At 37.7% G+C, this 243,793-nt stretch overlaps 28 protein-coding genes, 1 long non-coding RNA gene, 1 other non-coding gene and 2 pseudogenes across 41 annotated transcripts; 10 read left to right on the top strand and 22 right to left on the bottom strand.

Annotated features, from left to right (window-relative positions):
- Window positions 1–1,804: 1,804 nt before the first annotated feature.
- On the top strand, window positions 1,805–4,620 carry LOC126594104 (uncharacterized). Of its 2 annotated transcripts, none has more exons than XM_050260317.1 (5): window positions 1,805–1,960; window positions 2,743–3,073; window positions 3,291–3,395; window positions 3,498–3,545; window positions 4,108–4,620. In XM_050260317.1, exons 2-5 carry the CDS (start codon window positions 2,813–2,815, stop codon window positions 4,351–4,353), a joined length of 660 nt encoding a protein of 219 aa, XP_050116274.1. In that variant the 5' UTR covers window positions 1,805–1,960; window positions 2,743–2,812; the 3' UTR covers window positions 4,354–4,620. The 2 variants fall into 2 exon arrangements, with proteins under 2 accessions (XP_050116274.1, XP_050116273.1); XM_050260316.1 differs by having other exon boundaries at window positions 1,822–1,988.
- Window positions 4,621–5,804: 1,184 nt separating this feature from the next.
- On the bottom strand, window positions 5,805–15,202 carry LOC126594103 (zinc finger CCCH domain-containing protein 3). Of its 3 annotated transcripts, none has more exons than XM_050260314.1 (5): window positions 15,002–15,202; window positions 14,817–14,869; window positions 14,347–14,479; window positions 14,078–14,201; window positions 5,805–6,081 (listed from the first exon to the last, which is right to left on the bottom strand). In XM_050260314.1, the coding sequence occupies exons 1-4, from the start codon at window positions 15,129–15,131 to the stop codon at window positions 14,092–14,094; spliced, it is 426 nt and encodes a 141-aa protein (XP_050116271.1). In that variant the 5' UTR covers window positions 15,132–15,202; the 3' UTR covers window positions 5,805–6,081; window positions 14,078–14,091. The 3 variants fall into 3 exon arrangements, with proteins under 3 accessions (XP_050116271.1, XP_050116272.1, XP_050116270.1); XM_050260315.1 differs by having other exon boundaries at window positions 5,839–6,037; XM_050260313.1 differs by lacking the exon at window positions 5,805–6,081 and having other exon boundaries at window positions 13,852–14,201.
- Window positions 15,203–16,271: 1,069 nt separating this feature from the next.
- LOC126594102 (shaggy-related protein kinase alpha) lies at window positions 16,272–20,377 on the bottom strand. 3 transcript variants are annotated; one of them, XM_050260311.1, is made up of 14 exons: window positions 20,176–20,377; window positions 19,955–20,075; window positions 19,339–19,500; window positions 19,115–19,213; window positions 18,935–18,994; window positions 18,557–18,829; window positions 18,178–18,252; window positions 17,994–18,050; window positions 17,748–17,888; window positions 17,619–17,669; window positions 17,328–17,423; window positions 17,166–17,249; window positions 16,875–16,977; window positions 16,272–16,766 (listed from the first exon to the last, which is right to left on the bottom strand). In XM_050260311.1, the coding sequence occupies exons 3-14, from the start codon at window positions 19,450–19,452 to the stop codon at window positions 16,681–16,683; spliced, it is 1,239 nt and encodes a 412-aa protein (XP_050116268.1). In that variant the 5' UTR covers window positions 19,453–19,500; window positions 19,955–20,075; window positions 20,176–20,377; the 3' UTR covers window positions 16,272–16,680. The 3 variants fall into 3 exon arrangements, with proteins under 3 accessions (XP_050116268.1, XP_050116267.1, XP_050116269.1); XM_050260310.1 differs by lacking the exon at window positions 19,955–20,075; XM_050260312.1 differs by lacking the exon at window positions 19,955–20,075 and having other exon boundaries at window positions 19,339–19,497.
- A 2,237-nt stretch (window positions 20,378–22,614) lies between these two features.
- Window positions 22,615–26,609, bottom strand: LOC126594101 (putative RNA polymerase II subunit B1 CTD phosphatase RPAP2 homolog). The gene is made up of 6 exons (XM_050260309.1): window positions 25,832–26,609; window positions 24,924–25,658; window positions 24,619–24,809; window positions 24,275–24,538; window positions 23,256–23,414; window positions 22,615–22,993 (listed from the first exon to the last, which is right to left on the bottom strand). The coding sequence occupies exons 1-6, from the start codon at window positions 26,496–26,498 to the stop codon at window positions 22,889–22,891; spliced, it is 2,121 nt and encodes a 706-aa protein (XP_050116266.1). The 5' UTR covers window positions 26,499–26,609; the 3' UTR covers window positions 22,615–22,888.
- A 2,596-nt stretch (window positions 26,610–29,205) lies between these two features.
- Window positions 29,206–33,829, bottom strand: LOC126594100 (F-box/LRR-repeat protein At4g14103-like; annotated as a pseudogene).
- Window positions 33,830–36,655: 2,826 nt separating this feature from the next.
- LOC126594099 (F-box/LRR-repeat protein At3g58900-like) lies at window positions 36,656–38,926 on the bottom strand. Its single transcript, XM_050260308.1, has 4 exons — window positions 38,821–38,926; window positions 37,528–38,570; window positions 37,236–37,418; window positions 36,656–37,073 (listed from the first exon to the last, which is right to left on the bottom strand). The coding sequence occupies exons 2-4, from the start codon at window positions 38,506–38,508 to the stop codon at window positions 36,810–36,812; spliced, it is 1,428 nt and encodes a 475-aa protein (XP_050116265.1). The 5' UTR covers window positions 38,509–38,570; window positions 38,821–38,926; the 3' UTR covers window positions 36,656–36,809.
- Window positions 38,927–40,418: 1,492 nt separating this feature from the next.
- On the bottom strand, window positions 40,419–42,129 carry LOC126594098 (probable sphingolipid transporter spinster homolog 2). The gene has a single exon (XM_050260307.1). It carries the CDS (start codon window positions 42,082–42,084, stop codon window positions 40,501–40,503), a length of 1,584 nt encoding a protein of 527 aa, XP_050116264.1. The 5' UTR covers window positions 42,085–42,129; the 3' UTR covers window positions 40,419–40,500.
- A 1,143-nt stretch (window positions 42,130–43,272) lies between these two features.
- Window positions 43,273–51,300, bottom strand: LOC126594096 (protein transport protein Sec24-like At3g07100). Of its 2 annotated transcripts, none has more exons than XM_050260304.1 (14): window positions 51,189–51,300; window positions 49,029–50,204; window positions 48,799–48,937; window positions 47,983–48,173; window positions 47,350–47,457; window positions 47,040–47,243; window positions 46,618–46,849; window positions 46,057–46,206; window positions 45,796–45,952; window positions 45,395–45,522; window positions 44,992–45,314; window positions 44,718–44,906; window positions 43,886–44,126; window positions 43,273–43,762 (listed from the first exon to the last, which is right to left on the bottom strand). In XM_050260304.1, the coding sequence occupies exons 2-13, from the start codon at window positions 50,145–50,147 to the stop codon at window positions 43,893–43,895; spliced, it is 3,174 nt and encodes a 1,057-aa protein (XP_050116261.1). In that variant the 5' UTR covers window positions 50,148–50,204; window positions 51,189–51,300; the 3' UTR covers window positions 43,273–43,762; window positions 43,886–43,892. The 2 variants fall into 2 exon arrangements, with proteins under 2 accessions (XP_050116261.1, XP_050116262.1); XM_050260305.1 differs by having other exon boundaries at window positions 51,106–51,219.
- A 1,014-nt stretch (window positions 51,301–52,314) lies between these two features.
- Window positions 52,315–57,179, top strand: LOC126594094 (FACT complex subunit SPT16-like). Its single transcript, XM_050260302.1, is given in 4 exon segments — window positions 52,315–52,530; window positions 52,794–52,883; window positions 53,370–55,123; window positions 55,126–57,179. Coding segments are annotated over 2 exon segments (3,213 nt in total). The 5' UTR covers window positions 52,315–52,530; window positions 52,794–52,883; window positions 53,370–53,445; the 3' UTR covers window positions 56,661–57,179.
- A 1,566-nt stretch (window positions 57,180–58,745) lies between these two features.
- On the bottom strand, window positions 58,746–62,850 carry LOC126594095 (FACT complex subunit SPT16-like). Its single transcript, XM_050260303.1, has 2 exons — window positions 62,564–62,850; window positions 58,746–62,182 (listed from the first exon to the last, which is right to left on the bottom strand). Exon 2 carries the CDS (start codon window positions 62,168–62,170, stop codon window positions 58,964–58,966), a length of 3,207 nt encoding a protein of 1,068 aa, XP_050116260.1. The 5' UTR covers window positions 62,171–62,182; window positions 62,564–62,850; the 3' UTR covers window positions 58,746–58,963.
- A 7,918-nt stretch (window positions 62,851–70,768) lies between these two features.
- LOC126594097 (peroxidase 5-like) lies at window positions 70,769–72,009 on the top strand. Its single transcript, XM_050260306.1, has 2 exons — window positions 70,769–70,987; window positions 71,162–72,009. The coding sequence occupies exons 1-2, from the start codon at window positions 70,769–70,771 to the stop codon at window positions 71,924–71,926; spliced, it is 984 nt and encodes a 327-aa protein (XP_050116263.1). The 3' UTR covers window positions 71,927–72,009.
- A 21,457-nt stretch (window positions 72,010–93,466) lies between these two features.
- On the top strand, window positions 93,467–93,539 carry TRNAF-GAA (transfer RNA phenylalanine (anticodon GAA)). Its single transcript has one exon. It is a non-coding gene; the product is annotated as a tRNA-Phe (tRNA).
- A 2,906-nt stretch (window positions 93,540–96,445) lies between these two features.
- Window positions 96,446–98,723, top strand: LOC126594093 (S-adenosylmethionine synthase 2-like). Its single transcript, XM_050260301.1, has 2 exons — window positions 96,446–96,611; window positions 97,211–98,723. The coding sequence occupies exon 2, from the start codon at window positions 97,220–97,222 to the stop codon at window positions 98,393–98,395; it is 1,176 nt and encodes a 391-aa protein (XP_050116258.1). The 5' UTR covers window positions 96,446–96,611; window positions 97,211–97,219; the 3' UTR covers window positions 98,396–98,723.
- Window positions 98,724–100,183: 1,460 nt separating this feature from the next.
- LOC126594092 (probable receptor-like protein kinase At5g18500) lies at window positions 100,184–104,164 on the bottom strand. 2 transcript variants are annotated; one of them, XM_050260300.1, is made up of 8 exons: window positions 103,627–104,164; window positions 102,646–103,391; window positions 102,441–102,545; window positions 102,187–102,309; window positions 101,938–102,108; window positions 101,658–101,787; window positions 100,954–101,166; window positions 100,184–100,649 (listed from the first exon to the last, which is right to left on the bottom strand). In XM_050260300.1, exons 2-8 carry the CDS (start codon window positions 103,311–103,313, stop codon window positions 100,524–100,526), a joined length of 1,536 nt encoding a protein of 511 aa, XP_050116257.1. In that variant the 5' UTR covers window positions 103,314–103,391; window positions 103,627–104,164; the 3' UTR covers window positions 100,184–100,523. The 2 variants fall into 2 exon arrangements, with proteins under 2 accessions (XP_050116257.1, XP_050116256.1); XM_050260299.1 differs by having other exon boundaries at window positions 102,646–103,333; window positions 103,627–104,163.
- Window positions 104,165–120,210: 16,046 nt separating this feature from the next.
- LOC126592317 (serine/threonine-protein kinase haspin homolog) lies at window positions 120,211–133,723 on the top strand (annotated as a pseudogene).
- On the top strand, window positions 133,464–134,314 carry LOC126594091 (serine/threonine-protein kinase haspin homolog). Its single transcript, XM_050260298.1, has 3 exons — window positions 133,464–133,518; window positions 133,751–133,817; window positions 133,993–134,314. Exons 1-3 carry the CDS (start codon window positions 133,484–133,486, stop codon window positions 134,119–134,121), a joined length of 231 nt encoding a protein of 76 aa, XP_050116255.1. The 5' UTR covers window positions 133,464–133,483; the 3' UTR covers window positions 134,122–134,314.
- Window positions 134,315–139,621: 5,307 nt separating this feature from the next.
- LOC126594089 (uncharacterized protein PB18E9.04c-like) lies at window positions 139,622–142,967 on the top strand. Its single transcript, XM_050260296.1, has 4 exons — window positions 139,622–139,961; window positions 140,226–141,677; window positions 142,132–142,309; window positions 142,386–142,967. The coding sequence occupies exons 1-4, from the start codon at window positions 139,895–139,897 to the stop codon at window positions 142,573–142,575; spliced, it is 1,887 nt and encodes a 628-aa protein (XP_050116253.1). The 5' UTR covers window positions 139,622–139,894; the 3' UTR covers window positions 142,576–142,967.
- Window positions 142,968–143,418: 451 nt separating this feature from the next.
- LOC126594090 (nuclear envelope-associated protein 2-like) lies at window positions 143,419–147,148 on the bottom strand. The gene is made up of 6 exons (XM_050260297.1): window positions 146,965–147,148; window positions 145,851–146,189; window positions 145,438–145,541; window positions 144,111–144,572; window positions 143,917–144,018; window positions 143,419–143,793 (listed from the first exon to the last, which is right to left on the bottom strand). Exons 2-6 carry the CDS (start codon window positions 146,068–146,070, stop codon window positions 143,629–143,631), a joined length of 1,053 nt encoding a protein of 350 aa, XP_050116254.1. The 5' UTR covers window positions 146,071–146,189; window positions 146,965–147,148; the 3' UTR covers window positions 143,419–143,628.
- Window positions 147,149–149,629: 2,481 nt separating this feature from the next.
- LOC126592316 (pentatricopeptide repeat-containing protein At3g53700, chloroplastic-like) lies at window positions 149,630–152,163 on the top strand. The gene is made up of 2 exons (XM_050258017.1): window positions 149,630–149,919; window positions 150,021–152,163. Exons 1-2 carry the CDS (start codon window positions 149,630–149,632, stop codon window positions 151,291–151,293), a joined length of 1,563 nt encoding a protein of 520 aa, XP_050113974.1. The 3' UTR covers window positions 151,294–152,163.
- On the bottom strand, window positions 152,114–156,263 carry LOC126594088 (uncharacterized). Its single transcript, XM_050260295.1, has 4 exons — window positions 155,974–156,263; window positions 154,961–155,304; window positions 152,900–154,868; window positions 152,114–152,488 (listed from the first exon to the last, which is right to left on the bottom strand). The coding sequence occupies exons 2-3, from the start codon at window positions 155,299–155,301 to the stop codon at window positions 152,915–152,917; spliced, it is 2,295 nt and encodes a 764-aa protein (XP_050116252.1). The 5' UTR covers window positions 155,302–155,304; window positions 155,974–156,263; the 3' UTR covers window positions 152,114–152,488; window positions 152,900–152,914.
- Window positions 156,264–160,543: 4,280 nt separating this feature from the next.
- Window positions 160,544–163,416, bottom strand: LOC126594087 (probable L-cysteine desulfhydrase, chloroplastic). The gene is made up of 2 exons (XM_050260294.1): window positions 161,595–163,416; window positions 160,544–160,847 (listed from the first exon to the last, which is right to left on the bottom strand). Exons 1-2 carry the CDS (start codon window positions 163,011–163,013, stop codon window positions 160,806–160,808), a joined length of 1,461 nt encoding a protein of 486 aa, XP_050116251.1. The 5' UTR covers window positions 163,014–163,416; the 3' UTR covers window positions 160,544–160,805.
- A 1,830-nt stretch (window positions 163,417–165,246) lies between these two features.
- LOC126594086 (probable L-cysteine desulfhydrase, chloroplastic) lies at window positions 165,247–167,758 on the bottom strand. Of its 2 annotated transcripts, none has more exons than XM_050260292.1 (2): window positions 165,967–167,756; window positions 165,247–165,518 (listed from the first exon to the last, which is right to left on the bottom strand). In XM_050260292.1, the coding sequence occupies exon 1, from the start codon at window positions 167,531–167,533 to the stop codon at window positions 165,971–165,973; it is 1,563 nt and encodes a 520-aa protein (XP_050116249.1). In that variant the 5' UTR covers window positions 167,534–167,756; the 3' UTR covers window positions 165,247–165,518; window positions 165,967–165,970. The 2 variants fall into 2 exon arrangements, with proteins under 2 accessions (XP_050116249.1, XP_050116250.1); XM_050260293.1 differs by lacking the exon at window positions 165,247–165,518 and adding an exon at window positions 165,540–165,870 and having other exon boundaries at window positions 165,967–167,758.
- Window positions 167,759–170,869: 3,111 nt separating this feature from the next.
- LOC126594084 (probable proteasome inhibitor) lies at window positions 170,870–173,529 on the bottom strand. Its single transcript, XM_050260291.1, has 8 exons — window positions 173,142–173,529; window positions 172,870–173,038; window positions 172,681–172,782; window positions 172,459–172,530; window positions 171,955–172,042; window positions 171,659–171,797; window positions 171,212–171,379; window positions 170,870–171,095 (listed from the first exon to the last, which is right to left on the bottom strand). Exons 1-8 carry the CDS (start codon window positions 173,320–173,322, stop codon window positions 171,067–171,069), a joined length of 948 nt encoding a protein of 315 aa, XP_050116248.1. The 5' UTR covers window positions 173,323–173,529; the 3' UTR covers window positions 170,870–171,066.
- A 1,029-nt stretch (window positions 173,530–174,558) lies between these two features.
- LOC126594083 (uncharacterized) lies at window positions 174,559–175,973 on the bottom strand. 2 transcript variants are annotated; one of them, XM_050260290.1, is made up of 3 exons: window positions 175,687–175,973; window positions 175,111–175,329; window positions 174,559–174,898 (listed from the first exon to the last, which is right to left on the bottom strand). In XM_050260290.1, exons 2-3 carry the CDS (start codon window positions 175,256–175,258, stop codon window positions 174,756–174,758), a joined length of 291 nt encoding a protein of 96 aa, XP_050116247.1. In that variant the 5' UTR covers window positions 175,259–175,329; window positions 175,687–175,973; the 3' UTR covers window positions 174,559–174,755. The 2 variants fall into 2 exon arrangements, with proteins under 2 accessions (XP_050116247.1, XP_050116246.1); XM_050260289.1 differs by having other exon boundaries at window positions 175,111–175,346; window positions 175,687–175,972.
- Window positions 175,974–180,463: 4,490 nt separating this feature from the next.
- Window positions 180,464–184,015, bottom strand: LOC126594082 (uncharacterized). 2 transcript variants are annotated; one of them, XM_050260287.1, is made up of 8 exons: window positions 183,909–184,015; window positions 182,975–183,052; window positions 182,517–182,712; window positions 182,147–182,301; window positions 181,774–181,917; window positions 181,567–181,670; window positions 181,290–181,455; window positions 180,464–180,770 (listed from the first exon to the last, which is right to left on the bottom strand). In XM_050260287.1, the coding sequence occupies exons 2-8, from the start codon at window positions 183,041–183,043 to the stop codon at window positions 180,693–180,695; spliced, it is 912 nt and encodes a 303-aa protein (XP_050116244.1). In that variant the 5' UTR covers window positions 183,044–183,052; window positions 183,909–184,015; the 3' UTR covers window positions 180,464–180,692. The 2 variants fall into 2 exon arrangements, with proteins under 2 accessions (XP_050116244.1, XP_050116245.1); XM_050260288.1 differs by having other exon boundaries at window positions 182,975–183,046; window positions 183,904–183,988.
- A 20,872-nt stretch (window positions 184,016–204,887) lies between these two features.
- Window positions 204,888–205,377, bottom strand: LOC126592315 (uncharacterized). The gene is made up of 3 exons (XM_050258016.1): window positions 205,144–205,377; window positions 204,982–205,057; window positions 204,888–204,898 (listed from the first exon to the last, which is right to left on the bottom strand). The coding sequence occupies exons 1-3, from the start codon at window positions 205,375–205,377 to the stop codon at window positions 204,888–204,890; spliced, it is 321 nt and encodes a 106-aa protein (XP_050113973.1).
- Window positions 205,378–212,848: 7,471 nt separating this feature from the next.
- LOC126592314 (agamous-like MADS-box protein AGL80) lies at window positions 212,849–213,526 on the bottom strand. Its single transcript, XM_050258015.1, has one exon. It carries the CDS (start codon window positions 213,524–213,526, stop codon window positions 212,849–212,851), a length of 678 nt encoding a protein of 225 aa, XP_050113972.1.
- A 4,578-nt stretch (window positions 213,527–218,104) lies between these two features.
- Window positions 218,105–218,743, bottom strand: LOC126592313 (agamous-like MADS-box protein AGL80). Its single transcript, XM_050258014.1, has one exon. It carries the CDS (start codon window positions 218,741–218,743, stop codon window positions 218,105–218,107), a length of 639 nt encoding a protein of 212 aa, XP_050113971.1.
- Window positions 218,744–220,801: 2,058 nt separating this feature from the next.
- LOC126594078 (anaphase-promoting complex subunit 11-like) lies at window positions 220,802–222,030 on the top strand. The gene is made up of 3 exons (XM_050260283.1): window positions 220,802–220,857; window positions 220,916–221,034; window positions 221,667–222,030. Exons 1-3 carry the CDS (start codon window positions 220,805–220,807, stop codon window positions 221,780–221,782), a joined length of 288 nt encoding a protein of 95 aa, XP_050116240.1. The 5' UTR covers window positions 220,802–220,804; the 3' UTR covers window positions 221,783–222,030.
- Window positions 222,031–224,158: 2,128 nt separating this feature from the next.
- LOC126594081 (uncharacterized) lies at window positions 224,159–226,143 on the bottom strand. Its single transcript, XR_007613134.1, has 3 exons — window positions 225,996–226,143; window positions 225,790–225,885; window positions 224,159–224,432 (listed from the first exon to the last, which is right to left on the bottom strand). It is a non-coding gene; the product is annotated as an uncharacterized LOC126594081 (long non-coding RNA).
- Window positions 226,144–229,162: 3,019 nt separating this feature from the next.
- On the bottom strand, window positions 229,163–230,571 carry LOC126594080 (hydrophobic protein RCI2B-like). The gene is made up of 3 exons (XM_050260286.1): window positions 230,372–230,571; window positions 229,968–230,065; window positions 229,163–229,372 (listed from the first exon to the last, which is right to left on the bottom strand). The coding sequence occupies exons 1-2, from the start codon at window positions 230,450–230,452 to the stop codon at window positions 229,982–229,984; spliced, it is 165 nt and encodes a 54-aa protein (XP_050116243.1). The 5' UTR covers window positions 230,453–230,571; the 3' UTR covers window positions 229,163–229,372; window positions 229,968–229,981.
- LOC126594079 (hydrophobic protein RCI2B-like) lies at window positions 229,163–238,977 on the bottom strand. Of its 2 annotated transcripts, none has more exons than XM_050260285.1 (3): window positions 238,795–238,977; window positions 238,390–238,487; window positions 229,163–229,372 (listed from the first exon to the last, which is right to left on the bottom strand). In XM_050260285.1, the coding sequence occupies exons 1-2, from the start codon at window positions 238,873–238,875 to the stop codon at window positions 238,404–238,406; spliced, it is 165 nt and encodes a 54-aa protein (XP_050116242.1). In that variant the 5' UTR covers window positions 238,876–238,977; the 3' UTR covers window positions 229,163–229,372; window positions 238,390–238,403. The 2 variants fall into 2 exon arrangements, with proteins under 2 accessions (XP_050116242.1, XP_050116241.1); XM_050260284.1 differs by lacking the exon at window positions 229,163–229,372 and adding an exon at window positions 237,413–237,630 and having other exon boundaries at window positions 238,795–238,974.
- Window positions 238,978–243,793: the final 4,816 nt, after the last annotated feature.

Here is a 243,793-nt window from a genome sequence, read left to right as displayed (position 1 = left end):
TCGGTTTGTCCTATCCAGAAAAATGGAGGGCAAATGAGGTATGAAATTCTGTCATGTTGTTTGTAGGTCTCTTCAATAATTGCCATGGCCCATTAGCACCCAATTTTCTCTTGGATACTCCTTATTTCGAAAAATAATTTTCGCACTCTTCTCTTCTTCGTGTATTTTTTATTTATTTACTTTATTTAGGATTGAAATTAAAAGGAAGACTAAAAAAAAGAATTATGAATAAAAGTGTGTAGAAAGATAGAAAAAAATTTGTGGAAAACATTTCTTTAACTTTCTAAATTTTTACTACAAGTCATGTGGCTAAGGAGGATAACTTATTGGGTGGTATTTTAAGTTAATTATGCACCTTCATGTGAAAATGTTAAATATATGACAGTGCATAATTAGCTTGAAATACCAATATCAAAAAATTTCCAAAGTAGGTGATTCTCGCATGAAGTAAAAGATAAGTTAGAAATTGATAATCGAATTACTACCAATTATTCATCTTGATTGCTCAATGGTAAAACATTGGACAAACACGTCATACATTTATTTTAGTATACAAATTATCACCTGAAACAAGCTCATAGAATGCACTCTCACAACCATATTTTCACGTATTGATGACATGACGAGTTAGTATTTTTTTACTTGAAATTGGTGTGATCCGTTATTGTGAATCAGATGCATAATGAGTTTCTATCATTTTCATGAGCTACAAAGAAACATAATACATAATGGATGAGAATCATGAGATACATTTTCCCCAAAACAAAAGTTCATAATGCAATAATTGTGATACTAATTGGTGTTAGGAAAGAAGAAATCTTTGAGTTTAGCAAGTAATTTTTCTATGAAAATTATCACCATCGCAACAATAAACGACAAATCTTTGGATAAAGAAAGAGAAGTAGAACAAAAAAAGAAAAGAAAAAGAAAGTTTCTTACCTAAATGTAACAGTTGCTAAAATCAATCTAGAATTTATGCAAATAATGATAAACCCCAATGGCCTTCACAACCAAATATTCCATAATCTCGCATGAAGTAAAATATAAGTAAGAAATTGATAATCGAATTACCACCAATTATTCATCTTGATTGCTCAATAGTGAAACATTGGACAAACACATCATACATTTATTTTAGTATACAAATTATCGCATGAAACAAGCTCATAGAATGCACTCTTACAACCATATTTTCACGTATTGATAACCCGATAAGTTAATATTTTTTTACCCGAAATTAGTGTGATCCGTTGAATTAGATGCATAATGAGTTTCAATTATTTTCATGAGCTACAAAGAAACATAGTACATAATGGATGAGAATCATGAGATACATTTTCCCCAAAACAAAAGTTCATAATGCAATAATTGTGATACTAATTGGTGTCAGGAAAGATGAAATCATTGAGTTTAGCAATTAATTTTTCTATGAAAATCATCACCATCGCAACAATAAACGACAAATCTTTGGAAAAAGAAAGAGAAGTAGAACAAAAAAAAAAAAGAAAAGAAAAAGAAAGTTTCTTACCTAAATGTAACAGTTGCCAAAACCAATCAAGAATTTATGCAAATAATCATAACCCCAATGTCCTTCACTACCAAATATTTTAATCTCAGTTAACCATAATAATTTATCTATAGTTTATATAAAGTGGTGCTATTCACAGATTTATTTTTATTTCTCATACGTTTATTTTAATTTTTAACTATTGAATCTAATAAAATGAAAAAAAATCAAAGAATAAAAATTAACAAAAATTTGCATAGCATTAAAAATGAGTGTCTAGATAGCACTTCATATATTTAAACTCTGTTTCTTGTTTTTATATAAATGATCATCCTCACATAATCTCACCACCCTCTCTCTGTCTCTGTCTCTCCTCCCCCCTATCTCCCTTAATCAATCTATTTTGAATCTTAGAGGGGTTGGAAATAAATCATCTGCGAGGAGATAAGACAGGTGGGTGAGAGGCTTGTGAAGATTACAGGCAAGAAAAAAAAGATCTCAAGTTTTATTTATTTATGTTGTATAATTTTCAGAATATATAATCCTGCATGCTTTTTATTTCAAGCTAGTTTTCTGGGTTCTTGGGTATATATCATCTTCCGTTTGATTCCAATTTGGGTTTTCTGTGTACAGTTTTGGGTTCTGATTGCTTTCATAATTTCACATCATCTTGTTTTTAAGTTTGTTGATTGCCTTTGACATTTGATCTTCATCTGCTGTTTAGATACCGGGTCCTCTTGTTTTTCTTGGATTCAAAAATTTTATTGCTTGTCAGCTGGTTTAGTTTGTGGCCATGTTGATTTCCCAATTTTGCATTTCCTGCGCTTTTTCGAATGGAAACTTGTTTTGTTTTTAAAAGTTTGGATGCAATCTCATCAACTATTGCTGCTGTAATTGATAGACTATTGATAATTGATTGAAATTTAACTGCTTTTGCAGTATCCAGCCATATAATTGTTCAATTATTACATGACGTTGTTAAATAGTATGATACGAAGCAAAATTTCGAGGAAGAGGGTTGATATAATGCATCTGTTAACAATCAGCTTTCAGATTTTAGAGTGACCAATGAGTTTTATAGATAAAACCATTACGGGGTGTGAATTGTTTCAATGATACAACATGAAATCCATGTGTTTGTTTAGGAAAGCATGTTGATTGCAGCCCTGGACTTTTAAATGTTCTTGTTTTGTACCTCTGCATTTTGTTTGCTCATTTTCGGTTTTTTCATGCAGGTACCTAGATATCATATACCTCTGATTTGATGCTATAACACATACATCGATTACATATTAAAACTGACAAATGGGGTCTGAAGGGCCTTCGCCAGTAACTATTCATGTGACCGGTTTTAAGAAATTCCATGGAGTTTCGGAGAATCCGACTGAGACAATTGTCAGTAATCTCACGGAGTATGTGAAGAAGAAGGGTTCACCAAAAGGTCTGGTTCTTGGAAGTTGCAGCATTCTTGAGACTGCAGGACAAGGAGCACTTGTTGACCTGTGCAAGACATTGCGATCTGCTATTGGCGAGCAGGATACTTCAAATTCCAGCAGAACTATTTGGGTCAGTTACTCTCATGTCTGGTCCATCGTTTCTTAATTTTGTGTTCGAGAGAAAATGCATGTGTGCAATATATTAATCATTTTCATAGAACTGTAAAATATAACAAAGTTTCCCATAACATAAGTCCGAGAGAATTTCATCGGTTTGATTTTAGTACTTGCATATATGTATTCATCTGGCCCTATACCCTTTCTTAACTTGAACAATTTTTGTGTAGATACACTTTGGTGTTAATAGTGGTGCAACACAGTTTGTTCTCGAGCGACAAGCTTTCAATGAAGCTACTTTCCGTTGCCCTGATGAAATGGGATGGAAGCCTCAGGTTAGATAGATTTCAAATGTTTGTTCTCTAGTTAATTGGGATTTTATTTGAGAGGTCTTCTACATTGTTCAGATTTTTTAACTTTAATCATCTGTTTTGCAGAAAGTTCCGATTATTCCTTCAGATGGTGGAATTGCACATGTGCGAGAGGTAGTATGAGTGGCCATGACTCTTTGATTAGATGTTTCTTTAAAATTTTTAGTAGTTTTTCCTGGACTTTCATATATCGTTTTAATTTACGATGATTACTTCAAGAATACCTGCTTGGAGAACTGAAGCTGTCTTTAAAAATCGGTCGAATTTATACCTTAAAGCATTTTCTTCCTCGTTGGAAGGCCAATAGATTGCAGTACATACAATCATGAGCAATCTTTTTGTGCCGGGATTCTTGTTCCATATAAAACTTGTTTTATGCAAAGGAAATCATAGAATGTATGTTTGTCTCTTTTCTTTTTCCGGATTAGTGTGATGGCATGGAGCCACCCTTTCGGAATAGAGGGATTCCTGTGCATGGTGAATAGCGGAAACCGCGAAGTGATGACTACCGGAATGGTAGTAGAACTTCAATAGTATTATAGTATAATGATTGGTTAATGCAATGGTTAATTTGCAGGTCTTATTTGGTATTCGTGTATGACTGATAAACGCATGACTTGAATGACTCATTATTTTCATCAGTCCTGAAGGTTATTTCTGTTCTTATTCTGTGCAGACTTCTCTTCCCCTCGAGGGCGTAACAAAGGCCTTGGCAAAGAAGGGTTATGAGGTGGTGATCTCAGATGATGCAGGCCGGTTTGTGTGCAATTACGTCTACTACCATTCCCTTCGGTTTGCAGAGCAAAACGGGACCAAATCACTTTTTGTTCATGTGCCTCGCTTCTCGACCATAGACGAGGAGACCCAAATGAAGTTTGCTGCTTCCTTGCTAGAGGTACTTGCTTCATCATACACTCTATGATCCTCCATCCACACCTGAATGCCGAAGAGCTGTAAGCGAGCTTGAAGTTGGCACGTTAATTATCGTGGATCAACTCTTCATAAATGGAATGCTCGAATAATCAGAAAGTGTAATCAGAGGGAAACTGTATTGAAAGAACACTCTTAATTATGATGTATTTTCATAAGTCTTTTCCAGAAAGTTTCCGGTAACTTGCCGGAAATGTTCGAATCCAGTTTGTGAATGACATCCCAGTCTGCTCATGGAGCTTACTACTACTTTTATGAACTCCCATCTCTTACAGTGTGATATAATTGATGAAAGGTAAAATAAGTGAAGGAACCGAAATCAAATGATGAAGGGCCGGTTTAATGATCATATCAGTTTTCAGTTTTCTTTTTACTGAAACGTAATGGTTATCACACGGCTCTAAATTATTGACGGGAATGGAAACAAATTGAAGCACCAAGGAAAAGACTTTTCCATGTAGCAATAATTTAACACCCTCATTGGGAGCTAATTTTTAGAACAAGGGGTGTGCTATCCACACAATTTTTTTTTTACTTCATACACACCCTTTTAATTTGGGATTGTTGGATCGACTGAATTAAAGATCAAATAATAGAAATTAGCAAGGAATGTGTGAGAAGTAAAAAGGTCAGCACACTCCTAGAACAATTATCATTTACAAGATTTGAATTAGGACCTTATATAGACAGTAGAGACTGAGTGTCTGTAGGCCAAAGATCGTATGATGGTCATGTGCTAAATACAACTAGCATCCCGATCTACCACTCAATATAAGGTGGGAATTGATTTCAGCAAATGGGAGAAAAGCGGTGTGCAGATGGAAAATAGTGGTGTGTGCAAATCACTTTTAGTCATTTCTAATTACTTTATGCACTTAGGATGCAAAATTTTATAGCATCCCTCACAAAGAAGTTTGGAGCTCAGCTAGTTAAAAACATTACCTGTGTCTGAGGTCTTATGTTTAATGGTGTTTTATCGTGACTTACTGTTTCAAAGGGAAATTTGTAGGCAACATCTTGGAGATGCTGTTGGAATTAGGCTAAACAATGGACTTTTCGTTAGTTTTCCTTTAATTTAAACAAAAGCAGAAAACTGGTGGAACTATAAGGTTCTGCACTGTTCGATAAGCACTCCAGCAAATCAGGTTCGACACGAATTCTCCTTGGGCAGGATATCTGATATCTGAACTGCGGAGGTTTGGTTAGAGCAGTTCTTGGTGAGACAATAGTACTCATCTAACAAAACCCGGTTTCGAACGGTGTCCATGTGAATGCTGTGGAATGTTATTCTTAACACTAACCCTGACCAGTCTTGCCAAACTTTGATCCGAACCCCGTTGTCAGAGTGCTTGATGAGTCCCTAATTGTCATGCTCCGATCCTAGATACATCCAAAATCGACACGTAATTCGAAGATGTAGGGGTACAAAGAATACATAAAAGATACAGAAATGAATACTAAAATAAATACCTCAAAATAAAGCATGCTAGTGGAGTCTCTCCCACATATATATATACAAGTGTAACAACAAAGTACACAACCCTCACTAGGGTACCATGCTCGTAGGCTCTCAAAATAAACATTCCGAAATAATAAGGGTATAAGGGTAACATAGTCACTTCAAGCTCCCTATCCTTTGTACTGCTACCCCACCAGCTCTTTGTATGTACTCAGTCCTGTCACTTGCACGATCGCACGTCAAAGCAAAAACTCATATAAACTGCAAAGTTCGTGTGAGTAACCATAATCAATGTGATAATAATAAACACAAGTGCATATGCAAAGCTCGTGTGAGTAACCATAATCCATGTGATAATGATAAAAACAAGTGCATCGACCTCAGTTTAGAAGCATCAGTTCATAATTCAACCTTCTAAGTTCCGAGTGTAACCACTACCTTAACTTTCTTCAAAAGCAAAGGATTACTAACAAAAAGAAAGAGTTCTCCATACGAAACGGGTCAAAGTTTAAACTGGGTATTAGTATGATCTTTTATGTTATATTGGATCTCATATGTTCTCTAACTCCGCCTATGTCTTACATGGCCGGTCCCAAGCCCGGATAAAGGAGGAGGGGGAGGGCGTCAGGTAGTCGACAGCCGGCACTCCATGATCACGTCGAATCCTTATGAAAATGAATCCAGAACAAAATCACGCTAAAGCTAGGGCGTCACCCGTAAGTGGCGCGCTGTGTGGCCCGAGCACAGTGATAAGTGAGCAAGGGTCGTTGTATCTCCATCGGCACCCGGATGCAGTGTTAAATGAGCAAGGGGGCCATAGAAACTTCTTTTCGAACGACTCCACTCAAAGTTGTTTGGGAGCATATGCTCCTATCAACTTTACCCGGGACACACAAAAGAAGTACTTTGATCCTATTAGACGGGGGAGGGTGAAGAAGCTAGGACAGAAGGGTAGAGTTCAAGAGAGCAAAATGCGTTTAGGAACGTGGAATATAGGAACCTTAACGGGAAAATCTATGGAAGTAGTGGAAGTTATGGTGAGGAGAAGGATAAATATTATGTGCCTACAAGAAACTAAGTGGGTTGGTAGTAAGGCAAAGGATCTAGAAAACTCAGGGTTTAAACTTTGGTATTCGGGCACAAATAGAACGAGAAACGGTGTTGGCATCATCGTGGACAAGACCTTGGTACAAGATGTTGTAGATGTCAAGAGGGTAGGAGATAGAATCATGGCAATCAAGATTGTAATAGGACAAGAACTTATCAATGTGATTAGTGCGTACGCACCTCAAGTAGGGTTGGATACGAGTTCGAAGGAGAAATTTTGGGAAGATCTTGGAGACTTGGTGCAAGGAATTGCTCAGACAGAGAAGTTATTTATAGGAGGAGATTTAAATGGACACGTGGGCAGGGAGACAGGCAACTATGGAGGTTTTCATGGTGGCCATGGTTTTGGGGAGAGAAACGAGGATGGGGAAGCTATCTTGGATTTTGCAATGGCATATGATCTCTTCTTAGCCAACACCTTCTTTAAGAAGAGAGAAGAACATGTGATCACCTACAAGAGTGGGTCGTCAAAAACACAAATAGATTTTCTTCTAATGAGGAAAGGGGATCGTATAACTTGTAAGGATTGCAAAGTTATACCAGGAGAGAGCGTGGCTAATCAACATCGCTTGTTGGTGATGGATGTACATATCAAAAGAGTAAGACAAAAGAACAAGACTTGGAAGTGCCCAAGGACTAGATGGTGGAATCTAAAAGAAGAAAAACAAGTCATTTTCAAAGAGAAGGTAATCACCCAATGTGTGTGGGATAGAGAGGGGGAAGCTAGCCAAATGTGGGATTCCATGGCTAGTTGTATCCGAAAAGTAGCAAAAGAGGTATTAGGAGAGTCCAAGGGCTTTGCCCCACACCAAAAGGAATCTTGGTGGTGGAATGAGGAGGTACAAACAAAGGTGAAGGCTAAGAAGGAATGTTGTAAAGCTTTATACAAGGAGAGGACCGATGAAAATGGTGAAAGGTATAGAAAAGCGAAGCAAGAGGCGAAGAAAGCTGTCAGAGAAGCTAAGTTAGCGGCTTACGACGATATGTATAAACGACTAGATACCAAAGAAGGAGAGTTGGATATCTATAAATTATCTAGAGCAAGGGAAAAGAAGACAAGGGACCTAAACCAAGTGAGGTGCATCAAGGATGAGGATGGAATGGATGAAGTGGAAGAGTGCATCCGGCGTGTTATGTGACCGCCGTATGCCACTGAAGCTCAAGGGAAAATTTTATAGGACGGCAATAAGGCCGGCGATGCTGTATGGCACAGAATGTTGGGCGGTGAAACATCAACACGTACACAAAATGGGTGTAGCGGAGATGAGGATGCTTCGTTGGATGTGTGGGCACACAAGAAAGGATAAGATTAGGAATGAGGATATCCGGGGTAAAGTAGGAGTAGCCGAAATTGAAGGAAAGATGAGAGAAAATCGGTTACGGTGGTTTGGACATGTGCAAAGAAGGCCTACTGACGCTCCGATTAGAAGATGCGACGATGGGACAGAGGTTCAGGGCCGAAGGGGTAGAGGAAGACCTAGGAAAACTTTGGAAGAGACTCTAAGAAAAGACTTAGAGTACTTGGATCTAACGAAGGACATGACACATGATCGAGCACAATGGCGTTCTAAGATTCATATAGCCGATCCCACTCAGTGACTTGGATTTTCCAAGTCTCCAACCGAGAAGTTTTCCTCACTCGGAAAATTAAGGGAACACTACCCCAACCTACATGCTCCACTCAGAAAGCTTCAACATACAAGCTTCAACAAAAGAAAATTCAAAGAACTTAGCGAAGAAGGCTTTGGTGTATTTAACACAATACGTTGAAATGAAGGAAAGCTTATTTATTGATATCCCCGATAAGCTACAAATATGTACATATACAAGAGTCAAAATAAACACACAAGAGGGAGCCTTCACAAAGGTTGCTTAGGAGAAGTCTTAGCAGTCGGTAGAGCTCCAGAAAGAGAATGCACCGGAGGGGGATCATTTGGAGCCTCAGTACTGGACAGAACCCTAGAAGGAGGAGGCATCAGAGGTTGATCATTTGGAGCTTCATTACGCGGTACAGCCCCAGAAGACGAAGGCAATAAATGCCTTTGGAACAAACCTACAAATCTCTGATGATCAAGTAAAACCTGACCATCAGTTTCCTTCATCTGGTCAAGCTTCCTCTTCATGTTTGTAGCATAGTCATGTGCGAGTCGGTGCAACTGTTTATTCTCATGCTTGAGCCCTCTAATCTCCTGTTTGAGACTCATCACTTCAGCCGCCAATGATTCAACTTGGCGGGTTCGAGCAAATAGGCGTTGGGCCATATTAGACACAGAACCTGCACACTGAACACTGAGAGCCAGCGAATCCTTAACAGCTAACTCATCAGACCGTTTGGAAAGTAGTCTGTTATCTTTGGGAGTGAGAAGGTTCCTGGCCACCACCGCAGCGGTCATATCATTCTTCATCACGGAATCCCCAACGGTAAGAGGACCAGTAGGGGAGACGAAGGATGGGCGCCATATGTTGTCTGGAGAAGGCGGGGCTGCCTCTTCAACAAGGTTCAAGTCAAAACGACGGTCGGAGGGGCCAGACATTTTCAAAGGTGTTGAAGAGAGAAGAGGTCGGACAAATCAAGATCTTAGAAGTGCAAGAATGAAGCTTCTACTGGTGGAGATTCAAGTGTGCTTTGGAACTTAATGCCAGCCCTTATAAAAATCTGCACTCGACGGAGCTTCAGAAATCGAAGAGGCGCCTGCTCAGAAATCGAAGAGGCGTTTGCTTTCTCAAAAGCTGGGCTGCTTAGAGATCACGAGGGTTGATCTCAGAAATCTAAGAGGCGTTTGCTTTCTCAAAAGTTGGGCTGCTCAAAGACCACGAAGGCTGGTCTCAGAAATTGAAGAGGCGCTCGCTTTCTCAAAAGCTGGGCTCCCCAGAGACCACGAGGGCCGATCTCAGAAATCGAAGAGGCACCTACTTTTCCAGCCTTGTCAGCACCTGTCACACGCACACTCAGCTTTGCGGAAATTATGGGCATTCTGTCGAAGACTTCTGGGGAAGTAGAAAACACATGAATCTTACTGTTCAATCACCCACTTCCCACACGCAACAATAGCTCATGGGTACCACAGAAAACTTTGCCAAAGTTCTCTGCCAAAGTTGAGCACGTGAAGCTTGCAGCTCCCACTACATCGCTCTGACCAAGAAGGGTAAAAGAATAGCAAAGAAACAGCACTAACAAAGTTTAGACCCATAAATTTTGAAGGTCTAGCTACCATATTATTACCCACAAGGGTAAAGGAACAGTACCACTGCTGGATAATTGGACAGTCCCTGTGTGTCAACCTCTGTGCTTCGTGGCAAGGTAGACTAGCAAACATGCCCAACCTTTACTCACATTCGAGAAAACACTCCCAATAAGATTGCTTGCTCCAAAATCGAAGAGGCACCGTCCTCCGAATCTCGAGAGCCAGACTCCCAACATGACTACTTTCTTAAAAATTGAAGAGAGGGTAAAGGAACAGTACCATTGCTGGATAATTGGAAAGTCCTTGTGTGTCAACCTCTGTGCTTCGTGGCAAGGTAGACTAGCAAACATGCCCAACCTTTACTCACATTCGAGAAAACACTCCCAACAAGATTGCTTGCTCCAAAATCGAAGAGGCACCGCCCTCCGAATCTCGAGAGCCAGACTCCCAACATGATTACTTTCTCAAAAATCGAAGAGACACTGCTCCCCGAATCTTAGAGAGCCAGACCCCCAGCGTGACTGCTTTCTCAAAAATCGATGAGGCATCGTTCTTCGAATCAATCGAAGAGGCGCTCGCTTTCTCAAAAGCTGGGCTGCTCAGAGACCACGAGGGCCGATCTCAGAAATCGAAGAGGCACCTACTTTTCTAGCCTTGTCAGCACCTGTCACACGCACACTCAGCTTTGCAGAAATTATGGGCATTATGTCGAAGACTTCTGGTGAAGTAGAAAGCACATGAATCTTACTGTTCAATCACCCACTTCCCACACGCAACAATAGCTCATGGGTACCACAGATAACTTTGCCAAAGTTCTCTGCCAAAGTTGAGCACGTGAAGCTTGCAGCTCCCACTACATCGCTCTGACCAAGAAAGGTAAAAGAATAGCAAAGAAACAACACTAACAAAGTTTAGACACATAAATTTTGAAGGTCTAGCTACCATATTATTACCCACAAGGGTAAAGGAACAGTACCACTGCTGGATAATTGGAAACTCCCTGTGTGTCAACCTCTGTGCTTCGTGGCAAGGTAGACTAGCAAACATGCCCAACCTTTACTCACATTCGAGAAAACACTCCCAACAAGATTGCTTGCTCCAAAATCGAAGAGGCACCGTCCTCCGAATCTCGAGAGCCAGACTCCCAACATGACTACTTTCTCAAAATCGAAGAGAGGGTAAAGGAACAGTACCATTGCTGGATAATTGGAAAGTCCCTGTGTATCAACCTTTGTGTTTCGTGGCAAGGTAGACTAGCAAACATGTCCAACCTTTACTCACATTCGAGACAACACTCCCAACAAGATTGCTTGCTCCAAAATCGAAGAGGCACCGCCCTCCGAATCTCGAGAGCCAGACTCCCAACATGATTACTTCCTCAAAAATCGAAGAGACACTGCTCTCCGAATCTCGAGAGCCAGACCCCCAGCATGATTGCTTTCTCAAAAATCGAAGAGGCATCGTTCTCCGAATCTCGAGAGCCAGATACCACAGACCACTTTTTCAAAGTGCTCTGACAGAGTTAAAACATGTGAAACTGACAGCTCCCACTACCGTGCTATGACCAAGCAGGGTAAAGGAATAGCATTACTACTTGTTAGGGAGACTCCTATATATGTCAACCTCCATCCCCAACGGACAGGCAGACCTGCAAAAATGCTCAACCCTTCATCATATCTGAGAGGGCACTCCCAACGAAGCCTTTCGAAATATTCAGCTTTCTTTCCCCCCGATAATACCTCTGCAAACAAGCTATACTAGAGCAAGAATATCTCATATCATCAGGGTTAAAAGCAAGAGTATCCCATATCATGCTTTTTCCCTGTCTTTTCCTTTGGCCTTGTTTTTACCTGCAAGACAAGGAGAAAGAGAGCAATCAGTCAGCACTTGGAATCAAGCTTCCAGCCAAGAACTGACTGCCTGGAACCCCTTACCTGATTACTTACCTGGCATTGCTCTCGAGTACTCATCTTCAACATCTTATGTTTCCAGGGAAGATTCCGCATCTGCTTGAGGAACAGATAGGGCAAGTGCGAAGGATACAAGGAAGCATGTGGAGACAAGCGTAACAGCACACGTGCCGATACATCCATTACTCTGTCAAAAGCAAAAGTATCCCATATCAGCAGGGTGGAACGTACTCTAGATTTGATGGACTTGTTTTGACCTTCAAATTCTTCAGTCGGCCTTATACTCTGGAGGAAACCAGAAAACCCTCCAGCTCAGTTCAAGAATAAGCCTGTGGAAAGTTACTTCTTCAAAAGCAAAAGTATCTCATATCATCTCTTCTCATTTTTCTTCTCTTTATCCTTCATGCTGCTGCAAGATGGGGAGAAGGTGAACAATCAGTCGGAGCTCTGATTGCTTACCTTGTCTGTCACCTCTTTCAACAGACCCCCTAGCTCGGCGACTTGGGGGACTCCTACTACATGGTTTGTATCGCGCTTGACCAAGCCTGAAACTACAAGTAAGCTTCAAGTGAAATTGATACATTACCTTGTGCATCTCCACCAGTTAAAGATACCACCCCTGGATGGAGGAAGAGTACTTCCAGAGAAGATGCCACATTTACCTATGAGACAGATAAGGCAAGTCAAGACGACTCCACACTCCGATACTTAGAAGTTTCGTGATTACGAGATCATTCTCCCACAATATTTCTTAATGTCATTTGTACTAAATCATTCACTTGTACTCACTAAAGGAGAGCTTGAACCTATGTACTTGTGTAAACCCTTCACAATTAATGAGAACTCTTCTATTCCGTGGACGTAGCCAATATGGGTGAACCACGTACATCTTGTGTTTGCTTTCCTATCTCTATCCATTTATATACTTATCCACACTAATGACCGGAGCAATCTAGCGAAGATCACAGAAAGCGACCGTTTTCGCTACCTAGGATCTATCTTGTAAGAGAACGGAGAATTAGATGGAGATCTCAACCATAGAATACGAGCTGGATGGATGAAGTGTTAGAATGCATCCGGCGTGTTGTGTGACCGTCGTAGGCCACTGAAGCTCAAGGGAAAATTTTATAGGACGGCAATAAGGCCAGCGATGTTGTATGGCACAGAATGTTGGGCGGTGAAGCATCAACACGTACACAAAATGGGTGTAGCGGAGATGAGGATGCTTCGTGGGATGTGTGGGCACACGAGAAAGGATAAGATTGGGAATGAGGATATCCGAGGTAAAGTAGGAGTAGCCGAAATTGTAGGAAAGATGAGAGAAAATCGGCTCCGGTGATTTGGACATGTGCAAAGAAGGCCGAATGACGCTCCGGTTCGAAGATGTGACTACGGGACAGAGGTTCAGGGCCGAAGGGGTAGAGGAAGACCTAGGAAAACTTTGGAAGAGACTCTAAGAAAAGACTTAGAGTACTTGGATCTAACGGAGGACATGACACAAAACCGAGCGCAATGGCGTTCTAGGATTCATATAGCCGACCCCACTTAGTGGGAAAAGGCTTTGTTGTTGTTGTTGTTGTTGGATCTCATATGTTCTCTAATCCACATTTGCGAAAATCAAGAATAAAAGAAGAAATGAGTACGAGATCAACTACTCTCCTTAATCAATCTAATCTCTCGTTTTCATGTTTGTATTCCAGGAGGCAACATGAGAGCCACATTTTTTTGGGGTCGGTGTTAGTAAACACGAGAAGTCGGGATTAACAGGTCAGACACGATTCAGAAGTTGAGAAAAAGTGCATGTCTGTCCTATCATAAACAGACACGAATCAAACGAAACAAGCATTTCTTGAAAAATGAACTTTATAGTACAGTAGAGGATAGAACACATTCTCTTTAGTCATGATATGAGCAACATTTTTCAGTCAGTACTATAAAACACAAGGTGCAAGCCTACAAGCCTTGATGACAATCGATATCTCATCATGAAACTTAACTACTAGTATGTCAAATGGTTCAAACGAAGTTTATTAGGAACCAGGAAGTTATCCCTACATAAAAAGATAAACTTATCCCCAGTCTACGAAAGGAAGCCGCGGATGTCCACCCTCTGGAGGAGGCATTAGGGATGGAGGTAGATTGCTCCATGACGTTCCCGTATGATCTCTGACAACCACATCTGTGAAGCAGAAGGAGGAAAAGTAAGCACTAGGACTAAAGCATTAACTTTGGGAGCAGGAACTATCTCGCATCTGAAGTCGAGTTTATGAAATACAAAAACGAAGACGCCAGAGGTCAACTAGCAACATACAATTTGAAGTTACCTGGCAAAGAGCTGCCTCCAACCGACTGATTCTCTTGAAAAGTCGAAGACTGATTATTATCAATCAAAACTGTATCCTGCTGATTGTTCTTGGGGTGAAGGTATTTACAAGAATCACCATATGGGCAAGATCCCTACAATCCATACCAAGGAAAACATATAAATCCACGAACCGAATAATTTTTCTGCAACGCGACATTCTAAACTAGTCTAATCTGCGGGTGAGTGATTTGAACTTATGTTCAACGGGGCGGGCACACTACCCTGTCAACTGGCCTAACCAACATATGTTATTCTAAACAAATATAAACACAAACCCTGCCTCCAACCCATTACTCCATACCAAGCAAAATTACTTGAGCTAATCAAGGAAAAGTAAAAATCTGCCTCCAACCCATTATTCAATAAGCAATGACATCAATTGGGTCATCAATGAAAACGCGATTAAATTGACAAAGAGAAATCAACTACCGTATTGACAAAGCGGTTGCAGACCCCTTGTGTCGGGTAAGGATGGTTGGGATCTGCAATCAATGGAAACCAGAGTCGTGATTACACACAGAAATGGATAGTGGGGGTGTTTGGTAGCTGAGAAAACAAGGGAAAATGAAAGAAAATCTGAAAAATCAGAAGAGAATGGTTGAATTTTTATGTACCTTTGAAGGAGGCGTACCATTGAGCTCTGGCTCGAAGGTGTTGGCCGCTTTGAAGATGGCGTCTTCTCGAAGGTGGTGTGTCCTGGAATTCCTTCTCGCAGTAATCGCAAAAATACTTCCCCATCGGCATTCCAAGTTCCAAGTTTCCAACTCTCCCGTATTTTTTCCTATCCAATTCCAAATTCTTGGCACTACGTTACGTTAGGGTGGTATTCATCATCACTTGAGAGTGAAATATTTTAGGTTCGAATCTTGTGAAATTCGATACTAAATTAAGTTGCTCATTATGTAGCTTAACCGAACTCCTTCTGTACAAATATCAATGTACTCAATAAAAAATATCAAGGTTTCTAAATTCCAAGTATTTATAGGTTTGTGGGACTTTTGGTGGCAAATAAATAAAAATGGAAGCAAGTGACCTTTTATCGCAATGGTAAAAATATATTGAGTTTTTACATGAAGGTGTGGGTTCAAATTCCGTCGGTTACTAATCTAACATCTAATATAACAGAATCCATTGTTTGACAAAAAAAAATTATTGAAGTTCCTTTGGCTAGTTTTAACCCACAAATAGAAAATAAAACACTGAAACAATATGCAAAATAAAAGCTTTGCTCGTATTTCTGAGTCTTAGTTGGTGACCCAAAAAACATTAAAAAAAGAAGAAAAAATAAGGGAAGAATTCAGTTAACTAATTTAGGTGGTTGTGATTTAGGTGGTTTTACGTGGTTGTGATTTAGGTCAGTAGATCAAAAATTCAGAGCAATTTGTCCGTCCTCTTATGCAGACATTCGTTACACCCACCCTCTTGCGCCAAAGTTTATTATATTTGGTTCAAACTAAATTATCAAATTGTCAAAAAGAAAACTTGGTAGTGATTTACACGCAACGAGTGTTGTAAATGAGATAATTTTGTCTTTTATTTCAATGGTAAAATTTGTAGATCAAGTACGGCATCTTAACGTAACACCTACGAAAAATAATTTCCACATGACCTTGTTTTGTTTATGCATAACCTCTCATTTACATTATTTGATTCTCATTTGATTTATTCAGTCCGCCAAAACCCGGAACAATCACGAGCGGCCGGACGTAGAAAGTGTTTGCAAAATTCACTTGCCAACACATCCATCAGTTTGATGAAATCAGGAAAACCGGTACAACTTGGAAGGTGTAGTTTCGAGACATGCGAATGGAAAATGCTTAGTTTTCAGAATCTGATGCAACTTCAGAACAAGACGGATTCATCACACATGAAAAACCCAGACAATTCGAAATCCAAACATTTCCACTTCTAATCTACGGCAAATTTGCTACTTCCTTCAATCAACTCATCTCACAAACAGACCTCGATTACATCGGAAATACGAAATCACCGAACATCGGTACATTGGTCTGTCTACTACAAATACAGATACAGATACAGATAAACATTTAGATAAAAGCTGGTGCTCGTCTTCTATGCGATGCTACAATCTTCGGGGGTTACAGGGAAGTGGTACTCATAAATACCCTTTGCGGTTCGGACAGGTCAAGATTCGATAGAACACATCTAATTTTACAAAATAAGGTCATACAATGAGGTACATTAAATGAAAGGGACACAAATAGCAGCCCAGGCAGACGATAACACATAGCTTAATATGGGACCACGCTTGCGGTTACTCACATTTCACAAACTAATCGGATGCCAAGAACGGGACTTGCTTTCTCGCGTGCTCCGGAACCAATTTCATCAAAGTTTCCGCAGGCACCCCCTTTAATTCTAATTGATGGCACAAGCAACATCAAAGAGTAAGAACTTTGATAAAAGGCTTGGAGAACGAAAAAAATTTGGAAGGAAAAAACAAAATTTCTGGGAACGATATCATACCATGTGATTTAAAGTTGAATAAAGGCGGAAGGAAGCGTCCATTTGGCAGGCGGGTGTTCGGGTCACGAAGATCATCAAAGAAGGAGTGGACCAAGGCATCCAGCTGTATATGGAAACACGATTGAATTTTTTTTTACGCCAAAACCACGATTGAAAAATTAACAAGAATAAAGATTGATGGGATTTAAAAAGGGAATTTGACCGAGTTTTCTTTAGTAGCACATATATTTATCGAGTTATTTTGGAAAAAGTTTAACTATTTGGACATGAAAATAAACACTTGGTACTCACAGCTGTGCACCGCAAGTTAGGAGAGTATTGCAGCAGTCTTGAAACCAGATCAACAGCTTCTGGAGGCATACGCTTATGGAATATCTAAGGAAATAACAGATATAAATATGCTATCTGGTGAATGAAATACAAAAACATACATAATATCTTACATCATAATACCTTGTGCCACGGGTGAGCTTTAATTTGAGGGAATTTGAACTCTGTATAGTTAGGATTCATGCATTTGATTTCCTCCCTTGTCGGAGTGCCCAAAACCTACCAAGAGAAAAAGCAAGAAATAAATCACTACCACAATAAAAGAGTTAAGTTCAAGATTCTATGTAAGCACCAAGTAAAAACAGTAATGCATGTCCAATGCTCTAATATAAGCAATCATTTTATACCCATTCATTGAAATCTAAGATTAAATAAGATTTAACTACCGCCAAAGAGATAATAAGGATGAATTACCTTGATAATCTCAACAAGCTGGTCAACTCCACTCTCACCAGGAAAGAGAGGCTGATGCAATAGAAACTCCGTTGTATTAGAATTGCACTATACATATGTTTCATAAAATACAACAGTAAAAGTATGTACCTGTCCGAGCAATAGCTCAGCAAGAACACACCCAACAGACCAAACATCAATAGCTGAAGTATACTCAGTTGCTCCAAATATAAGTTCCGGTGCTCTATAATATCTAGAGCAGATATAAGATATATTTGGCTCTCCTTTTACCTGCTCGACAATAACACAGCATAAGGACATATGTCAATCCAACAGAAGCAAACGCCACGATGAGTATAATTGGAAGAGAAGGGACAGCAAAACTAAAAACCATACCAAAACTTTAGCACTTCCAAAGTCACACAGCTTTACTTGGTGGGTATGTGGGTTCACCTGCACAAAATAAGAACCAAAGTTTATACCCCCTCTATTTATTTACTCCATAAACACTGCCAACCATAACAATAAGGTTAACCAGATATTAATAGGCATATAGGTATACGAGAATCAAAGAACATACCAGAAGATTTTGAGGCTTGATGTCCCGATGACACACTCCAATGCAGCGGTGAATGTAGGATAGCGCCCTAAAGATCTACCAAATATGGATGAAATGAGGCAAATCTCAGCAAAATACAAATAAACCCGCCAGGGTAGGGAACAAACAAAATGCCTTAATGCGGAACTCTGAGATTCAATTAGCCTAAGCCTTGGGCTCATGGAGTAAGATCTTAGTTTAACAGCTCAATTCTTTAATATGGCATAACATACTGCTCAATTTACGTAAAATAATCTACTTCCTAAGAAAGAAATAAAAAATGTTCCCTTTCCAATATTAAACCAATGCAAATGCAACTTACAGAAAAGTTAAAAAAGGCACACATTCATTGACATCACACCTGGTATGTGTAGAGTTTAACATATATCAGAGGCATCCGTTGGTTCAACTTGTTGTAGTGTTTAATCACACGATGAACCGTTTCAGGGACATACTCAAGCACCAAGTTAAGATAAAGTTCATCCTTTTCAGTCGTTGAAAAGAAGCAATGCTTCAAAGAAACAACATTTGGGTGGTCAAGAAGACGCATGGTCTGTAGCTCACGATTCTTGTACCTCTTGTCTTGCAGAACCTTCTTTATAGCCACAGTTTCACCAGTCTCTAAGCACTTTGCCTGCACAAATAAGAACTCAGAATTCAAAAACTTGAAACTTGCTACCTGTTTGAAGGGCCATAAATTTTCAATAGTGAATTGTAAAGCAAAAGACTAGAGTCTTACTTGGAACACCACTCCAAATGATCCGTGCCCGACAACACGCTCAGCCATGTAACTAATTGTCTATTATGACAAAATATACAACACTCTGTTAGAGGAAATTTGCACTCAAATAATAAACGAAACAAAATATCAGTCGTCCACATCAACGGGAGACTAATGTGCAAATGAGAAATATTATACCTGCTTTGGCTGGCCATTTCTACCACCAATAGTTGTCACAATTATATGACCTGTCTCTGTTCCGTTACCATCAACGACTGCGACTGTGGATTCCATTTCCTACACCAGTGAAGCAGACCATGAGTATTCAATACCAAATATACAATAATCCTAAAAATAAAAACAAAAAAGTGCGAGGAGAAAACACTCTGATAAGAAAACACTTAAACCAAAGGCTTACTTACTTTGTCATCCCGAATTTTCATGTCATTCATCTCCTCCGGCAACTTATCCACACCAACCGCGTGACCACTGGGTTCTCTCACACCTGACGTAGGCGCCACCCCTACTGAAGCCATTCCCTATTCTCTTATTGTTTAGCCTTGATAAAACCAACCATCAACCTACTGCAATCAATCAATCAATCAAGCAACGATAATTAAACTTTTGACTATGAAAATGCAACATGGACAATCTGAATAGCATTTGCTTCACCCATCCATCATCCACAATCCACAAGAACTATTTAAAGTTTTATGATTCATAAGGCACAGGGAATTTGTAGCCAAACAACCGAGCTTAAGCTGACAGTCAAAGTCAATACTTACCAGCATATACATATATACATACACACACATATATATATATATATGAAAAAAAAAATTAAAAACTTGTAAACCAAAGCCCAGAAATTTTATGAGTTACACAACAAAAAAGAACAATAAATGAACCCCACAAATTAGATGAAGCAAGTAAAGGCACCTCTTTGACCTTCTATATATACCCAAAACCAAATCAACATTTACACAGAGATCCAACAATTAAAACCCAAAATTCACACAAGAAAAATCAAACAACTACCTGAATATTCAATCATAACAATTATTCCTCCCCACCAATCCTCCATCACCACCGAAAAACACCAAAATTTTGAATTTTTTTTGTTATAATGGGCCAATCCCAGATGCCAACACTAGCCGATCTAAACATCCAAAACGACAAAAACAAAACCCACCACAATATATCACAGAAAAAAAATGGTAACTTTAAATGAGAAGAGAGTCAGAGGAAGAAAATTGTACCGACGAAGCAGAAATTGGCGAAGATCAAGGGACGATCATCTGGAAAACGGAGGGCCTGAGGTTGAATCAGAGGCGTAGATCCACGATCAGAGACAAAGAAGATCTAGGTTTGTTTCTTCTTTTGGATTTGAGTGTTTGTTTGTTTTGTTTATTTTTGCTTTTTTTTGTGTGGTGGTGGTGGTGGCTGTGATGCGCTGGGAACACAGTACGGTCAAAGTATAACCCTTTTATATTATTGGCTCCTACTTTTTTTATTTTATTTAAATTTATTAATAATTCTACAAATTTATAAAAAGTTTATTTTAAAAGCATCTCTGAAAGAAATACTAAAATGTACATATTAGCTATAACAGTAAAAAAAGACCACACTAATATTCTACAATCGAAGTGTCAAATTATATGTAGCGATAATATGGATTGACAACAAAAAAGATTGCAGTCAAATTTGACAGCAGCTTCAAATGTTTTTTTAATTAATTATTAAATGTATTTTATTAATTTTTAATTAATTTGATCAATTATTATAATTAATGTTGTGTTGACCGACGCAACTATCATACTTTTTTTCTTCTTTTCAATCAAGGAAAGTGAACATATAACATATTAAACTTTAAATTTTAATTAGTTTAACAATTTATTTTATAAAATAATAATTTAATTTGATATATCAATTGGATAAAAAAATTTAAAAGATGTCAAAATGCTACATAAGCTGTCAAAATTTGACATCTCTTTTTGTAGATGATCTAAAATTCCAAACGAAAAAACAAGTTTATTTAAAAAATAAATAAATAATGAAAACTCTCATGACAAATGAGAAGCCAGTGGCCTTTTCTTTTGACCATTCAAACTTGCTTTTTAATTGGGTTGTTTTTTTATCTCTATATGTGGAGTTTCAGAAAGGAAGGGAAGGGAACTACCAAATTGTGAAAGATATTGATATCTGGCAACTTTTTCACCCACACTTTCACATGTTAGTTTCCCTAAAAATAATTTTAGAATAGTGTTTTCCACTCGTTTATTTTTACTCTCACACATTTTCTGTTAATTTCTGTCATTTAATATACTTCAGATCATTCGATATGATCGTTAAAAATTGAGAGAATGTGTGAATAATAAAAATAAGTGTGTAAGTAGCACCGCCTCTTTTTATCTACTTTGACAATGGAAAATTTGGATCTGATCACACCATAGTTTGCTATAATAATTATCATAATAGTCATGTAAGTAAGTTGAATATGATATCTCACATTGAAGTACGTTGAGTCATAAAATTACGCTCGAACGTTTTACCCTTAAGTGATGCGCACATTGGTCTCAAACATGCAATTTGAACTTTTTTGGCAGTCCAAAAATCTCATTTTGCATTCTTCACAAGTATATTTTTCTTTTTAAATATCGAAAGTTTAGAGTGCAAAATCATTTTACAGTGCTAATAACAATTTTAAAAAATGTCAAGATATAATTGGAATTTAGCCCTTTGTATCTTTATTATGGACCTTGGCTGAAATACAACATCCAATTGCTTAACCAAATGATTAGATTAACCACGAGCTGGTGGTCTAATGGTAAACGATGGATTACGAAGCTTCCTTAAAATTAAAGACTGGAGGTTTCGGGTTCGAAACCCGTTGATAGTCTGGAAGTCAGACTTGTGGCTAAGGAGAGGCTGAAATGTCTCTGTAAGTCTTCCTAGCCCCCGAAAGAGGTAGATAACTGTGACTCGCTACCATTTGTCCCCCTTTTTGAAAATTGAAAAAAATAAAAATAAAAATCAGATGATTAGATTAAAATGTTTGATAAAACAAATGTTTAGGAGGGTATTTCTGTCTTTTTGAGGTGGGCGCCCAGACTAATAGTCCAACATGCGAATACACTTTGCCGGTAAAAGAGAAGGCCCAACAAAGCCCATCATCCTCCACTGAATTGACTCTTAACAACTTCTTACCTTACCACTTTCAGACCAGCCACGTGTCCAAAACAAAGACACGCTTTGATGCCTATTAGTCAAAATTAATTAAGATAATATCAACTCCTTATCCTAATCCCTTCAATAATACACTTCAATAAGACTTTCTAGAGAGCTGACATAGACAAAGTCAAGTTGACTAAAACCATATTATGTCTCCAGCCAGGTTCAAATTTTCGAGTTCAAATCTTCTGTAGTTATTTTGTGTGTGGCCTGAAATCTATCATTGATTGACATAAGTTAAATTTATGGAAAAAAATCAAAGTTAACACGTGTTTACCAATGATAGAGGCCACACACAAAATGAGCGCATAAGATTTGAATACTTGACTAGAACAATGTGCTCGTCCCATTTGCACTCACGTTCAAATCTCCATCTATGTAATTTCGATAAGATTAGAATATGACTCAAAACCAAGGAAAACAGAAAACTCTAGAGACCATCTCTCCATCCTATTCTGGTACGTAGCTTTGCAGCAAGCATTTGTATAGATTACCAAAGGAAGTGAAAAATGGTAAGTCTTAACATTTTCAGTCCGATCAATGTTCCGAAAACATGTACAATGAAGCTTCGGACTTTCAACATCGTTCTTGCAGCGCTGAAAGAGTCAGCGGTGGATGGTTTTCTCCAGTCAGTTTCGAAAACAAGGGTTCTCCCAACTGCTACTTCTGCAGGCAACAGCTTTCAAGTCTACGATCAATACAACTACGAGTGGAGAATTTGAAGTCAAATCTTCCTTTCCATTAAGCACCACTCTGAGCTGAGAATTCGGGTGCTCGGCCTAGGGGTAATATATGATCCTTCATAAGCTCGTAGTGTTCTGCAGTTATCTGGGAACCATCCAGCACCTATTTGGCCAAAACCAAAACCAAAATCACATGTACAGATTAACGTTTTTGTTTTAAAAAGCTCGTGAATATGCAGCATATACAACTCGAGAACCAATATTAATATGTTAATTACCACACAGTCTAAGCATACCTAGATTTAGTTGATAAGAAAAGTGAAACACATTTTTGTCTAAATCTTTCTCTTTACTTCCATTTTTGTTCTCTTGTAGGTAAAATAAATAAGTTAATAAGCTATACAGACACACTTATCGGGCCTTGCCTTGTGAAACAGTGTCCTCCTATCCGGCATGTGAGGACCGAGTGCAGGAATCCTGCAAACAGAGAGACCCTCAAGGAGAAGAAGAACAACCACTTTCCATTGTTTCATTCTGAAAGCTGGTAGTGCATCAACAAAAGTCATCGTCTCCAACATGCAGCTCTGTACAGAAACACCTCAGTGACATGTTGCTAAACAATAGATAATGATTTACGTTTATATAAAATTAAAATAAGTATGATAATCATGTCACATTCACAAACTTAACAATGTTAACGTAATATTTAGCTGCACTGCAGGGTTTCTTCTACTGATTAAATTGCGCAGATAAAGATCATGCCAAACATAACAAAACACATACAAACTGTCACGGCTCACAGTACTCAAGTAGCATAGGAATTCGAAACCTAATACAGGTAAATAAAGATCAATGTAAAATCAACACATGGAAAGTAGCTCCTATGAACTAAAAAGGTGAAAAAGATATCTTTTCCTAGTCCTGGTTTATCACATATCATGGTTGAGTTGTAAACTCCACTGAAATCACTTGGATAATGGAAATGCTTGCTGGAAGACCAAAACCCATGGATGTAATGGAGTTACGTATCCTAAAAAATGAATCCTCTACGTGGTTAATGATACATAAACACAAAAGCAAGTGCTTCATCTAAAAGTAGAACAGCGAGGAGAGTTGCATGTATTCCCAAAAAACTAGTGTTCAATATGAAATGTATATAAAGCAGTAAGCGTAAGTTTAAATGTCTGACAATGGCACCATGTGGAAACTGCAAAGTCCTAAAGCAGCCAAAAGGCTTGAAGTCTTGTTTTTGTTATGGGCTATAACATAATACTTAACCATCACATACAAAGTTTTCAAATCTGGTTATGAGGATGTAACTAGAATTATAAACAAAAAGTTAAGGATGAAAAATTATTTGACTATAGGGTACACTAATGCAGGTTCATTCATCAGATTTTCATCAGAATTCAAACAAAACATGCAAAAGATTCAAAATAAATACCATTTCTTGCTCCAAACTAGATATTGGTGTTGCAAGCCTAAGTTGGGAAACAACTCCTGGTAGAGTCCGAGCAAGAGATTCAGCCAGAGTTTTCTTGATTTCAGAAGAGTGGCCACCAACCAAGACAATCTTACGGGAATACTCTTTCCCATTAATAGAGAGAAATTCTTCATGAAAGCTTTCATCCCTCCCATATATATATGCTAGTGTAGATGATGTTATCCATGTAAAGAGTGAATTCCACATTGTTAAAAAAGGTGATAACTGAAACACATGAAAGGTATCATTAGCACAAAACTTCCAAAGAGAAATAATATGCAATGACCTTAAATTTACAATCTTACAGTTAAGTTGAAACCCTCTGGCGGATCATCAAACCAAGTATCCTCAGAGTCAAACAAATCAAAATTTGGAATTCCAGGGTTTCTTTGCTGCAGAGGAGCTTGTTCTGGTTCAAGCATGTCAACATCCTCAGTAGGCTCATCTTCATCCACACCATCTGGACGTGGCAATAAAATAATTCCAGCACTCGAAACTGATATTTGAAAAGGACACATGGAAAGAAACGCCATCAAATATCAAACAACCAAGTTCCACCAACATGTAATATGCTACCTACTACATACATTTAAACCAAACAATGACATACCAGCACCATTAACATCAGAATCTCCAGATGCAACAGCTTCTGCTGCCTGCCTCAATGCCATGGCACAGAATTCGGCGGATTCCAAACGTTCATTATCTAGCAATTCCAAATTCCCTAATACACCAGAACCCTCTTTTGCACCTTGCACTTCTCTAACCTCGCAAACATTTTTACTCTTAGTGCTATCAATCTTCTCATCAGACCAGGTAACAGAGCAACCGACTTCATTTTCTGCTGAAGGTTTAAGCAAAGGTTTGTGGATACCGCCCAATGTATCATAACCATTCATTCTATGTTCCACCTTCTCGTCAGCCCAAGTGACAGAGCGACTAAGTTTTTTTGCCCCTGAAGGTTTAAGAGAGGATCTTAGCTTTGGCTCATTTGATTTCTCCTTATCACCAGGGAATTCCTCTCTTGCTTCTTTAGTACTTCTAATCAAAAAAGTTTGAGAAGTCTCTGAAGTTGAAGGCGCCTCTCGAATGCCAACAATATCTTCCTCGGAAATCTTACTTTTTCCCCCTCTTGATTGTTTGGATTTCTTTTCAGAATCATTCTTAATACGAGCGACTTTTTCTTCTGATTCGTTAAACTTAGTTTCACAACCATTCTCCCCAGAACTTGGTGGGATTTTGGACACACTGTATTCATCACTAGCGATTATACAACTCATGAAATCCATCTCATTAAAGCTCATATCTTTCCCGCCACTCGTTTTCGCTTCTTTACCTTTGGACCCTACAATATACAATCCTCACTTTAGAGAACACTAACAGAACACAATAACAACCAACAAAAACAAAACAAAATAATCCTAGAAAACTGAGCAGGCATCAGATAGACTCCTCGACTTAAATATAATACAGTTGCAGCAATAACAGATTCACAAACAAAAACAATAAAGCAGATACCTTTTTTGTTCTTTTTCGAACCCAATGGCTTGGATATCCGCTGATTGTGTGGAACATAGCCCTCAATAGCATTAGAGGGACCAACCACGCCCACATCCCCTAACTGCACTTCACTCTTTTCTTCAATCTTCAACTTCGAAATCCCCAAATCCCCAATCTCCGCTTCGCTCTTTTCTTCGATCTTCAACTTCGAAATTCCCAAATCCCGAGTCTCCCCCAATCCCACTTCCTCTTTGTCCAAACCCACATCCCCAAAAGCCCTCAAGACCTTCTCAACCTTGCCATAATCCAGGACATCGCACCTCTCCTCGCTCAAACTCTGAGCAAAAGCCTTGCTTCCGATGAGACAGCTCGAGGAGCAGTACATGTAGGTCTCATGAAGGTCGTAGACCTTGTGCTCCTTGAGTGAAATGCGATAGTGGCCCTTGCGGGGGCGGGAGGATTCCGGAGGCAAGGCACTGGGGCAAAGAGGGTAGCCACAGTGGTCGCCTATGGTGCGCTCCGTGACGACGTCGCTGTAATCGGAGCGGGAGATGATTGAGCCGGCCAAGTAGAGTTGGTCAAGGGTTTTGACGCCTTCGAGGAGAGCGAGTTGGAGCTTGTACACTGTGTCTTTCACTGACATGGGCTGCTGCTGCGGCGGCGGCGGTTGGCTCTTCCCCATCATTTCGCTTAGAAAAGGGGTTTTCCGATCGCAATTAGGAAGTTGGAATTTGAAGCAATCTAACACCGATTCTGTCTTGTTCGGTTGATTCTGTTGAGTCCGCGGGTTTTATATTGTGGGTCAAATCCACAGAGGCAACCCGGGCACTTATTGTGGGTCAAATCCCGAGATAAATATATAAAAAACCAACTTAGGTCCAGTTTATTTGGCTACAGCAACTTCTATGACGTGGATATACGTCATACTCATATCTCGGGTCAATAATCCAAAAATATGCAAAGATAAATTCGTATATGTTTTTGTATTATTGATATAGAACGTCGTTATGACAGTACAACTGTATTATATAAGTCATTCTCCAATTTGGTGTAACTTATTATACCAGTTATTCTCTAACTTGGCATGTATTTTTTTAAAGGGAACTTCTATTTATTTTAACGAAAAATTATATTTTTACACTAAAAAGTTAATCCTGGTACTATTCATTTTACCCTTTATTTTATCTTTATAGTTAAAACTTAAAGATTTCAAGCTCTTTTAATTATTATTTTTTAATTGATTGTTTGACTAAGCCGCACACACATAATTACACTTGTATGTATGCATTCGAACGGGCTCTCCATAAGCATAGAAATCTGATATGGATTTATTCGCTATAACAACTAGACTATAGTACCAATACATAATTTTTAGGATAAATTATAAAAAACTATCTCAACTATTGCGTCATTAACAGTTTCATACATCGTCTTTAAAAAGTTTCAATGTCATACATTATCTTCGAATTTGTGTTCCTCTATTAAATGCTGACGTGACATGAGGCAGGGTCCATTTTTTATTAAAAAATTAATTAAATATTAACTAAATATTAAAAAATTAAAATTAAAAAACAAAAAAAAACCCAACCCCTGCAACCTAGAAGAAGAAGAAGAAGAGGAAGGAGGAGGAAGAAGAAAAACCAAAACCAAAGCCCAATCTGCAACCTACAACCCATCCTCCACCTCCTCCGCGCACCTATCTTTCCCATCTTCCTCCCCCCTCCACCCGAGCCCAATCCGCAACCCAAAAAAAAAAAAAAAAAAAACCCATCTTCTTATTCTTCTTCTTTTTCTTCTTCCAAGTTGCAAGTTGGGTGGAGGTGAAGGGGGTTGGGGGGGGGGGCGAACTGGGTTTTTTCTTTCTTTTCTTTTCTTCTTTTGCTTCCTCCTTCTTTTTGGGTTGCAAGGGGTTGGGTTTGTGGGGGAGGGTGGGGGACGAACTGGGTTTGGTTTGGTTTGGTTTTTTTTTTTTTTTCTCCTTCTTCTTTTTGGGTTGCAAGGGGTTGGGTTTGTGGGGGAGGGAGGGACTAACTGGATTTGATTTGGGTTTTTTTTCTTCTTCTTCCTTTTCTTCCTCCTTCTTCTTTATGGGATGCAGGGGTTGGGTTTGGGTTTTTTTTTTTCTTCTTCTTCTTCTTTATGGGTTGCAGGGGGTTGGGTTTGGGGGGGGGTTTGGGGGGGGGGGGGTTGGGATGAACTGGGTTTGGTTTGGGTTTTTATTTTTTTTTCTTTTGCTTTTTCTTCTTCTTCTTCTTCTTCTTCTGCTTCTTCTGGGTTGTGGGTCGGTTTTTTTTTTCTAATTTTAATTTTTTAATATTTAGTTAATATTTAATTAAATATTAAATATTTTTGTAAGGTTTTAATGACAGAAGGTATGACATTGCAACAAATTTGAAGATAAAGTATAACATTGAAACTTTTTAAAGACGAGGTATGAAACTGTTAATGAGTTGAGGTAGTTTTTGTAATATTACCCTAATTTTTAAGATGGAATAAAAATTAGCTAAAAAAATAAGCAAAGAGATCTGGGTAATATATTATTCTCAGACAAGAGTACATGCAAAACTATAAAATTGTAGTATAGCAATTTTTTTTTTAAGAAAACATCGACGATTCAAGCAAAATTGTATGTAATCAAATATAACCTAGTTACAAGCAATCAAGGTAATCACATTCTAATAGAATAATTATACATTGTTCCATTGTTCCATGGTTTACGAAAACAACCACGAGACTGAAGATAAAATTCTCCATCAGTTAAATCCAAAAAGCCATTGAGGCCTAGGTAGTATAAATTCTTCTCTCAATTAACTTGAAGTGCTTCTCCTTCTCGTGTGCATCCTTGTAAACTCGTCCCTGGTTTGTCATCCACGCCTCGAAGATCTCCGACGTGCTTCTCCGCTCACCGAGAGATGATTCGGATGACGACCACAATACCAAAAGTAGCACAATAAGGCCAAGAAGATCGATTGATCTCATACACATATATTTATAGAGTTAATTTGAGTATAATTTGAAGTTTAGGATTCCTTGACGCACAAGGATGCAAAGCCCAAAAAGGCGAGTAATGAAACCCTAATCTTCTAACTAGTGTAGGAAATAGAAAATAGAGAATCCAGATAGAATCTGGAATGGTTTTATTTCCTTCGTCCTTCAATTTTCTTATACAGTAAATTCAATGGAAAACATTAATTTGGCTCTCAATTGAAGAATGAAAATATACTAATACCCGAAATGTGACATAACGCACACTTTGATTTAAAGTGTTGACATAAACAGATTCTTATGCAAAATATAGTAAATTCCCTTCTTTTTCCTGTCTACTTTCTTATCAGTACTTGTTTCTGCAGAAGACAATGTGAGCATTGGAAGTCTTCTCGCTTTTTTTCAACTTGTCGAGAGACGCCTTTGCAAAGCGGGGTGGATGAACGATGACCATTTTCTTCAAGTTGCGAGCATGCTCAAGGATAAACCTTGTAAACTCCACTGGGTTAGACCCGTAGGAAAATTGGGAAAGCTCTACAGTTACCTCTTTAAGCTGAGAAACAAAAGGAAGGTTTTGTGACTTCCAGTACTTCGTATTAAAACCTGAACACTGAAAAGGAGACAAGGCAGCAAGTAGATCAATTGCAAAGTTCCTAAAATATATCAAGAAATTCATAATAATTGCCAAATACAATCTAGTACTTACATCATTTTTACGGTATGAAAAGCATGACGGAGTAGACGCCAGGTACAAAATACTCAAATTAGGCATTACCCTAAGAAGAGAAACCAATGGCAACACTAGTTTATCACTAAAGCTCCCAATGTTGATACGGAAATCAGAAACATCATCTAATGGTGGTACTGACACATGACCTTCCTTGAACAAATCCTGCGGTTAATTGAAAAATAAAAATTAAACAAAAAAAAGAAGTAATATGTTGTATTATTACCAAAATCAAGTAAAAAACCATCACTCTCAATTCTGTTTCAGATAACAATTAGCCTGAAGCGTAATGATTTTACCATGATGGTATTTTGATCTAGCGTTAGAGCTTTAACCCGTTGTATGCTGCAAAGTAAGTCAAATGCCTTCCCTTCCGCTTCATATGCTTGAGGGGCAAAAGAAATCTCAGCCTTTTCTAATATCCCCAGCTGGTCGTTGACGACCGTGTTCCCAGGCCATTCCAAATACTTAAGATTTGAAGCAAAGATACTTAATGACCAGCACCACTTTGAACTCCACTCTATGTGTATATCTTCAAGTTTCTCACCACTGATTTTGAGTTGATGAAGTCTATCCTCACTTGTCACAATACTAAAAGATTTCAAAGATGTGCTTTCAATGGTGATATCTCTTTCCCCACAAACACGATCGAGATTTAATTCTTTAATGCACTTGCAGCATGATGAGATCCAATTGAAGAAATCCTGACCTAAAGTTACATATTTCAAATTCAAGCATTCGAGATTAGACAAACAAGCTAAGGAGGGCGCTTTGATAGTTCCATGAAGTATGCGCACCAACAAAGTCCTCAAAGATCCACAAAGAAGGATGCAAGATGGAAGTTCAAATGGCTTCTTCACGTCATGTAGAATCATATGAAGATCAAGCAGTTCGACCTTGCACCTTACAACATTCTTGATCCATGGGATGATTCGACATTCCTTGTCAGCACAAATACTAGGGGTTTCACAGCGGTGATTAAAAACCCGCATACCAATACGTAAGTGATGTATGTTGCTATCCCCACGTAGGGTGAAGAACCTATCAACAGAATCTGAAAACCTTGACCACTCATCACACGTGGATACATCAAATTGCCACAAGCTAAAATTCAATCCCGGGGTTGACAGATAGAGTTCCCTGCAGCGTTTGGATAAACTGCCAAAGCGAGTGAGGTCTCTAAATGTGACTAAGGAAAGGATGTTGTGAGCAACTCCTTCTGGAAGATTACTAAGCCTGTCAGCCGTACACTCCGTATAAACTCCTAGACCCTCACAACTTGCGGCAGCCGCCCGCTTACTCATTCTGTGCCCTAGTTGGAAGATAAGCCATCAAAACATAATTGAAGAGTTACGAGACAGAATTGAAACTGGAACTCAAAACCTGTTATGGCAAGCTCAGCTCCAATCGGAAATCGTTCAAGTCATAACCAATCATCATATGTTTTCATTAGTTATAATAACCACAAGTCTTAGAATATGTGTATATATGTATGCGTATATGTATCTATATATATATATATATATATATTATTGAAACGAGAGAAAGGAGGAACCCTAATTTTGCAAGTTTGGGAAAGTCGTATCAGATTTCAAAGTATGTGAATAAACTCTTGAGAGAGATTTACTTACCTCTGGAAGCTGGAAAAACTGGTAGAATCAGGCGAATGCAAAGCTTACTTCAGCATCTCCAAAGGAAATTGTCAAATCCCTAGGTTCCTCGAGCCCTTTACCTCTTTTTTCCATCTTTCGGGCTTCTAATTTTATAATTAAATCAGAATCATTAATTTATGGATAATGCTAGTTAAATTAAATTTACAAAATAAATGATGTGTCACTAATAAAATTAAGCGTAATAATTTAATCATTAACTTCTATATCATTTAATCTCTCTATCATTACTCTTAGGTAAGGAAATAGATCATCTCTGGATCTCTTCCATCAAATCCTCCTTATCAAACAATCTGAGCCCTTGAAATTTGATCTAACGACTAAAGTTAGTATAACTTTTAAAGCAGCTCCATATTTGTAGTCGTTAAATCAAATTTTAAGGATCCGAATTAATTGACGAGGAGGATTTGGTGGACCCTTCCCTTAGGAAATTAATTTCTAATTGATGTAATTTGATCACATCAAAGTCCTTTTGTTTTAATTTGATTTGCTTGATGAAGCTCTCAGATGCTGACATATGACACTTTTATTAGGTTTCGTTTGGCAGCATGTAAAAATGATCGGACATGATAAATAATAGGGAACTTTAATGAAAAGCATTAGGTACTGTTTACTTTAACGAAAAATCATATTTTTACACTAAAAAGTCAATCTTGGTACTATTCACTTTACCCTTTATTTTGTCATTATCATTAAAACTCAAAGTTTTCAAGCCCTTTTCATTAGTTTTTCTTAAATAATATGGACCCGAATGTTTGGCGATGTTCCGTACTAAATAGCACCTAGATTAATTATAAGAAAAACTAATGAAAAGAGTTTGAAAACTTTGAGTTTTAATGATAAGGACAAAATAAAGGGTAAAGTGAATAGTACAATGATTGACTTTTTAGTGTAAAAATGTGGTTTTTCGTTAAAGTGAACAGTACCAGGTGCTTTTCGTTAAAGTTCCCTTAATTATACCAGCCCCACATGATTAATTATACCTTTGAAATTGTGGCTCAAGAATCTGTCCACAGAACTGAAAAACCTTGACCACTCGTTGCGCGTTGATGTATGTTCTGGCAATATAAAGTTCAGCCTCGGAGTTGACAGATAGAGTGCTCTGCAGGTTTTAGATAAACTGCCGAAACGAGCGAGGTCATTAAATGTAAGCAAGGAAAGAATTTTATGAGCAACTCCCTCCGGAAGATTACTAATCCTGTCAACTGCATGTTGAGAGTTGTCCCACATTGGTGAGGGACAAGGTTTGCTATGTGCTAATATGGTCTTAAGCTACTCCCCATATAGCCAATTGATTTTATGGTGGAACCTCAATTTCATCACCGCACACTCTGTACAAACTTTTTGACGTTTAGAACTTCCAGTGCCCCTCAACTTACGCCGCTTCCTCATTGTGTGTCCTGGTTTGCAGGATAAGCAATTGAAAGAGAAATAGAGGGTTATAGCACAGAAATAGAAACTAGATGAGTTCAAAAAACATGTTAGGGGTCAGATCAGCTCACATCGTAAATTATTCAAAGCATCCAAACTAAAGACAAGTAGAACGGAGCTAGCATTGTTGTTGCCCGACGGATGTTGTCGGGCAAATTTTAGGCGACGAAAAGGTGTTTGGCCCGATTTGCTGTAGAAAGGGTGGTTTTTTTTTTTTTTTGTAGTGTGCTGTAACAGTACTAATAACATACATTAAAAACAATGCATGTACTAGCAATAACACTAGCTACTAGCTAGTAAAAAAAAAAGGCAATTCAAACCCAAGACAAGCGTAGCACAAAAACACTTGACAACAATGATAATATGTTGCGTACAAATCACATGCATCCTCTCATTTGGAGATAATAAAGGATAAATAAGCCGCTCCAAAATAGGAAGGATAATATAACATTATTGTAAATGATTTACATCTGATTATCCGGATAAATTCAACAACATAAATAGAAAAAGAAACTTCACCATAGAAGCTATTCTGAAAATAGAGCAAACTTTTATTTAAATAATTGATATCATCTCATAACAAAAAATATAACTAATTAATTGATAATGAATAAAACAAATGCAGTTAAAAGTTCAAGTGAAAAACAAAAATATAAAATTTCAAACCTAAATCCGCACCAATTGAAGTTCCACCAAAAATCAATGATTGAAGATCCAACAGAATTGAAGATTCAATTGAAATCAACGAAACAATACCTAAATGAATGTGGATGAATAAGTGTCAATGTCAAAATCAACGAGCCAAAAATTGCATCTAATTGTTCATCAATTGATATAATTCACAAATCATTAGCTTATAATTCAATTAATAATAACAAAAAACAAATAGATCTGTCATGTCCCGATCCACATAGTAAGATTTGTTTGCTTTGAGCCAAGCTAGCATGGATCTATTTTTAGGCCTTCAAACTCAAAATCCGTCTTACTATGGAGATGCATTTTTGTACATACAAGACATTTCACCTTTTCTTACCATGAATGTGCGAGATCTAGAGCATCTCGTAGTCTACTAGTGTCTTCGCACTTGCCCATATAGAGTCACTACAAGATTTGCTTCGGATCTGATTAGAAAATGAAGGAGAGGAGAAATAGAAGAAAGGGCATGAAAACTAAGAGAAAATGAAGAGAACACAAGCACTCAGAAAGGAAAGAGAGAGCGGAAGTGGGAGAGATGAACGCGTCAAAACAATATAGGTGAGAGAGAGGACACGTCAAAACACTACAAGCTAGAGAGAGGACACATCAAAACACTACAGGCGAGAGAGGTGACATGTGAAAACACAATAGGCGAGAAAGATGACATGTGAAAATACAATAAGCGAGGGAGGAGACACATGAAAATGTTGCAGTTTCAAGATATCTATCTTTCATTTATACATTTAAAGTGGTGATTTTAACATCTCCGTTTTCTCTTTCTACATTCCATTTTTTCAATTCCTATATATAACCTAAAACTACAAAAAAAAAACATATATAGAGGAGTGCATGTAGAGAAAAGTGGAGTGCAAAAATAAGTATCCTAATTAAGGACAAGGATTGTCTGCCCTCCACTTTCGGTGTCCTTCCCGTGCCCTCCTGTTTGTGTGGTCACTGTTAAGTCATGTCAATATTTTATATTACTATTCATTTTTGTCTTATTATATCTATAAAAAAATAATATAAAATGTTGACGTGACTTAACCGTGACCACACAAAACAGGAGGGTACGAAAAGGGCACCGAAAGTGGAGGGCAAACAATCCTTGTCCCCTAATTAAACCTCAAATGGAAAATAGTTTCAGCACAATCTTATTTTATTTTAGACTTTAGTCCAACCATTTCTACAGGATTAGATTATAATCAGCCCAAACAAAAGAGAAAGAAGCCACATTCTCTCTCTCTCTCTCTCTCTCTCTCTCTCTCTCCTCTCTCTCTCTCTCTCTCTCAACCTACGAATCAACAAGGAGAAATTTGTTTTCTTCGTATCATCTGCCTTTCTTTCTTACATCTTTCATATATATCTTCTTCCATGGCTGACTAGTGAAGGCTAAATATCTTCTTCCATGGCTAACTAGTGAATGCTATCTAACTAGAAGGTGGCGGATTTTAAGAAGACAGTGGAAATCTTTGTTGGTATTCAAAACATCTTCATCATTCTTAAAACTTGAATAAAAATGAGAAAGATAGAAATCTTTATAAGAGGCAGTAGCAGCAGGGCAGGGGAAAAAGGAAGGCAGAGAGCAAAACAGGGAAACAGAGGGCAGAGAGCTTTTCTCAAAAGAGATATTTTTTCTTATTATGTTTCAGCATAAGGGACAGCTAATAAGGCAAATTAGACAGCCATTTTACAACAAATCTAAGCCATACATGTGGTAATAGATTAGAGATCCAAAAACATTTCATATTATCAAAAGTGATTAACTTTAAAGCAAAGTATTAACTTTAACAATCTTAAGCAGGAGGTAGATGAGCTAGGGGTGTTGTGGGGAGTCTATGGCTGTAAGTGGCAGTCCATGGTGGTTTTAGATTGCTCTGTAAGCACTCTATATAGCTGAGCAATCTAAAGTTATGAAGCAGGTGGTGGAAATTAAGTCTAATTTTAGATTCCAATCATGACATTTCCCTGCAAATAGATGAAGTTTGAGTAGGAATTTTCATAGCGAAGTTCATTCAGTTTACTGTAGAAATAGAGAGAAAAACAGCGAGAGCTCTGAAGAGAAAGAAAGAAGGTTGAGTTCGAGAGGAAGGCTTAAGGGTAAGAATTTCAATTTTGGGTGTCTTGAATCATTCTTTTCAATTCGATTTATCATGTTTGCTTCTCTATTTTGATCTGCAAACAAACCTTTTAGAGCCTATTTGGTACTCTACTTGAATCCAACTTTTTAAACTCAAAAACAATTTTCAAGTTTTAGACCTTAAAAACTTGTTTGGTAGTACTATTTTCAAAAATTGAACTCAAGACTAACTTAAAAATATAATCTATTATCTAAAAACACAAAAAGTGAGTTTTTGAAGCTTTTAAACTTAAACTTACTCCTTTCTTTTCTCTCCCTTCTCCCCCCTCTCACTCAAAATCTACCCCTCTTCTTCTTTCTCTCCCTCTTCTTTTTTTTTTGGTACCATTTTAGTCTCTTCTCTAATCTGCTCTCTTCATTTTCTCGATTCTTTCTCTCACTCATCTTCTTCTCTATCTCCACCGATCATCTCACTTCTTTCTCTTTCCTCCAATCATCTTTTACTCTTTTTCCTTCTATCTCCTCTTTTTCTCTCGACCCCCTCTTTTTGAATATTTTTGTTTGGTTTAAATTATAAGATTTAAAAATTTTAAATCGCATACCAAACAAGTTTTTGAGTCTTAAAGAAAATTGTTTTAAAAAAAAATTTTAAGAAATATTTTGAAAAATTATAAAAAATTTCAAATATGATACCAAACAAGCCCTTAAGTATCTATTTGATTTTCTTATGATCCTATTTGATGCTCCGGAAAATCAAAAGAATTTAAGTTGCCAAGTGTTCATAATTTTCTTGGTGCAGATTTCAGAACTTCAGTTTCGTAGTTCCTTCTTTCATCCATGTTTTCTTTCATTACAAAGTTTGTTTTCCAATTTTTTTTTTCGTAGGATTGAAGAGGGATTCATAAGTTTTTAATCAAGTATGTATGCGAGATTTTCATTTAGATTTGACGGGTCAAAATCAAGTTCCAAAAAGGCACCTTTAACCCGTGTAAAACCCTGGTGCAGTTTTTGTACACGTACTTGCTACAGTAGAAAATAAGTCAAACAACTACGATATGCACGAATGAGGTTCCTCTCCGGATCCTGTTTGTAAGGATTTCAGAAATCCTCACATCGTGACCATTCATCGTATACAATAAAAAATTATTTTAAATATTTTTATTTGAAATTAAACTTTGTACATGAAAAAAATCTAACTACACAATATATGATAAATGAACACGATGAGAGGATGCTCATTCTAATATACACACCTATAAACTGAAATTTTAGTAAATTAGTAAAAGTACCATTACAGCTGTAAACTTTATACAAAAACACTTGAAACAGAAACTAGAAAAACCATATTATTAGTCTGTGAGCTCATTATTAGTGTGCGAAATTCCTTTTCTGAACTACTCCATTGATAAGTCAGAATTCTCGGACTTCAAAGAAAACGTTGGCATTCGAACTCTTGGCGCTGTTTGACAACTTATCGAGAGACGACTTTGCACACTGGGGTGAATGAACAATGACCATTTTCTTCAGCTTCTCAGCATCCTTAAGGATAAACCTTAAAAAGTTGATCAGGTTAGACCCGCGGGAGTCCTTGCAGATCTCTACAGTCACCTCTTTAAGCTGAGAAATGAAAAGAAGGTTTCGGGATTCCCAGTACGCCATACCGAATTTTGAACACTGAAAAGCAATAAGCATAGATCAATTGCGAATTTCCAAAAAATGTGAAGAAAGCAATAACCATGATCAAGATCCAAGACTTAAAGATAACAATCAGATTCCAACACTGATGAACTGGAAAATGTACTTCGAGAGAGCCGGGAAATGCAAACTTTTACTTACAGCGGCCTTCAACAGGTAATATTCTACTTGGTCGGTCTTGATGTACAGAGTACTCAAATTACGCATACCCCTGAAAAGCAAGACCATTCTCGGTACTAACTCATTACTAAAGTTGCCAAGATCAAGTTGCAAATGTGAAACATCGTCGAAGGGCGCTGGCAAGAGACCTCCTTCGAACAGATTCTGCAATATTTTTGAGGAAAAAATAAAAATTATGTGCAGTGTGTTACCAAAATAAAGTAGAATGGACATTATTTGGCCAAAGGTAAACCATATTATGTTCTCATTTTACCTCGATCATCTCTGCGTGTAGTATAAGAGCCCTAACCCTGCGTAAATTACAAAGAAACTCATATACTGTGTCAATGTCGTCTTCTTCAAAAAACAGATTAATCCTCGCCTTTTCCAAACACAATAATCTCCCCAGCTGGGGCTTGAGTTCATACATATGCCCAATCCACTCCAAATATTTAAGATTGGGGGCAATTACATTTAATGATCTGCATCGTCTAGTACTCCACCATATACGTATATCTTCAAGGTTCTTCCCAGAGATTGTAAGATTATGAAGTTCGTGAACGTCTTCAATAGTAAATGATTTCAAAGACGAGCTTTCAATGGTGATATCTCTATGTTTCCCGCCGTGATGTGATAGGCGTAGCTCCTTAATGCATTTGCAGGACGATGAGATCCATTTGAAAAACCCCTCATCTATATTCGCATGATATAAATCCATATTCAGGTATTCCAAACTAGAGAAAGATGGTATGGGCACTTTGATGATTGCTGAGTACCACATGCTCACCGAAAGAGACCTCAAAGAGCTAGACACAAAGACGGAAGATGGAAGTACAAAGGGTGTCACATCATCGATATCGATCTCAAGATGAAGAACTTCAACTTTACACCTTAATGCGCTCTCGATCCACGAGATCATTCTAGCTTTCTCATTATGATCACAAAAGCAAGGTGTTTCACTATGGCGAGAGAGACTCGACCAACAGATATGAAATTTTTCTATCTTATTATCCTCACGAAGATCGAAGAACCTATGCAAATAATCCAGCAACCTCAATCGTTTATCGCAAGATCCGGTATTGGTATGCGAAAACTTATCAAAATCTAATGACGGAGTTGACAGACAAAGTTCTCTGCATCTTTTGGACACACAGCTGAAACGAGCAAGGTCGGTGATAGTAATAAAGGAAAGAATGTGATGAGCAACTCCCTCCGTAACACTAGTGAATCTGTCCACCTTCCTTTTACGAGCCATTAAGCTATCTTCGCTTTTCAGAACTCCAACAAAACTGATAAATACTAGACAGAAGCTAGGAACTGCAACTTAAACCATGCTAATATTGGTCATCTCCCATATCTGAAATTGTTCCAAAAAAGGAACAATCATAACTTTAATACGTATTTCTTCTAAAAAAAACTAAAAAAAAAAACCGAAAATAAAAAGAATTCAACCATGGATGATGATAAAGATTAAAGACATAACATACCATCATCAACCCTACTACTTAACTGGGATTTTTCGTATTCGAAAATTAAAAATTAAATTATTATTGGAGAGAAGTATTACCTCCGAAAGGAATTGGTGGAACAGGCGGATGCAAAACTGATTTCAGCTTCCTTCCTCGACCGCCCTTTAGCAGTTTCAGTTTCTGGAAATCGATAACAGAGGTTTTCTTTCTTTCGCGCTCGAATTGTTTAAGCATGAAGAGCGGTAGCGGTGGTGTGCGCTATAGTTAATCAACAGCTCATTTGCTTTTCCACTTGTTTGGTTCCAGATATGACGCGTGGCTCTTATGCAAAAGAAAAACGCATTTCAAGCTTCATTAATTAGAAGCACAACACATTACAATCAAGTACAAAATACATACAGTAGTAATACAGTTTTTCAGTATACTAAAAACACGAAGTGTATAATAAGTGTCACAATATAAGTGGTTGAATTTTTTTTTTTCAAGTATGCAACTACTAGTAGACCTAAAAAAAAACAATAAATGTACTAGTATGTTTAGTACGGTAAAGATCCTCACCGGATCATTTTCCTAGAATCCTGGGGATCCCGTGATTGTGACCATTCATCGTATATTGTGCGGTCAGAAATCATTTCAAAATTTAAAATTAAATATAAATATTATTTAACGAAAACTGACCGTACGATGTACGATAAACGTCACGATCAAAGGACCCTAGGAAAAGGATCCGTAGCACAAGTGCTCTCATTTGAAAATAAGAAGCTTTTAAGAAAGAGTAATCAGTTTTTTTTGGTCAAATAAGAAAGAGTAAACTTGATACAAGCAATTTTGTAAGTAATTATTGGGTATAGTTTAATTTTACTTGATTATTGGGTTAGGTCTGTTGACTCATTGTTTACATCATCTTATTTTTATTTTTGGGAATATCTTACAAATCCTTTTTAATTTCGAACGCCAACAATAAAGTGCAGAATAACATTTTTGTAGTGTTAACAATAACTTATAATATATATATATATATATATATATATATATATATATATATGTTAATATTTGTGTTTTTTATTTGTTTTTATATATAAACGTTTTTGGTACCATACAATTCTTATTAAATTGCTTAATCTAAAAGCAAATCTTTAGTTTTTAGGATAATACAATACTTGCATCACCTACGAGGAAATGCACATTTCACCCCTTGTGAATAAGGTAAGGTACGTTCATCGTTCGAATTTCATAAGAACAATGTTCATTTTCTTAACCTTTGGTTAAAGATTATTTCTACAATAACCACTGAATCGGAGATCTTTAATTTCAAACAGCTTAAGAAGATTCATGGTGTATTTAGTCCAAGTGAGATGTAGACCAGTTCGGTGAATAGGAGGCAGATTGTCTGCCCTCCTGTTTGGGTGCCATTCTCATCCCCTTCTATTTTGTGCGGTCACAGTTAAGTCACGTCAATATTTTATATTAATTTTTTTTATAGAGATAATAAGACAAAAAGTAATAGGAATATAAAATGTTGATATGGCTTAATTGTGACTGCACAAATAGGAGGGGATGAGGAGGGCACTCAAATCTGCCTTCCGGTAAATAATGAACCTCAATGCCCAGAAAATAGTGTAGGCTAGGGAACCAAGATCTTTAATTCCAAATTCGCTACCAAGTGTCAATAAAGGATGCCATAAGGAGAGGAGAGTGAGTACAATATCATCAACATTTAACTAAGAAAAGGACTAAGAAAACAGTACAGGTTGCAACGAAATATAAAAGAAAAAAAATCAAGTCTTATGGTTCGATTCAATTGTTTCTATCTTCTTCCCTTCATCCAATGGTGTTGTGTTTGACGTTTCGGTTTTGGTGGTGATCTGATGCTCACTTTCTTCGTTAAATCTATCCACGCTGTGCAGAAAGATTCCTATAAACCATATTAGAGCTGCTGTAAAGAAAATAGATGTTAGAATAAGAGCAGTCGCCCTCCAGTCGTTAATGGCATCCTGGAGAACTCCGACAAGAGGCGCGGAAGGTACATCCCCGAAAAGGTGAATTGCAACCGTAGAAATCGCCATAGATAGTGGCCTCATGCTAGGTTTAACACAATGGAGACAGACGTAGTTTACAGGACCCTGAGTTGCAAAGACGAGTAGTTGGCCGATTGCGAAGAGAGCTAGGAAAGCATACAAATTCTTCATCCAGAAGGCACCTAAGCAAAAGGCACCCCCAATTAATGTTACCATTGAAAGAAGCTTGAAAGCATTAGAGATGGTGCCAGTCATATAATCCAGAAGAAAGCCTCCTCCTAGTGTGCCCAATATCCCGCACGCAATTGTGACGCCTCCAAATATCATATCTGCATCACTCATATGATATATGTTATAACCAGCCTTAGGCCCCCAATATGAGTATGCACCTATGACAAAGTTGTATGCTATGTAACCTAGAACATTCACAACATAAACCTTATCCCCCAAAAGCGCCTTCATATCTTTCATAAACCTTGAAATTGGATTCACTTTTGAATTGGAAGACTTTTGTATGGTAGAATCTCCGACGTCTTCCTTCATCAAAATATCTGAACCTTGAACTTCTTCAACAGCAGTTTCCATGGCTATCGGTGCTTTTTTTGATTCAGGATGAGAAAAACCTTTCATCTGCAAAGGCTTCATAACAAAACCTAGAATAGCAAATGGAAGCATAAGGATTGCCTCCCCAGCAAATGCATAGCGCCACTTGGTGTGACTTCCGACCACCCCACCATAAACATAACCAAGTGCATATCCACTTGATATGCACATGTAGAATATAGAAAGCCATGCAGTTTTCTGAGTAGCTGGGGCATTGTCGTCGATGAAAGGAGCTGCAAGACTAATAAACGAAGCCTCGCCAACACCGACTAGCATGCGGAAAACAGCAATTGACCAGAAGCCGAATGAACAACCACAACCAAGTGTAGCAAAGGTCCAAACTGATAATCCTACTCCAATGAGCCTAAATGGATTTACACTCTTTGCTAATGATGCAAATATAGGAGAAGCAATAAGAAGTCCAGCCATAAAAGCTGATGACAGAACCCCATCTTGAAAGTTGTTCAAGTTAAATTCCCCTTGTATCCCGGTACCAGGCGTGCACACACCACTTTCTGTACAAGATTTGCGGCTCCCATTGACACCATTGCTTGCTATTGTTCCTCGGTCCACATAGTTTAACAAGTTAATCAAGCAAAATATAACGAGTAGCCTCTTGGGCGTGAACCATGAAGGAGCTGCCGGAGCCTCCGGAGCTGCGGTTGAAGCAATAATCATGGATGTCTCCGCCGGGGACGGGGGCTTGGCTTCTTCAGAAGCCTTTGCTTCCTTTTGAGCCATAGAAGTAGAGTCAGAATATACTTTTACTATTGAACTGAACGTAGTAAGCCCTTTATATATACATCACTAGCTTTGGACTACAAGGATTAGGATTCCTAAATTAGGTTAAATTACAATTCTTGTGGAATAAGGAATTCTAACTAGGGTTTACTTCTCTCAAACGATGTCTCCTTGTTAACTGGAAGATATTAAGATCAACCACTTCAACCATTTCTTAGTGGCCAACCAAGAATATGCCTTTGCTTACTGAAAGAATGCTACTGGATTCACGTAAGAATTCTCATCGAACCGGGTTAACCAAGAATTAATATGCCTTTGATTCCAACAAATTATTCCAAACCTAATTCGTGAAAATTATTATTATTATTTTCATTTCAAACTTTAAACTAAAATAGAAAGTTGTACTTGAAAATCAGAGTGACGAAGAATAACAAACCAATAAACCGAAGAACAAATCTACCACAAATTAATAATAAAAAATGCTACTCTTACAATTTAGTTGTACCATAATTTGTATCATCTTTCTAATAGAAATGAGACCCATATGCGTTGACAGCCCAATCTTTATTAGAGAAATGGTACAAATGATAGTACAAATAGGTAATAAGTGCAGCATTACTCATTAATAGTATATTAACTGAAAGAAGATTGTCATGACGATTACATAACTCAAGAGACTACATTGTTAATGACGACGGCAACTTGTATAGCAAAAGTGATAGAGAAGACTCCTAATAACAATTCATGATGACTACATAACCCAAGACATTACATTGTGAACTACTTATTTTTCAAACTAAACTACAAGATATATTTATAACGACATAAACTTAAGAAAACCCAATGCGTAAATACCAAAAATACCCTAATTCAAAACAAATCAATTCTCTAATTAATTTCTTGAATAAACTAATAAATTTCAACAATTCCTGCTCGTCCACTTCGATTTATATTTTATTTTGCACTATTTCACTGTTCGCCTTCCTCACTAGTAAGAAAAAGAGTGGAGATGAGATATGTTGAGAACAAGAATACAAGGGTAGTCAGTGAAAAAAATTGAGGTTTCATTGTAAAATCATTGATATTATGAGGTAGTCCAACCTCTTATAAGTTTATGCAAGATGTCTTCTTCCATCAACGTGAGATTTATTCTCACCTCACGTGTGACAAATTTTCAAGCCTAACACGTGAACAATACAAATAAAGTAAGTATTAATGCAACTATTTCTCAACAAAATTTAACATCTGACCAAGGAAAATTGAAAATACAACAAAATCCAACAAATCTTGGTGGTTACTCATCACACCACTTATATCCTCTCACTAAACAATCAGATCGAAGGGGGGAAAATATGGAATTATAACAAAGCAGGGAAATTGCTAACAAAGATATCACATACAAAAAATTTACGCGTGTTTCTTCCTAACACGACGACGACGACTCGAGATTATATGGCTACAGTACATCTCCTTTGATTATTCCGTCGTATGATGATGAAGTACCGAATCGTCCAAAAATCTGTGCATGGTAACCACCCATTCTTCAACTCGGACATCCACGACGAGCAGAGGCCGCTCCCATGGCTGAATTCAAAATAATGCTCCATCACTATTTTTTCCAGGTAGATAACGCTCATCCACTCTACAGATGAGGCATCTAATCAGCTTAATAAACATCCTGCCAGATTGAAAGTCAAAGAGCTGTGAGCGGTGATAATCTTAGAGCACAAGCATTTCGAATCTGATTATCTCAGTGTGAAGCAACATCTAATAAATGCCATAATTTCATGGCAGTCATTACCTCTACATTACGGATTTTGCTGGACTTGCCGGTGTACTTGTATTATCCAATCAACATAACCATTGCTTCCACCCATCTGCTCCTCAACAAGATTGGCTAGTATAAGATGGCCTTCTCGGGGCTGCTCACCTTGTCTTACAAGATGACACAACTGGTAATATGAAGGATCACTTTCTCTAAGTTTCTTTAGTATCCTCATTAGCTTCTTTGACATTTCATTATCGTGCTCACGAAGGGTAACCTGATCAGCCAAAACAATAAGAATACAGTAATCGAGAGTACTAAACAATGCCAGTTCAACAAGTTACAAGATAAAAATAAATCAGAAAAAGAGGGGAAGCAAAGAAGTCTTGGGCCAACGTTAGCAACTTCAAGAAAGGTTTGGACTACAAAGATCTCTCCAACAATATCTAAACCAAAGGCTGATCACAGAATAAGAATCCAATACAGTTCTTACGTAAAACCATAGAGCTAGTACTGGGTCATCCGAATGATAAAAGAAAAGAATGTGATATACTAAAGTCATATAAACTAGGGAAGGAAAAGAGGGGCATTCTCAAGGCTGTTTGGGAAACATTTTAGTCAGCTGTGCATAAGCCAGCCATACTGACAATTATATGTTTCTTATAACACTTTTCTGTAATAGGGAGCTTGGGTGTATTTGAATTCCAGCATAATGCAGCAGGGACGGAGATTAAGAAATTAAACTACAGATATCTTATATAAAACATGCATTGAAGTCACAAAACAAAGAATACGCAGAAAGTAATGATGAATGTTTAGACATGATACTTCTTTTGTTCTACTTTGTCTTTATGGGGCTTTATCATACCTTTGATAACTCTGCTGCAAAGTCAGGCCCAAGTAGATTCTTAGCTATATCAGGTGGAAGAACTCTACCAAACCATAGAACATAGCGAAACCCATCATCGAATATATAAAGGCCTCTGAAATCTAAGCTCTCAGCAAGTAATGGTAACCTCTTCTCTATGATTTTGACGTCATCAGCTTCAGAAGACGCCTACAAATACAAGTGGAAACAAATTTCACGATTGTGAAATGACATCACTCAAGTTTTAACTTTTAAGTGAATGGAATTATATTACCTTCAAAAGATACTCATCGAGCCGTATTAAACTAGGATATAGGAGCTTCAACAATTTTTTAACTGGTAAGGTCATCATTGTGTGCCCTGCCGCACAACGTTCATCAAGTGACACATCTGCATACCCCCCACGAAGAGGTGCTGATTTACAAAGTGCCAATCCATACAAAGGCAAGAACTTCAGAGACTCTGAGTATATCATCTTCCCTCCTAAGCGGTGTTGTACGGCATAGAGATTTCGAAATTCTTTGAGGGCTTTGACAATTCTTAGCTGCAAAGAGTTCCGAGCATCTTCCAACTTATGGGACAAAGTTTTCTCAATTGCTGCAATTTGATTCAGAAAAATAAGAACCACTGATGTTCAAAACAAACCACAGTACTAACATAGAGTTTCAGTTACCCACCTAGCCTGGAAAGCAAGGTGACAATGGCACCAGTATCAGCCTGCCGATACATCTCAGACAGATCTGTAACCACCGGTACTGCTGCTGTATGTACTCTAATACGCCTCTCTCCGCAGGATGCAGTGTATCTTTAAAACGTTAAGGACACTTCACCCATCAATAACCTTACAAATATCATTATGAAATTTCCCCCAACACAACTTAAACTAGAGAGTATGTGTGAATAATCAAAGTATAAAGAATGAAACAACTTTATTATGCAACTGAAAAGAAAACTTAGGAAAAAGAACATCAGAAGGAAATGATTTGTGAATAATCAAAAGAAAAACAAGCACCGCAATACCATACGGGATGTCTATCTGTAGATAAAACTTAAAATCGAACATTAAGCGGAAGGATACAGCAAGGCAACTTGGAAATATACTGTCTGAATAGTTAGTAGCGTCTCTTCAAGAGATAACTGCATCGCAAATGCTTTATCACAATCTACAGCAGGAAGTGCTAATAAGTCTGTGGACCTTAGCATAAAGTTCCCATGATAAGACGTAAAGCGCACTCCTACAAGTACAAACAACAAAACATTAGCATATTTCCGACACAGGCAAAATAACATATTTATGTGAGCACAAAGGGGTCGTTCTGGAGAATCATCAATGGCAGACCTTTCCCACATCTTATGCGCATCACTGCTTCCCAGGCAGTTTCCCTAGTAAGATCTCTTGCTAATTCATGTTTCAACTTATATCCATGAATGGTAGATTGAAAATTCGGGTAATAATACACCTGACCCCCGGTATATTTTGCCAGAGTACCTACATTTGGAAGACCATAGCAGTTATACACTATACAACTTTTAGCTGTGTAATAAATATAGCTCACACCCTGATATGGGTCTATTAATAGCTACTGGAAACAAGAACTACAAACAAGATAGTAAAAGTTTCAAATATGTAAATTCAGATTCTTTCTTCAATAGTGTTCACTACAGGGAAGAAACACTACAATATTCTAGGAGAACAGTTAATGCAATAAATTGGAGAAAACCATGGTTATAGCATATTTCCCCACAAGGGCAACAACTACAAAATTGGTGGATAAGATAAGAGTTCTCAACATATTAATGTAGAGAAGTATCATCAGAAGTTCCTACTACCTGTCAACATCATCTTGATCTTTGGTTCTATGAAATTGGAACAGAATATGATTAAACTATAAACATGTACCTAATGAAGCTATATCCGTGTACTTGTCACTGAAGGCATATACATCCACACCTATCTGGAACTTGGTAAATTCTGCAGCCATCTGCTTGTAGAAAGGATCCTCTGGTAGTCTTAGTGGATGCTCTTTATCAGAGCCATAGACACGAAGATCATCTCCACGCAACTTCAAGCGACCAACACCAAGAGATGGCAGTGTATTTTGAAAAATTAACAATTTTCCCCCAAGGTTGCTCTGCAAAAGCACACTCGTGGACATAAGTTAATGCAAAGTAAATGAACAACCAGACTCTTGGAACTGCATAATGAAGTACTTAATAGCCAATTACTCAAGGAATACAAAACTTAACACACTGCTTTTATAATTGGTGATAAATTTTATCCAAATGTAAAATTCAAATTGCTATGTGAAGAAGCTCACACACCATAAGCATAAGCGAGGCTTTAAGAGCTGGACCAAAAGCAGACTCCACATTCACGTTGTCTTGAAACATAGAAGGCAAGCTATCTAGGAAGCTCTCCACTACACTTCTTGATTCAGATAGATTAACAAGAAGGTCATCTGGCAATGGAATAAATACATCATCTAGATCTGAGACCACCATCATTTGAGGCTGAGTCAAAGAAGACTGCACATAAACTCACAGGATCTCAGCACAAATGTTGGTAGTCGGGAAAAAAAAAGAAAATTACAAATTATGTTAACACTTAACAGTGATAACAGAAAACACATACTTTCATGTTATAAAAATGTATTGTGCTGTCAAAAGTTGCAAACCCAATTTGTGTTCTGGGGAAGCCAGGTAGCTCATCCAAGCATGACCGGATAGTTTGGGCCACAACCTGCAAAGAGGTCATCAATAAATTTCAATAATTCCAATAGAGAGGCAAACGGACCTTTGGTAGTAGGTAATCAAAGATATAATAAAAACAACTCAAATGAAAAGACATCACAACCATCCATGAGACTAACACTATTAAAAGTCCTTACATGAACTATTTCATAAACAAGAGAAGTTCACCTCAGAAGAACCCATTCTATCAGTGCCATGTATAAGAAAATTCCCAAAGTTAGGCATCTGAGTCAGCCTCCTTTATCTTTTTCACAAAATAAAACCAGACACAGCATACCAGATATGATATTGTTTATTAATAAATCGTCTTGTCATCCTAATCTGAATCCAAGAGCCTCTGACACCATACTCTCAAGGGCAACCAAGAACAATATACACTAGCACTACTGGGTGATCAATAAACCATGCAAATACTCCCAAGGGTTTGTAGTTGTATATTAGCAATAAATCATAAACCAACAGGTTTCAGAATACAAGGTTGAGTTTCTGTAAAAGCATTAGAAAAAGTATTTACCTCAATCATACCACTTCTGACAGCAGATATCGAAACGTCAATGAGGAAAAAATACAGTGGCGGCATAGGAGGCCGGACCATATATTCAGTTGGAGCAACAAATTCCACACTACCCTGTGTAAGCTCAGGTCGTTGATCCAAATCAATTCTTCTGCCAATGGCATCCAAATGAGCAAAGTAATCCCCAGGGACTGAACAAGAAAGTAAATACATTATCACTTTGTGCTTGACCAGAAATATTAAATAAGGTATATTTTCCTAGAACCAAACAACACCCCACTGCTGTGGTTAATTTTAGTAACCGAAAACAAGTGGTATCTAGCAAGAAAACTTGATTGCATTCAGGTAAATCCAGGATTAACAATAAAGCAAAGCTGCTGTATATTGATCATTATATTAGAAACTTCAGTGCACTAAGGGAAATTACTGAGAGTTAGAAAATAAAAAAAAAGTACTCTAGCATGACAGGTTGCAATTGTAGAAAATATCTGCGTTATGAAATAAAAAATGAAATAATAACTACATTTTTTTTTTTGGAGAACATAATAAATACATTTTGGACTATAAGGCAAACAGCAATATTCCATACGTATATTGCAGAATATATTACAGAAATCCTATTTGGGGAAGTATAACTAACAAACATGAATAAACTATAAGGCAAACTCAGCTGCTTAATGCTGCCCAACATGAAGAAGCATGAAGTTGAACATAGGGAAATTTTGTGTCAACATTCTGCATCCTTCCATACATTGGCTTATAATAATAAGTTAAATTTATTCTCTTATGGGAAAAGAGAAGAGCTAGTCCATTTACCATCATTAAGTAAAGCACAAATGTTGCAACGCCACTTTCTTCCAGCATCTGTAAATGTCACATAGGGGTTCACATACGTCCGACATCTTCTACAGCGAATAATCCCGGCTGAACCAAAATTAACAATTGGAACTTCCTCCTAGATAGAGAACACAGAACAAGATAATTACAGCGAATCCAACTTCAATCAATTTTGATCATTTTGAATGCTTGAGTATAGATGCACTAACCCCATCAGGTGGTTCAGCAAGTGGACAAACAACTGCTCCCAAAGGTAAATGCCACCTTGAAGACAAAGACTGAGAACTTGGTATTGCACCAGTTGTAAACCGTAGAAATCTAGGATTGCAATTCATGGGGTACATCTGAGCAAGTGATTTTGGCTCCACATCACCAGCCAAAGGCCTTGGCAAAGCTTTAGGGTCGAGTCCAGGTTCAATTGATCCAGGAACAGATCCAATAGATAGTGCACTGAAGTCGTCTGTCAAGGCTTGGACAGCACCAACGGGAGGTCCAGAACCATGATGTTGCATGTGGTCCCTTGACATACCCAATGGAGCTGCACCTTGCGTAGGTGGAGCATAACCTCCTTGGTGAGCTGCAAAAGGAGAGGACACTGCTGGTGGAGCAGCTGCATAGCTTCCTTGATGAGTAAGAAATGGAGACTGAGCTGGTGGGGCTTGTGAATCTGCACTAGACTGCTTACGGGGAAATCCAGGAAGAGATGTCTGAGCATTTGGTAGGGAAGCTGGGAATGATGAATCTGATGGAGACTGAAAAGCATTCACACTTGGTGGTGCAGAATTAATGCTTTGAGGTGGAGGTCCCATTGGCACAGAAGGTATCTGCTGTTGTGGTCGTTGAAATGGTGCTTGACCAGGAGGAAGTTGATATGGCATTTGGCCTACAGGTGGACCACGTGCAGTGGGTGCTTGCGCTGCTGGTGGATATTGTGGTGTTGGGAAACGGGAGTAAGGTCCAACACTTGGCGGGACACTTGAAGTTGGTGGAGGAGGCACAGATGGATCATGAAACCTACCTGGCAGGGTAGGCCTAAAAGGAGAGGCTTGTGTTCCAACTGCAGATCCAGATGATGAGAACGGCACATTAGTCTGTGGAGGAACCGATGGAGTAGGTCTGAAGTTAGAGGCATTTGGTCCAACCACAGGCCCAGACGATGAAAAAGGTGTCTGTTGCGTGACAGGTGGAGGAGGTCTAAAACCATATGCCTCCTGTCCACCCATGGGACCTGAAGAGGAAAAAGGCACCATGTTTTGAGGAGGAGCCGCAAAAGGTGCAGTGGCAGGTCTTGCAGTAAAATTCGGACGACTAGGGTTTTCAGTCCCCATAACTTTGGTTACAATCACCTGCTAATTCAGTAGAAACAATGCTCTCATGACCTAGACCTACAGCCAAGAGAAGAGGTTTGAGTTATCAGCCAAGAGAAGGACCAATATGTCACTACATCACAGCTTAGACACTCACGGTATTACAGTATGGAATCATACAAACACAAAGACACATTTAAATTACTTTTTTTTTTCTGCATCAAATATAACAAAGAAACCGATGGAATAAGCAAATAATGTACTCGAAAATAGATCAAACCCTCTATGTCAACACTAAGCTCATCTAGTCTCACAAAATTAATAAAGCAGCCCGAGCAAGAATGTCACATTAAATCCTTAATCTTGCATTTTTAATATTTGACTACACCCAAGTACCACTAGCAATTCATTTAAAATTCCAGTAGCAATCCTAAGCTAGACCAGTTATCAAGGTCAAAACTCAAAAACCACCCAATCCTAACTCTTAACTCCTAAGGTTTCCCTCTCACATGATCGAAACGTATACGGTGCACTATGGATCACGATATACCATTACTAATTAATCTATAACCAATTATGGACCAAACATGGCTCAACAAGATGTGATTAATTAAGCATAATTTAGCACTAAAAATATTAACTTTATGATTGCTGATACTAAAAACCATAATCCCACAACCCAAAAACTAATTAAAACAAAGAGAGTGCATAATTTAGCTTGCATACAGAAACAGAGTAGCAGATCTTAATCGGAAAAAATCGAAAGAAAAGCACTACCCAAATCACAAATTTGTAACATCTACATGGATCAAGAAAACCCAGATGAAAATTAAAGCCAAATTCGTGAGCCCGATGGAAATCGAATGCAAAACCCAATGAAAAACCAGAGAGAAAAAACAGACCCGACTGAGATTGGGAGTTGAATTTTGGAAATTTTTTTGGACCAAAAGCAGGGAAAAGTGAATTATATTGGACGAACCGAGATGAAGGACTAGTTGTTGGGTTGATTTAATCGCAGAGCGGCAAATCGAGATTCAGCGAGAGAGCGAGAGAGAAGCTTACCTTTGCTTCCGCCGGAGGGGAGAGAGTTTAGAGAGAGATTGAAATTTGAGGAGGATGAGAGAGAGACAATTACTGGGCTAATCATTTTCATCGACTTCTACGATGTCGTTTTGTTCTTGTATGATTAGGTCCAATAAACGTTCGGATTTAGAACCCAAAACTCGTTGGGTCGGGTCAGTCTATCATTTTATTTTCATTTTTCAATATTTTCAATTCTAAAGTCTAAATTTTGACCCAAAAAAAAAAAATCTCAAGTATAAATAAAATGAAGTGTTTGATATCTGAAATTCTGAATATTGAATTTGTTATATATAAAGCTAGTTTTTTTTAACTAACCTCGTTAGGACTTTTATTTATTTTTATTTCTTTAAATCTTTATTTAAGATCATTTTGTTTAAAACAAAAGTTCTAACGAAGTTAGTAAAAAAAATTCATTGATCTACATTATAATTTATAAAAAGTCTAATCACTAATACTTACAAATTTAGAGTTCTATGAGTATCTTCAAAGGGAATGTCAAAACCGCCACACATATAACAGTAAAAACTAACAGCAAACTCTCTCCAACGGAAGCTGTCAAATTCATTTAATAATTCTAATAGATTTGATCCAATGCATAGTAAATGTTTTTAGTTGTTCCAAGTATTTGATTTGTTGTCCTAATAAATGGACCACACAAAGAGATAATTCTTTTTTATAGAATTACACCATATTTAACATATCGGGTGGATTAAAAAAGTGTACAAAATGTCAAACTGCGACATAAGCAATCAAATATCATTTTGATATTTAAAATTTGACATTTACTTTAGAAATGCTATAATTAAGCTAGGAAAGATATCCTCTCTGGATCTCTTCCACCAAAATCTCTAGATCAAGTGATCTGGACCCTTGAAATTTGATCAAACGGCTAAAAACCGAGGTTCCTTTTAAAAGTTATAATAATTTTAGCCGTTGAATCAAATTTTAAGGGTTCGGATCACTTAATCCGGGAGGCTTGGTGGAACTAAAGTTCGGAAATCATTACTCCAATTACCTCAATAAAAAAATATTAACTTGCTTAGGTGGAAATTATTTTGTCCAGCTCAACTTCAGCAAGACCAAAAATATGAACAGAAAGTGAAAATCAGGTCAAGCAGCTTCATTCATAAATCCCTCTCTCTCTCTGTTTCCATCTCTCAATTATTATTAGTTCTTCTGTTGATCCTTTCTAAACCTCTCATTTCGATCCAAATCCATCCTCCATTTCCCCCCAAAACCAGCTTCACTTTTCTGTTTTGGCACCAGTTTCAGAGACCCAATTGGCAAACGAGTCCTCCATTGAATCATCCACCCGAAGCTGGTAAAGTTCAAGTTTTCAATCAATTCATGCAACTGGGTTTTGCTTTTTTCCTTCAAATTTTTAGGATTTGATATCCAAGCAGCTGTCTTTAGATTAGTCCATCCGATGATCATGTTTAGACTCTGCATCGAAAATTACAAAAAATTGAAATTCTATCAGTAAATGGATGTTGTTTGTTTCTTCAGTTTCTGAAACTTTGAGAAGCAAATTTAGCAACTTGGAAATAATTTTGTTAATGACGTATTGGAAATGGTTTTTATTAGGTCAGGCATGACGAATCAAGCTGGGAACTTCATTTGGGAGATTAAATTAGCTGGGAACAAGTTTTCGAAATCTTTTCGATCCATCGCAAAGTAAGTACTTAAGCAAGTTTTAGATTTCAAAGGTTTTGTTATTAATTTTTTTATGGTTAGGAGTTAACTTGTATTGATATTGTTGACTGCTCCAGATGGGATCCTCTGTTTTTTTTTTTTTTTTTTGGTGGTGTGGGATACTCTGTTTCATTCAAACTTTAGGTATGAAAGTGGGACAAAAAATTGAAATTTCACTGTAATTGAAGGTTGTAAAGTGGGAATTTTTTTTTTTTAGTTTTAGTGGAAGAGGACGGTTAACAATATACGATTTCATATTGCTCCTTGAGCTTAAATCTCAATGTAGGTAATAAATTTTGATGCCAAGTTCTCAAGAGTGAGTGATATTTGAATTTTACATGTGCTGGTGTTATATGTTCTACTGGTATACCATATGAAGGAAAGCTAAATCATGAAAAGTTTTCAGGTCAACTTTTCACTATGTGGAGAGCGGGAAGCGAACTGATAAACATTTGTTATTTCTCACAGTTTCTGCTGATCAGCACACTCAGCAGGAGCAGGCTGAATTTCCAAGGTTGTACAATCTATATCTGAAGTGTCGTCAATGGCTGAGCAACGTAAAGGTAATGTCAAACCTGCAAATAGGAAGCCATCAGCAACCGCCACAGCAACCACCAGTGCATATTCCATTGATCTCAATAACTTCAGCAAGCGGTTAAAGATGATGTATTCGCATTGGAGGGAACATCGTAGTGATGTATGGGGTGAATCTGATGCACTTGCAATAGCAACTCCTCCAAATTCTGAGGATCTGCGGTATCTGAAATCCTCAGCAATGAATATCTGGTTGCTCGGTTATGAGTTCCCAGAAACTATCATGGTTTTCTCAAAGAAGCAGATCCATGTTTTGTGTAGCCAGAAAAAGGCTTCTCTCCTTGATGTTGTGATAAAGCCTGCAAAAGAGGCTGTTGGTGTTGAAGTTGTGATGCATGTGAAACTCAAAGGCCAGGATGGAACTGGACTGATGGATAGCATATTTCGAGCTATAAATGCCCACTTGAGCTCCGATGCTCCTGTGGTTGGACACATAGCAAGAGAGGCTCCTGAAGGGAAACTTTTGGAGACTTGGAGTGAGAAGTTGAAGGATGCTAATTTTGAGTTGAGTGATGTGACCAATGGGTTCTCAGACTTGTTTGCCGTCAAAGACCTGGTTGAGCTTACATATGTGAAGAAAGCCGCGTACTTGACTTCATCAGTGATGAAGACATTTGTGGTACCTAAGCTTGAGAAGGTCATTGATGAGGAAAAGAAAATTTCCCATTCTTCATTGATGGATGACACGGAAAAGGTCATATTGGAGCCTGCAAGAATTAAGGTGAAGCTGACAGCAGCAAATGTTGATATTTGCTATCCTCCAATTTTTCAGAGTGGAGGAGAATTTGATCTGAAGCCAAGTGCTTCAAGCAATGATGAGAACCTTTGTTATGACTCTACTAGTGTGATTATATGTGCTGTTGGATCAAGGTACAAAAGCTACTGCTCAAATATTGCTCGAACCTATCTTATTGATGCAAATTCTACGCAGAGCAAGGCATATGAGGTTCTGCTTAAAGCTCAAGAAGCTGCAATCGGTAATTTAAAATCTGGGAAGAAGTTAAGTGCTGCATACCAAGCTGCACTCTCAGTAGTTGAAAGGGAGGCTCCGGAGCTGACTGGAAACTTGACCAAAACAGCTGGAACTGGAATTGGCCTTGAATTTCGTGAGTCGGGGCTTAATCTTAATGCTAAGAATGATCGAGTTTTGAGACCAGGCATGGTTTTCAACGTTTCTCTGGGTTTCCAGAATGTGCAGGCACAGACAAAAGACCCTAAGACCCAGATATTTTCACTGTTAATAGCAGATACAGTTATTGTTGGTAAAGAGACCCCAGAAGTATTGACCAATTCAAGCAAAGCTGTTAAGGATGTGGCGTACTCATTCAATGATGACGACGATGAAGAAGAAGAGCGTGCAAAACCTATATCCAGTAGTAAAGGTGCCGGGAGTGCCATGAGTAAGGCCACGCTTAGATCAGACAACCATGAAATGTCTAAAGAAGAGCTACGAAGGCAGCACCAAGCCGAACTTGCCCGCCAAAAGAATGAAGAAACTGCTAGAAGGCTTGCTGGTGGGGGTTCTACAGCTAACGATAATCGTGGTGCTGGGAAGACGGTTGGTGATCTGATTGCATATAAGAATGTCAATGATCTGCCTGCTCCAAAAGAGTTGATGATTCAGGTTGACCAGAGGAAGCTATCCTCTTGCCGGTTTATGGAAACATGATTCCTTTTCACATAGCCACTGTGAAGAGTGTTTCCAGCCAGCAGGACACTAACCGGAATTGCTACATCCGTATAATCTTTAATGTACCAGGTACCCCATTTAGCCCTCATGATGCAAACACCCTGAAGTTTCAAGGGTCAACTTATTTAAAGGAAGTTTCATTCCGTTCCAAGGACCCAAGGCATATAAGTGAAGTAGTACAGCAAATTAAAACTCTTCGCAGACAGGTTGCCTCAAGGGAGTCTGAAAGAGCTGAAAGGGCAACTTTAGTCACACAGGAGAAGCTGCAAATTTCAGGAGCCAAATTCAAGCCAAAAAGATTGCCAGATCTATGGATTCGTCCTGTTTTTGGGGGTCGTGGAAGAAAGCTCACTGGATCACTGGAAGCCCACACAAATGGGTTCCGGTATTCTACTTCAAGGTCTGAAGAACGTGTCGATGTTATGTTTAGCAATATCAAACATGCATTTTTCCAGCCAGCTGAGAAGGAAATGATTACCCTGCTGCACTTTCATCTGCACGATCATATTATGGTAGGAAACAAAAAGACCAAGGACGTGCAATTTTATGCGGAGGTGATGGATGTAGTGCAGACACTGGGAGGTGGAAGGAGGTCAAACTATGATCCTGATGAGATCGAGGAAGAGCAACGTGAAAGGGAACGAAAGAACAAAATTAATATGGAGTTCCAGAACTTTGTGAACCGAGTAAATGATTCGTGGGGGCAACCTCCATTCAAATCACTTGATCTTGAGTTTGATCAGCCCCTTAGGGAGCTTGGCTTCCATGGAGTACCTCATAAAGCCTCGGCTTACATTGTCCCAACTTCAAGCTGTCTGGTTGAGCTGATAGAGACACCGTTTGTGGTAATTACCCTGAGCGAGATTGAAATAGTAAACCTTGAGAGAGTTGGTTTAGGGCAAAAGAACTTTGATTTGACTGTTGTTTTCAAGGACTTCAAGCGAGATGTCTTCCGAATTGATTCCATTCCCTCGACATCACTGGATGGCATTAAGGAGTGGTTAGACACAACTGATCTCAAGTATTATGAGAGTAGGTTGAATCTCAACTGGCGTCCTATTCTCAAAACCATTACTGACGACCCTGAGAAGTTCATAGAGGATGGTGGATGGGAATTTTTGAACATGGATATTAGTGATTCGGATTCCGACAATTCTCAGGAGTCTGACCGTGGGTATGTGCCTTCAGATGTGCAGTCGGATTCAGGTTCAGATGAGGAGGATCATGACAGCGAGTCATTAGTGGAGTCGGAAGATGATGAGGAAGAAGAGTCCGGAGAAGACTCAGAAGAGGCCGAAGGAAAGACATGGGAAGAGTTGGAGAGGGAAGCAAGCCACGCAGACAGGGAAAAAGGGAATGCGTCTGACAGTGAAGAGGAGAGGGCCAGAAGGAAGGTTAAGGCTTTTGGAAAGGCTCGAGTACCCGACAAGAGGAACCTTGGTGGCAGCCTTCCCAAGAGGCCAAAATTTAGGTGACATCAGTGTCGGATGCACTGAGGGGCGGGGGGACCCCCGAACTTCAGTGGACGTTCATGATACTTTAGATGTTTGAGCCTTCGAATTTCAGTAAATGTCTATGGATACCTTGGGTGCTGCCCTTTTGAAGATTAGAGTTGGCTTCATACATACCCTCCAATTGCCTTCAGGCCTACCAAGACTCGGTGAATGTCCATTGATACCTTGGGTGCTACCCCTTGCATACATTAACAAGTGTGCAATATGCATTTCCAAATGACTTTAGGCCTATCAAGACCCGATGAAATAGCAATATGCATGCTATTTCTGGTATAAAAAAATTGCGCGTTGTGCGCGCTTTTCTTACTGGCCCTCGTAATATTATTTCTTGGATCCGTCAATGGGTGACATTGTTTTTGTCTTCAGTTTTTTAAGTTTTGCAGCAGCTTAAGCAGCAGCATTAGATTTGAGTTGTGTGTTTTATTTTGAAGATGTTAAGAAAGAGTAAAGAGTTACCAAAAGGGTAAAAGTTAAAAGTGACTTTTTTGTTGTATCTTCGTTCTTTCTGTGTTAAAACAAACTTTTTTCTTGTGAGATGGTAGTAAAAAATGGATTACAGGGTTTTACATATATCTTTTATCATACTTGGGATTGAGTAACTTGAAAGAAAATCAATGGACGAAAACAAGAGATGAGTGCATAAGAAGAAATATGGAGTGTGAAAGTCACCATCCTTAGACCATCTCCAACTCTTGGCCTAAAACCTAAAATTTTTAACCCATAAAATTTAGGTTTTAACTTGGAAACAGTTTTTTTGCTCAAACTCTTCTGGCATAAAATTTTAGCTTGAAATTATTAAATAATGAACTTAGGCTAATTTTTTTTTCTTAAATTAACTTTTTTTTTAAATTATATAGACTATCGTAAATTAATTTTATGAACATTTTAATCTAAAAATATTTAAATTCAGATAAATATTGAAAAATCACTAAATTGACACATGAAACTCACCAAACTTTCAACTTTCACAATCGTTCAACTTTCACCAAACTTTCAACTTTCACCAATCTTTCAACTTTCATCAATCATCCTCTATATAAACACAGGTTGAATATCAGTTGATCACACAATCTTTCAACCTTCAATCATCCTCTATATTCACCGATCTTTCAACTTTCAAAGTGTTTTTGTTTCTTAAAAATTCTCAATATCTCATTAATGGGGATAGAAGAAGGCATAGCAGGGCAATGTAGATGGCACAATACCAAGCAAGCCTTGACATTGAGGATACATAAATGATCAACGCAGAAGCTGAACTTGCAAACTCGCTTATGTAATATGAGCACCATGTCGAATCTAGCTATCCTGGTTCTGTCGCAGCTAAAAGTGGCGCTGGAAAGAGGAAGCGGAAGGTAAAGGGAAAGAAAGCATCGGACGACGGCACAACAACAAAATAAACATCCCTTGACGGATGCATGCAAAGCTTGGTTTAGTTGTATCATGGTAAGGAATGAATATGTATTTGAACTTGTACTTGAACGAATGGAAGGATGAATTTGGATTTGGGTATGAACTGATGGTTGGATTTTGGTATGAATCGTTAACCGTTGCATTTCAAGAACCAGCATTTTACTGAGTGCTTACTAAGCGACTCTTAAGCTGCTTCTAAGCGACTCTTAAGCTGCTTCTGCATCTCCACAGTTCATGTAATAATCGATCATCGCCCCTTCGTTCCAACAAATAACATCGTTCGATTCTCCTCTGCTTGCTGCAGAACCTCAGAAACTGCATACATTTGAATGCACATGGATAAGGAATGGTGGACGTCGGAACTACACAAAAATGAGCATCCCTTGAATGTACGCAAAACAATATTCTAATCTCCAAGGAGGGGGACTCGAACTTGGGAAATACAAACCAGCGTACTGCCTTTAACCAACTAGCCTAACTCGCATCAGCATGTGTGCAAGAACGATACGTTGTTGCGAAAAGTTCAATCACTTTTTTGGGTAACAAAGTACGAAAAGAGGTGCAAAACAGAAAGCAAAATTCACTAGTCTTCCTACTGTGGAAATTAAACGAGAAGAAAATGGGGCAAGCAGAAACTAAACAAGTTAAAACCACATAAACGATGATAAAGCTCTCACTTCCAGCAAGGATACTGATAATACTACCAATTTACAACTCTGCATCTGCAACATAAGTCTAGTTCAAAACGATAACGAAACTACTTAAAACCGAAGTAAAATTATAAGTTCCAAGCTACTATCGTCAGACAACCACTTAAAACATAACGTGTGACTGACATGAAACAATCGCACGATCTATCTCATCTTAGTCCGCTTCGATATGCTATTAGGAGGTGGGGCTCGAGACTTCCCAAAAGCTTTCGTCTTCCTTCTCTTCCTGTCCTCCTCACTGTCATATTCGTTCCCCTTCTCCCTATCTGCATTGCTTGCTTCCCTCTCCAGCTCATCCCACGATAACCCATCCTCATCTGACTCTGCTTCTCCATCATCCTCAGACTCCACAACCGACTCACTATCAGAATCCTCATCATCTGATTCTTCCGATTCAGCAGATTCTACATCCGATGGTTCATAACCCTGGTCTGACTCCTCCGACTGTTCAGACTCTGAATCAGACGCTTCCAAATTCAAAAATTCCCAACCTCCATCTTCAATGAAGCTCTGCGGGTCATCGGTGATTGTCTTCAGTATCTGTTTCCAGTTCAGATTCAGCCTGCTCTCATAATACTTGAGGTCAGTTGTGTCGAGCCATTCCTTGATACCATCAAGCGCTGTTGAAGGGATTGAATCAATCCGGAGAACGTCCCTTTTGAAGTCCTTGAATACAATTGTCATGTCAAAATTCTTCTGCCCAAGGCCAACTCTTTCCAGATTCACAATCTCAATCTCACTTAGACTGACAACAAGGAAAGGAGTTTCTATCAGTTCAACCAAGCAGGCTGAAGTAGGGACAATAAATGCCGAGGATTTATGAGGTACACCGTGGAAACCAAGCTCTCTCAGAGGTTGATCAAACTCCAGGTCCCTAAACTGTGACTGCCCCCAAAGCTCATTAACCCGATTCACAAAGCTCTGAAAATTCATATTGACTTTGTTTTTCCTATCCCTCTCCCGCTGCTCTTCTTCAATCTCATCTGGATCATAGGCAGACCTCCTGCTACCTCCCAATGTCTGAACTGTGTCCATCACCTCAACATAGAATTGCACGTTTTTCGTTTTCTTGTTGCCCACCATGATGTCATTGTGCAGATGAAAGTGCAGGAGAGTGATCATTTCATTCTCTGCTGGCTGGAAAAAGGCATGCTTAATATTTGCAAACATGACATCCAGGCGCTCCTCTTGCCTGGTGGTAGAATAACGAAACCCATTTGCATGAGCTTCAAGAGTACCAGGAATCTTTCTTCCACGGCCACCAAAAACAGGTCTAATCCAAAGGTCAGACAATCTTATCGGCTTAAATCTGTTACCTGCTATTTGGAGTTTCTCTTGAGTAACCAGTGTCGCCTTCTCAGCTATCAAGGACTCCCTGGATACAACTTGCCTTCGCAGCCCTTTAATCGCCTGTACCACTTCACTTATGTGCCTTGGATCCTTGGAGCGAAATGAAACTTCTTTTAAATATATAGACCCAAGGTTCTTCAGTGAGTTGGCATCATGAGGACTGAAAGGAGTCCCAGGGACATTAAACATGATTCTGATATAACAGTTCCGATTGGTGTCCTGTTGACTGGAAACTGTCCTTATGGTGGCAACATGAAAAGGGATCATACTGCCATAAATAGGCAACAGAACAGCTTCGTTCCTCTGGTCAATCTGAATCATCAGTTGATTCAGACCTTTTGGAGGAACGACATCATTTACATTCTTGTAGGCAACTAAATCCGTTAAACCCTTTGCTGCAGAACGATTGTCACCCGACCCAGATCCACCACCAGCAAGTCTGCGGGCAGTTTCTTCATTTTTCTGACGGGCAAGTTCTGCCTGATGTTGCCTGCGGAGTTCCTCCTTCGAAATCTCATGATTGTCTGACCTCAGTGTTGTCTTAGACAATAAGGCCTCCCTTGCATTAGCCTCACCCTTTGGTTTTTTTGGCTCTTCAGCTTCCTCTTCATCTCCATCATTAAAGGAGTACGCCACATCCTGAAGATTCTTAGAGCTTCTACTTGTCACCACCTCTGGCTTGTCATTGCCAATAACCACAGTGTCAGCAAGCAACAAAGCATAGTTCTGGTTTTTGGGATTACTGCGACCACTCTGTAAGTTCTGAAACCCAAGCGACACATTAAAGACCATGCCTGCTTTTACCAACCGCTCATTCTTTGCATTTATATTCAACCCAGATTCACGGAACTCAAGGCCGATACCAGTCCCAGCCGATTTTGTCAAATTTGATACAAATTCAGGAGCCTCCTTCTCCACCACAGCAAGGGCAGCTTGATAAGCATCACTGACCTTTTTCCCAGGCTTCAACTCACTAATGGCTGCATTATGGGCCTTGAAGAGAACTTCATATGCCTTGCTCTGACTGGAAGTAGCATCAATCAAAAAGGACCTGGCAATATTTGAGCAGTAACTCTTGTAGCGAGACCCAACTGCACATATGATCGCACTAGCAGAATCATAATAAAGCAACTCATCATTGCTAGCAGCACTGGGTCTGAGATCAAACTGTCCTCCACTCTGAAATATCGGGGGGTAACATATATCAACATTATCAGCCCGGAGCTTCACTTTAGCTTTAGAGGGTTCCATTATAGCCTTCTCTGCCTCATCCATCAAAGAAGAATGGGTGACTTCCTTCTCCTCATCAATAACAGTCTCAAGTTTTTTAACAACTACTTCGGTCATGACGCTAGCAGACAAGACAGCAGCTCTCTTGATATTCAAAATCTCTTCATTGTCCTTAACAGCAAACAGGTCAGACAACCCATTTGTTACATCACCCAACTGAAAATTTGCATCCTCAAGCTTCTTGGACCATGATTCCAAGAGGTTTCCCTCAGGGGCCTCCCTTGCAATATGTCCAACAACTGCTGTGTCATGGCCATCAGCCTTCGACTGAGCACGAATGGCACCTAAAATTGCCTCCATCAGACCACTTCCATCATCACTCCTTGTCTTCTCATGCATCACGACATCAACACCCACAGCTTCCTTGGCAGACTTTTTTACAACTTCCAGCAAAGACACCTTCTTCGTACTGCACAGGAAATGAATCTGCTTCTTCATGAAAACCATAATGGTCTCCGGAAACTCATAACCCACCAGCCAAATATTCAATGCTGAAGATTTAAGGTACCGCAGATCTTCTGATGCTTTTGGTGTCGCTATTGCAACAACATCAGAAGAACCCCACAAATCAGATCGATGTTCATTCCAATGAGAATAAAGTAACTTCAACCTCTCAGTGAATACTTTCAAATCAATATTATAGGCACTTCCTGCTCCAGCGGCAGTCTTCCCATTAGCAGGCTGGCTATTTCCATTTCGACGATCAGCCATTACAAACCGTTTCTACATATGACAAACATCAACTAATCACTTTCGGCCAATTAAATATACTTTTTAAATCAAGAACAAAATTTACACTTTCCCAATATTAAAAAATAATTTCTTTTTTTGTACAATAAAAACCCTAAAAATCAAAATGGTCAATTAGGGTTTCTCAGAAGTTCGTTTTATTAGGGTTTCGGGACGCCATTTCCACTCATAGGAAGCTAAATTATAACTGGTAAAACCCAGAAAATCATCATCTCCAACCCCCCTCACTTTCCAATAAAAAATCCCCAGCTCGATAACCAAATTAGGGTTCCTATTCCCTCCCCCAAACATACAAAAATCTTCAAAAACTACTAATTTAATCGACGAACAGCGATACAGAAACCGAAACCGTACCTTTCCGAACCTTCAGGGACGGGCTTCTGCGAACTTCTGCGGCTCCGCAATGTCGAATAGGGTTTCGGTTTGGGGCTCTAGGGCCTGGCGGCGACAAGTGCCCGATACATCAACCAAAACGCAAATTTATAGAGAGAGAGAGAGAGAGCGAGAGAGGGAGAGAGAGAACCTAGGGTTTCGAAGCGAGGGATGAGAGAGAAAGAGAGAGAATTCGAAGGGAGAACGAGAGAGAAATGGAAAATTGAAAAATCGCAGAGATGGTTTTCTTCGAATCAGAGAGAGCTCTGGAGTTGAGAGGTTGGTTTAAAGGAACTGATTTTTCTTTGAGACGAAAAAGGACTGAGGATTATTACGTATTACTTCTCCTTTTGGGTGGTTTCTGTGGTCATTATGATTTTTTACGAGGGTATTTTCGGGGATTGAGTTTTGTTTTGTAAGTGTGAGGGATTTTGCATCCCACGGCGTCGTTTGGTTGAGAGGGAAAAAAGGGCTGTGCGGCGTCGTTTTGTGTTAGTCGTGGCGGGAATGAGTCTGGGCTTTGTTGAAAATAAGGCGGGAAAATCATATGATTTGGTGGGATAATGTTGTTGGATGAGTGGTGAAGCATCTGATTCTGTGATTTTTGACATTTTAATTTTGTTTTGACATGCAATTTTATTCGTAATTGGAGTAAATAATAACCGGTTGTGGTGATTTGATCACAAAAAAATTACCATATCGTTCTTTTATTCATAACAAATTAATTCAATTCATATCTCATATCGTTAATGAACCAAATTTGACACTTATATGTCTCGTTAATGAACCAAATTTCACACATCCAAAATCTATTATTTTCTCCAACTGGGTAAAGAGGAGACACTTCCTCTTGAATTGATGTTCTCTTTGCATCTCTGTGTCTGGAGTCGGCAGAATCGGATATTTAACCACTCATTTTAAATCTTACAAACACTATTAACCCATCTCACTGGCTCATCTTACACAAGTTAAGGGTCCATATTTCTTTCTCTCTCCCTTGAACGGTCTAGATCTGGCCCCAAACTTTGAAATCCGGAGAGGAACTCGATTCCTTCATCTTAAAACACTTCAAATCTAAAAAAGTTACGCAAGTGCCACATACATGATGACGCAACTGGAGCAAAAAACAAACTAAAGGAGTGAAATTGTCAAAATTGACACTACGAAAATGAATGTAGAAAATTTCTCAAACTACATGATCCAAAAAAATCAATCACCAAACAGGGTTATTTGATTTATTTCCCCAATCTCTTACATTTCAACCAATCAGTTCGTATTTTATTCATGTGAACGTTACAAACCTATTTCTTGTGTGTGAAGAAATTCTTTTTACCACCGACATTTAAGATGGCAAGTTAAAACTCGCTCTCGAAAGCGATGTATCACCTTATAGGATCCAACTTCTTCTCTGAAGAGAGTTCCCCTCCTCTTCTCATCTATGACAGCTGAAAGCTCCATCATTTTGCAACCCCCTTCAAAAATTATCAGATGATAGAGAGACCCACTTCGTTGTTTGGAAACAAAGTCTGTAACTTTGAGCTTGAATTTTGTGGAGATAGGTCGTCATTTGCATCACAAAATGGTAAAGAGAAAGGCACAAGTTTTTCCTTATATTTTCTCTTTTATGTATGCTCATCTTTTCGATATATTGTCGAAGAAACATTGTCTGGTGATCGTTAATTTTTCAGTTTTTATACATGCTTCTCTAGTACAATGAGGAACTCAACGATTCCAAGAGATTTCCCACAACCACATCCCTTGCGATATGCCCAACAACAGCAGTGCATGGCCATCAGCCTTTGATGGCACGAAAAAACTGCCTCCATCGGAGCACTGGAATCATCACTCCTTCCCTTCACGTCCATCCCAACATCTACACCCACAGGGCCACAGCCTTCTTGGCAGGTTTCTTTAAAACTTTTAGGAAAGACGCCTGGCTGCACGAGAAATGAATCTGCTTCTTCATGACAACCATGATGGTCTCCGGGAACTCATAACCAGCCAGCCAAATATTCAATGCTGAAGATTTAAGGTACTCCAGATCTTCTGATGAATTCGGTGTTGTTACTGCAAGAACATCAGACGAACCCCACGAATCATATCGGTGTTTTTTCCCAAGGCCTATATCCATTCGATGTTCAGCCGGTGAAAGCAGTTCCAGCATAGAGTCCATGCATCCTCTAACCTAAGACAAACAGCCAACTAAATTCAAATTAATTTTTCAATCAAAACCCCTCAAATCCTAATTGTGTTATAGTGTTTATTTTAGTTTTGTATTTTGATTGTACGAATTGGAAGCAAACGAAATCTGCAAGAGCTTAATTCAAATGCGAGCAAGAAGACGAAGGAAAGAAGTAATGAGACGTTGCTCCTATTCCATTAGATTCGATTACATCAGCACAAGAAATGTGTGAGAGATATAGTGTAGAATTATCAGAGAAACGGGTCAAATGCTCATTTCCAACAATATCGTCATTGTCTCAAACTTGGTAATTATCACATGCACAATCCGTCAAGTATGAGGTTTTATCACAAAATATCTTAGTATTAATTGAATGAGATAAGATATTAAAATTTTTTTTTCTCACAAATACGATCGATGTGAAATATTTCAACATATAACCATTGCAACTCAAAACCCTCACGACTTGGTGATGTGCAAAGCATACATACCACTTAAGTTACACATCTGCTATGACAGCTGGCACAAATTCTAATCCTAGCCGTTTGTTACAACTAAGAACACTAAAAAAAAATTTAATGATTCAAGAAAAAAGTTGTAGTCTTTCGTACTTTTTGGTCAATAAAGAAAAGTTGTAAATTATGAACAGGGAAACACTAAACGAAAACGGAAAAAGGATCCCCTCCGAATGTCTTTCTCCTAATTCAATTAATCAGTATATATGTATTATTAAAATTTGATCAAACAACTATAAATAGGGGTTCACTTTAAAAGTTATAATAACTTCAACCGTTTGATCAAATTTCAATGGTATGAACCCACTAATTTAATGGATTAAGAGGCAGGAATCTGGAGAGAATCCCTTTCCACGAAAACATACCTTTCTTGAACCTTCAGAAATGGCCTTCGGTAATCGATGGGTGTGTTTGTTTGGCATCACTAGCCCTCACTAGACTAGACTGGACTAAGTTTTAGTCCAGTCTTGTGTTTGTTCCCTACCCGGACTAAGTTTAGTGGGATTAGCAGGGACTCGCCTTGACTGAGTCCCTCGCTAACAGGCTTTAGCGAGAACCCCCCATTCAGAGAGGACTGCTAAGCCGCCCTTTAATCCCGTCATCTCCCTTCTCCTTCGCACATTCGCACATTCGCACATCAACCGCAGCAACTGCAGCTTGCTCCTCGTCCCTTCGCACCTTCGCCCTCTCCCTTCTCCTTCCTTGTCGTACCACCTCGTAGTCGTCCAACATATAAACAATCGACGACGGACCAGTATTGCTGTAAGTGGTCTGATCAGGTGAGCTTCATTTGCCTTGCATTTCAATGGGTAATTTTTTAATTTTCCAAATTCAATTGCTTTTTGTTCATTCCTTTCGGTTTTGTTTATGCATTTCAATGGGAGTTTTGAGTTTTTTTTAGGGTTTTTGGTGATTAACTATAATCCAACATTCATAATTATCGAATTTAGTAGAACGGCACTGGGTCACTGACTACAGCTTGTTTTTTGGATATACTTATGAAGAATTTGACATTCGGGAATCCATTCGCAGCTTATGGATGTTTTCAATTTTTGTGGTTCTTCGAGTGTAATGTGTGAGAAATTCACCCTTATATGGAGATCTTAGTAGTGGATTAGGGATGTATCATGTCCAGGATGACTGGTGTTGTATTGGTAGTGACGGGGTATCTAGTTGGATTGATGTGTTGAACAATTATGCTATGAGCTAAGATTTAAGAAGAGGCCTCTCTACCTATTGTGATCATACTTGATCTTTTTCGAGCTTTGTATTCGAATATTTAACCGTTTCTTCAACTCTAGACCTAGAAGGAAAACCATTTCTTCAGCCCTTGAGGGTGCCACTTGTTTTCTAGTGAATATTTAACATATTGGAAGTTTCTCTTTGGAAAATTTTGTGAGTAATCGTTTTCTGAAGCTTTCATCAACGTTTTGTGAGTAACCATTTCTTATACACAGTTTATATTGGAAAGAAAGGATTGGGGGTATGAATACTATGTATGCGGAAAGGAAATGTTTGCAGTCGCTTATACCTTTTTGGAAAATCAGTGTGATCTTTGGTAGGGTTTTTTGGCAAAAGGAAAGGTCATATTAGTTTATGGTATGCAAAAGTGGCAGTTTTGAATGCTTTCTGTGGTCCTTTCCCATATTTGGGGTGTTGCCATGAGTCCCATAGAGTTGATGTTTTTGTTCTGTTTTCTTTTGTGTATTTTTTTTTCTTTTTTTATTTCGTTGCCTTTTTCGTGATCATGAGATTGAAAATATCACTTTTATTCCTCATAATGCAATGGTTCTCACATATTCGTTGTTGGGTGGGCGATATGTATTTTTTTTCTTACTCTCTGTGTATAATATGTAATTGTGAGTTGTATTTGGGTTTAGGGGTTGTGAGTAGCAAATCAATGCTCCCTTGTATGAGTTGGGATGGAAACAGTTGTTTGACTAGTGTCTGTTTTTCTCTTTGGGAGACATATTCTGTGCTCCTTATGTACATTTTACTGGACGTAGTTTTGTACTTCTCTTCGTAGATTTCATGTTGTCGATTTCTCAACAATGTATCATTTAGTCAGGTTGTCTGAAATGGTTGTTTAGACAAGTTGTATTGTTTCTCAACAATGTATTTTAGAAATTTGGTGTGTAGTCATGTTTAGTGTATGAGAAGTTGCATCGTCCTTGAAGAAGGCGTTCACTGGAGGTGATTTGATTTACATGTCTTCCTGCCAGCACTACCTTTTTAATGAACCCTTGAAGGATTGTGCTTTGCTCGAATTACTATCATATAAATTATATTCTTTGCTGTATCTTGATTCTGTTAGTATACAGTAATTCTGCATGTACTTTGTAGTCTTGCTGCTGTTTGAGCTCTGTCACTGTAAGTTTTCGTTTTAAGCTTCGTAGTTGGCTTTTCAATTTGAAGCATTGAAACTCTACGCAAGCGGAAAGCTGCATTTCGTTTCAGATTTAGTCTTTTGAGCTATGGCTTTTATCTTGAAGCTCTGTTTGTCAGTATGCAATAGTTGAGACCATTCATGTCGGTTTTTCTGTTGCATCATAGTTCTTAGCTGCAACTGTTAAGACTAGAGGAAGACAATGATCTTTGCATATGCTAGAGTTTCAAGTTTTTTTTTTTGGCTTATGAACTAATCTTTGCATATGCTTACTTTTTGGTATCAGGTTGGACTAGCCATTTGGGAAGCTTGAAACTCTGGTGGGAAAGTTGCATGTGGTAAGAGAGATTTACACTCACTCCTATGACAAGATAGAGTGCAACTGCTACCCAAAACGCAGGCTAGGTGATATGAAATGCAGCTAAAAGAGTAAGCAAATGCAAAGCCAAAAGGACCCAACTACTGAGCCTATATCCACGATGTTCCATTCCTTGATAAGCTATAAGCCTGCCGAAACTAAATTCAAATGGTTCTCTTATCTTATCCAATCCATGCAACAGAATGTTTCAACTTAGTTTGAATGAGTCAACGATCTTGGAAGTATGAATTTTGTAATTTATGTATTTAGTTCTTAGTTATCTGTTATTTTTTAATTTGAAGAGTTTGGTTTCATCTCAAACTCTCAGTCAACTCTATATATATAATGAAAATATACATATGGCTAATTCATCTAGCCTAATTATACCTGAACTGAGATTTCTATCTTGGTATCATCCCTCTTTGCGTCTAACGACAAACTTTCTCTCAACTTTTCCCATGGATCTTGTTAATCGTACAACCTTAGGATATGGATGTATTTTGTTCGGCCAATGCTACTCTTGAATCATGTATGTTTCCTTTGTTGGCAAGAGAATTTGGTTTTTGTATTTTTATTGAGTCTCACTCTCATCTAATATTATTAATTTTAATAATATCTTTAATAAAAAAAGCAATTAAAACAAAACAATAATGTAGTCCTAGTCTGAGCAAACACCAAACTAGTGACAATACTGTTTTCATTATCCTGCTTCTTAGTCCGACACTGCACCAAACGTTTCACTAAGCTAGTCCAGCTTAGTCTAGTCTAAGCCAGTCTAGCTTAGTCCCTGAAGCTAGTCCAGTCCGAGACAGTCCGGTACAACAAACGCACCCTTAAGGTTTTGATTTTGGACAATCGGAGGCTGACCAAAAAGAACTGAGGGATTAAGACATATGACTTTACTTGTAGGGTGCTTCCTGTGGTCATTAAGATTTTGCATAGGGGTATTTTTGGGATTGCAATACGCCGTGGTAGCGTGGTTTGGGTAAGTGGGGAAAGATGTTTGGCTTTGTTGAAAATATGGCGGGAAATCATGAATTCACTAGTTTGGATTGGGTTGATCACAAATTGTATTTTTAATGAGTCATTCAAACTCAATTCGTTAAGATAATAGATAATTTAAACCCGATCCTTTATATTAGCAGATTAACCGTTACTCATTAACAAAAAATAAATTTTATCATTTCAATATGTCTTAGGTTCTTAGCCTTGTGGATAAACGTTTTCGGATTACCCTTGTACAACATTAGAGAATAAAGAGCCAAAACGTGTAATCTCTTGCATTTGTTAACCCGAATCGAACCATAAAAGTAAGTGATCATTAACAGGTCCAACTATTACTAGCACGACTTAATATGCATTCACCCAAATACTAATATTAGCAAGTGAGTTGAGTAAGATTAACGAATTGGATACAAATTGCCATCTCTGATCACTTACTTTCATTAAAAAAAATTATTTACTCAATATAAAGACTAAAAATAACGACACCAAGAGCATGAGAAGACAATAACAAAAACAAGGGATGTATCTCTTTGTCAGTACTTTGCTTGGTAGTTTGCCAACTTCATTTTGATTAGGTTTTTTTGCCTTTGTTTAAAAACTTGGGCTAGGTCATTACCACCACTGAACTAAAATAGATGGCCTGCAATACTACGACTATGTCAGACTACAGATATATTTTGTTGCTTTGTCATTTCAATAAGATCTCAATTATTTGAAGCAGTTGCCAATACTAAATCAACTTAAACTTATTTTATGCATGTAACTCTAACAAAAGCTTGTTTCCTTTTGCAAATCTTTGTCATACAAAGGCAAATTCAAGAACTTTCATCGTGGATGTAACACGAATGTCACAGTTTCTTGATAATATTTTGTCAAAGATCTTGCATGTATTGTAATCATCCTCGACGTGAATATCAAATAAACATTATACAGTTTTTTATGTGTCATTAGAAGGGTGGAGAAAAATTGCATACCTTAACCCCTATGTGGATCTGCTAAAGGCATCATATGAGTGTAATCTATAAGCCATACACCTGTGAGGACCAAATGTATTTTAACCACAAAATTGTATTAGTTTATATCTAAAGGCTTAAAATATTTGACAACTTAACAAAGCAAAACCAACTTAAAATTCATGAACCATTAGAGAACTTATTTTCTTGTTTTGTTTTATTAAGTTGTCAAATATTTTAAGCAGTTGAACCTAAACTAACATAATCATATGACTAATATGCATTTGATCCTCACAGAGCCTCAAATGAGGACCTTGAGAGAGTAGGACTTAAATAAATTTTGCACACCTTCTTTCTCGTTTCTATGCACACTCTTATTTAAATTGTTCATTAGATCTCCTTTGCTTGGTTAGATCAAAAGCCAAAATAAACATGGAGTGAATAGCACCCTACCAGATCGGCTATCAAGCTAATCATTTGGCTACTTTTTGTAAGTGGTGGTATGGAAGTTTCCCAGACCATCCTCTTCATTGCCAGTTGATATCTTTCAAAAAAAAGATAATTAATTAGTGAAAACTTAAAACCATGAAAGTTTGCTAATGGAAATGTTCAAACTAAGACAGCTTCAAATTAGCGTGCTTAGCAGCTAGCTAAAACACGTTTTACCAAATCTACACTTACCATTTCTCTTAACCTATAAAATGCAATTAACTTCAACTATTTCTTCCATCTCAAATCAACTTAATTTCTAATCTTCTCTATACTTGCTCAAGTCTTTAGCTGTTGAAATGGCTGCTGCCCCAATGTTAAGATTGTGTTTGATATTCTTTTTGGCCATGTCGATGATGGTTTTTGTGTCATCAGCAGCTCCGACAGTTGGGTTGTATGGATCAAGTTGCCCTTCTGCAGAGGCAATCGTGAGAAAAGCCGTGACGAAAGCTGTGGCAAGGAATCCTGGCATCGCTGCTGGCCTCATCAGAATGCATTTCCATGATTGTTTTGTTAGGGTATGCTTACATTTTGAATTTTAATCTACATACAGATTTGTTATTAGCACTAGAAATAATAATTATACATTAGAAAAGTGTGGAATGATTATTTTGGAGTGCCGATAACAGCTCTCTAATTATGTTAAAACTAATATTTAAGCACAAATAACATTCGTATGTTGCTTATTTCAGGGTTGTGATGCTTCTGTCCTACTTGATTCAACTCCCGAAAACCCATCCGAAAAAGAGCATCCAGCAAACTTTCCAAGCCTAAGAGGGTTTGAAGTGATTGATGAGGCAAAGGCAGAACTCGAAGCAAAATGTCCAAATACCGTGTCATGTGCTGACATCCTTGCATTTGCAGCTCGTGACGGCGCACTCCAAGTTGGTGGAATAAACTATGCAGTGCCATCAGGTCGGCGTGACGGGAGAATCTCCCTCCGAGATGAGCCTAACGACCACCTGCCCCCACCTTCCTTCGACGCCAAGCAACTCGAGGAGAATTTTGCTCGAAAAGGCCTTAGCTTGGACGAAATGGTCACATTGTCCGGGGCACATTCTATTGGTGTGACACGCTGTTCTACCATCTTGGATCGCTTGTATTCCTTCAATGCAACTCACCCTACAGATCCATCAATGGATCCCATATTTGCTAGAAACTTGAAGAAGAAGTGCCCTAGATCGTCTGACGATCCAAAAACGGTGCCACTTGATGTTCTTACACCAAATAAGCTAGACAATAAGTACTACACTGATTTGAAGAACCACCAGGGCATGCTTGCATCGGATCAAACGCTTCTCACTAGCCGGTCGACGGCTGGGTTTGTAAGGAACAATGCCAGATTTGGTGCTGCATGGGCTAATAAGTTTGGAGCAGCCATGGTGAAAATGGGATCTATTGATGTCCTCACAGGAAGACAGGGTGAAATCAGGAAGAATTGCAGGGTTGTCAATTAGAATATCTGGGAATTTTATTGGCTGCAAATTTAATTGTAATTAAATTCATTATTAAGTTTGTTAGTAAAATCTTTTCTGCTTGATTCCTTCGTTCACAAAACATTTTCGGAAATTATATGGATACAGGATAAATGTAGATCTAAATTCAAACAATAATATGTCACTGCATAAGTATGTATCGCATCATCGTTGATGCTACAAGTACTGAATATGAGATGCTGCTTTTAGGGGATTGCTCAAACATTTTTGTCACTTTTACTACAATTTTTTCATCTGTCTCACTTATCTTGTAACTTGATTTAAAAAAAAAAAAGGCTTATTTTTAGTCACTCTCCTTAAAACTTGATTTCGATCTCACTGTCCTCTAAAACTCAAAAGTTGTCTCGTTGCTTCTTAGAACTCGACTTTGATCCCCTTTGCCTCATGAAACTCAAAAACCGCCACTTTACTCTCTAAAACTCAATATTCACTCCAAATTGGTTTGTTTCTATATATGTATTCTATTACATAACTGTTATGTTTACTTGTGTTACATAATTAGGGCCCCTCTCCCTAATCGTTGACCATAAATTCATCCTTTCTCCCTCCATCTCCAACCACCTTAGTACTAGTTCCATTAGTTTCGTTATTTCTTATGTTCTTAATGAAGGTGGCTGGTGAAAAGAGAAGATGGTCCTTTTTGTTTTTTTTTTTACTATTAATTTATTTCGGGGGAATTTGGCATATTTGTTAAACCCCACCCCCATATTTTCATTCTATCTCTATTTCTCCCCTAGAACATATTTGTTATCTATCAATTTAGTCCCTTATTCTCTTTTAATCCTAACCCTTAATCTAGAATTTCTATTGTTCTTAAACTGCCATGTGGCAGCTCTCAGATCTCTCTCTTCTTCCCTCTCTTCCCGAAACAATTTTCCAATCTCAGTGCTCTCTCTCTTTCGGTTTCTTCTCTCTCTCTCTCTCACTCTCTAAACTCCGAGAGCTTCTCTCTAGCTTTCACCTCACTTTCTTCACAAATCAAACCCCAAAATCTATATATTTGGAATCCTTGAGACTTAACGAACTCAATGGTACCCTTGCATGCGCCATCAGAGCATCGTGGAGTTTTCTGCCATTGAAGCTGAGAGCTTCAAAGCTCTAAAACTCGAACCCAGGTGAGAAGTGTGTTCCTTCTTCAAATTTCTGGGTTATGCATGTTGGTTTTATGACAAAACTTGAGGGTTTTGACCTCAGTTTTTCTCTGTGCCAATAATCTAGCTCCGACGACGAACTCCGACGAGTTCGAGGTCCATTTCTTCCCAAAACCTGCTGCAGTGCGTCCAGGTGAGTTGTTAGGTATATTTGTGAAGTTTTAGAACCCTTCATTCAAGCCCTAACCCTTGCCATCCTTTGTGCATGCATGTCCGGTTCCGACGACGAACTTCGGCGAGTTCGTGAGTGTGTGTTTGGTATGTTTGGTCCGTGCAAGGTGTGTGTGTGTGTGTGTGAGCATTGTTAGAGATTTCAATAATAAATATATAAATTATTATGATATATATTATATTATATTTATACATACATACATATATACATACATACATATATATATATATATATATATAATGACTTGGTGCTGCATTGTGCAGCGTGTGTGTATTATGAAAGGATGTTGCAGTGCGCAGCAAATGTAAGGGTGCTGCAGTACGCAGAATGTAATTAGTTGAATGGTTACAACTTTTAGTTAAAAGATATGATGCTTACTCAAATTGTATGAGTAAAATTAAAAGATATAATTAGTAAATATTTATTTTCTGAAAATTCTAAATAGAGGACATGTCTTTTAGATTAACACTTTTAAGAAAAGTTGTATATCTTCAATTAAAATGAAAGGACTCGATGAATGGGTGCCTTAATGCCTATAAATACCTATTGTGGCATAATGTTTCATACACAATTCAGAGATTTATTTCTACATTCATTTCTCTCTACTCTCTTCATCACATTCATACAATTTCTTTCTAGTTATTTCTAAGGGAATATAATTCGGTTTTGCTAATCGAATATTCCATACTTTGTTGTATCCTGGAAGTGATTTGCCAAGAACCCTTTAGCAAACTCATTCGAGTGGGGGCAAATAACACTTTAAGGAAACGATTCAAGTCGTACCTCAAAGTCATTATTCGGATTATTCTCCATAATTCTACATTTAATCTAACAATCTTAAAGTGTTATTTTCGTTATGGATAACAAATCTGATAACATGGCTTTAAAGATTATCAATCAAGATGTCTACAAGTTAGACAAATTTGATGGATCAAATTTCACCCGATGGAAGGACAAGATGCGTTTCATGCTTACTGTTCTAAATGTCATATATGTGTTGGACCCGACATTGGAGCCTATTCGTGAACCAAGTGACAAAGACTCGGACAATATTGTTGCCGATCGAAAGAAGCGTGAAGAAGATGAATTGGTATGTCGAGGACACATCTTGGGCACATTATCTGATCGTTTATATGACCTTTATGCACACATTCAATCTCCAAAGGAAATTTGGGAAGCACTTGAACACAAGTACACAACGGAAAAAAGAGGTACCGATAAATTTTTAATGTTTAAATATTATGAATTCACTATGTTTGATAACAAACCCATCCTAGACCAAGTTCATGAATTATTGGTCTTGGTCTCAAAGCTTCGTGAACTTAAAATAGTTATTCCGGATTCTATGATAGTTGGGGCTATTATGGCAAAATTACCCCAAACATGGAATAACTATAGAAAGAAACTTCTACACATGGTGGAAGATATTAGTTTAGAGAATTTGCAAAAGGGTATTCAAATTGAAGAGGAAACTCGAAATCGTGATAAGAATTTTGCAAATCAAGATTTCTCTAAAGTTCACATTGTCGAAGGAAACAAATATAAAAAGAACTTCAAAGTCAAAATTGACAAAGGGAAGTTTAAGAAGACCAATTCCAAAAACAATAAAAAGAATGCAAATGGTGTATGCTACCATTGTGGAAAGAAAGGCCATTACATTCGTGATTGTAGACACAGAAAAGCAAGTGAGGAATATGCCAATAAGACTAATAGCGCAAATATGGTGGAAAACGCTGGAATTGATAACATTGTTGCAATGGTATCAATGATGCATATTGGCATGATTACCGAACTGAATATGGCAGCGGTAATAAAATCCTCCGATTGGTGGCTCGACTCAGGGGCTACTATACATGTGTGCAATGACAAGGCACAATTCAAGACATATGAAGCATCAACGGACAATCAAGAAGTCTTAATGGGGAATCATAATTCCGCCAAAGTTCTAGGAAAAGGAACCGTTGAACTTCAATTTACTTCTGGGAAGAAATTGACGTTGCTTAATGTACTGCATGTTCCAGAAATTAGAAAGAATCTTGTGTCTGCAAATTTATTATGTAAGAACGGTATAAAGACTGTTCTAGAGTCCGACAAGTTAATAATGTCGAGAAATGGGATGTTTGTTGGGAAGGGATATTCTTGTGAGGGGATGTTCAAACTAAGTATCAATAATAAAGTGAATTCTTCTGTTTATATTGTTGAATCTTCCTCTCATTTATGGCATTTACGTTTAGCACATATAAATTTTAGATCTTTAAAATACATGCGTACACTTGGTTTTATTACTTGCAATGATGATTATAATGATAAATGTGAAACATGTATTCAAGCGAAAATGACTAAGAAACCTTTTCCAACTACCGAAAGAAATACAAATTTATTAGACTTAATACATTATGACATATGTGAATTTAATGGTGTTTTAACAAGAGGAGGAAAAAGATATTTTATCACATTTATAGATGATTGTTCTAAATTTACTTATGTTTATTTATTGTCTAATAAAGATGAAGCTTTTGAGTGCTTTAAGCGCTATAAGGCTGAAGTTGAAAACCAAAAGGGAAGGAAAATTAAATGTCTTCGTAGTGACAGAGGTGGTGAATATTTTTCACATGAATTTGATAATTTTTGTGAAGAGCATGGTGTTGTACATCAAAGAACTGCACCCTATACACCACAACAAAATGGTTTGGCAGAAAGAAAAAATACACTCACTGAAATGATTAATTCTATGATGATTAATGCTAATACTCCAAAATATTTATGGGGTGAAGCATTGTTTACTGCATGCCATATACACAATAGAATTACATCTATGAAGACACATGTGTCACCATATGAAATTTGGAAAGGAAGAAAACCAAATTTGTCATATTTGAGAGTATGGGGTTGTGTAGCTTTTTATAAGGCACTCGATCCTAAGAGATCCAAGTTGGGTCCAAGAGGAATTAAAAGCATATTTGTAGGATATGCAGAAAATTCAAAGGCATATAGGTTGCTTAATTTAGACTCGAACATAATAGTTGAGTCTAGAGATGTCGAATTTATAGAAAATAAATTCTATAATGACTACTCAGTGTCTGGAAAAGAGAATGATCAAACACATTTCTCTAATCCGTCTACTAGTCAATCTCAAGGTGAGAAAAGAAAACAGTCTGAAACTGTTAATGAACCAAGGAAAAGCCAAAGGGTAAGAAAAGAAAAGACTCTAGGCTCTGATTTTATTTCATCTCAATCTATTGTATTTTTAGTCGAAGGAAATAGAACAAAGGTTCTTAAGAAAATACCCATATTGTTGAATGTTGAGGATGATCCTAAAAGTCTAAGCGAAGCATTGACTTCAAGAGATGCAGCCTTTTGGAAAGAGGCTATAGATGATGAATTTGAATCATTAATATCTAATCAGACATGGGTTTTAGTAGACTTGCCCCAAGGATCAAAAGCAATAGGTTGTAAGTGGGTATTTAGAAGAAAATACAATACAAACGGGTCTATTCAGACATTTAAAGCCAGGCTAGTTGCCAAAGGTTTTAAGCAGAAAAAAGGAGTAGACTATTTCGATACATATGCACCAGTAGCTAGGCTCACATCAATTAGAATATTGTTTGCATTGGCATCTTTATATAATTTGCATGTGCATCAAATGGATGTGAAAACAGCATTTTTAAATGGTGATTTAGATAAAGAAGTCTATATGGAACAACCAGAAGAGTTTGTTCTCCCTGGGAATGAAAAGAAGGTTTGTAAATTAGTAAAGTCATTATATGGATTGAAGCAAGCACCAAAACAATGGCATGAAAAGTTTGATTTTGTCATTTTATCATATGGATTTAGACATAACAATGCTGATAAATGCATATACTCTAAATTCACAAATGATTATGGTGTTGTTATATGTTTATATGTCGACGACTTGCTTATTTTTGGTACAAACATGAAAGGTGTATCTGAAACTAAAGAGTATCTAAATTCAAAATTCAAGATGAAGGATTTGAATGAAGTAGATACTATCTTGGGAATTAAAGTAAAGAAGCATAGTAGGGGTTACGCTTTGTGTCAGTCACATTATATAGAAAAATTGCTTCTTAAGTTTAAGCATCTACAAATAAAAGAAGCAAATACCCCTTATGACCATAATGAAACTTTGCTTAATGATTCTGGTAGGTCTGTTGCACAGCTTGAGTATGCTAGTGTAATCGGAAGTTTAATGTATGCCATGCATTGTACCAGACCAGATATCGCATTTGCAGTAAGCAAACTTTCTAGATACACTAGTCATCCAGGTACTGCTCATTGGAAAGCAATAAATAGAATTTTTGGTTATCTTAAAAGAACTATTAACCTGAGTTTAACTTACTCTGAGTTTCCAACAGTACTTGAAGGATATTCAGATGCAAGTTGGATAACAAGTGCTAATGATAATAAGTCTACATCAGGGTGGATTTTTACAATTGCCGGAGGAGCAATTTCTTGGGCTTCGAAGAAGCAAACATGTATAGCACATTCAACTATGGAATCTGAATTTATAGCATTAGCAGCAGCAGGTAAAGAAGCGGAATGGATTAGAAATTTGTTATTGGAAATAGAGTTGTGGCCACAACCAATGCCATCCATTTCTTTATACTGTGATAGTGAGGCTACTTTGTCTAGAGCATACAATAAGGTATACAATGGAAAATCTAGACATATTAGCTTGAGACATGAATATGTCAAGCAATTAATAACTGATGGAGTTATTAATATTGTTTATGTTAAATCAAGTAATAACTTGACGGATCCGTTAACGAAAGCACTTTCAAGAGCTTTGGTAGTTAGTACATCTAGTGGAATGGGGCTAAAACCTTTTACTGAAAATTAGCCACCAATAATGGTAACCCGACTTTGTCTAGAACATCACTAGTTTAAAAGTTTAATGGGTAATAACAAGTTATTGTTAAGTGGTTGTGAAAGCACTGAAAATTATTATATAGCTCATTCCAGGATGATCAGTGCAAGATTGCTACGTTTAGGAGGATGAGTTTTATCTCTTAATGAGGTTATTTGTAGTTATGTCTATAGTAGCAGGGACATGGGAAGGAACCTCACCTATATAAACATAAGAAGTGGTGCCGCTTCTACCAAGAGTTGGGTTTTCTCTTGTAAATGTTTATGAAACCAGGATGAAGCACAAGGCCATAATAGTGCTTAATTAGTTCAGAAATTTCTTTAAGGAAATAAGACATAATCATGTGTGTAGTGATTCCGGTTTTAACATAAGAATAGGTGGTTTAAACTTAGGTCACCATCGCATTCGTTATAACTTTGAATTACTTACACTAATTAAAGGTTTAATTCGAAAGACACCTTTATTGTATGCATGATTATATCGGTATGCTTGTGATTAATTATAAAGAGAGAAATGTTATTATATTATTTATCATATTATTGAAATTGGGAAGGATTGTTAGAGATTTCAATAATAAATATATAAATTATTATGATATATATTATATTATATTTATACATACATATATACATACATACATATATATATATATATATATATATATATATAATGACTTGGTGCTGCATTGTGCAGCGTGTGTGTATTATGAAAGGATGTTGCAGTGCGCAGCAAATGTAAGGGTGCTACAGTACGCAGAATGTAATTAGTTGAATGGTTACAACTTTTAGTTAAAAGATATGATGTTTACTCAAATTGTATGAGTAAAATTAAAAGATATAATTAGTAAATATTTATTTTCTGAAAATTCTAAATAGAGGACATGTCTTTTAGATCAACACTTTTAAGAAAAGTTGTATATCTTCAATTAAAATGAAAGGACTCGATGAATGGGTGCCTTAATGCCTATAAATACCTATTGTGGCATAATGTTTCATACACAATTCAGAGATTTATTTCTACATTCATTTCTCTCTACTCTCTTCATCACATTCATACAATTTCTTTCTAATTATTTCTAAGGGAATATAATTCGGTTTTGCTAATCGAATATTCCATACTTTGTTGTATCCTGGAAGTGATTTGCCAAGAACCCTTTAGCAAACTCATTCGAGTGGGGGCAAATAACACTTTAAGGAAACGATTCAAGTCGTACCTCAAAGTCATTATTCGGATTATTCTCCATAATTCTACATTTAATCTAATGCGTGGTGTGTGCGATGTGTTGTGTATGTACGTATATTGTGTGTGTATGTAGTGCACGTATGTGTGTGTGCTGGTGTGTAAGTATATGTATGTGTGTTGTGGGTGTGAGTGTGTGTTGTGTGTATGTATGTGTGAACTGTGTGTGTATGTATGCTGTGCGTGGGTATGTGCAGTGCATGTGAATATGTGTGTATGTTTGTGTAGGAAGTTGGGCCGTGTGCGTGTTTGTGTTGTGGGTGTGCGTGTGCTGTGTGAGTGTATGCCGTGTGCATGTATGTGTGTGTGTGGGGTACGGTGCATGCTCTGTGTGTGTGTGAAGTGCATGCTTATGCATGCTGTGTGTGTGTAGGTGTGTAATGTGTACAAGTATGGGTTTGGGCTCAAGCCCAAACCACCTCTTGATCCTAACCTATCCAAACCCAAGGCCCATTTCCATTTCCTAGAATTATATTGTTTGGGTAGTTTGATTAAGTTGTATAGTTTCGTGCTTAGGTGAAGTTGCTAGTGGAGACTTCCTTAATCATTTTCCGCACAATTCTGCTGCTTCGGAGTATCTGTGAGTGGACCACCTTAAAAAATTGCATGTTTTATTGATAAAATTGCATAATTTAATAGCATGTCTTGCATAATTTTTGATTTGAGGAATACTTTACAGAAAGCATGATGATTTAATGATGTTTGATTATATATATATATATATATACTATTTGCACTATATTGTATTTTTCTTTAGAACCCTCATTCTGGTAAACTATCTGATCGATGACGATAGGATGCTAAGAATGTTGTTTCAAATGATTTTTGAACACCTCTTCGTAGTATAGAGGATCGATGAATTTATGCTACGAAGTTGTATTTTAGAGATGAATTATGTTTTGTGCGTACCTAGTGAACACTATGCCGCCTGGGGCGAGGATCTGGTGTTGGCATTGAGGCCGGGAGAAATAATCCCTAGCGAAAGGCTGAGGGACACGGAGACAAGCATTGGGTTGGGAGGGAGATATCTCTGGCTACCGGCACAGAGACTGAGGTGCAGGCATTGGGCCGGAAGTATTGTTATTCAGTGCACTCACTAGCAGCACAACTTGTGTTATGCTTCCTGATATGATTTCTGATATGATTTTCTGAGATTGATTTGCAGAGAGATATATGAATTATTTTTATGGCATGCTAGAGGTTTTGAGAAACCTATCACTTATTATTTAGTAGTTTTCATTATCTTAACTGTGGGGGTTAGTATGTTTATAATTGTTTTCGTATTATGTATGTATATAAACTTGGTCCACTCACCCTTGTTTTGCGCCCCCATTCAGGTCTTAGGGACGAGGACTACGACGCAATATACGAGGCATTCCCCTACCAGTAGTTGTGTCCATTTTCTTTGTGTGAAATCTGTAATAGTCTTTCCTTTTGAAATCTCGAATTAGAACATGCTCTGTGCACTCTAGCCACTTTCTTAAGCACTGTTTATTTCCTTTAGACATTCTGAGAATTATATTTATATTTTCTCCTAATCTTTACTCTTGTATTCAATAAATGGCTTTCGTCACATCGGGTGTCAGCCAGCACGTGCCTATCCTGATATTCGGGGAATATCGGGGTCGGGGCGTGTCAATATTACCAAGTATAAATTTGAATGGCACGAGAGGATGCTGAGAACTCATCTTTGACAACAGAAACTTATAAGAAAACATGAAGTTGAATATTAATTCTCATGTGGGAACTACACGAAACTGAATTTGAAAAACTTTAGATTGTCGTGAACCGCTCATAGAGTCCGAAACTTGTTCTTGCTCTGGTTGCTAAAGGGATGCATCAATTGATTAAGTTTGAGGGTATAAGGCTGTAGAAGAAGATGGAATCTGAAACCAATCCGGATGTGATAGTTGGAAAAAAAACTTGGAAGTTTAATGTCTTTTAAAATGTTTTTTCCAAGCTTGCTACTTGGATGGCTTTGTTAACTCTCTTCTTATTATACTAATTAAGACTCCTAAATATATTTCTTGTGGATCACCTCAGCTAAGAGCGGTACGAGTAAGGGAAAGGGATAGAAAGCATCGAATTCCAGCATTACACCGAAATGAATATCTCTTATTAATGGATGTATATGCTAACTTGTTATATTTGTATTAGGGTAAGGAATGAATGTGTATCTGAATTTGAACTTGGATAAATGTATTTTGATTTTAATCTGAAATCAATGGACGGATGGATGGATAATTTTTATCTGCGAATACATATGGATTGATATATAGATATAGAATGTGTTTGATCTAACAATTGCTAGGCATTAATTCAGGAAAAAAAAAGAAGAAGAAGAAGAAGAAGAAGATAGTGATCACTTGATTAACAGGATGATCATGTGTAAAATTTGCCATCAGAATGTTTAAAATTGCATGATAAAAAGATTAAGATGAATGTTTGATGGTGGTGAAATTTGAATTTCTGTAACAAGCCATTAAACCAGTTAAAACTTTCTGGTCAGAGTCTGTTATATATCAAGGAATTTAGCAGGGGTGCAGTGTGGTAGATATGTGAATTAAATCAGAACATTAGTTAAAACTGGAAAGGTAATAAAGTGCAAGGAAAATGCATGTCCGGCGATTTAAGGCTCTTACCCATCTCAACTGGACCACCATAAATTCCACACCAATAACATATAGATCCACTGTAACTACAGTTTGTACTGGAGGGATGGGTGGTGGCCTTAGCATCTCCGTCCATTGCAAATTATTACTGTTCCAAAATCAACTACTCCATTTACCAAAAGTTAATATGCTGGTTAATTAGTGTCATTTAGCATGGTTAAAAACCACCATCCGGCCACTTAATACTACGGTCTAGTAATATTCCTCTTCACTTGTAAGTGAGAGGTCTTAAGTTCGATTCTCGCCAAAGGCAAATTTGAATCACATTATTGCTAGCTTATTGTGAGGCTAAGCTCACCCCATCCCCTTTAGTGTAGATAACATCATTTGTTAAAAAAAAAACAAAAACGAAAAAAAACAACCTCCGAGCATTTTCATAAAAAAATAAAAAGGCATGGTTGGTCAAGAACCCAAAGGCTACGCTGATAATTTGGATAATACATACGAGTACAGAAAGAAACTCACTACTCTAGATGACTGGACTAACCTCAAATCTATACATATCAGTTGAGTTTTTTCTTTGTGATTAACTAATTAATTAATTAAGGGGGAAATTTGCTGCATACACAAGTGGTTATAAACTTTAACAAAATAAAATGAAAAGATTGAGGATACTAACTTTCTTTTGTTCAAATTGAGGATACTAATAAACGGACAAAAATAGAACTTTTTACTAGGAGCAAAGGGCACTAAACAGTCAGTAAAAAACATTTTAGTATCTTTTTAGTGTCAAGTTATTGTCTATTTAGTGTCCATCTGTATTGTAAGTATACCAATTTCTAATTGAGATTTTTAAAAAGTCTTATCCACGACCACGAGTACTCTAGCAGTTCTAATTTTGATTAAAAGCTTATTACCCGTTATATTGGTGTATGTTTCCCTTAATTAAGCCCCATAACAGTAACAACAGCATTTAGCAAGGCAACCATCCCTCCATAAATGGCAAGATAAAAGTGTAATTATGATCATCCTCAAATGGAAATCTTTTTCGCTATAAGAAGACTGATGTTGCTTCACTTCCCAGTGTGAGTGACGTGTGAGGCTGAAAGAGAGCTTATAAACCCTAGCTTGTTCTTTACTTTTTTACTCTTGAGAATCCTCTTTTTAAGATCATGGAGAGAGTGAGTAAGCTGGCGCTGCTCCTGACCACCATCCTGGTGGTGGCTGCAATGCCGGTTGAGGGAGGCAGGGTGCTCAAGAGCAACGAAAAGGGGGAGGTTGTTGCTCAGCCTCAGAACGTTTACGGCGGTGTAGGCGGTATCTACCCAGGCTCACCAGGCTTTACTGGGATAGGGTTTGGGCCGTCAGGCTTCTGCTCTCTCCCTGGAGGCTGTGTCCCTACAGGCGGTACAGGTTTTGGCTCAGTCCCACTCCTGCCCACCAATACCCCTGGTGTTCCTCTTGGCGGCGGTGGTATTCCTTTAGGTGCAGGTGGTGGCTCAGCTCCAGTTGTTCCATGAACTCTCAGAGATGACCAGTTTGCTCCAGTGGGGTCCAGTTGGGTTTGGTTTAATGGTCTGGTTTTAAGTCCTTAATTAGAAATCATTTGTGTCTGGTTAGTTTTAATTAGGAGCAATATCGATCTCTCTCGTTGGTGTGTCTGCAGTCTGTTTGGGGTTTCCAGTGTTTGGTGGAGAAGCAAATAGCTGCGTCTATTTTGCTTGCTCTTAAAAGATTTAGCCACGGTTCTAACTTGGCTGTCACGCGTTGTACTACTTCTTCGAGTATGCTATTAAATAATGTTCTTCGTTTTATTTTTAAGCACATTAACTTACGCAAACCTTGCAACGATTTTTTTTTCCTTTATGGTAAATTTCCCCTAAACTAAACATGAGAAACTCCCACTGTTTATATAGGCTCAATTCAATGAAACAAAATGTATCCTCGTGTTAATATGTTGCTCGAGGGTTTTATCTCAGAGTGTTCAAATTATACCAGTCAAACCAACTGTGGATGCCTTGATTGAGGTTTGAAAGACCCATCAGACCGCATGAAGAAAATAATAAATAACCCTAATTTTGATGTGTCACTTTCCATACATATAATCAAAGGGAACTTTAACGAAAAGTTCACAGTACTGTTCACTTTAATGAAAATCACATTTTAACACTAAAAAGTCAATTATGGTACTATTTACTTTACCCTTTATTTTGTTATTATCGTTAAAACTCAAAGTTTTCAAGTTTTTTTCATTAATTTTCCTATAATCAAATAATAGAAGTTGAGCTGGTTTTTAAGGAGCAGGTTTCATCTAGCTAGAGTCCTTCCTTCTACTTGATAAAGGAGAGGATTAATTGCCGTTTCATATTTGCATGCCAGTTTCCTTGGCAAAGTGCCACCTTGTAATTCTGTATTGGGAATTTTCCTTAGTTTATATGAAACACACGTACACCACAACCGTAACATTCCGATTCAATAGTACAATGTCATGTGCAAGTCTTTTTTTTTTTTTTTTTTTTTTTTTTCACACGTGAAGCTGTATTAATTATTGATTCGAAACTACGTATATTGGCGTCCCCATTTGATGTAAGCCTCTCTACTTTTGACATTGTTCAAAACTTGAAACTTGAAACATGAAACCACAGTGTTGCTACTGATCTTCTCAATTGGATCTTTTTGTTCTAACTCCTCGGCATTCTTTCTCATCGTGTTGTGTTGTACGATGACAAAACCGTTTAATTTTTAGTTTACTATTTAAAGATCATCTTTGCAAAAAAAAAACAAAATCAACTAAAAAAAACAACAGTTTGAATAGCGTTGTCAAAATTTCATTATTTAAAAGAACAACATGGTTTATCTATTTATTGGATATTCATTACAGTTAGATGACTAAACTATTTCGAATTCAGTTAACCTTTTGAAGTTTGACATTATAGAGTGACCTAAAAAATAAACGATTTGTATCATCATGCAAAATTACATAATAAAAAGGAAAATTGAAAAAATAGAATGATAAAGTTTATAAAAGAAGGTTGCTAACATTCTTTTAAGTTGACATAATCATATAAAAACAATCGGCAGTTGGTCACCAACCACCGTCTGGGACTATAAATGAAGCATAAAGTTTGTTGATGCACAAAATCGGAGGTCTTGGAACAACGTAAATCCGACCGTGAATCTACAAGAAATGTAAATAACACAAGATGTATCATGGTTCATCCCAATGTTTGGGCTACGTCCACACTGATTATGTATTTATTTGAGGGATGAGGGGAGTGAGGGAGCTCTGTAATGTGAGAGCTTTGAAAGGATGAAAGAGCCTTAAGAAATGGCCTCCTCCAATTATAAGGGTGATGAGTCATTTTATAGAATAAGGGCTCATCACTTATTACATATTTACCCATTCCTTTATTACATAATTACATTTAAGTCCCCCGAGTATTTGTACAAGGTCTAAATACGAGGCCCTAAATATGGTATAAACAGCAGTCCCCCAAGTCTTTAGTCAATAGAGTCTTTTGGCTGGAGACTTGAAATTCAGTCTATGTGTGGGCCGAAGTAACTAGATGCTGGCTTGAACTGATGCTTGATATGAGGCAGTGCTCAATCTGAAATGACGCTCAACTAGAAGTAGCACACGCTGCGAGGCTGCTCGGCTCGTGACTTATGTTGCCTTGGTTGACTCGACCTGTGGTGTTTGAAGGTGAATGAGTCCCTTTTATAGAATAAAGGGCTTACTCCTCAATACATGAATGATGGGCTAGAGTTGATGTTCTCTAATGATGGTGAGGGAGTCCCTTTTATAAGATAAAGGTTCGCTCCTCAATACATAAGTGATGGGTTAGGAGTGATGCTCGTGGCGAGACGAAAGCTCCGTTGTCGGCGTTGCTCTTTAATGAAGGTGAGGGAGTCCTTTTTATAGAATAAGGGCTCGCTCCTCAATACATAAGTGATGGGCTAGGTCCCCTAAGTATTTTTCATGAGTGCTCTCTAATGAAAGTGAGGGAGTCCCTTTTATAGAATAAAGACTCTCTCCTCAGTACATAGATAATGGGCTAAGTCCCCCAAGTATTTTTCATGAGGCCCAGTTAAGGCCCAATATATGGTACATAATGTAGTCCCCAAAGTCTTCGGTCAATAGAGTTTGTTGGCTGGAGACTTCAAATTGAATCCATGTATGGGCCGAAATGGCGGTTGTTCGGAGGCGGTATTTGTATACCCTGCACTGAAGCTTTGTAGGTGAAGCTTTGCAAGTGAAGCTTTGCAAGTGAAGCTTTGAAGCTGGAGCTCTGTAAATGAAGCTTTTGAAGCTAGAGCTTTTGTAAATGAAGCTTTTGAAGCTGATTGACATGAGTGATGCTCATGGATGTTGACATTAGTGATGCTCATGAATGTTTATGTATGATTGATATGAGTGATGCTCATGAATGTTTATGTATGATTGACATGAGTAATGCTCATGTATAATATGCAGTACTTGTTGGAAATGTGCCCTAAAGCCAATCATGTGATGATACTTTACGGACATTTCACATGTTAAACTAATCTAGTTTTACATATAAAGGGCATACATTATTGTTTGAGCCGTCTCATATAAATGTTATATGCTTAAACAATAAAGTCCAAGGAATTTGTGATTGGGAGAATGTAATCTAATGAAGTTAGATTCTTGAGACCATTCTTTCGTAGACACATCCTAAACGTTCCTGATCATAGGATTGCCAATTGGGCATTGACAGTCCGTCAAGATCGGTACGTACTATGTCTTCTCTCAGGGAGAGTGATTAGTCTCGAATCATTGGTGTGTGTGACATCAAGACAAGTGCGGTAGGTGCTCAATAGAGAATGAGTTCACTGAACGCGATCAATGAAGAGTTCTCATATTCCATGTCACATGAGAACTCATGGTTGGGATAATGCAAAGTAGTCCTTTGACCTGAGGCATCATAGTTGTCTTGTGGTTAAGACCTTGATCTTTGATTATGTCAAAGTCATCCCACCAGGAGGGTGTCCACGGCATCGTTGGGGTCAAGCCGCTTAGCTATGGAGACAAGTGAATGCGCAACAAGGGATCTCTAACCTTCAAACTGTTTGAGGGAGAATACTCTCTGATATGATTTGAATCTCTGGCCAGAGTATGAATGAGATTTGGGAATGTGTTCCTAATCACATTCAAGGTAATCATATAAGCACAAGACACACATTGGATAGTAGACATGAGAAAATAAACTATCAAACCAAACAATGTGGTCAAGAGTATTAGATTAGAGAAAGACCGTATTGCATTTGTAATCCCAGACTGAATAGGTTCTCCACCTCTTCTGATTAGCTTGGGTAACCATGACATACGGCTAGGTGTCACTCATGGTTTGTGGAAGCCCTAAACGTGTGTAATCACTAAAGGGAGAATTGAAAATAGTTTCAATTCACAATCGATGTAAAATGGTTTTAATCGCCCACTACCTCGCTAAAAGGAACCTAATGGATCGTACACCGTGTAAGGTAGAGATGGACGAAATAAATGAAATGAGTAAGATTAATTGAATGGTTTAATTATTTATGGCAAGGATTAATTAATATGTTAATTAATCAAACGAATAAGTTCGTTAAAGACCACGGGATAGTTTTGGACCTTAAGGCCCAATGGGCTTCGAACGTCAAGCCCATTAACTTAAGTTGTATGACAATTTAATGAATAAAGATTCATTAAAGCCCAAAAGCCCAAAAATCCCTAAATGGCCGGCCATAAGGAATGAATTAGGGTTTTGGTTATTTAGGTCACTTAAAGAAGTGACTATATAAATGACTTTATAGCCAAATATTCATTAAGTGAAATAAGGGTTTATTTTTGGGGAAAATGGGTGAGAATTGTCTCTCCATTTTCTCTCTAAAGAGGCCAACACCTTGGAGGTGATTAGCTAGTCATCTAATCCTCCAAGGTCACTCATTCATCATCCAATCTCTCCTTGGTGTAGAGACTTAGAGGTTCTCAATTTTGGGAACTTGGAGAACCTATTCTTCCATCCAAATCCATGGATCTAAGAAGCAAGGAATGAAGGCCCTATCTCTTTGGGTGATTAGCCTTTGCTTATGCAAAGAGGAATCTACAAAGGTATTAATTTCAACTCACTTATTTTTGAGTTGATTATTGGTTCACCAATCTACTAGGCTTTGAATTTCATGGTCATGTTTTGTTTTTGAGTACATACAAGCATGATTCCGCCTTTTAATTGTTAATTGCATGCTATATGATGTTGCTCAAATGAACATGTTTTTCAAAATAATTCCTTCAGTACTGGGGGTACTTTTGATCACCTGGTTGGTGGCATGAAGGAGAGTACGGGTTGTACATTTCATCACCTGGTTGGTGGCATGAATGGCTAGTTGCCAAATGATTTTAGAGTACGGGTTGTACATTTCATCACCTAGTTGGTGGTAATAGCGGCAGGTTGCCGAATAATTGTGGAGTACTGGGCGTACTTTTGATCATCTGGTTAGTGGTAATAGAGGACCTAGGTCTTTTGGGCATATGGACCTTCACCCTCCATATGACATTGCAACCCATTATTTTGGACTTGCAGCCCATTATTTTGGGCCTTTTTTTTTAATTACCCTCTGATGGGGTTTATACAGATGTCTCCGAAAGATAATAAAAATAAATTACATCATTCGGGTGGGGTGTTTATTCCTTGCTTTTGCAGTGTTTTTCTGCTGCTCACTCTCTATATCTTCACCTGGCAGACAGAAGGAATCATAATAATTGGAAAATCTTTTGCTTTTCTTTTTTGCTTTCTCTTTTGCTTTTTGCTTTTGTTTTTTGCTTTCTCTTTTCTGTTTTGTTCCCCACTGCTTTTCTGCTTTGCTTGATCTCCCCGCTCCAATAGAACTCACTTCCTTTTTACTCATCCCCAATACATAAAAGATTCCACAATGATAAAAATATTCGAAAGACCTTTGGCATCAGCTGTTGCAGGCATTATGATTAGTATTCAGGCTCGTGAGCCTCATCGACTATTATGCAGGAAATACTAGACATCTTTTTCCTTTTTTTCTACCTACAGACCTCCTTTTCCTTTTTCTTTGTTTTTTTTTTCTTTTTTTCTTTTTCCTTTTGGCATATGGCAGACAACACAAAGGAGAATAATAATAGAAATATTGTAAGAAAACTTATCTTCTTCCTGTTTTCCACTAGTGCTCGTGGTATTCGCAGGAGATAGGACTTGGTTTGTGAAGTGGTTTGTGAAGGTGATGACTTCGGCACCGGAGAAGGCCAGGTAGGAGTGACCATTTGGTGAGCTCGGCCGCGATTGAGGCAGCGGGTGAGGAGAAGATTCATGGCAGATTCAAAGCTTTACCAAGATCATGAGGATCAGTGTGTACTACGACTGCTCATCCAAGAATGGAATTAGGTCCGCTCAGTGGAATCTGCTAGTCCTGGAGAGAGACTTCAGCAACTCCATCTGGGCCTGCAACAACGTTACCCAAATCGAGACGTGACGCTCCTTATCTGAGGGAGCTTCATGTTCCTTCTTCAATGGATTAAAATGAGGTCCAGTGGAATTGCAACCATTGGAGGTATCACCAAGAGCATGGATATGGAAACCATGAAGGCCAGGATAGAGGCCATTAATCCTCCCTTGAGCTTCAACTGTTAGAACAACAAGATGTTCATGTTAGGGAAAATCGACTTATAGCTCCTTTAAACGGGCAAGTAGTTGTTCTTTGGAGAGACCCATGAGTGTTTCAGTACAGGTTTTGCAGAGGCAGAGGCAATACTGAAAGAGTGGGGAAAAAGCACAAAAGACGGCGATGAGAAGCAGAACCGGGGTTTCCGGTTCGGTCCCGCAGAAGAAAGAAGAAAACCTTAAGGAGAAGGATGGGTTCGGTCCCACAAAAAAAAAAAAGCCTCACAGAGAAGCATCGGCTTGAGCGGGAATAGAAGTGGACGACGGAGATCAAGGGAAGAAAGCTTAAGGAGAATGATGGGTCTCAGAAAGCTTAAGACTACTCTGTGATGATTAATTAGCCAAGTCTAAGCACGACTCGCGCCCCGAGGAAGCGCCGGTGACCATAATGACTTTGCCGTGGAGGTGGCTTCAGGGCTCCAGGTGGTCCGACACTCGATGAGGTGGCTCCAGGGCTCCAGGTGAGGGCGGTGATGTTTCCGGCAGAGTCCGGTGTGATCTAGGAGCGTATCGTTGCTGATCGTCGCCGGCTGGAGCACTGTGAACTTGTTGTAAGAAAGAAAGAAATATTTGGGACTTTTTTTTTATGAGCAGAGACTGATAGAGAGAGAGGTCTCTGTCGGTGTGGACGCCCAAGAACAGGAGAGAGATCTGTGGAGTGTTTGAGATTTGGATCTTTTTCTGTTTCTGGGTTTCTTAGGAAAACTTTGGGTTCTTGGGTTTTTGCAGATTCACGGTGGAGTGTGGTGAGGTCTCATGGTGGTGAGATGGAAAAAATGAAAAAGGACCGACATAGTTTTTCGTGTCGATTCCCACAGACTGCGCCAAATGTTGATGCACAAAACCGGAGGTCTTAGAACAACGTAAATTTGACCGTGAATATGCAAGAAATGTAAATAACACAAGATGTATCGTGGTTCACCCCACTGTTTGGGCTACGTCCACACTAATTATGTATTTATTTGAGGGATGAGGGGAGTGAGGGAGCTCTATAATGTGAGAGCTTTGAAAGGATGAATAAGTCTTAAGAAATGGCCTCCTCCAATTGTGAGGGTGAGGAGTCCTTTTATAAAATAAGGGCTCCTCACTTATTACATATTTGGCCCTTCCTTTATTACATAATTACATTTAAGTCCCCCGAGTATTTGTACGAAGTCTAAATACGAGGCCCTAAATATGGTATAAACAAAGTTTATGGTTGTAAACAAGTTTGGAGTTTGTAGTTATTAGTCTCATTCAGTGGGACTTCTTCAAGATTTCATAGCAACATAAGTATATATGCTCAAGTCTCAATCACCCAACAGCCTTATAATTTTGTTACCCAAAAGAAGCAAGCCTAGTACTACTATAGGATTGTGGCATTGTGCTATCAAAGCAAGGTGCATGAAAATCTCAAGCCCTTGACCAATAGGTAGGTTGCCTTATCTATCCATGCACCTTAACCAAGTCTCAATCAACCTTTGTCTGTAACAATTTAGATTTAAGAAACATAAAACCCGTTGATGTGGGTTAGGTCGATCAGTTAATTAGAAACCGTCTAATTTCTAGTAAGTAGTAAGTACAAAAGTGTTTTTATTATAAACATGTATATGAAGTTGGAATCATTGGGGCTAAGGGCTCATTTGGAACTCATTTGTAGTAAGCACAAAAATGAAAAGGAGAAATTAGAATCCCCTGCATTTTTTCAATACATTTTAGATCAAACATCGGTTCCTTTCTAAGATTTGATTAAGAGGTTTTGACCAATTGCCACATCAACATTTTTCTATTTTTTAAATTACACATAATTTGTTTAAAGGCATCTTCACTTCACCTTTAACTAATTGCCTAAAATTTAGGAAATTTTATTTTCCTGGTCCTTTAAACTCCTACGTTTTAATGACTCTTTCTATAAAAAAAAAAAAATTAATTAAAGTAATTTAAACTTTACATTGTTAACGACTCTTTCTATAAAATTAAAAAATTAAAAAAAAATTAAAGTAACTCCTCATTATTAGGACAAAAAGTTATAAAACTTATGTTTTGAAAACAAATGTACCAAAAATTAAATGTACCAAAAATTCAAATGTACCAAGAAATCAAATATACCAAAAATTCAAATGTACCAAGAAGCCAAATGGACCAAAAATTCAAATGTACCAAGTAACCAAATGTACTATTATAATCAAACGTAATGACATAACCAAACGTAGCTAACAACGAGTTTTGTTACATTCTATTTAATTTACTAAAATAAATATTTTAATAAAAAATAAAAAAAAATCTTAAATCATCATAATAAGAGATGCATAAAAATAGGAGGAAAAAAAGGAAATGCTAACGTGAATAGACTTCTAATGAAAAAAAATTAAGCACCAAAATTGTAGGGAAAATGTTTAATCACATTTGTAAAAGGAATAGATGTTTAGTCTATGACATTTAAAACAAGGCGTGTATTTCAAAACGTCCCAAATGAAAAAGACGTTACTTTATTCCGACTCTCCTATATGACGTCCCTTTTGGGTGGTCTTCGTCTCTTCGGCATTTGTTCCGTCGACCTCTGGAATCATATGGATCTGTTTGTTTGCTGAGAAAATCGAAGGAAGATAGCCAAGAAAGTACTCACTGCGGAGCTGGTCATAAGCAAGGGAAAAAGACTCCAAAGTTCCTCAGAAACCGCCTTGGTAGCGATGCAACAAAACTCTCTGAACTTGGTGATTGTCCTGACCTGATTTAATAAAAAAAAGGATGGAAACAAGGATCCACCAGAAGGATTGCTAGTACGTGGAGTTTGGCAAAATGGAGGTGGTCGTAAGCTCGTGAAGATGATAAAAGTGAATCAAGTGATTGTCTAGTCCAAGCAAGAACCCATCCGTTTGTAATTGCACGGGTTGCCACCAGATGAACTCTCTTTTTTTGTATGAATGTGTTTCTGTGTCATATGCGGTCTGTATGTTTTCTGTAGCACAAGAAAAAAACTTGTAGCCGTTAAGGGAGTTATGATGAGCGATTATCGTTTAGAAGTAGCCTCGAATGACCGTTTGATAACCATTTTGTTTGAAAACAAAAACTAAAAAACGAAATGGTTATTGGATGGCCTGTTATATTACTTTGAATATCTGAATACCGTAACATTTATATGAATTTTGCTCTATCGTTTATGTAGCTGTACATCCATTCCAAATTAAGTTTGGTTTCGATTAATTTTAACGAAAATTCTGGTATGCATTGATGTATTGCATACACTGTCAAAGAAACACTCGATCTGCTTAGTTTAATCATATCGTAATACATTTGTCGAAATCAACTACTGGATCTTATTAAAATAATAATGTATTTAATGTTCAATGCATCAATGTCTAGAATACATTGTCAAAATCAACTAATGGTTCTTATTAAAGTTGTAATGTATCTAACTTTCAATGCTTGATCTTATTAAAATGATAATGTATATAGTTTTCAACGCATCAATATCTTGAATACATTGTTTAAATCAACTAATGGTTCTTATTAAAATGATAATTGATCAAATTTCCAATGCTCGTAATGTATATGATAATCGAAGGTGACGTGTTTTCGAGTATGTGACTTTCTAGTTACCTAAAGACTCAGGCATATGAGTGGCTAAGCTACATCTGTGTGTCTGACTTCTTAAATCCTAGTCCAGATTCTTCTTTCGTAAATTGGAGTATCTTAAAAAAAAATCTTGTCCCAAAAAAAAATAAAAATAAAAACTATCAGTAGTAAATTGGAACAACTGTCTAGGTTATGCAGGCATGCGGGGATAGCTCAGTTGGGAGAGCGTCAGACTGAAGATCTGAAGGTCAGGTGTTCGATCCACCTTCACCGCAAACCATTTTTTATTTTTAATCCTTTTTACGCGTTTCTTTGGCGATGCGTGGGGCCTAATACGACAATATCTTGTGTCGTTTCCTTCAAAGCTGAGAAACTGGAGAAGGTTAGTGGCATGAAACATGACAAAAATAAAATCACTATTTAACTTTTTTCTTTTTTCTTTTTCCTGATTTGAAAAACCAGAAAGCCATTTTCTTTTGTTAAAGCAAATTCCACAGCAGCTTTGTGACATCATGCATGCTAATAATTTTGGTAAGATTTAAGAAGAATTAGCTTAATTATATGTTAATCAGCTAGATTAGACCAACCATAATCCAACAACCAACTTGACAAATCATCATAGGGAAAAATGGGTTAGGTGAGAAGATATCTTATCCGAATCTTTTCCATCAAGATCATCGGATCAAGTAATCCGGGATTTTAAAATTTCATCCAACGGTCAAATATTATTATAGTTTTTAAGAGATTAAAACAGGTGGGCCGTTAAATGAAATTTCAAAAGTCCGGATCACTTGATCCGGTGACTTTGGTGGAAAATATCCGGAGAAGATATCTTCTCAGATTAGGTGGACACCATTTGCATGATGTGTATTCAACGTGGACTCCAATACTTTTACCAATAATGAAAATAAAGCTCAATTATCATAAATTTTATACTTATGCCCCTTGTGTGATTAGATGCTTTTTTTTTTCTTAATTTATTAATATTAAGAAAAGAGCAAAAAAAATTCAAAATTATTATAATAGTTTCTCAAAAATTAAGAGTTTCTTATTCGGAATGTACCGATAAAAATCTAACACTAAATTTACTAAAATATTAGATTGCATGTCTTCGCCCATGAGCGGTAGGTCTCGGGTTTGAGACTTGGGAGCAGCCTCTCCATAAATGGGGGTAAGTCTAGCCGACATTTACCTCTCCCAGATCCTGCTTAAAGCAGGAGTCTTGTGCATTGGGTACGACCATTAGATTGCATGTCTGTGTTTGGTTGATTCGAGTTCAAATGCAAAATCTAATTACCCTCCTAAAAGGATAAAAGCAAAGCAACTTTTTAAATTTGATTAGTCAATTGCTTAGCATGACAAATTATAAGGATGTGGGAGTATCAGTTGTGCAACACAACTAAGGACGAATCCATTAAGGGACCATATGCGTTCGAGAGGGAAAAGCTCTTTAGAGACTCTATGATAGTCATGTAGAAAATTCAGTAGTGATCACCAAGTGTTTGATGAATATGATGAGAAAAACGTCCACAAGCGTCGAAGTGTCGACAAGTGTCAAAATTATGGCTCCTCATATATTGACAAACACATTATTTCTATTGATTCCGCGATATTCCCGTTATTTTTGTTAATTCTTTTGTTAAACTTCACATTAAACTTCCCTAAATTATGATTATTGAATACACGATGACGTAACATGACATTACTCTATTGACTGGACAAGGATTGTCTGTCCTCCTTGTTCCTGTACCCTCTCATGCCATCCTGTTTTGTGTGGTCACGGTTAAGCCACGTCAACATTTTATATTGTTTTTTTTTATAGAGATAATAAGACAAAAATAAATAGTAATATAAAATGTCGACGTGACTTAACTGTGACCATACAAACAGAAGGACATGAGAGGACACTAAAACAAGAAGGGCAGACAATCCTTGTTCCTATTGACTTCCAACATGGAAAATGCCTCTTATAAAGGACAAGTATAAACAATAACATATGATCAATCATGCAGCATGCAAGGGAGTGTGAACTACTTTATAGTTTATATACTTTTTCAATGATCAACATGTTTATTTTATTTTTATCAATAAAACATAAATCAATTGATCTCAAATTTCACATCCTGGAGTTGGTGAACCCCCTGATAACCCACCAACCCCATGCACTTAAAAGGAAAGGGATTCTCTCTGGATGCTTTTCTCCTAATCCATCAAATCAGGAAATTCGTGTTATTGAAATTTGATCAAACGGCTACAAACAGTGATCCATTTTAAAAGTTATAATAACTTCAGTCATTGAATCAAATTTCAATGGTACAGATCTCTTGATTTGATGTATTAGGAGGAATAGATTTATAGAGGATCCATTTTCCACTTACAATGCACTATTAATTCCAAAAAGTTAAAAAATAATAATTAATCAAAACACCAAAAGTAATAATATAGAAAAAGAAAAGAAACTGGTGATGAGTTTCTATAAGAGTAATGTTAGAGAGATAAAATTTGTAAACTAAATGATGTTTTACTAATTAAAAATAAGCACAATAAGCACTTTTATCAACACTTAAGTAAAAATCTAATTATCAACTTTTATGTCATTTAGTTTACACATTTACTCTCTCTAGTATTACCCTTTCTATAAAGGTTTTTTTTATTCAAAGTGGTACATGAGATTGACATAATTCCTTATTTGGTCGCTGAGATATAAAATCAATAGAAGTGATCCTTGAGATTGTCTACCGCCAATCATTTGGTCATGCTAGGAGAGATCTCAGTTAAATTGAGAGTAGTTTTGTCAAATCAATCATCCATTTGAACTAGTAGTTTCCTCAATTTTATAGAGATTTTTCACAAAATGATTGACGTAAGATATTGATTTTAAATCTTTGAGACCAAATAAGAAATTATGTCAATCTTATAGACTATTTTGGATTAAAAAAAAAAAATTAGGCTCTCAAAATTAGGTGTAAACAAAAAAGATACTGCAAATACAAACTTCCACGAACAAAGGATCAAAACCAAATCGGACGGACTGTCGCTTTACTTCACCGACTCCCTCAAATCCCAGCCCTCAATCTACCCTCATCCAACGGCCATAATCTTCAGCCTCCCACGTCATCACCAAAAACAAATCTTAACCGTCAATTCCCACAAGCTCCAAAAATTATGAACAAAAAAAAGCGGTGAAAATTGAAAAACAAGTGGAATGTAACCCGACCCCTCCTCTGTCTATAAATAAAGCCGGAAGTCTCGGATTCAGTGTGGCAAAGATTCGAGCTTTCAGGCACCGAGACACTGGGAACACCCTGAAGCTCAAGACCCAGGACTCAGATTTTCGCTTTTAGCAAGTAAGCACTTTTGAGAAGCTCAACATTTCATGCAAATGCTTTTGCTTTTCTTGTTTTTGAGTTGTATTTTTTGTTAGCTGCTGTAATTAGTTCGAATCTCGCTCTCTGCAGTTTAAATTAGTTTAAAATAGAATATTGTTCGTATTTATAAATTTGGCAGTTGAGTTTTTTTATTTTTTGGGATTGGGTGCGTTCAATTTGTGTTTGTAATGACGTCTATGTTGTTAGCTTCTTTAGGCTCGTTTGGTGTCTAGGTATTGTTGGATTGGACAAGGAACTAGATTTTGTGTATATATATGCAGCACGAAATGGACGTCAACTTCCAAATCTTGTCCAAGGTAGAAGATGAATTGGTTACGAAAACAATTTATCCCTCCCGCCTTTATAGAATTGGGAGGGATAAGTTTTCTTCATGAATAAATCCATCTTTAACTCCGACATGATTTGGAAGTTGACGTCCATTCTTTAGATCCGAGTTCGGATTTTCGATCATTTCTATAAGATGTGGTTAACGGAACATTCTCCGGTTGATAGAGTTCAGCTACTGCTGAATTATATGGTGAGGTACTTATCAACTCTGATTCTGTTTGTTGTTGCAGCTTGTAAGAATGGAAGACACCTTCCTGTTTACTTCGGAGTCCGTGAACGAGGGACACCCCGATAAACTCTGTGATCAGATTTCTGATGCGGTTCTCGACGCCTGCCTCGAACAAGACCCCGACAGCAAAGTTGCCTGCGAGACTTGCACCAAGACGAACATGGTCATGGTCTTCGGAGAGATTACAACCAAAGCCAAAGTGGACTACGAGAAGATTGTGCGCGATACCTGCCGTACAATTGGATTTGTTTCAGACAATGTTGGTCTTGATGCTGACAACTGCAAGGTCTTGGTTAACATCGAGCAACAGAGCCCTGATATCGCGCAGGGCGTCCATGGCCACTTGACCAAGCGGCCTGAGGAGATTGGTGCGGGTGACCAGGGTCACATGTTTGGTTATGCAACTGATGAGACCCCTGAGCTTATGCCTCTGAGCCATGTTCTTGCCACCAAGCTTGGTGCCCGTCTCACTGAAGTTCGCAAGAATGGAACCTTGCCGTGGCTGAGACCCGATGGCAAGACGCAAGTCACTGTTGAATACTACAATGACCATGGCGCTATGGTTCCAATCCGTGTCCACACGGTTCTCATTTCAACTCAGCATGACGAAACTGTTACCAACGACGAGATTGCTGCTGACCTCAAAGAGCATGTTATCAAGCCTGTTGTTCCTGAGAAGTACCTAGACGAGAAGACTATTTTCCATCTTAACCCATCAGGTCGATTTGTCATTGGTGGACCTCACGGTGATGCTGGCCTCACTGGCCGAAAGATCATCATTGACACCTACGGTGGTTGGGGAGCTCATGGTGGTGGTGCCTTCTCCGGCAAGGACCCTACCAAGGTAGACAGGAGTGGTGCCTACATTGTTAGGCAGGCTGCTAAGAGCATTGTCGCCAATGGCCTTGCCCGCAGGTGCATAGTGCAGGTCTCGTATGCCATTGGTGTTCCCGAGCCACTATCAGTGTTCGTTGACAGTTATGGCACCGGAAAGATTCCTGACAAGGAGATTCTTAAACTAGTAAAGGAGAACTTTGATTTCAGGCCTGGGATGATTGCGATTAACCTCGATCTCAAGCGGGGCAGGTACTTGAAAACGGCTGCGTATGGACACTTCGGTAGGGATGACCCTGACTTCTCATGGGAAGTGGTGAAGCCATTGAAGTGGGAAAAGCCCCAAGAGTAGAACAAGTGCTTTTCCTCTCAGCTTGCAGTTGATCAATAATCTGCTTCTTTCGAGCAGCCGGTTTTCGAAATCAAGAGTCTTGCTTTTGCTTGTAATTGTCTTTCCCTTATCTTTTTTTCCACTTGAAATATTTCAATTTGGCATGTTTGGATCACATTATACAAGATGTATTGAATCTGAGTCTTGGTGTATGAAAACATGTAGAAAAAAAGCTGGTTTCTGTATTAGCTGCAAGGCAACATCAATGTGTTGTTACATTTGTTTGGTAAAAAAAACAAAAGTATGATACATTGTTATTAAGCTAATGAATTAACGGATTTGAATCTTATGCAGATTTTTCATATTCTATTAATTATATCAGATTCGAATTTTTGTTACTCCATGTCGAATTGCTTATGCTGTTTTTCCTTAGTTTTTTTAGCCAAAATGGTTTCTGAGATTTGCATAACATATCACTTTGGTTATTGAAATTGAAAATCAATAGAAATGGTCATGAGATTGTCCACCATCCATTATTTTAGTCATTCTGTTAAAAACTACAATAAGTGTCCAGGAGCTCTTGGCCGAAAGTTTGGGCAATTTTCAAAGCTTCGTAACTCAATCGTTTCTTAACCAAATTCGACCATTAATATATCAAAATGAAGATAGGAAAGTGTAGAACAAGATTGTACTATTTGGAAGCCCAATGGTTTCCGGAGATAGCCGGAAAATGACCTGAAAGGTGACTGGTCCGCAGAAAAACTGGAAAACTCGTGGGAAACTGGGTAAATTTTAAATGTTCATAACTTCTTCAATACTCAACGAAATTGAGTGATTCAAAAACAAAAATCATACGAAATCGAGTGATTCAAAAACGAAAATCATACTTCTCTACGAGAAGAAGAGAATGGTACCATTCTAGATGGCTAAATAGCCTGGTTTGGTTGGAAAACGGCTCGAAAGTGGCTATATTGGTCTCAAGTTAGCCACTTTCAAGCCGTTTTCTGGCCTAACCATGGTGAATTAGCCATTGAGAAATGTACCATTCTCTTCATCTCATTGAGAAATATGATTTTTGTTTGTGAATCACTCGATTTCGTTGAGTATTGAAGAAGTTATGAATGTTTAAAGTTTACCTAGTTTCTGGCAAGTTTTCTAGTTTTCCTGTGGACCAGTCACCTTTCAAGCTATTTTTTGGCCATCTCCAGCAACCATTGGGCTTTCAAATAGGTATAATCTTGTTTTACACTTTCCTAACTTCATTTTGATATATTATGGGTCGAATTTGGTTAAGAAACGATTGAGTTACGAAGCTTTGAAAATTGCCTAAACTTCCGGCCAAGAGCTCCGGCACACTTAACAGAGTTTTTAACGAAAGGACCAAAATAATGGATGGTGAACAATCTCAGGGACCATTTATATTGATTTTCAATCTCAGGGACCAAAGTGATGTGTTATGTAAATCTCAGGAATCATTTTGACTGAAAAGCCTTTTTCCTCTTTGGTTGCTCTCTCCTCTGAGGTTTGGTTTTATGTTCTCCTCGTATGTATTTATCTATTATAAAAGGGCATAGATGTTCCTTTGGTCGTCTAATGACAAAGAAATACATGATCACTTACCATTGAATTTAACATCAAAGGTGGAGAATGCATGAATGTACTTTAATTGTTTTCGCTTTGTTATAGCATGTATAACGGCCTTTGGTTTAGATGGACAGCCCGGTGAATAGACAATCTCAACTCTTGATATCAAATCTAAAGGTACGTCACCCTTTATTGTTCCTTACTCACAAGGTGACCAAGAGAACGTGACGGGGGCAATTTCATCCACCAAATTTGAAGAGCAAATCATTCTGTACATAAACCCCCTACTGTTTTGGGTTTTTCACAAACACCACCACTTTCATACACAAACAATATATTTCTCCATCTACAAAAAATAACAAAAACAAAGGAAAAAAAAAGAGGGGAAAAAAATGAATAGATCATCCCTCTTCCCCATCAACCCCTTCTACCACATATGTCCTAATAGCATCAGCTCAGAGTCTCAGACAGACAAACCCAACAATTTAAGAGTAGGAAAAAAAAAATTTAAGAATTACCCTCACTTTCTATATTTCCGAGATCCTTAAAAGGAATCACTGGGTTATTACGTCCGTTGGTAGCCTTTGCTCTCTGATCTTGAACCCGGATAATCACTGCGATCAGTATCTGAATTTTCGCGCTGGGAATCAATGTCCGCGCTACTTCCTTCAGTTCTTCGGTGCCTTCGATCCTGAACATTGAGAAGAAAACTTGTTTCAGAAGACATGTGATGATAACCATCTCTTTGTATAAAAGTTAACAAAACCTGGATCTTATGAGGACTGAAAACAAAATGGATAAGTCTTTAGCATGGGAGAACGAAATGTAACATGCGGAGAGAGATTTTGACAGAAATATTGAGCGATTAAAACGCGCGAAAAGGTTAAGTCTTTAGCATGGGAAAAACATTTTGGTCCTTTGAATCGAAATTCAATTCGGAAGACAGCTTAAAATCCAACAGAAATTGTGTTCTAGAGATGGAATGAAAATCTAACCTCTCTTGGTATAGGATATTCCTCGGACTCGAGCATACGGACAACTTGGCTCATCTTGGGTCTTTTTTCAGAATCTGGATCAACGCACCTCAGAGCAGTCAAGAGGGCTCGTTTCAGGGCTCTTGTCGAGGGTCTCACCTCAATGTTTGGGTCTACCACTTCTTCGGATCTTCTGCTTCCAACCATCATTTTTAGCCAATCAACCAGATTCACCTGTGAGCATTAACATGTCAAACAAAACTCCACAAGTTCATTCAAGAAAATGAAATAGTGATCAAACGATTGACATTGCAACATTAAAGTTCTATTGCCATTTCTGTCTGTTGAGTATCGAAGTCAAATGTAAACCCCTACCAGATCACAGGTAAGCTCAGCAGTTAGTCAGAAAAGTACACGAAAGTTTAGGCTTTTACAAATCCAGAACCAGGCCAAGTATATTTAATAGGAAAAAACAGAACCAAAGCGATTCAGAAGGGTCAATTTTAGGGATGACCTATGTTGGGCTAGACAATCTGGACACTCCTCCTAAGCATATTTAGACTGTAAAATGTCTGATAGTAACTGTTGTCATTCACTACATAATATCTATTTTCAAAAGACATTCACTACTTAGTACAAACAATAAATCCAACTTGCATCAAGCACTTATGATTCTATGTTGACAAAAATGTGGTATCTTAGGATGGTTAGAGAAGAGTGCATACCTCATGAGCAGGGCGACCATAGTCAACAGGGTCCCTTCCAGTAATTGCTTCTAAGAGCAAAACCCCAAAGCTATATACATCACTCTTTTCATTCAAAAGTCCGGTATTAGCATATTCAGGGGCCACATACCTGAAATGTTTTGGAAGCAGGGACAAGCATTACACAAGAGAAATAATTAATTATCAGCATCAGTTATCAACTTACTCTGCACATCTAAAACCAAAAGACACAACATTGCTTAAGGGCCAAAACAAGTCGTGCTCAAGAAAGAAAACTAACCCGAAGGTTCCCATAACACGCGTTGTCACATGACTAGTTCCTGCACCCAGCAGCTTGGCCAGCCCAAAATCAGATACCTTGGAATTGAAGTCTTCATCAATCAATATATTGCTTGATTTAATGTCTCGGTGTATAACTTTTGGTTCAATGGCCTCATGTAAATAGGCAAGACTGCAACAAGTATATCTCATTAAGTGAAACTAGAAAACCTGGAAAAAAGAAAGTACGTGTGTAGGTTATTTGACTTACGCTTTTGCGGTCCCAAGGAGAACCTTTATGCGGGCTTCCCAAGTGAGATATCCATGGTGACGCATTGCTCCGTGAAGCCACTGCTCCAAGTTTCCATTGTTGACATACTCATAGACCAAAATCCTGAAATTTTGAAAGCAAGTGAGACCAGTGATAATAGTTCAGCTGCTACTTCAACAGTAGAAGGCAATTATATACTCAACACACTTCTCAGATACCAAGGCCACAAAAAACAATTTAAAAGAAAATGGTACCTATGAGTTCCTTCGACGCAGTATCCCAGGAGGCGAACCAAATTCTTGTGGCGCACATGGCCGATTGCTTCAACTTCCACCCTGAATTCTTTCTCTGCTTGGCCTCTAAAGACATTATAACAGTTTAAGTTACAAGTTCATGAAACCAAGAATGGTGAATGGACAAACCACAATGGATTCAAGGTACATTCGTTTTTAAACTCACAGGTTGTTTAGGATCTTTTTAACTGCCACTGGAGTCCCATTGATGAGATGTCCCCTGTAAACAACTCCATATCCACCTTCACCAAGGACATTGTCCTTTGCAAACCGGTTTGTTGCAAGCTCAAGGTCCCTTAATGTAAACCAGTGTCCCCAACCCAAATGCGAGAATTCAGGCAGGCCAACTAGAGGAGACGGGGCGGTTATTGGATAAGATGAAGAAGGCTTATGTCCTGTAACGGTGCTGGAACTCCCCTCTTCTCCAGATTGGGACAGGACACCGTCGTTTTCTAAATGATTAAATGAACCTGACTGGCTGCTATTCTCTCCATTCTTCGATTTTCCCATATCCAGATGGACCATGATCTTATCTGATCCTTTGTCACTAGATTTGTCATGAATGGTGAGAAGAATTCCATCACGAGGAGCAAACTCCCTAGCAGATACTTGCTCAACCCGAACTTCCTTAATCTCTTTCGAGACAGTTGGGATTTGACTAAGGGGAATCTTGTCCCTAGCTTTCCTCGATTTCTTACGCCAAGTAAGACACATTGATAGCACAGTGAGGATGACTATGATAAACAGTGCAACAGCAATTCCAATTACTTCCCAGACTTTTAGATTAAAAATGGGAGTTTTCTTGGATAATTCTGATTGGAGATCAGAAGCCATTCTATCAGCTACCAACAAGTCTACACGTACACAGAAGAATCTCACATCAAAATTTACTCTGATTCATCATTCATATCACTGTAAAAAAAATCAAAATCTGTTCTTTCAATCCATTGCAGCATCTAGAGAACGATAAAATACAAAGCTAGTATATTTTTTCACCAATTCCACAAATATACACACACACACATATATAAACGCAATAAAGGAGTCAACCTTGACATGCTACCAGCTTAAATTTCACTACAATTATTTTACCACCAACATAAACAACAATTCACAAGTAATTGGAATTGTAAATTCACTCACTTACCTCTCTGAGATGGAACTCAAAAGAGCAATCTTGAAAAGCCAGATCTTTGAAACCCTTTCAGCATTCTTTATCCTAAAACAAGGCACAATTCCAGATCTATAAACCAGAAAACCCAGAAACACACACCAAGAAAACCTCTCAAGGAACCCAAAAGATCCCACTTTTCAATAAAATTAATTAAAAAAATCAACTATATAACAGTAAAACTCAAATCCCTTTGTGGGTTTTCACTGTGGGCCAAAAGTGCGTCTGAATCTAAGTTGGGAAAGAGCTTTCAGGCACCAAAACTAATCCATCTCAAAAACCCACACCCAAAAGCAACCAGAAAACTCCTGCCTGGGCAAAATTGTAAAGGGTCATGGAAAAAAAAAAAGATCTTTGTGAGTGGGTGGGGATATAAGAAGAAAGGGTGGAGTTATCAGCGGTAGGTGGTGAGTTTAGAGTTTTTAAGACTCACTCACTCACTGCTCAGAGTTGCCTTCCAAAAACATAATACAAACAGTAAAGGGATGCATGGAATTCTGTGATGTTAAAAGGTACTGAAATTTTCCTGATTTGTTTGTGAAACATGACTGATTGGATTTTACCAGTAATTTACTTTAATTATTTTTCTCTTTTTTCCATTATTATGTATTTATTTATTATAATTTATTGTTGTATCTGTGTAGTTGATTATAAATTTATGATTGTCGAATCTCAACCGTTTACTTGGTCAAGTCAAACATGTCACCTGAGTTCAAAGGTTACAAACTTGTATATGGAACTGTTAGAATTCTTACATGCAAGTCTGGGCAATTGCTGAATTTTGGTAAAGTGAACTCTTTATAGTCTCTTTATCATCTCATGTCTTTAGTATAATATTTTATAATATTAACACGTGAATTGACGTTAAATTATAAGATGACAGAAAGTTGTAAGGAGTCGCAATTCCCTTAGCATTTCTCATTTTGAAATGTTATATAAGGCCGTCTGTCAACGGTTGTCTTCATCCTTATCACATAAAAAGTCTTCATGAGCTAATTAACAAAACCTGGATCAGATATAAACTGTGGATCATCAGTGCAACTACTTGTTTTGTTTCTAATTTGCTGTGGATTATGATTTTCCTAGGAAAATCACTTATTGTAGATCTCTTTATGTTTGTCTTTCTTCTCACGTGATGCGTCATAGGAGGAGACAGACTAACGCTAAAGACATACAACACATTCCATGTATGTGTTTAATTCAAAATAAGATATTGATGGCTTGGTTCTATTTAGTGACGATTTATATAGGCCAAACCAAACCAAACCAAAAAAATTCCAGTTGATTTGATTTTTTGGCCCATTTGACATTTTAATGGTCAAAACTAAACCAAATTGTGTACTAATAAATGTGCATTTTAGATAGTTCAACTAGTTTGATGTCCACCCCACCCCAAATAATCGCGATGTAATTGATGATTTAATTAAGTCAAAATTTTGAGAAGTTCTTTCCAAGAGATTAAGAAAATAAAAGGTGTTCATGGATTTTGAATATAAATCTTGATGATGATTGTTAAAACTGGTTCAATGTGCCAGATCAGGGGTTGGAGCACTAATGCAACCCTAAGAACCAGCATCATATGGGTTTTAGTAAAGTCTTGGTCTTCTATAATTATATCCAACAAAACAAAAGAGAGCAAAGTCTTTTATTTGTTTAAAGCTACTCTACGTTATAAATTTTGTAACAATCATGTTGCCTTAAAAAAATTAAGTAAACAAACTTCCAGTTGCTCAGTTGAGAATGACCGAGACAACGATGTTAGCGATGCGAACGACGATAGTGCAATTGAATATTTAATATTTTGGTAACAATGTTATAATCAGACAAATTTTTTATTAATATGACATCGATCTTTACTACTAATGTCAATTTAACGTTGTTAAGATGTCGTTGATATTTGGTTGATATATCTTTGTCCGTCCATGTCAATCAACCATATCGCTCATGGGAGAAAAACTCGGATTGTCTCACCACCTAATCTTTTTATGCATTAGCTATATTTTCTTCCTTTTCGTTGTAATCATCTTTTTTTGGGTAAAAATTGTAATCACTTTTTTTAATGAGTATATATGTCGATCATTGTTGTGTCTCTCTCAAAGAAAAAGAAAAAAAAACCTTGTACTAAACATTCACTTTTTGTTTGTTTTGTTTGTGCCAACCAACATTCATTCGTTTAAAGAGAGTAGTTGAAGAAAATGAAGTATTTCTTTTTCACATACTCTAATCGAATTTAGATTACAAGAAACTTTTGATAATCTGATTTTCAGATGAAATAAAAAGGAAAACACCACATGTCATCGTATAATTGGAGGAACTCTACAAAAAAACATTCCTCCAATTATATAATGGCACGTGATGATTTACCTTACGGACACATTGAAAAATCTCTCCACAAAAGAGTTGGAAGGCTGTGTATTAATTGAGTGTAGGTCACATGCAAATGAATACCTATTAATATAAGGATAAAAAGTTTAAAAACTGAGGAGGAAATTAGATACAACTCCAACAACCTCACATAATAAAGAAATTGGATTAAATGCAATTATCCGCAAGCAACTAAAACATTTCAGAATATATTACACATATCCAGGAATACTAGCCATCAAAATAAAAGCAATTCAAATTAAAAATGGCAGACCCAAATCAAGTGTCATCAAATCAAATTCTACCTGCAATCGGAGAAATTTGCAGAGACACAAAAGGCAGACCCGAAAACTGCAGAAAAACAAAAGGCATACGTTTTAGGGAGTTTTGGGGGTTAGAACTACGAAACGCACTGCCAAAAAGAAACATAATCCAGGGAAAACTTGTCGGCTAAGAGTTATTAATTTGTACTCAAAACATATATTGAATTTGTTCACCTCATCTCTCTATATTAACTAACTTCTTTATTATCTTCTTCGAAGAGATCCATCACTCTTGCTGTAGTACATTTACATGCTTGGACCCCAAATTAATTTCAACATTGATCTATCAAATTGACAAAAAATTGCTTTCTCTAATTTAGTTTTGTGATATAGAAGCACATTCTACACTAAATTCATCTAAAACTACGAAAATGAGAGTTCGAACTTGAGTGTAGAGAGAAACATTGCTTTAATCAACTTGACTACGTCCAAGTCTACTGTTTCCTTAATTTATTTTAACTGCAAATAAGTAGTCGATGTTAGAGTATATAAATGAATGCTTAGGATTGTGACACTTGGCAATCCATAAGAAAGGAAATTAGTTAGTTTGTTAAGATTAGATAAGGATGCTGTTAGAAGATATGGTTGTAATAAGATCTCCCTATATATGCGGGATTGTATGGATTACTGTCACAAAGAAAAAATATACAAAGATTTATGTGTCTCTCTCTAAGAGATCTCTCTAGCTCTCTCTCTAAACTGTCTTATCTTCTTCTCTAAGTTTTCTTATTTTCTCTACAAATTGTGTTCTTCATTTATGCACTATGGTTTACATGGTATCACTCACCGAATTAGCTTAACCGCAAGCTTCTTCAATCTGGGTTTCTTACTTCCGCTACCTAATTTCTCTTCTTTGTGACTGTTTCGGTTGATTTGGGTTTTGACCGACTACCCCTTCTTCTCTTCTCTCTTTCTTCGAATTTCTGCACACCAAGTGTTTGTTGTTGGGTCTCAACAAAAGCTTATCAAGATGGTTACAGTGAGTCGATTGCAAATTTTATAATCCTCAATTACTGGGTTGATTTCATCGGTTTCTTCATCTGTTTCTATTAAGTTGGATGATACCAACTATCTTCAATGATATTTTCAGATGAAATTGGTGCTCGATGGGTATGGCATTATGAATTTTGTGGATGGATCACATCCTTGCCCCTCTTAGTTTACTTCTTCAAGTTCTGCAGATTCAGAGGTTGTATCCATTGGTTCCAATTCCAGAGTTGAATCTGATGAGTTTAAGGTTTGGAAGATGCATGATAGAGCACTAATGCAACTTATCACTGCTACTTTGTCTCCACTTGCAATTTCTTGTGCAATTGGGAGCACCAGTGCAAGAGATTTATGGGTGCGTCTTCAAGAACAATTTGCTACAGTTACAAAGACTTCCATTTTCCAAATGAAGTCTGACTTACAAACTATCAAGAAAGGGGCTGATTCTGTGAGTCAATATCTTCAGTGTATCAAGGAGACTAGAGATTATCTTTCTACAGTAAGGGTTACTTTTGTTTATGAGGATATTGTTATCTTGGATTTAAGTGGCCTTCCAGCTGAATATAACACGTTTCGGTGTGTTATTCGTGGTATTGAAAGTGTGATTTCTCTCAAGGAGTTTCGTGCTCAATTGCTTGTTGAGGAAGCAACTCTTGAGAGTAATTCTTCTGTTAATTTTCCCACTGCTTTGATGGCTCAGAATCAAAATTACAATGGAAATTCTGGGTTCCAAAATGGCAGTAATGGTTTTACTAATGGGAATCACAATGGTAATTCTGGTTATCACAGTGGGAATTCTAGGCAGTCTAATTTCTTCAATGGTGGCAATCGTTCTAAATACAAAGGCAAAGGGAAATCGAGTAATAATCAGGGCAATTGATATTATAATAATCAAGGCCAGAGGTCTTACCATTCCAAACCTATTGTTCATGATTACGCTCCTAGTATTCTTGGAAATCCTTCTCAGCTTAATAATGTTGCCTTATCTTCCAGTGTTATTTGTCAATTGTGTTTTCAGCAAGATCATTCAGCTGTCAATTGTGCTTATAGAGACGTTGAACCTTCTGAGTCCTGTCATATTTGTGCTAGAACCAATCACACTGCCAAGACATGTTTCTATAGAAATAAAGCCAAGACTTATGGATCCCAAATGACTGCCATGAATGCAATTTATCCTGGTTCAATGCATTATCCTTAGTTTATGCATACTATGCCTCCTGTGATGAATAATATGTCGTCTATGCTAAATATGCCATCTTCTTAGTTGCCAGTTTCTATGAATGCCTCATCTTCTTATAATATGCCATATATGCTATCCTATTCATCAAGTTCAGCTTCACCGCAAGTATGGTTGACATATTCTGGTGCTACCAATCATTTGACTAATGATTTGCATAATTTGTCCTTGGCTTCTCCATATCCTCAGAATGAAACAGTGCAAACAACAAATGGTGAAGGTTTATCAATCACTCATTTTGGGTATTCTATTCTCAGAACTCTTGTGCAATCAATCAAATTAAATTTTGTTCTTTATGTTCCCAGAATTACTCATAACTTGTTGTTAGTTCACCGAATTTGCTTGGACAATAATTGTTGGCTCATATTTGATGCATTTTATATTTGAATTCAGGACAAGGCCACATGGAGACTCATATATAAAGGACTATGAAACAATGGACTATACCTTATACCATTCGTTCCTGTTCTTTCTCATGTAGCTCAGAAACAAGTTTATCCTGCAGCTTAGAAATAAGCTTATCCAGCAATTGTATGCCTTGGACACACTGTCAAGAGTACAATTTGGCACAGTCGTTTAGGTCATCCTTCCAACTCTATAGTATCTCTTATGCTTAGTAAATCCAATGTTACTGTTGTAAAAGATGTGAACTCTATTGTTTGTCAAAGTTGTTTAGAGGGTAAGTTTAGTAAACTTCCCTTTTGTCCTGTCTCCTCTAAGTCTGTTATACCTTTTGAAATTGTTCATAATGATTTGTGGGACACGTACCATGTACATCAATTGATGGTTACAAATACTATGTCCTATTTGTTGATGATTGTACCAGATTTTCCTGGCTTTTTCCCTTAATAAATAAATCAGATCTTTCTTCCATCTTTGTCTCATTTTACAATTCAGTGTTAACTCAGTTTTCTGCAAAAATCAAAATTTTACAAAGCTATGGGGGGGGGGGAGAGTATATTGGCAAATCATTACAGTCCTTTCTTTTTGCCCACAGTATATCCCATCATAAGTCTTGCCTTTATACACCTAAGCAAAATGGTTTGGCCGAAAGAAAACATAAACATATTGTTGAAACTGTAATCACCCTTTTGCAAAATGCTCATTTACCTTCGAAATTCTGGACCTTTGCTTGTAACACTGCAATTTACTTAATTAATAGAATGCCATCATCTGTCATCAACAATAAGTCACCTTTTGAAATGCTATACTCTGCCATTCCAGAAATTCAACATCTTAGGGTCTTTGGGTGTGTTTGTTATCCATTTTTGAAGCCTTACAACAGTAACAAATTACAACCTAAGACTGCTAAATGTGTGTTCTTAGGTTATGCCTCAAATTATAAAGGCTATATTTGCTATGAACTGAGTCATAAAAGGATTTATATCTCTAGGCATGTGATTTTTAATGAGATTGATTTTCCATATGTTACTTTGGATACTAAACCTACATCGTATCCCAAACCTGATTCCCATACTTATCCTTCTGTGATTCCAAACCTTCAAAATATCTTAGTAACACCTCCTACATCACTGCCCTTACTTCCAGATACTACATTACCCTCATCCTCACCTCAACCATCCCCTCACTCATCATTTCAGCCCTTATCTCAACCATCACCTCAACCATTATCTCAGTCCATTGTTGCTCAAGGATCTCCAGTCTCAGTGGCACCTGAGTTTAGTCCTGAGGCCTTACAAGTGGTTCTTACTATTCCACCACTAAATGTCCAAGAGTGGTATTGTTAAAAAGAAGGTATTTTTCACTTTATTGATATTGCAGCATCTGTGGATTTAACAAAGACTGAGCCTGCCACTTATAAATCTGCTTTAAAAGTTCTTGTGCGATATAAGGCAATGCAGGAAGAGATTGATGCACTGTATTTGCAGAAGACTTAGAGTTTGGTTGATCTTCCATCTCATAAGAATTTGGTTGGGTGTAAATGGGTGTTTAAAGTAAAAAGAAATGTTGATGGGACTATTGCTCGGCACAAAGCTCGATTGGTTTCCAAGGGGTTTAGTCAAGAACAAGGGCTCGATTACGATGAAACTTTCAGCCCTGTTGTGAAGGCCACAACTATGAGATTAATCTTTGCCTTAGCAGCTCATTTCAATTGGCCATTGAGACAATTGGATGTCAAGAATGCATTTCTTCACGGCATTTTGCAAGAAAAAGTCTACATGTCTCAACCTCTAGGTTTTGAGGATTCTAGGTATCCACACTTAGTTTGCAGGTTACGTAAATCTCTTTATGGCCTGAAACAAGCCCCACGGGCCTGGAATGATCGGTTTACACAGTTTTTGCCTAAGTTAGGATTCAGTAATACTTACTCGGACTCTTCTCTCTTTGTTAAGCATGTTGATAGTTCAATTGTTGTGTTGTTATTGTATGTCGATGATATTATCATCACTGGCAGTGCAACAGAGGCTATTCAACAGGTTATTACAAATCTTACCAAGGAATTTGATCTTAAAGATCTTGGTCCACTGCATTTTTTCTTGGGTATTCAAATTACTCGAACTTCACAGGGGCTGTTCTTATCTCAAGAGTAGTATATTATGGATTTATTGAAGAAAATTGATATGTTGGATTGTAAAGCTGTTGCCACTCCTTGTTTGCCTTCCCGCATATTGCTTAAAGATGATGGTCAACCATTTAATAATCCAGGATTATACAGGAGCATAGTTGGTGCATTGCAGTATCTTGTCTTCACTAGACTTGATATAGCTTTTTTTGTTCATCAGGTTTACCAGTTTATGCAATCTCCTATGATTGCTCATTTTACTGCTGTGAAATGGATATTGCGATACTTAAAAAGTTCAGCTTCCTATGGTGTTACTTATAGCACAGGAGATTTGATGATTAAAGTTTTTAGTGATGTTGATTGGGCTGGTGACCCTAATGACAGACGCTTTACTACCGGCTTGGTTGTGTTCTTGGGCAATAATCCCATATCCTGGTCTTCTAAAAAGCAACAAATCGTCTCTCGTTCTTCAACCGAGGCTGAGTATAGGGCATTATCTTCAACAGCTGCAGAGTTGGATTGGATTCAACAATTACTTACTTTTCTGCAAATTAAGCTTTTATATACTCCTGTATTGTTTTATGATAACTTGTCTGCTATAGCTCTCTTTTTCAATCCAATTCAACATCAATGGATAAAGCACATTGAGATCGATGTTCACTTTGTGCGCGAACGAGTTGCAACAAAGAAGCTACTGGTTCAGTTTGTGTCTTCTTAGGTGCAGTTTGCTGATATTCTCACAAATGGTCTCAGTTCACCTATTTTCCACAGTCATTGTTCCAACCTCATATATGAATGAATGCTTAGGATTGTGACACTTGGCAATCTATAAGAAAGGAAATTAGTTAGTTTGTTAAGATTAGGTAAGGATGCTGTTAGAAGATATGGTTGTAATAAGATCTCCCTATATATGCGGGATTGTATGGATCACTGTTGTTTGTACCATACTTGACCAATCCCGAAACTACCAAGCACCGGTCAGCGTTATACCGTTAAGGATCCAAAAGAGTTTCCCTCCAACTAGGAGGCCAATCACAGTGCAACACGTGTCAACACCAAGGGGCCAATCATTGGGCGACGCGTGTAATATCTCGAAAATTTTAAGTGGGGATTAAGAGTGAATCACTTGTGGTCTTTGTTAGCAAAAATTGATTTGCCTTATTTGAGGTTAGATCAATTGGCCTTTGTCCATTAATATATATATATATAAAGAAAAAAAAAGAAAAAAAAAAGGTAAAGTTGACGTTTGGGATAAAAAAAAGGGATGGGTTCTAGAAATCCCCATTTAGCTACTTTTCCTTCCTGCCTTCCCTCCAGCTGAAAGTAATGAAAGGGGTTTACCCCTTTTAGCTCTTCACTTGTCAAAAAGGAAATCTAAGGAAGAGGAGTTTAGTTTTCTTTGCTTGTGAAGATTTGAACAAGTGAGGATCTTTCCTTTGTCTCCATTTAAGGTATCTATTTCTTACCTTTGGGATCTATTTGATTTTTTTTGGTTTGTTAACCCATGAATTAGTTTGGGTGGGAGTAAAAGAACATGAAGGTATCATAGTTCATGCTATAGTTTTAGAGTTGAGCACCAAGTGTTTGATTTAAGTCCCCAATTAACCTTGAATTAGGGTATGTTGTTAGATATTTGTATAAGTGGTGTGTAATGATTTTTCTTGTTATAGATAAGGAAGAGAAGGACAAGGGGACGACACAAGTCGACGAACACCCTGGAAGTTGAATATCAAGAAATTGTGTTGAGGTAGGGGAGTTTTAATCAAAAATAAAATATTTTGGTTTTTCATTTTTACTTGATCAAGGATTGATGGCATTTGAGCATTATTTGAAGCTTACTTAAAATGTTTTCTTTTTCGATTATGTGAAAGAAGTGAAGAAAATATTTCACTATGGTTTGATCTTAATGATTTGAATTCCGTTACTACAACTTTGGTGAGTTTAAAGTGATTGAAATGATTTTTCAGTGATTGAAATGATTTTTCAAGATTTTGTTTTGATGTGCATGCCTCTTATTTTACTCGATACGAAATATTGAAGCATCTCAATACGAATGTCAAATTGTGAAAGTAGATGGAAAGTGGTGTAATACATGTGTAGTTGAGAATGTTGAGAAATGTATGAATGGGCACAGTGACCCGTGAAGTTATTTGATTATGGGCACAATGACCCAAGGTTCCCCGGGGAAAACTCCATGTGTGGGGGTTGTGTGAATGAGTTATGAAAGTGATAAATACATGTGATATGTGTATTGGCCATGTATATTACGGTTCTTTCCAATCTGCTTGTCACTTGTTTGGGATAAAAGAAGATCTTTGTGATTTGGTGTGCTAGTGATTCTTTAAATGATAATGGCTTTGCTATCTTTATGACAAAATAAGTGATTTTGAACTTGTGTATTGTACCGTTGTTATCAAGCTACTAATGCTCCAAAACCTTTGGTTTTTCTGTCATATGTTACTTTCCAAAAAATTTTGAACATATTTCAAATTGTTGGATTACGTAGTAGTGAAAATAAACGGTTTTGAATCACTCTTATTACTTTCGGCATGCACTAGAGATTTTAAATGACTACGGACTTACCCCTACTGGGCATTTTATGCTCACCCCGTTTTTCTAAACATGTACTTTTAGTTGTGTAGAGTCGACTAGTTGATTTTCAAGTGGCAGCTGTGGGTTAGTTGACGGGAGTCAAGGCGTACACTTCTTTTGGGTGAGCTGCCAAAGTATTTGTATAGTTAGTTTCTGTTTGTAAATGATCCTTTTGTGGCGTAGTAGACTAAAATGATGTCGACCTCGGTGGGTTGGAGATTCTACTTACCTGGGCTATGAAAACCATGTATATATAACTACTCGTCTTTTGGCTTGTATAGTTTTGCTCATGTACATTTTCCTCATATAGCCTGAAAATGTTTTCTTGTTAGAAGCCCTAAAGGTCTTTTGTGAACTTATTTTAATCTGTAAGGTTTTATGAACGGCTCTTGAAGAATCACTATGAACTTGGTTATGTTTAAAAATGTGGGTGTGTATCTATTACCTAAGTGGTATGTTGCAAAAATTCAGATTTTTGTTTTTGGAATATAGATAGTTTTATTTGCAAGGTAATTTGGAACTGCTAAAATTGTTCTTACTGGAAAACAACTGCATGCCTGTTTTAGTTTTAACATTTTCCTATACTTCCCGAACTCGAAAATCAATGAAATTTTGACACAACTTAGTTTCATGGGTCTACTTTGGATCTGGAAATTTTCATGCATTTTGGTTGAACGAGCTATTTTCGGTGAATTTTACGGTTCAAGTCGCTTTTGTAGTTTGTATTACTATGAGATCTTTAACTCTATTTCTTTAAATTGACTTTTGTAGTTTAACTTTATGGAAATTGGGGGATTTAAATTTTCGTCGACATAATCTTAAGATGAGATTTGTTTTGCATCCTTAAACGACCACTTTGTTCTATTTATTTTACTTAATCTCACACCTCAAGTTTTGGGGTGTGACAACACGTGTCAACATCAAATGTCAATCATAGCATGACACATGTCAATGCCAGAACAAAGCTAGAAACTCTATTCTATAAAAGGAGATCATTCTCCCACAATAATCCCTAATGTCATTTGTACTCAATCATTCACTAGTACTCACTAAAGGAGAGCTTGAACCTATGTATTTGTGTAAACCCTTCACAATTAATAAGAGCTCCTCTACTCCATGGACGTAGCCAATCTGGGTGAACCACGTATATTTTGTGTTTGCTTCTCTGTCTCTATACATTTACATAATTATCCACACTAATGGCCGGAGCAATCTAGCGAAGGTCATAAAGTTAACACTTTCTGTTGTACCAAAGTCCTCACTGATTTTGTGCATCAACAACTATCACTAAGAAAAAATATACAAAGATTTCTATTTCTCTCTCTAAGAGATCTCTCTAGCTCTCTCTCAAAGTTGTCTTATCTTCTTCTCTAAGTTTTCTTGTTTTCCCTACAAACTGTGTTCTTCATTTCTGCACTATGGTTTACAGTCGAGCCCTACACATAGCTACCAAAGTTATGTCCATGTTCACTCATATAAACATAGAAGTAGAAATTGGTGCTTTTATTTAGGCATTAGGGTTTCCAACAAATTATATGAAGTTTTATTTCATCGATGCTACCGTAACTTTTCATTGTCGACACTCTCGACCCTGGTTGAACAATTGTTTGTTCCTAACTTGGCAAAACAAGCCACCTGAAGCAATATATTTGGATTATGCAGTTGTACGTATATATTCATTTGTTAGGTGGATGCATGGTTACGTCTAAAACGTGCTTGCATTGAAATCTTTGTACGTAGATACAACATTTGCCCTAGCTAATATAACGGTGGATATAAATTTGGATTTATATATTTGGTTTCTTCTCGTGTGGGCATGAACTACATGACATTTTCCTAATTAACTAGTTAAAGCTAGCCATATATGTGCCAACCTTTAATTTAATAGGTTTTCATCTCTGATCCCTTGATTGACATGCCAAAGTTCTTATGAGCACAATGATCATCATGATTCATCACCATAATTAATCACCACAACATTAAATTTCCATGCATGATGTGGAAGAGGAACGGACTCGAAGCAGTGGCTTTGGTCCTTTGGGTGTGTTATATCCTACCACATTCAAGGAAATTTTTATTTTTAGGCACCCTAGTCGGCCTTCTTGAGAGATTTTTTAGTATGTCAAATTCCTATTTTCATCAATATGGAATTATTCTCAATAAATATTATGTCGTTGATTAATGAGTTATATCATATATGTGAATGTAATTGCTTTCATGCAGTAATGTAAGAAGCGACGTCTCTCTAAATATTTTGCCCTAGACCACACGCAACTTGTGACTCGTATGCTGAAAAAACTACAATTACAACTTGTTTATCAGTTAATTATGATGATCCGCATGATTAATGTGAAAGTGATTTATTTGTTTTGGTCTGATCTGATAGATTGTGAAATTGCTCATTACTATTCTATTCTACGTGTGTACATGCATGCATTAATCTCACTGTACATCCAATTTTAATTTTAATTATAAATTGTATTTTTTCTTATCGTATAATTAAATCAAGTACAAGATGAAGGTAGTGCTAAAACTAAAATTTATAAATAAACCCACATCCAATTATCAAACATTTATTATTGCGTAATCTTTGTTCAACGTTCTATTTTGGCTAAAACCTTAAGTGTTGTCAAAGAGAATAACAAGCTCTTTTTTGTAAATGGTGATTTTAATTAAAGTTTTGGATCCTCGAAATAAGATATGAATCGATTTATGATATTTTTTTATTCGATTTCATAGTACACCTTCGCCAAGAGTACGTATATAAGGTACATCATTTTCTCAAAGATACCCATGGCTTCCTCGACCAGACCATGCTCATAGCATTATATATACGACTGCATCATCAGATCCAAGTGACTGACTGAAAGCCATCCCTGAACTTTCAATATCCCCACATTTTGCATATGCATCAATAAGTGCACTTAAAATTGCGTAAATTTTGGTTTTGTGAAGATAATTTAGGTAGTAAATTTGGGTGTAAAGATAAATTATATATGAATGTGAATTTAAAGAGATATTTATAGCTTGATTAAAATTAATATAGATGTGGAGAGTAAATTGAGCGTAAATGTTACGTGAGTTCAAATAAAATGTCGCTTTCTAATTCTATGCAACGAATCAGGAATCAAAGCACGACTTTAGGGTCCACCAAAAGGCCATTTTGTAAATTCTAAAGTTATAATTCTGTGGACATAGATAGTAAGGACCAACCAATCCGGACTACTCAAATTGAATTGAACCGTCCCCATTAACTCATTATGTTGGCTAACCTTGCACAAACCAAGGACTTCGATCTCTCTTTCATATAAACCAAGAGCCCAAATTTTCTGATCTTTAGGCTTCGGATAGTAAGGTCCGAAGAGGATTCAAAATCATAATTTTGTAACCATGCATGCATGTTAACATATTTGACTAAATCATTTATTGTCCGGACAGATCCAAATTCATACTTTTGTAACCATGCATGACTAAATCACTCTACATATCATATGAATTGTTGCATATGCGTCATACATTGCACAAAAGTATGCACCTTTTCAACCATTTGGTTGGTCCATTGAGTAAGGTGTTGATGAAAATATATAAAATTATCATAAATTCGGGATTTTTTGTTTGTTTGATACACTAACAAATCTGGAATTTACTTTATCTTCAAATTATCCAATGAGGGAGAAATCTTGCGGTATGGTACAGTTACAGTTTCAGAATGTGAGTAGCCCGTTAACTGGTTGTGTATATTGTGTCGATTTACCGACTGGTCACATCCCGTATACCCACAAAATTTCTTACATTGTAGAAAACCCCTTGTATATATATTTACGTATGAGCCTAGGAGGTGAACTTTTCTTTTGTTTGTCGCAAAACAAAAGAAAGAGACATGGCATCCAATATATTAAGCATTAAGATACTGCAAAACGAGCTATTGATGATGACAATTAATCCTTAGCAACTGAAAAATTATGAGAATTAATATAATATGGGTGGCTAATCAACATAATCCATAAACGTTGAAAAAGAAATCCTAACAAAAAGTGATTTGAAAGACATCGATTGGTACCCTGAAATTACAGGTTCAGCTAATCATAACACTCATCTTAATTAGTATTTTTAAATCAAACAATTAGATACATCTTGTCCCCTACCCACACCATTTTATAATAAAGATAACTTGCAAATATTACCCTCTGGTCCACCACCACTTCCTCTCTCTCTCTCTCTCTCTCTCTCCCTCCCTCCCTCCCTCCCTCCCTCCCTCATAGTAAGTACTAGTTACAAACTGTGAATAAGGATTTTGATTTTTGGAGGAGGATTCTCTCCCCTCTTAATCTCTCTCCTCTTCTTTCCTCTCCTCGGTTAAGTCACGTCAACATCTTATATTAATTTTTTTTTATAGAGACAATAAGATAAAAAATAATGTATGAGAGGAAGGGAGATAAGTGGATGTGAATATGAGGGGAGAGAATCATACTCCTTCGAATAGGGGATGAATTTTAGAATTTAGAGTTTTAACTTGGGATAAATTTCTAGGGCATGGGATGAATTTCAGGGTTAGAATTTATGAATGGGAATTAGGGTTTTATTTTCAAACTCACTGTGATGAATTTCAGAATTTAGGGTTTTAATTTAGGGAATGAGTTGAATTTCAGGGTTTAAGAATTTGATGGTTGTTCAGGGTTTAAGAATTTGATGGTTGTTGTTGTTTCTTGTTTACAACTATTGGCTGTTGCTAAAATTTGAATCCTCTCTCAGTTTGACGCATTTTGAATCCTCCTGCAATTTCTTTTTTTTTTCCTTCTTCTTTTTCAATATGCATTTACCGAACTGACCCTAAATACCAAAATTATTTAGGTTTAATTTACTGAATTTCTGAAAACTGAAAATTACGGTTCAATTTCGGTATAGATTTTCAATTTCCAAACTTGTTCGATTTGGTTTTTGGTTTGGTTATCAAGCCAAAATCAGGACTATATATATCATATATCATATATGGTCTAATTTGATACCACTTTTAATGAAATAAAGGCATTAGTAGTTTTGAAAGAAAAAAAATATATTGTTGAACAACATTATATGTATTTTGAATTGAAAATCAAACAAAGAGGAAAAAACTAAACGATTAGACGACTCGACCTACTCAATACTCATAAGGCTTGGTTGTCGATCTACTCTTAGCCTTACTCTCTTAACCTCAAAATGGTCAGAAAGAATTAAGACCCCAAAATTTAGTCATCAATTACAAAGTAGACTACTTTCTTTCTGCTTAGAGTGAGTTGAAATGACTCCCCGATACTATATTAAAATAATTACAAGCACATACAATGAATCGAGCCAAATTGAATAAGTATTGATGAATTAAGTGAATCAAATTACACATCAAGGGGTTAATAGTGATTCATAATACAACATTATCCAAAATCCACATATATATTGGTTAGGTGGCTGTGTTGTGTCTAATTGTCCCTTCCAAGTGATTCGAAATCGAATTATAAATCTTAATTAATAACAAGTGAACTTAACAAGTGAACAAAAATAAAGATTTGACGCTGATAGTGGGACAGGCCGAGTGTGAACGTGTGTAAGTAAAGTTCTTGATTGATTACTTCATTCATGTGACACCCAAATGATTGAAATTTGAAGGGCTCTAAATTATCTCTCGTTTTTTTTAATGCAATATCTGGTTCATTTTTTAGAATCTCGGCGATACGAAAAAGTTTATTAATATAAAACAAGAAGAAATTATACCTAATCAAGGTGGTGATTAAATATCGATAGTAATTATGTTCCAAACAATTTTGAGTTGTATTTTGAACCCAGAACCTCTTCGGATCCCCAAAAACTGAGCCTAATGATCAAATGATCAGGGCCATTGAAATTTGATCCAAGGGCTACAATTATTATAACTTTTAGAGGAACCCCTTATTTGTAGCCGTTTGATCAAATTTCAATGGCTCGGATCATTTGATCCTTAGACTCAGTTTTTGAGAATCCGGAGAGAATCTGGTTCTTTTATTTTACTACCATCTATGTTTGCAGGATTCCAAGGGAGCAGCAACTGCTAGGAAAACACCCTTGACCTTTTTGACAATTTCATGCCCTCTTGATTGTTTTTACTCTACTCCTTAAAATTTCAATCTCCCTGAGTTATATGATCATGTATATTATATTAAGCACCATACAGTTAAAAATATAAGAAAGTAACCAAACAAGAGTGAAAATGGGTAAAAACCAAAATCAACAAATAAGTGAATGAGTTGTGATGGCTGATGGGAGACAATGTGCTCTAAAACAGGAGGTACATCCGCTTTTATCTACAACATTTACGTGACACGTGATAACTGTTGTTGATATAAAAAGATATATTCTAGTGGCATTAGAAATTATTCTATGAAATTCGTGAATTATACTAAACAACAAATGCAGTGACGAAAGCACGTAAGATGCCCCTTGAGGGTAGCTAGCATTAATGCATAAAATTTTGAGAAACAAAAAACACAACGAAGAAATAAGTGAACAAGTAGGGCAGGAGATATATGGTTCAGAAGATATATCTTTTTGGAAGAATGTGCCCCAATACCAGAGATATATCCTCTTACATTTGCAACACTCATTACGTGATACGTAATGAGTGTTGTAGACACAAAGAGATATATTCCGGTGACACGATAAATTATCTCATGAATTGTTAAATAATGTTAAACAACAAATGCCAAGAGAGTAGCTAACATTAACGGGTGATTAGTTTACATGATTAGCAATTTTTTTTCCTAACAAAGAAAGTGATTAATTGCTACTACCAAAACAATAAACTCAAACACACATGGAAAAGTGATATATGGTTTGTTGGGCTGCTCCAAATCAAAGCCCATTTAAGAGCTAAAAGACAACACCAAATTAAAATATTTATGTTGGGCCTTTTGGAAAATGGATCTCCTTTACGGGTCAACAATAATGACAACAAAACGCACCGTTTAAATCATCTCTCTCCCATGTCTGTCTCCGTTAAACGCAACATTTCAGCTCTCTCTGTTCCCGCCCGCCCGAAATACGTAGCGTTCAAATCTCTCTCTCTCTCTCTCTCTCTCTCTCTCTCTCTCTCTCTCATGGACTTAGTTACAGGTACTCAGAGAAAACCCTAATTTCCTCCATTTCTCAACTCAATCTCCTTTTTTGAAGCAACACATTTCAGGTGATACAGTCGCCGGTCGACAGCAACAAGGCGAAGCGATTTACCGGAGAAGAAAGCTCCAAAAACCCAATCAAGATTTAGAACCCCCGTATATACAAAACCAATCACTTTTCGTTTTTTGAAATCAAAAAAGTTTCTGATAATGTCTGATCACAGAAAGCTATGGTGTTCGACTCGCTGTGTTGGAGGAAGGGTGAGTGTGGCGGCCCTTGATGCTTCTGCTGGAGCTATCGTCAGGAAAAACAGTTGGAGTCGCTCCCTTTCAACAAGGTTCGGTTCGAGTCCCCCACCTTGTCTCTTCGATTCTCCGGTTCGATTCTTCCAGGATTGCTACTGGACTTGTTGTATGTATATGTATTGTCCTTGAATTTTGAGCTCTTGGGTTTGTGTGTATTATGAATTTATGATTATCTTGTTGACTTTCGGCCTGATTCGAATGTTTCTGTTATTCGAGACTCTTGAGCCATTTTTTCACAGAAAGTTGATACTGGTTATCTGGTATTTTGGGCTCAAGAACTATTTGACAGAAAGTGCTCAACGGATGTTAATTGGCCACATCACCCAAAGTTTGGTTCGTTGCGCAGCAGCTGCACTTTTGGGTTGGTTCTGCTTTTTGGTCCCTTTTATTTGATGGTATTAATCTCTATGTAATAGCTGCCCTTTGATCTCTTTTCTGTATTTATCTGCGAGCAAGAATCTAAGCATTGTTCTTGGATCATCTGTGTGAGAGTTGATTTGGAACCTGGGTTCTGGTTTGTTTGGGATTTGGGACCTTACAGGAATTTCTCCTCCGTCTCCGAACTGGACGTAGGCTAATGCCTAACCAGTATTGTGATTGCTTGGGTTTCTGTATTTTTCATATTTTTGCCTTGCTTTATCGATCTCATATCTGCCGCTTTCGCTCGACGTACCTTTTGTTTTTGCTTCTGGGTTATGTGATTTGGGTTTGCTTAGTATGTGATTAGTGGTGAGAAGATGTCTTGGCTGGCATCCATTTGCTTGATTTCTAACAAGCTTTTTAACTTCTGTAACTTTTGCTTAAGTAATATAACTACTACGTCATCCCATATTTTGATTTGTTTTTCCATTTTTTTGTGCATGATAGAGGAAGGACAAGTATTGCCATTGGTGCTTGCTTTGAATATCATCCTCCACAGAAGGAGCCTAAAAGAAGAGGAAAAATAAAAGAAAAGGATCCGCTTCCCAAAGTATGTCTCTTTTCCTCTTTAAAGAAAATTTGTTTTTAATTTTACAGTGTTTCAAAAAACTCGCCTTGGGGCGCGCTTAGGTGCCCTTGGAGGCAAGGCGACAACATTTTCATCTCTGTGTTGTGAGAGTCAGCGAAATGCTCACCTAGGTCGGGACGCATCTCAAACGTTTGACTGGGCATCCTTTTCTTTTTTTTAAGTTACAGAAATTTGGAATTTTTTGAGTTGCAGAGCTTGCCCAACAAAGAAGATGAAGACGACTAGGTTTTTTTTTTTTTGTATATTTTTATTACCCCTCTTTGTTGACATTTATTAACACACTTTACTGATATTTATTTACCCTACCATCTTTCCTTCTTTTTCTTTTTTAGTTTTTCTATACTTTTAATTACCCCACTTTGCCCACATCTATTACCCACTTTGAGGATATTTATTTACATCACAATCTTCATTTTTGTTTACTTTTCGTTTTTCTATAATTTTAATTACCCACTTTGCTCACATTTATTACCCACTTTGCTGATATTTATTTATCCCACCATCTTCTTTTCTATTTACTTTTGTTTTTCTATACTTTTAATTACCCCACTTTGCTCACATTTATGGGAAATTTGGAAAAATAACCAAATTTTAGACCCCATATAGAATTATAGCCACCATATTAATTTTATGATAATTATAACCAAAACTTGATGTAAAAGTACTAATATACCCTTAATATTAGGGTTTCTCACAACAACCAAAACAAACCTTTAAACTATCCTAAAATGAGAAATTAATCTTCATCACTTTTTTGTTTTCACTATTCACTTTGCATATGCAATTTCATATTCTTTCTTCATCCACTGGAAAAATATATTGGAATGTATGCAATTTAATTAGTGAAACACTAAATCGAAGTACCTAATTACAAAAATAATAATTAGCTATGGAATTAGTACCTTCTGAAGAACATTCTCATAGGTTGTCTTGCTAATTAAAGAGAAAGTTAATTCGGTGGCCTCAATCTGCAGTAATCCTCAACATTTTAAGGTAGTTTAAAGGTTGTGTTTGTGGTTGTTATGAGAAACCTTAGTATTAAGGGTATATTAATACTTTTATATCAAGTTTTGGTTATAATTATCATAAAATTAAAATAGTGGTTATAATTCTATATGAGATTTAAAATTTGGTTATTTTTCCAAATTTCCCCACATTTATTATCCATTTTGGGGATATTTATTTACCCCACCATTTGTATACTTTTAATTACCCCACTTTGCTCATATTTATTACCCACGTTGTTGATATTTTTTTTTTTGAACAAACGATCTACACTAAGGAGGAGGGAGTGAACTTAACTTCACAATGGGCTAACAATAATTTGGTTCAAATTCGTCTTTGCTGAAAATTCAACTTAAGATCTCTCACTTATAAGTAAAGAAAAATATCACTAAACCATAATGTGGATGCAAATTTCTTCCTCCTCAATCTTGGACGATTTTGCACCTACAAAACAATTAACACCTTAGGTTAAGGCCAAGAGCCTCACGCGCCCACAATGAATGGGGGGGGCTTTGGCCGAAGAACCTCTGATGCCAAAGTTAGAATTTAGAGAGAAAGAGTGTTTAGAGAATTTTGGGATTTTTGCCAAAGTGTTGGAATTAGCTTTTTGGTGAGAATGGGAGTATATTTATAGGGATAGGAGGTGGCTAGGGTTTTTAGGTTTAATTTAGGTTTAATTAGCCAATTTATTATGATAAATTTGCTAATTAAACATAAAGGGAATAAATGGATGGTTATAGAATCAATTAGCTAGCTTAATTGGGGTAGTAAAGTGGGAAAAGATAGGGAAGGTAGAAAGCTTAAGGGGATGGCCGGCCATGTGATGTTTTAGGGTTGAATTGGTTGTATTTTGTGGTTATTTGGATATAATGGATGGTTTAATTGAGAATTAATGGGTTAATTAGGCAATAAACCCATTAATTAGCCAATTAACATAATTTAAAAGGAATGTGTTTGGGAATTACCTTGTAGAAAGGATTTGATGAGATGGACTTTGAATTGTTACCTATTTTGAGCACTTCTGTCTTGGTTGAAAGAGGGTTGCCCGCTGCTTGCACGTAGGAACCTCGTTGTACTGCAAGGGTATTTTTTTCCTTTTTGTCCAAAAAACCCATGTGTCGCCTTGTGAATATTTTTGGCTCCACAAATGCCCCCACACCTGTTGGGCTACTCGCAGAAAAGGGCGGCAGGTGTAGAGATTTTCTTGCTTTAGGAAACTTAGGACTGCTTCCTATTTTGATGTAGATTCTCTCTTTAATAGGAAATTAGATCCTTCTAGGAAAGGGAAATAAATTTCTCTCAAAGCCTATTTAAGTCCACCTTAAGTGGGTTATTAAATCAACTTTGGAGAGCGATTTATTCTACCCTACAAGAGAGAGATAGCTTAGAGGATATTTGTTCCCCCTCCTCTAGCAATCTTCTACATCTTGCCCGTGCAAATGACCGTCTTTCGTTGCTTTCTTCGTCTTCTTCGTGCCGCACCAATGTAAGAAAAATTTAATTTTTCTTGCTTTATTCTTGGATAGTGCTATTGCGGGGTAGCCGTCGGGGTGGTGCGGCACGTCGGCTAGCAGGGGCCAGGAGCTGGCTCGGCATGAGCTGAGGAGATGTCGTGGCAGGGACCACTGCTTGGGCAGCTTGGCTTGGCTTGAGCCAAGGGCAGCTTGTGCAGCTGGGGTCGAGGATTGTGGCGCTAAGGCACAGTGTTAGGCGAGCCGCATGGCTCATGTCCTTTGGGCTCTTGGACCTGACTCGGGCCAGGCTGGCGATTGAGAGAAATAAGGAGATTGCGGGTCTCATGGGCTGCTAGAATGTTGGGCATGCAGGCCTTCTGCCTGCTGGAATGCTGGGTTGAGCTCCCCTGCTGAGTACCATGAATTTCGTTGGCTGCTTAGTCTTCTTTGCTGAAAGAAATGTGGGCTGCTCCAGAAAGATGAGGTAAAGAGGATCAAGGCGGATGCATTGGCTCGTCTGATCGCTGTCGTGGAGCTTACTATGAATGAAGATGGAAAGAAGAGATCTTCCCCGCCTGCTCATGAGATGCCTAGTTAAGAAAAAACTGAAGACTTCTTCTGCTGCTCATAAGGGTCCGCTTGCTACCGAGAGGTATGTGATTGACATGACTTCTTCTAATGGGAAGAAAAATAAGGCTGCTAGATCTGAGCATGTGGCGTCTTCCATGTTGAGAATGGCTAGTACAATTGTGGATAAGATTGCTCAACGTAAAGGTTTTATCATGCCCCCAGTGCCGAAGTCTGTACCAGGACGTTCTTTGGGAGCCAAGTCCGGTTCACCTTTGTAGAGACTTGCTATTATGAAGAGTGGTAAGGTGGACTCTGCTGCTAAAGTGGCGCCAAAGCCTGCTTCCTTTGCTGCTGAGATTGATTCGCCTCATATTCAAGATCTTAAGCTTGCAATTTCTGAGCTTCGTTTCGCTGCTTATGCTAAGAAGGGAGTGGATGAGCTGCAGCGCGTCTGTGTTAGTCTGCTTAAGAAGAATGAGCAGCTGAAGGGTGAGAATGATGGGCTTGAGGTTTTAAGACCTTCTCTATTTCTCCGAAAGACTTGCTTGCTTTTACTTTTAAGGCTTCCATTGGTGAAGTAGTTGGAGAAGTTAGTGCCCAGACTGGGGCAGCCGGGGGTGAAGCGCCGGATGATGCCGTTGCTAAGAGTGTTACGGCTGTTGAAGGTGTGGCGACCGAGTAGTCGTGGGATGTCCAAGCTGCTGTAGTGTAGTATTTTAGGTAGCCTTTAGGATTTTCTTTGTTTTTCCTTGTAGCTCTTGTTTTGCTTGAACTCCTTCGGCCTTTGCTAGTTGTTTATAAACATGTTTTCCTTCGTTTTTCTTCATCTTCACTTCTTTTGTTCATGCCCTAACCTTTAGACTTGATAGACCAGTGGCAGGCATGTTACTTTTTTATAAGCAGACAAGCTCGCGTAGCCTATGCAGCCGTAGGTGTTGGTGTAGAACTTTGCAAAGTTGTTAGCCATAGGGTTGGCAACCGGATGCCTTACTTACAGAAGAAGACAAGTTCGCGTAACCACTAGGCTGTTAACCTTGACTTTCTTCAATTCCGTAGGTTGCGTAGCAAGTATCACAACACTTTAGGACTTGGTGTAGGTTGTTCCGCGCTTGGCAGAGATGAAGCTTATCGACTACGTAGCATGTCGGCAGTGGATAAAACTTCGTATATGCGCGCTAGCGTGTTTAACCTTTCACAAGAATGTGCGGTTGTATAAGTCTAGCGCGGCTTTACTGCTCGAAGGGCAAGCCGTAGGCAATCTTCCGGAATCCGTAGGCTATCTTAGTGCACTCGGTAGCAGCTTTAGGATTCCAGGGCAGCCGTCCATCGGATGTACTGCGTAATGTGCCATCTCCGTCTCTAGGGCCCGGTTCCCCACGGATTAGGCCAAGAGACCCAAAATCCTTCAGTTAGCTAAGCCTTGAAAAAGACCATTGCGGCTACTTCTAGGAATCCCGGCGCAAGCCATCGTGCATCTAGTTATACTAAGACAGCCAGGCTCATCCACGTCTGGATATTCGAAGTGTAAAGTTTATCCTCCCGTCTTGGAGAGCTGACCCATATGGGTGTCGGGGAATTGGTTTACCCTTTCGCACTGGAGAGCAATTAGTTTACCCTCTCGCACTGGAGAGCATGGTTGGTCCCTCGGGGGGTGCAATTCCTGCGATGGGTCCCTAAGAAGGGCACAGTCTTCTTTTGAAGTGCTGGAGTGATCACTTGTTGTAAGCATGCAGCCGAGCCAAGTTGTGATTACTTCTGAATTCCTCATTGAAAAACGAGTGAAACGAACAAGAACTTAGCTGTAAGGTAGGAACTGCATAACAACTGGATAGTCCTCGACTTGTGAGGTGGTGCCCGTCGAGCTTCTTAAGTCTTCGGGCTTTGATGTAGTCGGAGGTCACACATGGTACTTCTTCAGATTGTAGGCGCTCCACTACTTTTCGATCTTTTTATCGTTTCATGGTAGCGGGGGTATAATTACTCTTACCGCCTATTCTACTGAGCTTGTACGGACCTTCCCAGATGAGATCCATCTTTTTGGATGTTTCGGCCTGTCTATTGCCTTGAGGATATCTCGGCATGGACATATGCTGCTTGATGCCATATTTTTTAAAGAACTTCGCCAAATCTTTGCCCACGAATTGCAGGCCGTTGTTGGTGCCGATGGATTAAGGGATGCCAAATCGGTAAATGATGTTCCTCCATATGAAGCGCTCTATGTCCGTCTGAATCGTGGTCGCCATGGGCTCTGCTTCCACCTATTTGGTGAAGTAGTCGGTTGCCACGAACCACGGCTGCTCGCAAGCCTTTGTAGTTGGATGCGTCGTTGACATGCGAATGCCAGAAATCTCCATTAAGGGAATATGTGCAGCTAAAGTGTGCTCGACTGCCTTCGGGGCATCGTTGGGCCGAGTTGTTGCGTTCGTCAGAAAACTTTGCATCTGCCAGGGTCTACGCCTTTATCGTCGCCGGTTTGGATTCGGCGGAATAGTGCGTCATGATGATGACTGCAAGTAAACTGTAGAATACAGGTAGTCGGGCCCCCAGCTCTTCTCGCATGATGGTAGAGCTTATTGCTACTTTAGATACCGTCAAACATGCGAATAAGTCATCCGCTGCTTCTAGGGAGGTGATGTCGGGTACTTCTTCAAGTCCTTGAATGTGCATTGGCGAGCCTCATCCCAAAGTGCATGCTTCTCTGCTAAAGCAAAAGAGTATGCCAGAGTTAGATATTCTTTCATGATCAATTTTCCGAATAGCGGGTGGTCTGCTGGAAGTCCTTTTTGGAAGGCTGCTCTAACTATCGAGTCGTTGCATCCGACTATTTTTGCCTTCTCTACTTTGAACCTCCTCACATAGTCGCGAAGCGACTCCTTTAGGTTCTTCTTGACGTCGAACAAATGGTCAGACTTCTTTTTGATCGAGCTATAGGATGAATATTCTTTGGTGAAAACCAAAGAAAGTTCGTAGAAATTCCGGATGGATTGTGGCGGCAGGGTGTAGAACCAATCTTGCGCCTCGCCTTGTAGAGTGGTGGCGAATATCTTGCACATGAGATCATCGTTGTTTCGATAAAGGATCATTGCACTTTGGTAACGTTTTAAGTGTCTCTTCGGGTCTTCATCCCCTTTGAAAGATGTGAAATGTGGCATGCTGAACTCGCGTGGAGGCTCTGCCTACTCAATCTCCTCCGTGAAGGGTGACCTGCTTATGTTGGTTATGTTCCGTCATAGTGCCTCGTCGGTGACCTCGTTGCGTTGGAAATCATGCAATCGCTTAGTCAAGAGTCTCTCTACTTCTTCCTGAATTTGCATTTGTTGGGGTAGCGGAGCTCTCGGCTGCCCCCAGTCATGACTTGCTGGTCTAGGCTGCTCTTCCAGGTGTTTGGCTCGTCTATGCCGCAGATGCAGTGCATGTGATGCGTTCCTAGTAGGCGAGCGAGTTCTTCGCATGTTGCTGGTTGAACTTGAGCTGGATTGAGTGACTGCTTCTCTCCGTCCGTCGTGCTGCCTACTCTGATGTGAGGTGGATGACGCTCCTTGTGGGCTTAGCTGCGAATAGACACTTTGCCTGGAAGGTTGTTCATGTTGACTATCGGAGTATAACCCCAACCGTGAATGTATGCTCATCTGTGGGCCTAGTCGAGAGTGCATGCTCCTTCGCGCTCTAAGACGGGAATGTACACTGCCCAAACGTTCGGCTCGTGGCTGCTTGCCGGGACACTGCTGGAAATGTCCGTCTGCCCTTGTCCTACTTCGGGATACCTCGTCCGGGGCACGTTGGATCCCAATGTGTTGCAAAAGTTGATTCACCAAGGTTGTCTGTTGTGCAAGGGCGCTCGTCAACTCTATGACTTGTCGAGACAAGTGTTGTTCGCCATTTGGATTGGAAGAGCTTGGAAGGAATGCGCTTCCTTGGGCAGTGAAAGGGTGGTAGACTTCGGGCGCGAGATTTGAGTTGGGAAATGTCAAATCCGCGAAAAAATGTGGTGAGAATGCCCCCGGTTCGATGGTAGGTCCGGATGGTTGAGATAGTCTTGGGCCGACTTGGGCTGCTTGGAAAGCCACTGGAGCAGGATAGACAGTGAGAGTGGGCTGCTCGTCGGGACCAGGCTGGGTCATGAAAGCAGGCTGCTTGGCAGGAGCAGGCTGGGCCACGGGAATAGGCTGCTCGACGGAAGCAGGTTGGGCCACGGGAGTCGGCTGCTTGACGGAAGCAGGCTGGACCACGAGAGTGGGCTGCTCGTCGGGAGCAGGTTGGGTCACGAGAACAGGCTGCTTGGCAGGAGCAGGCTGGGCCACGGGAGTGGGCTGCTTGATGGAAGCAGGCTGGACCACGGGAGTGGGCTGCTCGTCGGGAGCAGGCTGGGTCACGAGAGCAAGCTGCTTGGCAGGAGCAGGCTGGGCCGCGAGAGCAAGTTGCTTGGCGGAAGTAGGCTGGGCCACGGGATTGGGCTGCTCGACGGAAGCAGGCTGGACCACGAGAGTGGGCTGCTCGTCGGGAGCAGGCTGGACCACGGGAGTGGGCTACTCGTCGGGAGCAGGCTGGGTCACGAGAGCAGGCTGGGCCACGGGAGTGGGCTGCTCAACGAAAGCAGGCTGCTCAATGCGCGGTGCATGTGAATGCGAGGCTTGGGCTTGGGTCCACGTAAACTTGGATGGCACGGCTTGGGTCGTGGTCTTGGTACCGTGAGCCTTGGATGGCAGGGCTCGGGCCGTGGTGAAAGCTCCATGGACCTCGCCACGAATGGCTACCGAAGTAGCCACCGCGGTGGTTCCCATGGTGGTCGTGGTGAAGGCACCATGGACCTCGCCGTGGGTGGCTACCGAGGTAGCCACCGCGGTGGTTCCCATGGTGGAAACTCGTGGTGGTGATGCCGCTCCCCTTATTGTCGCATTTTGCCTCATGGATCTCCGCAATCCCATTTCTTGTATATTAGAATTTTCATTTGTGGAATTTTCTAAATTTCTAGCCATTATATTTTGCTTATACGTTTTATTAAAGAACCTTTGCAAGTAAAAAATTCTAATAATAAGAACGTATGAAAAATATTCAAATGGACTAAAAAATAAAGAAAAAACCTTTTTGTGCGAGAGTCTTCTACGAGTATGGATTTCAACTCTCAATGAAAGCACCAATTTGTGGATGCAAATTTCTTCCTCCTCGATCTTGGACGATTTTGCACCTACAAAACAATTAACACCTTAGGTTAAGGCCAAGAGCCTCACGCGCCCACAATGAATGGGGGGGGCTTTGGCCGAAGAACCTCCGATGCCAAAGTTAAAATTTAGAGAGAAAGAGTGTTTAGAGAATTTTGGGATTTTTGCCAAAGTGTTGGAATTAGCTTTTTGGTGAGAATGGGAGTATATTTATAGGGATAGGAGGTGGCTAGGATTTTTAGGTTTAATTTAGGTTTAATTAGCCAATTTATTATGATAAATTTGCTAATTAAACATAAAGGGAATAAATGGATGGTTATAGAATCAATTAGCTAGCTTAATTGGGGTAGTAAAGTGGGAAAAGATAGGGAAGGTTGAAAGCTTAAGGGGATGGCCGGCCATGTGATGTTTTAGGGTTGAATTGGTTGTATTTTGTGGTTATTTGGATATAATGGATGGTTTAATTGAGAATTAATGGGTTAATTAGGCAATAAACCCATTAATTAGCCAATTAACATAATTTAAAGGAATGTGTTTGGGAATTACCTTGTAGAAAGGATTTGATGAGATGGACTTTGAATTGTTACCTATTTTGGGCACTTCTGTCTTGGTTGAAAGAGGGTTGCCCGCTGCTTGCGCGTAGGAACCTCGTTGTACTGCAAGGGTATTTTTTTCCTTTTTGTCCAAAAAACCCACGTGTCGCCTTGTGAATATTTTTGGCTCCACACATAATACGTGACGATATTTTTAAAAGGTAGATAATCTTTTTGTTATTTTCTCATGACAGCCTAGTAGGAAAAAAAGAAGATAAACATCTTTTTATTTTTATTGTTCTTTAAGCGTTATATTTTTTTTTTCTGAAACATTTTATTATCTTTATTTCTCCTTTTAAGACTACCTATCCCACTCAAATATCACTCAAAACTCTCATAAACATATTAATATGCACTTACTTAAGAATCTAGATGTCTGGCTCTATTTGTTTGATTGTTGATTAATCTGATTGCTTGGTTAAACTTGTTTTTGATGCGAGTTAAATGCACTTTTGGATGATAATGAATATTTGTTTTACAAAGTATTATATATATTATATATATATATATATAATATATTAAAAGATTTAGGGTCTCACGCCTCAAGGCGTCTGCCTAGGCGAGGCTATTCATGAAACACCTCATCTTGCTTACTAAAACATTGTGTTGCTGGTACTGCAATGCCTCAATTGTATTTACTCTATCAGTGCATTTTCACGTTGATTTGTTTATGCTGTTTTTAATGTTCCGAATGTCTAGGGAAATTACAAATTCGAAGAAGAGAAGGTGTATTTTCAAGAGGTTGATGCCTTTGATTTGTTGGTGGAAAGCCCCTCTCCCAAACCTACTACATGGGTTGCCGGCAACCAGGCAGATGCTGCTGCATTACCCAAATTGTGCTCACCATTAGATAAAGGGAACTTTAACGAAAAGCTCCCGGTACTGTTCACTTTAACGAAAAACCACATTTTAACACTAAAAAGTCAATTTTGGTACTATTCACTTTACCTTTTATTCTGTCCTTATCGTTAAAACTTAAAGTTTTCAAGCCTTTTTCATTAGTTTTCTTTTAGATAAATGGTTATTCAAGAAGTTCAATTTCACTTTTGCCCCTTCTAGCACATTGTCTAAGATACTACAAACTTCAGCCATTCGACCTTTGTCTTTGGAACCCGTTGGGTAGGAATTTCACATCTTCAAGTTTGAAAACCTGGCAAAACTATTCTAAATTCAGTTCTCGCTTGCCCTATACACAAAGCATATTTGACTTCAGTTCAGCTGAATTTTGTGTTTGTGAGAGTGGAACCATAAAATCAATGGCCGATGCAGGCAATGATGGTTGTGAAGATATAGAAGCTTCTGTAAAGAAACTCTCTCTGGGATCATCTTCATCCGATAGTAAACAGTTGGATCCATTTGGTGCACTATTAAGATTATGTGGCCAGTCGGCTCCGTTAAAATTTGGGGTTATGTTCTTTACATACTGGTAAGTTCCCTATTTGGAATGTGTATGTATTTATAATTTGAATTTTTGTTAATAATGTTTAATTTGATTCTGCTCTCATAAGCTGACAAAAGATGATCATTTCTTGAAACAGTGACCTAGAAAAGATTAACAAAATTGGTGAAGCCATGTTTGCAAAATAGTCCCAATTGAAGGCAACTTACTGGTGAATGGGGAGGTGCAAAAGGTACTTGTTCAATAATATGCTTTCTAGTGAAGGGATCTGTCGCTTTGTTGAATGATACCGTAATGTGGTTACAGTGCTCCAGACATCTAAAAAAATGCTAGAAGAGGTTATCCAACTTATCCTTTCCCGCACTCTTAACTGCTTAAGAGGACATGATAGTGATGTTCCGAATGCTTGCACTACATTTATCGAAACAATAGAGTGCGTATTTCCTCTAAAATTCTTTCTTTTCACAACTGCTTAAGACTATTGAATTTGTATTATGCAGTAAACTCTATATACTTTTCTTGAAACGACAAACATTTGAACACATTGAACAATGCGATTTGGTTTGAAAATTGAAATTATTATTAGATTACTTGAATGATCTTTCAGTTGCAAGGTTTTTATTTTGTTGTCTTTCTGTGATCTGATTCTGAATCTCCCCTAGTGTGAGAGTGTGCCAAGGTTCTTACGATGCTGCCTTGATCAAAGCATGGGAGGACTGGGATGAAAAGTGTGGTTCGGAAAATGATCACCCCAAGGCATTTCCAGATAACCAGGTTTTTCCTTCTCTACTTTGATTCGTCTAATATCTATAATCTCTTCACTTCCAGTTCCCACATATGCTGCACACATGTCATTTAAACATGATTATCTAATCCAAAGATTCCTTTTTGGTATTATCTATAAATCGTCGGAGTAATTTTTCATAAGATTTGGTGATCTTCTAGAGTAAAAATAAATTTTATATTATGAGGTTAATGTTACTTACCTAGGTTTATATTGCAACTCACAATTTTGCATACAGTGCTATGTCGTGTTTGTTTTAGAAAATGGTGGCGAACATCTTGAAAGCTTTGTACTTCTGAACATTGATGAAGCACGGAGTTGAATCTAGAGTTATATCAGCAAATATATGTTTTCTTGTACAAAATAATAGATCGTTAATCATTTGCAGTCAGAAACATACCGAAAGATGAAGAAGGTAACAGAGGACTGCTGGGAGGGAAGGTGTGGTTGATATCGAATATAATATCACATGGAGCATCTGAGAGAACACGGTGAAAATTGAAAAGCGAAGAAGAATGCTTTGATACCCGCTTGAATATCTTCTTGTGAAGATTGAAATTTGATCGTCCATTTTTTTCTGTAATTTTGACAGACTGATAATTGTGGTAAGAAAACTTGTTTGCTTAAGCTTTTTATTAGTGCTGAATCATTATTAATTGTTTTTTTTTTACAGTTTCCCCAGAACAAATGTAATATGGTTGATATACCTGGTGGATATATTACGGCTAAAGAAATCATTTGTAAGTTTTTCTCAATCACTTTTAGGAAACTTCTTACTGCTGTAGTTAACGCTTGCGATAATGACAACTCCAATGGGGTAAAACCGCTAACAGTGATCGATTTTAGTTCAAATCCTTATCAAAACTATGCATCCTGAAAAGAAATGACTTTGGTTTATGATTCATCCTGTGATAGGAAAGTCGTTCAAAGGACGAGAGGGATTTGCGCTCGTTGAAGAAGCATCTTGGCAAGTATCAGTCAGCCAGAGAAGCACTTCTTGATCCCTCTTTCGGTCACTTGTTTGTTGATCCTCCTGGCATTTAAGTTACAACTAGGAATGACAAGATGCTATAGTGTAGGTTCGAAACTGAATATTTATGCTTCTAGTGAGTAGAAATGTTGTAAATATGTAGTGAAGCTGTAGGGTTCAGATAACATCAACGCAATAATTTTTGCAGATGTGGACGTAGCCACATTGATTTGAGTGGATGTGCTTCGTTTTGCACCCGAGTTTGAACCCCTAACTCCATAGTTTAGATTGAATTAAATGTAGAATATCATCCTTTCAAATTGCAATAGTTTTTTGAGCAAACTTTATGAGCAACGAGACAAACCCACAAAGAAAATATTATGTACAGACTCCTTTTCTCCCTGAAATTAATACAGATGATAGTATGACACACACACACACTCTCTCTCTCTCTCTCTCTCTGCTTTCGGCGGATGACCTAGTCAGAGAAGCTGCTTTTTGATTCACTACTTTGAAGACTAAGCGCTGCTAAGAAAAGCACTATAGATTATTCCACATGGGAGCTTGCCCCCACTCACATTGCATATTCTATCCCGCAGAAAGGTTGTGGCTCCAATGGTATTTGTTGAATTCAAAACCCTAATTAGTAGCAGCAGATAATCATATCATAAAGGTTGTGGCTACTTTTTTACACTGTTCCTATTTCGTTCGTGATCTTTGGTTTGGTGAAAGGTCACAAATCACTCGTGTAATTTACCACAATTTCTCACTTTAGGTATTTTTCATCGATTTTAGCAGTGTGTTTTACTTTTGTAATTAATTTCAGAACACAAATATTCTAAGTTTCGTCCTTTTGTAAAGCTTGACGTCCATGAGCGTGCCGTATGGTGGCAGATCCGCATAAGGGCCAGTGAAGGCTATTGCCTTCGCCCGGATAAATTTTTAGGAGTGATGGGAACATACACCTTAGCAAGGCAGGTGGTGTTCTTTGACAGTTGGATTTTGTCATTTGCTCACTTAATCATACCTGAAGAAGCTGAAAAGTCAAAAAACAAAAAGATGCCTTTTTAACTCTGTCACCTTTACATTGTTGTCCATCTTGAAAATTGAGGGAAGTTGCACAGAAATTACTTCATCAATGGAATCTATTATTGCACGGCTCCTCCACAGGGACAATAAAAAACTACTGAAATTTTCAATTAAATTCTACATCTAGACAAGGAAATTGAAAACCCCAAAAACTAAAACTAAACTAATCAAGGTACAAAGCTTCCATAGGTTTAGGGGCGAAGAAGAAGATGGAATTGTGAAAAGCCTCGAGCTTTGGTTTCCCTGACGAAAATTGTTCTGGTGACTCAAGCTTTGCTTGGCACCACCGGTACTTGGGGTTGTGGGTTGCAGGAGCACTGTGATTCAGCAAACGAGATGGAAAGGTTATTTTTCCCCTTTTTTTTCCCTTTTCTAGCTGGGCAATTTTCCTCCCTTTTCTCTCCTTCATACGATATGGCAGCCCTGTTGTGATGAGGCTAAGTCTCCATCCAGAATTTGGAAAAACAAAAAAATTTGGCAGTAGCCTTGTTGTGATCACCCGACGACAAGCAAAGTGTGAAAAAGCTTTCAATTGTTTGAGACTTCCTCCAAAATGTGCTTAAGTGAAGGAAAAGGTGCAAGAGCTTTTCAATTGGGTGGAAAGGAAAATGCATGATTAATTAGTGGAATAGTGGCAACAAACGGCAGTATAACGGAAGATATAACAGAGTTAAAAAGGACATCCTTTTATTTTTGACTTTTCAACTTCTTCAGGTATGATTAAGTGAGCAAATGACAAAATACAACTGTCAAAATTTAATAGGTTGGGAACACCACCGCCTTGCTGAGTTGTATGTTCCCGTCACTCCCAAAAATTTCTCCTTCACTCGCCCTTTTTGCTACTTATGTTGTTCCGAAGCTTTTATGAACGCAATATAACTGCTACGAGGGTAAGCTGTTTAACAAAAGTCTCCTAAAATGGTTATCGGTAAGGGAAGAAGGGGAACAGCAGTGCATGCTTGGACTCCATCTTGCCCTCGAAAGAAAAATTTCTTGAATCCGCCTCGTGGAAGGTAAATATACATAATGACAAGGCCATTTGTGATTTTTACCTAATGAATCTATGCAAGGCAGTGGAATCTTGTGTCTTTATCATGGATTTGAGAATATGATACCCTGCATCTTTTTTGGTAACCTTCACTTATCCTCAACAGGCTGTTACAGGTACAAAATTGTGGTCATGTTGCATCAAAGTATACACTTTTTTTTACGTCCTAATGTGGAATGCTTAGTTCTCAGTTAAGAAGAATTTTACCATCTAACCGGTGATTTATCACTTGATTTTTACATGATGCGAGAGATAGAGACTAAAAAACACCGACTCCACTCGAGATTTCGCTCCACGTCATGCTTGCTAACCAAGTACAAGATCACATGCAAGAAAGCCAGAAACAATTATCCAAGAAGAAAAGGCCAACACCTAAACGTGGGACTCTAGGCCTAATCTCCCGAATACTTTCCTCTCCAATAGCTTTTCTTCACCTTTTACTGATATTTATGCATAAATTTTTTTAGGGAGACTTTGGATGCGGTCCCTAGTTATGAATAATCTTTGATTGAAACTTTGTTGGTTTTCAATTTTTGATCCAAGTCCCTAAAATTAATTGATAATTTATTTCTATGTACGTTACTATATTTTTTAAATTAAAAATTAAAATTTATAGTTGTTTATAGTAATGAGATTTTAAATAAAAAACATAATTTGTGGGATTAAAAATATTAAAATATAAATATACTATTGTGTGTGTGTGTGTGTAAACATGGGTACATTCATAAAAAATAACCAAAAAATTATTGTATCAAAACATGGGTACATTCTTCAAAATGGGTACATTTAGCAAAAATAAAAATGGGTACAAATAAATAAAAAAAAATATGGGTACAATACAAATAAAACTTTAAAAAATATGGGCACAAAAAGAAATTAATATATGGGTACAAATTAAAATTGAAAGGAAAATTGGTACAAATTAAAAAAGGGTTGCAAATTAAAAATGGGTACAAACTAAAAATAAAAATATATGATAAAAAATTTAGCCATAAATATAAATATACTAATTGTAACATTTTTAATATTAAATGAATATATTTAGAAATAAAAAATATTTTATTATTGAAATAATTAATGATATTATTAATACAAAGGACCTTGATTAAAAATTGAAAAGTAATAAGGTTTTAATCAATAGAGTAGTAAAAATAAGGATGAAAACCTAATTACTCCATTTTTTTATTTGGTTTTTTAGCAAAAATAGTCTATAAGATTGACATAATTCTTTACTTTGGTCTCTGACAAGATTTCTGAGTTTGTCCATCGCAAATCATTTTGGTCATTTCGTAAAAATTTCTCAATATCCTTGTTAGGGGTTGGTTTGACAAAAATATCCTGAAAAAGGGTGGTCACATGCAGTGGTGGATTCAGAAAATAATATTAGGGGGCTTAGTAAGAATAGCGCGCGCAACGCGCAATTTTTTTTTAACAGAAATAGCATGCGTATAGTCATTTCATCGAGTCTTTGTAAGCCTAAAGTCATTTGGAAAGGCATACTGCACACATGTTAATGCTTCATTTGCATGGGTAACTAACATGTTCCAAGGCTGCTCCCATATGAACGCTTAACAAAGAAATACACTTAACTTGAACACATTAACAATGTTTGATATCATTGCATCCCATTAATATGTTTGTCCAAGAATGATGATGCTTTGTTATTCTCTGAGATCACCATTTCATTTACTTTGCATTCTTGGATAGTTTTTTACTTGGTTCTTTTTTTCTGTGTACAATTGTAATCACAACCAATAAACAAGGCAGAAGTAAATAATATTAGGACTATACTGTAAAGGGGCAACACCTCTCTAATGCATTTTATTAAGTAGTTGAAGGGCATATATGAAGGGCAACTCCAATCTTTAAAGGGGCAACACCCAAGTTATCCATGAACATTCACCGAAATTCGGAAGGTCAGCACTCAAGTTATTTCTAGACATTCACTGAAGTTCAGGGGGTCAGCTGACTCCCCTTGCCCCTCAATGCATCCGCCCATGGTCACATAGTTGCTCACGTAACAATTTAACAAGGATATTGACAATTTTTTTTGAGAATGACCAAAGACAAACTTGGGGACCACTTCTATCAATTTTCATTGTCATAGATCAAAATAAGGAGTTATGCTTATTTGAGAGACGATCTTAACTAATATTCGATATTTTTTTATTTTTGGGTTTCACTTATCTAAGCAAAATTGACTTTTGTGCATCTCTACTTTAACATGGTCCAACCAAAACAAATCTGAAATCTTTTACACTCCTTTAGTACAGGCTGGCTGTTTGATGCTGATCTAGTACTAGCATTTTTTAATTCATCAAATCACATCGTTTGAATTTTGGAATAGCTTTCAAATAACAATAGTAAAGATAGCTATGTTCTCAAATAACACTACAAATGTAGTGGAGCGACAATATCAATAGTATTAGCAACATAATGATACTGGTTTTTTATGCGGTTCAATATTTTAGTAAATATGATTTTGGGTTTCCACTCATGTGCTCCCAAGTCCGAAACTCCCCTTCCTTTAATTAGTTTTTCGCTCTCATCTTCCCTTAATAATAATAAATAAAAACATTGATACTGTTTTTAGGTCATATAAAGACAATTTCGAGTCATTTGTTGTCGATATAACGGGACAATATTGACACAAAAGGGAATGATGATTTTCACACACCTTTTCTCTCTTATTGCAACCTTGGTTATTCAATTCAAAGCTATATATAAACATCACTTGGTAATACAGTCTAGTCTAACAATATTCATTTTCACTTGCAATTGAGAGGTTTTAAGTTTGATTTTCAGAAATACCACTTAATACTACAGTAATAGTGCTATCTCGAGAGCATTTCCATTAAAGTTTCTTATTATTGCCAACAACCTTAATCATCATGGTGATATTAATTAATCTTAATCTTAATCTTAATTTCATCCCCCTAAATAAAAAGAAAGATTGAATTCCTAGTGGGAATATTATGTCATAATCTATAGGTATAGTATTCTATGCTTAGGATGTGTGTGTATTTTACATGCATGCATGAAGAAATTTTTCATTGTGACGGGAACACAGATGGTACACCATGTGTTTTTATGTAAGTGATGAGAAATTTTATTTTTTAAGTTATTAACTTTTTAACATACATATCCCACCATTTGTATAATAACACGTGGTGTACCACCTCGTGTGCCGATCATACTGAAAAATTTCTCCATGGCATGTGCATAGTGCATATGTTTTTGCTACTTGTTAATACCAACTTTATATCCGGATCTCCTCACGTCTCATATCTTCTCTTTGGGAAAGAAAAAGAAGCACAAAGCATCACCCTTGGATTCTTTCTACTGTTTTTGCAGACACAATGTTTTCCAACCCCACCATATCATTCTCCTCATCTCACAACACTTAGTCACAAAGCAAACTTATTTTCTTTACCGTTACAACTCACTCCTCACCCTTTCTTTTTTGCCACTTTCCTTTTTAGCCACTTTTTCTCTCCTCACTCCTTTATCTTCAAACACTCTGCTCTCTCCAAGTAGTTTAAATTCACTACAATTTTATGTGCAATGTTTTTAAAAGCATCCGCATCTTCCGTAGCTCGTTAGTGCATCTGTTTTCTCGCTCGTTGGCACTTTCAGTAAGGACGTTTATGAATCACGTTAAAAATCTGGCTTGCTCTTTCGCTTGAATCTCATAAACACCTCGCAAAACCATGGCAATTGCAGCTTCTAAGTGCCTCTTCCTTTTCTTCCTTTCTCTCCTCTCTTGTTGTTCATCAGGTAAGTAATAAATTTTTACTTTTTGACTCGTTTCAATATATCATTTCTTAAAACGTAAGAAGATTGTGTACAGACTTACTCGAAATATCACTTATCAGATTCCGTTTCGACGAACTTCATAGTAACATATTTGAATTTGGAATTGCATTGCATCTTCTGATTAGTTCTTGTGTATTTAAAACTGGGTTTTAACTAGTTACAGCTAAAACTATCGGTTACAAGTAGTTTGAAGTTTGTCATTTTTTTTCCCCTCACAAAATACAGGAACTCTGGTGGGGTTTTCATATCATGCAAGTGGAAACACTACAACTTCATCACCAGTCAGAACAATATCATTCCTGAAGCAGAACAAGATCAACCTGTCTCAGATTCGAGTCTTTGTCGAAGATCCTAGGGTTTTAAGCACTCTGTCCAAAACCGGCGTAGCTGTTGATCTCTACTTGAATGAGAGGCAGGTTGAAAATCTGATGAGCTCCAAATCTTCCTCAAAATCATGGCTCAAAACCCACACAATGCCCTTCTTCTCAAAAGCAGATATCAAAAGCATCATAGCAATTGGTGGCAGTGATCATACAAGAAAATCTAAGCTACCTAGGGTTTTATCCAACCTCAAAACCCTACACAAGGTCCTCACTAGTCTTCCTTTCGACCGAAGAATTAAGGTCTCGGTAGCATTTTCTCTGCCATTTCTTGAGAATTTGAGAAGAGGAAATGGAAAAGACCTGCACAGGATCTGTAGTTTTATTAATGAAGTGAGATCTTCTGTCATAGTAGAAGCCAATGTCGACGGAGAATTGAACATGGGAGATAGGTTTGTTCAGTCAGTGATCGAAAAAGCCGGCCTTGCTCATTCTGTTCTTCCTTGTAATGCTGTCCCCATGGTTTTGACAATCAAGAGTCCAGCAGCTCCCAGCGCAACTGAAGTGGCTGAGTTCACAGATAAGGTTTCAAAAGCTTTAGAAAGCGAGACTCGGATTACAAGTAGGCTAGTAGGGTTATACGCAGAAGTAGATTCCATGGAAGATTTTGCGCAAAAAGAGCTCAAGAGGGAAGAGGAACAGATCCTTCCTTCTTCTAGAAGAGAAATCCTAAGCGATCCCCACCCGAAAACAACTTCACATGATGTATATGGCTCACCAACAATCTTCCCTACAAATCCAACAACACCAGCAGTACCTACAACTTCTCCATACACCTCTTCCCCAACCACTGTCACTGTCCCGGCTACAAACCCGGTAACAGTAACTCCGGTTAACCCCGCTGCGCCTGTGGAAGTTCCCTCCACCACACCCATCATTCTTCCCCCCTCAAACCCTGTGAGTTCATCAGTGCCAGTCACCAATCCAGCCACAACTCCAACAATAACTAACCCTGCGACAACTTACCCGCCGCCAACTGGAGGTGTTCCCTCCACAACAACACCTGTCACGAATCCGGTCACACCTCCTTCAACAACTAACGCTCCTGCAGTTCCAGGGCAGAGTTGGTGTGTGGCAAAGAGTGGAGCACCACAAGCAGCACTTCAGGCAGCTTTGGATTATGCATGTGGAATGGGAAGCGCAGATTGCTCACAGATCCAGCAGGGTGGGAGCTGCTACAATCCAATTTCTCTGCAAAATCATGCCTCCTTTGCCTTCAACAGCTACTATCAGAAGAATCCTGTGTCAACTAGCTGTGACTTTGGAGGGGTTGCCACAATAGTTAGTGCTAATCCAAGTAAGAAAGTATTTCATTCATTAGTACTTTTGTTTCTTCCATGTGATTTTATATATGCTAGACATACACTTAGGCTCATTAGGAATTGCTTATGTAGGAAGCAATTTTAATATTTTTATTACAAGTATATATAAATTTTTATTAAAAAATAAAAGTACTTGGAAGTGTTTCCTAGAAACGTACTTGGCGATGCTTCCTAAAGGAGCACATGCAAGTGCTTGTGCAGAATGCGGTTCCACGACAAAGATTTGCTTTTAAGTTTTTTGTGCCAAACGAGTAAGATTCAGTTTGGTTATCCGAAGCAATCTCAAAGAGGCCTTATACTTTGCAGATATGAGTTAGGCCAGTTGATTAAGGCAGTGTGTCCGACCTCTTATACCCTAATTCAAATTCCCTCCCATAAATTATCGTAGTTTAGAATATCTACATGTGAGACTAACGAATTTTTGAACAGGCACTGGTTCCTGCATTTATGCATCATCATCATCAACAACACCAACTCCGAATCCGGCATCAACAAATCCACCACCAACATCAACAATTCCACCACCAACGTCAACAATTCCACCACCAACGTCAACAACTCCGCCAGCAATCACAACATTTCCACCACCTGGGGAAGGTGTATCAGGGTATGTATAATGTTCTATCTCAAGACTCCATATACTACATTTCCAAGTCCATTACTAATCTCATCTCTACTTGCAGCTCTGGTACTCCGCCTTCAGTTTTGAACTCAAGCAACCCGGCTAATTCAGGAACCATGCCAGAACTTGGGCCCTACACCCCTCCCGGTTTCAACACAACAACATCCACTTCAGCTAGCTTGCAACCGTCTTTTGGTTGCATCTTTTTCGTAGCAACCTTAGTTACAAGAATTTTTTTTCTTAACATGTGAAAATGGAACTTCTCCTTGGGTGATCAGATTCCTCATAAACTCGTTTTCTCATCACTAATTGCGGTTGTACATAACTACATATGCAAGCTAAGAAGCTAGAGGAAACATGATAGGTACTGTCTTGCATTAGGTTGGGGATGCAGAGTTGTTCTGGGTGAAGTGGAGGTAAGCTTTTCGACATGTAAACCCGGGATGTTAGAAACAACAATTTTACTCTGAGTCTGAGGTGGAGAGTGCAGTAGAGATTTGTGATTCTGTATCTTTTAGTTGGGTATTGTAGTTCTGCGTGCTGAGCTCTTCCTAATAGAATTAAACTTCAGATTGCTTCAGATATTAATAGTAAAGTTGCACGAACAGAAAATTCTGCTATTTATTGGAGTAAAATTCACTAATCTGTGTTTTACATTTCATTACATTATCATTTACCTGAATCTTGATCGTAACATCACAGAAAGCTCTCAAGTTTTCGCCTCAAAGACGGAAAGCTATGAACATCAAAGCACCTGTTGGACTTACACAACATTAGATTTTAAAATAGCACAGTTGTAACTTACAAGAGGAGTAAAATTTAAAAAAAAAAAGGTCGTACCCAGTGCACAAGGCTCCCGCTTTACGCAGGGTCTGGGAGAGGTGAATGTCGGCTAGCCTTACCCCCATTTAAGGCATTCAAATTCACAGAACCTACCTGTACATTTTGATATGACTGAACCATCATATTACGGTGTTCAAATTCTCAAAAACCAAACGTGAGCATCTGCCCAGGCATGGTTAGCAGGTGAAGGTTGAACTCCGTAGAGTTGAGAGAACAAGGATATAACAAATCCAATACAACATCGGCGGGTATGGTAGCCACAATGCCATACATAGATTCAAATTCGATATTCATAAAGTAATGTGGTTTTAACGCGAACAACAAAATTGCATTCTCTGCTATGCTACATAACGATAACCTCTACAACTGTGGCCTATGCAGCTATTCCTAATTCCATGACTAAAACTAAAGTTCCGTTCATGTTCTTTTTACATAACAGCAGGACTTGATACTGCAACTATTTATCTCTTCGCGAATGCCACCAAGACTAACATGGACATAGACATCATGATTTTGAAACCGGAGGTTTCCCAAAAATTTTGTCTTTCAGCAGCTGCAGCTCCACCGCCACCCCGTTGTAACTGATCTCTGAGCTCTTTCAGAGCCTTGTCTCTTCGTTCACCCATCTGCCACAACAAATATGTTTTGAAGGTCAAGCTAGTCCCAAATATAATGGCAAGAGCAATTAACCACCAATTGAGAATTTTATTTGAAGTTGACAGAGTAGCAAGAAAAAAACTAATGATTACCCTTTGAAGCTTTCGTGTTTGAGCACGAGCTTCCTGGAGACAAAACTCTAATTTCAATACCCTCTTTTTCAGTTCCTGATCAACTCGCCGTTGTTTCTCCAACTGTTCCAGAAAAAAGGATGACGTTCATTAGAAATCTACTGACGAGGACTTTATACAAAAAACAGAGAAAAAGAAGGATATGATGAATGTACCTGTGATTCAAACTCCTTAGTTTTGAGCTTCCAATGAGCTAACATTACCCTGATTTCATCTTTCAGTTTTGCTATTTCTTCATCCTTAACAACTAAAAGCTTATTAATCTTCTCAATATTCTTCGGAGAAACCTCATCTAATATTTTCCTCAGCTCGCAATCCCTGTTCACCCCTGCTTTCGCAACAGCTTGCATAATGTCATTCTCAACTCTCAAAACTTCATCTTTCAGTTGCTTCTGGGAAAACTCTCTTGCCTTAATATCCTTCTGCAGATTATCTAATTGCTCTCCTAGTTTAATTACACGATCATCTTGCTCTTTTAACGAGCAGTTCTTTTCATCTATTTCCTTCAAAAGCGCTAAACACTGAAGCTGTGCCAATTGAGCTGATGCAGCACTAATATCGGCAGTTGCTTGAGTGGCCGAAAGCTGCGATCTCAGACCATCCACTTCCGTAAGGTACTGCATTCCGTTAATAACATTATTGTCAGGGAAATGTGTACAACAGTAAAGTTCACATCCCTAACTACCAAAAACTATGATATGCAAGTAGTTATCTTGATAGCTAATAAATTGATGCGCTCTTCAAAGACAAAAAACCAACGGATATGTTCCAAGAAACAGATATATGACTCAGCTATCGGTTACAGAATCATCGAGGTAAACTTATAAATTTTCATACTCCAACCATTTTCCAAATATGTTTGACGAAGCTCTTTATAGCTAATAAACATCGGTGACAAGCCAACTCCAAACTTCACAAAACAAAGATAGTCAGATGCAAACAAGCTTAGTCAGAAATTAAATAAAAAAAGTTGAGTTTGGATTTCTGCTTTCGGAACAACAGTTACATGTTATGTCGATGTGTTCTGTTTATAAGTGCAACCATTATGCGCCCGCCTACACGTATATATGAAGAGACTCGAAAAAGAAATTAGCCGATTTACTAAGTACTGAATGAAATTCTATCGTTTTACGCAGGCTGAATTACTTAATGTGTTGGCATGGAAACTGAAGACTTCTATTGGAAAAACAGTAAGGAAATCAGCTAAAGAAGACTAAAAACGAAATGGTCACCAAACTAAGGTGTCCTTTTCTCCTAAGGGCTCCGCCAAAAACAAAGAGGCAAAGCCAAAAGGCATCCTCAATGATAGCATGTCCGGCTTATTTGACGACTTCAAAACAACAAGATGCAGTAGAAACGAAATAATCAACTCAGGAAAGACAATATAACAACAATATTTAGTCAATCATGTCCTTAATTAGCCAAACAATTAAAAGCTAATCCAAAATTATGCATTATCAAGAACTAGGAAGTGAGTGGGACCTTCTCGGCCATAGATGATGAGGCCTCAAGCTGCTGATTTCTCTGTTGCAATCTCTTCTGCATTACGCTAATCTCCTCTTCCAAGATTTTAGCCCTTGTCTCTGCTTCCTGTAATTATTACAAACAAACCCGAATGACCCCACAATTCGAAAACACCGAAACAAAAAGGGAAATGATTTCCGCACTCTTTTTCTCTTTCTGCAAGCCCTGTTTATTTCCGACTCTTTTATTTCCGAAAATTAATTCTCGTTTGATTTATCCAATCCAAAGGCCAAAAATAAACAAGGGCGTGTAGAAAGAGAAAAAAGTGAGTGCGATAATCACTTCCCGATAAAATATGACTTATTTCAAGACTCAAAACATGTCATATAAAACACAAAAAGAACCTTAAAATCAACAAAAACAACAACAACATGCCTGTCTTGTGAGGGTTTCTTTAACAAATGATCGCTCCTGAGAAGCTAACCGGCTCCGGACATCCTTTAACTCCGATGCCAACGACACCACATTCCGGCGAAAACTCTGCTTCCTCTCATCCAAATCTTTTAGCAACGGATCAAATTCGTGGACCGACATCGATGACAGTGATGAGGAAGGTGACAAAGGCAGTGATTTCTCCGAAATCGACGCCATAAATTCGAAAAACAATCTCACCCGAGTGAGATTGACGGTGAAGATCTAGATTGCGTGAAGGCCAGAAGATCAGAAGCCTAAAGTCCTTGCAGTGAAAGAAGTTATCTTCTTCTTCAAGGCTGCATGTGAAAGAAGCAGTTGTGCATTAAATTTTTATGGCCTCCAAGAAATTTAGAATTTAAAAAACTGATTAAATTAAAAAAAATTGTAGCTTTAAAAACACCATAAATGGTTTCACGGAAAAATGAAAGTTGAATTAAAATAAGAGAGTTCTACCAGCATCATTTTCTTAAGCTAATCAAGTCCAAGAAAACTGCACATAATTTTTCTAAAAAAAAACAATTTAATCATGCAAATAATACACCTCCTCTCACCACCGAATTAATCATGCATAAGATGCGTCAACTTCAACTAATAAATAATATTGAATTTAAAGAGAGAGAAATAGTATTGAGATTAAGAGAGAGAAAGAGAGGAGAGAGAGGGGCAACAAATGGGTCTACTGAATTTGAAGAAATCTGAACTCAAAGTCTCCAACTTGAATACCTTCATCTCTAAATTTCTTCAGAAATAAATAATTAATTAATTAATAAAAAAATTAACCCGAAATTCAAAAGGTTGAAGCAAATTTGAGTTCATGACTGACCCACAAATCCAATTTCCCAAAAAAAAAATCAACTTTAAATCAAAACCATGAAAAAGTTCTAATCTTTTTTATAATTAACAAATAATTTAACCACTTCCTAACCTCTGCATGCAAATGGGTCTCCAAAACACACCCTAAAAATCCCCAAAACAGATCCAACAATCTCAGAAAACGTCAACAACATAAGAGTTCACAAAGAACGTGTTTTTCTAGAGAGAGAGAGAGAGAGAGAGAGGAGAGGGGGATACCAGGTGGCTGAGTCAGACCAAATTTGAGTGAACAAAAGCCCACTTGGGAATCTCTCTGTCTTCTTCCCAAACAAATGACAGATACAGACAGAGACAAGACCGAGTACTCTGTTTCATCCAATGAACAGAGAAGGAATCCTACGGACGGTCACGATTCGTCTTCTGAGAACCATCCGACGGCAGGATATGGAAGCGAAATTAAGCACCAATCATCCCGCAAAATTAGGGTTGCTTAACTATAAATTTTTTGTCTTTATTCAGCGGGAGTTGCTGCGTTTTGAGCGATATGTCGACGTCCGGAAGGAGGCTGGTTTGGTTCGGATCTCCCGAGCCTCTGGTTCGGAGTATCCGGGCCTCGGGTTCATAAATATGACGATTCCCGAACCTATCGCTTGGTCCTCGCGGGTTTTGAGTTTTGACTCATAGCGCGGCAAATCAAAATTTTGGCCACGGCGAATGGGTTCTCGCCACGTGGGGGATCTTGGGACCTTTTGGATCTTGCTATTGTATTGAATAATGATGGGCTCGGTTCGGATACTAACGGCCCATGATCTTTTGGGCTCTATCTACTTTTCTTTCACGGTTGACTAGTAGGTTTTACTGATTTTTTAATCAATACGGATCACCAACATTTGGTTAATTCAACAAAAGGGCATAGTAAAGGTATGGATTACTCTAGTAGACCTGTAAACGGGTTACGTTTATCGGTTTTGGGTCGGGTTTAATCTGATTCATTAAGTTAACGGGTCATTCGAATCCAACCCGTTAGCTTAACGGGTTACTCAAACCCGACTCGTTAAGCTAACGGATCACCTGTTTCATTCATTAACAATTATTATTTTTTTTTTTTGTTTTGCATATAATTTATTTTTTGTTGTTAAGATTTTACTGAAATTACTAAAACATCATAAACTAACAGGTGCTAATGGGTTGATCCAAAGTGACCCATTATTTAACGGGTTCACCCGTAACGACCCGACCCATTAAGCATCTACCCAAATATTAATATTATTTAACGGGTTGTTAACAGGTTCACCCGTAACGACCCGACCCATTAAGCATTTACCCAAATACTAATATTATTTAACGGGTTGTTAACGGGTTCACCTGTAACGACACGACCCATTAATCATCCACCCAAATACTAATATTAATGGAGTTAGGTCAGGTTAACGGGTCGGGTCCAAAATGCTAGGTCTACTCTAGTGGTTATAGTTTTTTTTTTTTTTTTTTTTAAAACCCGAAAGGTATAGTCTTATTTTTATGGTTTGTTTAAAAGTACTTTTAAAATAACTGAAAAAAAAACTTTTTAGAAAATATTTCTTTGGTTTCAAAAGCACTTGAACTGCTTATTGCAAGACACACCAAATTATGTGTTTCCTGTAAGAAACACCAGTTATAAGCTTTTTGCATGAAGCACTTGAAGTGCTTTTACAAGATCCAATTGCATTTTTACTAAGGATTGGTTCCAAAGACATTTTTACCAAAAACGTTTTCCGCCGTTTTAAAAGTACTTACAAATGAGTCATTATACTAATGAGTTCGTTTTTGCAATTAGGTTTAATTTCTATTTTTATAGTAAAGATTAGATAAGTTTTTTTAATATAAAAAAATTGCTTCTGCCAAATCTGATTTGTTTAGATAAATTGATCCACATAACATGTATACTTTGGTTAGAATTATTGCTCTAGTAAATTAAATGATCTTGGTTAGTGATAACCAAATTGATGGCAGCTAATAAGCTTAGGTGTTTCTACAAGGTCAACTTTGAGCATGGGCAAAGAGGAAAGGGGTGTGCTATCCACACATCCCATTTTACTTCTCACACACCTTTTAATAATTTTTGTCCGTAATCTTCTTCAATTCATCTGATCCGACGACCGAAAATTAAAAAAGTGTGTGAGAAGTAAAATGGGATGTGTGGATATCACATTCCAGAGAAAATCATGAAAATGAAGCATATGTTTTAAGTCAACTGGTTTTTTATTTTTTTGCACACAAGTTTCATATTTTCTCTTTATATTAGAGTTCTTTGAGGGTCTGATCGGAAGCGTTTACGTGTTAATAAAATCACTTGAAATGCTTTATAAAAAAAAATACGTGTCATGTTCTTATATCATATAATATTTATATGGCCTAATCGAATAAATGGTCCCCGTGGTGATAAGGTATTCGGATGATAGCCCATGTGGTAAAAAAATTTGGATTTAAATCCCTGTGGTCTAAGTCTGTTAGGATTTATGCCATTCTGTTAAATAATGCTGACGTGGCTGCCAAATGTCTGCCACGTGGCAAAAATAATAATTTTTAAATTTTTTTTTAAAACCTGAATTTTTACAAAAATAAAATAAAATAAATAAAAAACCCAGAAACTCCTCCCGCGCTCCGCCCGTCCCCCCCCCCCGCCGGACTTCTTCTCCTTCTTCTTCCCGCCGGAGGCCAGCTCCCCCCCCGCCGCGCGACCCTCCTCCCTCGCCTTCTTCCTTCTTCTTCTTCTTCCCGCCGGTCTCCCCGCGCGACTCCTCCCTCTCCCTCTTCCTTCTTCTTCTTCTTCTTCTTTCTCCTCAGGTCAGTGATCAATCTTTCCTGAATTCTCGTTTACCCATTTGAACAATTTTTGTTTTTACCGCAGTGAAGAGTAAAATCTGTTTCATGAACTCTTGCAATGCTCATAAAGCTCCAGTCTTTAACATTTTCCAAGAGATTCCCCTTCTGGGTCTGTTCGAATGCATGCTTTTCTGCACTTTCCTACACTAAAACCATTGAAATTTTCTCGGGAAACAATCAGGACCCAGAAAATTCATCCGACTTTGAACAAAATATCCAGTCTTTGAGGAATCAGCTTGTACCGGATAACTTAATCCGGGTTCTGGATAACACTGATGATTTGAGCTCAGCAGTGAAGGTGTCGAAATGGACTTCCCTGCAAAAACGGTTTAATCACACCGCCGATACGTATTTTCGGATTGCTTTGAAACTGGGTTTGGCTGGAAATGTTGAGGAGATGGAGGGGTTTTGTCAAAATATGGTGAAAGATGGGTGTCCCGATGTCGAAGAGGCGCTTTATTGTTTGATGAAGCTGTTATTGTTTTCGATGAAATGCTTGATCTTGGTTGTCAGCCTGATTTGAGTTTTTATTCCTGCATAATACCTTTGTTTTGTCAGGAAAATAAACTGGAGGAGGGAATTAGATTGTTCGAAATGATGAGAACTTCTAATTTTATGGCGGCTTCATTGGTTTATGAGGTTATGTTGCAGTTTTTATGCAAGAACCTTAGATTAGATGATGTGATAAAGGTTTTAGAAGAGATGATGGAATCTGGGTTGACACCGCCAAATAATGCCTTTGCAGATGTAGCATATGTGTTTTGTATATTAGGGAAGGTAGACGACGCGATGAAGTTCTTGGAAGATAAGAAAATCATGGAAACTTCTGCCTGCAATGTACTGCTTGAAGGTTGCTGCAGTACTGGAAAATTTCTTAAGGCAGAAGATTTACTTGTGGAAATGTCTGAAAGAAATGTGGCTGATTGTAATTCTTGGAATATTGTTATCAGATGGCTCTCCGAGCACGCAAGGATTAGGGAAGTGCGTGAACTTCTTGGTAGAATGGTGGTTTCTTGTTCTCTTCCCGACTGTGACACATACTCGGCTCTAGTCGTTTGCCACTGCAAAATGAGCAACTACAGAAATGCTATGGATATATTTGATCATATTCGTGCCAAAAGCTGGGTTTTGGATCATACATCTTACTCTGAGCTTGTCAAAGGCCTTTGCCTAGGGGAAATGACTCATGAGGCTACTGAAGTGTTCTGTTACATGTCTAGTAATAGATGTTCGATCGAGCCTTCCTCGTTCAATATGTTGATCAAGGATTTGTGTGAGACAGGAAAGGTTGACGAAGCAATAAGGATACAAGAATTGGCCTATTATTCCGGTCCTTCTTCTACCAGTTCAACTTACTCAACTATTATGCTTGGATTGTCAAAATTAGACAAGGTAAAAGATCTGTTGATGGTCCTCTCAAAAATGCTGGTGGAGGGTTGCAGTCTTGATTTGGATGCGTACTGCGTGCTCATACAAAGCATGAGTGTGCAGAATCGAATGAAAGAATGCTTATTGCTTTTCAATATGATGGTCGATGAGGGTCTTGTACCTGATTCTGAGAGACTATTTAATCTACTCTCTTGTATAGCCAACTATTCTCAGTTGCACATGATTTCGTGTTCAATAAATAAACTTACTTCTGATAGTAACAGGCCGGACTGTGACAATTCTTCTGTAGATACCGTTAGCAACATCCTTGCAGAGGGCTTAGATGCAACATGATGGAAACTTCCATCGCGGTAATCAACTTATGACCTGTTGGTCGCTCGACTTCTTCTGGTGAAGTGTGATCTGGTCCAGATGTTCACTGCTGAAGATTTTGTCTCCATAATCAGTCACCTGAGCCGTTTGCAGCTATGGTTCATATTTTGTGCAATGGATCCGGGAGCCGTTGCCTGCCATGTATGATAGTTTTCTTCACCTTCACCACTGAGGTTCATGGATCTCTTCTACATGTTCAAACCCTAACCAACGCCAAGAAAGGTGCTTTGTTACACCAATATGTCTCAGAATTAACTTTACAAGTGACGTGTTTCAGCCAAATCGTTCGAGCAAGAGGAAAGGCAGAAGGCAGAGCAGTGCTGTCCTATTTGAACTAGCTCCTGGGGAAGCTCTGTGTAATCATAAGTTGAAGCCAGTTTGAATATATAAGAATCCCATGTCAGAACCAGACACCGGTACTGAAGTTTTTCCCTGAGACATCTTCGGACCTCACTCATGCAGTACTTTTCTTGAAGGAAAAGGGTACAAGGATGTAATGAGAGGAGGAGTGAAGGTTTGGATCGAAGTGGTTATAGGTACCTTTCCTCCTTCTTGAGGTGACAAGTGCGGCTGAACTTCAGCTAGTAGCCGCTCTTCGCTATTCCGACCCTCTTGTAACAGGTTACCATCAATGCCGTTCACCCCACAAGGGTTGGCATGTTTACCATACAAAGGCAGTCTCTGGGACTGACGCTCAGCTTTCGACCCGTGACAGTCACGGCTTTGGACATGGAAGGAGGCAGCGGTCTTGGCGGCGCAACGACAAGTAAAAGGGAATATCTTCAAGCTAAACGCTCAACGTATTTATATAAATGAATTAAACATTGGCCAGCTGACCAAAAGGATAATTTACAAGAGAAAAGGACCAAACCTACAGATCTCAAATTCCAAATCCAACTTCCATGGACCTTCAACTTCAAGCGACTCTAACAACATCTGCCTCCTATTACCGTAGTAACTTAAGGTAATTACACTCATTTACCAAGTCAAACTACCAAATACCCAGGTTAGCGGTACAACTACGAAAACAAAGAATAATTTACATACCCGCTTCTACTACAACATACATTCGGGAACACATCCCCCGCTGTCTATTTGAGCTTCTACTAGTACAGATGATGCCCTCGCCCTCGCCCTTGCCCTATCGGATGCAATCCTATTCACAGAACCAATAAAAACGGCACATCAATTATTAAGGTATGATCAAGAAAATAATGCAACACGTCTGCCAAAAATACATTGACAAAACAAATAAAAAGATGCAAGGGGAGAGATGTTGAATGTAATCCTTAAAATCTCATCGGCATCCAGGGAACTCTATTTTATTGAAACCAAACGTGGTGCTAGGCAAGTTCATACAGATGACAAGACTATACAATGAAGCCATACCTAACCTACAATGCACTTGAACTTGAATACTGATCCACAGGTATACTCATCAATAAACGAGTGAAAACACAGATGCAATGAAACAATGGCAATGGGGGTTTCTACTAACACCTATCAAATTGAGGCACAAAATGGGTAAAACACTGATCGTTATGCACAAAAAATGGATGAAACTTACATAACGTCTAATGCTTTACAACGACTCTTTGCAAGTGGACTTGTTGTGCCCAAGACCCTTGCATCTGCTGCACTGGAGTTGACGCTTAGCCATATCTTGTGATCCATATTTCTTAGTAGTAGGCCTGCCTGGTGGACGTCGGGTGGGAGGAGGGGTTACGGTCACTAGTACTTGAGAAGAAGCCTTCATCACAGGTATGTCTACATTTGGAACAGGAAGTATTGGTTCTGAGTATGTCAATCTATAGCTCTCGGTGGTAAAGTATCTTGAACAATAATCATATGGGCTCCTGCCCAAGCAACGAATGACAGCAATTGCATGACAGCATGGCAAACCAGTTATCTGCCACCCTCTACAACTACAGTCCCAGCGATCAACATCTACAACTTCAGTGGTGTCACCATGAACCTCAAATCTGCTACCACCAGCCAACAGTAGAACTTGGAGGTTTCCGATTTTCTGAGTTTCCTTTTCTAGCTTTTCCTCCATGGATGGAGCAAGCCTCGTCAACCATTCATTAGATCCTTCCCTTCTTGAGTAGATCAACTCCATAATCTTACCCCTGATCACATCAACCATCTGTGTTATTGGTAACTCGTGTGCATCCGATGCCCAACAATAGAACAGCTCTCCAAAGTTTGATGTCATGTGGTTATATCTAGCCCCTTGAAAGAATGAATTCGCCCACTTCTGGGGCTCAGTTTGTATGATCCAATTGTAAGCCTCCAGTGAGATGCTTTTTATGCTTTCAAGACAACTTTGAAAGTTTTCGGGCCTAGGTGCATAAGCAGCACCATAAAAATCCTCAATCATGAGCCGTTTGACCTCATGAGAAAACTGCCCTTTCAAGTCCCTGATAAGTTGCTCGGTCAAATATCGCAGGCAATAGCCATGGTATGAGTCTTTAAATATTTCCGCAATTGATTCTTTCAATCCCTTCTGTCTGTCTGCCACAAATGTCACGGGACAAGATATTGAGAATGCAGATTTCAATTGTAGTAAAAACCAATGCCAGTTATCATCAGTTTCTGCATCCACCACTGTGAACGCAACAGGGAAAACCTCATCATCCCCATCCGCAGCTGTTGCAGCCAACAATGTGCCTTGATATTTTGATTTTAAGGGAATGCTATCCAGGAAAAGGAGAGGCCTGCAACCTTGCTGGAACCCATACAATGAGGCATGGAAAGAGACAAAGAGACGATGGAAACTGGAGTCTTCCTTGGTGGTAAAAGTAGCAAGACTACCAGGGTTTGTCTCCATTATCCTGTCACAGAAAAATGGTAACTGATTATATGCCTCTTTGTACGAACCCTGAAGCTGCTCCTTTGCTATTTCTTTCCCACGCCAGGCCTGGAAGTAGTTTAGCTGTATTCCATATTCCTGCTTGATATCGTTCACAATATCCTTGGGCTTATAGTTGGGCATATATTTTAACTTCTCCTTAATTATACTAGCCACCCAACTCCTTGTCGCCTGATGCCCTGTAGTTGCAGCAGCGCCTTCGCAGGAATGCGTTGGATTCATCTTCTTAATACATATTAACTGCGTTGTCGACAACCTTGATGCATGAATTCTCCAAGGGCAGCCTTCAGCCTTACACTTGACAGTCACACGATGACTATCATTCTTCTTATACCTAAAGGCGAACTGACGCGCAATGGCATACTTGCGCAACGATTCACGAAATTCATGAACGCTGCTGAATCTTTGGCCCACACCCGTAATTGCATTCTGCCACTGCTGTGCACCTTTAGCATGCTTCTCATCATTCGGGCCAACAAGAGGGAAAACGGGTGATATTTCAGTGGGTATATCAATATGTGCATCAATAGGGCTGGCATCATCGATAACATCAAGCGAGGCATTGAGTGGGATATCAGGCTGGGTGGTATCACCCACAAAGTCCACAACATCGAGAGATGCATCAACTGGAACCACAGTTTCTGACAGAGTTGTTCTGCTTGACCTAAAAAATCCATGAAATTCATAAATTTCACAAAAAAGGAAATTTTTCAAAGTGGTATCTAAACTTACTAGCTTACATATTAAGAGAACTACCTACTGGCAGGCATGTTCGAGACATCAGGAGGAGCTACTTCCTCCATAATATAAACATCAATGGTTGCAAAATCACCATGGAACTTGATCATGCGATGAAGATCCTTGTCATTGGAAACAGTAATCAGGGTCTTCTTGTTGCCAGGGAGGAAGTACTTGAAGACCATGTTATTGTTGCAACCAAACATTTCTGTCACCTCCAATTTAAACTCATCAAACTTCATCTGGTCATCAATGTCAATAGCATGAGCGTTGATGCCCCTATATGACAATGTACCATCTTTCTCTGTAAGGAATTCACCCCCTGACTGACAAATTGCTATGACTCTCTTCACCTCCATGATCTGCCTCAGTCAAACAGAGCAAAACACATCCGTTTCAAATCCTCATAGCAAATACAGTAAGCGGCATATGTCATATACTGTACACTTTATCTGTCAACTGTACACATAAACAGCATAGACCCTCTCACCAGACCTCAATTCACTTCACATTACAACAATAGGGGAGAATTACCAGGTTAAATTTAAGCTTAAACTAATTGCATACTAAACACAACCTGGCGGAGTTAATTCTAGCTATGGTAGGGTTTCTGGTTACTGACAAATGCGCAAAGTAAAATTGTCAGCCCCAATTGCTCCAAATGCAAGTATTTTTCAGCTGGAGTGCACATAAATCAAAAGAGAAACACATACATGACATATATACACACACAAAAATTGTTGACTCTAATATTTGAGGTCCTAACCGCGCAAAGGATTAAACCTTGTTGCATATGCAAACTAAGAAAGTCAGCGACTTTCAGACACCCTCAAAGGGTTCAACAATAAACGAAAAAAGTAAGCAAATGGGTACCAAAATTTCGATCAAAACAAAGTAACAAAACACCAAAAATTCAAACTTTAAGCAAAAAAAAAAATTCAATTCCCCAGAAAGGGCACTCTAAAAACCCTAATTTCCCCAATACCGACACATCAAATCGCGGTAAAACAATCGGAAATTGAGAAAATTACCTCTGAGAACTGAGATTGTCGTCTTAGTCTCCAATGCCCAATTCAAATTTGGGATTTTGACAGTGAAATTTGGCTCGCAGCTCTGAAATTTGGGGATGTTCACGCATACGTCTGAAACTAAACAATCCAACCCAGGAGAGGGAGAGAGACAGAGAGACAAGAGAGTGGTGGTTAATACAGTTAAGGATATGGGAGAATTTTGGAAGGTAGAGTTTGTGTTGGAATAGTGTTTACGTTACAGGTAGGTGAGGGAGTGGGAAGGGCAGAGCCGCAGACGGGTATGTGGCTTTCCCACCATACCCCTCTTTTCCTTCACAATCACAACCCAGTTTTTTTTTTTTTTTTTTTTTTTTTACATTTTTTTTAAAATAAAAATTAGAAAATTTCACATTGTGAAGAAACTCTCAACTTTGTTTAGATAGAGAACTTTAACGAAAAGTTCATAGTACTGTTCATTTTAACAAAAAATTACATTTTTACACTAAAAATCAATACTGGTACTATTTATTTTACCCTTTATTTTGTTCTTATCATTAAAACTCAAAATTTGCAAACATTTTCATTAATTTTCCTTTGTTTTGTTTATATCTATTTACAACAAGGTTTGGATTTTATACCTCTTATTCCAGCCTAACCTCAATGTCACTTGTTTAGAGCCCACATCCGAAAACGACATTTTTTTTAAGCATAAAGATTATTGTACAGTCTTTTCTCGTATCGTTGGTATCGTCGAATTTCTCTCAAAAGAAGATTTATTGATTTAAACTAGTATAATATAAATAGGGAATTGTTATTAACACTCCAAAAATCTCATTCTACACTTCTCATAAGTGTATTTTTCTTTCTAATTGTAAAAAGTTTTGAGTGCCAAATAAGATTTTTGGAGTGCAAATAACAAGTCCCTATAAATATGTAAAATATAAGTGGAGGAGGATTATTTTGGGGAATTTTAAAGCATGTTTGGAATTACTTTTAAAATGACTGAAAGCTTTTTGGGGAAAATATTGTTAAAATCAATCCTTAGTAAAAATACAAGTAAATCTTGAAAAAACACTTAAAAGTACTTTCTAGAAGAAGCACATAACTGATGGTTCTTGCAGAAAGCACTTTAAGTGCTTTTTTGAAACCCAAAATTTGTTTCTCTAAAAACATTTTCAGTCATTTTAAAAGTCAATCCTTAGTAAAAGTGCAAGTAAATCTTAAAAAAAACACTTAAAGTAATTCCTGGAAGAAGCACATAATTGATATTTTTTTGCAGAAAGTACTTCAAGTGCTTTTTTGAAACCCAAAATTTGTTTCTCTAAAAACGTTTTCAGTCATTTTAAAAGCATTTCCAAACAAGACTTTAGTTATGTGACAAGCTTCGTGCATGTATACCATAAATAGAAATCAAGAGAATTAGCCTTTGTGTCAGAAGTTAATTTCATTTCTAACTCATATTTTTGTAACAAGATGGTATTTTATAATAAACTATTCAAATATATAGAGAAAAATTCAAACTCAAGTGTACAAAGGCTAACAAATTAATTTACCAACTGCCCTTTGTCTGTTTTGCTGTGTTTGCCCTTTTGTGGGCTTTCTGTGTTCTGTTGGCTTTTGCCCTGAGTTTTTATAAAAGCTTCGAGTTCTTGTCAAAAAAAAAAAAAAAGTTAATTTACCAACTGCCCTAACCAACATTTTCATATTTTAATTAAAATCAAGCATGGATATTCAACATATTAAAAGTACCTAAATGCAAACCCCAAAATCAAACTTTACTATTTAAAAAATAATTAATTAAAAATCACAATCCCAAAAGTCACACCAAAACTTTTCTTCAGCAGCAGTGAGAGTTGGTGAGGCCCAACAACCATTCTTAGGCCATTTTCAAACGAATGTTGGCTAGAGAGTTCGTTTTAATCCTCTAATCCTTCAAGAAATTAATATTTTAATGAACAATACAGGGCTATATTTCTTACCATCTCCAATCGAGGACCAAAGGGTCATATGGCTTGTTTTAGCACTGTCACAAAAAATCATCTCCAACCAAGGGCCATCGACCAAATATAATTTATTAATATAATTAAATATTTAAGATAAATTGTGAAAACACTTACTTCATCATAGTAATTGGCGCCGCTTTCAAGTCTCCTTGCGGTGGTTAACAGTTGTATGTTAAATTAATTTTTTAATTTAAGTGTCCAATTACTAGTACAACTTAGTTTGAGATGGTTACATGTATAAATGCACATTGAGCAAGCAAAAGCTTGCATGTGTGGCACCCATTATATTTGTCCCACATCGGTTGTGGAAGAGGTTTGAGCAATCAAACATGCTTATAAAAACAACATCCCCACATAGAACCAAACCAATCACCTTTCTAGGCCTTAATTAAATATTATTTTTAAAATTTTGGCCCAAAAAAGAACTATAAAAAAATAAAAATAATAGCTAGCTGACGTCAGCTATCTGTTGAGATTCAAATTTTTTAGCCCAGCCCGGGGCCTGCTGGCTAGCTCATTTTGCCCTTTGGCCATTTTTGTCCAATGGGGCCTATGAGCCCTTTGGCCTAACCCTCGGTTAGAGACGGTTTTAGGGCTATTTTCGACTCTCTGACTCTCTGGACCATTCGGTTGGAGATGACTTTAAGTTCTCCGACAAAGAAAGAAATGAACAAAATCCCAGGCACTGAAAATTTTGATGGTTGTTGATTGAGCCGGAATCTTGAAGATTTCGATCACCTTAAAGAATATTGTGATCCGGATTGGAAATAGGTTGGGTGGAGAGATCGGGTGAGAAAAAGGTAGTCGGGTCCAAATCAGGTAGTCATGTTGGAAACGAAAGTTGGGTCAATTTGGATACCCTAAACCCCTAATACTACGCCCTATGGCTTAAAGCTAAACCCTAAACCCTAAACCCTAAACTCTAAATCTTACATCCTACACCCTAAACCCTAAACTTAAACCCTAAACCCTAAACCCCAAACCCTATACCCTAAACCCCAATCCTAAACCCTAATCCCCAACCCTAAACGCTAAACTCTACACCCTAAACCCTAAACTCTATACCCTAAACCCTCAACCATAAACCCTAAACCCTATAACCTATACGCTACACCTTACACCTTAAACCTTATACCTTAAACCTTACCCTAAACCTAAACCCTAACCCTATATCTTATACCCTAAACCCTAGACCCTAACCCTATATCTTATACCCTATACCCTAGACCCTAGACCCTAGACCCTATGCCCTAACCCTTAACCCAAATTATTTTTTAAATAACATACCACAACTCAAATTCAAAGAGTCTTCTACCTATCTCAACCCAGACCCAACATCACTACCCACCAGCCATATCCAATATTACCTCCACCACCATCCAATCAATTTACCAGTCAACCAATTGAATCAATCATATCCCCTGAACTCACCAATGGCTGCTGCTCATTGCTCCCAACTCCCTCATAAACTTAAACCCAACTCTGTGATTCTCCACCGCCTCTTATTGCACCAGAGCAACCCTAAGCAAGCTGCTCATATCCCTGTTATCCTTGGTCCAGCTCACCTGCGCTACCGCCGAAGCCGCCAGCTATCACCACCGCAGTCTCCTCCAAACCGCCCCCATTCTGGGTTGAATTTCGTTTCCAAACATGTCCCTTTAAAGATCTAAGAAGAAGAAAGGCTGCTTCTCCGTTCGCGTTCTGTCCTATCCTGCGAAAGGACGGAAGCAATTCACAATGAAATTTTGTGCTCCATCTGGCTATCTAGAATTGTAAAAAAACTCAAACCTCATCTGACCACAAAAAGGAGCCAGCAAATTGCAGATTTCAATTCCTTCTTCACAGCAGCTTTCGATTCCTTCTTCATAGCCCCACCAATTTGAAAAATTGGGGCTTCACTGTAGATGGCTTTGAGCCTAGGAAGAGGGGGCAAGGCGGAGTAGGCGGCGGCGGAAGACTCATCGAAGAGCTGCTGCTTCCAATCCCTTAAAAAAATGTAACTAACACAGTGGGGCGCCTTTAAGCTTTTCAACATCCAAGAGAAGGAGAGAGAGATGGAGTCTAGCATATGAGGAGAGAGAGAGGCCATAGGAGCAAGTCAAAAGGTATAGCACCGGATCAAATTTATGAAAATGGTGCGACAGGAAAGGCATTATCCTTGTTCTGCAAGTAAATTAAGAAAAAAAAGGATCCTAAAACTCCACCTCAAAGCTTGGGAAAAACACAACCCTAAACTGCCAATAAAAATTGTCAAAAAAATATACAGAGGTTGAAAGCTCAAACACCCTAATTTAACAATGTTCCTAAAACAATGCTACAATCTTTGCATGTCTTCTTATTGTCGGCAAGCCCCTTGCACTTGCTATGTTGCCATTTCCAAGCTATTCAAAATGAAGGGTAGAAAAATCAAGGAAGGTTTGGTCAATTTACCACTCAAGATCAACAGTGGGCGCACTCTTTGGATCTCTATATACAGTTCTCACATTTGAGGATCTCTTTTGTAAGGTTATAGCGACTCCATTTAGGGTCCCCATTGTAGATGAAATCATGTGCCATTTATGCTATCAAGAATCAACGAACACACGACATAACCCAAATTACTGATGTCTTCATGCACAAGCAAATAATACAGTCACATTATCACGCAGTGTTATAACTCAAATGTTAATATTAATGGACATTATAGTTGATAGAAACGTGTGTTATAACATGGATTGATAACAACACTTGACGAGGTGGTGGTTACAACGAAACGGCACAATCTTGAACCTTCATGTTCCACAACCCTTGTTCAATGAACCATATCCATCCATTGCAACAAGGTAAGAATGCAGGAGACATAGAATCATATCACCTGTCATTCGTCGGACCGACTTCTTCAGGCCTCATGATCTGCAGATTAACATAAAACCCCATGTCAGTGGCAAGTAAGCAAAAATAAGATTAATAAAATATTGCACAGGGTTTTCACTACTTGGATCAAAATCTATAAAAATCCAATACACTACGACCCCGGAACTCGATTTTAATCTGTCTCATGTAACTCAAAAGTCTTTACTCTACTATTTGAAACTCAAAATTCGTTCCACTTTCCCCTCCCGAACTCGATTTTGATCCCATTTTTTTCGTGAAACTGGAAAGTCATCATTTTACTCTATAAAAATGAAAACTCGCTCCACAGTGGCTTGATTCTATTAATTCCGTTATGTGGATTTGATTTAGGTGCACCATGCTAATCAATTTCTTTTTTATTTTTTCCATCTCTGCAACTCAAGCACATAAACCCAAAAAAAATTCCAATTCTTAATAACTTCTTTTAAACTTAATATTTTCTAACTATTGAAAGTTGAATGTTAACATATAGTGGAGATTTATAATCAAATTCATTGGCACATGTAGCATAGTCTTATTGGCTGGTGGGTCCCACATATATTTCAGGGGCGGCTTTTGAGTTTCAGGGAGAAGATAGAGGGGAGTCTACAAGCCAAAGTTGAACGAATTTTGAGTTTCAAGTTGGGAAGTGATGACTTTTGACTTACAAAGAACCAAGTGAAATCAAAATCGAGTTCTAGGAGAGAAACTAAAAATAACCGGTAGCCTGCAAACCAAGAAAGTGGATGAAGGCAAGAACATACATACCTCAAGATTACCGCAATTGAAGTCATCGCGAACGAGCTGGTTGATTGCATCTCTGAGCCTGCAATAATCCTCAAATTTGTTGTAAATTTGGTGGCAGATTCGAACGTACCCAGTTATAGGTGCAAGCTCTCCATCTTTCGGGTTTTGATAATGTATTTTCACTTCCACACCAAATTTCTTGCACAGAAGTTCCCACAACTTCATAGCATCTTCATCACTCAGAACCCCCAAACTGGCCGGCAATCCAACCATCAGCATGCTCGAACACATTTGCGGCGGACACCCTAGATTGGTTCCCCAAGCTTCTGCAAGCATCTTCCCCATCTCAACCACAGCATCATGATTCCGGTTCCTGATTCCCTCTGCACTGCCTTCGAATCTGTTGACAAACTCCATAACCGAAGGAAGAACGAGATAGGGACTATAATCCCTCGTCCCAACCCAACCGGTTTCTTTGACCAATCCGTTTCCATAGTCATGAGACACAACAGGATGATGCAAATCTAAATGTGTCATAACTGATTTCCTGCAGTACAAGAATGCAACCGCGGGCGGGCAGAAAAACCACTTATACAAATTACCTGTATAAAAATCGGCTCTGATTTCGTTCATGTCCACATCTACGCAGCCAACAGCGTGAGCTGCATCAACTAAAACTTGCTCAACACCTTCTTCCTTGCAAATTTTAACCAATTCCTTAACCGGCATTACAAAGCTTGGCATGCAAGTAACGTGATCTATCACCGCCAGTCTCACTCTCCTCCCCATACCCTTTTCTCTCCCCAAAGCTGTCTTGAATTCACTCACGATTTCCTCGTTTGAAGTCACCGGAAAATTAAATGGAACTTCGATCGCACACCCACCAGCGCGCAAAAAATAGGCCTTGATTGAGTTCTTCACCGCCCCATAAGTGCAGCGAAACATGATGACAGCATCTCCTTTGTCAAATTTCCCTTCCACGAAAGACCATGCCGTCTGCTGCAGGACCATAGCAACAGCAGTGCTGACATTATCCACAATGGAGACTTCCTCCACATCTTCTGCACTGATGAGGTCTTTGATTACTGTTCTCGATTCAAGTATCCTATTTGGAAGCTCGTTCAAGTAGAAGTCGTCGGGCTGGCGGAGCAATTTGAGCTGCCATTGGTGCAAGGAAGAGATGACGGAGGCAGGGCAGCAACCGAAGCTGCCATTGTTGATCCTGGCAACGCCGGCAGCGTGGTGGGAGAATTCGGATTGGATTTCGGTGTCTGTGATGAAGGAAGAGGGTTTCGGCTTAACGGAGACTTGGGTTTGGGTGTCATTATGATTAAGGTTATGGTAATGGCGATTAGAGGGTCTCGAAACTCGAAAGGAAAGGTTGGGCCAGAGGAATTGAGGAACACAGTAACGGAAAAACATGATAATCTTCTCCGCCATGACCTCCAGGAGTAAACTCTCTTAACCACTAAAAAACCGCTAACAAATGTTCAAGCAAGAAACTAAACACGATTAAGGCTCCTTAAACTGCTGTCGAAAGTGTTTTTTTTTTCTTTCTTTTTTTTCGGTCGATGATGTCCCACTCTTGGTCATTTTCCTACTTATTAATTTGTAATATCCTTGGGACGCTTGTTGTCTTATTGCTTGTCTTGACTAATGACTACACACATGACAAGAGCTACAACCAAATCATCAGTTGTTTTATGTATGACATCGATGGGATGTTTAAATCTCAGGGCTCGTTGGCTAAACTCGTTTTCTAATAATCAAAAGCACTTCTGACGAGTCACAACGTTGAGGAAAAAAACTGGAGCGTGGTTAAAGTACTTCCTAATGTTCTTAGAAGAAGTTCAACTTGAAGCACTCAGAAAACACTAGACTTTTAGCAGAACTTATACTTTTACCAAGAGCATTTTCAACACAAACGCTTATGAGCAAAAATACGTAACTATTTCCTACTCGGTCATCTTATTCTCAACGTAGTTAGATACGTGTAGATTCCTGTGGCTGTGCTCATGCTGTCTCAATGGTTGTCATGACTCTCTTGACAGTGACTAACGACCAAACTCACTTGTTTTATTAGCATGTGTACCAAACTTGTGTGTTTCGCTTGAAATTTTGGACCTTGGTAGGTTTAAAAAAGATAGAAACTAACATATTATTACATTGACTTTTGGCAAGGCGATGATCTAAACTTCTTTAATCTACAAAGAAGAAGATTCAGACTTCAAAATAGGAGGATGCGCACGCTGTTCTAACTAACACATCTGCCACTTAGTACTACAGTCTAATGATATTCCTCTTCACTTGTAAGTGAAATGTCTTAGGTTTGATTCTCGCCAAGGACGAATTTGAACCACATTATTGCTAGCCAATTGTGAGGCTAAGCCCATCCCCTTCTCATTAATGTAGATAATATTGTTTATTAAAAAATAATAATAAAAAAAAAAAAAAACTCACGCATCTAACCCACGATAACATATTATTATATGAATAATTTGGACATGAGGTTTACTAGGCCAAAACGTCCACTAAATTGAGAATAAACTCAAAGAGTCGAACGAAACCAACGACCGTGGACACAGGCCAAGTCGGTTCTAACCCCGTTGACCGAAAATTGGCATAACATTTGAGAACAAGTGACTAACAAAACATGTTAGATTTTATTCAAAGAATAAATGTACATTTGTAGATATTATACCGATAGATACAACATTTTCTGATATTTTTGTTTTATTGACAAACGATAGAATATCTACATTAAACTACGGAGATAGATTCGAACACAGAACCTTTGACGCAAGGGTCGAAGTTTTCTGATATTCGTGGTGCTTGTTTTGACAGATACAACGTTTCCATTTGCTTTAGGTATTGCCAATAATATTTCAAGCTTACACCTATTCTTATTCCACTTTGACCTCCCATCACTCTCAACTTTTTCTTTTCTAAACATGAAATGCAAAATGACTCACCTGAGAATCATCTTGATCGTACGTAATAATGATCCTATATTTCAAATCCGTATCGGAACAAGTATATACTTTTAACCACTTGAGTCATAAGTCGAGGACCACACAACTCTACTATTCTAAACTACATCGAAGAGAATTCAACCTTGCAGAGGAGAGCACACAACTCTAGCTAACTTGACTACGCCCGGGTTTGCATCAAAGGTTTCTACAAAGAATTCGTACTTCAAATGTAAGAACAGAGTGCAAACTATTGAGAAAACATAGGCATAACTGCGCCAGCCGCCAATTGGAGAGAAAACAAAATGTGGGGGAACAAGAATAACATTTCAAGCTCAAAACCCCTTGAAGAGAACGGGAATATGAAGAAGAGGAATCCAGAGGAATATGAATAATATGATGGAACCAAAAACGAACACAAAATCGGAACAAAATCAGCATAACCGAAAAACAGAAAGCAGAATAGTGGAGAATTTGGAGACCAATCTCTTTGCCTTACCTTCTAATATTTCAACATTCTAAGACAAGTTACCTTCCGGATCCACAGCATATTGTGGTCCATGAGGAAACCCTCCATCCAAGACTCTTTCTCAAGCTGCAAAATTTTCACTACATACAGCATGCCCTAAGTCATGGTCAGGCTCAACCGTTTCTAAAGAGTCTTATTTCGATTCAAGTTTTATGTTTTAAATTTTAGGAGATAATTAAGCATGAAATCGACACAGCCATTAAACATTTACAACAGCAACAATTCCGACAGCATTCAACAGACAGCTAACATGTCCAGGAAACCAAAAACACCAAAAACCATGAAGAAATTTGTTTCTGATTCGACACATGCACTTAGCAGTTTATTTTTCTACTAGTTTAGGGATTAATGGTACCGAAACCATTTGCTACTACTGAGGCATGCAGGCGATGCAGATATAGCCATGGATGTTATTCATCAGAAGAGCTTCTTCGGTTCTTCATTGGACTACAATGTGCAGAAAGTACATGTCAAAAAACAATTTATTAATAATTAAAACATGGTACCAAATAATACAAAATAAGGCCCCCTCCTTGCATATCATAAACTGCATATGCATCGGGCATATACACAACAGAACTGTTAATCTACAAGATTCATACTACATTGAGTTTTTCCATGGATGTAAACATGTTCTATCACCACATTCTAAAGGGGGCAGGTGGGAGGAGTAACCAACTTCCACAGCCACTACAAGTTGAAGCAAATATCTTGACCACCGAATCAAGAAACGCCAGCTAACCATAATTAAACTTCTGGAAATGGTTGTAGGAGCACTTGGATTCATCACAAGATTTAACTAGCATTTCAATCACAAAATGGGAAGACAAGAAAACCTGATTATCATACATTTCTAACTTAAAAAACGATTAGAATGGACGAAAGCACAGCATACCTCATCAGCTAGAAAGTTGAGCACAAGTGAACCCCTCAGAAACAAGTTGATTAATTGCGTCTCTGAACTTGTAATAGTCGTCAACTTTGTTGTACACTTGATGAGAAATTCGACAATACCCATTTATTGACTCAACCTCCCCATTCTTGGGTGGTCGGAAATATATCGGAACTTCAACACCAAATTTCTCCCTCAAATGTGTCCTTAACTCTTGAGTATCCTTCTCACTCAAGATCCCCAAACAAGCAGGTAACCCAATCATGATCATGCTGGCGCACATCTCCGGAGGGCACCCGAGATGCGTTCCCCATGCCTTGGCCAACATCTGCCCCATCTCAACAACGGTCTCATGATTCCTCTTCTTGATGCCCTCAATACCGCCTTCAAACCTATCGATGAATTCCAAAACTGAAGGCACTACCAATTGAGGGCTATAATCCCGAGTCCCAATCCAAGCGCTTTCTATAGCCAACCCATTACCATACTCATGAGAAACAACAGGATGGTGCAACTCTGGACACTTGGGGGACTTCCTACAGTACAAAAACGCAATAGACGGCGGGCAAAAGAACCACTTATGCAAATTACTAGTATAATAATCCGCCCCAATTCGCTTCATATCGACATCAGTACACCCGATACTATGAGCAGCATCTACGAAAATCTGGTCAACACCCTCTTCCCTACAAATCTTAACTAGTTCTTCAACAGGTATAACCACACATGGCATTGAAGTAATATGATCAATCACAGCTAGCCTAACCCTCCTACCATTAGCCTTCCCTCTCTCCAAAGCTTTCTTAAATTCAGCGATAATTTCATCATTTGATTTCAAAGGAAAAGGCAAAGGGACTTCAATCACATACCCGCCAGCACGTGTAACGTACGCCTCAATCGACTTCTTCACGGCGCCATAAGCGTAATGAAGCATCACCACAGCATCCCCTTTGTCGAATTTGCTCTCAGAAAACCCCCAGGCCGTCTGCTGAAGCACGATGGCGGCGGCGGTGGTGGCATTGTCGACGATTGAGACCTCGTCGACGTGGTCTGCATTGATGAGCTCCTTGATTATGGTTCTGGATTGGTGGATGCCCTTCTGGAGCTCGTTGAAGTAGAAATGGTCGGGCTGGGCGAGGTATTTGAGCTGCCACCGCTGCTGGGCTTCGATGACGGAGGCCGGGCAGGAGCCGAAGCTGCCGTTGTTGATCCGGGCGACGTTCTGGTCGTGGTGGGAAAATTCAGCGGCGATTTCGGCGGCGGTGATGAAATTGGGGGAAAGTTTGGGTTTTTTTGAGATGTGGGTTTTGGGGTCACCGTTGAGATGGTGGTCCGGCGAGGAGGCCATTTGGCGATTAGGGTTTGGGGAAGTTGATGATGGAGCCGAGGAAGAGCATGAAATGTTTGAGAGACAGAGAGAGAGAGAAGAGCGGTTACTCTGAGGCTTTGGGAGAGACAAAGGGGCAAAAGAGAAATTAAATAAAACTTGAGTGGGTAAATTGTAATTTACTTTGGCGTGAAATTTAAAAAATGGGACAAGTGGGGCTGCATTTCCCATTAGATGTGCCATTAACCGAATTAACTAATCAGGTGGCACCAAACCAGACGCACTTCGCTCGCTCGATGACTCGACTGACCATTTCCGGTTTGTTTGTTTTCACTCACGTGACACGCACGTGATTCATACACCTTTTTAGTCGTGCAATAAAACTCTTGGGTAAAGGAGAGGACACTTTTTAAAGGAAATGGATTGTCTGCACTTCCATCCTCGTATCCTTCTCATATCCTTTTGTTTTGTACGGTTACGGTTAAGTCACGTCAACATTTATTTCTTATCTTATTATTTTTATAAAAAAAATTAATATAAAATATTGACGTGATTTAACCGTGATCACACAAAACAAGAGCGTATGAGGAAGGTATGGGAAGGGAGGACAGACATTCCATCTCCTTTTTTTTTAAACTCTTGGGTAAAGGAAAGGACACTTACAATCATACAATAATTATGAATTAACTAATCTGCATGTAACTTATAAATGTATAAAGGAAGGCCAAACACATCAAAAAAATCCTAATCTCAAACACCAAAACACCAGCCGCCGCTTCCTCGACGAAGGAAGACGTGGCTCCGAACTGGAAAGAGCACCCGAACCAAAAACTAGATTTGAGAGTGTTGCGCATAATCAATGCACCAAGAACCATAACATCCACGGCCACACCTGCAAGGAAGGTCACAAAACGTAATAGTAGAAGAGGGAGGGGCAAAGGGGGTGTGTATCCACACTTCACCCAATATTTTCGGCAAGCCAGTTTGGTAGTGGACTTTGAGTGTTTTGTCCAGTTTCAAGATAAGGCCCGACGCTCTTAGATAATTCATGATTATGGGTTGGAAAAGATAAGGGGGAGCAAAGGAGAGGTAGGAAAGCAGGGTGCGATGGGGCGAGGAAATGGGACTGGCGTTGAGTGGGAAATTGAGTGGGGAGAAGGGAGAAAATTAAGACCAATGCTCAAATGGTTGAGACAAAGCTCAGGAGGAGGCATAGATAAAGAAATAAGGAAGGAAGGAAGAAGAAAGCAGAGATATCAGGAGGATGCCACCTACCCTAGAGTCAAAGGTTAAGACCGACGGCTGTGTAAAAAATTGGTTACATTATTTCAACTAATTAGGATAGTTCTCATGAATGTTATTGCGTAAAGTCGGATGATACCAAATTATAAAAATATCATATTTTTTTGGATTTAACCGAAATACATTGGAAAAAAGATGCATACGTCGAACACTCCTACTTAAGTGTTTCTCATGTATTCGAATGTATGGCCTAAGGTATGCACATGTTGCATAATAAGAGAGACATACAACATGGAATACAAGGTGGGACACGTAAGAGAGACATGAAACGATAATGTCTTTATTCGGTTTTACCTTCTAGTGGAGGATCTGCATTACAAAGTGGGACAAGTAAATTGGGTTGCATTTGGTTCGGGTTGGGTCCCAAATCTCTTTCAAAACTGACGATTTATATATGGGATGTTGAAACCAACCACAGCGATGTGTACCGTGTGTCAAATTATTACTATCCGACATACTATGGGCTACTGATCCAAAGTAAAAATTTGTGGGCTTAAATTTATGCTTGCATGCAGTCCATACAAGTTCCGAGGTCTCTTATTTCTCCTTGAATTGAGTTCTTTTGGGCTCTTTTTCTTCACGAGGAGGGAAGATTTTTAATTGTACTCGAAACACGAATAGTATACCACGTATCATTAGAGCATTTTTACTCTTAAAAAGTCCCCTGAACAATAGGTAATTCAATACTCCAAGTGAATAGTAACTACCGTTAGTGAATAGTAATTGTCTGAGTGCATCTCCATCTCTAAACTGAATAGCTCAAACAATTTGCATTAAAATATTAATTTTTTTAATCAAATAACAAAAGGTAATTTTATATTTAATTTTGGATGATAATAAAAGATTGGTTGAAAGTATTTGAACATATTGAAATGTGGTGTAAGGTGGAAGAACATGATTAGGTATTTCTTGAAAAAATTGTTTTTTTCATATTTGTTTTATTTTTAATTATTTTTTTGAATTTTTTTTATATTTTGTATTTTTAACTATTTTTTATTCATATTTTATTGTAACTAATGTCAGCCTTATATCACATGGCCTAGGAGCTAGGCTAGTCGATTTTAGCCTAGGTGAGCAACTAAGCTCCCCCAGAGCCTAGTCGATTTTAGCCTAGTGGAGGAGTTTTGAGGGGAGGGAGATGATTTAATCCATTATTACCTAGGGGATTTGAGAGGGTTAGAAGTTCTCTTGTTTAATTACATATTAATAGAACTCTATTTGTCAATCAAAAAAGAGTGAAAAGACATTTTTATCTTCTATCACAACAAAAAAGTTAAGGACAATAAACAAAGTTTTGTTTTTGTTTTTGTTTTGTTTAAGTCTCACCTACATGTAATTTTTTCATCTGTAATTTTAAAAATTTAAAAAAAAAAAAACCTCACTGCCTTTCTCCCCACTCCCACATTCTCTCTCACTCTCTTCCTCTCTTCTTTAATTTAAAAAACAAAAGTAAAAAATGGCATACACACTTTATGTGTGGGCATATACTAGTACAACTGAAGGAAAGTTTTATTTTTATATGTTGTTAATTTGTTAACTCAAGTATCTCACTACTGATATACCTCTGTGAGTCTTCCCGTCCCCCGAAATAGGTGAATAACCGTGGCTTGCCACTAATTGTCCCCCATTAAAAAAAAATATTATTTCACCACTTATAATTACATGTAGTGTACCACGCCATGTTCTGGGCTCACTGAAAAATCTCTTCACGTGGAGACTTAGACATCATTAGGTATAAAGGATACGTTCGAAATGCAAAAAAATATGATTAATTTGGAGATGGAAGGTGAGTTACTCAATAATATATTATAATTTTCTTTGAAATGATAGGATTAGAAGAGAGAAGTTTTTTTCACATACAATTCTCTTCTAATCCGATTAAAATAAAAAATAATTCTTCTATACCTTCATCCTTCGACATGCTTTAAATTTAGAGGGTTATCTATCCCGATCGAATCCTACATAGTCTCGATACTTGCTTCATGATGCCATTGAACTTTTGACCAAAAAGTTCATTCTTCTAACAAAAGTGCTAATAAGCATAAGTATTTCCTGTAGAACGAGCCCTAAAGACTTTAACAATCAAACTCCAATGTCTACTCCTATAGGAGATGAAAATAGAAGAGTTTCGTTTCCGTGTTTAGAAACGCTAGTAGGGATTTTCTATGTTGCTCATATCCGATATTCTAGAGAGTTTTTTAATCATCAGATATGTGGTCAAAAACACAAAAATCAAGATCTAACGGTTAAAAAGTTTAAAAGTATAGCATCATAGAATTAAAATGAAACTTGCATCGTGTTTCAATCGAATTACGGGTTCAAATCAATCATTTTACAGTGTGAAGAAGATTCCAACTATTTATTTCTGAATGCATATTAAGCTAAGAGTAGTGTTGGTAACAATTCATATGGACTTCTAACTCCTTGCTTTAAACCTGTCCCTTTGATGCCAACTTTTGTGCAAGCTTCCTTCATTATTTTCTATCGTAGCCTCGCAGCCTCCCTTCACCACACAACGAATCCATTTAGAAACGAAACCAAATATGCCGACGCATTACTAAACAGAAATCGAAATGGTTATCAAACCGCACCATGCACAAGAATAGTTCTAAGCCTCACCTTGGTACACTTCTCCGTCTTGCAGATGGCGCGGACTCATTTTTTTAACCGGTGTTGGTAGAATCTGATCCGTTACAGGGACAGAATCAGACTGAGAAGCTGGGGTGGGCTGGGACTTGGGGATGGGGATGGGGACGTTTGCAGCAGTTTTAGGGAAATCTTGAGGTTCTGCGTCAACAAATATCAAATTCAAAGAAGTTTGATGAAATGCAACCACAAAAATTGAATTTGGAGTCATTAAAAATAAGGAAAATGGCTTGAAAATGGCTTGAAAATTTTGAGTTTTAATGATAAGAAACAAAATAAAGGATAAAGTGAATAGTACCAGGATTGACTTTTTAGTGTAAAAATATGGTTTTTCGTTAAAGTAAACAGTACTTTTCGTTAAAGTTCCCTTAAAAATAAGGTTATGAGCTTCTTGGGCACAAATGATTTATATATGCTTACTCTTATCATGCATTGCTTGATCTTCAAGCAATATGCCGAGACCAACTGCTTCATCTGATCCCGAACCCATCTTCTGCTTCACTCGCCTTGTGCTATACACATTCCGCACAGAAACTTTCTCCTCTTCAAGTTTTCCGACCTGACACATTAATTTGCAAGATCGTTGTGTGAGATTACGGAAAATTTTCAGATTTCCAAGATTACTCGTCTTTTCGGAAACTTTTGAGAAACCAAATGGATTGCTGCAACGATGAATTATAAAATGGATATTGTAGAAAAGATGATAAAAGTAGTACTTTGACAGAACCGGCACTGTCAATGTTGGTGGCGTTAACAGGAATTTTGTTCTCCTCCCAGAGCGTATCGAGCTGCTTTCTTTTGCGACTGTAGAAAGATATAAACAAACTAAGTGGTACATATGGAAGTGCAAGGATCCAGCTGTTTTATACTAGGGCTTGCAGGCCTGTATTGTTCTTTGGCAGACCTGCATTTTTCATTTTCTTCGTTGGCGATGCATTTAATCTAATCTTGCGTAAAAAAAAGGATATCAGAGGTGAAATTCCGGTAGCTCTTAGATTCACATTTATGGATAGAACATACACACACACACCTAAACATAGATAGATATATACACTTGAAAAGAACTTTCTAAACAAACAGAAAACTAATAAACATCTCAGGCGACTGAAATTGAACTAGTATTACATACAAACTGCAGTTTATACAATTTTTTTTTCACATGATTGGTTGCATTTGTTAATCGATCGTAAATGAAACAGAGAGAGGGAAAGAGATCAGACCCTGAAAGATGTGTCTGAGGAGCAGGCTCAGTTCTGATGCTCGTCTCACAGCGACTCTCACTTGTTTCTGAACTGCACAACAAGAACGCCGCGAAAAAAAACCCACAATAAGCAACACTGCCCAATTTGTATGCATAATTTTGTGTCATGGTAACAAAAAGAATCCACAAAAACTTCACAAACATAACCAAATGCAATTGCAACCCAAGAAACCTCATTTACCTCAAGGGGTGCAAAGAGTCGAGAATTTTCACCAGCAACTCCATATTCTTGAACTGTCTAGAGTAATTTCCGCCCCCGGTTTCCTCTACATAATTCCCAACGCTGCAAATGAACAAAATTCAACGCGCAAACGCCATTAACAAGCAAGAATTGATGACAGATGATAACCCAGTTGCACAAAAACTCAACTCTAGTTCGACATGCTTAGAAGACCCATCAGCCAGAGCGCAAAACACATGCAGTTTATGCTCCATCACAAGGCACTTGACCCGGACCTTCTTCGAACCCTCTTCCAGGTTCACGTACACGAATGCGTACTGGTCTTCGAGTTCGTTCCATCCATCAATACCCACTTCATCTACAAACCCAAAACAACAAATCCAAGAATCAATATTGTTTTTTAATCCATTAATTTTTGGGAAGAAGAGAACTTTGATGGGGTTGAGTATGTATGTACGCACCTGTGGAAGAAGAGTTGAGGGCGGCAGGGGAAAAGGCGTGGGGACCAGTGGCGGTGAGGTCGTAGCCGGAGGCCAAGAAGTAGGCGTGGACGGCGAGGGCGACTTTGTCGTTGTCATTGCCGGAGCGGAATGCCGGCTTCAGGGCCTTGATCAGAGCCACCACTGACTTGCCGCTCGCCATTCCTATGATCCTGAGAGCGTGATTGAAGCTTCAAAGGTGGGATTTTGTGGATTCTTTGGTTTTGTTTGCATGTTATTACAACGCAGAGAGCGTGAGTGACACTGTACGGATAGTTTCTATCTTGGGATGGAAGCAATCCTAATCTGCTGCGTGCACTTTGGGCTGGAAGTTTTGGACACTAGGCCCAATTGCTGAACCATGGCTTAGTTTTCCCGGCCTCCGTTACAGGTAAATAACTGCAGCTTGCCACTAATTGTTACACTGCTTTAGTTTTGTTTTGTTTTTTTTAGTTAAAAAACGAAAATCAATTTGGAGCAATTTAGTACTACAGAATCTAGGGCTGGTTTCAGTTTGGTGATTGAACTGAAAAGTGATTACCGAAAACCGAACTAAAATATTGGAATAAGAAAAATTAAACCAATCTCGAACCGAAAATTTTGGTTTACCAAAAATCGGTAATCCAAAAAAGCAGATTTCAGGTTTGGAAAACCGAAATCGCTTAGGCCAAATTCGAAAATCATTCCTCAATTCTGAAATTCATCCCCACCAAAAATAAAAAAAACCCTAAATTTTTCCCCAGTTTGAAAATAAAAAATCCTAAATCATGAAAGAGATAGTGAGTGAGTTGCAAAGAGATATGGAGAGCAGAGAAAGCCGGACATTAACGGTCGAATCGAGAGAATTGGTTAAGAATTGACGGAACTCTACGTCGACGGCTAAAACGAAGAGAGAGAAGTGGTCGATGACTAACTGATAGAGGAATGGGTGGTGGAGGGTCGAGAGGGAGAGAGTGTGTGCAAGCCGGAAATGGAAGATGAATTTGGTGGGACTGGGCAATGAATTTTACGGTCTGTATTGCTAGAGGTGTGGTGCGGTGTGGTCTATGGTGTGCATTTAAGTATTACCAATTTTTTTGCGATATACCATTTCGCTGATATAGCACAAAACCGAATGCAGTGGCGTTCTAAGATTTATATAGTCGACCTTACCTTACCTAGTAGAATAAGGCTTTGTCGTTGTTGTTGTATATGTCTCATAAAAGTTGGCCAGGCATAATGTACAGGATGAAATGACAAAAATTGTGAAAGACTTGACTATTGGGGGAATATTAGCATACATTGAAAGTTTAGGATGCTCAAAATCAAATTGAAAGTTCAGAGCAAAATGGAACAAGGTCCGAAATTCAGGAGATTCAAGGGCTCCTGCTAAGAGAAATTGCTCATTAGACGCATCGTATAAGAAAGACGATAAACTTTTATGCAACAAAAGCAGGATTCTTAGTCCTGTTAATTCGATACTCGAAATGTTTACGTCCATTTCAAGGCATATCTTACATCAATCGAAATATCCATCATGGAATCACTCCTCTGTAACGATTAACAAATCCGACATAACTTACTTAGAACGACGATACAACCTTCATGAATCTAGTGCTACTTTCCCTTGTCATAAGTAGCTATGTTTTGGGGCTCGCACTCTGGACTAAACAACCGAACCAGCAAAGCAGTGGAAGAGCTCACAGATACCGCTCCACAAGCTGCCCACCGAAGACTCCTCGGAACTGTAATTCTCGGACCTGCAAATCACAGAAACAACAACATACAAGCCCTGACTTTGTGTAAATACAATAGAATGGATAGTATTTACAGCTACAACGAGGTATTCAACATGGAAAAACAAAACCATCCGAAAAAGCAAGTTTGTCTAAGGCTTAAAATTGGCATCGGATTATTATGATCAAGCACATAACATTGAGTTGAATAGAGAAAGCGTGTTGATAGAACAAACCGTAATGCAATCGGCAAAGGATCCAGAATCCCAATGATCCGCCAACAGTGAAAATACCGGCAGTCTGTCTCATCAATCTGGAACAAGGTTTGCAATCCGACCTCATCAACTCGCCATCCGAGAACCCTAAAACCTGCCTCAACGCCATCGGTTCTACAACTTTCTGCTACAATTCAGAGCTTCTTTCTCACACCTAGTAATGCTATTGGCCTTAACCCACTGAAAATTGTAACAGCCTAATTCAAAAACAAATTAAAAGTAAGCTAAAGGGTCAAATTAAATGCAACCATAACAAATACCATCTTAATTCAACCACTTGTATATTACACAAAGCTTCTAACTTTATGCATACCCATCAGTCACAAGCACAAAAGGGTTTAACCCAATTAAGTATAATCTGAAAATTTTAAACTATATAACAAATGTACGCTCTAATTGAAAAATTATCTCATTGCGGCAATTTGTCGAACACCTTCTGTGCGCTCTTTCCCACATGGCAGTTTAGGAAAAAGCTTGTATAACACTGACACAACACAAATCCGATGACATTACAGCGAAGGTGGTGTAGGGAATTACCTTTTTGGACCTTCGGGAGGAAGACAAGGCTGAAGATTGATCGACAAAGTGGGGGACTCTCGGTCTGGTACTGAATGTGAGAGACGAAAAACCAAAAAAAAGGAAGAACTGAAGAGGAGGCTGCGTGTGAAGGTCCACACTTTATGGATGTGCTGCCATGGCCGGGCTGGGAAATGGGCTCAGCTTGAAGTGGCTTAGGCCGGGAGGGGAGTGTACTTTTCTTTCATTTGTCTTTCCTTTTTTCATTTTTTTAACTGGGATATTATGGTTCAATCTCGGAAAAGAAAAAAAAAAGTTTGAACTTTGAGTACAAATAGGGATGGCAATTCTAACTGTTAAAATCGATAACCGTGGATTACTGTCCGAATGGAATAGATTTGGGTATGGAAGTTTGGGTATATTCTGGATATGGGGAAAAACCGTTTATATTATTCAGTTATGGTTTTGGATATGATTATAGAGGTCTCCAAATCGTATCCATAACTGAATCCGATCCGATTAGTAAATAATAATGGGAACTTTAACGAAAAGCACCCGGTACTATTCACTTTAACGAAAAACCACATTTTTACACTAAAAAGTCAATCCTGATACTATTCACTTTACCCTTTATTTTGTCCTTATCATTAAAACTCAAAGTTTTCAAACCCTTTTCATTAGTTTTCCTAATAATATAATTTATATATATAATATAATAGTATAATATATATGTATGTATTTGTATATCCATTATTCACCGAGCCATTACTTTGAGAATATAAAAGTTGCATTTTGTAGGAAAGTAAAGTTTTGAATCAAAATCAATGTGAACTCAATGGTTCTTATGTGAGATATCAAAGACAAGCCAACATCATCAGTGTTTTAATTTTTATACTAAAAAAGATACATTCATTGGATCATTTTATACATCAAATATTTAATGACGAAATTAATATCTATTAACTTATAATGTCTTAACTAAACGAATATATTTTTTGTATTGACAAATATAGATATACCCGTTAACCGATGGGGAATCCATTACCCGGTGGGTATGATTATGGATAATATCCGATGGTTAATTTGCAGTTATAGATATGATTAATTTTCGTGATTATGAGGATGGATATAGCATTTCCATCCCTAAACCGAACCGTTGTCATCTCTAAGTATGATGTTCTAGCCAACTTCGTTATGTTTAGATACATGGTCTAAGTATACCACCTAAGTTATAAGATATAGTTTGGAGATGATTAGATACCATTTGGCATGTCAATTTCATTGTTCATCATTTCTGCAGAGCAATTTAAATGTATTGCGTACACTAACACGATAGTGTTCTAATCCAATAATACAATATCACACATTAGTTTCATACCACATGACATTTTGTTATAAACCAAGACACCCACCGTGACAGTGTACTTAATCCATGGTCCGTCCTCCCATGTTTGTGTCAATTTTAACAGCTCTGTGAGAGCCCCCCAAGTCCAGCAGGAGAATCGATAGTCAACTGCAATAGCCTTTCGAGCCCATCGGAGATAAACTTTTCGTTCTCACTCTGGACCAGGTTAGATTTTGACAATCCTACAGATTTTCCTCTCGTGGCTAATGCTTTCTTGCATCAGTAACATAATCACGAACCGGAGCTGTTTTCCAAGAACAAATTATTGGTTTTAACTCTACAACATAACTCCGGACCAGGTGTCATTCATTACTACGGTTTAGTGGTATTTCTCTTCACTTGTAAGTGAGAGGTTTTAGGTTTGAATCTCGTAGATAGCGAATTCGATACAAAATTAGATTGTTCATTGTGTAGCTTAACCGAACCCCCTTCCCTTAATGTAAAAATATATCGTTGTCCATTATATGGTACATTATCATAAACCTTTACCAATTATCCAGATTAAGCGGCATTTTCATTAAGGTTTAGGTTCTTAGTGTTGTGATTGGCTCATATTTTGAGCTGTTAACAATTAAGTGACTTTGTGTGTTATGCTTTCGGAGTAGTGACCAAATGTGTCCATATCTCATTTCGGCTAATAGTGGAAGACAATGATGATGTTTCATGGGATTCTTTTGTTTTGGCCTTTTTTCTTGATTTCCCATTTGCATGCCACGTGAGTGGCTTTGGGTTTTGAGTAAAAGGCAAAGGGAGCATGATGCATCATCATTATGTCTGTGCAAAAAATGAGAGGTTGATTCATTTTTCTTCTCCATTTAACTGCAAAGAGCTGAAGTGGAGAGAGTGTGAGAGAGAGCATCCGAAGGAGAACACAAAGGAGAGAAAAATATAGAGTGAGAGTGAGAAACTCTTGGGGAGAGTGAGTCTCTTAGTAAAATTCTATGAGGGTACAAGGGATTGGGGTTTGGGTTATGTCGATTTAACTCAAGTGTATCTTGTACTAGTTATTCTCATAGTGAAGAGCAATATCTCTCGGAGGACGTAGGCAGGTTTTTGCTGAACCTCGTAAATTTCTCGGTGTCTTTATTTCTTGTATTTTATTCTGTTCAACTGAGTGTGATTTTGATGACGTTGTAATCTGAATCTCGTTTCCGCACTGACGAACGGGCCAAGGCACAACAATTGGTATCAGAGATTTGTTGGAAGCTTTGGTTCATTGACGGTTCAGATTTGTTATTCACCATGATGACTACAAACATGTCATTTTTCAGTTGAGAAGTTTAATGGGAAAGGCAATTTTACTCTCTGGCAGATAAGAGTAAAGGATGTCTTGACTCAACAAGGCTTGGCTAGAGCTTTGAAGGGAAAAGATGGGAAGCCTAAAGAAATGACAGATGACCAGTGGGAGGAGCTGGAGTCGCGTTGTGTTAGCACAATTCGACACTGTATAGCTGACAACATTATCAATAATGTTATGGATGAAGATTCTGCGCCTGCACTCTGGGAGAAGTTGGAAAAACTCTATATTGCTAAGAGTTTGACCAACAAGTTACATCTGAAGCGGAAACTGTACAAGCTAAAGATGGATGAAGGCGGGAATCTCATGGACCACATGAATGTGTTCAACGGATACTTGGATCAATTGCGGAAAGTTGATGTTAAGGTTGAGGAAGAAGACAAAGCTCTCTTACTTCTTACCTCACTTCCAGATTCGTATGAAAATCTTGTGACAACCTTATTGCATGGAAAAGATACAGTAAGTTTGGTGCAAGTGCATGCTTCTTTGGTGTCTTATGATACACAAAAGAAGAAGACCATTGTTGATGGTGGGCACGCGACTGCTTTAGCTGTTCAAGGTTGGAATCGTGGAAGAAAATTGGGGGGAGGATCTGAGAGAGACAACAAGTTCAGATCCGGTTCCGGAGGCAAGGGTCTACAATGCTACGACTGCAAAGAATTCAGGCATAAAAAGAAAAATTGTCCTTTGAGAAAAAGAAAGGATGATCTTGGTCTGGGTTGTAGCAATTTTGTGGCGGAAGACTTCGAGTTTGCCCTCTAGGTACTCGAAGCAACACTTCTCCTGGTGATGTTTAGTCTCAAGTGTTGCAGGGGTTTTGCAGCAGGTGGAGCTATGAGATTCACAGGTGATGAGATGGTCCTGAAGGAGGAGAAGTGTGAGGAATATTTGTCTGGCTCGAAGGGTGTTGCTGGAAATGGGTGCACTGACAAGTTTCCAGGTTGCAGACAATAAAGAAGGGGAAAAACCTGCTGGAGGAGACAATGATGTGTAGAGATCCCGTCTGAAGCTAAATGGTGATTTTTAGCTTGCAGCAGCTGCACATGCATTGGCAGTGACTGAATCGGAACAGGACCAAAGAGGTTGATTCAGGGTGTGTATGCTGGTACGTAAGGCCAATGGACTTTGGTGATGGGTGCAAGGATTTTTGCACAGTATATTCGCCAAGGTGGAGATTGTTGTGATTGGCTCATATTTTGAGCTGTTAACAATTAAGTGACTTTGTGTGTTATGCTTTCGGAGTAGTGACCAAATGTGTCCATATCTCATTTCGGCTAATAGTGGAAGACAATGATGATGTTTCATGGGATTCTTTTGTTTTGGCCTTTTTTCTTGATTTCCCATTTGCATTCCACGTGAGTGGCTTTGGGTTTTGAGTAAAAGGCAAAGGGAGCATGATGCATCATCATTATGTCTGTGCAAAAAAGGAGAGGTTGATTCATTTTTCTTCTCCATTTAACTGCAAAGAGCCGAAGTGGAGAGAGTGTGAGAGAGAGCATCCGAAGGAGAACACAAAGGAGAGAAAAATATAGAGTGAGAGTGAGAAACTCTTGGGGAGAGTGAGTCTCTTAGTAAAATTCTGTGAGGGTACAAGGGATTGGGGTTTGGGTTATGTCGATTTAACTCAAGTGTATCTTGTACTAGTTATTCTCATAGTGAAGAGCAATATCTCTCGGAGGACGTATGCAGGTTTTTGCCGAATCTCGTAAATTTCTCGGTGTCTTTATTTCTTGTATTTTATTCTGTTCAACTGAGTGTGATTTTGGTGAGGTTGTAATCTGAATCTCGTTTCCACACTGACGAACAGGCCAAGGCACAACACTTAGCTGACACTTTGTGCCTGCAGGATTTCGGAAACGTACTCATGGGGCCGTACCACACGGTGTTCGACTTTGGTAACCTTCGAGTTATATTTGCCGAAGCTGCTTAACAGCCCTACCATTCTGGTTCTGCGTATCTTGCTAGCTTCAGAAACTTTCATAAAATTCCGACTCCTATGCTTTATCAACTTATGTATGTATTGTATCATGAATCCTTTTTTTTCGCTTTGATTCGATATATTTACGCTTTGATTCGATAATTTTGCCCCTGCATAATTTTAAACAAGAGGAGCTAACTGATGTCTTCACAAACAATAGTTTGTTACAAAACCAATCGTTCATGTGCATCGATGTTTATAACTCCGATTGGTAAAACGATAAAAATGATCTTACATCTCATGCAACGCAATTGCGTATAACTGGTGTCGTAGGTCACATAAAACTACATACGGAGGCCATGGAAGCTTGATAAGGTACAACAGAGCTGATGGCCAGTACTGTCGCACTATTCTTCATCGCTATCATTGCCGAATACTGAGGCCACGCCGACTTTTGGCTTCTTTGCAGCACCACCAAACGAGATCTGTAAAATGGGAGAATAGTACCAATATGTTAAGAGGACATAATTTTTATCAACTAGAGCTGATTGCCTTGATAACAAATGCTAGAATCAAATTGCCGTGCGATAAAATGGGGACAATATAATTGTTTTGTCAAAGTTCAGAGTGTAATATGCAGAGTTCCCGGTCTAATAGATTAGAAAGAAAAGCGTTCACGGTGGCAGTAAAAGTTTTAAGTCTTGGAACCAAGCAATGAAAGCAAACAAAAGATATGTCAAGCGTAATATTATACATATTTGAAATAATTAAGAAGAAAAGGTATCATGTAGACAAACCAGATACACTTCGACAGAGAGAACAAAGATAATCAGCAAGTCATTAGAGAACATGAAACACAAGATTTCTCAGTCTACATATCCATGCTTCATAGATAAAATATTTGCACACGTAAAAAAGTTGTATGGCATATGCACCACCATAAATCACCTTCCTATTTAATTAAACTCATCTTTAACATGAACAGTTAGAGTCAATACGCGTACCTTAGACTTAGAGGTTGCACCTTTAGAAGAAAACCCAAATTTCAAAGCCTTCCGTTGATCCTGATCTGCAAGTGTAGTAGCACTTTTCAGTTCAGTGGAAACTGGGGCAGGCCCAGATTCTTCTTGTTGCTGTTGTAACTGCTGCTGCTGCTTACGAGCATCCGCACTGCATGGAATGGAAGAAGACAGAGAAAGACATGTTACAAAAATGAGGTTATAAGGATACAGATAGCAAATGAATCATGTATGAATCAGGGAAGGGAAAATAAGTGTATACATCTGAACAAACTTTGCCATTTCCTTCTCCTGACGCTGTTGCTCTCGTTTTTGGCGATCATCCCGACTACTGGAACCGTGCATTTCTTTCATTTCTTTAAAACGCTGCAACACTCATTTAAGGGTTTTGCGAATTCAGACCATATTGGAAAACACCCCCCACAAACACAATTAAGTCAAAGAAATGTAGATTAACACAGTCATTTACCTTTCTGTGATTGTGATCATATGAGCTTAAGTGAGCTTCAAATTCCACGGCCAACTTGTATTGTTTGCTGCAGAGTTCACAGTAGAACACCTTGCGTATTTCTTTCACCTCGGTTTGGATTTTCTGCTCACGTTCTGCTAATACCTGGATTTTCATAATGGGCACGAAGCAGGCAGTAGAAGCCACCAGGTAATAAAAACTGCAGGAAATTCTCAAGACCTTCGAAAGTTGATGGTCCTATTCCCGTCAAAAGACACGCATATATGCTATATGCTGCCTTCTGCTATTAAGTTTAGGTTTCAGAAAAAGTAAAGCATCAACCTCAATACTATCTATAACTTAACACTTATAGCAACCAAGATCAAAGACCTACCTCCCGCTTCTTTGCACTTTCCTCGGTCTCTTCTAATTCCACATCGAGTTTTCTTCTCTGGATATTTTCTTCTGCTGTATAATAATCATCTTCCTCTTGTTTTCCAACTCCTAATTTTGGGTCTCTAATCCCAGATTTTATTGGCTCAGTAATTCCTGCACATGGAACGCACCAATAAAGAATAAATAACATAAAAAAAAAAAATATATATATATATATGTAGTGTCATATAATTTGAAGGCACTGAAACAAATTGTCAAAGAATTTATTGATTAAAATTAAAAGAGGTGGCCACTTACTCTACAAATAATTAATAGCTACCACAGAACATGAGTATTAAACAATCATAAATATTTCACTAGTAACCAACCTTGCTCATCCTTCCCAAGCCCCTTCCCTTTCCACCCCATCTTTTGGAGAAGCCTAAAACCAACATTAGATGATGCTATGTGTGTGTCCAATGATGCTTGTTCCACATTCTCCAGATCAACATTTTCTGTGGGCCTTTGATTAATCGGCAATCGAAATTCGTCTGCTAGATCATCAACTAGTGAACTCTGATATGCCTGTACCATAAAGGTCTAATCATACACCATAATAAAGCGGGAATTACAAACATACAGACTCATTGGCAAACACATAATAATATCAATGCAAAATTGGCATGTATGCATTAAAGTAAACTAAAATTAAAACAACGACATTTATGAGGAACCGCATGTAGTTATTCAAGAACCTTAAAACTCAGAAACCACTTTAGAGTTCCAAAGTGAAGGAGCTAGGATCCAACATATATACAAATAAAGATCCCAGAAATCAATTAGTTACCTGCTCTTTCTGATGTTGCGGGTTGCCTCGGGTGCCTGTTTCCTGTCTACCGTTATACCGGTAGGCCATGATGTTTACCTAAGCAATCATGAACCAACAAAAATGTTAACGTACAATTTCAAGGCGCTGGGTGAACTTATATGAAAGATTCTAACATCAAAACTGCATAACGAAAGAAAGCACCAAACACCAATTCATCGTGTTGACCCACAATTGTAACCGAAAAGATCTCTTAACAATAGCCTTTTGTCTATATATATAAACATTAAAAGGTAAAGCTCTTTCTTCTTACTTAAAGTTGGATTGCAACACTTAGATTGAGCCGGTAAGAGCAGAAACTAAAATTTATCTCAATAAGTTCAGGCAATGAAGATTTTTAAGATTCTATATACAAATCGAACTTTCTGATCTGATCTTACCTTTCCCTAGCAACAAACATAACTCTAACAAATACAAAATTGCCAACAAAATTCAAACATTACCCCATATTTTCAATATACCATAGGCTCACAAAGCATTACCAACTACACTAAAACAAAAACAACTGGTAATTGGGTAATTTCAGTAAATCCCATAAGTTTCTTACCAATTCGGGGAAATAAATTTCAGAAAAATCAAATTCCAAGAAAGCAAAAGAGTCTCTATCATCTCAGAAAGACGAAAATGAAAGCCAAAATTGAAGAAACAATACACAAAAGCGAGTGCTTTCTACAAATTGGTCGAAACCCCAATTCAAAAATCTGGCAAAGGTAAATAATTTCGAATAGTTCAAATCACAATAAAAGATGAAACTCCAAATTAAATATATAAAAAAACAAAAAGCCGGATGAACGAACAAAGTAGGCAATTAGTTAACAAATCAAATAAATTTCGACAAAAAAGAAACAAATCAAATCATTAGCAGATATGAACAATTCAAGTAGGCATAGAGTACCTGGATTGACGCAGAAAGCAAAAATTGCTGGCGAATGAAAGAACCAAAGATGCTCTCCGGATCTTGAACCGGCTCTGTTTTCTGACCCTCTTCGATTTGGTTTAACAAACAAGTAATTATAATTAGTGAGATTGGGGTTAGATAGCCCAACTAAGTTGGGTCAACCCAATGGGCTGAACTGTCTGTTGATTTAGTAGTTGGGTTTTAGTAAGAGCCCACGCAGACTTTTGTGACAGGGGGTTTTTTATTATTATTATTATTATTTATTTATAGAATACTGTTATCCACACACTAATTTTTACTTTTTACACACCCTTCTCAATTTTTGGATGTCGGATCAAATAAATTCAAGAAAATCAATGACAAAAAATTAATAAGAGTGTGTGAAAGATGAAAAACTAGTGTATGAATAACACTTTCCTTTAAGGAGAAATTCCGGCATCCTCATGCACAGACCACCTCACTCTTACGATCTCATACAAAATCATTTCACCCAAACCTAACCTTTCATTTCCGGACCAAAGACTTTCTTCTTCATTTGATTGCTCCAATTTAATCTATCAACAAGCTCCATAGGATTGAATTTAAATGGATAATCCATTAATTTAGAGGACATATTGAAGGTAGATGGATGGTTTTTCATTTCAAAGGGTATTGGATGAGAATTAGAATGAATTATTTTCTTTCATAATTCATCTTCAACTTTCAAATTAGATATATATATTTTTTCGTTTCTTTCTTTAACATGAGTTTACTATAATAAGTTATCCCTTTCAATCCAATAATGGAGATAATGGAGATGAAAAGAGGCGTGAGATCAAATTAATTCCACTTATTCAAAATACCAATAAACAAGTCATTTAGTACAACGGTATAACGATATTCCTCTTCACTGGTAAGTGAGAGGTTTCAAGTTCGATTCTTGATAAAAGCGAATTTGAACCAAATTATTGCTCGCTCATTGAGGCTTAACCCACTTCCCATCACCTTTAGTGTAGATCATATTGTTTATCAAAAATAAAATACAAATAAACAAAACTGAGTACTTACAAGATTTTGTCAAACTTAGAAACCCCAATATTTATATCAAAAAAGGGCTATGGCTGTGATGAACGAGAAAAGTTGTCACTTAGCTAAGAAAAGTTGTAACAAACCAAATCATTAGCACATTAGCTGGTGTTAGCCCTAGGGGCTTCTCCTTGCAATTTATCTTTACATATATATACACAGAGCTTTTGATACACATTTTGTGGTCTTGTAGAGTTCGCTTCGTAACGTATTTCAATCATCTAAACCGTCTATATTTTAGTACATCATTCATAGACTATCCTTATAAAAAATTAGACAAATTCAAAGTCAATAAGACATTCATTCGTAATAGAAAAAATAGACGAACACAGTTATGCAAATAAACAATAAATATAACACAATGGTCATATGACTTCGGTTTCGGTGATTTTTGGTAGATGTAATCTTTGAGGTAAGATATAAAAGATAGACTTGGATTGTTGAAATAAGCTATGAAGTAGGTCCCACAAAATGTGTGTCAAAATAATGTATCACCGGATCCTAATCCTATATATATTAGAAAGAATTCAATTAGTCATTAACACTATGTTTGGATGAGGGAAATAAACTTGGAATTTGGTTGTTAAAATTTATAAATTGACATGCACAAATTCCCTTGTTTAGATTCATAAACATAGAAATTTAGAATTTCCACGTGGAAAAAAAACTTGGAATTTGGGACCTCCAATTCCAAGTTTAAATTCAATGTAAATAGGTGTCATTTCCAAATTTATATGATTGAGAGTTTAAAAATAACAAATTCTGTATTCAATTTCATTGTTCTATTAGGTTAACCAAACAAGAAAATTAAAAAATTCTAGAAAATAAAATATCGTCATTTCAATTTCCATCATTTTAAATTCCTTAGTAATCTTAAATTTCTTCATTCAAACATAATGTAAAAGTACTCGACTGAAATAAAAATTATTCAAGTGAATGAAAGAATCAAGATACTCTGAAAATATAAGAGAACTTTGTTCTATTTCTACTCTCTAGGATTAGTCTAACAAGCAAGTAATCGTAAATTTCTAGCGTATCCTGCCTAACTTGTGTGCTGCGCCGTTCATATATTTGCCAAATCAACTATTTTGTTTGCTTAATTAATCAAGAATTAACCAACGTGTCGACAATGTAATAACTTAACAATCAACATCGATAATCAAACAATTTGGCACTTCGAAAATCAAGCATCATTCTCTCCATATAAAGAGTTAAAATTGTGTCAACTTTATCAACCAAAGTGATTACAGCTTGCAAAGAAACCATTACAATTTTAATGACTTGAGAAGCATGCTAAAGAAGCAGCTGCATGGAATAAAGGGCTTCTGTGCTTTAATAATATAGTATACGTTGGTGGAGGACGCCAAACTCTGGCTTTTATAAGTAAGAATCTCAGATACCAAAATGTTAGACAGCTTGCATACTCTGCTACAAAAATAGAAACTTCTGTGCACTGTGCAAACTATTTGATTGCTATGATCACAAGATTGTTGTCATTCATTTTTATCTGCAATTCACAGACTGACATAGATATTAAAGTGATTTATAAAACCAGCAAAAAAAAAAAAAAAAAAAAAATTACACGTGTCAAACTATTATTTATCTGTAAGAAAAAAAAAGGGAGGGAAACAAACTTTGATTATCAAATCTAAATTAAATTTGCGACCCACCCCTTCTTCTTGTGCGTTGTCTTTGTTAAAATTGGCAACCCACGTTCCCCTGCTGCTGCCCACGAAAATAAGTACCGATGGTCTCGTCCACAAATCATCGACTTTAGCTTGGTTTTTTAGTTTAGTTTTTATGTTTCGCCTTTGTACCACTAGTTTGGGTTTGTGTCGGTTAGGCAATCTGTGGTGATCACGATGTTTGCAATGAACTAGGATTCTCTTATTTTCTTTTTTCATCCCTTCCATCCGTTATTTTCATATTTTCTATTTTGTCTTTCTCTTTTTATAAAAAAATTAATATAAGATGTTGACATTTCTTAATCATGATCGTTCAAATAGAATGGAAGGAAAAAAAAGAGAAAAAAAAGAGGAGATAATCTTACTCAATTTGCGATGGTCTTTGTAAGGGTCTTGTCAGTAGGTTTGTCGTGTTTATTGCCTTTTGGGACAAATTTGCTCCGACGTTCATTTAGTTCTTGTGGTAAACGTATAGGGGGTTTAAAATCTTTGATGATCTGGGCAAATCATCTCAGATCATGAAATTGGTTATTAAAGTATACGTACCCATTTGACACCTCTTGTATTTGTTTTTTTTGGTAACGAAATACTTTATCGCTTTTACAAAATAAAAAAGAGAAGGGGGGGGGGGGAACTTTTTTATTGTTATACCCTGTGCATTCTTCTACATCTTTATTAAGTTTCCTGTATTTATTATTCCATAAAGGTGAAGGCCAAATAATAACTTTCTTCTTAAACAAAACCCCATTTAACATGCCAATTTTATTGTTCTGGTGAGAGGATCATATGCTTGTGGTATCTGTTAATTAAATACGCCGTGAAATGTACAGTCCACAGCTAATCAAATAAAAATATACATCTCGGAGCAAAGAAGCTAGGCCACTTCCCCAGATCGGGTAAGATTTGGCTGCTTATAATTGGTAATTAAATGATTTGGACGATGAAAAATGTGGAAAAAATAGAGTAATGCTAGGGAGACTAAATTTGGAGACTAAAATTTGGAAACTAAAGGACATGTAAGTTGATGGTTGATTTATTATTTAAGCATTGATAGACATGCATTTCTATTGATGACACATCATTTAGTTTACAATTTTAGTCTCTAAATTTATTCTCTCCAGCATTACTCGAAAAAATAACCATGAAATTTAGGTGCAATATCATTATTCAAAATATTTATCTGTAAATTTTAATGCAAATTTCAATGACGGTATTTCTTTTTCTTTTAATGAAAAGGAGGATTTAAACACAAGTGCATTGGGGAGCCATATATGGAGTTTACGTAGCAGTTCTTAGAAGAAGAAAGCGACAATAATTCTGAGTCTGTTTTGGTCAATTGAGAAAGTAGAGGACCATAGAAAATATGCTTTTTACCTTTTTTTTTCCTCTGGTCTTATTTACCTTTTTTCTCCACCCACAAGGATCACCTCCTGCTATAAATACACAACAGCCTCCTAATAGTCACTACAAACCAAAGAGAGTACAAAAACTCATTATTTGAACTATCTTCATCTCACTTAAACCTTTGTGTTTTGTTCCTTTTTCGTGTCAAAAAAGATTTATGGCAGGCAACAGGCAGAAGAAATCCGCCTTCTCATTCTTCAGTATGTTCAAATCGAGGAGGCCACACAATCGCAGAGGGGACGACATGATGGAGGATTCCTACTTGAGTGCAAGGAGGGTTTGGCCGAGCGAGGAGGACAGAGGTCGGTGGGTGGCTGAGCCCGGAATTGACAACAAAGCTGCTGCTTTCATAGACAGAATCCACAAGAACATTGTCTCAGAATATGATTGCCAAACCTTAACTGTAAACCCAGCTGGAAAGGCCTAAATAGAAAACAAAAAAAAACTATGCACGCCTGCATTACTTAGTATACTATATAATATGTAAGTTAATTTATTCAAATTAACGAGTTGTATTTGGTTTGTGAATCACAATAATACATGTAGTAGTATTTGTTTCTGTTGCATTTTGTGTAATATATCGCAAGTACATAGTTTATACAACTATTATTGTGCCTATTTGTTTTATTCTTCCATCTTGGTTTTCAAAAATTTTAAGTAGAATACTAATGGCTATTGATCAGTTTCATAGAAAATTTAATATATGTGAAAACTTTAGAATACTTTTCATATATATTGTACCATTCTTCATTACTCCAGTAGCATATTGCCATAAACATAATTATAAGCAGCATGAGCTAGCTGAAGTTGTTACTGAGAGGTAAAATCCGTGTCGAAGTTTTCTGGTGTATATATTTTTTTAAAACACAGTAGAAGAGAGATGAAATAATCAGAAGTTTCAGCATGATTGTTTCTACAAGAAGCACTTATCCTCATGAACATTTCTGCCAAAAGTTATTTTAGTAGACATCCAAATGCTTTCTGAAAAAGCACATTTTTACTACGAAACAATTTTTAATTTTTTGACAAATAATGTAAGTGTTTTTGGTTGTCATAAAACGTTTTTGGCACTTCCAGAAACAATCAGATATTTCCCAGAATTTTGAACAATTTCGTACCACCAAACACTGAATTATACAATTTCGTACCACCAGACACTGAATTATGTTGCTTCCATCATTTCTTTTCCATGTCTGCGATCAATCATTTGTGGTTTAAAATAAAAGGAACTTCAACGAAAAGTTTCCGGTACTGTTTACTTTAACGAAAAATCACATTTTTACACTAAAAAGTCAATCCTGATATTATTCACTTTACCTTTTATTTTGTTATTATCGTTAAAACTCAAAGTTTTCAATCCATTTTCATTAGTTTTCCTTAAAATAAATTTCAGGTTGCTTTTTTATTTGCATTATATATGTAACAACTCAATAACAAGTCTTTATAGTACTAGTTTGGTATTGAAGTGCTTTTATAAAAAGTGAGTATAAAATAAAGATGAGCTCAAAAAGGTGTTTGGTAAACACTTAAAAACAGCTTATTTTCATAATTTTGGATGAAAAAAAGCTGAAAATGTGAAGCAGCAAAAATGAGCTTATTCTCACAGAACAACATAAATAATTTTTTTTTCAAAACACAGCAATACCAAACCAGCATGTGGCTTCGTACAACAACTTTGTTGTTGAGCTTGATGTTCATGATTTAATTGTATAATTGCAAATTTGCAAGTTAAGAAAAATTTAACGAGCACATGGAGTCCCTTAGATTTTAAGGAAAACTAATAAAAAGGGTTTGAAAACTTTGAGTTTTAATGATAATGACAAAATAAAGGATAAAGTGAATAGTACCAGGATTGACTTTTTAGTGTTAAAATGTGGTTTTTCGTTAAAGTGAACAGTACCGAGTGCTTTTCGTTAAATTTCCCTAAATTTTAACCTTCAACGTGATTCACATGATATTCTTAACCAAATTTCAGATGTATTATAAAGCAGCTGTCTCCTCAAGGCCTATTGCTTTAAAAAATTATAGCGTACAACGGGCGCATGCATGAAGAGTTCTCTAAATTTTCTAAATATCTTAGGGTTAGGAAAGACGAGAACCGGACTCTAGCTTCGTAATGCAAGCAATTTACTAAGTTACTTTTCTGGCAATATACTGATTCAAAGTTAAGTGCCTATAACTATTTGGAATCTAACAGTTCCACGATTAGGGGTTGTGGCTTCCTCCGCACAAATTATTGTACATCATTTTACTTTTGTAGCTAATTCATTCTTTAATTTTGTTCTCAAATCTTTGAGGTTTTAAAAGACGCTAAACGTTAGTCGTGTCGGAATGGGGCCTAGCGCCTAGGTGGCTAGGTGGGAGCTTAGGTGGACTAGACAGATTTAAACAAATATATTATATATCTTATAAATAAGTGTTTGCTTATAGTTAAAAAAATACATAATTGTATGGGGATACATAAATTGCAAAATAGAATGACATATAGATTATAAAGTATTATAACATATAGAAAACATTGGACCAAGCATATAATGAGTGTTCATCCAAGTATTCAACAAGTATTTTAAAATATATTGAAAAAATAAAATGCAAATTATAAGTTATCTAATTTTTGTTTAAGTGAGACTCGTGACCTAGGTTGGTGCCTAGGCGGGTCTAGACGGGCGCCTAAGCAGGTCTAAGCGGCATTTTCTTAATTGTGAAACACCTAAGGATTAATTGGGGCAGTGACCAGCCTAGGCGGATATTTTTAAAAAACAGTGAGCATTTTACTTTAGATTGCTTAGGCGTCCTTTTTTAATTGTCAAATGCTTAGGGATTAATCGGGGCGGTGATCAGCCTAGGCGGTGCTAGACGGAGATTTTTATAACAGTGAGCATTTTACTTTAGATGCTTGTTTTTAAAGGCTACTGCAACATGCAAGTGTAGCTAGGCATAGGATTTTCTTTCCACAGACAGTAAGTACAGCTAGCAGAAACAAAAGCAATGGTGGAGAAAAAAAAAACCAGACCAACCCTCCAAAATAGTAGGAAACACATAATTAACATCAATTTGAACCAGAATCAAAGCATGTTTGCATGTCGAGTGTCACATAACAAAATCTTCACCCCATGGCATTGAATCGAAACTCAAATCATGGCAAGCAACTTGTTTCTCAAACGTTCTTCACTAATGATATTAGTTGTTTCGTTGTCTACAATCATGAAATTACACGTTCGGTGAACTAATCTACGGTCTCGTGTTAAAGTGGGTGGAGAATATACTAATTTTCGTTCATCCGGCTGTTGTTTTGGTGTCTACAACTATGCATCTTGTGTCACGTAATAACATCTTTACCCAAAACCCTAAATCTTTACCCTGTTGCAGAGAATCATAACTCAAATCAGCTAATCAAACAACCGGAGCGAGTTGTTTTTCAACATTCTTCACTAATATGTCTGCTAATTAAATACTATCAAGTTGGTTACAGGCTTGGCGAAGTAATATAAGGTCTCATATTAAACTCGGTGCAGATTGTACTAATTCTTGTTCATTAATTTGCTGTTGGCTCGGATTACTAACCTTTCGTTCATTCGCCGTTGGTTTGGGAATGTACTATATTTTAGCAATATTCGAAGGGATTATTTTTTTTTAGCAACAAGAAAAAACCATTGGCAACTTTGCTGATCACAACTTTTATTCGGAGGGATTATTATTTGGCTTATTTTTAGCTATGCCTCCTGGAATTTGATTTTAATCTCATTTGCTTCTTGCAACTCAAAAATTGTCACTTTACTCTCTAAAACCTATATATAGTTCGCTCCACTTTGCCCCTTGGAACTCGATTTTGATCTCATTTTGCCTCTTGAAACTTGAAAATCGTCTCTATAAAACTCAAAATTTGCTCCACATTACCTAAAATCTGTTAACTTCTTATGTGATTTTAATTTGGGTAAGCCACACTAATCAATATTTTTTTTCATTTCTTCAATTTATTTTAAACTTAATATTCTCTTATTGTTAATGTTAATGCATAATAGAGATTTATTATCAAATTATTACACACATGTTATAATCTTATTAGGTGTTGGGCCTACGTATGTTTTAGGAGGCAACCCATAAGTTTCAAGGAGAAAAGAGAGTTCACAATTCAAAGTGAAATGAATTTTAAGTTTCAGAGAATAAATGACGTATTTTGAGTTACAAGAAGTAAAGTGAAATCAAAATGAAGTTTCATGAGGAGTAGCTAAAAATAAGCCTGCTTATTTCCCTTGTCTTCCAACTTTCTTTCGATCCTGAATGGCTCCGCCTCCGTTAACGTCTACATTCGAGACATAATTAAAAACATAAAGTGTAACAAGTAACTAGTGATTCCAGCCTAAAGATATTGGTGTAGTGGTGTAGTGACAAGTAACTAGTGATTCCAGCCTAAAGTTATAGCTGTATGAAATTGTGATCTTTCTAACTCTGTAAAGTTCCACTTTTAATTCTAAGATCCCTTGTGAGTTCCTTTTGTTGTTTTATTTCCATTGAATAATTTATTGTTCAGAATTAACCCTTCAAAGTCCCACATAGAATTTTTTTAGTAGAGCGTTCTTTACATTTTGCAAAGTACGTTCTAGAGAGAATAATCTCAGATTCTAATAACACTTCAAAGTACATCTACAAAGTGGAAAAAAAAATCTACTTTCTATTAGAGGAATTTTTGTTTAGCCCTTTCCTTTAACAAAAGATGATACGTGGACAATTTTTAGTTTGCAAGATGAATGAAAAAAAAAGTGATATCTTGAGTAACTATTTCACTGTTATTTTGTCCTTGGAAGCTGATGGGGGAGGCGGTGTAGAGGCAGCTGCCACAAAATATTTTGCAGTTTCTGCCTCTACCGTTGAGCAATCTGATTATAAACACGAAACATTTGCGCGACAAAGGTTTCGTGGCACAAAACATATAGTGTCACAAATTTCCACGACAAATATAACATTAGTCCCACTAATGCTCTTTGCGCGACAAATCCTCTCGTCACATAAGGTTATGGCGGAATAATGTTGGTCGAGCCAGACATGGGCACCAAGACTACCCACGTTTTTTCTCAGCCTTTGTGCCACGAAGATTGAGTCGTATAAAAGAACTTCTTGGGATGAATTGACTTTCACCTCGCCTAAATAATTGCACAACGAAGGACTTTGAATTTAAGTATGTTTGTACCATACTTGACCAATCCCGAAACTACTGAGCAACTGTCAACGTTATACCGTCAAGGACCCAGAAGAGTTTCCCTCCAACCAGGAGGTCAATCACAGTGCAACACATGTCGACATCAGAAGCCAAACATAGTGCGACACATGTCAACATCAGAAGCCAATCACAACACGACACGTGTCAATGTCAGAACAAAGCTAGAAACTCTCTTCTATAAAAGGAGATCATTCTCCCACAATATTTCCTAATGTCATTTGTACTAAATCATTCGCTAGTACTCACAAAATGAGAGCTTGAACTTATGTACTTGTGTAAACCCTTCACAATTAATGAGAACTCCCTTACTCTGTAGACGTAGCCAATCTGGGTGAACCACGTACATCTTGTGTTTGCTTCCCTGTCTCTATCCATTTACATACTTATCCACACTAGTGACCGGAGCAATCTAGCGAAGGTTACAAACTTAACCCTTTCTGTTGTACCAAAGTCTTCACTAATTTTGTGCATCAACATTTGGCGCCGTCTGTGGGAATCAACACTTATTCCCACTCTCTTCAGCTTTGTCAAGTTGGTTTCCACCATTCGTACACTCTCTTTTGCTAGCTCGGTGACTTGGGGGACTTCTACTACATGATTTATATCGCGCTTGACCAAGCCTGAAACTACAAGTAAGCTTCAAGTGAAATTGATACATTACTTTGTGCATCTCTACCGGTTAAAGATACCACCCCTGGATGGAGGAAAAGTACTTCCAGAGAAGATGCCACATCTACCTATGAGACAGATAAGGCAAGTGAAAATGATACCACACTTCGGTACTTAGAAGTTTTGTGATTACTCAGCGGCTTGGATCTTGCAAGTCCCCAACCGAGGAGCTTCCCTCACTCGGGAACTTAGGGGAGCATTGTTTGTACCATACTTGACCAGTCCCGAAACTACTGAGCACCGGTCAACGTTATACCGTCCAGGACCCAGAAAAGTTTCCCTCCAACCAGGAGGCCAATCACAGTGCAACATGTGTCGACATCAGAAGCCAATCATAGCTCGACACGTGTTAACATCAGAAGCCAATCACAACATAACACGTGTCAATGTCAGAACAAAACTAGAAACTCTCTTCTATAAAAGGAGATCATTCTCCCACAATATTTCCTAATGTCATTTGTACTAAATCATTCACTAGTACTCACAAAAGGAGACCTTGAACCTATGTACTTGTGTAAACCCTTCACAATTAATGAGAACTCCCTTACTCCGTGGACGTAGCCAATCTGGATGAACCACGTACATCTTGTGTTTGATTCCCTGTCTCTATCCATTTACATACTTATCCACACCAGTGACCGAAACAATCTAGCGAAGGTCACAAACTTAACACTTTCTGTTGTACCAAAGTCCTCACTGATTTTGTGCATCAACAAAGTATTTGTTTGGAATTTTGAAGTTTATGTAAACAGAGAGTATTCTACAATTGTTCTGTCAAAGTTTATTCCAGATTTCATTAGACTTTGATAGAAGAACAATTAGAGAATACTCTCTATTTACATAAACTTCAAAATTCCAAACAAATACTTAAATTCTGTTTGTACCATACTTGACCAATCCCGAAACTACCGAGCACCGGCCAACGCTATACTGTCAAGGACCCAGAAGAGTTCCCCTCCGACCAGGAGGCCAATCACTACTCGACACGTGTCAAGATTAGAAGCCAATCAGAGCGCAGCACGTGTCGACATCAAGAACCAATCATAACATGACACATGTCAATGTGACAAAGCTACAAGTTTTTCTATAAATAGGGGTCATTCCCCCACAATAAATGCCATTTGTGTTAAATCATTCACAAGAACTCACTAAATTGAGAGCTTGATCCTTTGTACTTATGTAAGCCCTTCACTACTAATAAGAATTCCTCTACTCCGTGGACGTAGCCAATCTGGGTGAACCACGTACATCCTGTGTTTGCTTCTCTGTCTCTATTTATTTACGTACTTATCCTCACTAGTGACCGAAGCAACCAAGCGAATGTCACAAAACCTGACACTTTCTGTTGTACCAAAGTCTTCGCTGATTTTGTGCATCAACATTTGGCGCCGTCTGTGGGAAACGACACTTATTTCTACTCTCTTCAGCTGTGTCAAGCTGGTTTCTATCATTCGTACACTTTCTTTTGACCAGGCATCCCTCTCCAACATGGGAAGCGAAGGAAGCCACAGCACACAGAATGACACCCCCCTTGCACATAGTGCGAAACAACGAAAGAATGAAGGAAAACGAGTTCTTCTTCAAGCTAAAGTCGATGAGTTGGAAGCTCAGAACAACAAGATAGCAATGAGGAATGAGGTCCTCCAGGAGCAATATGAGAAGCTCTTCGAGACACTCCACGAAGCTAGGCAAGCTCAGACACGCGAGCTTGTTGCCCCCGTGGAAGTCAACCATCAACTGGGTGCCCTCCAACATGGAGGGTCACATGCATTCGACATAGATATCCCTGATAGGGAACAGATTACCCCTCGACTTGATAATCAACATGAGGCTTCTCTTAACCCAGTTGCTTCGACCCGAACCATGAGAAGTGGAGGGAGACACCTCTTTGCTGAAGGGGCAGAAGGATCGAAAGCCGTCTTTCGCGATTGTCGGGATTTCCTGAAGCAACATCGAGAGAATTCCATCCATATAAGCTCAAAGATTAATGACCCAAGGATTTCTGAGAGACTCGGTCCCCTGCCACGACCCAAGCCGGCCACCAATTTGGGGAAGGGGCAACAAGTCCTAGAGAGACATGAGGGTACAGGGGACTCAGAGGTGTTCCGACAGACATACCCTGGAAGCCAGTACAGCGAGTCCAGGGAAAAATCACATGCCCTTGATCAAACCTTCCTAATTCCAATAGGAGATGGAGATTTACGAAAGAAAGCTCCAGTGACACATAACTCCGCTCAGGACCCCCTTGTCCTACAACTTCTTGAGGAAGTAAACAAGTTGAAGGCTAAACGTCAGGCTGAAATACCTGACTGGAACCAACCCAGGCCTGGCCCTCTTACAAGGAGGATCCTCAACACCCCCCTTCAAGCAAAGACAAAGCAAAAGCTTGGCTTGCAACTTTATACTGGAAAAGAGGACCCGATTGAGCACCTTAACCTCTTTGAGTCCACCATGGCATACCGGATGCACACCGACGAAGAGCGATGTCTTCTCTTCCCCTCCACCCTCTCTAGTGGAGCTCTAAATTGGTATTGTCGTCTTACACCTGAGACGGTAGACTCATTTGAGGAATTGAGGAAACTATTTGTTTCCCAACACATTTTCCAAACCGATCGCTTGCACTCTGCAGATGACTTGCACACTGAACACTAAGAGCCAGAGAGTCCTTAACAGCCAACTCATCAGACCGTTTGGAAAGTAGTCTATTATCTTTGGGAGTGAGAAAGTTCCTGGCCACCACTGCAGCGGTCATATCATTCTTCATCACAGAATCCCCAACGGTAAGAGGACCAGTAGGGGATATGAAGGATGGGCGCCATATGTTGTCTGGAGAAGGCGTGGCTGTCTCTTCTCCAAGGTTCAAGTCAAAACGACGGTCGGAGGGTCCAGACATTTTCAAATGTGTTGAAGAAGGAAGAGGTCAAACAAATCAAGATCTTAGAAGTGCAAGAAATGAGCTTCTACTGGTAGAGATTCAAGTGTGTTGTGGAACTTAATGTCAGCCTCTATAAAAATCTGCACTCGACGGAGCTTCAGAAATCGAAGAGGCGTTTGCTTTCTCAAAAGCTGGGCTGCTCAGAGACCACGAGGGCCGATCTCAGAAATCGAAGAGGCGTTTGCTTTCTCAAAAGCTGGGCTGCTCAGAGACCACGAGGGCCGATCTCAGAAATCGAAGAAGCACCTGCTTTTTCAGCCTCGTCAGCACCTGTCACATGCACAATCAGCTTTGCGGAAATTACGGGCACTCTGTCGAAGATTTCTGGTGAAGTAGAAAGCACGTGAATCTTACTGTTCAATCACCGCTCTCCATATGCACCATCAACTCCTCGGGTACCACATATAACTTTGTCAAAGATCTCTGACAAAGTTTAGGCACGAGAATTTCGAAGTTCCAGCTACCCTACTATTACCCATAAGGGTAAAGGAACAGCACCACTGCTTGACAACTGGAAAGTCCCTATGTGTGTCGACCTCTGTGTTTTGCGGCAAGACAGGTTGGCAAGAACGTCCAACCTTCACTCACATTTGAGAAAAGACTCCCAACATAATTACTTTCTCAAAAACCGGAGTAGCACCGCTTTCCGAATCTCGAGAGTCAGATCCTCGACGGGATTGCTTGTTCGAAAACCGAAGAGGCACAACTCTCAGAACTTCGAGAGCCAGATTTCCTTAGATAAAGCTTGTCTGTAATCTTCACACGTAATATCAGCTTTCCAGATACCACATACCACTTTTTCAAAGTGCTCTGACAAAATTAAAACACGTGAAGCTGGCAGCTCCCACTACATTGCTGTGACCAAGAAAGGTAAAGGAATATCATTACTACTTGTTATTGGGAAATCCCTATATACATTGACCTCCCTCCTCAACGGACAGGCAAACCTGCAAAAATGCTCAACCCTTTCTCGCATTCGAAAAGGCACCCTCAACATAACCTCTCGAAATACTCAGCTTTATTTCCCCCCGATAATACCTCAGCAAATAAGCCACACCAAGAACAAGAGTATCTCATATCATCAGGGTCGAAAGCAAGAGTATCCCATATCATGCTTTCTCCCTATCTTTGTCTTTGTCCTTGTCCACACCTGCAGGACAAGGAGAAAGAGAGCAGTCAGTCGGAACCTGAAATCAAACCTCCAATTTGGAACTGACTGCCTGGAGCCTTTGCCTGGTTGCTTACTTAGCATTGCTCTCGAGTACTCATCCTCAACTGCTGTCAAGGTCACGAATTCCACCGGCAAATACCTCATGACAGTTGATCAGATATTGGCTCTTTACACTGAAGCTGCCAAGCGTGGATGAGTCACTATGAAGGAATGTTCTGAAGGACCATTTAAATGCAAAGGTTGCACACCACTTCTGCCATGCAAAAGATTGAAGCAGAAGGTTCAACGGTGAGCTGAAACAGATCACTACAGCACGACAGCTTTCCATACCACATTCATTATTCCGTCAACAGCAAAAGTATCCCATATCATCAAGGTCGAACGTACTCTAGATTTGATGGACTTGTTTTGACCCTCAAATTTTTGAGTTGGCCTTATACTCTGAAGGGCACCAGAAAACCCTCCAGCACAGTTCAAGAATAAGCCTGTGGAAAGTTACTTCTTCAAAAGCAAAAGTATCTCATATCATCTCTTATCCATTTGCTTCTCCTTATCCTGGCAGTTGAATGAGAGACAAGGAGAAGGAGAACAATCAACCGGAAGCCGAAGTCAAACCTCTGATCCTGGGTTGCTTACTTGGAAGTTTGACTGCTTACCTTGTCTGTCACCTCTTTCGGCAGATCTCCTAGCTCGGCGACTTGGGGGACTCCTACTATAGGGTTTGTATCACACTTGACTAAGCCCGAAACTACAACTAAGCTTCAAGTGAAATTGATACATTACCTTGTGCGTCAACATCAGCTAAATACACCATTCCCGGATGGAGGAAAGGTACTTCCAGAGAAGGGCAGATGAAGATCAGACCACACTTCGGTACTTAGAAGTTTCGTGATTACTCAAGGGATTGGATCTTGCAAGTCCCCAACCGAGGAGTTTCCCTCACTCGGGAACTTAGGGGAGCACTGTTTGTACCATACTTGACCAATCCCGAAACTACCGAGCACCGGCCAACGCTATACTGTCAAGGACCCAGAAGAGTTCCCCTCCGACCAGGAGGCCAATCACTACTCGACACGTGTCAAGATTAGAAGCCAATCAGAGCGCAGCACGTGTCGACATCAAGAACCAATCATAACATGACACATGTCAATGTGACAAAGCTACAAGTTTTTCTATAAATAGGGGTCATTCCCCCACAATAAATGCCATTTGTGTTAAATCATTCACAAGAACTCACTAAATTGAGAGCTTGATCCTTTGTACTTATGTAAGCCCTTCACTACTAATAAGAATTCCTCTACTCCGTGGACGTAGCCAATCTGGGTGAACCACGTACATCCTGTGTTTGCTTCTCTGTCTCTATTTATTTACGTACTTATCCTCACTAGTGACCGAAGCAACCAAGCGAAGGTCACAAAACCTGACACTTTCTGTTGTACCAAAGTCTTCGCTGATTTTGTGCATCAACAAATTCAATATTTATTAAAATAATAAAACTTGTTAAATTATAGTAACCAAATAACTACTAAAAATCAAAATTTAATCCAAATACAAATTAAAGAAATATTTAAAAATATGGTCCACAAATACATACTTGAAAAAGAATATTATTCGTCCATAACAATTAAATAACACTTCTACTGCGTTGGTCCTAAAGGATTTCACTGTCATATCGCTCGACGTCATACTTCCACTTCCGCAAACCCCTCGAAGATGTTATCGATGAACTTCATCAGATTTGGGTTCGTTTCAATAATATAATTACCCGGTTATGTAAAAAAAAATTAATTATTAAACATTATAATATACTGTTTAACAATTTTTTATTTATTAATTTACTAATTCACACTTACTGATAAGTCATCCAACATAAACTTCTTCAGTTCTTCGAGCACCTTTTTCCAAGACGCCCACTCCGTAGAACAATTGTTTTACACTAGCACCCCAATGTTGTGCCCAAGCATGGCATGTGCCTCAGTCTTAGATCCTCTGAAATTATCATAGATGATTCGTTTAAATCGGCCATCAATCACCTTTTGGGCCCACCGATATTCTCTTGGTTTTTTTGTCTACGAAAAAAATATAAATTTCATAATCAAACTAAGTAATTCATACAATAATTTTTTTCAAAAAAAAAAAAAAACTATTAAATCCATATAAAATTAAGTATTACCTTTACAAGATCATTTTCCCTCACAACCTTTAGTTGGAGGAGCAACGGAATTAGACATTGTACAGAAAATTAAAACAAAAATTGGATATGATAGGTTTAGGGAAGAAGAAAACAGGGGGAACTTTAGAGTTTCGGAAAAAGTATGTGAGGAAAAGGGAGAGTGAATCTGTGGTTTTAAATAAATCATGGACCTTTGCGTGATGAATTTTTCGTTGAGCAAAGTCCCTAGTCAATACTTTCCCTTAAATGGGTCACCGACCACTTCAAAATTACCTGGGGCTGGATGGTGGCCGACCGTCGCGATTAACTCTTAGTCAGTGGTAAATGGGAAAACACATTAGGTGGACACTTGGGCGAGATTAGGCGGGACTAGGCGGCATTATGCAGAACTAGGCAGAGCTAGATGGAGGCTAGGCAGGCCTAGGCGGCTATATTTAAAGACGTCGGAGTCTAAATTTTTTATGAATATGGAAAAAACTGAGGTATATGGTAGGGAGGAAGAAGATGGACTGGTGGGGACCACCATCTTCTTTTCAATTTGAATGGAATGGACGATTTGTTTATGGTCCCACCATCCCTATTTTGGTTGCACGTTTCCTGGTTCCACTTATTAGGGGTGGGTTTGAAAATCAAAAACCAAAAAATATCAAACTGAATACCAAATCGAATTAAGAAAACCGAACCAAAAGTTATTGGTTCGGTTTCGGTTTCAATGATTCAAAAATGGAACCAAACTGAACTGAATTAAATATAATTAATTTTATTTGTTTATTTACTATTGGGTGTTTATATTCCAAGCCTAATTTTTAATTTAGATGCAAATTTTAAGCTTTTATTTAAGGCCAACCATTAACCTATAATCCAAGTCCTCCGTTTTTTTCTCCCCATCCAACCCTCTTCCTTCTACCATTATTTTCTCCCCACCTTGACCCTCTTCTTTCTTCCTTTTTTTTTTCTCCCATGCGTATTCTTTCTCTTTGTTTCTTCCTGCATCTTCTTTCTCTTTCTCTTCTTTAATTTATTCCTTTACATTCGCGGAAATGAAAAACCGGAAGCAAAGTTAGAGGTTAGACCACTTTTCAGATTAAAAAAAAAAAGGTTTTATAAAAAAATCGAACTGAACCGAATTTATACCAAACTGAATAAAAATTGAAAAAAAAGGAACCAAACTGAATCAAACCGATTGGAACTGACACACCCCGACCGAAATCAAGGCATACTGGCCATCACGTGAGAGTGACGTAGCCATGTGCACAGTGTGGAAGCAATAAAGATAAGAATATATGAATAATTAAAAACCAAATTACTAGAGTGCACTACTAAACAGAAAGTGATAGGAGTTAGTTACAACAATGAACACTCATAATCAGAGCATAAAGTCTAGGTGCAGTCCAGTAGGACAAGTATTAGTTACACAGTACCAGGAATGTCCTACTATTATTCAAATAGGTCAGAACTGCCGACGATCTCGAGCCACCGACAACAAGCTTACTTAAAACCTGGAGGGGTGCAAAACAGAAAACGTGAGTGGGCAAAAACAAATGTTTTACAAAATCATTTCATTTATCAACATAACTAACCCCTCGCTGTAAAACATGTATAATTTTCCCATAATCAAGATATAAGCATATATATATATATATATATATATATATATATATATATATCTGAAATCATATCAATTCAGTTCATGCTTCACATAATCATATTCATATGTATGCCATGCCAAAATGTAACAAAGTAAACAATCCAGGTATTAATAATTTCATAGAAATATGATATGTTAGCCGGAACTTCTGTGATAGTCTGCACGGTTGAATTCATAGCTCAAACTCAATCTAGTCAGAGTCACTACTATGACCTATATGGCAATATACTACACATAAGTCGGAACCCCTAGACAGGGTCTGTACAACAAGATTGGGTGTAATATAATTATGCTCAACTATATTCTCTCATAATAGCTTGGCGATAAATCGCTAGTCACCTACGAGTTGGAACCATGAATAAGGTATGTACGACAAGACTGTGCACTTAAGTTGGATCCAATATGAGCATATAATGCGGGAAGTGAAGTAAATAAACAGGCATGTACTTCTCATCTCTGGCTAAATCACAATCACCCTAGGTGCAGTTTTATGAGCTCAACATTATTTAATTACATATCACATCATCGATGATTCACATAACCAAACGTAACTTACCTGAACTTACCTATGCATCCACAATATCACATATATATATATATATATATATATATATATATATATATATATGCAACCATGAATGCATATTCAAAATATAAAAGCATTTGACATTTTATTTCAAAGCATACTTTCTTTAAAATGCATTTCTGAGAAATATATCAAGTATATAAGTATATACTGAAAACAAAAGCCCAATCACTGATATATCGGCTGGTCGTAACCCCTGAGTCACCCCTGGATACACTCGTCATCAAGATAAGTCTCACCTATATGCGAATTAACTATAAAAACGTTATTTTTAAAGCATATAGGCAAAACTAGCTAATAACTTCTCATACATTGCTCAAAATGGGAATATGAATATACCACAGTGATCTACACAACCTCAGGATCATCCCCATATTTTTTATAAATAATTTTGGACCTCCCACACGCCGCCATGCGCTGGCAAGGGCACGGCAAAATGTGCCCCCACGCTCAGCCAAACTTGATGGATTCCCTAACCACCGTTAGGGAATATTCCGTTAAGCCTAACAGATTTCGTTAAAATTGATTGCCAGCGTCAGCATATTCCGTCCAAACTGACGGAATATGCCATCATCTTCTCCGGCGAGTCGCCGGTCGCCAGAAAACTGGGTAAAACTTTAAAACCCTTGTTCTCACTCATTTCTTCACCAAAACTTATGAAATTTAAACCAAAATGAAGCTAAGGACAAGTAGAAACACGATATAACAATTTGGGTCATTGAAATTCATGAGAACACGTCGAAAATTACCTCGACTTTCCAGCCAAATGTAAAACGTGTCGATCTCCACTTTCCGACGTCCAAAATCCTCAAACGAATTATCCCTAGCCTCCTAGGGACCTCACAAAGCTTCCTATAAGCTTCAAATTCCATAAAAACAAGCCATAAGTTTTTGCATGAACAGTACCTCATTCGGGGTTAAGGTTTTCATGTGATTTCGAAGTAATTCTTACCTGTAAATGGTATGGATGTGTTCGTCTGAGCTTTATGAACACAATGGTGCCATTTTCCACTTCGATCCGTCGCATTTGCTAAGGTTTTAGTTGACGTCCGTACGAGTTTGAAGGAGAGAGAGAGTGAGAGTCCAAGAGAGATGAGAGGGTACGGGAGAGAGAAGAGAGAGAATGTGTGTGTGTGGCCTAGGATTGGTCAACCACCAAAATGTACCATAACTTAATCCTAATTGGTTCCAAACAATTAGGATTTAAGAATATTAACCCAAAGCTACACTTAAACCACATTACACAACTAACATCCAAGGGTATTTTTGTCAATTCACGACGTCGATAAATATATATTTGGGATGGGCTGTGACAGGAACCGAACCCACACCTGCCTATTATATCTTTTTACTAATTTTTATATTATTTTATTTCTTCTCTCACCTAAATCAATCATCACTTTTATTTATTTATTTATCTATTTTTTGTATTGTTTTATTATCATTTTCCTTTTAAGACCATTTATATTATTATGTATTAACTCTAACATTACATATATGTTATTTAAAAAAAAAAACATATTAGGTATATATTACATATATTTAAATCTAACATACTGAAATCCGTTTAGGCCATACCTAAGCGTCTGGGCGCTAAGCCCCAGCTCACCGTCCGACTAGCGTTTAGTGTCTTTTATTATCTTGCATTTAGACACATAACACACATTTTGTGGGTCCCATTCCAAAACCTTTTTAAAAAATCAAAACCGTCTATATTTCAATTTATCATTCATAAATCATCCTTGCAAAAATTGAGATAAATTCAAAATCATTAAGGCATTTTGTAGTGAAGAAAATGAACAAATACGGTTCTATAAAAAAAACCACTAAATTTAATTCAATAGTCATATGCTTTGGATTTGGGTGATTTGTAGTAGATATGATCATTGAGAGATGACGTAAAAGATAGATCATTGAAATATATCACATAGTGAGCCCTACAAACTGTGTGTCACAAAATGTGTCCTCGGATTCTAACCCCCTATCCTATTTTGTGCGGTCAAGGTTAAACCACGTCAATATTTTATATTTTAATTATTTTTTGTCTTATTATCTCATTAAAAAATTAATATAAAATATTAACGTGGCTTAACCGTGACCGCACAAAATAGGAGGGTATGGAAGGGCACCACAACTAGGAGGGCAGACAATCCAAGTCCTATATGTATACTAGAAAATAAGAGGAAATAAATTGGTCTCAAACTCGCCATCTATAGAATTCGGACTTTAAGATTTCTCATTATGAAAAAAATATACTACTATAGCATAGTACTAAGTAGCCTAAATAAAGTAGAGTACAAACAAAAGTTACCAAGCAAGCAACGCTTATATAATTAATTTTTTGTACATAAAACCCAAGAAATTAAGAGACAAGCCTTGCGGTTTTAATGTCAAGGTAAACAGGCATCGAAATAGAAATAACTTAAAACACCCCTGAAGCAAAATAACAAAAATTACTTAAACAATTCAAGCTAAATTAAAGGGGTTCTTAGACCACCTAACATGGTGGTCCTAACCCTTAAGCGGTAGGGCCTGATCATCCACTTCACCAAATTGGGGGGTCAGCACGTCCCCAGTGGAACTTGGAGCCCTCTAAGTGGTGTCATGAAAGTTCTCATCAGTTACTGATGCAATGCATGCATCGGTGGTTGTGCAACTGAGGGTTGATCCATCTCTACCAGCTCTTCCTCCTTTCGGCTCTTGATCTTCGCGACAATGTCCTTCAATGTCTCGTTGATCATTGACCCCATATCCTCTAAATCATTGAAGTCCAAGCCAGTCAGGGGCTTCCCAGTGAGGCACTGGTTCATGAGCATCTGAATTTGTTTCTCCCGGTTCTCTTTCTTCAGCTTGTTGAGCTTCTCCTGCTCTTTTTTTATCCTCTGCTTCAAAGGCATCTCATGGGTTACCATTTTCTTATTTTGCTCCCCCTCGGGCATGTTTAGGGTTTAGGATATGCATTCTACGAAACTAGTTTCAATGATCTAACCGTCAAATATGTTTGTATATACTCCAAGATAGCATGTGTAAAAAATCACAAAAAAAAAACATTCAGAGATTAGGTAACGGGACCGTGAGTGAAAAAAAAATATTTAAACCATTTGTTTATTTATTTTTAATCAATATGACATTTTAAAATATGAGCAAAAGAATTGAAAAACTTACAAATTGAGGGGAAGAGAAGAGAAAGATTGAAGATGAAGAGAAATCGAGTAAAATGAAGATGAGGCAGAAAACGAAATCTGAAAGAACAACAAATTGAAAAGCGGTTGGCGTAAAGTGAATTTTTGTCGGTTATAACCGACACAATACTAAAATAATAACCGCCAAAATACTAAAATAATAAAATAATCAATTTATGTCGGTTATAACTGCCACCATTAACTTAAAACCCGCAGGAATCTATCAAAAATAGTTTTATAATATCCGCCAGGAATTTATGTCGGATATAACCGACATGATTTTTCTAATATCCGCCACCTAAAGCTAATATTGTAGTAATGCGAAATGCTCGATAAGGCGTTGCACTCCTGAAGAATCAGGCCAGACATCAGGTTGAGACTCATCTGGACTGTACATTATAGCACATGTTGGAACATCGCAAAGCTTATTGATCTCATACATCTTCTTCATGAAGCCCCTCTTCATTTTCCTTAATGTCGCTTTTCGCGATACATTGTTTATGATGAAGGCTAGTTTCACCTTTCTTATATTCATGGTTTCTCAAAAGAAAGAGAAATGGAAACTAGGGGAAAAAGGGAAAAGGACGGCTCTAGGGTTTCGGACTTTTAATCGGTGTGTTTTAACCCTAACCAGCATATGCTATTCATAGTATTTTGCGAAGGCCTATTTTGATTAATTATGAAAGATTTTTTCCTCAATAGAAATTTTATACTTTTACAATGATAAACACATTCTTTGTAACCTCTTACATTATCTGTTTAATCATGTTCATTATTTTTGTTTGATTTATTTAATCCGATGGTCAGAAATAAATAAGAGTGTGTAAAAATCACATTCTCAATATTTATGCGACTATCATGCATATTCACAATATGAAATCTAGGACGGGGATTTATTACCATATATAAGTTTATACACATTAGTTTGTTGGATTTTTGTTTGATATTATCCACCATTTGGTTTTATATGGAAGTTTATCTTGAAACTTTCATCAGATGCATGCACTAAGACAGATTTTTTTCGTATGGTTCATTCATTCATTAAAAGAGAATTATTAATATTATAAATAATTGTCTTTAGAAGTTATCACTTATTAGGTAAATCCATTCTTCTTTAGGAAATTTTTGTTTCTTTCTTTTCTAGCATACATATGTACATACTATATATATCAAGACAGTTTAAATTTCTAATTTTATCTTCCCGCATTTAAGAAAGAAAAAAATAACTCTTTAGCGGGCGTTACCCACCAACATCCATCCCTTTTTGGAATGCTCACCTACAACTCTTATTGGATAAAGAACTTACAGTTCGACGCCTCACTATACATGTGGATGTACTCTATATGATGACAATTTAAATTTTTAATTTTACCAATTTACGGAATAAAAACATCTTAAGAAAAAAAACTTGAGCAAGCCGGACCCGCTATCCATCAATCCCTCTTTTGAATTCTCACCTGCCACTCCGATAGGATAATAACTTTACAGTTTCTAATAATTAAAAGTAATATAAAATTAGATGAATACAATCACGTACGTGTTAGTATGATGCCTCATCGAAACATTTTCCTCGTACTACTGGGCTCACGTGCAAAATGTAAAGTAAAACAATAGAATAATGCTTGACTATTTAACATTGAGTATGAACTCCTATTCAAAATTCTTCGTATTTGAATCATAAAGCTTTCTAGGTAATAATGTAAGATGAATGAAACAAGTGATTATATCATATTATTGAGTAACAAGATATATGGTAACTACGTACTCTCTCCGCATCGGATAATTAATACTTGAATGATGTGCCTATGAGTGGGTTATATGACAAACAATTAGTTAAATTCCTACTGTACAACCATGGGTTATATCAAATAAATGGTATTTTTAAAACCTCAATTTTACTATAAAAAAATTGATTAATAAAAACTAAAAACCACATGAACAACGTTTCTTCTTTTCTTACTCTTCTTCTTGCAAATCACCCTCTGAAGCATGTAGAAACTTAAGAAACAGCTTTATAAAGTATTAAAGTTACCAGAAGAAATATATTTGTTTACATGTGTCAAATGTGGTTAGCATCCAAGCATAAATGTTATCTTCTTCGACTATTAAATTGAAAGATTTGTCTAACTATTAAGTTATTATTATTTGAGTTTATATTTGACATTGGGCTTTGTGGTAATAAAGGCCCAAAGGTACAAAAGCAAATGAAGACATGTCTGAGCCCAGTCGATAGGCCCGAGGTAAATTGAAAGTCATTTCAGCCAAAGCATAGGCCACATGCCTATGATTGAAGTGATGGGTGACAGAGAATAACTCACCACCAGCCAAAAAACACTTTTCAATGGCATGACAAGTAAATAAGTGATGACTCACTGCCCTCCGAAAGTTATCAGCTAAAGGCAGAGTTGAGACGGTTGGGCCAAATTGTCTATAAAAGCTAAGAAGGGCACCAGCGATAAGGACACTCAACCAACCAAACTCTGCTCTCAAGCCAGTTCGTACCCAGAAAGCTGAATTTTGTCTAGATCCAGTCATTTTTAGCTATAGTTCCCTCATAGAAAGTCATCTTTTGTCGAGATTATAAGCTCTGCTACCTTCCCTTAGTGTTGTAGTATCGATTCCCTCCAGTGAAACCTATTTACTTTTCATCCCTCACTGCATACAAACCCTTGTAAACATAAAGATAAGTGGTTGCAAGAAATTGAACCTCGCCCAACTAGGTTAAATCTTGTCCGAGTCTCTTTTGTTTGTATGTACATTTAGTAAATTTGTCGTTTAATGTACTTTCCTTCTTGTTTCTTACATTCTTTATTACTCCAGATAACTAGAGTTAACTAAAGGGGTGGAAGTTTGCCCTTTAATGTTATAAACATTATTAGTCAATAAAAAATGGTATAAACACACATAAAGAATTGCTCGTCAAGTCATAAGTTATTCATCCAACTCCATGGAGCTTTATGGTTGGAGAAATTTTTCTAAGTACCTAGCACCTATGCTGACATGGAGTTCCACCAATAATCACTTAACACCTTTATATTTTTATTCTTTTAAATCTAAAAGAATGCCAGCTGTTTCAAAATAACCTCAAAAAAAAAAAAAAAAATCAGAAACTCACTACTACCCTCAATCTTACGACATCGATCAACCACCCAGTGCATCCATCACCGGCCGACGATTTTACTAGCTTCATCCATCCCTTCTCTCTCTTCGAATTTCTCCTTTTTTATTTCCACTTTTTCTCTCTCACTCTTACTTCTACATGGAACCCAAGAATTGTCGGCGGCGACTCCAACTCAGATCTATCAGCCACGGAGGTCACCGACATTCTTTGTGTTCTTTTTCTAGCACAGAAGAAATAAAAAGGGAAGAGAGAGAGAGAGAGAGAGAAAGAGAGAAAGAAAGAGGGGTAGGGAGAGATGTGAGGGGATGGATCGGGGGGATGGTGGGGATAAACGTGACGGCAGACGGAATGGAAGAATCTCATCCTCTTCTTTCTTTTTCTGCCGCATAAGAAATAAAAAGGGAAGAGAGAGAGAGAACGAGAAAGAAAGAAAGGGAGAGAGAAAGAGAGAGAGAGAGAGAGAGGTGAGGGGATGTAGGGGATGGGTCGGGGGATGGACGTGACGGCGGATGGAACAGAAGAATCTCATCCTCTTCTTTCTTTTTTAATTATTTTCTAAAAATAAATATGTTGATGCACAAAATCCGGAGGATCTTGGACCAACGTAAATCCGGCCGTGAATCACACAAGAACACAAAGATGTATCGTGGTTCACCCCAATATTTAGGCTACATCCACACTAATGTTGATTCCATTTACTGTATGAATATATGGATTACAATAGATCGGCAATGGAACTCTCTGTGGATGTAGCCCTTGCCATTTTGCTTTCTGTTTGGCTGAGAAGGTACTGCCCTCTATATTGTTGTGAGGGTTGAGTATGAGACTCTTTGGATCTTCTGGATGTGAGACCTTGTTTATAAGGGTGAGAGAGAGTCCCTTTTATAGAATAAGGGCTCCCTCCTCTTTTACACAAATCATGGCCTTAGGGATGAGGCCCAATATATGGTACCAACAGGAATCCTCCAAGTCTTCAGTCAAGAGAGTCTTTTGGCTGGAGACTTCAAATCCAATCCATGTGTGGGTTGAAGTGACTAGATGTCTTGAACCAATACTCAACGCAAGGCAATGCTCAACATAAAGCAATACTCAGCTAGAGGTATCACACGTTACGAGACTGCTCGGCTGGAGGTGATGCTCGTTGCGAGGCTGCTCGGCTAGAGGCTATGCTCGCGGCGAGGCAGTTGCTCAGCTGGAGGCGATGCTCGTTGCGAGGCTGCTCGATTAGAGGCTATGCTCGCTGCGAGGCGGCTCGGCTCGTGGTATTCCTCATTGCAAGTATTTACTTTATGTCGACATGCACTCAGTATAAGTTAATTCTCAACATGATTCGGGTCCGCTTGTCAGGTTTGCATATTGAGTTCTTTTAATCAGCAACAATGTTGATCAGTGGATCTAGTTGCTTAATAATTCCTGACAATAAATGACAGTATAAGTATGATCGTATAACGAATAAATCAAATTGACAAAGTTTGTCAAGGCAAAATATTGTACTACGTGCCTTCTATAAATAAATAATTTATTTTGTTGTGTGGTAAATCACATGTTGTATAAGTGACATAGTTTAATGGCATTCATAATACTCTAGGCCATGAATAAATATTGTATAAGTAATTTGGTTAAATATATGTCACTAGGCAATATGTTAACAAATATCATAATATAATAACAATAAAATATTAAATAATTGATGAAAACATAATGATGTTTTCTGAAAAGGAAAAGTAAAGTTTTCTTTATTTTTTTATTTTTGACAGACAATATAGGAATAATAATATAATTAATAATAGAAAACTTATTTGCTTCCTGATTTTTCGCCAGACAGTGAAGATGGCAGCGCATGTGACCAGTCGTAATCGTGTTTTCCGCTTCCTTCTCTCCGCTTTTCTCCACCTCCAGACATCCTTTTTCTTTTTCTCCAACTCCAGACATCCTTTTCCTTTTTCTCCACCTACAGACATCTTTTTCCTTTTTCTCCACCTACAAATGGCTGTTTTCTTTTATATATTTTTTTATATTGCAGCAACCTCGGGAGCATCAACAACATCAAAAGAGCATCAAAACAAAGCTGCATGCAAACAACGAAGTTGAAGCTCCTTAGAAACGTCGAGAGTAATGGGGAAGGAGGATGGCGACTTGGAGACGATGAGAGTCAACTCGGGATCCGAATCTGGAAGATGAGCATTCTCCCAGAGATTCTCTCCCATCGCCGGAGTTCAGCTGGCTGATTGGACCATTTGAGCCGCGGCAACAAGTGTTAACCGAACGTGGTAACATAAACCTGTAAAGTGAGACTAATTTGGAGATTTGAAAAGTTGCAGAAACATACAGAATCTCCACCATGAAATCAACCACCGGTCGACAAGCGACATGAGCGCAAGAGTCATCCACGCCGACGCAAACGCCTTGGGCAATAACCTAAGCTTCTCGCTGTACACATACCCTAAAACGGTAAGGACAACGTCCAATTCGACGTCGTATTCCTTCGCGAGCTCCTTTAATTCAAATCGAGTAGCCGCCAACGATGATCCTCTGTCATTTACCGAGAACACGTTCTTGAAAAATAAGTTTCTCGCCGACAAGACGTAGCGGTAGACGGGAACTCCAGGGTGGCGTTGACGACGACTCTTTGTGATGGTGATGCGCCGACGATTTGGTATCTTCCGCTGCAGCCGCCGCTTTTGCCATAACAACTGATGCTGCAGAGGAGGCAAGTTTCGCCGATGCTGTCGTTTGGGCAGAAGGTTTGGCCGATAAGGACTCAGAACGGTGTTGTTTCTGGCTGTGATGATCCTCCTCATGGTCGTGGTGGTCGTGCTCCCTTTCGCGTTCTCGATCTTAGTCTCGCTCGTGTTCCCTGTCGTGGTGGTGCTGCTCAGATTTTCTCTTTGGAGGACGATGAGGCGACTGTGGCTCCAGGTCACATGGGTCACGTGAGGGCCTGCGTTCTGGCGATTACCTCTTGTGTTGGTGATGGCAGTGCTAATTAGGATAGTCTGGGCCTGGTGATCGGGCTATTGACTTCTGCACCAACAAATCCTATCATGTTTCCAACGCTGCTGCTGTGTTCTTGGGTTGTGCAGATTCACAATGGACAATGGTAAGGTTGGGAAGGTTTCATGGTGGTGAGATGAAAAAATGAAAGAGAATCGACATAGATTTTCATGTCGTTTCCCACATACGGCGCCAAATGTTGATGCACAAAATCTGGAGGATCTTGGACCAACGTAAATCCGGCCATGAATCACACAAACGCACAAGAACACAAAGATGTATCGTGGTTCACCCCAATGTTTGGGCTACGTCCACACTGATGTTGATTCCATTTACTATATGAATGTATGGATTATAATAGATCGGCAATGGAGCTCTCTGTGGATGTAGCCCTTGCCAGTTTGCTCTCTGTTTGGCTGAGAGAGTACTGCCCTCTATATTGTTGTGAGGGTTGAGTATGAGACTCTTTGGATCTTCTGGATGTGAGACCTTGTTTATGAGGGTGAGGGAGAGTCCCTTTTATAGAATAAGGGTTCCCTCCCCTTTTACACAAATCATGGGCTTAAAGATGAGGCCCAAAGACGAGGCCCAATATATGGTACCAACAAAATATAAGGATAAAATAGGTATTTTAATAAAATCATAACCCTACCTGTCACTTAAAGAGTAGTAGCACAGGTGTCAAACATTTGTTAGTGGGGAACTCCATGTAAGCATATGTGTCGGGTACCTACAAAAATTTCTCTTATGGTTGATAGGTCCTATAATTTTGTTTGCTTGTTGATTGGTCGTTATTTCTTTGATTTTCTCATTGATCTTCCCCCTTCCATACATGTTTATATATATATAAATCTTTAAAACCTATCAAGTGTATATCAAAAATATTAGAGGATAACACCTAATTAAAAAAAAATATGAATACAAAAAAAGTCTTATATACTACATAAAATTCAAGAAATTAAAAGACATAATAACACTGTGGTTTTGATGTCAAGGTAAACATGCATCAAATTGGAAACAACTTAAAACAATGTAGAAACAGAAAAACAAATTACAAAAACTACTCAATAAATAGTTGGAGGGAAATCAAAGAGGTGGGATCTGATCATCAACAAAACCGAATTGTTGGTTTGGCACGTCCCCAAGGAACCATGGAACCGTCTGCTTGGTGTATATGTTGCTTTGATCAAACACCTGCGTTTCCATTGCTGTATGCATGTTCTGATCAGTTGTGGCTGCAAGCACTTGTGGTGGTGCGACTTGGGGTTGGTTCATCTCCGCCAGTTCCTTCTCCTTCCGGCTCTTGATCTGTGTGACAATCTCTGTCAAGCTCCCCTTGATCATACAGTCCATATCATTCAAACCGTCTAAGTTCAAACCAGTAAGGGGTCTCCCAGCGAGGCACTGGTTCATGAGCATCCGGATTTGCTTCTCTCGGTTCTCTTTCTTCAGCTTGTTCAGCTTCTCTTGCTCCTTTTCGATCCTCTGCTTCAGAAACATCTCATGGTTCACCATTTTCTTATTCCGCTCCTCCTCAGGCATGTTCCTGAACTGCGTGATGAGGCGTTGCACTTCTAAAGGATTGGGCCAAACAATAGGTCGAGACTCATATTGACTGTACAGAATACCACATACTGGAACATCACAAAGAATACTAATTTCCTTCATCTTCTTCACGAAGCCCTTCTTCCTTTTATTGTATGATGCTTTTCGACACGCGTCGTTGATGATGTAGGCTAGTTTCACCTTCTTCCTCCCAGCCATGATTTTCCCAATAAAATAGAGAAAATTTTGAGAGAAATGGAAACTAGGGAAAAAGAAGAGGAGAGCCTTAGTGACTTTATGGTTCTAGTTGGTGTGCTTTAACCCTATACAACATATGCTATTTATAGTATTTTGCAAGGGCTAACCTTAATCAATCATGAAAGATTTTGTCCTCAAAAGAAATTTATTACTTTTACAATGAGATATACAATAATTAATGTAGACTATTTTGGCATATATGTACATTGGGTTTAATATTTATGCCACTAACAAATTCACAATATGAAATCTAGGCTGGGGATTTATTAGCAAAATAGAAGTTTATTTACATGATTTTGATGAATTTTTGTTTGATATTATCCAACCTTTGGTTTTTATGGAAGTTTGTCTGGAATTTTGAATACATAGATGCTTGTATGAAAACACAGATTATCCTGTATGACTTATTCATTAGTTAAAATAGAGTTATTATATCTCTATATCTTTGGTAATTACTTACTAATAAGGTTTAATCCATTCTTCTTTCAGAAATTTTTTGTTTGTCACTCTTTTCTGGCATATATTATGAATATACCATATACATCAAGACAACTTAGAGCTTGTTTGGATGTGCTTTTAAAATGATTGAAAACACTTTTGGTGAAAATGTTTTTGGAACCAATTCTTAATAAAAATGCAAGTAAATTCTGGACAAGCACTTAAAGTGCTTCCTGGAATAAGCATATAGATGATGCTTCTTGCAGAAATCACTTTAAATGCTTTTGGAATAAAAAAATATTTTCTCTAAAAACACTTTCAGTCATTGTAAAAGCACATCCAAACGAGCCCTTAAATTTCTAATTTTACTTTTTCCGTATTTCAAGGTAAAAAATCAAAACATCTTAAGGTAAAAAATAAAAATAAAAACTCTTGAGCGGCAGGACCTATGGTACCGTTTGGTACGTGAAACGGGACGGAACGGAGTGGGACAAGGCGTTCCGTCCCACGTTTGGTGCGCCTAAAACGGGTGGAACGCGCTGTTCCACGGGACGAATTTTTGATGAATTTTTGTTCCGCCTCACCCCCTAGAACGACTCGTTCCACATCCGTGGAACACAAAATTATAACATATCCGTATCCTTCTTCCTCCTTGTTTCCATCCGAGGGCATCTTTGTTCCCTCTCCGTTTCTTCCCGTCCCATCTGCATACCAAACAATACCTGTAGGCCATCGAGCTCTCCTCTGAATGCTCAACCACCACTCCGAATGCAATGGCCTAGCTACTTGAGTTTTCGCAAAAATATTTCATCCATAAATATTATTGAGTACATTATTCAAATTGCTTACAGCCATTGGGGGTGTTTTGAGTCTGCGCTCACTTGCAAAATTTAAACTAATGAATTTGAAACTGGCCCAATTTCAGTATTGTGCTTTGCAACACTTCCTTTTTACAATTAGGGTTTGCGCTTCCATTTCACAATTAGGACTCGTCTCTAGAACTGGAATTGGAAACGGGATCGGACCTTTGCAGTGATTAGCCACACCTTTGAGTCTTGAAAGGGTTCAGGCTTCCGATCCCTGCCATGGCTAGAAAAAATATTAGGAGTAACTTTTGCTTGCTTTGAATTTTGAAGAACCTAAGCGGTACGAGAGGGGGATTGTTAATGATCGAAAAAACTTCCGAAGGCGGCGGAAGCCTGACACCAAATACAATAACCATCTAACATGGTGTCTTGAATTAAATTAGAGCGCACCTCGATCATGCCAAAAGAAAGAAAAAAAAATCATCCCTCATTTAAGAAAATTTGGCAAGTCGATGAGTTACCGTTTGCTTCACAACAAATTTGGGGTTCTAACAAAGTCACAAAAACATTACTTGTCCCTATGTTAGAAACAGAAATTATATGACAGTAAATCGTTTTATAGAAACCTAGGCAAAGTTTTTAATAATTAAAACATGTCATAACATAAAGTGATTAAGTAAAACCACGTAATAGTATTACCCGCAAAAATATTTCATCCATAAATATTATTGAGTACATTATTCAAATTGCTTACAGCCATTGGGGGTGTTTTGAGTCTGCGCTCACTTGCAAAATTTAAACTAATGAATTTGAAACTGGCCCAATTTCAGTATCGTGCTTTGCAACACTTCCTTTTTACAATTAGGGTTTGCGCTTCCATTTCACAATTAGGACTCGTCTCTAGAACTGGAATTGGAAACGGGATCGGACCTTTGCAGTGATTAGCCACACCTTTGAGTCTTGAAAGGGTTCAGGCTTCCGATCCCTGTCAAAACAAGGTGTTCATCTCGGGTAAGTAGATTTAGGGTTTTAGAATCACCTAATCGCAATTTCGAAATTGAATTCCTGGTTTTGGGCACATTCTGAGTTGGAATAAGGTGCCAAGGTCCAGGAAGAGTTTATTCTAATTCACTGCTACGAAATGTAGGGTTTTGGGTTTTGCAGTTGCAGGACAAAGAGGATGAAAGTTAACATTATTGCGTGACCTTTAACTAATTTCTTGCGTGACCTTTAACTGTGTTATTCTGTTCTTTGTTTCGAGTGCACTAATTAATTTATACCAATTATATAGCTTTTGTTCCTCTTCTCATTTCTTCAATGGCGTTAACCCTGTTGGATTTAATCACGGAGACGGAGACCCCTGACAAAAACACTACGGCGGCTTCAGGATTTGAATATGAAATGGACAGGGAAACAACAATGAAGCCACTCAAGTTGGTGATGACGTTGACGACTGCGCGAGTGGGTTTCATTTTTTATTTTCTGATTTTTAATTCTTGGATTTTGTTGTTGGAGGATGGGTGCCGTGGTTCTCAATGTAGTGTGATTCATCAAAAATCGAATTCAAGACGTGCTGTGTGGAATACGAGTTTAGAATTTGTTCTTAACCACTAGGTCAGCCCATGGTAGTTGTAGTTCTAGTTTTTAAATTCTTTCCTTGTTATTTTAACACAGCTTAAGTGGAAATTGTGCACTCAACTTGCTATGTAATTAGTACTATAGTCTAGTATTATTCTTCTTCAGTTGTAAGTGAGAGGTCTTACGTTCAATGCTTGCCAAAGAAGAATTTGAACCACATTATTGCTAGCCTATTGTGAGGCGTAGCCCACTCCCCCACAGATATAGTGTAGATAATATTGTTTGTTCAAAAAAAAAAAAATTCTATACAATTAGATTCTTTGAGTGTCAATAATAGTTCACATAACTATAATTTTAAAGAAAAACTAACGAAAAGCCCAAAAAAAACTTTAGTTTTAATGAAAAATAGATAATATTGTCTGTTAAAAAAAAAAAAACTTTCTATACAATTAGATTCTTGGAGTGTCAATAATAGTTCCCCTAACTATAATTTTAAAGGAAAACTAACGAAAAGTCCAAAAAAACTTTAGTTTTAATGAAAAATGACAAATAAATGTGTAGTGAATAGTACCAGGGAAAGGTAAAAATGTGGTATTTCGTTAAAAATGAACAGTGTCAGAAATGTTTCGTTAAAACTCCCTAATTTTAATTATATTTTGTACCCATGTGATATTATCTAGCATATGCGTAACATGTATTTATCACATCATCACTCAACAATTAATGTGGCCGATTAACTATTGAAAGTCTAACATGAGAAACAATATTTTAAAGACAATGTATGAGAACATAATCTTGACAAAATGTAATTTATTGAAATATATGTTATACATACATTTTGACACACTTATTTAAGCCACTTCATAGTGAATTTCAATCTTTTGAGTCTTTCGTCAAAGATCACTTCCACAAAAAATCACACAAATTCAAAATCATATAACTAGTGGATTAAATGGTAAACAATTTAGTATTTATTTCCAACCTTTTTCAACGATCCAAACCGTCAATATTTAATTTAGGGTAATATTAGGGAGATCAAATTTTTAAACCAAATTTTGTAAATCAAATGATGTGGTTGTTAATGATTGAATAATTACTAACATGTTGATTGACGCACTTATTTTCTATTGGTAACACATCATTTAGTTTGCAAATTTGGTTTAAAATTTAGTCTCTCTAGCATTATCCTTTAATTTGTCATTCATAAATTATTCTTGCAAAAAATTAGAAACTCAAAACAACTAAGACAACTAATTGTAGTGAATAAAATCAACGAATACGGCTTTTCAAAGAATAAAAAAAATGACTGCCATTTAATCCAACAGTCATATGATTTCAGATTTTGGTGATTTTTAGTAGCTTTGAGGGAACAAAATTTTTACATTCAGGGGGGAATAAATTGCTTTCAAACTCGTTAACTATGATATTCAAATCTAAGATCTTTCATATACAAGAAATGAGAAATCATATAATGCAAACCAAAGGTACCAAACTACTCTCATATATAAAATATTAATTTTAGTACATAAAATCAAGAAATTAAGAGACATAGAAACCCTGTGGTTTTGATGCCAAGGTAAGCAAGCATCAAACTAGAAATAACTTAAAACAACGCTGAAGCAAAACAACAGAAATAACAAACAACAAAAACTACTTAAATAGCTTAAGAGAAATTAAAGGGGTTCTTAGACCACCCAGCACCACCAAACATGTAGTCCTAATCCCCAAGCGGCATTATCTGATCATCCACATCACCAAATTTTGTGGTCAGCACGTCCCCCACAGACCATGGAGCCAGTTGTATGGCGTCTTGAGTGTTCTCATTAGCTGATGCTGCATGCGCTGGTGGTTGTCCAACTAAGGGCTGATTTATCTCTGCCAGCTCGTTCTCCTTTCGGCTTTTAGTCACGGCAATGTCCTTCAACTTCTCGTCGATCATCCACCCCATTTCATGTAAATTGGTGAAGTCCAAGCCATTTAAGGGTTTCCCCGCGAGGCATTGGCTCATGGCCATCCGAAGTTCTTTCTCTCGGTTTTCTTTCTTCAACTTGTTCAGCTTCTCCTGCACCTTTTCGATCCTCTGCTTCAGAAACATCCCATGGGTCACCATCTTTTTGTTTCGCTCCTTCTCAGGCACGTTCTTAAGCAGCTCGATGAGGCGTCGCACCTCCGAAGGATCAGGCCAGACATCAGGTTGAGGCATATCTGGACTATACATGATAGCACATGTTGGGACGTCACAAAGTTTATTGATTTCATACATCTTCTTCATGAAGCCCGTCCTCCTTTTCCTGAATGTCGCTTTTCGCGACGAGTCGTTCTCGATGAAGGCTAGTTTTGGCTTCCTTCTAGTCATAGTTTCTCAAAAGAAAGAGAAATGGAAACTAGGGAAATGAAAGGAAGAGGCAGCTTTAGGTTTTAGACTATTAGCCGGTGTGCTTTACCCTATTTATAGTATTTTGCAAGGCCTACTCAAGCAATTATGAAAGATTTTGTCCTCAATAAAAATTTAATACTTTTAAAACGATAAGTACACATTTTTTTTCGACTCACACATACTTCTGTTTAATCATGACCATTGTTTCCATTTGATTTATTTATTTAATGGTCATGAATAAAGAAAGGTGTGCAAAAATCACCTCCTTTAATATTTCTGTGACTAACAAATTTACAGTGAAAATCTAGGCCGGGGATTTATTAGCATAATAGAAGTTTATTTACATAGGTTTCTTGGATTTTTATTTGATATTATCCACCATTTGGTTTATGGAAGTTTATCTTGAAATTCATTTATTAAAAGACAATTATTACATATAAGGTAAAATTTTCTGTACGGTTCATTCATTCATTAAAAGACAATTATTACATATAAGGTAAAATTCATTCTTCTTTAAGAAATTTTTGTTTCTCTCTCTTTTCTGGCATGCATACGGATATGCTATATATATATATATATATCAGGCAGTTTCAATTTCTAATTTTACCTTTCCGCATTTAAAAATGAAAAAAAAAAATCTTAAGAAAAATTCATCCCTCATTTTTTGTAGTACATAGATATTTTTACACTAAGGGGAGGAGAAGTTCGGCTAAGTCACACAATGGGCAGTCTAATTGGTATCGAATTCGCCATCCATGAGATTCGAACATAAGACCTCTCACTTCCAAGTGAATATGAATACCACCAGACCGTAGTACTGAGTGGCAAATTCATCCCTCATTTGAATGAATGCTCACCTATCGCTTTGATGCGATAATGTATTTCAATTTCTACTTTCTAATATCAAATGTATTATAAAGTTGGACAAATAATATCACATGCCAGTATGACGTATTCTCGAAAAACTTCCCTTTCTACTATTGGGCCCACTTGCAGAATGTTAAACATTATGAATTCAAATTCAGCCCAATTGAGTTCTGGTCTCTCAACCCGCCCAAAACTGGACCGCGGCTTTTCACTTTTCCAATTAGGGTTTTGCAGACACAGAGATATCGAGAGGGGTACCGGAACCGGAACTGGAATCGGATTAGAGTCCGATTTCTGCAGTGATTAGCCATATATTTCATTCTCGAGAGGGTTCAGGCTTGCGATCTCCGTTGAGCTTGAATCGAGGAGTTTGTTCGGTGAGTACATTTTGGAATATGAAATTCCTGAAATTCTGGGAACATTTGGGATGTTTGGGATTTATTCTAATTCACTGCTCTGAAATATAGGGTTTTGGGGTTTTGCAGTTGCAGGAGAAGAAGATGAAAGTCAACATTTTGCGTATCCTTCTCACTGTGTTTGTCTGTTCGTTCTTTCAAAATACACTACTTTATACCATTTGTAACTGGATTTTTTTTATTTTCCTCTACTTTTTATTCCAAGTTGTTAACTTTATTGCATTTAATCATATGGTAGATTAAATTTCAGCTTGATAGTGTCGAATTGGTACAATTTCGATTCTGTTGTTTCTTTCAAATCTACTAGTTTATACATTTTAGAAACAGCTTGTGTAGTGTTTTGTTCTTTCACTTCTATGGTGTTAAAATTTTGCAGTTAATCATGGTGGAACGAATTTCCGCTTGACAGTGTTGAATTTCTATGATTTGTCTTTTTGTCGTGAATTACGAATAGTTAATGAGCTCTAGAGTTTTACTACCTTGATTGTAGTCTAATGTTACGAATGTCGATCACTAGATCAGTATCTTATAAGTTAGCCATGAATCTCTAGCATATGTTCCCCCTTTAATTATTCGGTGCGAGTATTTTGATAACAATAATCGTAATAACTTGAGAATCCCATTTGCTCGTGTGGTCTTGTTATAACTTGAAACATCTTTGTTGTGAAATCGTTGGACGCATTATGCATTTTATTGAAACAGTTTTCTCTTGACCCAACTACCTTTGCAAATATCTGCTGTGGGTTTTAAACAGAGTATGTCCTCTTTACCTCGTCTCTATCTGTTCTGTTCATTAATCAATTCCTGCATGTGTGAATCTGTCTCTAACATTGATGTGTCTCTAATTCTTATCCTTTTGGACCTTCAGATGGCATGCTGTTGCTTCATGGACATGGGATGCACAAGACGAAACATGTGGGATTTGTAGGATGGCATTTGATGGTTGTTGTCCCGATTGTAAACTCCCTGGGGATGATTGCCCACTAAGTAAGTCACTAACATTACCGTCTTTATGCCTTGCACCATGTTTTATGTTTCACCAAATTCTTACATTTCTTCTATTATTAAGGTCCACGTCCAGAAATTGATTTTCATATTGACCTATAAACATGCCCTGGTTGAAAAGTGAAGCTCATGGTGCCTGTGTCCGCATGGTTGTGCCTTTTTTCACTTTCCTATCATGATTTATGCGGGTCTTGCTATTCTTCCATATATAATGGCATCGATTCATAGCAATGCTTTGTTGCAAAATATTATGGAATATACAGTTCATTGATAATTTACAGGCATCAACATTTGAATATTCTTTCTTATTCTACTGTGAACTTCCCAAATATGATTCAAATGCCTAACATCAGATCTTGTGCCGACACCGTAGAACATCATTAACACATGGTTTCATAGAACATCATGTTACACATGGTTTGCAAAGCACACAACTACCATGATATGCTCCCAAGCTAATGGTCAACCCCTGTATTCCTGATTATAGTATCAAGCTGGCCAACTGAATTGTTATTTTTTGCATTGAACCAACCAGATTGTGACATTTCACATTTTGTGTTAGTCGTGTGATTTCTATTGATATAATTTGACGACAAATTATCTTCTATTCGCAGTTTGGGGTGCATGCAACCATGCGTTCCATCTTCATTGCATCTTAAAATGGGTAAATTCACAGACGTCTCAGGCACATTGCCCCATGTGCCGTAGGGAGTGGCAATTCAAAGGATGATAGACAGATTGGAATCACTTTTAAGCAATTCTTGCGTACTCTCTCCCTCTTCAACTGCAGGTTTGCAAATGTTTGATTGTATACTGGTTGATGTAAATTGAAACCACCCTATATCTGCTATCTGCTGTGTATTGGCTTATATGAGCTGAAGTAACTCCGTCTTGCGGCGTTACTTCTCAATCATTCATTGTATTCCCTCCATAAACCCGCTCTCTTAATCTCTAGATCCTAAAAGTGAACTTGAACCATGTTTTATATGTTTGTTTATCAATTAAGATTCGGGAAGCAGAGACAGCGTGAAAAAAAATTCCATCTTTAGCGGTTTTCAGGATCTCTGCTGAAACATGCAGCGAGGAATTTTCCAGTGTTAGCGGCCGTGTAGAACCGCTGACTTTGTTTTGCTGCTCGTAATCTTCTTATCTTGGTGGATTTAATAAACTAGTTAATGCCTTGTTAATCTTAATTTGGAATTGGATTCTCACAAAGGGTACTTGTCAATTTGGAAAAGATAAAGAGTTGGGTTGAAGTTTTGATGGATTCTCACTGCTTTAGGAAAACTAATGAAAATGGTTTGAAAACTTTGAGTTTTAACGATAAGGACAAAATAAAGGGTAAAGTGAATAGTACCAGGATTGACTTTTTAGTGTAAAAATGTGGTTTTTCGTTAAAATGAACAGTACCGATAGTTTTTTGTTAAAGTTTCCCTTTAACGCAACCTCCTGGATTAGACACCACATGTGCCTTGCTCTTACCATATATGTCTTTCTTAATACGATTTTAGACAAAGTAATATTTGACCGAGGATTCTCAGAAAGTGACATATAAAGTAGCTTTAGTAGGATAGATTCTTAGTTATCCATCATGGTTTGTTTCCTTGCCTCAATTTAATTCAACCAATGATGAGATGAGATAGATACAAAAAGAAAATACAACTGGTTAAATCCCTTTGCTCGTAATCAATTTTGGAGAAACGGAGATTAAAGTTAATTGAACACTTGGGTTGCAGTGCGCTTGTAGTTCAGTTTGTTAAAACCGTTTACTTGCATCTGTAGTTTTATTCTCCCTCCGCTATTAGTGAAGAGTTTTTATGACGCGTATACATTGCCACAGTGGCGTCCGTGTACAAATGAAAACATAAGGGTCGGACCATCAGCACCGTGTTGATGCAATTGGTTGCATGCTAGGTAGCTTCCTTCACGCTCCTCTTGAACAGAACCACTGGCCAAAATGTTTTTTGTTTTTAAAGTCATTTTTTTTATAAATTATATTATCTATTTTTTTGGTCGAAATTTATAAATATATTTGAGAGACAAATTTCACATAAGAGGATCTTTTCCAGATCTACTTTATGGAAATCCTACTGATCTCTATATTTTATCTGTTCAGTGTACATCGTGCGATCAGTTTTCGTTAGGTATTATTTATGTTTAATTTTAAATAAAAAAGTCAAATAATTTCTGACCATACGATATACGATAAATGATTAAGATGTGAAGATTCCTAGAATCCTCACAATTTAGATCTGAATGGGATCCAAATCCAAATTTCACATCCTAAAAGAATATGTCGCCTGGCTATGATGGGTAGGGGCTCTTTCCTTTTGCTTAACAAGGACGCTACAAACAATATATATGAACCAATAATGCAAAAGTGAATTACGTCGGTTAGCGAGAGTCTCGTGCATGCCCTCTGAAATTCAACTTCGAATTTCACTCCCATAAATTAGGAAAATTTAAGTATATTTTATACGGAAATCTAAGAGTCTGTTTGGTATTTTACTTGAATCTAACTTTTTAAGCTCAAAAACAATTTTCAAGTTTTAGGCCTTAAAAATTTGTTTGGTAGGACTATTTTCAAAAACTGAACTCAAAACTAACTAAAAAAATATAGTCTATTATCTAAAAACATAAAAAGTGAATTTTTAGAGTTTTTAAACTTAAACTCACTTCTTTCTTTTCTCTTCCTCCTCCCCTCTCACTCCAAATCTATCTTTCTATATTTTCTTCTTTCTCTCTCCTTTTTTTTTTTAAACCTTTTTCATCTCTTCTCAAATCCGCTCTCTTCATTCTCTCGATTTTTTCTCACTCTTCTTCTTCCCTATCTTGTCTGGTCCTCTCTTCTTTCTCTTTCCTTCAATCATCTCTTACTTTCTTTTCTCCTCTCATGTTCTCCCTCTCATGCGACCCCTTCTTTTTAGATCTCTTTGTCTAGTTTAAGTTGTAAGATTTAAAAATTTTAAATCGCAAACCAATCAAGTTTTTTAGTCTTAAATAAAATTGTTTTCAAGAAATATTCTTAATAAATGTTTTAAGAAATAATAAAAAATTTCAAATAAGATACCAAACAGGCTGTAAGATACTTTGTAACCCAATTGGGTGAAATGAAAAACCAAATTACATTACCATCGAAATAAAAAACAAATTACACTGACAAATGAGTAAGACTGAGCATGTGAATAGCATTAGTCTATCTTTACAATAGACAGATAATAGGTGGAAGGAAAATTAAATTAAAATAAAAAACGAAAAATGAACAATCACTACATGAAAACATCAACCATCCACTTGGCTGCACCAGATAATCAAACGGCTGAAAACAATCCAATACTGCAAACACAAAATGACACATGTGTCCTTCACATCTCTAATACCTGTCCAGCAAAGGAAAAAAACGTGGCATTAATAAGTTGGTGCAGGTCATGTCACGTGGACCCATACCCACCGTTATAGTTGGGCCGGTGGCCCACTGAAAGGAACGTTTGCCTAATCATATCATTTAAACTTGAGGTATTCATCAATTCCCCCCTGAACTTGTGACTATTGGCTAATTTCTCCCCTTAACTTTAATTTTGACCAATTTCTCCCCTCAACTCTCATAATTAGTCAATTTTCACCCTACTGTTATTTTTTTTTTATTTTCCATCTATTCTTTTTTTTTCTTTCAATCTTTCTAATAACTTCCAACAAAGTACTAAAATTAACATAAACTCACATGCATAATATAGGGTAAAATGTACAAAAACATAATACAATTAGTATGTGATATGGGTTGATTATAAGAAAAAGTTATGAATCAAGTTTAAAGCATGTAGAAAAAGAAATAATAATCCTAAACTCATGGATCAGACCTATTTCAATAAAATGGGTTATTCTTAATAAGGAGTCGAAAATTATGAATTGACTAACCATTTTTGCACTAAAGCTCGATTCTCCTCAATTTACTTGAACTTAGCTTTCACTTTTATAAAGAAAATTGTATTCACATACAAAAATGTACACATGAATCCTTTTCGTTATCAATTTTGTATAGTAAAAAATCAAATAAAATTACTCCATACTGATTTATTACGACTAATAATACTATCCATGATAAATTGTAAAATTCTAAATTTTAATCTATTTGTAATAGGATAAAGACATAGGGAAATGATTAACATACATCTTATTTAGTTTCTTACACACACTTGTTTAATTATGATCAAATTAAAAAATTAACAGTATGGTGCAAATTGACTAATTATAAGAGTTGAGGGGGGAATTGACTAATTATGAGAGTTAAGGAGGGAAATTGACCAAAATTAAATTGAAGGGGGAAATTGGCCAATAGTCACAAGTTCAAGGGGGAAATTGATGAATACTTCTTTAAACTTTTATCCTCCTTTTTATTTATTTTTTATTTAACAAAACTAAAAGAAAATTTTGTTTTATTGAAATTCAAACGGTTGAATAAAACGTCAGGGATTACAACGCTCCTTCTCTTAATCTCATGGATTTTGAGCTAGGATCCGATTCTCTTTGTAAGAATCTTGAGGATCTCTGTACATCGTACAGTTAGAAATTATTATAAATTTTTTTATTTAAATCTGAATATAAACAGTAGTGGACGAAAACTAATAACACAATATACCGAGATAATCAATTTAAAGTGCAGACGGCTAAAAACGGAGCGCTCGAATAGCTACCGAAACAAGATATATTATCAGCGAATTAAGAGAAGTGAGTGCTTACAGAAATTGGATATCACTTGGTGATGACATAAATGGCATAAATAATCCCAGGGAGGTAACCAAAGATGGTCAGCAACAAACAGATCCAGAATTCCGCCTGAAAAAACATCACATCCACCGTATATTAGAACCATGAACCCTTGAATATGACTGTCGAACCGTTAAATCCGTAGAATTCTACTGGTCTAACGATTCAAACAGCGTTACCATGTGCGTGTTCGTGTGACGTATAATCTCTACAAACTAAACGGACGCAGAAGAAAGAACACTAACATGGCAACCAAACTTGAGGAAGACTCCAAGAGGAGGCAAGAGGATGGCGATGAGGATGTCAACGCAGTTTAATGTTCCTTCGCTCGCCATATTTGCTGACAATTTTTTGCAGGAAAATTGAGAGAGTTTTGGTAGAAGAAGAAGTAGGGCAACTGGTGGAGGTGTGTGGTGGGATTGACAGAAACCGTGAGTGGTTTATATATATACAGCTCCTCCGTGTGCTGATGGGACACGTGGAGATTTGGTGGAGACACAGCGATACAATTTACTACGCGGTTCCTTAACCACGTGAACTTTCTAGAGAAGTAAATCTTACTTTTGGGGTTCCATAAGAATCATACAGCACGGTAGGGCTGCTGTAGAATCCGTATCCGAATAAAGAAGCAAGAATCATACAGCTCAGTTTATTCATGGAATGGGTGTACATGGCACGTGCGAATCTCCCATGTGCTTCTTGTGTATTATAGTTAGGGCGTAAGATTTTCTCAGCTGGAAATTCCATCCATCTAGTCCTCTCCTATCTTACTTTTTTCTTTTTCTCTTTATAAATAACTACACAAGATGCTGACTTGATTTAGTCGTGACATTTCAAATAGAAGGAGATTAAGGCCTGGTTTGGTACTGAGGTGATTTTGAAAAAAGCTGGGAGCTTTTTTGTGTTTGGTAAACATTCAGCTTCAGCTTTTTTTTCACAGTTTTGGGTGAAAAAAAGCCAAAAACAAGAAGCTGCAAAACCTAGCTTTGAAAAATCGGCTTTTTTTTCACATCTGTTTTACATAAAAGTTTATCAAACACTATAATACTGTTTTTTTTTTCAAAAGCATTTTTACAAAAAAAGTTTACCAAACACTCTACAGCTTTATTTCACAACCGCTTATTCTCACAGCACAGCAGAAGCAGCTTTTTTTCAAAGCACATCAATATCAAACCAGCCCTAAAAGGATGAGATTTAGAGAATAGATAATCCTAGCTACTCCGTTAGTTAGAGCTAACAGCACGTTTGAGGTAATGGCCATGAGATTCCAAGTTTCTCATATTGTGCATTATAAGGTTTTGAAATTACATCAGCTTACACCGTTTTATATCTTTGAATGTCCAATCATCAATTAAATTGATGAGTTTCTTTTCAATATGGTTGAGATGTGACTTACATGGTACCACATAAAAATCATTAGCTCATCACATCATATATTTAATAAATAATCGTACAATGAATTAGATCGAAGACACAAATTGATATAATTTCAATACTTTAGGGTGTAATACGAGAAAATAGACACTTCATGCCCCATTTTGAAAATCACCACGAGCCAAGAGGTGTAAAACGTGTTAACCTTTACAGTTAAGTTTAAACTCATATTTTGTTTCAATAGTGCTAGATTTGTCAAATTTATTCACCTGATGATGTATTTGTCGACATGTTAGAGTCTTATTTGTATTGCCCTTGAGACTATTAAGATCGAATTATGAATGTAATTGCCTTTGGGAAAGGAAAAAAAAAGGTCCAAATGCAGCCGTATTTAAATAAATGACAAAAAAAACACATTATTGAACTACTAAAATTTGGTGCGGGTGCAAGTAGCATGTAGTTTAGTTGGTTAAGAATGTTTTCTCTTTTATTGGAGGTCCCAAAATAAAAGTCCACCTCCCAAAATATTGCTTGTTTCAAAGAAAATATAAATTAGTTCACGTAATTGAAGATTTATCACTATGTTGCAATTTAATTTAAAATAATTTTTTGCACGACTCAATTTTTTTTCAAGTCTAATTGAATTTGGAGGAACACAATTTGAACACAAACTTTCACTTTGATTGCCACCCACGAGCATTGGGATGAAATCGAGTCTCGACCAGCCTCCAGGCTGTAATGAAAATCTAACGGCTCGTAGGATACCGCGGCATGCTGAAACAACGGCGGTGGTGAAGGCTTTAAGTGTGTAGCGACCAATAGGGACTTATCCGAATGCACATACTATGCACGTGATGTAGCCGTCCTCTGAATTTTCAATCCTAAAGTCCAAACCATAATCTTCATGGAGAGGATGTACTTGACCCTCTCTTCTTCCCACATGCTAACACATGGGATCTTATTTATGGGGTAATGAATTTGACGTAGAAACATGCCCCAATTAAAAACAAAAATGAAGCAGACTTTATTAGACCAGCTGATTGATACAGTATGGTATCTTGTGTCCTTAAATATTATTCTCATTAGCCACTTGCAGCGCGCTTACGTAGTTATGCGTGTAGAAATTGGCCTTTTGTTATCGCGGTGCACTTCGTGCGAGAGAATTACATTGATTGAAATCCATTTAGGGATAACATCTCATGCCAACATTAAAGAGAAATGTTAAGAGGACTCTCTCAAAGTAGAACTCTCCATAAACTCTCAATCACCTCGCAGTTTAAAGTCAATTTTCGTATCAACATTATAAAATATTGTGTCAAAAACAGAAGGTATCAGAGAATCCATAAAAAGTTCCTCTTTAGCGTCTAATTAATCAAGAAAAACAAATGAAAAAGAATACACCCCTGTAAACTTTACCATCATGAACACTATGGAAATCTTCATCAAAGTTGCAACCGGACCAAACCACACCTCTTCTAGTTGTAAGCATACAATGTCAAATTGTCATTGTCACATGGGTTTCAATACAGGAAACCGACGTTTTTGTTGGCTTGCATTAGCTGATATGATATGATATGTATGCAAAATATCTCATTTTCAAAGATGGTGTTGAAAATATCTCGTTTTTAAAGCTGGCGTTAAATAAAGGACAATGATTTTTACATTCGTTATTTCTCTTTCAACGTTTTGTCATTGTTTTTGTTTTGATAAATTCTGTTGTACTACTACCGAGGGATGGATGAAGGGGGAAAAGGGAAGAGCGAAGATGATTTTCCTTAATTAAAATCCACGGAGCCAAATTATGGTGTTTCGTACTCCGTCGGAAGAATGTGACCAGTCCTATCGAAGTTAACCTTTTGAGGTCTTAGTTTGCAACAAGCATTGGCTTCGTAATGCTAATGGTTTGCAATTTATTTGATGGCGCTTGCAATTTACTTTGAACAAATGCAATGCATTGTGTAAGTGCTGGAAATAGTCAAATATGAGGCATTTATTCAAATCGAATGAAAGGCAAAAAAAGGAAAAAAACAATGAACAACGACAGTAGATACACACTGCATAATGGAGTATCAACCATCCATTTGGCTACACCAGATAAGGACAATCCATCAAACGGTTGAAAATAAACCCTTGATATCTAAACAAAAAGACATAGCCGCCCTTCGAACACATCCTTTACCACCTGCTCAATAAGAAAGATAAAAAGGATCAGAAACTAATATGAGTCATTAATCCTTCTTTGTTAAGAATATAACAGAAAGAATTTTAATAAAAAATTTCCAGTACTTTTTATTTTAACAAAAAAATTACATTATTACATTAAAAAATTAATTTTGATACTATTCATTTTACCTTTTATTTTATTCTTATCATTAAAATTCAAAATTTTCAAATCTTTTTCATTATTTTTCTTTATAACAAATTACTAATAGATGGCATATATAAAGTTATTGCGGGTCATTTTCAAGTGGACCCACATCTTTTTCTTTGTCGAACTAAATCATAGTAGGGTTGATAAACCAATTAGAAAGGCATATTTGCTTAATCACTAAGCAGGATACTTTATTTTATGAAATATCTAAATTCAAAACAAATCCGGTTGAAATCTCTAACAAGATTATTATCGATGCTTCATTTTAAAGCACTTTATTATCTTTCTACGTATTCTTTCATTTTCATATCCAAAAGCACTCTTATCCTATTTCTACTATATCACACTTTTACAACAAAAAAATAAACAAGAAATATTTGAGCGATAGAGAAAAGTTGGTGCTTACATAAATTGAAAGGATCACTTGGTGAGGATATAGATGGCGTATATAATACCAGGGAGGTAACCAAACAGTGTCAGCACCAAACAGATCCAAAATTCCTCCTGAAATCATCAATCCACCACATATAAACATCAAAATTCCTCATAAAAAATAACTGCATTAAAATTCGGTTCCAAAACACACATACACACAGACAAGATACAAATTAGGGTAACGATGTTATACGAGTACTGTATGACTGTTATATCTATAGAATTTCGCTGACATGATGATTCGAGCAGTGTTAGTACGTAATACGTGTTTGTATGACAATTTATCAACAATCAAGCAGTTTTAGTATGTAATACATGTTTGTATGATAGACAACATCCATAAAGTACGGACTCGAAAGAGAAATTAACACTCACACGACACTCATACTGTAGGAAGACACCAAGAGGTGGCAAGAGGATGGCAAGGACGATTTCGAGGAAGGTTGCTCTACCCATACTATCAAGTTTGATAAGAGAAAGAAAACTACAAAAGAAAGAAAACTACAAAGGGCAGAGAGAGGTTATACAACAAGAACTAAGAAGTATCCGATTGCTTTGACGGAAACTGCAAAGGATATATATAGAGGTGCAACTTCTGCTGCTGAAGGAACCACGTGGAGGCTAACCATTGGGTGCACATACAATATATTTATTTTTGTTTCCGAATAAAGGAAAATGGATTATACAGCTACGTTTTAAAAATGGGTAAGATGACACGTGTTGGTTTCATATGTGCGTCTGGTATGTTGTATGTGCCGACATGATTACTTTAACTGTTTGAGATATATTGCAACCTCATATAATACCTTCAAACACTTTCACTCTCATATCTCACCTACTATTTTATTTCAATATAATACCTCTGTTACATTTTCCATTCATTGATCCATTAAGAGCTAACGTAGCTGTCAAAATTGTGCCACGTGGCAAAATTTTTTTTATAAGTTTAAAAATAATTAATTAAAGAAAAAAAAACCAAAACCCACCTACCCCCGCGACCCACCCTCCCTCACCCCACTCACGTTCCCACCAATCATATTCTCACCCTGATGGTGAAGTGTAGGGGTGGGCAAACTGATCCTAGACTCGCAGGTCGGGGCGGGTAAGGGGCAGATCCTAAATTTGAAACCCAAAATGGGGCGGGGCGGTTCTAGAAATAGGAGGGAACGGGCCCCCGCCCCTGCCCATTTCTAGCAATGAATAATTGGTTTTATCCTCATTTCAGTCTTCTTAGTTTTCATATACTCATAAAAGAGTCACTGAGTTTTCCTTTTTCCCAACTCGATCTCTCATCCCGACTCGTTCTCACTGTCCCAGCTTCATCTGCTGCCGTCATCATCAGCTTCGTTCCTCGCCGCCATCATCAGACCTCGATCTAGGGAAACTAAAATCCTTTCTCCTTTTTTTTTCATTCAATTTATAGCGAATTTCTTTGTTTTATGTGGCTTTAATTTTTTAATGCATGCAAGGAATTGGGATAGGGAATGCAATCATGATCGATGATCTGGAGCTCATTGATTTCTAATGTAACCTTAAATCGTTGCTATTATGTCTTTCCCTCACTCACTCTCTCGAAATCAGTCTCTATCTCTGTCAACTCTAAGGGACGAACGACGAAGTCGAACAACTCGAAATGACGAATCAATCATCTCCTCCATCTGACTCAGACTCATATTTGCAGCGCAGTCGAGCTCTACTAACAGTCCTTTTCAGTTTTAAGGTATTATGTTTTAGGGATTTAGGATTTAAAATTAAATTAAGGTTTTCTAGATTTAAAGATTTTGTTGGGTTTTGAAATCTTGTTATGTTCCAATTTTAAATCTTTTGTTCAAATGATTTGGGTGGAAAGGGTCGAAATCTGGGATTAAGCATCAACTAGTATCAGTTTGGGAATTTAACCATTGTTAATATGTGTTGATGTGGGATTATATTAATATGTGCTGATGTGGGATTATATTAACAACTCGAGTGTAAGTGATTTGGGATTATATTAATATGTGCTGATGTGCACATTTATGCTTCAACAATCTGTGCTTCAATACTTCTATAAGTGTAAGTGTAATCTGTGTTGTTGTGCACTGTAGTGCAGTGGCACATTGTAACGCCATTTTATAAAATGATGTATTAAAAAAAAAAGGTTGGACCCGTGGACCTGCCCCGAATATGCTAGTTTCAAACGGGCCGGGTTAAGTCCAATTCCAAAACTCAAAATCTCTCTACTTAGCTCGCCCCGCCTTGTTACTATTTAAAACAAGTAAGGTATGGTTCCTCTAAAATTGGGCCTGGCCCGGCCGGCCCGTGCCCAACACTAGTGAAGTGCTCCTGCATCACACCTCTTGGTTTTGGGTTTGAAGGTTTGTGTGCTTCTGCTGCTCTATTATTGCCTTTAAATGTGATTAACCCACCCACATTCCTCTTCCCTTTCCTGATACCCACCCCGCCACTAAGCCTTTTCACCTTCCCAAAACCCCTAAAAGTCCCTGCCTTTCTTATCTCCTTTGCACCCACTCTTTGCCCCTAAATTCCGCCGATCCTCGGCCGCAATATGAAATCGAATTTCTCCAGTAGCGGATTGGCCTGTGCGTGCGCCAATGTGTCATCTAGTTCGAGAAACACCGTCATCTTCTCTAGAGAGACCAGCGGCGTAAGCAATGGCTCAAACAAGAGTTTGCGCCAGATCGGGTTTTCCAATCCGGGTTAGCATTCTGAGTGGTGGCTGTGGAGAGAGAAGGGAGGGAGGGTTGGGTAGGTGAGATGGATGAAACTTTGGGGGTTTTGGGGAAGGGGAATGGGCTAGGTTTTAGGGATGGGGAATAGGCTTGGTGGCGGGGGTGGGGGTGGGGGTGGGGTGGGATTGGGTGTTTAGGTTGCAAGGAAGGGTAAGGGCTCAGGGAAGAAGATGGGTTTTTATTTTTATTTTTTTAATATTAAGATAGATTATTATAAATTTTAATGTATATAAAATAAATAAATAATTGTCACGTGGCACAAATTTGGCAGCCACGTCAACACAAATGTGGATTCCATCTTTGTCACGTCATCACTTAACGGTTTACTTAACGGATTTTTTAACAGATGTATGAAATTGAAATGTTTTAAAGATATTGTAAGAAATTGAAATCGACCCCAAACCTGATAGGGTAAAATATAATTTACCCTTTAAACTTTGTTCTTAACAAGGACCCTCCAGATGCATAATAAAATATCTAAGTATTGAGTCCTCTAAAATGAAGATAGAAATTTCAGGTAGGTTGTCGATCTTTACGTATTTATATCGCGAAAAAAATTGAAGTTTAAATTTGCAACAGAAAACGTAATTTAAATGTTTATAAGTTATTGCAAAGTTTTTTAATTTTTGAACTTGGAATTTCTTTGAATTGTCAAAAATTTATGTTTGTTTTTTTTTTTTTTTCACATTTGAATTACGGATGCGTTTTTAGTTTGAAAAAGTAAGTATTTTATAAAAGGATAAAACTAAGTATTTTATAAAAGGATAAAACAGGAAACTTATGACTTATGGTATTGTGACTATCAATTGATATTTTGCGTGACTCTCAAACTCATGTCATGGCTGTTATAATGTTACAAGATCAAATTTTGAAATTAAATTTACGATTTAAATGACGTGTCACCAATAAGCAATAAGCGCATTAATCAACACTTTAACAATAATTCAGTTATCAACAACTACATCATTTAGTTCAAAATTTTGATATCTCTAGCATTATTCCAAAACTTATATTAGTGGTCTAGAAAGCCATATTGAGTAAGTGACAGCAAACTCGTTGCACCTAACTTTACCTATAATGGTGTGATACATATATGTTGGTGTATCCACACATTCTTTTTTACCTTTCCTACACATTTTCTAATTTTCGGGCGTTAAATCGAATGATTCAAGAGTATTAAAGAACAACGATTAACAGAAGGTGTATGAGAGATAAAAATGAAAGACTTTTCAGTGTGTCATGGAGCATGGCCTGGTATACCACGGGGATGTATTCAATTGAGAATTTAAGGGATTTTAATTATTTTAATGAATATATGAGTGTTCAATCAGAAATTTAAGTGATTATCTGAAATTCAATGTGCATTCGATCATGATTTTAAGATAGTTTATTAAAATCCTTAGAAATCCGGGTGTATTCAATTAAAATTTTAAAGAAATTTATAACATTCCAAGTGTATTGAATTAGAATTTGATTTTAAAGAATTTGAAAAAGTTAAGGAATCAAAGGGAATTGGAGAGATTTTGTAGTGTCACAATACACCCCTCCCCCCCCCCCCAAGCGTCACAATACAAGACTAAGTGATTAGATAGTTGAAAAAATAAAATGCTACCACTTATATTATGACACTTGGTATATCAAACTGTAATCTTGATACATTAAAATTTTCTTGTAAATAGGGATGTGTTGATAGCATCATTCTATATTATAATAGAACTGGACTTGGCTGCTGAAAGATCAGCAGAACTGCTGATCTTTTCAACAACGAAGTTCTATCCATTATAACTAGCAGAGAGCACACGCTTTGTGTGTGTGTGAACATTTCTTTTAATAAGTGCATATTTTTTTTCTATACTTTTATCAAGAGAAGCCTCATTGTCAATTTTTTTCCCTTTTTCTTTTTCCTATTTTGTCATCTTTATGTAAATATTGTGTATTAAAAGTTTTATTAAGAGAAACCTCATTGTCAACTTTTTTTCCCTTTCTCTTAATAAGTGCATATTTTTTTCTATACTATTATTAAGAGAAGCCTCATTGTCAACTTTTTCCCTTTTTTCTTCTTATTTTGTCCTCCTAATGTAAATATTGTGTATCAAAAGTGTTATTAAGAGACGCCTCCTTGTCAACTTTTTTTCCTCTTTTTTTCCTATTTTGTCATCTTTATATAAATATTGTGTATCAAAAGTGAGGGTAAAATTGAAAAATAACTATATGATTGTCATTTTCTCAAAAAAAAAAAAGGATAAAATAGTAAAAATAGGAATATGATTGTCATTTTGTCAAAAAGTGTAAAATTACTATTTTACCTTCTTTTTTATCGTATAAAAAGTAAGAACACAATAAAATAAATAAAATAAAATAAAAAATTGACAATGAATGTTCCCTTAATAATATAGAATAGATAGATATAGAAAGCTCACATCATCACATGTGTTGCAAATTGCAATAATAACATTCATCGACTTTATTTGATAGGGTGGGGTGGGGGGCCTTGGTTCCCATAAGCATGAAATGGCGGGTAAAGGTTAATTAAGAGCAAGAGGCTGTCAGGAAAATCTAACCGCTCGTAAGTTGCCACTGCACTACGTGTACTGAAGCAACGGCGGCGATGGTGGCTTGAAGTATAGAGCCCACAAATTACAAGGAGTTATCCAAATGCACGTGCTAGGCACGTGAGGCAGCCGTCCTCAATTTCGAAGTCGGAACTCCGAACCATACATTTTGAAGACTAGACAGTCTTACCATATGCGACAGATAATGAGGGCTCATGGGTTTGAGTAAAAGCCAATCCCAAGACAATAGATTGGTATTAGATTATGGTTTTGGACTTTTGATTCACATTTTACCCAATGAGATAATCCCATTTGTTCGTTTGATTAGCTGGCCAAATTAAGGGTGGGCAAACGGGTCCTGAATCTCCAGGTCGGGACGGATTTATGCAGTTCGGGCCGGGTACGAGACGGGTTCAAAAAAATCAAAATTTAAAATAGGCCGAGGCGGGACGGGTCCATGTAATTACCGGGGCAAGGTGGGTAATAGATTTTGAGGAACCCGGACCGTTTACTAAGTCCCAACTTGTTTCTTCTAATTCCATCTTGAACAATGCACAACTCTTGCACATCGAAAAGTGTAGCCGAGCTTGTAAAGTTATAAAATTAATATAATATAAAATCACCAATACAGATGCTTGGTGTATAAGAGCATCTTCAAATGATATGTTAAATATAGTATGTCAACATTTTATTTCATGGTTGAGGTGTCAAATTGAATACAAGTGCTAAATCTTCTTTTCTTCCAATGGATGTTTCAAATATTTATTTTATTATTTTATTGAGCCTAAAGCTACATTAACTATTAATAAATAGGGGAAATTTGAAAGATGTCCAATTTTATAGTCTATCTTTTGAAATAGGTCTAATTTTTAGTGGTTTTTGACTTTTGAAATAAGTCTAATTTTTAGTCCAATTGGACCCATATCAAAAGACCCCTAAAAATAATCAAAATTAATTTTAGTTTGTATTCTATTAGTTGTTAATGAGACTCATACATTAAAAAAATTAAATAAATACATTGGACTCTTTTCTTTGTTTGCTGTAAAAAAACGTAGCTAGAAAACAAGAAGACAAATGACCCACATGCTATATCATATATGCCACATCTGCTATTTTTGGTTGGAAAGTGAGAGTTAGTTAATGTCCTTTTCACATTGGCTAGCTTGAGTTGGGAAGAGAGAAAGTTAATCTCCCCACAAGAGCCATCGGTTGAAGAAAAGTTGTTGAGAACTTGATCATATCTTCAACCATTTGGTTGAAGAGACAGGGTCATTGGCACCCGTGGCAGAGAGGCTCCGGAATTGGCCCCGTGGACCTTGGTGTCGCAATTCCAGCACACAATATCGCTCGGTCCGATTAGCAGAAGATCCTAGTGGAAATTCGGCAGACCTCGCAGATCTTTTTCTCTCTTGATTGCAAAGGTGGAGAGTTGGCCTTCGGACGCTGGTCATCCCATGGCTCCCATATGTGCTTGCTGACCTAAAAAAAAATTTGTACTCCGACCCGTGAAACCGGCTCGAATCAGATCGTTTGAAACAAGTCAGGTTAGGTTTGGTTTTAAATTTAAAATTCTCAAAACCCGGCTCGGCCCGTTCTATTTCATTTTTAACCGGTTTCAATCTGGTTCTTTCAAATTTGAGCCCGGACCGGGAGGCCAAATGTGTTTTGGTTTAAGGGATGGACTAGAAAGATCTAAAATCATCGAAACAAAAGGGTTGCCCCTTGTTAGGACATGGAATTGGAGAAGATCAAATTTTAATAGCGTTGTCTGCTTATGGTAGAGCAGTATATTGCAATGTAGAGGCGAGTGGGACAAAATTTTAGTCGTGGTTGTAGAATTGACCTAAAGGACAACATGGCCGTCCCCCCTTTTAGTCGTGGGGCAAAATATAGCATAACATTGATTGTAAATAACTTTATAGCCTTGCAAATGCTACAAGCACGAGTTTTATGCACAAACAATATCATGTGATTTTTACTCCACTATAGTTTATAATTTATTCATTAAGTTAATTGTTTAAAAGATGTCACATGTAATAATAACGGAGCTACACGGAGGGCAATGTATGCACACGACCCGAATAACCCAGTGCTCCCAGTGGTCCCCCTTGTATTTTGCTGGAAATAGTCAAATATGATAGGACTATACGAGGCATTTATTCAAATCAAAATGAAAGAAACAAAAATAGGAAAAATACAATGAACAATGACAGTAGATACACACTACATAAATGAAGTATCAACCATCCATTTGGCTACACCAGATAAGTACAATCCATCAAACGGTTGAAAACAAACCCTTGATACCTAAACAAAGAGACATAGCTGCCCTTTGAAACACATCCTTTACCACCTGCTCAATAAGAAAGATAAAAAGGATCAGAAAGTAAAATGAGTCATTAATCCTTCTTTGTTAAGCATATAACAAACTACTCGTAAATGGAAAGAGATCCTCTTCGGATTTCTTCCTTTAAAACCCAATGACCAAGTGATCTTCCTCCAAAACCCAATGATCAAGTGATCTTAACCCTTAAAATTTAATTCAAGGATTACAAACAAAGAAACTAGTAAAAAAATTAAAAGATATGATAATTTTTTTGTTTACCGTTGAATCAAATTTTAAATGTTCAGATCACTTGATTAGTAGACTTTAAAAGAAGAAATTCGGAAAAAATCTCTTTCCCTCGTAGATGGCATATATCAAATTAGGGCAGGTCATTTTCAAGTGGACCCACATCTTTTTCTTTGTCGAACTAAATCATAGTAGGGTTGATAAACCAATAAGAAATGCATATTAGCTTAATCACCAATCAGGCAGTCTTATTCCTTTAAAAAGATTAGAATATTTTATTTTATGAAATATCTATATTCAAAACAAATCCGGTTGAATTCTAAGACAAGATTATTATCGATGCTCCTTTTTAAAAGCACTTTATTTTTTTTTCTACGTAGTCTTTCATTTTCATATCCAAATTCAAAACAGAGACGTTGAAATCTCTAACGAGGTTATTATCGAGGCTCCAATTCACTCTATTCTATTTCTACTGTATCACACTTTTACAACAAAAAAATAAACAAGAAATATTTGAGCGATAGAGAAGTTGGTGCTTACATAAATTGAAAGGATCACTTGGTGAGGATATAGATGGCATATATAATACCAGGGAGGTAACCAAACAGTGTCAGCACCAAACAGATCCAAAATTCCGCCTGCAAATCATCAATCCACAACATATAAACATCAAAATTCCTCATAAAAAATAACTGCATGAAAATTCGGTTCCAAAACATACAAAAACACAGACCATATACAGATTAGGGCAACGATGTTATACGAGCACTGTATGACTGTTACATCTATAGAATTTCGCTGACATGATGATTCGAGCGGTGTTGGTGCGTAATACGTGTTTGTATGACAGATTATCAACAATCAAGCAGTTTTAGTATGTAATAAGTGTTTGTATGACAAACAACATCTATAAAGTACGGACTCGAAAGAGAAATTAACACTCACACGACACTCATACTTGAGGAAGACACCAAGAGGTGGCAAGAGGATGGCGATGATGATGTCGATGAAGGTTGCTGAACCCATACTTATCAAGTTCGGCAAGAGAAAGAAAACTACAAAGGGTAGAGAGAGGTTATACAACAAGAACTAAGAAGTATCCGACTGCTTTGACAGAAACTGCGAAGGGTATATATACACATAGAGTTGCAACTTCTGCTGCTCAAGGAACCACGTGGAGGCTAACCATTGGGTGCACATACAATATATTTATTTTTGTTTCCGAATAAAGGAAAATGGATTATACAGCTACGTTTTAAAAATGGGTTAGATGACACGTGTTGGTTTAATATGCGCGTCCGGTGAGTTGTATGTGCCGACATGTTTTTAAACTTTGTTCTTAACATGGACCCTCTACGATGCATAATAAAATATCCAAGTTTTGAGTCCTTCAAAATGAAGATAGATATTTCAGCTAGGCTGTCAATTTCTACGTATTTATGCCGTGAAAAAAGTTGAGATTTAAGTTTGCAACAGAAAGAGTGATCTAAATGTTTGTAATTTATTGCAAAGTTTCGCAAGTTTTCAACTTGGAAATTCCTTGAATCGTCAAAATTTTATGGTTGTTTCGGTTTTTAATTATCATATTTGAATTACGGATGCGTTTTTGGTTTGAAAAAGTATAGTAAATTATAAAAGGATAAAACGGGAAACTTATACTAGCTCTGCTATGGTATTGCGACTATGGTTTGATATTTTGCATCTCTCAAACTCATGTCATGGCTGTTATTACGTTAGGGATATCAAACTTTGAAACTAAATTTACAACTTAAATGATGTATTACAAATAAGCAATAAGTACGTTAATTAACACGTAAATAATAATCTAATCATCAACAACCACATTCTTTAGTTTACAAAATTTGGTTTAAAATTTTAGTCTCCCTATCATTATTCTAAAACTTATATTAGTGGTCTAGAACGCCATAGTGGTAAGTGACAGAAAACCCGGTGCACCTAACTTTAACCATAATGGTATGATACATATATGCTGGTGTATCCACACATTTTTTTTAACTTTCTGACACATTTCTCAAGCTCTTGGAACGAAGAAATTGGAGAGTATCAAAAAGCAACAATTAACATAAGGTGTGTGGGTAAAAAGGGAGAGATTTTTCACCGTGAAACATAACCTGGTACAACAAGTGTCATAATACAAGACTAAAAGTGATTAGATACCTCGAATTTTTTTTCTTTCAAATGTTTATATTATGACACTTGCTATACCAGAGTATAATCTCGATACATTAATTTTTTTTTACATAAATAAGAATGTGAGGATAACATCGCACTATATATATAGGGGTGGCTCACATCATCACATGTGTTGCAATGATAACATTCATCAACTTGTTTGGGGTGGGGGGGGGGGGGGGGGGTCTTGTTTCCCACGAGCATATGCATGAAATGGCGGGTAAAGGTTAAGAACCACAGGCTGCCAGGAAATTCTAACCGCTCGTAAGTTGCCACTGCACTACATATGCTGAAGCAACGGCAGGGATGGGGCCTTGAAGCATATAGCCCACAAATTAGAAGTAGTTATCCAAATGCACGTACTAGGCACGTGAGGCAACCGACCTTCTCAAATTTGAAGTCTGAACTCTAAACCATGCATGCGGAATATGCGACAGATAATGTGGGTGGATTTGGGTAAAATCCAATCCCAAGACAATAAATTAGTATTAGATTATGGTTTTGGACTTTTGATTCACATTTTACCCATTGAGATAATGCCATTTGTTCATTTGATTAGCTGGCCAAATGTGTTTTGGTTTATGGGATGGACTCGAAAGAAGAACATATAAAAACATAGACGAGATTTTTAAGGTCCCGTGCGAAATTTATAAAAGTGCCCCTCCTTAAGATAAGTCTTAAAAAATGTAGGACAATGTATTGACGCTAGAAAATAATTACTTAAATCAAAACAAAGTTTAGCACTCACTGATTGCAAATTAAAAAATGTTATTAATAATAAGTAAAAAGAGCTACAAACGTAACGTTTACTAAATAATCAAAAGCAGTTCAATCTTAAACAATCAAACAAGAAAACAAACTTCAAAAACTCTAATTTTAAAGTTTCACTTGGATATGTAACATTATTATATGATAATATTGAAAAAATACCATCTTTTATGATGTATTATTGGCACTCAAAATATCTTATTGTACTCTAATTGTTTGTATTTAGAAAAAAAAATTACGCTTATAAAGAGTGTAAGATGAGATTTTAAAGTACTAACAAAATCAAATTTTAAATATAGAACATTATTTCATAACAAAAACAATTTTAAATATAGAATATTATTACATATAAATATAAAGTGACAAAAATTTTAAGGATCCCTTCAAATTTGAAGCCCTGTGCGACTATACCTTTCGCAGCCCTCTAACACCCCTTCTGCATAGAAACAAATGGGTTGCCCCTTTTTAGGACATGGAATTGGAGAAAATTTTTAGTAGCATTGTCTGATTATGGTAGTATCATGTTAAGTGTGTTACAGTGTAGAGGCGAGTAGGACAAAATTTTAGAGTCATGGTTATTGAATTGGCCCAAGTACAAAGTGGTTGTACCCCCGTCTTTTATAAGTTTTCCTCCAAATTAGAAAATATAGCATAACACTGGTTGTAGGTAACTTTATAGCCCTGCAAATGCTACAAAGCACGAATTTTATGTACAATAAAAGACATGCAAGTTCTACTCCACCATAGTTGATAATTTCTTCATTAAGTAAATTGTTTGAAAGATGTTACATGTTATGCATGTGTATTAAATTTTATTAGGATGAATGAATTGATTTGAAAAAACAAATATAAGTGGACCAATTAGAAAGATAAATTTTATAAAATCACCATGTCACATACCTAGGTTGATAGTAAGAATTCTCCTAATAAGAGTACAAGTTATTAGCAAAAAAAAACAAGTACAAGTTACAATTAAATTAATTGGGAAATAAACAATGTTTGAATTGCAATTGTTACAATTTGATAGGCCTCAATCCAATGGTGCACCAAATATGGGCCCGTTGGTAAAATGGGTTCCAATAAACATTGTTTTTGTGGGCCGTGTATTGGTTGATTTGGAGGAGAAGGTGCTTGAAGAAAGCCTAAAATATATTTTCTTGCTTAGAATTCTACACTGGTAGCTAGGGTTTCGCAAAACATTTTCCATTTATCATTATATGTTAAGAAGAATGTGAAGAACTCATAAGGAGGTGATTAAAAGGTATATATAATACACCTTCGTACTTTTGCGTTCTTGATACATGTTAATGCTAGTCTTGCAGAATCAGTTTCGATTATTCCATGTTCACGTAATTAGAGACGTATAAGTGGAGATATTTAGAATTGGTTTGATAATCATTTTGTTTTTGTTTTTGGTTTGAGATACGAGAAAATATAAACAGGAAGCGAGGGATGAAGAAGGTTGGTGGGAGAGATGTAGAAAAAATAGTGTTAATGCACAAAATCGGTAAGGACTTTGGTACAACAGAAAGTGTTAAGTTTGTGACATTTGCTACATTGCTCCGGTCACTAGTGTGGATAAGTAAGTAAATGGATAAGGACAGGGAAGCAAACACAAGATGTACGTAGTTCATCCAGATTGGCTACGTCCACGGAGTAGAAGAGTTCTCATTAATTGTGAAGGGTTTACACAAATACATAGGTTCAAGCTCTCCTTTAGTGAGTACTAGTGAATGATTTAGTACAAATGACATTCGGAAATATTGTGAGAGAATGATCTCTATTTATAAAAGAGAGTTTCTAGTTTCATTCTGACATTGACACGTGTCGTGTTGTGATTGGCTTCTGATGTTGACACGTGTCGCGCTATGATTGGCTTCTGATGTCAACACGTGTCGCGCTGTGATTGGCCTCCTGGTTGGAGGGAAACTCTTCTGGGTCCTTGACGGTATAACGTTGACCGGTGCTCAGTAGTTTCGAGATTGGTCAAGTATGGTACAAATAGTGCTCATCTAAGTTCCCGAGTGAGGGAAGTTCCTCGGTTAGGGACTTGCAAGATCCAAGCCATTGAGTAATCATGAAACTTCTAAGTACCGAAGTGTGGTATCATTTTCACTTGCCTTATTTGTCTCATATGTAGATGTGACATCTTCTCTGGAAGTACTTTTCCTCCATCCAGGGGTGGTATCTTTAACCAATGAAGATGCACAAGGTAATGTATCAATTTCACTTGAAGCTTACTTGTAATTTCGGGCTTGGTCAAGTGCGATACAAACCCTATAGTAGGAGTCTTCCAAGTCGCCGAGCTAGGAGATTTGCCGAATGAGGTAACAGACAAAGTAAGCAATTAGACTTCCAAGCAAGCAACCTAGATCGGAGGTTCGACTTCAGCTTCCAGTTGATTGTTCTCCTTCTCCTTGTGTCGTCAACAGCAACAAGGATAAGGAAAAACAAATGGAGAAGAGATGATATGAGATACTTTTGCTTTTGAAGAAGTAACTTTCCACAGGCTTATTCTTAAATTGGGCTGGAGGGTTTTCTGGTTTCCTCTAGAGTATAAGGCCGACTCAAGAATTTGAGGGTCAAAACAAGTTCATCAAATCTTGAGTATGTTCGACCCTGATGATATATGATACTTTTGCTTTTGACAAAGTAGTGGATATATCGGCACGTGTTCTGTTATGCTTGTCTCCACATGCTTCCTTGTATCATTCTCACTTACCCTATCTGTTCCTCAGGCTGATGTGGTATCTTCTCTGGAAGCATAAGATGTTGAAGATGAGTACTCGAGAGCAATGCTAGATAAGTAATCAGGCAAGGGGTTCCAAGCAGTCAGTTCCTGACTGGAAGCTTGATTCCAAGTGCTGACTGATTGCTCTCTTTCTCCTTGTTTTGCAGTTAAGAACAAGGCCAAAGGAAAAGACAGGAAAAAAGCATGATATGGGATATTCTTGCTTTTAACCCTGATGATATGAGATACTCT

Source organism: Malus sylvestris, chromosome 12, assembly GCF_916048215.2.
Source record: "Malus sylvestris chromosome 12, drMalSylv7.2, whole genome shotgun sequence".
In the NCBI taxonomy this organism is placed as follows: Eukaryota; Viridiplantae; Streptophyta; class Magnoliopsida; order Rosales; family Rosaceae; genus Malus; species Malus sylvestris.
The sequence above is the reverse complement of the archived record's forward strand: the minus strand, read 5'-3'. Positions and strand labels throughout refer to the sequence as shown.

Coding starts and splice junctions, on each gene's coding strand:
- LOC126592315 (XM_050258016.1), bottom strand. CDS start 205,377: ATGGTAACCCATGAGATGCCTTTGAAGCAGAGGATAAAAAAAGAGCAG. Junction 205,058..205,143: donor GCCGAAAGGAGGAAGAGCTG/GTAGAGATGGAT, acceptor GACACCACTTAG/AGGGCTCCAAGTTCCACTGG.
- LOC126594097 (XM_050260306.1), top strand. CDS start 70,769: ATGGCTGCTGCCCCAATGTTAAGATTGTGTTTGATATTCTTTTTGGCC. Junction 70,988..71,161: donor TCCATGATTGTTTTGTTAGG/GTATGCTTACAT, acceptor TGCTTATTTCAG/GGTTGTGATGCTTCTGTCCT.
- LOC126594088 (XM_050260295.1), bottom strand. CDS start 155,301: ATGGAGGTGAAGAGAGTCATAGCAATTTGTCAGTCAGGGGGTGAATTC. Junction 154,869..154,960: donor TCGAACATGCCTGCCAGTAG/GTAGTTCTCTTA, acceptor TGGATTTTTTAG/GTCAAGCAGAACAACTCTGT.
- LOC126594096 (XM_050260304.1), bottom strand. CDS start 50,147: ATGGGGACTGAAAACCCTAGTCGTCCGAATTTTACTGCAAGACCTGCC. Junction 48,938..49,028: donor TTGCTGAACCACCTGATGGG/GTTAGTGCATCT, acceptor TTCTCTATCTAG/GAGGAAGTTCCAATTGTTAA. Junction 48,174..48,798: donor TTGTGCTTTACTTAATGATG/GTAAATGGACTA, acceptor TTTCTTGTTCAG/TCCCTGGGGATTACTTTGCT.
- LOC126594101 (XM_050260309.1), bottom strand. CDS start 26,498: ATGATGGGGAAGAGCCAACCGCCGCCGCCGCAGCAGCAGCCCATGTCA. Junction 24,539..24,618: donor CAGAGGGTTTCAACTTAACT/GTAAGATTGTAA, acceptor CATGTGTTTCAG/TTATCACCTTTTTTAACAAT. Junction 22,994..23,255: donor GGAGGACACTGTTTCACAAG/GCAAGGCCCGAT, acceptor TTGGCCAAATAG/GTGCTGGATGGTTCCCAGAT.
- LOC126594103 (XM_050260314.1), bottom strand. CDS start 15,131: ATGCCGATGGGGAAGTATTTTTGCGATTACTGCGAGAAGGAATTCCAG. Junction 14,480..14,816: donor GCAACCGCTTTGTCAATACG/GTAGTTGATTTC, acceptor TATGGATTGTAG/GGATCTTGCCCATATGGTGA. Junction 14,202..14,346: donor TGGAGGCAGCTCTTTGCCAG/GTAACTTCAAAT, acceptor TCTGCTTCACAG/ATGTGGTTGTCAGAGATCAT.
- LOC126594083 (XM_050260290.1), bottom strand. CDS start 175,258: ATGGCGTTGAGGCAGGTTTTAGGGTTCTCGGATGGCGAGTTGATGAGG. Junction 174,899..175,110: donor CCTTTGCCGATTGCATTACG/GTTTGTTCTATC, acceptor TGTGATTTGCAG/GTCCGAGAATTACAGTTCCG.
- LOC126594086 (XM_050260293.1), bottom strand. CDS start 167,533: ATGGCACATCTAATGGGAAATGCAGCCCCACTTGTCCCATTTTTTAAA.
- LOC126594089 (XM_050260296.1), top strand. CDS start 139,895: ATGGCAATTGCAGCTTCTAAGTGCCTCTTCCTTTTCTTCCTTTCTCTC. Junction 141,678..142,131: donor AATAGTTAGTGCTAATCCAA/GTAAGAAAGTAT, acceptor ATTTTTGAACAG/GCACTGGTTCCTGCATTTAT. Junction 142,310..142,385: donor CCTGGGGAAGGTGTATCAGG/GTATGTATAATG, acceptor CTCTACTTGCAG/CTCTGGTACTCCGCCTTCAG.
- LOC126594079 (XM_050260285.1), bottom strand. CDS start 238,875: ATGGGTTCAGCAACCTTCATCGACATCATCATCGCCATCCTCTTGCCA. Junction 238,488..238,794: donor TCCTCAAGTATGAGTGTCGT/GTGAGTGTTAAT, acceptor GATGATTTGCAG/GCGGAATTTTGGATCTGTTT.
- LOC126594102 (XM_050260311.1), bottom strand. CDS start 19,452: ATGGCTTCAGTAGGGGTGGCGCCTACGTCAGGTGTGAGAGAACCCAGT. Junction 18,253..18,556: donor TTAAACTCTACACATACCAG/GTGTGATGTCAA, acceptor CATATTTGGTAG/ATCTTTAGGGCGCTATCCTA. Junction 17,670..17,747: donor CTGAGCTATTGCTCGGACAG/GTACATACTTTT, acceptor CTATTGCATCAG/CCTCTCTTTCCTGGTGAGAG.
- LOC126594087 (XM_050260294.1), bottom strand. CDS start 163,013: ATGGCGGAGAAGATTATCATGTTTTTCCGTTACTGTGTTCCTCAATTC. Junction 160,848..161,594: donor TCAATTGCGGTAATCTTGAG/GTATGTATGTTC, acceptor GTTAATCTGCAG/ATCATGAGGCCTGAAGAAGT.
- LOC126594098 (XM_050260307.1), bottom strand. CDS start 42,084: ATGGCTCAAAAGGAAGCAAAGGCTTCTGAAGAAGCCAAGCCCCCGTCC.
- LOC126594095 (XM_050260303.1), bottom strand. CDS start 62,170: ATGGCTGATCGTCGAAATGGAAATAGCCAGCCTGCTAATGGGAAGACT.
- LOC126592316 (XM_050258017.1), top strand. CDS start 149,630: ATGCTCATAAAGCTCCAGTCTTTAACATTTTCCAAGAGATTCCCCTTC. Junction 149,920..150,020: donor TTTAATCACACCGCCGATAC/GTATTTTCGGAT, acceptor CCGATGTCGAAG/AGGCGCTTTATTGTTTGATG.
- LOC126594082 (XM_050260287.1), bottom strand. CDS start 183,043: ATGGCCTACCGGTATAACGGTAGACAGGAAACAGGCACCCGAGGCAAC. Junction 182,713..182,974: donor CGCAACATCAGAAAGAGCAG/GTAACTAATTGA, acceptor TTTATGGTACAG/GCATATCAGAGTTCACTAGT. Junction 180,771..181,289: donor GTGCAACCTCTAAGTCTAAG/GTACGCGTATTG, acceptor CCCATTTTACAG/ATCTCGTTTGGTGGTGCTGC.
- LOC126594080 (XM_050260286.1), bottom strand. CDS start 230,452: ATGGGTAGAGCAACCTTCCTCGAAATCGTCCTTGCCATCCTCTTGCCA. Junction 230,066..230,371: donor TCCTACAGTATGAGTGTCGT/GTGAGTGTTAAT, acceptor TGATGATTTCAG/GAGGAATTTTGGATCTGTTT.
- LOC126594091 (XM_050260298.1), top strand. CDS start 133,484: ATGAAGAAGGTAACAGAGGACTGCTGGGAGGGAAG. Junction 133,519..133,750: donor GAGGACTGCTGGGAGGGAAG/GTGTGGTTGATA, acceptor TTTTTTTTACAG/TTTCCCCAGAACAAATGTAA. Junction 133,818..133,992: donor TACGGCTAAAGAAATCATTT/GTAAGTTTTTCT, acceptor ATCCTGTGATAG/GAAAGTCGTTCAAAGGACGA.
- LOC126594084 (XM_050260291.1), bottom strand. CDS start 173,322: ATGGCGAGCGGCAAGTCAGTGGTGGCTCTGATCAAGGCCCTGAAGCCG. Junction 173,039..173,141: donor CCTCAACTCTTCTTCCACAG/GTGCGTACATAC, acceptor TTGGGTTTGTAG/ATGAAGTGGGTATTGATGGA. Junction 172,043..172,458: donor CCTCAGACACATCTTTCAGG/GTCTGATCTCTT, acceptor ATCTTTCTACAG/TCGCAAAAGAAAGCAGCTCG.
- LOC126592313 (XM_050258014.1), bottom strand. CDS start 218,743: ATGACTAGAAGGAAGCCAAAACTAGCCTTCATCGAGAACGACTCGTCG.
- LOC126594093 (XM_050260301.1), top strand. CDS start 97,220: ATGGAAGACACCTTCCTGTTTACTTCGGAGTCCGTGAACGAGGGACAC.
- LOC126594078 (XM_050260283.1), top strand. CDS start 220,805: ATGTCCTCTTTACCTCGTCTCTATCTGTTCTGTTCATTAATCAATTCC. Junction 220,858..220,915: donor TCATTAATCAATTCCTGCAT/GTGTGAATCTGT, acceptor TTGGACCTTCAG/ATGGCATGCTGTTGCTTCAT. Junction 221,035..221,666: donor TGGGGATGATTGCCCACTAA/GTAAGTCACTAA, acceptor TTCTATTCGCAG/TTTGGGGTGCATGCAACCAT.
- LOC126594099 (XM_050260308.1), bottom strand. CDS start 38,508: ATGGCTCGTAAAAGGAAGGTGGACAGATTCACTAGTGTTACGGAGGGA. Junction 37,419..37,527: donor TACACGCAGAGATGATCGAG/GTAAAATGAGAA, acceptor AAAATATTGCAG/AATCTGTTCGAAGGAGGTCT. Junction 37,074..37,235: donor ATTACCTGTTGAAGGCCGCT/GTAAGTAAAAGT, acceptor ATTGCTTTTCAG/TGTTCAAAATTCGGTATGGC.
- LOC126594090 (XM_050260297.1), bottom strand. CDS start 146,070: ATGGCGTCGATTTCGGAGAAATCACTGCCTTTGTCACCTTCCTCATCA. Junction 144,573..145,437: donor CATCATCTATGGCCGAGAAG/GTCCCACTCACT, acceptor AACGGAATGCAG/TACCTTACGGAAGTGGATGG. Junction 143,794..143,916: donor AAACACGAAAGCTTCAAAGG/GTAATCATTAGT, acceptor TTGTTGTGGCAG/ATGGGTGAACGAAGAGACAA.
- LOC126594104 (XM_050260317.1), top strand. CDS start 2,813: ATGGGGTCTGAAGGGCCTTCGCCAGTAACTATTCATGTGACCGGTTTT. Junction 3,396..3,497: donor AAATGGGATGGAAGCCTCAG/GTTAGATAGATT, acceptor TCTGTTTTGCAG/AAAGTTCCGATTATTCCTTC. Junction 3,546..4,107: donor GAATTGCACATGTGCGAGAG/GTAGTATGAGTG, acceptor TATTCTGTGCAG/ACTTCTCTTCCCCTCGAGGG.
- LOC126594092 (XM_050260300.1), bottom strand. CDS start 103,313: ATGGCTTCTGATCTCCAATCAGAATTATCCAAGAAAACTCCCATTTTT. Junction 102,310..102,440: donor TGCGTCGAAGGAACTCATAG/GTACCATTTTCT, acceptor TCAAAATTTCAG/GATTTTGGTCTATGAGTATG. Junction 102,109..102,186: donor CTCCTTGGGACCGCAAAAGC/GTAAGTCAAATA, acceptor TACTTGTTGCAG/TCTTGCCTATTTACATGAGG.
- LOC126592314 (XM_050258015.1), bottom strand. CDS start 213,526: ATGGCTGGGAGGAAGAAGGTGAAACTAGCCTACATCATCAACGACGCG.